At 42.1% G+C, this 271209-nt stretch overlaps 7 protein-coding genes across 16 annotated transcripts; 2 read left to right on the top strand and 5 right to left on the bottom strand.

Moving 5' to 3' along the window:
- Nucleotides 1-41319: 41319 nt before the first annotated feature.
- pxylp1 (2-phosphoxylose phosphatase 1) lies at nt 41320-63279 on the bottom strand. Of its 3 annotated transcripts, none has more exons than XM_080513096.1 (6): nt 63206-63279; nt 61255-61401; nt 51575-51763; nt 50447-50573; nt 43698-43837; nt 41320-42884 (listed from the first exon to the last, which is right to left on the bottom strand). In XM_080513096.1, the coding sequence occupies exons 2-6, from the start codon at nt 61334-61336 to the stop codon at nt 41863-41865; spliced, it is 1560 nt and encodes a 519-aa protein (XP_080369222.1). In that variant the 5' UTR covers nt 61337-61401; nt 63206-63279; the 3' UTR covers nt 41320-41862. The 3 variants fall into 3 exon arrangements, with proteins under 3 accessions (XP_080369222.1, XP_080369223.1, XP_080369224.1); XM_080513097.1 differs by having other exon boundaries at nt 63163-63242; XM_080513098.1 differs by lacking the exons at nt 61255-61401; nt 63206-63279 and adding an exon at nt 55177-55287.
- A 14146-nt stretch (nt 63280-77425) lies between these two features.
- Nucleotides 77426-93147, top strand: LOC308138582 (solute carrier family 25 member 36-A-like). Its single transcript, XM_080507769.1, has 7 exons — nt 77426-77855; nt 80799-80963; nt 83437-83514; nt 85500-85600; nt 87260-87326; nt 87583-87872; nt 88861-93147. The coding sequence occupies exons 1-7, from the start codon at nt 77815-77817 to the stop codon at nt 89052-89054; spliced, it is 936 nt and encodes a 311-aa protein (XP_080363895.1). The 5' UTR covers nt 77426-77814; the 3' UTR covers nt 89055-93147.
- Nucleotides 93148-98778: 5631 nt separating this feature from the next.
- On the top strand, nt 98779-162521 carry LOC308135522 (SPRY domain-containing SOCS box protein 4-like). Of its 2 annotated transcripts, XM_080503570.1 has the most exons (5): nt 98779-98894; nt 115989-116064; nt 128268-128345; nt 140973-141860; nt 161347-162521. In XM_080503570.1, the coding sequence occupies exons 4-5, from the start codon at nt 141152-141154 to the stop codon at nt 161472-161474; spliced, it is 837 nt and encodes a 278-aa protein (XP_080359696.1). In that variant the 5' UTR covers nt 98779-98894; nt 115989-116064; nt 128268-128345; nt 140973-141151; the 3' UTR covers nt 161475-162521. The 2 variants fall into 2 exon arrangements, with proteins under 2 accessions (XP_080359696.1, XP_080359697.1); XM_080503571.1 differs by lacking the exon at nt 128268-128345.
- Nucleotides 162522-170017: 7496 nt separating this feature from the next.
- Nucleotides 170018-177878, bottom strand: lgals9l3 (lectin, galactoside-binding, soluble, 9 (galectin 9)-like 3). The gene is made up of 8 exons (XM_080511627.1): nt 177735-177878; nt 175760-175848; nt 175421-175625; nt 174970-175089; nt 174559-174819; nt 173462-173550; nt 171791-171947; nt 170018-170920 (listed from the first exon to the last, which is right to left on the bottom strand). Exons 1-8 carry the CDS (start codon nt 177765-177767, stop codon nt 170774-170776), a joined length of 1101 nt encoding a protein of 366 aa, XP_080367753.1. The 5' UTR covers nt 177768-177878; the 3' UTR covers nt 170018-170773.
- A 2135-nt stretch (nt 177879-180013) lies between these two features.
- Nucleotides 180014-211956, bottom strand: LOC308138152 (kinase suppressor of Ras 1-like). Of its 7 annotated transcripts, none has more exons than XM_080507144.1 (20): nt 209378-209401; nt 206413-206464; nt 193244-193385; nt 191868-192258; nt 191527-191690; nt 191380-191446; nt 189975-190058; nt 189808-189869; nt 189112-189224; nt 188608-188875; nt 187716-187770; nt 186375-186429; nt 184403-184645; nt 183501-183697; nt 183315-183411; nt 183061-183194; nt 182849-182980; nt 182621-182756; nt 182375-182502; nt 180014-181872 (listed from the first exon to the last, which is right to left on the bottom strand). In XM_080507144.1, exons 3-20 carry the CDS (start codon nt 193344-193346, stop codon nt 181767-181769), a joined length of 2535 nt encoding a protein of 844 aa, XP_080363270.1. In that variant the 5' UTR covers nt 193347-193385; nt 206413-206464; nt 209378-209401; the 3' UTR covers nt 180014-181766. The 7 variants fall into 7 exon arrangements, with proteins under 7 accessions (XP_080363270.1, XP_080363268.1, XP_080363266.1 ...); XM_080507142.1 differs by having other exon boundaries at nt 209265-209388; XM_080507140.1 differs by lacking the exons at nt 206413-206464; nt 209378-209401 and adding an exon at nt 211781-211956.
- A 16183-nt stretch (nt 211957-228139) lies between these two features.
- wsb1 (WD repeat and SOCS box containing 1) lies at nt 228140-239910 on the bottom strand. The gene is made up of 9 exons (XM_080508260.1): nt 239532-239910; nt 237905-238073; nt 236643-236917; nt 235444-235575; nt 234410-234510; nt 231607-231779; nt 231230-231343; nt 230067-230174; nt 228140-229974 (listed from the first exon to the last, which is right to left on the bottom strand). The coding sequence occupies exons 1-9, from the start codon at nt 239569-239571 to the stop codon at nt 229812-229814; spliced, it is 1275 nt and encodes a 424-aa protein (XP_080364386.1). The 5' UTR covers nt 239572-239910; the 3' UTR covers nt 228140-229811.
- Nucleotides 239911-241602: 1692 nt separating this feature from the next.
- On the bottom strand, nt 241603-256182 carry cuedc1b (CUE domain containing 1b). The gene is made up of 10 exons (XM_080504532.1): nt 255752-256182; nt 253753-253880; nt 252447-252573; nt 251297-251558; nt 248225-248290; nt 248010-248090; nt 247816-247909; nt 246226-246284; nt 245337-245406; nt 241603-244460 (listed from the first exon to the last, which is right to left on the bottom strand). Coding segments are annotated over exons 1-10 (1206 nt in total). The 5' UTR covers nt 256070-256182; the 3' UTR covers nt 241603-244459.
- Between the last annotated feature and the right edge of the window lie 15027 nt (nt 256183-271209).

The raw sequence follows: 271209 nt of genomic DNA, 5'->3' as shown, positions 1-271209 counted from the left end.
CCACGGCCGAGGCTGTGATTCGTGTTATTTCCCTCCTTTAATGTCAAGTGTTGGTATTCCGTGTGTGACGAGTAGCAACTGGATGAACTTGACTTTCTCTTAAAATACAGATGATTCCTCTCCTGACGGTCAGCACCCATAAACTTGTTCACAATTCATTTGTTCGCTTAAAAGATTATTGTAAGGTGCTACCTTGAGAAAACGTTGATGACATAATTTTATGGCAAAATCACACACAACAGCATCTACCATTAAGATTGTTTGGAATACATGACCTACTGGGGTGTTCCTGCATGCTGTCCATATCACAGCACAAAGGTCCACAGTTCCTGCAGGACCCCCGGGTGAGAGCTGGACGTGTCTGCTGACAGCGGCGGAGATTGGGGGGGGGCTGTGATGCAGGACAGCGGGTGGGGCGTGCAGAGGGGGGTCTCTTCTGATCTCCCATAACCCACCACTTTGTTTTGGACCCAATTGAAAGTCCTCGCTTGAACAAATATACACTTCCCCTGACTGTCTCACCACACAGGACACCTTCCTTCCCTCCCTCCCCTCTGGTTTCCCTCATCCCTCCATCCCCAGACCCCCATAGAGGGCCTGTCACCAGCACTGTTTTCCTTCTTTCCATTCCTCTTCCTTTTCTTTTTTTTTGTCCCCCCCCTGCCTACTCATTGAGCGCTGAACGTGCGTGTTTGTGCGGACGGTTGTTTTCGCTCTCGCCGGTGGAGCCTTAATGACCCAAGGTCCAACGCTGCTGGCCGTCTCCGCTCTGTATCAGCATTTAGTCTGCACAAAGGCTGCAGGACCACCCCACTGGGTCTCACACAAACACACGCACACACACACACACACACACACACACACACACCTCGCTCACCAGGTAATTATGAACCAAGGGAAAGAACAGGCGAACAGTCTTCACCCCACCCCTCCCCCCCGCCTCCGCCTCCGCCTCCTCTCCATCTTTACCTTCCTCCTTGTATTCCCAAGGTTGAGAACTGAGCAAGAAGTTTGGGTTGTGGAGGGGGGGATTTGTGAATTATGAGGCCTAAGGGAGGCTGCGATGCAACTTAAAGAGCTGAGTTAGCAGATGGGAGACAATGCACCAGAGGGAAGGGGAGAAATGAAGGCCTGGAGATCAAATCAAGACCTCCACAATCTCATTCAGAGGAAACAGGGAAAAACAAGTCACGCCGAGAAAAAAAACAAACACTTCAGTGATATTTCTTGTCCTCCGGATATTGTTCAGTGGGATATTTCATAAAGCCGAGGCGTGCCAGCTGTTGGCTTAATCGTGCATCCAAGTTAAGACCAGAGGGATGTTTCGCAAGCTCGACCTGGAGGATCTGATCTGGAGCTTCTCTACAGTCACAGCACTGATCTGTTTGGACTTTAAAGCACAATGTGACGTTGAAACACCATTTTGGAGGAAAAGGTCATTATTGGTTTCCTTTGTTTCAGTTGGTAAACCTTCATTAAACAGTTTGAGGGTTAATTATTGTTTTACTTATCATAAATTGAGTGCAAAATTGAAATGTCCTTGACTTGCAGCATTCAGCATGACGTTTCACAACTAAGTAACTTTTAGTTCATTGGTCAGTGTCTCCTCTAAAACACTAGTTTACATTGATGGTTCCTTCTGATATTTGTCATCAGATGGGCCACATTTTAGCCTCCAGACCAGACCACCCCTGACTTAGAGGATTTAGAATTAACAAGAATATGTGCAGAAGTTTATATGAATGCCTCCAAAAGTAAAGTCACACGCAAGTGGGCTAAATCATCAACTTAATCTTCACTGATATTTTGCACTTTAGTGAACTATTGTTAATGTGTCATACCTCAGGAATGCCACAGTGGATTCTTCATATAATATCAGCATGGTTTGGGAATTTTTAAACTAAACCCTTTATCAGTCAATCTGAAATAACAGAGTAAAAATATATAGAATTAAGTGACTTATCCACTTCTCACCCACCTAACGACATCCTAACTACATCCTTTTCAGTGTTTCTGTCCTTTCCATGTAAACAGACATCATTATCAAAGTGTTGCCATTTCAAACGCAAAACATTTCAGAAACGAAAAATATAAAACGTTGCCTTATCCCACTTGAGATAATGTCACGTAAACAGGGTATATTTTTTTCAGTAGCGAGTACATGATTAGCTTTAAGATGTTGCCGTGCTGACATTGGCTTCATATGGAAACTGTCAGTTCATGCCAGGTAAATCCCCCCAAAACAGAAGTAAACATTCAGCCATACGTCAAGATACTGAGGCCTCAGGTTGTAAGAGACATGGGCTGTGTTTTCTAACAGCGCAGACAAACTCAAATAGGTCAAGGCTGCATGTTTAGATTTTTACTGGGGACGGATGTAGGCGGGAGTCTCCCGCTCGGCATTAAGCCTCATTGGCGACATGTCTGTGAGGGATTATTTCCTCGCAGAGATTTACATGTCTTCCTGTGGGCGTCAGGAAGTGGAATGGCAACAGAATGGAAACACAAACAAATGGCCAAAAACCGAATGGAGAGCATTTGCATGAATACGTAGCCTTGTTTTTTTTTGGGGGGGGGGGGGTTTCCTACTCCATGAAAGTAGGAATTGGCTTCTTCTGATGAAAAACTATGAGTATGCTGAAATACAGAAAGGAAAGGGAAAACAGCTTCATCATTCCAGAGACTCGTGTGGGTGACAGGGATCATTACTCCGTCATCTCTGCCTTCATTTTACCGTGCCATTCCATGACAGTTCAGATATTTAGCCTCTCTGTTTCCAACTGCAACAGCACCGTTTCCAATTCTGTGATGGAGCTGCAGAAGGTACGGCAAGCAGAGTGTGAGTACAGAGGCTCATAGTCCACAGGTTGTTTATGCACAGTCAAAATAACCATCAATTAACTTTAAACAGACCCTGAAGGAACAACCTTATATTATGCAATCCAAAATTCTATATTCCAGTGTTTGGCACATGATTTCTGCTTGTCTTGCCTCTTTGGTTGGCTTTAATGCCAATGCTGTTTTGTTACCAATTATTTTGTTACCTTCAATTGGTTCCTGTTGGAGGCGCACGGGCAGGATGTCCAACAACCCGGGGGATACAGCAAACATGCCAAACATAAACCGATTTCAAAATATGTCAGTAAATATCTTCTGGGACCACTAGATGTCACTGTATGACAACTGAAAGTTGTTACAGTACCAATGAAAAACCACCTTTGCTGCCATATTTGACTGTCTGAGTAAGAAAAATGTTGGCAAAAAGGAAATGTTAAGCATCGAAACTCTTATTGTGGTGAAGAAAAAAAACAAAGTAGGCTAATCGTGGGCTAAAAGCACAGCAGTCAGAGAAGAGGAACAAATTCGCAGAGGGATTCTTGCCTGATCGACAGCGCAGTTATGCTGGGGTGTATCCAACATTTCAAGTTCTTTGATTCAAAACTATAAGGATTTTTTTGGGGGGGTTCTTTTTTAAACAGTATGGCCCTAAAACCAAATACGTTAGGTTTATCACTCAGACGCTGGTCTTCAGGCCGGTGTGAGCGGTCTGCTGAAAGGGGCACTAATCAGGAGTCAAACGGGGATTTATGAGGTGCCAGGGCCCTTTTCATGTGAGGTCAGATCAAAGTGCTGACAGTACAGGGACCATTTGTTCAGCTGAAAACTGTGGATATCACAAGCTCCGGATCATTATGTTTCTGCTCCTGGAAAGAGACATTGAAAATCAGTTCCCTAAATATCATTTGTCAGGGTTTTACCACAAACTAAATTCCACTCATGTTCACTGCATTAAATTTCGGAGTCAGATGTTACACATTAAACAGCCACACACCGGAGAGCCAGAGCTTTTTTTTGCAGGATTGTATAATTTGGACCTTTTACTAATTTTGGTGTAGCGAGCTTTTACCTTTTCGTTGCTTTAATGGGATAACATTTGTATTTTAACGTTTATTTTTCATCTGTAATATAATCAGGCTTCCAGTCCACGGACATCTCGGGATTAGATTTCTTCAGACATGTCTTTGTTTTGGCCCGACTGAAGGATCTTGAGGAAATTACTCAAAGAAAAAGGAGGTTACTATCAGTCCACTACAGTCAAAATTTAACTTTCATTCTCAAAATACTGCAAAGCATAAGATGTCATTGACTTCAGGCCAAGTAAAAACCCTTAGTCTGTGTTTTATAGACGAGTGACTAGGATATATATGATGTCTATCGAGTGTAGCAGAAAATCAAACATATGGCAACCTATTGGTGTTTTTAATTAAATATATTGAAAATATCATCTATAAAAAAAAAATATATATATATCTAGAGAGAGAGAGAGAGAGAGTTGCAGCTAACAATTAGTTAAAGCAAGTCACATTCCAAACAAGTCGATCAATATTTGATAGAGCTCACACACAGAGATAGCAAACGCCTGTGAGTAATTTACGGTTACAGATTAATCTGTCATGCCTGTCTCTGGATTGTGGGAAAATGTTCGAGAACCCTCAATCACAGGGTTAAAGACAAAGAACATAGATGTATATAAGTAGAGGAAGGCATATTTAAGTAGTCCTTGTTGCCCCCCTGTATTTTGGAGGTGATATAGTTGCATGGCTGCCATCTTGAATGAGGAAGGAGGTCTTTCCACAATTAAAATAACTATAACATCTTAAATTTATAACATATTTTCACATGAGTTTGTTTGTTACAAACATCATTCGAAAGACATGTCAGGCTGTACGAGGATGTAGCTCTACGGACTGACTGTTCCACAATCATGTAGCAAATGCACGCAGCACACACACCACACACACACACACACACACGACAGTGCCATCAATTGGTGGTTCACAGCAGTGAATTGATGGATTCCATGTTGAAAGGGGTATGTGTGTGTGTCTGATAGAGTCATTATTGATATCATATAGCTGCCTGCTGCTCAGATCAATAACTGTTTCTCTTCATAAAATTGTTTTGACCGCATGAGCAATGTGAAACCGTTCTCCACACCAGGCCCGGCCGATACCGTACTCACACATGTGGGACAAAGCAAATAAAAACTTGCCCTTTCTTCTTGAACTGCAATTATAAAATCCGCCATCGTTGTGTCCTTTAAGTGGCCCCATCAAACACCACAAAACATGGTTCCCATTATAATCCCCCCATTTTCTTTTTCTTTTTCTTTTTTAACCAATTGTGACTTAATATGGCCCGAGGTTCCACTTTACAAGTTCAAATGTGTGGATAAACCCTTTAGGCCTCTCCTGAGCTCTGACCCAGCGACCCCGCCGTCACTTATTCATCCCGCACTATATAAAGAAGGGACTGTCAGCCGTCTCGCGTCGTCTTCCGTCGTCCACAGCCGCACCCTCCCACCCCCCACCCCCACCCCACCCAACTCATGGTGGCCGTCAGGAGGGCTCCTGACACTCCGACACCACATTCGATCCAGCCGCCCGGATCAGATGGGCTCACAGACCTCTCCTTGTCCCGTGTCAGCGGAAACCCCCTCTTACCCCACGCAGTCACTTCCAATCACCTCGAAGCAGCGAGGGATTGTTGTGGGGGGGTGGGGGGGTGGGTGTCCACGCAGACGGCTTAAAGATGCTGTGGGGGGTGTTTGGACGACCTGCTTGATTACATAGTTTCAGTTATTACCTCCGCCTGGGTCTGTGTTTGTTTTGTAGTTTGATATCCGAAAAGCAGATTCGGATGACGTTTTGGGACAAAGTTTCTGGTGCCGATCCAAACACGTCTTCATTTCTGAGCAATTCTACAGTTTCCTCATTCACTGAACACACTCAAAACAGATGGCTTTCGCCCGTACGTTGCGGGGGTATAATTCTGACGACTTGTTTTCTTTGTCGACAGCACAAAAATTATAATTAAGACTAGTTGACTTGTCTGGAAAATGAAAATGCTGAGAAAACAGTCAAAGGTTTGCACAATTTGTCGTTGAATGAATATTCTGTGTTACTTAAAGCATTTCAATTCAACGGTGTGATTAAAGCATATGACAAGACTTAAAAGTCCAGTGCAGAAAAAAGCCTTTTGGTAAAACCTTAATATAATTTCAGTTTAATAACATTTTTAAAAAATCACAATTTCTACCTTAAAAAATTACTATGCAATTTAGATTACCCAACACACAATGGCAATAGTCAAGCTGGTTTATTTTGTTAAAAAAAAATAATAATAATTATATATGTGGATTCTTCTCATGCTGCAACTGAAAGCAACAGAAAAAAAAAAAAAAACTGTAGAAAAAAGGTGAGTGAGTTTCCTTTTGGCCGAGCTCGGGTTAAGCAGATTCTTTTTTTTAAGGTGTGGTGTCAAAACATCACAAGCATTATACATTTATTGTCAAGGTGACATTTTGACATAATTTATGTACGAATTCCTTTCTGCACTTTTCCCTCCAGCTGACCACTGCAGTGCAGCCGAGCCAACAAATCGTCACTCACAGCAACCGAGCTGACAAGGACAGAAAGAAAACAGTAGAATGAGGGCAAAGGTATCCGTGAGGACACGGCCAGCGGGAGCGACACGCACATCTGGCCAAGATATTAGCCCCCTGCAGGCCTGTCATTCAGCCAAGGCGAGGCGATGGATAACCCAGAGCTGGACCCGAGTCAAGTGCAGAACACACACGGCTCGGTTGGGTGAAGAGTAACCCACCCATGCAGCATGTGTATTCGTAGTACTCCTCCCGCTTCTGATGCATATTGGATGCAATCAACACAAAGTCTGCTCAAGTTTAATATTCCTAGTTCTACCTCTCCACATTTTTCATCCAGCCCCTTCCAGCCTGTACAAACACGGCGCTGAAAAAGACCATCCATCACATCCCTGACGCCAACACCCCCCCATCCCTCTCGGAACCCCCTTTTTCCTGTAGTTATGATTGGAACGAAGCGGAGAATTCTCGGGGAGCAAACAGCAAGGCGGGAGAATGCAGGGTTTAATTTCAGAGGATCTGCTTTCCTGCACTTCCTCTCTCGAGGATGGTGCGAAGGTGCGAGATGGAATCTTTCTGGAACGAGGTCAAACGTCTTCAGCCCCAAATATGCTTGACTGCAGATGGAGCCTTCTGTTCGTCTTTACGCGTATAGTTCGGTACGTTCCCAAGAAACTTATGGATGTGGAGCAAATCAAGTTATACCATTGATGACCTGTAGGGGCAGTATAATCTCGCTCATGTACGACCAGAGAAAGAGACAACAGCCTTGTTTTCACCGCGTAGCGGAGCACAAGATGGCAAGACGGGGTTGTGGATACCACGTAACCACACAGGTATGTGACATTATGACACGACGGTAAACGTGGGACCAACATGGAATTGTGCTAAGGCATTTGAGTAAAGCCAGGAGCCTCCATTCTCTGCGATGTGGGTTGGAAAACCTTTTCATTTAGAACAGCAACAACAGTACAACAGTCAGTGGAAACACACAAAAATCCTATACCGTACCACATCACACAGCGCAGTGGAATCGAGGCTAGAGAAGACAATGCAACTTGGATAACGACAGAAACCTGACCTGTGGGAACAGCTTAAGAACATCTTCATTAGCATCGTTGAAAACATAAGCAAACAAACAATCCGATAAGGATAAAAACACTTTTGAACCTGTTTCATCAACGTTTGGATTAGAAATGTAGTCCCACTTAAAACCAACCATGTGCACTGCCTTCTACTGGATGTGTTGATTAACCATGCGATTGTAAGGAAGCGCGTGACACCCTTTGAAAGGAGCGTTCCGATTTCCATGTATGAGGGGAGCATATTTCTGCCTTTAATGGGATGAACCCTTTTTAATAGGAAACGGTTGCTTCTGGTGCTGTTTTTTCCCCCGTACGTCTGCCACCACCGAGCCTTATTAACACAGACGCACCGCTAATGATTAAACAGTTGATTTAATCACAGCAATCGGTCTCTCCATCCATCACAGGTGCTCTGACTGACAGTGATGGAGGATGAAGCGTCTGACTGCACCGCTGACAACACCAAACTCCGACTGAGGCTGATTGATCTATCTAGCTGTGGGCTGGATGGGAGGAATATGTTGTTTTCACAACGGGCCTGTCAAACCTAGCGTGGCCCGCGGGGGAGGGCAGGTAACACGTTTGCATTGGCACAAAGGCCTCCAGGGACCACGGGGTCCTGTCAGACAGACAACAACGCCACAAATCCAATCCGTGACGACAGAAAATGACACAGCCGCCTCAGAGTTTGGATCTAATGAGGTCTGAAATCAGGAAGTAATTCTCGGGCTTTCGGGGATTACAACTTCTGAATCCTGAAACGTGTTAATGTCTTGGACAGAAGGGAAGTAGTCTTGTAGACGATAGACGTCAGTTTGATTCAGATTGAAAGACGTCAACGATCAACTGGAAAAGCTATCAAACCTTGTGAAAATAGTGATGATCTTGACATAAAGATCTACAAAGTTAAGTTCAGAAAGCATTATTGTCTTTGCTACTACAGTACAGGTACTAATTTTACATTTTTCATCCTTCTCGACTATTTGATAGCATGACTTCTTTATTAGTAATGGATTATGATTTGAGCTGGAAACCGTTAGTCAGATCAGGCAACCCTGTCACCCACAGTGAGCTTGGACTGGCTCCATCTGGATAAAACCATTTAGAAAATGAATGGATACTTTCTCAATGCCAGCAGGATAAGTTTGGTCTCAGACGTGTCTATCATGGCTGTCAGTTTCCATCTAGAACACCTGAATTGCAAACACAAATGAAATCATTATACATATATCTACTGCACTTCTGAATCCACAAGTATATTTCATGCAGTCCTCAGTAATCTTCATGACCGCTTATGATTTGCCAGACTTATTTCATTGATTGCTGGGGTTGATTTTTTTTTTTCTTAACCGCTCGGGGACTAGGCGGTGGGGTTTCTTACACAGCTATGCCCAACCTCAAGAGGAACTTAACCTTTACAATGTTACACATGTATCTAACCTTGGGAATAGCAATTTTCAACTCTCCCCCAATCAGCATAACAGACCTAAGGGGGAAAAGCTATGTGGCTGACCTTGAGGCCGTTGGGACTGTGCTGCATATCTTTTAAAGAACACGACTGAAATCTATTCACCTCCATGTCTGGGAGCTGCATTCAATACCCGTGGTAGGATGTCGAGCTAGTTGAAAAAAATTTTTTTTTAAACATGGTGGAAAATAAACAGTCTTGCAGGATGTGCGTCTCGCAGTCTCAATGGCAGCCACTGCGGACAGGCCATCCATCCATCCTGAGTTTGCAGGGCGCATTAGCTTAATAAGACAAGGTCGCTATCACATTCCCCGCAGTCAGTTTCCCGTTGTGAGCGCTCATGACCGGAGGAGGACATCTGCCAAAGCTTCTCATCCGGCGGCTGCTCGTGTGTCCCAGGCCACGCGTGACACAATCACAGGGTTGTAAAAGAGTCGGAGGCAGACTTGTTAGCGGGCGGAGAGGCATCGCCTTGAAAAATCACAGCAATATAAAGGTCATACTCTGGGAGGTTTTGGGAAATAGTTGTGGTTTGGAAATGACCCACCTTTTGATTGTTATGCTACCATTGATTACATCAAATTGACTTCTTTCAGGTTATTTTGTTAATAAGTGTTTTGATTTAAAAGGGAACTGTTCTTGGTAGTTTTGATAATCAGTTGTTATATCTTTGTAAGGGATAACTCAAAGTTGTTTCGATAACCAGTGTTGAGTTCGAAAGGAACTATACCTTATTTAATTTGGGGTAATTGGTGTTGGGTCAAAATGAAGATGAAATGAAGACCTACTCCTGGGTGTTTTGGAAATCTGTGACATTTTAAAAAGGTCCTACTTTGGGGTGTTTCTGTGAGCAGGTTTGGGGTTAAAAGAACCTCCTTTATATTATTTTGGTAACCACTGCTGGTTTAAAATAAAACAACTCCAGGTTGTTTTGAGAAACAGTGTTGAGGTAAAATGGAACCTATTATGGGTTGTTTTGATAACCAGTACTGGTTTGAGCAGGCAGTACTTTTTGTTTTGGTAACCACTCCTGGTTTACAAAGGTACATATTGAGGTTGTTTTGTAAACAGTGTTGGGTTGAAAATCAACTATTATGGGTTGTTTTAGCAACAAGTGCCGGTTCAAAAAAGACCCGCTTTCGCTTGTTTTAGGATGCAGTGTTGGAGAAAAGGGCTTGTTTCAGCTTGTTTTGTAAACAACAGCGCAGGGTTACAAATTACCTACTTGGTTTTGGTGTTCTGTGATTTCTGTGATGGCTCTTTTCAGAACCACTGTTGGGTATAAAAGTACCTTTTTATGGTTGTTTTGGTAATCATTGCTTGGTCAAGTATAGATATTCAGGAGAGGGGATGGACAGGATTACACCCTGGCCTCTCCTTTGTACACCTCATGTTCTGATTTATATTTGTTTTTCTCATATATACTTTACCAGCAGATCAGACAGACCATGTCAAATCATTTGGTTATAAAATAAAAAAAGGAATCAAAATAAAATGAAACAAAACAAACAGAGAGTCAGAGTGAAACGACAGTTATTAACTCTTAATACTTTGTAAAAACAGTTGTCAACAATCCAGCCATGAACATAATTTAACTTTAAAAGAAAAGGTTTTGGTGAAACCTTCAATAATAACTTTAAACAGCTTGCATTATAACGTACATTATCATTTTAATGTACTTTCTATTGATTTTGACAAAAATAAATTGGTTTAAATCATTATTATTGAAACTTATTACATTTTTGTTTCAATATCCTCTGAAAAAAAAAACAGTGAATTAAAACAAGTAGTTTGTTTTTGTAGGGGTTTGTTTTGAGTGATTGTTATACAAGTGCTATAAAAAAAAAAGAAGAAAAATAAGTCAAATAATGAAATGATTGACAGCTGCTCTGAATGAAGTTGTCACTCACAAATGGGTCACCCAGAGGTACTGGTGTGACATTGAGGCCTCGACTTCACTCCTCGGGGCTCCAATGTGCACAATCTGGCGTCACATGATTCATCAGGCAAAACCATAGAAAAGATTTTGGCTTCAGTTATGTAGAAAGTGTAGATAAACGTATATATGTAAAGTCTCATGAAGTGACAAAACAATAAAACAAACTGTTTTCGGATTGAGAAAAGCAGTTCTGTTTTACATTTCTACCCAACAAGGTGCTTGAACTCACAATTCTGAGAGCATTTGTGAATAGTTGTTTTCCCTTGTTGCCATTGAGATGGAGTTGGAGCACTTTCTAAAAGTTCCAACTCGAGTGCAATTTTCAGAAAGTTGCATTTCCAGTGGCTCATAGCACCGGTCTTATGGAAACACCCAAGACGCAATGAAAGTTTTGCATTTTCACTTGTAAACATTGTTGAAATGCACCTTTGGTCTATAGAAATCTGTTCTCTCTTACAGGGCTGATATAAATGTATAAATGTTTTTGAATATCCATAAATGGCCTCTTTCTTTCTTTCTTTCTTTCTTGCTATGGATAAGCTGGAACCAGCAGATGGCGGTAGTGAAACTTGATGGATACCAACTTACTTTGAACCCAAGTGAAGGAGAAGAAGGGAAACAGTCATCAGGGACGGAAAAGCTGTTGATAAGAAAAAGAGGGAAACAGTCATCGAGCAACGGTGGGAAACAATGTAGATAGATTGAATCAGCAGATGGTGGCAAACTGATGTTAGACCCAAAAGAAGAAGCATATCCCTGATTTAAAACTTCTTGTGGCTTCACATACAAATAAAAAAAACTTTTTTTGAGTCAACAAGATCCTCCACAATACCGAGAGACGTCTCGATTCCTCACTTGCTTTTTATGCGAACAAATGTCAGAGGTTTTGTGAAAAACATTAATAAACAAATGATTGGGACCACCACAGAAAGCGTTCCAGAAACAAGACTATAATCTAAATGTATATTTAAGTAATTCATATTTCCCTCCTATAAAGCTCTTGGTAGAAACCAAAATGTTCAGAATCTTTGAGAGTGTGGTCTGCAGTGCTGAACATTGGTTGGATGAATACTTGAAGTATTGTATTTTACTGGGGATCTTAAAAACAAAACAAAAACAAAAAAAAACAACTTCATGTGTGAGCCAACTGAGTTTTCTTCATTTATTGAAACAATGCTTTGATCCAAAGAAGGATTTGAGAATCTGTGCTGTTTTGGATTTGGCTCGTCTCTTTTCCAGTGTTGACTGAAGAAACCTGTTTTACAAAGCAAGAAAACCTTTTAAAAAAAAAAAAAAAACTGCACAAGTTGAACTTCCTCAATGTTTACAATCTGTCAAATGGGGCTGTCCTATTGGTTTACTGGCGCCGTTGTTGTAGGACTTTGGTATTCTGCTGATCCCTGTTACTGGATTGGAATTGTAAAGCATTTACATTCTTTGCTTTTCCCAATGTCATCAACCTGAAGACATTATACTCCCAGGACTGCCCAACAATGGACACAAGAACCGCCATGGCTCATCTCAGAGGATTACTTGGAACAAAAGCTCTAATATAGTTCCTTGACATTTTGTTTTAAGAGAAGGACTGGATTTATCAGTGATGGCTGATCAATCACACTTCATCTATTCACTTTTCATTAAAGTTTTTAAAATTAATAGACAACCTGAAGGCGGTTAAAGTTTCTCAGTTAGGTTTGATTTTGTAACCTTTGCTTTTTGGTGACATTTACCTTGGTCTGTCCATTAAAGGCAGCGGGAATGGTGGTTTGTCTGTGTTGCACCATTCCGTTGACATACCGCGTCATCTACTGGGCCAGCATAGTATTTACCACTATAATTTAATATATAAGTCTAACCCTTTCTAGTGTAATAATGAAATAGATTGCAACTTATAGTAGGAAAAATACGATACAAACAATCATTATTCTTCATTATTGACGAGTTGAAATTGAACTGAAAAACTCTTCATACAACACATAAATTAATTTAATTTAATCAAATGAACAAATGTCAAGAGGGATGAAATGATGCAAGGCAGTAAAATTGAAAGAAAAAAGAAAAGAAATAAAAAAAAAAAAAAAGATTTTAAAAAGTATTGCGTTCTAACCAACATGACATTAATGAATAAAATGGAAACTGACCAAAAAATTGATAGGTATTCCATCAACCTATCTCTCACCTGGAACCCTGAACTCGACATATGGAAGGAGTAAAAAAACGAAAAACAACCCTGCATTTCTCAGTGTGGATACGTGAAGCGTGTGTCATGTGCACTCATCCATGCTTTTCTGTGTACGTTAAAGAAAGAGTCGGCTGACAGATCCGAACTGGCGCTTTGGACTTTTCCACGGCAGAAGACGACTTGTGGGGGGTTGCAATGCTGCCGCATGACCTAGAAAAGCATAAAACACAAAAAAAAAAACGCACACTGCTTTCAAAGTCCCGCGTCGTCCGGCTTCGTCCACTTCCTTTCCTCATTTCTGCCTCGTCTCTTCTGCAGCTTAATGAGGTGAGGAAAAGTCAGAGCGTGTAAGCTGCGTACTTAAAGTGTGTGTGTGTGTGTGTGTGTGTGTGTGTGTGTGTGTGTGTGTGTGTGTGTGTGTGTGTGTGTGTGTGTGTGTGTGTGTGTGTGTGTGTGTAAGGTGAAATACAGCGGCGGAGTGCTTGTTATGACAGGGTAACGAGTGAGACAGGCCAGAAGCAACTGGTGGTGGAGAGAGAAAGAAACACATGCAGCACTGGTGCTCCGACACGCTCGTACCTCCTGCAAACGGAGGTACGAGATCAGAATCACATGTCCGCTCAAACCGCACGCTCACTTTCACGCTGCAATAAATAAGTACAAACAGAGGGACTTTTTTTTTTTTTTATGAGAAAGCGAATACCCGGGCCCGAGAGCTCAAATATGTTATTGAGCTTTCTACAAGGGATTTATAAAAAAAAATAAAATAAAATGTTCTCCCTAAAGGGAAGGAGAAACGCACCGCCTGCAACCAGACGTCAAGGTTGAGAAAATTAATCGTAAATTGTGTCGCTGAACCACAGCGCGAGTAGGTGTTGCGGCGAGCACGTCGACGCGCCGGGTTTGCCCGCGTACAGGCGGCTAATTGTGAGCGACAAGCTGCCTGACGTGTGAAACCCGAGTGCGAGTCAGCACTCGATATCAATTAGAGAGAAGCTGAAACAAAGTCAAATGAAGGCGCGAGTGAGAGGCATCGACAGAATCTCCGATGAGTCATTAGTAGCCCCCCCCACCCCCACCGGTGGAGTGCGGTTGCTCAACCAACCGAAATGGCCACAGTGCGCGGGGCCACAGTCGGCCCTTTAATGTGAAGTGAAGGGTAAATAAACCTCCGCAGCTCCGACCACACCACAACATCCAGGCTCTTGGTTCAGTTTGACGCTCATCAAGATAGTGACCCGCCGACACGCCGGGTGCTAATGATGTCTGGTGGGATTCCTCCAACATGATGATGCCCTACCGGACTTTAAATATGCATTGGCCGTGACAAAAACCCCACACACATTTGAAATGTCATTGCTTGTGATGAGGCGGACGTGAGTCAGGATGAGACGAGGCAGAGTCGCCGGCTCTGCCCGTTCGGAGCGCAGCGGAGGAATGTCAGGCTAAATAAACAGAGAGAACCGGAGCAGCCCTCCCAACTCCTCTCCATTCCCCACAGAGACGCAGGCGTATGGAGGCATGGAGGGGAGGAGGGCGGCACAGGGAGGCACTTAACACTAAGCAGCACTTCATGAAACATGTAGACATCGTAAGGTTTGACTTAAATGGCCTATGACGGCAGATCCTGGACTATTTTGACAGCAAGCATGGGTTCTTTTGTATTTCAGTCGATGACGCAACATATTGTGTTTGAAACGTTGAGAAACAACAAAAATAATTGGCACGGCGTCAGAATACAAGTTGTACCGGTCAAGATGCATTTGTCCATCAGTACCACATTAAATAAAATACTGGCAAAACACCAATAAGACAATATTTTATCTTAACAGTGCTGTGCTCTATATAGTTGCACACAGTCAATACTTCCTTTCAAACTGCAAACCAGAAAGAAACTGAGAATTCATCTCTGACAATCGCTTCAATTTCCCCTACTGTGACTTTAAATTCTAGCAGGAGGAAAAAGCCAGAATATACAAATTGCTGGAATTTTGATCAGTTTATTCTTAGTGTCAATCAGCAAAACTAAATGAGTCCCTGTCGTAAATCTGTTGCTGAAGGTGGAGGAGAAATTTCTGCTTTAGAAAAAAGTACATGACCTGACATGTGGTAGCCGTAGGACATAGTTTCACTGCTGACAGTTCGATGTCTGATCTGGGAATATGTTCCCTCGCAGTACTGCAGCCAATCCTCAGAGTCTTTCCCCTCGATGCTTCCTGGTAAAGATCCACATCTTCCACAGAGGAATAAGCCAACGTAGCAATATCTGTAGTGTTTCTCATAGTTTCTTTGTTTGGAAATACTTTTACACCTGAATCTTTGCAGGTGTGCGAAGAAAGTTCAATTTAGTACCAAATACAACACAGCCAGAAACCCAACAGATCCACAAAGTTCAAGAAAAATGAGAAAATATCAGAAATAACCCCACTTCATCAGATAGATATATATACTGTATATGACTGAATGATTCTCCTGTATGGAGACACGTACTTTCATGGTTTCATTTGCTACGCAGAAACACATATGTTCCTTTTTTTTCAATTGGATGACCGATCCAAGTTGACGGTGTGATTGATCCAACGTGTCGACTCATTCATGTCAGATGTTCCTGTAGTTTATGTGGTTTATTAAAAGCATGTGTTTGATTCAATTGGTCTGATGCGTTCATGTTGCATTTATTAGTGTTAGCGCAGCTATTTATTTCTTCTTCTCGTGCTTTAATGAGCAGCAGTATTGACGTGCTGTAGTGTTCAGTCTGTCCTCTGTTTAGATAATCTGGCAGTTTACCGCGAGTTTGGACAAGTTTTTTCCTAAACTGGGCTGATGGACACGAGAGTGACACATGAGCCCCACCTTTTGGTAGTAAGTGGTTTTATAGGGGCTAATGTGTGATATCTGTGAACGTAAAGCACAGACAACTTTGAGATTCGGACTGGGATTATTATAATGATGGTGGATTATTTCAGCATTTGGATGTCGCTAACGAAATTTGGAATCTTTAAGCTGATTTAGTCTACTCAACAACGATTCCAGTGAAAACGCGTCTTTTTTGCGTTTTCATTTTAGAAATAGTTTTGCATTCACATGGCAGCATTTTAACAACGATGTCCGTTCACACAGGAAAGGCAGAAGCGCTGAAATCGATGTAGTTCTTATGCCAGGACACAGGTTAGTGCCACTGGTTGTCTTAGTAATGAAAACAAACACACAAGGCCAGACAACAATAAGTTATAAACAATAACAATGGCAAGTCAACTATAAAACTACCAAGTCCCAGGAGAATATTTCCCGGGAGAAAAGCATTTTAAAATTTGTGTTTTCAGTGGCGCTGCTGAAAATGAACACATAAAATGGAACGGAAGTTTTACTGTTTTCACTTGAAAGTTGTGTATCCATGGTCAAAGAAAAAGACTTTTACACAGAAACTTCTACTAACTGGCACAAATAGTATGTTAGAAAGCTCGACTCTTTTTATGTTGGATGATAAACACTGCATTTAACATTCTTTTACAAATGAAAAATTAACTACCTGACAAAAACATTAGTAGTTGTTTATAAAAACCATAAGGTTGAGAAAATGAACCGAGGAATCCTTACAAATTATTAGTTTTTAAAAACTTTAATGAGCTTAACATTCATACTTTCACTCTCTGAATAACATTTAAAATCCTGGAAAAATAAATCCGAATGAAAAATCATAAAGAAAGATGTTTAGTATCCTATTAAAAATATATATTTTAGTTTTTTGTGGAACTGGTAAACTATGTCTAAAAGTATGCGCTTGAGTTTTTAACATTCTAGTACTTCAACTGGCACCATGTGACTCCAGAGTATCCTCACAGTGAGAATCAAGATTTGCACCTTTTGATTCTTATCTTTGTAACTAACAAGTTATTCATATAAACAGAGTACCTCCTGAGAAAAATACTTGAGATCTTTTTAACAGCAGTAATTTTGTTCCTTACTTATTATGTGAGAGCAAACCTTCATTAGAAGTTCGTTAATAAAGTTAACTGTGGTTCAAACTTTACAAGAAACCTGAATGTAGACGCTTATTCCTCCACCTTAAATTAAGAAAATGACGTACGGTGCCTTTCCTTAACTCATATTTGTGCATATTACTACCATTTCTAAATGGTTTCAAACTTAAAATTATAAAGCAAATTATCTCAAGCTGAAGTACAACATCGAACTGCTGCATGAACACAATTATTCAAATACAAGCATTGAAACTACATTATTTAAAGCACTTGTGAGCGAGTGAAAGCAGCACAGTTGCTCTCCTTTTCCCAGGGCTGGAAACGGAGCACAGAAACTATTTCTGCATTTAAATGCATCAGCGCCGCCATACATCATCCTGCGGTTTGCTCGGCACATGAAGGGAGACGGCAGCTGCCCAGTGAAAACATACAGTTGCGCATATCAAGCGCACGTCTCGAATACAGGGAGGTGGGGGGGCCTGTGTATCGTCTCCGCTTGGTGGCTGGAACCGAGCGACGCTGCAAGGAAAGTGGGTGGAAAGTGGAGCGGCGACGTTATAATGTGGGAACATGTCATCCCATTATCACCAAACCAAAAGAACCTCTCGAGCGTGAGCGCGCTAATGTGGCCGTGTTTACATGCAGGACTCGGTCATGGAGGAAAATTTTGTTGTGACAATGCTTATTCTTATAAGTCAACTCTTAATTTCCCATAGTTAAACTCGGTCATACGTCTGTCACCACTGTTTACTTCTTATTGGTCTTTGACGCTTTTTTTTTTTTTTTTTTTTATTTGTAGCCACATAAATACGACGCTCTTCATGTTACCATGATCAGTATTCCTTGAAACATTACGGCTGATAATTCCAGGACCAAAGCGGGAAAATCTGAGAACAAAGACCAAACGAACGACAGCATATCACGTTATGGTTTGAAACCTGAAGGCATCCGGTCACACAAAAGGGCAAAGCGAGAATCCAAGTTCAGATTTCGAGGAACATCAATCAGGCCACTGATGCTGTTAGCAAAAAGATTGGAATCCTGCTACCTGTTGCTTGAAAACTATTACTGAATTCCATGGAATTACCTTACTTTTCTAGATAAAAGAAAGTTTTGGAACAAAGCGTAAAAAGGCACCTGAAGCAAATCACAGGCATGAGTGTCGGTGTCTAATTGAGATTTTGTCTGATGACCCACAAGACAAGTGATACTGTCCAGCTGCCAACATCCGCATCAAATGTCTCAAGGCCTGATTCTGCTTTGTGTCTCTCTGCCCCGCTCGGACATATTTAGGCAAAGTCATGACGAATCGTCTGCTGGAAACATTAACTGAAAGGGCGTAAAAGCTCAGGACAGAAAGTTGGGGGGGGGGGGGGGGGGGGGGGGGGGGATGAGGGAACTCACCAAAACCGCAGCAATAGAGAGTTTTATATGGATTTAGCTGTAAGACAGCGAGAGTGTTTCACCGTCCCTGCTGTTAAGTGCTTGGTAAGTATGTGGATGTCATGCTGAAAATGGTTTCCATTTATAAAACATGAGCTTTAGCAGAGATAGTCCCTGTGACGACTGATTATCTCCTGCTTTATAGGGCACAAGGCTTTTTGTTGGCTTGGGACCATTAAAATGCAATCTTTTTTTTCTGTGGAGTATTCATCCTTCAAGAAGGGAGTTACTAGTCTTAATTATGGAAGGTATTAACTCAAATCTGAAAATGAACTGAAAGGTAAGGTTTTTGTTTTTTTTTGTCCATTACGTTAATTGAAAGTTTGGTCCAGAAGAGGACGATTTGTCTTTGAGTTACCGTGCTTAGCTCAAGGACGCAGGAACATGGATGAGTACAAATACTGACCTTGTGATTAACTGTCAAAGCGTTTTGCCACTTACGGGAGCGTTTTAATTGAACTGGGTTTTAACGCTAAGGCCCCTTTAAATGACAACATTTCAAGTGAAAACGCATAATTTCTTTTGTGTTTTCATGTCAGAAAAGTTTCACATTTACATGGCGACATTTTGAAAATGCTGCAGTTTTCACATAGTGCCACTGGTGGGTGCTGCTGTTTGGTTTTTGTTATGAAAACACACAAAACTGCAAACAACAGTATGCGATAAACATTGCCATTTTTGCATTTTCCATTGAGTCCGAGCGTTTTCAAAAAGTTCTGGGCTGTCACATGTTATATGAAGGTTTTGTGAAACCATCAGAGAGACTTTACCCCAGATGTTCATAATGGAGATATTCTGAAATCTACAGAACCATGAGGGAATGTCCTGTAAAATTTTACAGGGCAGTTATTCGAAAACCCATTAAGGAACATTTTCCAAAGGGTTTCCTGAAGGCTTCCCGAAACCTCTGTTACTGCACAAAAAGTGCTGGGAAAAGCTTTGGTTATATTACTTTGACATGCACCACCTATCTAAACACTGCTGCAGACCAAGTTCATCGCTTCACGGAAATGGAATTCCTTGATGGCGGTGGCTTCTGGCAGTGGCATAATGCACATATTGTTGACGTTCCATTAACACAAACCAGTCAGATACACCAAACAGCAGAGGGGCCTGATATCATGTATCCATATATAATAATAAGAGACGTTATTGAGCACTGGGGTAACGATACTGTTTGTACTTATTAGAAGTACTTAGGTAGATGATGCAAAGGCATTTGTTCTTTGAGATTTGTTTTCATTAACAGATGTGACGAGGCCTATTTTTTTTGTGGGGGGGGGGGTCTTTTGATCTTTCTTTCCATTAGCTGAACGTCTGGTGGTCAAATCAATAAAGTTTCAGAAGCAAAGCAGTTTGTCGACTTCGTTGATTTTGGTCATTTTTCCTTCCCTGCGGACACCGTGTATACAATAACGTTGTTTATAGTTGAGAGTCACCCTTAACAGAAATCCAACTTGGCCATCTATCCATAAAAATGTTTGCTCACCATTGTTGATTGATGAAAATGACATTGCACGTAATGAGACAGAAACTCATTTTTTGGCACTATACCAGTGTATTGACGGCAAATTTTCTCTCAACTTTGGTAAAATTCTCAAAAATACATCAGGGAGGAGCAGATGTGTTGTGAGTTTAATATTCTTTCTTCGAATCAGCTTGATATGTGTATGTCTGGAATGATACGATGTGTTCACTTCCTAGCATGGTCTTTGCTTCCAAAGATTTCCACTGACCTTCTTGACAGGCTGCAGTTGTTCAGTTGTCATGGAGACGGCTCAGTTATGTGACCTTTGACTTGAGGCTTTGGTCACGTGGGAACAGGTGGTGGTTCATGCAGCGGAGCAGCGTGGACACCTGTTTCTGTTCAACAGGTGGACGAGTCCTGTTCCTGCTAACAATCTCCTCTGTCCTCCTTTTATCCCCCCTTTGTCTTCAAAGTACGGATTTTTTTTTACATCAAAGGATGGTGAAAAGGTGAACTTCTAAATAAGAACAGATGAGCGAGGGGGGAAAAAAATAAAAAGAAGTCTCTGAACTTGAACTTTGTTGAAGCACAATGAATACAAAGCAAACCCCCTCGTACCACACTCAAATTGAGTCTTCACCTCTCGTTTGCGTGTGACACATCCTCATGACGGAAAAACCCCAGGACGATGCTCTGGAAGTACGCTCTCCGCAGCCTGGAATGAGCAGATAAGGCCAAAAGTAAGTCCGTGAAAAGAGCGAAATATGGTTAGAGCTGACGTGTAACCAGAACACGGCGTTCTCGAGAGATCGGTGCCCCGGGGCTGCATCAAGCAAGGTGAGTGGGAGAATCCTAATGAAGCTGTGAGGACTCAATCAATACCAGCTCAGTACGGGGGGAGGATGAGAGTCACAGGAGAGGTGAAGGGGAGAGGCAACGAATGAGAAGCATGATGAATAAAGGGGACAGAAGAGAAGAAAGTCAGGCAAACTCAACAGAAAAAAGGGAAATGTAATACAAGGGAGAAGAGATGGCACAGAGGAATAAAGCTGGGAAATAGTGAAGAATATATAATGTGGGAATAGGGGGAGGGGATCCTTTAAAAAAAATAGCAACGGGGGAATAAAACGCACACATACATATATGGATATTGAGATAACTTTATCTAAATAGAGAGAGAGAGAGAGCGATGGCGAAAGAGATTGCCTTGGAGAGAGGAGTGTGAGTCGAAATCGAAGACACTTAGAGAAAGTCCATTGATTGTGGTCACGGCTGGCTAGTCGCTCCTATTTGGTTAGTCATCTATTTCTCATGTATGCTGAGATCAAGCCTTTTCTCCCTCCGCCTCCTCTTTTATCTCTCCATCAGAGATGACTGGACCAACTAGACCTGCAACTTTCTTATGGAGAGGAGGGCAAACTTATAATTACTACCTACAACTTTCTTTAAGCGCAATCCCCCTGAGATCAGCAGGGCCTCATCAAAGCCAACAGATCGCTCAGCGTTATGGCTGTCAAACAGACAAACACAGGCACAGCTCTGGACTGGAAGCTTTTCCCAAAACTAAAAAAAATCTTGGGATGAATCTGGTTGACTGGAAGTGTTTTAAACCTGCTTTAAAGTGTTGACAAGACACAGCGATCAGCCATGACTTGATTTAATTAAAAGACATTTCTCTAGGTTTCTTTAATGGATACATATATGTATGCTGGTATGTGTGTTACCACTACCAGTTACTTCATGGATAATGTAAGGTATTCTTTACTCTCAGGTATTTATGAATTAGTAGCTTGTTGATTCCTTCTATCAACCAGCTCAGGCCTTTTTTGCATTTTCATTTCAGAAAAGTTTTGTGTTTACATGACGACATTTTGAAAACGATGTCCATTTCCACAGAAATGGCAGAAATTCCCCGAAACCATGAAGTTAGCATGCCGAGTTGCCGCTGCAGGTTGTTTTTGTGCACACACACATATGCATGCAGAGAGCAATCTGCTATAGACAATAGCAACGGTGAGAATGCGGACATTCGTATGGACAGACAATGAAGTCGGATTGCCAGTGGTTCTCAGTTCTAAAACTACCAAATCCCAGAATAATATCGACTTGGAGACATGACACTCTGGAGGTCAACATTGTTGTTATTGTCTACTTAATGTGCAGAAGAAGTATTTACTATATCCGTGGTGCGAATGCACAGCAGCAGTGTTTTCAGTGGCGTTAAGCAACGTGTCATGTAAATGGACCTCCAAAATACAACAACAGGTTTCCGTTTTCTCTTGAAACCCTTGCAAATGTGGCCTAAGAACATATTTATGGAAAAATATTTAATTTGAATGTTGATATAGTTTTCCTGGAAGACAAATTGCATCATTATTGTCCAACACGTCCAAGTTTGTTGTAGCTTAAGGCTCACACGAGACCCGCTAAGATGTGATGTTCGCTGTAGCTTTTAACTAACGTCAGTTTAATGATAATTTTAGACTTTGAAAGGGTTCCTTTTGGACAAGTTGCCAGACTGAACTGAAGAGGTGGGGGTTTGGTAAGATGCTCAGAAAAGAGGACCACAAAGCCATCAAGGTGAGCAACCGGGCTAAAAGGATCCAGCTCATGACACTGTCCAGAATGGTCGACACATTTATTAAAGTTGCCGCATCCGTTTTATCTTTCATCAACAACATGATATTATAACTTCCTTTCAAATACACATTTCTGGTCAACTCAAAATCACCCAATGCTATTTTGAAATTACGCCTTTTGGTTCAGTAAAATGCCACAACACCAAGCCCACAGCATTTTGCAGGCTACATTAATCTTTTTACAATCATATTGTGGCTTTGATTCTGATGATTTTTTTTTTATTTTTGCTGTGTCCACTTCTCTTGCTCAAACATCACAATCTTTGGTATATAAATGACCTACAGCAGGTACTTAATTTTAAAAAGTACTGTCAATATTTTCACATTTTACCAAGTCATCCTGCGAGATGCTTTTAGCTCAAAGCCTGTATGTTTGACACCCCCAGCCTTCAGAGTGACATTCATGCCAGTGCAAAGACTGTAAAACTGTTTCAAAAGATCCATTTTAGTAATGGTGCTTTCTCTGGACTCCTACATTCTCTGTATGATTAGTTAAGTTGAAATAAACTTTAGTGAACCTGATTACTTGGAACATATGGATTTTGTTACAATGTTGGTGGTGCTGCATGAGAATGATGCATATTTACTAGTATTGGTATTGATAACTGAACTTCTTCAGGAGACAAAAAAAATCTACGTCTATATCATCTAAAAACCTCAAGCCTTGGCTGTACGGTTTCATTTTTGTGCAGCAGTGTGATTCACACATAATTAAAGGAAAATGTCTGAGCTGCACAAATCTGTCGCTTGAAACTGAATCAATGACCTGCAATTACGGGTAGGTTTGCAAATACCAAACTTTTCATAGGCACCAAAAGTTTGGCTCGCAACCAGGGTCCGACTTGCTAAGACGGATATTTTTCGCAATGTGAGCACGGGTAAACACAAATTACAACGGTGAAGGGAAATCAATTACAGGACAGAGGACGTCTGGAAACATCCAGGGGAACCTGCAGGGAAAATAATCAGTGTTTTCCTGCTCTCCGTTCAGCACAAGTTCATGAATGCATGCCGGGATCAAAGCAGAATGGTCAGCTGCATCCCATCATGAAATCAACCCATTAGCGCTGATGAGGCTGCATGATCAACAGAAGAGCAGGAGGCTGGATCGGGGGAGGTGGAGGAGCTTCGCAAAGACGGAACTGAACGCCAACGATCCAGAAGTATTTGTGAATACAAAAAAATGGAAAAACTGTTGGCGAACTCAGTTGTGTCAGAAAGTGGGACTGAAGGGGAGAGAGATTGGAAGAGAGAGGCGATCGATAGAGAAAGAAGCTGCGAGATTAGAGGAGAGACTGGATCAGAGGGGGAAGAATTCAGCAAGGTCAACAAAGGCCGACAGTCGGGGGGGAGTCAGTGAAGACAGTATGGCCACCAAACATCCAATAGTGTAATTTCACACAAGGGGACTGAAGAAAAATAAAGAAAGTCATAGTTGGGTTTAACTGCCAGAGACTCCTTGAAGTGGCAGCTTTTGATTTTTATCAATTTTGGCGCTTGAGCCGAGACAAAGCCTCTTTTTGACCTCGGTGCTTTAACATCATCGATCCATCCATTGTGCTTTATCGATACGTAAAGGAAACGGACAGGAGGTGTGTACTACGGCTTGTTATCTGCAGACTGGTGGCCTCTGAAAACAATGTCCGTTTACACTGAGACTACTGAAATATTGAAAATGATGGAGTGAGCATGTTGGGCTACGAGTTAGCATTATTGGCTGTTTTTACGATGGCAGACAGAGAACAATACACTTTCATTGACTCCTTGCACCATTGTCATGTATATGGACACTCAAAACATGATGAAAGTTTTCCGTGATTACTTGAAATTGTTGTATAAACGGGGGTTTAGTTGGCTGTTTTGTAGACTTCCCTCACATTTCATCACACTTCACTGTACTAATAAAAATAGTGTAATCACCTCGACTGATCAGCCACGGCCACAGATCTTACTAACGAGTCTCCTGCGAGCCAATCTTTCATCTCCGATGGCCGAAAAATCGCTCTTGTCACACAATGTCACACATATTATGGGTCTTTTTCTGCTTAGTTGTGTCTGCTACACGATTTTGTGAAGAAAAAAAAAAAAAAATACAATCCTTGAACCCAAAGAAGCCATTTGATCCGTGCTGATCAGATCCGCACCCACAAACCCATGACACCACGTCATGTGCTCACCGAGACTCTTAACCATTTGGGCCAAAGATAAATCAGCTGTGTGTGTGTGTGTGTGTGTGTGTGTGTGTGTGTGTGTGTGTGTGTGTGTGTGTGTGTGTGTGTGTGTGTGTGTGTGTGTGTGTGTGTGTGTGTGTGTGTGTGTGTGTGTGTGTGTGTGTGTGTGTGTGTGTAGCTGTGCCCCAAGCCGCATAGCTGCGCAATTAAAGAGGAACCACGGATGTGAGGAAATAGGATTAGCAGACCTGCACGCGCTGCATCCATCTGGAGGAAGCTGCTCAGCTACACTCGTGTTTCTACATTAGCAAAGTCCCCGAGGGCACATTCCTATTTTCAAGCGCCGTTTTTACACATTCTGCATTTGACTTATCTGCATGCAGCTCTGTGTCTGTAAGCATATGTGCGTTAAATGGTGCCACTTAAAAGCACCCCCCCCCAACCTCAGTGCATTAGCGCTGCTTGCAGCGTGTTAACACCCGGCCACCGCGGCATTAAGTGTCGATGAGAGATGATACGGCTAATACGTGTTTATGTTCTGTCAGACAGCTTGCGCTGTTGCTGTGTGTGTGTGTGTGTGTGTGTGTGTGTGTGTGTGTGTGTGTGTGTGTGTGTGTGTGTGTGTGTGTGTGTGTGTGTGTGTGTGTGTGTGTGTGTGTGTGTGTGTGTGTGTGTGTGTGTGTGTGTGTGTGTGTGAGAAAGTGAGTAAGAAGGGCGTGAAAGTCCTCCATCCAAACTATGTCGGGTATTTAATTCTGCTCCTCTGTGAGCCGACGCATCTGTCAGACAGAGACTTCAGCTGTCCTCTGCTTCTCAGCTTTCCCAGAATCCCCATCTGCGTCCCTCCGCACTGTTCAGAGTCGCCTTACTGGGAACCGCATTGTGATTTCTTTTCATCAGCTACAAGCAGGGTAATAAAAGTTACAGTTACTGTCTTGAGTGACATACTGGTAATGGGCATCAAATGGCCACTGTGGTAGTTGTGCTGCTATCAGTGTAGACTACTAGGAGGCATTATAAAGTAATGCTTTGGTGTGACACCATCACTTTACAATACCCCCAACCAGTTTAAACCTTTAGCAGCACACCTATGAAATGCATTAGCGACGCACAACTGATGGATTTCTATCTCTACATTATTTCTTTTCGCTGGTTTCTTATTACTTTTGTTGTAAAACAATGTTGAAGCAGCTGCCTCTCTCTGTACCTGCTGTTAGCTTTACCAAAAGTCGTTGTCCGGATGTGTTCTATTTGTCCAAACTTCTGGGTTTTTTTTTGGAGAAGCACTTCATACTTTTTGAACCAAGGGAGTCCTCATGAGAGCTATATGATACACAACTCACTCCAAGTAACATTATCCTGCTTCCCCAGTCACTAACGTATTCACCTCCCTAAACTAACGTTAGATTAGATAGATGAATGTCTACGTGTTGGTTTTTCGGCTTCTCCTTGCCATTAGTTCATCCATGTAGTTCTGTCAAGAACAGGTGTTTTGCTGGTTTCTGCATCAGTGCTGAAAGGTGCCTCCACTTGAAAATGTCCAGTTGTAGATACCAGACTCAATCGATGACAGATTAAACTAACAAAGTCAGTTTGTGTTGCATTTACAGGATTTGTCTCCTTGTGTAGCTAAATAATGCATTAGATTAAATCTAGTATATATAATAATAATGATATATATTGACAGGAATTTCCAAACTGCCTGCAGTCACATTCAACAAGAGGATGAGTTTTATTAGCACGAAAATGTTCTGCTGAAGAAGAAGTAGTTCAGTACTTTCCAATGCAGGCGGTTTCTGACGCGACTTCAGCTGAACTTAAGGAGTGAACCAGTCATCAAACTGACCCACACACAGCTGACAGCTCAATGATGTGTCACAGCAACACAGCAACTCGGCTACGTGCGGCCAGAAGACAGAGAAACTCAGAAGTAGTTCACTTTTAATGTGAGTAGAGTTATTTGGTTATGAGTGATTTGTAAACTAAACTAAAGAAATTCTTAGTGACACATCATCTGAGTCTGTTCTCTCTCTTTACTTTCCTGTCGTTATCTTTTGCTGGACAGCTAAGAGCCGCTGCAGTACATTGATTATTTTCTTATACCCCCTAAAAACCCAGCGGCTGAGGCAGATGTTCACCTTTTGGTTTAACGGAGATTAAACGTCTTGAAAGAAAGATTGAGCAAGAAGATCGAGTATGGAGTGAATGAATAATATGTATAAAAAGTGTAAAGTGTCTTTGAGTGCCAAAAAAAAGCGCCATATAAAGTCAATGCATTAATATTATTATTAAATCTGACGACGTTCTTTTTGAATGTTAAGTTTCTGAGATTTGTTGGAATAAATACAACTGGATGAAAGCAATGGGTTAATGGGTTAAAGGGGCCTGAGCTGATTGGCAGAGGCAAACAACAAGGTGCTTTATTTCATAAATACCCACAAGTAAACAAGAAATTAAATTAGTAGTGGAAAGGAATAACTGAAGTTTCCACATTTTTTCTAAAACACCTTTTCATTGTAATGAAGACACATTAATGTGATTTTTTTTTTTTTTTTTTTTTTTAATATGATATAAGCAAAGGTTCCAGGCCTGAATGTCAGGATTTATCTCCATGTAATTACATCATCCTGGCTATGGTTTGGTTTTTCTGTCACTGCCGTCAGAACGACACACTTTTCGGCAACACTTTAACTTCTCGCAGTTTTTAAGTGTACAGGACCCCCCCCATAATTCCTTCGCCTCGGAGAGCAGATCCTGGCCGAGGCACCATGTGTGCAGCGTTAAATCCTGCGTGTGTTTGGACATGTACCTTCAACATCACCTTCCCGTGCTCTCAATCACCTGAGATATTAGCAGCGTGTGAGTGTCGGCGCTAACGGTGTTATGTCGAAAGTCAGTGATTTGTTATGATGGGGCTGTAAACCGTGGGAGGACGGAAGAGGACGGGATGGGATGGGGGGGGTAGGGATGAGTCACTGTCAGGAGACGACAGGGTCAGGACATGTCCACCAGGGGATGATGACTTCATTACCTCCTGAAAGATAGATGAAAACATCCCTCCATCTCTCCCACCACGCCAACCTCTCAGCAGAGCAAATAGGCAGAGAACTATTGAATCATACTAATCATAATACTGCAGTTTTTGTTTTTAAAGGGGTCTTTTGTAGCTTGACCTATGCTGGGGGGGCGCCACAGGACGCACTTTGTTTGCCGAAGCCATTGATTTACCCACATTGTTTGCACAACCTCGCTGCCTCTTTCAGCAGGAACAGGCAACAACAAGAGCCATGGATTTATAATAATAATAATAATAATAATAATAATAATAATAATAATTCAAAACAGCGCTATGGATTTCTGCTGTAAAGCCAGGCTCGCTGGCAAAATTGCGACTTATTGATCGGGTACCCAGGGTGCCTCTCATTGGCATCAGCAGCAGGAAAGAGCATCATAGTGGGGGCTTTTTTTTTAGGGGGGGGGGGCTGTGTCATTATTTCAGCATTTTATCTCTCACTTCTACTTTCTCTTCTGTTTGGCAACTATCCACATGGCTGTCTCTCCATATTTCAGCCTGACATTTCTATCTCGCCAAATTACACTCGGCTTTCGCCAATAGACGGCCGATATTTTCAATATTAATCATTTCTCTCATAATGTTTGCGGAGCTGAATTGAAATAAATGAACAACAACCTTTTCCAGATAGCCGATGCAGCGGTGGAACTACACTTTTATGCAAGAGGTTGCGAAAGGGCAGCAAAAGCTTTACTGTCAGTCCAAAATAATTCATAATATCTCACTTTCTCTTCATTGTTTGTCACTATAGAGACAATACAAACCCTGATCACACATCGTGATCTTGAAGTATACTTTCCCGGTCTAGAATTATAAAATCAACCAGACAACTACAATAATACGAACTGACCACGTTGGCTCGTTGCCGCTCAGGAACTTGGCTAAAATTTTAACTTTGACAAAAGCAAACATGGACACTAAGTTTTCTTAGTGTCCATGTTTGTCTCCTGTCAGGTTTTGAACACGATGCAACACTGTTGCCACGTAAACAAACAGCCTCCTTGTGTCAACGCCAGTGTCGTGCTCCGTGCATGACCGTGGGCAGTATTGTTAACAAACAAAAATCATTTGGTACACAAATAGGACATACAATTTGAAGAGTGAATGAAACCAGCAAGTAAACACTAAGCCATCTTTCTTTTTCACCCATCAACATATCAGCGGATCAGTTTCACTTTTGGATGGGGGGCATCTCTTGTCACTGACCGCGTCTCTCCTTTTTGTTAAAAATAACCATGTTTGAAGCATGAACGAACCACAGCTTCTAGAGAGACATGAGAGGGGAGGGGGGGAACAAACAGTGTGGTGTATTTCTGTCAGTAACGGAATAAATTGAGGTATTTTGTCCAAGAGGCAGAAACAATAATCGGCGGTGATTACAAGTTGAAGGTGAGTCAGACATGGCTTGTAAGTTGGGAATGATTTGGGAACCAAGGGGCCGCTGTCTCTTGGTGAGTGGCAGACTCATTAAAGCGCCGTCTCGCCTTTGTTTTGTCAGGACTGAAATAGTCGGGCCCCCATTAGCCTGCTGGTTTGATGGGAGATTATCGCTTTGGAGAGTTCCTTCTTTCTTTTCTGTTTTATTTGACCTTCAGTGGTTCTACACAGACTTAATGCCTCTCTCTCAGTCTGTGACCTTCCTTTTTAACTTTGTACGCAGTCCGGGGGGGGGCTTAGAACTTTTGTCACATCACACGCGACAGCATCTCCATGTTTTCTAACGCAGACGTCTCATCTTCTGGGCTTTCATCGTGGCGCTGATGCATCTATCGTTCTCACTCCACCCACGGCGGCAGGGTGAACTTTTGTTTTCAGTGCTGCGTTGGTGAGGAAGCCATCTGCACAGGGGCCGCTCCTCGTCTGGGTGGGAGTTCTTCTGATGCGCCTTCTTGCAAGGCCACGTCGGTGTGAACGATCCACACAGGCCTCGTGTGTCACAGTCACACCAGATCGGGTTTGAGATAGTTCAAGGGAAGGAGGCGTCATAAGGATTCACATCAAAAGGTCACAAATATTTACTGCTGCTTAGAGTGACGCCCCCACAATGTGAAACTTCTTTTGTTTTCCAATGTTCTTCATTGTTTTAAGCATTCATATAGATACAATCATTTGTTATACATTTCTTTTTTTTGCCTTTAACTAATAAACAAACAACCCACCCCTGAACTAAACATAAAACCAACTTCTCTCTCTTGGCCCCTCTTCCAATAGAAGATAATGTAAATATAGCGTACATCATTGTCTTGAGTATGGTGTGAAAATGCAAAATAAAAACAAAGAAAATGAAGAGAAATAAATACATTTCCAGAATTAGAATAATAATAACAACAAAGAAGTTTAACAATAGACAAACATTAATAGTAAACATGCCTTCAGCTTTTTTTCTTGCTCTTTGTTCTTGCTCTTGCAGTATTGAAAAGTCAATAAGTTTATATTGTTTGGATCTCAAATGTAACCTCTACCTTTAATTAGAAGCGCCAATAAGAATAATATTAATATTCAAAGTCTTGCATGAGAAATTGTTCTCAAGTGTTCAGGAAGCATCAGGATGTGAACATCTTAATCTAAATCTCACACACACACACACACACACACACATATATATATATATATATATATATATATATATATATATATATATATATATATATGTGTGTGTGTGTGTGTGTATATATATATATATATATATATATATATATATATATATATATATATATATATAAATGACATACTGTGGATCATTATTGAGTATCTCATTGCTTGTTGACGTGGCTGAACTCTAACTATTCATGGTTGCAATGTAGTGAGTGACGTTAGTGTCAATAATTTCCAATAGTTTTCTTCTTATTAGAGCAGTGCTCAATCAATAGTTCTCAGATCATAGCCATTACAAACTGGTGGCTTTGTTAGATGTGATATTTACGTCCATCTTGGAAGTAATAAAATCGTCAGCGTAGAGTTTATCTGTATGTCTGTTAGTGAGATTACGTCAAAATTACTGCAGGGATTTTGTCCAAAAAGTCACCACAGATAGATATTTGGCCCTGGAAGAGTCCATTACATTTTGGAGGTTATTCAGATCCATATTCTGGATCAGGATTACGTCAAAACTACATGACAGATTTTCACACAATTTTCACCGGTGATAGACGTCAGGCCAGCAAAAAAAAACCTTGAACAGTTAGAAGTGATACGGATCCGGATTCTGGGTCAGGATTTCACTTCTTTTGATTTTTTTTTTTTTTTTTCTGAGTCCAGGTCAAAATTTGGTGGATGTCAGAAATCTCTGATTGCTCTTGTTGCATATATGATGATTCTTAAAAATCGTGGCTGTGAGGCAATCATTAGTGCATTTGACAGACTCCATCTCTCAAAAGATGTTCTGCTTCCATCAAGTTTAAACCGACTTTGTGAATATTAGGTGATAAATGTGATTCACTATTGAAGCACTTTTCCACCGATTCCCACATTCACACATGCTGCGATGCAAAAGGCCCTATAATCCATTGGGAGCAGTGTGGGGTTTTGTGTCTTGCTCGAGGACCCTTCAACAGGTGGGGGACTCCAACCTGCAACCTTCCGATTGAGAGACGACCTGCTTCACCGACTGAGTCCTGACATTCAGTCAACTAAATAGGAGGTTTGAATTAGTACCGTGTTTTTGGTCAAAACTTTTCTGGAACTGCTTTTGTGAAATCATGCCAGTTGGTGAATTCCCTTCAGACCACAGAAACACACACACACACACACACACACACACACACAGTCCACAGTGGCGCCGTGGTGGAACAGGTAGCGTCGCCTGAGGCTCGCGGGCTCGGCCCACCGGGCCCAACTGGGAGATTGTCCCCCTCGGCCAGGAACCTGCCCACAAAGACAGGAAGTGGAAGCCTTCCACCTGATACGGCAGCAGCAGCGCGGCCCCAGAGGGACACACATTTCAGCGCGACGTCCGTGATGGATTAACTGTTATTCCCACGGCGTGTTTACTTGGGCACGTCCAGACGGTGAGCAGGAGGCTGCTGTGCATACAATGGAGACAAACAAGAGGAGAGCGCAGGCTGGGCTGCAAAACAAGGCCACGCTTCAGGAGGAAGAAAGAAGGCGACACAGCGTGAAGCTGCAGGAGAGAGAGAGAGGGCGGGGGTTGGGGGGGGGGCTTCAGTCATTACTCACTGTTGAGTGTTGTCGAGTGACGTTAACCCTTTCGTCTGTTCCAAAACCCGCCGAGCAGTTCTCACTTCAGCGACACCATCAGCGGCTCGCCGTTCTTCTTTGATGCAGTTCCAGCTCGGCAAGCAAAGCAGCCGTGTTCTTTCACCAGAGAGAAACGGTACGACCCGAACGGCTGCCGACCAAACCACATTCAGCATCACGGGTCGGTCCAGCGCAAGGCCACGTGGTCCAAATCTACTGCCTCCAGACATGCTCATAAAAATACTCAACTGGAAAGAATCCCTCAAGAGGACAGTCTAGATCAGGAGAGTGTGCCATGTAGCTCTTGAGCCACGTATGGCTCCTCAGCCTCTCCATAATGGCTCCCCGAAACTCTCCAACAGCAATATTCAAATTAACATTTGGATTGTTATAGCGGATCGGAAGTCAAAAAACCTCAACCGGTGCATCCCAAACCGTTTTCGTAAATAGAAAATTCTTGACTTGAGCCTTAAAAGTAGAGACTGTTTCAGTCTCCCTAACTGAAGCCGGGATCTGGTTCCACATAAGAGAAACCTGAAAGCTGAAAGCTCTGCCTGGATTCTACTTTTAGAAAGTCTTGGAACCTCCAGTAAGCCAGCACTCTGAGAACCAAGTGTTCTTCTGGGGAGATGTGGGACTGACAGTTCATTACGATACGATGGAGTCTGGTATTATATATATTATATCTATAAATAGTTTCTTTCTCAGATGTTTTGGGGCAAATATAATAATTTCAGTTTTATCCGAGTTCAGGGGCAGGAAATGTTTTCAAGACACGCTTCTAGTGTAGAAAGTCGGTTATTATCATCAGTTTTCATAGATAAATAGATTTGTGTGTCATCTGCATAACAGTTAATGGAGTGTTTTTTAATAATACTCCCGACAGGAAGCATGTATAAAATCCTGTGGAACTCCATGTTTAACTTCAGTCTGGACCCCTTAGTCTCTTTTTTTTTTTTTTTTTTTTGTGGAAACAACATTCTCCGAGTACCACAGAAGTAATTCCTCCATATCTGAGAAGGCAGCAGACGTCTCAAAAATACACTGCAGATAAATCGGAAACGGCTGCGGCTTATATCTGCGAACATGCATCCATGTGATTGGAGCAAACTGACCCTTTCAGATCAGAGCCAACACATTTTGCCCCCTCTTGCTTTCTATCCTCCTTTTTTTATTCCCCTGCAAGTCTTTGCATTTCTCTTCTCACTGGCTTCTTCCTTTCCTGCTGTACAGTCTCTCTCTCTCTCTCTCTCTCTCTCTCTCTCTCTCTCTCTCTCTCTCTCTCTCTCTCTCTCTGGGGGCTGCATGCTGCGTGGATGTGCCTGGGATGGCAGACAGGCCTGACCCATTTACCCAAACGCTTTTATCCCCCCCACCGCCCTTCCTCCCCTCCATCGCTCCTTCTCTCACTCCCAAGTCGTCGACTCGCTGTATATTTGTATGCATCTCTATCACTTGGCTGTGTTTGGAAACCATTCGTCTGTCCGTCTCATTTTCTCTCTCCGTCGGTTTTTCCTTCCAGAATGATGATGGGGGCTCCGAAACTAGTTTACATTCGTCACGCGTGCAAACACACAAACAGTTGGACTTCTGTTCGGAAAAATATCCCGAAAAACCGACTCGACCAAGAAGTCAGATCTGAATCCTGGAAGTTTACCGTGAAGAAGGCCAGACGTGAAAAACCTGGTCCTCACAAAGATAGAAGTACATCCACACACAAACACATATAGACTCAATTCCTGCTGGACGCATTGACTTTAAAGATAGAAGATGCAGACGGGCACAGACAAGCTGAGCTGTTAAAGTTGCAAACATCACCAAAGAAAAACGACCCAAGAAACTTTCAGTCCGGACATAAGGTTGACACATACCTTCAGAGACTGTCCGCAGAGAGGAGAGAAGTCTGAAAGAGCAAACTATTACTTTGGAGTGATGGACGACCAGCTCAACAACGAGCTCTTGATGGAGGAACGAGGCAGTAATGAGCAAACTCAATTAGCCCGGCAGCGTTGGCCGGTGTGAGGCGAAAGCCTTCGGCCCGTCGCCCGGCGGCTCAGAGAGACTCATAAATCCTGATTATTTTAGCCGACGGGAGCCGGCTCCCATCTCAATAAATCACAAACAGGTAAGTGCACGCGCGGCGAGCATTAAACAACAACAGCCCGACGTTTAAACTGGACGAGCAGCGCAAACAATGGACACCTTAGTGTGCGGTGGCCGCGTTTAAGATAGCGGGCTCAAAGTGACTCACGTCTGAAGGAAAAGGCGGCGGTGGCGGTGGTCTGGTCAGTGATACCAACTTGACAAAGACACACTTTACCTGATGATGCCTTTCAATGTGGGATAATGCTGATCTCCATCATGATCGAGGAATTTTCTTTCAAATTAAAGCCAGTAACGAACATTATTCTTTCTTATTTGTTCATCAGGCGGGTCAGCCACCGTCTCCTCTTTATTAGCATCGCGAGTCACATTGTGAAGATGTAGTTATGGCGACGTCCCAGAAGTGAAGACAGTGTGTCGCTTCAACCAGCCAATCAGAAATCAAACCCTATATAGTGTCATGCGGGGGGGTTAGCCAATCCCAATCAAGGTAGGCTCCTCCCCTTTGACTCCTCCTCCTTAGGCAGCTCTGCTGACAAACACTCTTTTGAGGTGGAAGTTGACTTGAGCACTTGGTATGTTTTGGAAAAGTGTCAGAAAGGAAGAACAGTGAAAGACTTCTGTGGAAACATGAAGAAAATACATTTTTACGTTGTGTAAGTTGGATTTTTTTTTCCCCCATCTTTTTTAGCTTCTCTATCTAACCTTATAGAATTCCCCATAATATATTACATCTGTAATTGCAAAGTATCATTTGCTATTCATCTTGGGATACTGAGGGCAAGTGTTCTTGTATTTTCCCCTGATTACTTTTAATTCATCTACCGTATTTTTTTATGTGCATCATGAAACACTTTTCATTCTTTGTTGTGCTGTAATCTTTGTATCAATGGTAATAAACATATAAAGTTTATGGCCAAACACGGAGAGATAGACAATCACACACACTCACATTCATTGCTTGGCCAATTTAGAAGATCAATCTTAAATATATATTAGTGGACCATGGACCTGGAAAATACCCTAAACCTCCACACTGAAAAGCTCCTTGATGAATCACTCAAAGTTATATCCTCTAAAATCCGTTCTGCTAAATGATAAATTGATCTCGACAAGTGTAATATCGCAGATATTTCAGATTCCCTCAATTCTGGGACGTGATTGGAGGACGCGCATTGAGGAAAGGCGATATCCGTGAGAGCGCGGCCTCCCACATGTCACTCTCACACTTACTTGGACCGGCTCATTTGTCGTGAATCACGACGGTTGGGAGGAGAGTCGGCCCACCGTGGGAAGCCCGAGTCTCTTCAGTGACACACGTCAGCCTGAACCCGGGTTGATCCCTTTGGTCGGCGCTCGGCCTCCTCCACCCCCGCCCCCGAGCCTGGCAGCCTCCAGAAAAAGAAAAAGGAAAAAAAAAAAAAAACCTCCACACAACATGAAATCTAATCTCTCTCTGTAATTCCTCCAACCCGTGGCTATAAACTGTGGTTTGGGGATTGAGGGGAGTCCGGGGCTGAATCCATGAGGTTAATGTCGAACCACAACCACAACCTCTCCCTGCTCCTCCAGCTTCGCTTCTTCTCAGCGACGACCACAATGCTTCTCTCCTACTGTCTGAGCTGTCAGTCATCTGTCTTGTCATCATCTATCCAAACACCACACACACTCCCACACACACACACACAAACACACACACACACAGGGTTTCTTGCATTGCCAACGACGTTGGGTGTGTTTGGAAATCTATACAGCACATTTTGTAGCCAGGCTGGGTCAGGCCGACAGTGTTCCGGGAAGCACGAACACACACGCTTGAAACTGCACCCCAACAGACTCACCTTGATCTGCCTGTACCCTCGTCCTCACACACACACACACACACACACACACACAAAGGCCGATGCATGAGCCAAAGCCGGAGGGAGTGCAGCAACATCAAAGATTGAGCCGGTTGCGGCTGGAGGAAATTGCTGCCCCACCTCGCTGTGGCGGGATGACATCAGAGGCGTGGGTGGTGGAGGGGGTGTCAGGGCCTGGAGGGGCAGGCGTCGGTGAGAGAGGGCAGGACGAGGCCGGAGGTGTATGTGTGTGTGTGTGTGTGTGTGTGTGTGTGTGTGTGTGTGTGTGTGTGTGTGTGTGTGTGTGTGTGTGTGTGTGTGTGTGTGTGTGTGTGTGTGTGTGTGTGCGTGTGCGTGTGCGTGTGTGTCGGAGAGGCGGTTGGGTTAGGAACTATCATTAACAGGCCTGACGTCATGGCCTAACATGAGGAATGGCCCAGGAGAAGGTTTGGATGTAACCGGGGAAAGTTTGGGAATAAATTTACATCGACTTGATGTGCCTCGAATGAACTTTGGTATTGAGATGTGGAGCTGCAGGTTTTTTTTTTATATATATATAAAGCTGTGACTCAGCAGCTGAGGCAAATGTGACTCTCAATCCACCAGGCTCGGGCAGTTCACAGATTTCTCTACTTTTCATGACGGCAGCAGCTCAGTTCAACGGCAGAATACAGCGACGCCTGACAAGTGCAGAACAGCCTGTACGTACAGACTATACCCAGGGAAGAAAATGTACAGTTTGCAGTACACTCTTTACTCGACCCCCAAGAAACTCGAGTTGATCCAAGCTTTTTTTGATTTTTTTTTTTTTTCTTTTTCCATTGCGCTTCCATGCAGGTCAAATTAGAGCAATCTCTCTCTAATTTGGTCCATTCCTGCACCTGGACCAATAACACCATCCAACTCATGTTAGTTTTAGAGCAAGGGTGTCAAACATAAGGCTCATTGGACACAATTGGCCTGAAAGAGGCTCCAAACAAAATATATATATTTTAAAACAAATTTCTGAAGAATAGAGACTGTAAATGGAGCTGAGATGTCGATGTTGCTGCAAATATGCAAAGTAGCCTGAAAGTCATGTTGTCAGGATTAGTTTGTAAAATCATGCATATAATGCAACAGCTATAGGAGACGTTTTGGGGACATTTCACTGTATTTTGTATCAGAAAGTAAAATCCAAATTGGCTTTGTGTTGAGATAGTAGTCAATTTTCAAAAGCTTTGCAAAAAACATGCACTTTTTCCAAAACTTCAAAACACCAAAATGCACTATTGTGTGCAAACAAAAGCAAACATATCCTGAAAAGGATGACATTTTACACACAATAGCGAGCATATAATCTTTTTAAAAGGCTGTCTGGAATCCTGCCTGCAAGAGCATTTCTCTCCAAACACAGGATTTCTGTAACGTCTCGCAAACATCGGCGCTCCTGCTATTTCACAGGCCAAAACATGGCTGGCATTTCTCCACTGCATCGCTCATCTGGCCGCTACATTCATTTTTGTAATCCGCTGCTCAGTTCTGGATGTTAGTGCTGCTTGATGAAACCTACCTCTAATGAAATATGCAACCGATTTAAAACAACAGTTGCTCTTTTAAAAATTGTGCAGTTCATGTCTAATTTTTTTATTACATTTTTTTTTTTTATTGCATCAGGCAGAGCTGAACCCTTGAGGCAAGGCTTTGAGACACATATTTGGCTTCCCTGATCCAACTATAATGATACTTCAAAGATATGAGTGAAATTACAAATAATCTAAAGTTTGCATATGATTTTTTTTTTTTTTTGTATGGTGGGTTTGCCCAACACTTGCACTTTTATAACAATAGATGATAAAAGAAAGACCTTACAACACCGTGTCTCACCGTTTGTCAATGATATTTTTGGAGGCATCCTTGCTGATCAGACTGTATTTAGTACACATATTGAAGTTATATACGTGTTATAGGAAAAAGGCTTACTGCGCATGCGCATATCACTCCCCTTCCATCTTTCTGCTCATCCACTTGTAAACAAACATGGCGACCCGTTGTGGTTTGACTCGCACTCTGTATTCTAGTTTTATCGCCCATATCAGTATTGTGTTGTCGGGTGATGTCGGGTTCTCTCCATTTTCTTCACGTTTATAGCGTATTTTTCTCTGCACACGTCTGTGTGGTTTTATTAAAAAAAAAAAAAAAAAAAAAAATCAAGCAACAGCGCCTTCCTGTGGCCTGGCATACCAACTACATCGTGGCCAGTGTGTGCTGCTACAGTGTAAACACACTTTTTTTCTATTTTTTGTTTTTTTTACGGATTAGGTGTTGTCACGTCAAATGATGTCAGGTAAACAGCAAAGAACGCAATTTCTCTGAAATGTTGCTCCTGCACATGCACACTACGGCTGTAGTAAATAGTTTGTCTGCAGATGGATGGACGACAACGACAATGCTTATATCGTATTATTTACTGTGCATGTGTGTGTGGTTTCATTACAAAAACAACCAACAGCGCTGACTCATGGCCTAGCATAAGAACTACATACTTTTCAGCGTTGCTGTTATATATATAAATTTATGTATGTGTGTGTGTGTATATATATATACATATATGTATATACACACATACATACATATATTTATATATATATTTATATATATGAGTTTGTATTTGTTGTTGTGTAAATGCGAAACTTTCGCTTCGTTTCCACTGACCTTTTCTTTTAAATGCTCCAAAGTGATTTTTTTACATTTTAAAACGGGCCCTTGAATGACAAGTTAATTTAATACAATAGCTTTTTGAACATGACAAGCTCTTTGATACCAATGAGTAATAATAACTGAATATTTTCTGCATAAGAGATTTTTGTTAGTCGAAGATTAACCGTTTTTGCCACAAAATCGGCACGCGTGCAAACGTTAAAATTGCGGAGTGTGTGGCGGCCATTAGGAAGCTCTTTTGATTGACAACAAATGATAAAAGTTTGCAAAAAACTTAAGTCACTTTTTTGGCAGCTTCATACTTGACATGAGGCATTTTTAATACATTCTGAAACGATAACCCCTCAGGTTTTTCTTGTGACTCCAGGTTTCGGTTCACACAGTCAAATAAGTACTTCAGGCGTGGCTTTATGAAAACTCTTGCCTTGCCAGATGACATCTGTAATCTCTCTTCAGCATCAATTGCTCACCTTATTATTCTCCAGAAGAAAAGAAAAAAAAAGCCCCGTTGTGCCGGGACAAATGTAACATCCATATACTGCAAATGTAATTTACCGACTGGCTCTTGTTTGTGCCCCAACCCCCCCAGTCAATGCTCCCCTGATTGGGAGGATTGTGAAGGGGGGGAGCAGGCTGATGCACTTTTGAAAATGAGCTGTACAATAGATATCTTGTCAGCGTTGCATTATGTTCCTAATGATGATGACACATGACTCGACTCATAGGCACTCAAAGGTTGTCGTTTTTTTTCATAGTTTATATAAATGGATTGACTCTGTGCTGTGCCCCTGCAGCATTGTTGACAAAGTGGATAACTGATGGCAGCAGATGGGCTCACGCAGAGTTGGGGAAGGTTTGTGGAGTTAAGATGCCCTCTAGTGGCCACTGAAGGGTTGTATATATTCTGAAAGGGGTTGAGAAGGCAGGATTCAGGGTTTTGGAGAAACGTAACATAAGCCAATGCAAATATTTATCTTCAGATCACATATTAAGGTGAAAAATGTGATATATTAAGAATATACTGGTTGTAAAAAGTTCACCTTTGAGTCTGGTTCTGCTGGTTTCTTCCTGTTAAAATTGAGTTTTTCTTTTCCACTCTCTCCTACGCTTGCTCATGTGGAATTATTGGGCTTTTCTATTTAAAAGGGCCTTGAATTGACTGTGTTCTATTCAGCGCTATAGACATTAAATTGGATTAAATTATTCAACTGCCAGTACTTACCTTTTGTGAGGATTAAGACGCATGTAAAGTATATATATATATATATATATATATATATATATATATATATATATATATATATATATATATATATATATATATATATATATACTATATAAAATGTTTCAATGTTCCAGTGACTGAGCTGCTTTGTGTTTTTTTCTCTTTACTTGACACCCCAGGGTTCTTTTCTAGCTTCAATGGACAAAATCTATACATCCAAGTAAAAATGGAAAATCAAAACTCCAGAAAAACAACCCGATGATGTATTAAAGGTTAATACCTTAATGTTTATTAATGCTAATAATTAGCAAACTGTAATAAAATATCAGATCAAACATTTCGCCATTAATATGTTATATGTTAAGTGTTGGGTAAATGTGTTGTATCATTTAAAATCCAGAGGTTTGGTCAAATGGAAGGTAAACACAAATCAAATTAATATTTAACAACTCCAAGAAGAATAGTTATTTTAAGTAGTGATAACTGCACCGAATAATGTAATGAAAGAAATAGAACAGAATATCTTGGAAATAAAGGAATTTGGCAGGTTGCTCATCAAAATGATTTATAGTAGATGGCAAAGTCTTCATGTTCTTTCAAGGATACATGCCAACTATGCATTAACTATAATTGTAGGTTTTTTTTTTACTGTACTATTATTGGCAAGTTATCACATTACATAATTTTGTATATTTGAAATTGCTAAAATGATCACATTGTTCAGCTTTGAAGGATTCGTCCGATGACTATTTTTGTTCTTCAAAATACCGTCTTATGAGTAATTCTCTTCACTTTGATCAAATCTGTGTTGGAATTAATAGAGTTTCAGGTGATTCAGGAGGCATTGAACTACAAAACAGCAGTTATGCTAAATCGCTAAATATGAGCTGTTCATATTAAGTAACTTGAAAAGTAACTGTAAAAATAGAAAATAGGCTTCTTTTTGCTTTGGCAGCACGGTTTGAAACCTTTGTATTTGCAAGATTTAACATGCATAACATCCGAGTATTTGTCCCCCCATTATACACAATTACTCAGCAGTGTAACATAATTGGCTGAACTTATGGAATGTGTAATTAATGCACAGCTTAAACGTTGACGCATCAGTAATGAGGCGGTTGAATTTAATACCAACCAAGAGGTGACATTTTAGCAGTGGCTTTCTACTTTTTAATTTAGCCCTTTGTGAGTGTTCCAAGGCATCTAATGTTCATACTTAAGGTCATTTATTGTGAATCAACCTTTAACTCAGTAAGTAACCGTTCGCATCACCAAATAATAAATATATCAATGGGTTGTCATTGTAGAGAAATGTGAGTGGAGATGGACAGGAAAAAATATATAGAAATGCTTGTTTAAAGTACCACAGCCAGTTTTAATAAAGCAACATGAATAAAGACCAACAGTCCTCTCTTGTTGTTAAGACAATCAACGATCATCATTAAAACCTGTAAGAAATACTCTGCGACTACCGATTTAGTCATACGGAAAGACTCTGGCCTAAAGTCAATTTTCATTGAAAAGATTTAATTTAAAAAAAAAATTGGTCCCGGCAATGAATGAAATCCAGCTCAACGATCTCAGCTGCCTCTTTCCCTTCTTTTCTTTTTGCAGGCATTTGGAATTAATGACCATTTCAAAAGAGAGTATGACTTTCGGACTAAAGTGGCTCAGTGCTGTACGTCTTCCCTTTCCTTAGAACGCATGCTGAAAGATGCAAAAAAAAAAATAAAAACGGATTAGCAGGATTTCTAGAAAGGTTTCCTTTCTAACCACGATGTTAAGGTCAGTACCGGGCGTGCTGGTGCTACTGTGTTGGAGAATGTTAAGGACGACAGTGGAAGTGTGTGGATGAGGAGCGGCGCCGCAGTGCGCTCTTCTCCAAAGTGGAAAAACCCGCCCCTCAAACGAGGGGCTTGTAGCACGCCTCCTTGTAGGAGGTGGCGTTGAATAAGCTGAACATGTCCCTTCTGACGTAGGACAGGAAGTTCTTCATGGGGCAGAGCGGCTGGTTGCCGTGGCGCTCGTGGGAGCGGCAGAAGGCGGTGTGGAACGTTACGTCCTCGCCGTTGTACAGCACCCGGACGAACAGCTCCCTGTCTTTGGCCTTCGGCTTCTCGCCTTTCCCGGATTTCTTCTTCACCTGCGTCGCCGGGGGGCCCTTCCAGAGTTCTAAGACGACTCTCGCCGCGAAACGCGGGAAACTCGCCTCCTCCAGTCCCAGCGCGCTCAGCAGGGGCGCCACGGTGACATCGTGGCCCGAGGAGAGGGTGAAGACCTCCTCGCCGCCCACGCGGGGCTGTCGTCCCGCCTCGTTGCTCCTGGCGACTCGCTCCAGCTTGGCGGCGGTCCTGTTGAGGAAGGGATACATTGCCAGGATGGCGTACTTGTGGTACAGTCTCACCCTTCGCCGGTCCGCCTCGTCGTCCAGCTGCTGCCGACGTATCACGGCGAACTGCGCCAACGTCAGGCACCCGCCGGCGCGGTTGTCCCCCTGGGGGACGCACGGGAAGGAAAGGTTGTGGCAAAGGTGGCACAGCAGAGAGTCTACCGGGTTGGCAGCTCGGAGCTGGCGAGTGGGCAGCCCCAGCGTGCGCGCCATGTCGGCGTACGTCCTCTCCAGTTCCGTATTGGCCACTCTGAGCCGATACGCCCTCCTCTGCTCCTCCTCCAGGTAGCGGTTCCGGGCCGGGCAATCGCAGGTGGCGCCGCAGAACAACGTGTTCCACTGGTGACGCACCGTCAGCTTGGTCCAGTCGAAGTCCGGCATCAGGCCGTAGAGGAAGGCCAGGCCGCTCTGGAGGGTGCGGGTCTTACCCGTGGTCTCGAGCCAAACCTGGCGAGGCATCCAGTTGGGTGGGAGGAGCTTGTGCGATTTGTAGGCGTGGTGGAGGAGCTGCCCGTTGCGAAGGTGTTGCACCACACCTGGAAAAAGACAAGACAGCAAAGTGGATCTTTGGATTCTGGCCGTTTACATTGACCACTACAAGGTACAAACAAGCAAGATGGTGTAAAAAGTTCACATGTACTACATAATTAAAGCTCATTTACCATTTCTTTAATCGCAGGTTCTTCACTTGGTCATGTGGGCAAATGTGAGTCTCTATAGTTTCCCTATAATAGATGGGAAAGATACTAAATCCTTTATCAAAGTCAGGCCCCTAACGGGGGCCAGTTGGGTGACCCCAACTGGACGACTGACTGGAAATGGCATCACCCATTAAGACTGAAAATGCTGTAGTTTGCATGCTCCACCCTCGGGATAACTCCACCCCCGGGCCAACTCCTGGTCCAAATGTCTCTGGTAATAAAGTTGCTGACATTGCGCATTTACTCTTGTGTACCTTTGGGCAACGTTCCTGAAGTACGGTGCCACGGAATACTTGCCGGGTTGTAATCAGGGAGCATGAGTACTTTAAGCAGGACCCCAATACTCTGTATTGGTGCATCCAGAGTAATAAATGTACTCTTATATAAGAAGGAGCGGCACAAACCCATTCAAGGCCGATATACTGGCACGCGTGCAGAAAAAAACTATTGCGTGCAAGTGTGGTAGTCTGCATTTCCACCGTTTACATGAAAATGAAGAACAGGACGTTTCCACAATGTTGACCTGTGGAAACCATTTCCACCGTTTGACTTTGACGAGTAAAGAAGGGTGTTTACTTCCTTGACGTTGAGTAAATGTCAGGCGACTTTATTTGATGAGCCAACGGAATAAAATCAAAAGTCTGGTACCGGTCTGAGTGAGCTCTCCCATCTCACAGGAGCTGTGGTTGGGCACACGGGGGACTGAACCCAGCGGAGACTCCCAGTGGCCTCGGCTGCCCTGGCCCATGTGACTGACGAAGGGGTTCAGCAGCGGGTGTGAAGGAATCCTGACAGTAGGGGTGGGGAGGGAAAAAAAAGAAAGCGTAATGAAAGTCCTTGTTGAGTTTTCAATGGGAACGTGGTTTTAAAAGCCTCATGGCTGTTTGTTTCGGTCAGTTAAAAACTCTTGACATGTTGATGAGCTTGAACCATATTGAGCATCTGGTCTCGATAAAAAGCAACCATGTTGTGACGGCACTGCTACTGCATTTGATTTATCCAAGTTTGAACGCTGGCAATGGAATCATAACAACATCGGGAATGCTTACGGAGAAACTGCTGGGTGAACTTCAAACCAAACCGAAGCGAGTGCAGCGTGATGATGATAAGACGCCCAGAGGGAAAACATAAAACAAAAAGACAGGATATGACTGGAGACAGACGTCTTCTTGCACCAAATCGTTACTGCTGGAGTCCGATAAGATGAATTTCTCATGCGAGCTCCACCCCAATGTAGACTTTTTCAGATTGTATGTGAAGGTTGTTTGGATTTAAAATAATCCTGTATGCTTTGCATTTAGTTCAACACAGAGTTCCGTAACACCGCGTCCAAGTATTTTACTGATCTCATTGCTCATTGGTGAGCCGCCGGGTACTTTACAGGTACTACTTTGTTTGTATTCTGACACGTATTCTGCTGGCATTTGCATAGAATACCACACATGATCATTTCGGAACATGCTCATGATCTATCAAGAATAAGTTCCTCTGAAGGACACTTTTTCTTTTCCACACTTGTAGGAGAGCAACGTGATCAACGTGGTTATTACCAACCCCGACAAGCTGGGATAAGCTTACACCAACATGTCGGAACTTTAGCCTCCATTCATAAAAAGGTTGGATGTAAAAAAAAATAGTTTGAACTAATGTGGGTACGGCGCTGTTGGTCCTCTGCTTTGGTTTAGACAGAAAAACCTCAATCCACTCATGTTTGGGCCCCCAAAAAAGAGGAACTTTATTATGGTGCACGGCAGATAAAGAAATGCAAAGTCATTCTACAACACGCACAGAGAGATTGTGATTGGACATCGTGTGGAGGGCTCTTGTGCAGCAGGCTGACGCTCCGCCTTTGGGATGCCACTCAAGTTTATAAGCAAGTGAAAGCAGCTGAGTGAATACTTTCAGCAATAGACTGAATTTAATTAAACTCTCGACAAAAAGCGTATGTGCTTCTTAGTTATGGCTTTACCTTTTAGATTTCAGTTTAAGAACTTTACATGTAGAATTTTCTCTTTTCTTTTTTGAGTTCAAATTACTTCACAAAGGAATCATTTGTTGCGGTCCTTAAAGGGAAAGTATCTACGCATAGTTTTTGGGGGGCAATTTAGAAGCAATAATTTACTTCAGCAATGTTCCTGCAAGTCCCTCTACCCACCACCAGGTGTCTCTCCAACACAACACTCTGGAGCAGCAACCCTCAACATGAGTGGGAGGGAATATGACTGCCAGAGATATAAAAAGATGAAAGAGCTTGTTGCTTTGGGACACAAACCCGAACGCAGGCTCGCCAGCTCTGAAGGAGGAGGGCAGTGAGCGGAGCAGTTGATGGGTGATGTAGTAGATTTAAAGATTGCAGTTTAATAAAAACGAACCTGCATCTCGACTCTGCCAGATTAAAGGCACGCGCACAGTTTCCATAGTGATCGCTGACTGGTTCAGTAATTTTTTTTTTTAAAAAGAAGAAAAAAAGAAAAGAGTGATTCACCTTAAATCACCTTGGTAATGGCTGTAACTGACCTGATATGGTGAAACCTAATCAGCCACACAAACCCAGGAGAGAGAAAGAGCTTCCAAGCAGCCTTTTTTGGGGGGTTTCCTTTAGCCACCACGTTGCATAAGCAGCCGTTGTCATCATGCAGCCTCTTTGTGCATCATCACTTTTTTAATATTCCCTCACTGTGTAATGCACGCCGTGCCAGAGCTGCTCTGCTGTCAGCGGATCGCTTGGCGTGGGAGGTTCTGGGAGGATTTCTATTTAATTGGCCACACTGGCAAACTGGATGTCATCGGGATGAGGGACTCCAGTCTGTGGACAAAGAGCCAGTCTATTAGGCTGATTGTAGCAAAGGCAAAGATTACAGAGCCCAATTACATTAAGCAGGACTGGGATTATTATCACTGAGCAGCACAGGGAGGGATTAGTGGGGATGAAGGGCAGCGATGGAGAGAAGAAGGGGAGAAAAAATAATGGGGGGGGTTGATGGGGTTGGAAGTGGACGGGGCGGCTGTGACGGCAGCAGAACGGTCGGTAATGAAGAACGAGGGAGACCTCAACAATGAGTGCTCTGGAGGAAGACGAAGAGGAGAGAGAGAGAGATATGTTCCCTGCTGAAAAGAGCTCAGTTAACCGCAGACGGAGACAGTGGGTCTGCAAGCTGGTGCCAGGGTATACACACACACACACACACACACACACACACACACACACACACACACACACACACACACACACACACAAACACACATACGCACACGCACGCACACACACACCCAGCAGGATTCAGCCCAAGGCATATGCTAGTTCAGATCCCTGTAATTACACTCGGGGCCCAAACAAAAACAGAAGGAAAGTCGCACACTGCTGCGGTCGCGCAGTATTTTCCACCGCTGAGCTCTGCTCAACACTTCTATTACACTTTCACATGTTTTTCTCCAGTGAGCAGTTGCAGGAGGACTGAAACAATTAGCACTTGATTGGTTCACGAATCACTCGTCCACAAAACTGCAACCCCGTCCACAGACGACACCCTCAGCGGAGAACTCGTCCGCGGTTAAGATTTCAGAATATTTGGGAGAATATAAATCCTGCACAATGTCGTTATACATATTAATTCTAATTGATAAGTTGTACATATGTTTCATATTATCCCGTTCCGACATCGAGACACTACAACGTCTTTACACTGTTACAAAGATATATTAGTGTGACCGAGATGTCAAAAGTTCTCCATTTGTAATCCCGCAGTTTGTTTTTTAAGACCAGTGTTTAAAGTCGGCACTATTTTTAATGGCGTAATGATATTGTTGTAATGCGCGTTGCGTTTGAGTCACATGTAAGCTGCTGGTCCAATGGGAGAGCGCAAAACATCCAAGATGGCGGCGCCCAAAATGGAGCTTACGGCAGTTCAGAGGAGGAAAACATGACAAAAACCTTTAATAAGCCATCCAAAATCTGCAATAATGCTGAAAAAGCACGTAACGTTGCTCAATGTCGGAGCGTCGCAGCTCGTCAACGTGTCAGGAAGCAGCTTCCGACACGTTGACGAGCACTCAAAGCCGCCATCTATGAAGTGGCGTTTTAACTTTATTATTGTGTTTTTGTGTCAGATACAGTTAATAATCCTTCCAAATGTGTTAAATATACTTCGAAATCCAATCCTTCAAATCAATAATGATGAAAAAAATTGTCGTGGACGAGTTGTCTGGAATCCTGTGGAAAAGTTGTTCGGGTTTGCACTTTTGTGGACGAGTTGACGAGTTGTCCGCGCACCCCCTTTATTGCATCTTCTTTGGTTTAAAGTTTTAATCAGCATAAATACCATGCGTGATTACAACAAATGTGAAAACCTGAGTGCACTTGAGGCTCGTCTCCAGCTCCAAGGGAGAAAATGCAACTAACGTGGAATCCAACAGTCTGAAGGCCGTCGACTGCATCTCTAAAGACATGTCGTCATGTCCGAAATGAGATAGAACATTCCCTGCATTCACATTCTTATCAGAATTCCTCCCATTCCTTTTGCTTTGGGTCTTTTCATGAATACGTTTCTCTGGAGGTTGGCTCCTTAGAATTGGAGGGAGGGAGTCCTCTGTGCAGTACTGCTCTCTCTGAATTCTCCAAAATACGTCTTCATCTCGCAATAAAGCCTCATCATTCTCGAGTCCAGTGAATTCCGTCCTCTCTAACTTCAAGGAGGGAAAAAAAAGAAAGAAAAAGAAATGTTGGAAACAGAATTCTGGTTTGTCAGAAGAAAATGTGCGAAAACACTTTTCTATTACTTTTCTCTCAAATCCAGTGTTGATTTTCAATTCCCTCTGGACTGATTTTTTCCCCCCCACTAAAATATTCATGAAAAACAGTAACAGGCTCTTCAAGGGGACTGCCTTCTACAGAGTGACTGCGTCAATAAAAAATAAAATAAAAAGACTACTAAAGCACAGTCCTGGAAGTTCGTACTGATGGCCACACAATGGCATAATCCTAACCCTCTGTGGCATATTGGCGTGTCTTTAATTTCATTTTCTGTCAAGCAAAATAAAGACATGAAGCATCCTGACCTCCACCATAAGAGGCTTACCCCCTGGGTGACCTCATTTCAGCTTAAATCCACAGATCAAGGTTATCGAAAATATCAAATAATCAAATGTACACTGAGTATCAGCTGCAGCCCACTAATGGGCATGACAATGTGCCAGCAGCGGAGATTACGGCGAGAGGCGCGCTCTGTCCAGATGTGCATAAAATAAAGTCATTGGAGAAATATAAAGCCAGGTATGCAACCCAAAAAAAAAAAAAAAAGGGGGATTGGTCGCAAGGAGTTTGTGGACCATATGGTGGAGGAGGACGCGGCTGCACACGTCACATCAAAAAGCATCTGTCCCGGCAGGGTTTAAAAATAACTTGTTTGTCGTCTTGGTACGCGTTGATCCTCATGCATGGATAGAAAATGGAAATCCGAAGACACTCTGCTGAGTTTAAACTTCTTCTGAGGGGTTTCAGTACAGACGCCAGCCAGCTTTTAACTGCGGCTGCGGAGACCACATCACCTTGTGGTAGAAAGTGGTATTACAAGGCGGGGAAACCTGGAGCTCGTCCAGGTCTTTTTGTAAAGCTTAAATTTATTTTATTTTTTTTTCCGTTCACATCACACCAGGGCCGACAGCAACGGTGTGGTCGAATAGATGTGGCAAAGCAAACTCACCCGCCACGACAGACAGCGTGCCGACGCCAGCAGAATCGTCGCAGGCGTTCAGCTGTACCTCCTGCAGTATGCATGAGTTTTGACGGTTAATGCCAGTTCTGGTTTACAAAATACAGGCAAACTGCTGTAAGCCTCTTAAACATCACACAGAAATTATACGGGACTCCAGCCGATCGCTCTCTTTTACACGCTCAGCCATTTTTCTGACAGCTGCTGTGTAGCCAGCAGTTTCTGTAGAAGGATATCAAAGACTGTCTTATTCACTGCTCTCTCTCTCTCTCTCTCTCTCTCTCTCTCTCTCTCTCTCTCTCTCTCTCTCTCTCTCTCTTTCTCTTTCTTACTGTAACTTACCTCCTCCTTCCCATTAGGCCTCCTTGTTAAGCATTAGATGGAGGAGGCTGGAGACAAGTCGCTGCACGGGGAGCCAAATTAAGTCCCGGTGGTATTTTGTGCCCTTTACTCTGACCCTTTTTAATTAAAACTGTGGGCATGAAGCTTTTTATCCTCGCGCACCAAAAAAAAACAACCCATGAACCACTTTCTGCTAAGCCGTTCATTTTGCTTCCTTCTGGGTGAAACCACCAGTCAGATGTGCTTGAACCGGCTCCCTATTCTTCTCTGCCACCGCCATTATTTCAAATAATCTAATTTGTACAGTAGGTTTCATGCATGTTTGATGAAGGTTTAATGGGTCTTGAGAGATTTTATTCAGCATCAAACAGTCTTTGAGTGTGTTAAGAGGGGTCAACGGTTGGATTTCAGTGATCAACAGCAGGATGTTTAGGCCTCGTTTACACTGTGTTTCAGGTGAAAATGCACCGTTTCTTGTGTTTTCATGTTCACATGGCAACATTGTGAAAAGGATGTAGTGAAGCATGCCAGGCCTTGATTTTGAGCGGTTGGTTGGTTTTCTCGAGGAACTCGCACACTTGAAGAAGGTTTTCTGTTTTCACTTGAAAACATTGCAATGAAAGCAGGGGTCTAATAGAGAGATTGAAAGAGGATCAAACATTTGATGAGTAAAATCCATTTCCTTTGGGAAGCTGTGAGGATGCATATGACAGTGCAAACCGTTGGGCATTGACTTTTTCTCACTCACTGCAAAATGTATGATGCACTAAAATGGCTTCACAAGCTTCAAATGTATACATTTCAATTATTCTACTCATTTGCAAGGATTCCAGGTTACCAGTTACTAATGACCACCCTATTCGGCATTCTGTCCAGCTCTAGTTCAACATTCTCTATGTGAAAGAAAATGAGAAGATGGTTGAAATGGTTTGTAGCCGATGGGTGGATTGTTCCATAAACTCGGAGCTTTAAAAATAAAATGCATGTTGGCCGTTATGAAGGAAGCCATCTCATGTTATACTCATCAGTTAACTCAACTGACGACAGCTGATCTGTCTGCACTATATTTTGAATTTAATCTGGGCCACAGTGTGGTTTGTGATCTGTGGTGATATCGTATCACGTTCACGTTGCTGTATAACAGATTAAGGCCGCACCAATAGTACAAGTATCTGCTGAGTGTTGAGTGTGGATACTCTCGCAACAAGATTCTGATACTAGATATGATTAAAGAGTCTTCAGGTTTTCAACTTTAAATAATCAAGGATAGTCATTAATTCAAAGTTTGGGTGTTTCCACAATGACGGCGATCTTGGTGTCAACATAAGCAATGGAAGTTGTGAGTACCTGCTGTTGGAGAGGGTGCAGTCGATGGCCGGTCTCTTGGTCTTGGGGATGGAGTAGAGAGGATAGCGGTCCCCATGGCGTATCATCACCTGGACAGACAGCAGCTTGTAATCTGCAGGACTGTGACCTGCCGGGGGGGCGGAGGAGCTCATTAGAGGTGGTAATCACGACAGTCCGATGTGTGCTGTGTCAGCCTCTGCAATCATTATACCAATAATCTCAACTTATCACAGCATGAAGGCAGTACTTGTTATTTAAACGCCGTACTCCGAACTGCAGTTTCTATCATACGACCAACATCTTCCTCTCACTACATCAGTTCTTTTAATTCTTGTCTAATAAGTTGTCATTTGGTGGGGTTTTTCCTCATTCAATGATTTTTTTTTTCCCCTTCAACAAGAAACCAAAACATCAACAGTTGCAGTTTCTTCACCAAGTGAGTTGCGTAAATAATTTATCAGATCTTTTAACAGCTTGTGAGCGTCACATGTTTATAAAAGTTACTGAAAAATCAAGCATCAGTGATCCTGGAAGTGGCGCCAAGAAAGAAAGAGCATAAAGAAATCTGTTTACCGACTCCTTAAAAGTTCATTCGGATAAACACAAATCAGACCGAAGTGCATCTTTAGCAACAATCACTTCAAAAGGATCCATACAAGGCAGACTTTCATTCACTTTTATTCTCAGTAGAAGCAGGCTCATTTTTTTTCCCTTCATTGGTTACAAAACTGCCAAGCACACATAAAATGAGTAAAGTTCAATTAGCGGTTGACTGTGTAACTCGTCTCGAGCGGTGAAAAATATTTGTGGAGCCGCTTCAGGCTATAAAACAGGGCCTCACATCTGTGCTGCTGAAATGAGAGACTGCTTCAGTATTATGGATGATGCAATCAAATGGAAATTAGTTTCCCCAAAATTAACATTTCCCCCCAGGTCCTGACACAGTAAAGTTGACATTATTCCTATATTAAGTATTTATACACTGTCCATCAAATCTCTAATTATGACGGAACCACAGAGTCAGGTTCTCGAGCAGATTTGACCGACAACAAAAGGATGGCGGCCTCGGTTTATATTCAGAACTTGGCGTGCTGAGTGGATTTGCTGTCGTGTGCGTGTGTTCCTCACCCTCCCAGGCCTGTTCGGTGCGGTTGGGGGTGTTGCAGTAGCCGTACGCCTCGGATATGGGGTTGGGTTCTTGGGTGTGGGGCGCCGGGAACACCCGCTTTCTGCTCTTCCCCACGGCCGTCTTCACGCCTCCGTCCGGGGCCTGGAAGGGTCGCTCCTCCACGACGGGAGTGGTGGGGATCAGGTTCACTGCAAACAGAGGCCACGCACAGTCCTGGTTGGAACTACTGTCACACTACTTTTTACTTACAGAATTTAAGAATATGGTCCGATGTAAACAGCTAAAAATATTGTGGACGATCTGGATATCCCTCCAAATTTATAAAGTCATTCATAGTGAAATGAAATGGGGGAGAAAAAAAAAACAGTTAGCAAAATTGCAAGCACCGATTCAACAATGATTTAACTATTGGTGAAGTTTCTGAATTCACTTGGCCATCCAGAGCGGAAATTGTGCAATAGAAGCACGTGAAATTTAAATAAAATAGCTTCATAATTGAGTTGAAGATTAGTATTGTGATCTGTTCAGCCTGTATGAAACACCAAACCCTAAAACAAGCAACATTGCAAGACCAAGGGGGAGAGCACGGCAGCGGTATCATCATGCACTGAATATATGCAAGCTTAAGATAATTTCAAAGACATTGTCGGGATAGATTTGTTGGCCAGGTCCAGAAAACATGGCTTGAGTTGACTCTTAAGAGCTGAAGCTTAAAACAAGCAACAGGAAGTTCATAAAGATAAAGAAAAAAAAACAAACGTCTGTAGTCAATCCGTCACTGTTTATTTAGATTAAGTGTGAACACAACCGAGGAGAAAAATGTCAGAAATTAGCGGCATAAAACAAATAAAGCATTACAGTACTGATCCACTGACTCATTAGGACAATATGGATGTCAAACCTCCGCATTAATCACTTTATTAATTGTTCATGCAAGTGGAATAATCGGATCTGAAAGAAAAAGTGAGCAGACAAACGCAGGTAATGAGGCATCGATTCCTGTTTTCACTCAGTTTGTAGCATTTTCATTCACCAGGCTTACCATATGCGACTTTTACCTCCACCAAGTGTGAGTACTTCTGCTGTTACCACACACGTCCTGTTTTTGGTCTAATTAAGTATGCAAGTGTCATATTCACACCTACACCTCTCCAACAGTAATCTATACCAGAACTCATCTTGGAGCTGTGAAAGCACCCTGAGATAAAGACGAAAACAGTGATCAACAATGTCAGTTGATATCCAGTGCCCTCACATAACGGGCCAGCTAGAAACCTAACAACGGCATGTTGGGTCATGAAAAGTTGTCTTGTGCATGTGTTTATCTCTGGAGATACTCTCAATGAACTCTGCTCACCACCAAGAGTGAATGGAGATGAAAAATAACAAGCAAAGTGGAAAAATATCACGAAGTAGAGAAGAAAACCATCACAGCTCTCGAAATCTAAAACATCAGTCTGCAGACTCACAGACTAAATGATGACGTGTATGCCGTATTTCCAGGTCAGGCTTTTAACTCAAACCATTGCCATGAATTAAAACCAGAAATGTACATATTTCTAAAAGAAAAGAAAAAAAAAAAATGGTGAAACCATTCAACAGGTTCCCCTCTGCACTGGTAGAGCTGAAGACAAACTGCACTCCTGAAAATATATTCCGTCTCCGGTCATCTCCACACCAACAGCTTCGTACCCTAAAACCCCTCGTCGTTTCCACCGTGCTGCTTGGAGACGGGTGACCTGTGAAGTGACATTTAACAAAAGACCCAGCTGTGAAGAAAAGAGAGCTGAACCCTTACTTTTCGGGGAAAGTAGAGCCTCTAAATCCCATTTATGTCACACAAACACGCACGCTTGAAAACCACTATTTATGAGGACCAGTCCCACGCGTGACGCATTCTCTCAGTTTTTAATGTGGCCTTTACCGTCAAAACTGTAAGATCAGTCGCAGAACCACACCTGAATCCTTCAAACACGAGTAAAAACACTGAGGTCCAGCAATTTAGTCCCCACAATAAGGATTAAACTGAACACGGTGTAGTGCGTTTCTGCGCGTCAGATCATGTAACTTGAGGAAAACAAGTTTATTGGCATGTTTTAAAAGCAAAACTTGTGAGATATAATCATTCAAATAGTGCGTTTCTTTCTCCCCTTCCCTTAAACCATCCCAACAACCTTGACCCAATTATACTTTAACCCTAAAATACATGTAAATATATTCTGTTCTCTTACATTCCTCACAACTAAGTTCTAAACCGTCCTTAAGCCTGTATTGAAAAAGTTAACGTTTGGTCATTTCCTCACAGTTTCTTTCTAAAAATGATGACTTTATGACAATCAAAGATGACATTGAAGGCTCCACTGGGCCAGACGCTGGCAGGTGTCCAGAATGTAAACGCACCGGCTCTTCTTCCTCACGTCTGTGGTAAATCAAGTGGACGAGGTACGACTCCAGCTACTCTCAGCAAGGCACCTTTGTTTCAGAAGCTGTTTTTTTTGTCATATTTATAGATAAATAGACAATGAAAAATTTACTTTGCTGGTCCCTCAACCTATAATTAATTTTTTTTTATTTTTATTTTTTAAAAGGGGGTGCAGGGGGAGGGTTTGCCTACCCCTGCACTAAGAGCTAATGGATTCTTCCATTCTTGAACAACCTTCAGACTTGAATCCAAGACTCTACAGTGCACAAAGTCACACACTGCTTTTCTACCATTCACGCTCAGATTTCCTTTCGTTTTGCCCCCGCTGGGCTCATAAAGTCTTTACTTTGTGCAAATATTCCCTGCTGTTTATTCTACACACAAGTTTCATTTTATATTGTCCACTAACCTTTCTGCGTTTCCTTTATATAGGTCGTATTAATGCCTTTATGTGTGAGACAAAGTCCTGCTGACATGGATCACTGCAACGCCGGTACAAAATAAACCTCCTTCACAGGGTTTGTATTTGCTCAACTGTCGCAGGTGTTAAGTGGCAGTGCTGGATAACGGCCCACAAAACCACTGTGGGCGAGAACTTGCCTCAAGTATGTCTCTGGGGAATCAGTGCACACTCGACTACACGCACACACACAACAATGTGTATTAGACTGAAATTGTAAAGTCAATTATTTAGTATGAACATAATTAAATCTCATAACCTACGAAAAGAATTGGCAACGTCTATGAGGCAGTTCATGTCGCGCAGCTGTGAGACTGACAGCAAAGCACATCAACAAGATGTGAGCTTTCACTTCCTCAACCATATCGCGCTTCTCTCTCGCCAGCAGCGAGGCATTTATTATCACACTTCATCTGCAGCTGACACACCAAGCTGTCAAAACCATTTGCCGACGTTACTGAACCAGCTTTTTATACTACTTAACTTGTAGAAGTAGTCAAACAAAAACACCGGATCCTATTATTGACCGTTTATAGAGAATCTCCAAGCACAGCTTGAATGACAGAGAGAAACTACTGAAATTAATACTACTTAATAGAGCATAAAAATGCCCTGCTCAATCTCACCAGGTTCGCTTCAGCCTGCACTGGGAACTTCATAAAGAAGTATAAAGCAAAAAAAAAAAAAAAAAGAGTCATCAGCTAAAAACCTAAACTCACCAGAGACGATGAGGAGGAGGAGAAGGCTCGCAGCGACAGTGGAGACCATTTTGACGGCTGCTTGGGGAGCTTGAAGTCTGGCTGTGCACACTGGGGCTCATTCATTACCACAACCCTTTTCCCCTCTGGACTCGGTGCCCCAAACCCTGCCACCTCCCAGCTACCCATCCACACACACACACACACACGCACACACATACAGGCCCGCCAGCACTAACCAAACTTTTTCGGAAGGCCGGCTCTGTCGCAGTCGGCCTTACACAATGGGGCTTTTGTAAATCCAAGCCCAACACTACCCGAGTGCATACACACAGAACGCGCTGCAAAAAAAAAAAAGCACACAGAAGAAATTCATGCAGCCGTACTACATGCGGCGGTCATAAAAAAAAAAGCATGCGAGATTTCAAACCCGATGCATTTTCCTGGCTCCAAATGAGTCCCCAAAATGAGGTGTTGTGAAAATGTTTAACAGAGAAGTCGCAATTAGAGGGATAAAGTTGTATTACTGGGGATTCTAAATATCAAGAGTAAAATTTGACCTCGACTAAAATAAGTCCGAAAATAAAGCCAAAAATGAGAATGCCCAAATGTCGAAAAATAAAGCTGCGCCTTCAAGAGACAAGCTATTGGTACTGAAGTGCAAACTAAACTGCCGTCACCGCTGTGGGACATAATCCAGAAGGAAGAAAAACCAACCACAAACCAAAAAGAAAAGTGTAGGACGGTTTCCTATACTTGCGGATAATGCTTTGTTTCCCCAACTTATACAAATTGAATATTCTCATCATCGTGGCTTCACAATCAATCCATAGTGATAACATCCACATTTAATCAAGCCAGAATGCTCCATAATAAGGCTAAAGCTTACAATGCCATGTTAAACCCCTGAATTACATAATGCGAGTCCTAATACCGATCTGAATCCTTTAATGAGTCGGACCTCATAACAAGTGCAATCTGATATCATGTGGTTCTCCTCTGATGCGCTTCCTCGAAACCATGAACCAACAACACAAAACAAAGGTATTTACACCTGAAAACGGGAGTTAGAATTCAAGATGATGCCCTGGTTTTGGCAGAAAATAAGGTCAATGACTCCACTTATTCGTGGTGAAGGGAACCAAACGCCCACACAGAGATGTCCACAATTCGGTTCGTTTTCCCTTCACATCGACCCTTCAACTGCTTCCTGTCGCGGCTTCTCGGCCAGCTATTTGCTTTACACTGCACTTTGATTGATACCATCATAACCTACTGGAGGGTAGACATATCACAGTTTTTAATGAACTCATATTGAAAAGTTTGGCTACGAAAACCTCTTCGTCCTTGTGAAAGACTGGCAGCCTGCCCAGTACGACGACTGTTACCAAATGAATGCTCAGATAAGGTTCAGCCCATTGGATCAACATATACATAAAACCGATTCCTGGTGTGACTGAGTATCATCATTACTATCGCTCACTGAGCTGCATTAGATATATATACAAGCTGTATTGTTATTTTCTTAGTGGTTATCGATACCTGATGGGAAGGACTGAACCCACTCTGAACATTATTCTTCGGCATGAGTCTAAATACCATTAGTCACGCAGGGGGCAGTCCGCCTCATACTGAAGCCCAACCTCATCAGAATACGTCACGCTGCGGTACTGCAAACCTACTCGAGCAACTGCACGTCCAAACAGTCTCCACAAAAGACAAGGTTCCAATTTAAAGGAATAGAAATCCATTCTGCACATAAAACATCTTGCAGTCAGTTTTGCCAGCAGTATTCGCAGTGTTGTATAAAGTAAGTATTTTTAAGTCAAAGGGCTCAGCATTGAGGCCCAGGCTTTCGGTGGAGAGTTTAACTTTGATTGAAGTCAATACTGAATGAAAAGCTGAGCGTCAGATAGAGGTGGTCAAAAAAGAAAAGTCGTGCAAATCTAGAGAAAAATCATCCGGTATAAAAAGATCACATTTCCTTCTCTAGTTTTTTTTTTTCCATTTAGTAGCTGAATAACTTGATCAAAGTTAAAACACTTATATAGGCTTGTTTTGGATATTGTACCAAATACACAAACCATTCGTTCTCTCATATCTTTCTGAATGTGATCATGCCTTAAAGCTTCACTGCAAGAACTAGTTTACTCGGCAGCACAAGTTTTTCCCGTGGAGAATAGCGATCAGTTCTACATAAACCGAACGGAAAGCTGTCTTTAAGCTCAGGACTGAGGATACTTGTTGTGTAACAGAGGACCTTTAAGTAGACAGCTCACGATCTCAGGAAAGGAAAAGTACACAATATATCTTCTGCCATGCCGCTGGACATGTACACAAAAAAGGGGAGTGATTTTTCAAGTAAATGATGACATTATGGATGTTGCTCGTGAGATACACGCAGATCCAATTCATATTGGATAGTATAAGTATGGTATTCCAACCCTTGAAACAACTCCATTGCCTCTAAATGTACCATTCAAAATCCTCTTGTAAGGCAAGAATGATCCTGTCCCGGTAACGTAGCATTGAGTCTAAACAGTGTGCAACGACACTAAATATACTCTACAAAGTACTGCGCAGTCCTTTGTTGAAGCAGTTGACTAGTTTTAAGAGTCTGGTCTCGTCAACAGAGAAATTGGTGGACAGGAACGTCGATGTCACTGTCGGAGCTCAAAAGTGCAGAGTTGAAACCATGAAGTTGTTGAAAGTAGAAGTAAAGTGCAGTTTCAGCGGAGCGAAGTAAGTTCAAGTGATGAGAGTTGGATATTTTGGGCAGACGGTTGCTGGGAGACCATTCTGTCGGGGCTCTGTGAACACTCTGTGAGCGAGGTCATGGTATACCACATTGTTGTCCGTCTTGTGCTTGTGACAAAAGAACATAAAGTTAAGAGCTGAACTGCAGAATGAATACTTCTTTGGCAGAGGTTCAACTGGGACAGGAAACATTTTGAAGCCAGGTGTGTGCTGAATACTAGCTTTGTTCAAAGGGATTGCATGTTTGTCCCGTCTGCTGCCGAAAAAACCCCCAGATTTTGGTGTATCGTCCAGAGGAGAGCGAGAACACGACCATTCCTGTCGCAGCCAGTGCCGAGGACACCGCTGCATATAATGGGATAACGGCAGGAATGAGAGGAATGTGGAGGAAAGAATCTGTAAAGTGCTTGGAGCTCTGCCGATTAAACACTTTACTCATCGGCGGATTATTGTTTCAGGAAAGTTCCACGAGTTAAGTGATGCATGCCTACCTTTGATGAAATACTGCAAAGGAGCTTTTAGCATGGTTTAGTCTGTACGAGCAGCACTTTGTTAGAGATGAGAAATGGCACTGGGGTGCCACACATCTTTATTGCGCTGGACTTTCATCACAAAGTCTCAAGCCTCGCAAACACACCTACTTCTCCGTTTCTCCTTTAATACTCTCCCTTGGCATTTCTCCCTCTATATATCTGCAGCCTCTCCTGCAGCACTTAACCCCCATCAAGCTCTGCCTCACCTTTCCTTCCTTCAGTCTCCGCGTTTCAGTCTCTTTTACCAGCCTTCTCCTGCAACCGTCCTCCCAGGAGAGCTTCCCTGCTCTGTTGTCGTCTCCCCCTGGAGCTCCCCGGGGTGTCACACATATTGTCACTGCATATTGCTTTTAATTTGAATGTAGCTTGAAGCTCCAGAGACGCAGCGACACCAAAAATCAATCAGCGGCTTACGGCTATGCGATAAACTACGATGATCACGTTGATGACTTTTGAAAAGTATTTCAAAGCAGGGGGAGGAGGGGGGGCAGAGAAGAGTACAGCGTGTAATGGGAGAAGAAAAAAAAAAACTGACCATTTATTAAACATGAGGAGAGACATCCCTGAAGCTTTACTGGATAATGGCTCAATTCTTTCTTGGTGTGTGATGAATTAATGATGACAGCAGCATTCCTCCTGCAGTAGTACCACTCAAAAATGACACCTATTCATTAAGAAACTGGCTAATCCTCACATTGATACTGGAATATGTGTATTACTGGAAGCAGATATATTTTAATTGTAGTGCATAAGGGGAGGGGCTGCGTCTGAGCATTTTACAAAGGAGATTGAAGGCAAGAACTCCTTGTCTGGAGGGAGGGAGGGAGGGCTCTGCAAGCTAAACAGGCTCCACCAGCTAAACTGGATTCAGGGTCCCAAAGTGCAAAAACAAGATAGTTTCACATTTTAAACATTTATTTTGTGCCATTTCTGAATTTTTCAAGAGACATTTTACCATTCTGTGTCTTTACTGCATAAAGCTATTAAATATTTATATTGGTGATGGGAGAACCAAGTGAACCCCTGAAGTTAATGCCTTCTTCATTGGGGTCAGGAGTTAACATGCTTAAGGTCCAACCAATAAAAACTTGAGCTGGGCCGGGTATAGAGTTAAAACACTCACTATGGTGGGATTCAATTGAAAACATCCATTCAAGTATTTGCAGGCTTTGTAATTATACATTAATTGTAATTCATAATTTTCAGTCAAACTGATTTTGGTCGATTATAGAGGCCATTTGACTTCGATATTTAACAAATCAAAATTACATTTACAGTTGGAATAACCATAACATTAGCAACCAAAAAAAAGACAAATTTACAACAGGTGTTTGATCCATGAAAGGGCCCATAAAAATCCTGGTTCAATTAGAATTGATATTTACAGTTCAGAAATAATGGCCGCCAACGACGTTGAAGACGTCGAGGAGAGTGCTATGGATCAGCCGCTGGTGTCACCAGACCAGGCTTTGGTGGGGTTACAATGTGGGCCTCACCACATCAATGATACTCTCTTTTGAAATTGTTTATCTCTTTTTATACAACTGTATAGTACATACCACTAGTCAAGGTTAAGAGGCACTTTACTATGCAAAAGTGTTGCAATGACTGATTATTTACATTTGCCTTAAAGACAAATGTGGCTTAAAGACGTGTAACATAACTGTAATTAGTGTAGTGTAAACATTGTCAAGGTTACGAGGCTGTGAACTGAAAAGACAAACAGAATGTTTGTCTTTTCAGTTACACCAGTGATACTGGTATTTCGGAAAATAATTGCTCTCTGTACGCACAAAACACAGACGGAAACCGACACAAAAACCAAGGTACAGACCGTAATGTGGGCGACTGGTACTATTGCACTTTAACTGCAACACAGAGTGGCAATGTTGAGAAACCCGAATTTAAATCATCACCAGACTGGAAAGACAACAGTCTAAAGACAGTTATGTTCACTACTGCAGTATTAGCATGCTTAATATCACAATATCACTTTATGCCACAAGGTGGTGTTGTGAGTCACTGATATCTACAGGTTACGAAACGCAGAGTAAAATCAACAGTGATTCGCTACTGCCACCACATGCACAAACACATCATTACCAAAATCTCACTATACTATAACTTTAATGTAACAGAAAATAAATGGAGAAAAACTGCACCGCTTTGTCTTGTGTTCGGACAGCACGGTTGGAAAATAAGATTTCCACTATGAGCCTGTACGTCTGCCAGCATGATTTTATGGGAGTCTGATCATATACGCTTGTCTAGACGCTAAATTACAACTGCTATAAACATTCTCTTCCGGGAAATCTTAATCTTATAGGATTCTTAAATCCACGCACAAAGAGCCATTTGTTTTTAACTCTCCACCTGCTCCGTACAGAGCGGGGCGGCTCGCCTCCTGTAAACGATGGTTTCCTTGCATTCAGCAGGGCTGGCAGGAATAACCTGTCTAGACAATACCTACAGGGGATGCTGAACAATGACTTGATGGAGGAAAGACAAGTGAATACACCTTTTTGTAGCAGATGTGAGTGGAGCTCCGAGGCCCTCAGAGCATCCAGAGGCCCACTGTTGGTACTGGATATTTATAGGTCCTCTATAGGGGATTCTGCTTTGTTTGGCCATGAATGGGGGGGGGGGGGGGGGGGGGGGGTAGGAGAGGATATACATGTGCAAACCGAAGAAATGTGAGCCACTTCCATGAAACAGCGTTGATTAGGGGGTTTTTCTCCTCTGCCACAGTAACATTTGAATATTGGGCCACGGCTCCAGAGAGATGCCGAATATGCAAAAGCACACTTACAGAACTGCAGGCTCAGACTGATGACGGCCAGCGCCGCGCCGCCCACCGCCACCAGGAGGAGGAAGCGGTTGCGAGCCAGCATCTTGTCACCTTATTGGTCCGCGCCCCTGTCCGTCAGCCATCCAGACCGCAGCTGATCCCTGCACGCTGGACGCACAGAAACGCAACAGAGTTCAGAGTCACTTTCGCCCACTACTTTCTGGAAATAATGATGGGATTTGCAGAACACACAGACGGAATAGCAGGATATGTTCGGCTCGTCACAACTGAACTGGTGGCTCTGAAAAGTTGTCAAAACAATGTCCAACGGTCTTAGCGCAGTGCGGGTCAGCAGCAGTTTGAAAGTGTTGACAGTTTATTACATAACAAGTGGAGGAAGGCAGAGCTTTACATGCAGGCTGGATGGGAGGGTGTATAAGGGAAAGGCTGGTGGTGTTACGGGTAAAAAAAAAAAAAAAAAAAAAAAAAAAGAGGTTAGGAGCTACTGTATTAATATACAAATTATAAATTAAAGGAGATTCTCAATTTATTTGGGTTGACCTCACTTTTTTTGTGTGTGTGGGGCGGGGGGGGGGGGGGGGGGGCTTCTGACCCCAAGACCCCGTTTACACAACAATATTTTCCAGTGAACATCTGGCTACTGTGCATGCACAGTTCTTCTGCACATGCATACGTTGAACAATAACAACAGTGTCTGGCTCCAGACTGACATCACTCAGAGTCCATAGCCTCCGGGGACTTGGGAGTTTTCCAGTTGGAAGTCTTCTCTAATAATCCAATTTCATCATCTCTCCATACGAATCCATCGCTTGCCATTGTCAACGTTTACAGCATATGGTTCTCTGCATGCATGTACAGTGTGTATGCGGTTTCACTACAAACACAACCAGCAGCGCCAACTCCTGGCCTGGCGTGACAACTACATCATTTTCAGCATTTCTGCCTTTTTCCTGTGTAAACGGACATAGTCATTAAAGCGTTGCCGCTTAAACGTTTCTGGAAAGAAAAATATATGAAAAATATGAAAACGATGCAATTTCACTTAAAAAAGGTCAGGTCAGCTACTGCATTCAGATAAATCAAAGAAGATGGAATGATGTCCCTTTTTTTTAAAGCTCCTTCCTTCAAAATAACTTTTGCTTTTGATTATCAGGAGGAAGGTTCATTTTACCCCTCAGGACAGACTCCACTCTGCCTTCTGGGCTGCCTGGACTATTTTCCAACACTAAGCGTGGGAGTCAAACAGTCTGGGTTCAGAAAGCAGGGGGGAAAAAGAGGCAGGATGAGGAGGAGCAGAGTTAAAACGGCCGTAAATGCAGGTCTACACTGAACACCCTACCATCAGATGGTCTAAAAATACTCTTCCAGCAGGGGAGATTCAGTGAAGCAATGCTCCAGGGAGGAGGCGACCCAACATCATGACAGTTTGATGCTGATCCATTCACAGAATAAGTTAAATTCACATTATTGGTATTTTATTGTAGAGGACGGGCGGCTTGTTTTGACACACATCAAACTGTCACACACGGGTGTAATCACCTTTATTCCTCCTAACAGTGGAGACAATAAGGTGGATCTATTGAAACCACTGAGAAGTTGCTCGAGTTAAGGGAAATTTGATCCCGTTAAATAGCTAGTTAACTAGTGAGCTAACGGAGAGCTAGCTCGTTAATCTCGAGGAGTTTTTTTTTTTTTTCTTAACTGCATTCCTTTATTGGTGGATACTTGTTGCTTCCATGAGCGGGACTCGTGGACGAGGCTTCAGGTTGAGGTTTTTTTTTCCAGGTTTTTTTTTTAGCTTTTTGCCCCCGACGCTCGAAGACAAGGCGATCGATTCAAAACGCCACATCAACAACAATCATCGCAGAAACACCAAGTTAACCTCACATGAAACTGCTGCACACTCACATACTCCTCCAAGAATTAGCCTTTTCTGTCTTTATTCCCTCACCTGCAGGAGCTGGCACGGTCACAGCCGCAGACGAACCGAGTGAAACACTTGAATCCAGCGCTTCGGTGTCTCAGGTGTTTCGTTTTAAATAGTTGCCCTGTCAAGTGGTGACTAATACCCTTTGGCGTCCCTTGTTACTAGCTAGTAACAAGGTAACGCTATAGGAAGTTGTTCATCAGTTAACAAGGACACCGCTCAATCCAAAACACCATAGTGACAGTCTGTGAGGCTGTATCAAGTTGATATTCTACGCAACAACACTTCCGGTATACGCCTTTAAACTGAAACGAAGAAGTTTATTACGTATTTTATAACGTTATATTTACACATTTAATACAATTGACACGTACAATATATAGGTTAATAATTGAAATACAAAAACAACATAACTCTTGGAAGGATGAATAGACGGGGAAATAAATGATTGTTTTTATTTTGAAACAACTTCTGCCTGTTTCTCAGTGCGTTCTTTTAGTACCTTGATACATGTAAAACGTGGCTCCAATTGAGTTGAGGACAAGGAAAGCAGAGAAATTCTCGACCTGACTGCCCCATCTACCGGACCAGAAGCAGAAACACACATCACACATCCAGCGAGTTTGAAAAAACCATGGAAATACTCCACTGCAACACTACTGGAGTCAAGTTTATTATTGAAAAAGAACCATTTCTAAGAGGCATTCCACTTTACTTTCATGACAATGGTGGGGTTGAAAATAGTTTCACTAAACTGTCTATTCTAATATCTGAAACAATATCATTATTTCCAAATGACAGTGACAGAACAACGATGAAACTTTCATTAAAGATGTGTTCATTTTTGCAACCGCGAGACTGCAGTGTTCTGTCGGGTCTGATTACTGACAAAAAGCACAATTCTGTTTAAACCACAGAATGTATTGAAAGAAATTGTACTTTTAAGTTGTCTGTGAAAACTCATTCATCCAGCTCACTGGTTCCTGTCTTAACAATACAAGTGGATTTAATTAAAATTTGAAAGATATTTCCTTTCTATTCAAAACTCCTCGGATGAGAAATGAAAAGCATTTTAGTGATTACAATCAATCACAAACATTTAAATACAAAAGTATGCACATAAAATGTATGAATAAAAAACCTTTTTTTAAAGAAACAATGTGGTAAATAACTCACACAAAATGCATTTCAGAGCTGGTAAAACCCTTTTGATGAGAGATTAGATATTAATATCATATAATAATAATATAAGTCACTCATTATTTGCAGTATCAGGTTTTCTCAAACTCAGTCTGCCATTATCTCTTCAATAATTGCTATTAAATTTTCAATATAAACTCTTTTGGTATTCTTTGTAGAAAGTTATATTTGGGTTTGTAATAACTGCATTTTGATGAGATCTGCAGATTTAAACAAACAGCGTCACAAGTTGAAGACAAAAAATTACCATTTATGACTTTGCATGAAGAGATTAGAGATGGAATTGAGATGCAAATTGACATAAATGAGCTGAGAACTCAGAATATGGGCTATTGAGAATGGGACGTAAGAACACAGATTCCATTCAGGCAATTATAAGAGGAAATGAGTGGAAGATATTGCTTCAGAGCTGTGAAAATTGTTTTCCTCTGTCAGAAACTGATGATGCAGCACAAACTGAGGAAGAGGAAGTGGGGAGGGGAGGAGAGGCCTCACTCAAAGTCTGAATCTCTCCAAACTCTTTTTCCTTTCTCTCTAACAACTAGCAACTGCATGATAACATCACTCACATGACAGGTAATCTTTATGTAAAGTTTATATGACTCACTGTGCATGTTATCCTTGTGCATGCATGTGTTTTCCATAATTGTATGTTAATGCATGGCTATTATCTTATTATTATATTATTGTTGCTGATGTCATCGTTTTTCACACTAATCTGTGTTTACTCATATTATCCTATGAGATCAGCTTCAGTCCCCACAACTTGGATACAGAAGTAACAAAAAGATGAATGGGTTGGTCTGTAAATTAGAGATTATAATCCCACTCTGAAGCCGAGGGGGTTTGACATAATAAATATACAAATAAACACTGAAATATGGCCAATTTGGAGCCATTAATTTTATTTCATTTAATTTAAAGTTCACATTGTAGTACTGTTAGGTCAACTCTTTAGTGTTGAACAATGGCATTTGCATGCATTATTGTAAATGGATATCAGGATATCAGATATTTTGCAGCACGGTTCTACTGCCTCAACAGGCCTGAATTCTCCATATTGTTAATCACATTCATCCACTCAGACGCCAAAGATGAGCGCTTCAATGCAAAAGCAGAAGAAGGCATCTGATCCAACCTGCAAAATGACTCTTGAGATTCATTGGAATTATTTCAACTACGTAGGACTCTGTTTACGCAATGTTTCAAATGAAAATAAATCGTTTCTGATTCATAGAAGTGATATGTTTTCACAGCAATGTTTTGAAAACGATGTGGATTTACATGGGGAAAAATGCAGAAATCCTTAAAAAAAAATGTACTTATCATGCCAGGTCATGACTTGGCACTGTTGGTTGTATTTGTAATGAAAATACAAATACATGAGTGCAGAGAACAATACAGTAATGACATTAACAATGGCGAGTACACAGACATTCGTATGGCCAGACGACAAAGTAGCATTGTTATTACGTGCGACTCTCAACTATAAAACTACTGAATACCAGGAGAACATGGACTGGGAGTCATGGCAGTCTGGAGGCAAACATTGTTGTTATTGTTCATCCAGTAATCTGCAGAAGAGATATTTAATGCGGCAATAGAAGCAATTCAGAAAAACTGCATGTTCCGCCATTTGTACAGAGACAAACTTGAATAGAACAGAATAGAATAAAAGAGAAGAGAAGATGATAGAACAGAACAGAACAGAACAGAACAGAACAGAACAGAACAGAATAGAATAGAATAGAATAGAATAGAATAGAATAGAATAGAATAGAATAGAATAGAATAGAATAGAATAGAATAGGCTTTATGTTTGACACCTGTGATGTCGACTATACGTAGAAACAAATGTGTGCCTTTTCCACATATAAGCTTTTAGGTAAGGTTGAGAAAAACGCCACAGTTTGGGGTTCTCCTGACGACCCGCCAGTGTCTTGTCTTGCTCGTCACTAATCAGTGTCACTCTGCCCGCAGCACAACGCTGTCTGCTGATGCGGCCGGCGAATTCTGCAAAGGCTTTTCTCGCCGTGAGACAATCGAAGCGAAACACTGAGACGTGACTCGGAGTGAGAAACAGGGTTTGGTGTTCTGTCGACGTGTGATCCCGCGTGTGGTCGTTATATAGGTGAGCCCAACCCGATGTAACTGAAAGTCAAGGAGGTGCTGCCACAGGAGTAGGACGGTCCACTTGGCTGATTCCTGAAGAACTGTCATTGTAGAAGAAGAGTAAAAGTATTGGTCATATTGTAATAGATCCAGACCAACGTCAGACCTCCCTAGGGTCTCACAGCTTTTCCACAAACAGCAGTTTTTATTCATCCCGATAATTAGGCGATTTGTTTGGAGATCAATTTGGCCGGTAAGTGGCTCCTGATCCTGAACGACAGGGAAACAGGACCAAAAGTAATGCAGAAACTGACATTTAGTAGCTGCCTAATACACAAACTAGACATTACAGGAGTTTGAAGAACCAACCATGGATGTCCAGAACTGTTAAAATTGTTCTATTTCTAATGATATACTTGATAAAGACATCTTTTGATTGAATGTACCTTATTTATGGAATTGTCCTTGGCCGGTAACCGTAGAGCAAAACATACAGATACATACAATGTACCACTAGAGGTCTCTATATGACAATCGAAAGCCGCTACAGTACCATAGAAAAGTGCGGCACAATGACGAACTAAGCAAGAAAAAAGTCACCAAAAAGAAAAATCCATAGCAGAATGTAGAAATGTTACAACATGGATCAGAAAGCAGAAAGATTTCAGAATGTGAGAAAATCAGAGAAACTGTTTCTGTGATGAAGGAAACAAAGAAGGTTACTTGTGTGCTAAAATATAAGGAACAAATTAATAGAATGTTCTGGAGGGGAACAAAAACTGCTGGATTAGGATTAGCACCTTCTTGGAATGGTAAAATAAGTTAGACTTATATATGCTTTTTTTTTTTTTGCCTCTTCATGACAAACATTTTGACAGATGGGACTTATAATTTGGGAAATATGTTCATCTGCTAGCCTGGTTTTACTACTGATTACCAAGTTTTTTTTTTGCTTGTTTTGTTTTGGGGGGGTTTTACTACTCAAGAGCTTAAATGCTAAAGTCTATTCTTATGAGGTCATACTTTTTGTGTCATGTTGTAATCCTTTCACTGTGAATAAAGAAAACCAACAAGTGACTCACGCTGCTTATTTTTAATTCCATCTCATAAACGTTGCCTCAGGTTTGGCTGTAAATGAACCCAGAGACTTTAAGGAGTCCGGACAGTCCAATGGCTTGACTCCTTTAGAACCACGGCAGGTTCACACCAGAAAGAAAACCTGCGGGCCCGGGGGAAGCTGCCGAAGGTGGATCCTGAGTGGATCATTGTCTCCCGTCGCAGTAATATCTGAAGGTACGGCGGTCATATGAGCAGTGCTGTTGAACATGCTAGCACTTAACTGGGCCTGCAGCCTTCCCACCGCAGTCTGCGCCAATAGAAGTCATGGGACAGTGATGCCGGAGACGGTGTGGGTGATTGGGCAATGACAGGCCCGTGCTTGTGCTGCCATGTGAAAGCCTTTAAGAAGTCAGCTGCATGCAGCTTTGTGAGGGTGTCCTTTATCAAGTCAGCCATAGCAGCATTTCTACATTAAGGCTGGGCTGATGCAATTTTTAGAGAATCGGATTCATGCCTCGCGGCCGGATGGGGTGTGTGTGTGTGTGTGTGTGTGTGTGTGTGTGTGTGTGTGTGTGTGTGTGTGTGTGTGTGTGTGTGTGTGTGTGTGTGTGTGTGTGTGTGTGTGTGTGTGTGTGTGTGTGTGTGTGTGTGTGTGTAGACCTAATGAGATACTGGTTGACTTTGGTTCCGGCTGCAGTGAGTAAGTTATCATTGGCTGCCTTCATTCTTGATCAGGTCATGAGTTTCATCCTTCAGTATGAATGGATGTGATTAGATAACTGATTATTTGTTGACATTTTGCAATCAAATTAGATGGGTTTTTTTTTTTGTAGGAGCACAATAAGAAAGTCCTGTGATTGTTAGTTTAATGTTTGAATGGATTAGCTTTAGCATCAAATAGGGAATAGAATTCCAAAACTTTTCAGCAATTAGTTCCAAAACAACATTGCAAGGCAAATGTATTTATAGAGCACCATTCAAACACAGGGCAATTCACAGTGCTTTGCAAAGAAATAAAAGAAATTAAGGAAATACAGAAAAGCCTTACAAACGCTTAATAAATATATTAAGAAAATAAATACATCACAAAAGTTTTCATAACAGCATTAAAAGTAAACTAAATAAGGTAAGAGATTTATTAAGATAAAGTTAATAAAGTAAGTAAAATATATTGTTTATTGCAAAGCCTGTGTAAATAAGAATGGTTTAACTCCCGATTTAAAGAAGTGTGTGTCAGCAGTCTTCAGGTGTTCAGGAAGTTTGTTCCACAGGTGAGGAGGTAGGAACTAACAGCTGCTTCACCTTGTTTGCTTCTGACTGTCGGAACACCGAGTAAACCTCTTCTTGAGGACCTCAGAAGTTTGATATTCTACAAGTCAATCTGAGATGTATTCAATTGATTGTTTTTATCGAACACATTCATTCAGTGATTTCCTCTGTTGGATTCATGCATCGGATCTGATCCACCCTCTTCAACGGAAGGATTGATAGAAATGAATTCAGCTTCCTCACCATAGTGAAAGATGGTCCAAACCTAGAGCAGCCCCAACTCATGATGCTTCCTCCTCTATACTTCAATGTGAAGATGTTTTGATTGCAGTTCAAGTGTTTCCTTCCACCTTGTGTTCTTTTCTAACACGTCAACCTGGGGCTCCATTTACACGTCAAAATCTGATTTCAACAACACAACCACTACACCAATGTATACACACAATGGTTGAGTTGTGAACACATATTTACATTTTCCAGTTATTCTTTCTTTTTTTTATTATACAATTGTGAGCCTTTTTCATCGATCATTTGGAGTTGTTCTGGCTCGAGGTTCATCTTCAAGAAAAGTATTCACACTTCTATATTATCATCTTCATTTGATAAAAGTGTGTTCTAATTATGGGAAAAGACTTTAACCTCGGAAAAGCCTTGAATACATAAGTCATTCTTACGTGCTGTGAACAAAAGAACAACAACAAAGAAAAGAAAGACTACAGATTATGACAAAATAAAGGTACTGTATATCATATTTGAGCAGCTTAATTTCCAAGGGTTAATATTACCTTGTAGCCTCATGCAGTACAACGTATATGAAAATACTGTTTTCTGGACTTTAAGTGGTAAATCTGGTCAAAAGATGCACCTCTGCCATGAATCAAGTTTGTTTTGACATACTGAGATGATAATCCTCATCCAGCAGCTGCTGTTCTCCAAACACCGTGAATTTGTTTGTTAACAACTTCTTTCTTTTACTACTGACAACATTTTTGTTTCTTTCTGTTATCGAAGATATTGAGGCGGCAATTATGACTGAGACCTCAGGATAGCTGAAGTCTTCCACCTTTCATAACTTCATATATCCGTTTTAGGATTGGATTTTTATTTTCTGTGAAAATGTACCATCTTTAATTGATGGAGTATCCTTATCCTGTATTGCAGTAGTTTATTGTTGGTGCAATAATGGTACAATAATACAATCAAAACTGTTCTTTTACTGTCTGTTGCCCAAAAAAATTTTACTGTGCTGCAAACATGATTTGCTGCATGAGTAACAAAGAGCTGTTAATTTCATGTTTAATCAACATTGCAAATAACAAGGAAAACTGTTACCCGTTGATGCCTTACTGTAGGAGATCCAGTACATGTTACAGACACTTTTGAGAGGCTCAACTTTCTCAAAATGTAACGACAGTGGCAGAAGCACAAGGTAGGTACATTAATTGGATGTTGGCGAAAGAGAAATGGGAATATATACGCACTTTTTGGACTGTGCAATCAAATCAAGCATCGAAAAACATAAATTGCGCCCCTGTCTTCCTGTTCTAAAACCAAAGCGTTCTAGAAATATTTTTATTTGTATTTTTTGCATGTTTGAACAAATGTTCACTGCAGTGAAGTTTCGCTGTGAAACACAACAAGTCCACTGCCCACATCCAGAGACTTCAGCTGTCCTGGATACCAGAGAACATGTGAGCGAAGCGTGGGTATATCTCTGTAATGACTGACTGCCCCATTGTCACATGCAGATAAACCCCATGCCCCGAATCTGGTTAAAGTTTAACTAGCATTTCCCTATAATGCCTTTCACTTTGGTGTATAGAGAGAGGAACCTGCTTCTTATCGCCTCAAAACAAAACATACCTCTTCATCGGAACTCATGAACCCTTTGACATGCATTCTTGGAAATTAGTAAACAAGGGAGATAAATGGAAGAAGTTTTCTTGGGGAGAACGTTCTTTTTTTTGTAAACTCGTGAGTGAAGAGTTCAGTAGAACGTTGGCTGATCATTAATGCGATGTTGACTGATGGCAGGTCAAGAGTGGATTTTGTGAAAGTGACTGAAGTTTGCCCGACTGTAAGATCTTTTGAGCATTTATATCAGATTTTCGCAGAAGGTTTGAAACAGAAGAGTTGCAACGCAAAAAGCAGTTTATTTCTAACATGTAATAGAATATTGCAGTGTATGAGGAGGAAAAATGAAGGTAAAATGCTATAAATAATATTTGTATTTGGGAATTTGATTAATTGGAGGAAATATAACTTATTAAAACACGCCCTATATAATTAGAGCTAACTATAAACTATAAATAACTATATATCCCACCCATTATAGCTATTTTTGAAAAGCAAACTGAACAAAAACAGCAAAAGAAAAACTTTTATTTTCAGGAATTAATATCTTATTCGTGCTTTATTACCTTTTCGGCTGCAGTTTTTAGATTTTATATGCTATCTTTAATGTTTTCATGCTATTTCAGTAATATAACAAGTTTTTGAATTATTGTCAAAATGTTAACACAATATCCGCAAATATATTATCTTACACCATCGCACTAGTTTCTCTGTCGTTACTGAGAAAGACAAAACAATATTCCAAAATGTTACAGAAGTGCAGTCATTGGCTTTATTCTATTTAAAATGGCCACAAATCGGATTTTGCTGTCCATGATTGTTTTGTTGGTTTGCTATATCACCAGATCATCAGCACTCAGTGTTTTGTGTACGTTATCCTTGCCAGAGATGACTTCACAGTGAGGGTTTCCCTAATCAATCTCCTTTATAAGGTAGCGCCCAAATATGGTGGCTATGACCACACATTCACTTTCTTTCCCTAATATAGCAGGGACAGACCCTTCAGCCTTCAGCTCACATGCAGGGAAACCCTTCCTGTCAGCTGTGGGAGCCGGTTTATGACAGCGGGGTGTGACACAGCCTCTGATATATCACCCAATCGTTAACAGAACTGGTGAATAAGGCCTCTAGTATCTCCCACCAGAACCAAACCAGGTTAGATTGTAGATCAAAGGTACATTTTACTGCACGGTATTCAGAGCGTCATTAACACCAATGAGAACACGTTAATGAGCAATAGTACTTTTACATGCTCTGTCTGTGTAAAGTAACAAATAATAAGAACACCGAGCAAATGAGTTCTGCAAAACGTACGCTGGCTGCTGGATTGTTACTGTCATTATCTTCAAGGCCAGCCTGAATACTCACTGAGCTTGTTTGCTCTCAAAGTTCAGATGAACTTTTTTATTTGACTGTTTTCAGACAGGCACAAGCTAGATCAAACAGACCAAAAATACAGTTTTCTGGAAAACAAACACTCCTTGTACCGGGCACTCAGAATGTGTTTTCTTTCTCACAAAAAAATAGAGCGATACTTTGATTGCTTCATTGTTAAAAAAAAAAGAGGGGAAAAAAGAATCAAATAGATCGGCAACAGAAAAATAAATCCTGAACACATCTCGTATAGTGAATTCGCATTTCTACCATAATCCGGATTATTTCTAAGTAATTTGAAATTGCATGAACAGAAAATTTAAAGTGGAGTTACATGAAGCTGAACAAACTGTTCCTTTAAACCAAGAGTGTCAAACACATTTTAATCCAGGGGCCAGTTGTGTCAGCAACTGTTACAAAATGTGTTAAAAAAAATTTAAAAAAAAATGTAAGCATTGTTTTCTTTGATATTTTTAGTGTTCGCTTGGTAGTTTGGTTGGATTGGATCCTCGGATTGAAAAATATTTTTTAATTATTTTTCACAAAGTGCAAAAATGTAAACATCTAAATGCAAATAATTTATATTTAATGAGAAATAATCTTGAATATTGCGGTTTTCTGTTGTTTTAATGATTATAATTTATTATGGGTTAATTAATAAAACATGACTAATAGTCTGGAGTTGTCAGACAATAAAACTTGTAATTTTATCCAAAAGCCACATTTGCATAATAACATTTCAAGAGAAAAGACCTCATTTCTGCATTTTCATTTCAGAAAGGTTTAATGTCTGCACTGCAACACTTTGAAACCCGTGTCCATTTACATAGAAAATTATTGAGTTCGCATTCCAGGTCACGAGCTGCTGCTGTTGTTTGTTTATGTAATGAAACCACAAACATGGACATTCGTATGGAGAGACAACGACATTGGACAACTGTTACGAGTGACAGTCAACTATAAAACTACCAAGACCCAGGGGAATATGAACATGACACTCTGGAGGCCGACATTTTCCATTATTGTCCATTGAGTTGTACAAAGAAGAACTGTTTACTACAGCTCTGCTGCACATGTGCAGTAGCAGCACTTTTGAAAAGTTGCATTTACTCCGTTTCCACGGGAGACGGAGACGGAGCATTTTCAAAAAAAAAAGTGCATCCTGGGACTCTTTCTTTTTGTAATGCGTTCCCAGTGGCTCAGAGCCCTGCTCTGTGCAGGCGTCAGGCATGGTTGTAGCAGTCAAAACACAGTCGGGCAGTAGGAGAGGTGCAACATGAGCAGGCAAGAAACATGATATCAGAAGAAACATGATGCGAAACCGAGAATAAACCCACACGCTTGGGCTGACAGGCGCTGCACCAAAACAGAAGTTTTCAGTTTTCCCCAATGAAGATGCTGGACGCTTTTCATCTCTTGACACACTGAGCTTCTCCCAGTACATAAATCCTATCACAGCAATGGCTGCAATAATCAATCAACATCAAGAAGTATGCAAACGGGAACGTCCAAAGAAAATGATCTTGATGAGAATAATTCCTCCTACAAGACGTTTTAGCAGCATGCTTCCAGCACCCTCAACATAAATAAAAGACTTTTTCCTTTGATTGAAGTCCTGAAGGAAGATTTTAAAGACATCCCATTGAAGAAAGAAAAAAGCTTTTTGAGAAGTAGCGTGGATTACATAATGTGGTAACGAGCGCCCGCAGGGAGAGAATCTCAGTTTGACTAACTTATGGTAGAAAGGCATCATCAAAGCAGAGGTTTGTGGAGCAGATTGTGTGGCAGCGGATCTTATCGGTTCACGTTATAGCATTCTTTACTGGAGTTGAGAAAGTCAGGCACAGAGATTCACACAGGGCAAAATCAAATGAGTGGTTATACAGAATGTCATGTTGAGACATTGCAGATATTTCGAGAAAAAAAATTTGCAAGCTACAAATATCGCAGAGTTTCATCAAATTCGCTATTGTAATGCCAACATTGCATTTTTCTCAGTGGCGTGGAACGTCTTTTACAAGTAACGAAGGGTAAAGGTGGAAACTGTTGTCAAGAGAAATGTTCCTCTTGTCCCAGAAATCTTTTCTGTGTACAAATTGTCAGGGATCAACAATTAACAATTATTTTGTTTTTGACTCCACAATTGAATCTCGGCCCATTTTAAATAACAATTCAAGTGAAAACACATAATTTGTTTGCATTTTCGTCTCGGAAAGGTTTCACGTTTCTGAAGCAATATTTTGAAAAGGATATCTGTTTACACAGAAATGGCAGAAACACTGAAAATGATGTCGTTTTGATGAAGGTCCACTGCTGGGTGCTATTAATTGGTTGTTTTTGTTTGGGTTTTTTTAATGCCCACATGCAGAGAACAATGCTATAAACCTTAACGATGGTGAGTTCACGGACATTCATAGGGACAGACGACAAAGTTGGATTGCCATTACAGTGACTCTGAACCATGAAACCACCAAGTCTCAGGAGAATCTGGACTGGAAGTCATGACACTCTGGAGGAAAACATGGTTGTTACTGTCCATCTACTCGAGCGTGTGCAGAAGAACTGTTTACTACAGCCATGGTGTGCATGTGCAGTAGCAGCGTTTCAGAAAAGTTGCATTTCCCCAGTGATGGAGTCAGAGATTTTGAAAAAACAGTTGCATTTTCAATGGCGCTGAGCGCCGTTGTCATGTGAACGGAACCCAACAAAGGTTTTACGTTTTCACTTGATAAATGTTGCGTAAACTGAGCCTCGGTGTTGTTTCTTTCACTGTCATTTATGTTTTGCTTTCTTTCTTTTTTTTTGTCTTGCTTTGACCTTCGTGGTTTCTTTAGTGTTGTTTATAGATTGCCCTATCCATTCTTCGCCCAGTCCAGGTTTATAACGGCTAGATATTTGTCCTGTTTTGTTTTGGTGTCTGTTGGACCATTATGTTTTATTTTGAAATTCCCCATCTCAAGTGTCATTGGGAAAGACCATAGCCCAGACTTGACATGTTGGATGAGCAACAATGACAAGATGATATGTGCGATTTCATTCCTATAAGCTCTCAACCCATGTCCAAAAAAGTGCAAGCGATAAGGGGTCGGACATTGACCTCCACACTCACCCTCTCGTGCCTTTCAGCCTTTCATACAGTCAGAGAATAACAGAATTACAGGAGACACTGCTGCACATGATCTTGGCCTCGTTAAGCTCTGTCTGTAATTATCAAATTGAGTGGAGCACGGATTTTATTCTGCTGCCCAAATTGGAAAACCTCATTTACTTTGAGCATTTCGGCCTCCAGCTTCCATTCATCTCCTCTTTTTTCCTGTTTCCTTTCTACACATACTGTTTCTGAGGGTGAGCCACACAAAAGAACCTCTGTGTGAGGTATTTGGGTAACTTACACTACAAATAGGTTGAGATCAGATCAGGGCTTTGGCCAATCTTTTATTGCAAAACTCATTTTGTTGGAGTTACATAACGTAGTTTCCTACATTTACAGCACTTGCACTGATGAGCTTCTGTTTATTTGATCATACTAGCTGGTCATGGGACACTGCCATGTAAATGACCAATGTGAAGTAATTACGGAACAAAATAATGCATCAAATGTGATGCTGATTGAGAAATCATCTTCTGACTCCTTCTTTTATCCTCTGACAGAAAATTTTCCTTCCAATAATGTGATATAATTGCTTTGGGAAAGACTAAATCAGAGGTTATAAAACAGAGACTCATTTTTGCAATATTCTTGAAGTTTTTGTTAAAGTGCTCTCTAAGTTATATTCTGTTGGTGTCATTTTATTATAATGAAGTGAATAATGTTTAGTTTTTATCCTCCTGTCAAAGATTTAAATGCAATATTATAGTGAAGGCCATATGTAGGCTTGATTATTCAAGATTATTGCCATACACCCATTTTAATTTCCTGGTGGCTTATTTAATACTTTACAATTTAAAAAATACAGACTTCATGATAAGCTCATTTTATTTGGAATATTATCTGAAGTCAATATTTTTTATTTTCAGCAATGAATGCTGATAACTATACCATGATACATACACCATACAACACACACCTTTCGGAGTTGTCACTGGCTAGTTTCCAGTAGGGGACCCCCGACAGATGGCAGATATCAGCGACACATCTTGAAACCCCTGGACACATGTGGATGACACGTCGGGAATCTCTCTAATGGGACCCCACTACTACCCTGCATCAACACGCCGAAAAAATGAAGCGGACAAATGTCTCAGGGCACATGAAAGGAAAAGAAAAGAAAAACAAGAAGAGGATGAAAAGCTATGTGTGTTATATCATAAAAACGTTAGTCCTAGTTATTCCCAGACACTTTGTCCCAAACTCCCAGTCTTCCTCCAATCACCAGAAAAGTTAACTGCACATTTAAGTCCGTCTAAAGTGAATTCTGCCATTTTCTTTCTAAACACATTCATAAAGCGTGTATATATGTATGTATACATTAATCATTCAAATTTGACAGTAACAACACATTTCTGTGGTATGACAAACTTAGAGCACATATTTATTCTGACTTTACACAAATTTTAACATCTTTGTTTTAAGAAGGAGTCCAGCTTTGCTTGCACAGTATGCCATAAGTCTTGTTGTTGTGCCAGGAGAAGCTCACAGGACCAGCACAGATTTCCATAGAGAGAGATGTTCAGAGATCCTTCGATATGGAAAGATATTATGGCTGCATTTGCAGAAGCGAAGGCCTGCAAGCAGCAGTTTTAAGAAAAAACATTGCACTACAAGTGAACGATAGATATAAGACCAAGGTGTCACAATTCTTGCTTTCCACTTCAATTCCTTGCTTTTTTGTCGTTGTTTTTTTTTGTGTGTGTGTATTTGTTTTTGCTTGGTTGCACTTTTATCATACTTAAAAATGTGCACATTTCAGTTGTTTTTCTGGCATTTAGATATTGTGTTTAAAGTTTGAAATATGTATTTTATATGTTAATTATTTCATGAAGTATTTATTTACTGATCTGTCGTCCTGGACTTCATTTATCATTATTCTTGGGCTGGAGAACCCATAGTCCTTCTTGCCCAGGGCCCCCAGGGTGTCTAGAAACGCCCATCGGTGAGGATTTGTCTCCTCTAACGGTTTAGATTCATCCACTAGGATTTTCTTGAGTGGCTTTTCTTGAGTGGCTTTTTTCTTTAAGTTTTAATAAAGATAAACTCCCTGATCAGCATCTGACGGGACCTCTGCCCGTCTGCAAAGGAACAGCTGTGTCACGTGAGGGGGGCGGAATCACGGCCCCCTCAGCCAATCAGCGCCTCTGTTTTGCGGCTTCCCATTCGACGATAACACTGAGAGCAGAGCCTCGCGGAGCTCAGTGAGTCGCAGCGCGTGAGCTTGGATGAGGCCGAGCGGAGGCTCTTCAAGTGTGGAATTACTCACCAGCATTCACAACCAAAAAGAAAGAAAGAAAAGAAAAGAATAACCGCGCCGTAGCATCGCCGAGCTTCAGCAAGAGCAGCCGCCGTGACCTGTCGCTCCGCTCCGGCGGTCTTTTCACCGCCCGCCTCCTCCTCGCGGAGAGCCGTTTGCATCAGCGGCTAACGTGAGCTAGCTGCTAGCCGTTACATACCGCGGCTTCTCCAGCTGACCTCTACCACAACACAGCCGCTCTGAGCGCCTCCTCCTCGCTCCTCCGGGGGTGTTCACACCCCCCCTATCCCCCCTCCACATCCACCCCTCCAGCACACCCCCAGGTGCCCCGCGGAAGGTCCCCGAATATGATCCAGAATGAGCCAAAGAGACACCTTAGTTCATCTGTTTGCTGGAGGGTGAGTATTTTTAGCTAACCGCTGCTAACAACATTCACATCGAGGTTCTTTACCCGGGATTAGCTTTTGATTGTAATCGCGAATATTGTTGTCCTATGTCAGGTGACCAGTCAAACCCATTGCATGCTCTTCCGGAGGAGTTGACGTCGCAATTAAATTTTTTTTCCATTTATGAATGAAATGAGTGGTTTGTGGACGCGTGTGTTCACCACGAGTGCAGGAAATACACAACATGACCCAGATTAGATTAAAACATGAGGGTTTAACATCAGGGTTTAGTGTTTTGGTTTTGTTTAGTGTGAGCGGTGGCTTTAAGTGTGCACCAAAACAAACGTAGGCACACTCCCACTGAAGGTCATTCAGAAAAAGTAGGGGGGGTGGAAACTCGATTTAGGAAGGTTAAACGTCTTCCACACACAAAAATTTAATATTTTGCGGTAGTGTCACTTATCAGTGAGGAAATGTATGCACTCACTTAGGACCTGCCATGTTTGAGCAACATTAGCCTGTGCAACCTTCATAAATGTGCCTGATTTTTAGATGTATACCAAAGCATGACCTGTGGGAAATACTTTGTATGCCAAGACTGGAGTATTTTAATAGCTTTACACCCAAGAATCTGAAGTGATTACAACCCATCGGTGTATATGAATACTACCATTGTTTGCTAACTTGCAGTCGGGTCTCTTTGTGAGGATTCACAAGAGGTGTGTATGATGGAGGGGTTGTTCTAATTAACGACTTGATAAATCCACTTGGAGGAATTCTTGTCTCCATAGCCTATTTCTCAATGCTGCAGTGGGCAGACACATGAAGGGGTCAAAGGTCATGCTCAGAGAGCTACTGTGGGAATCAAACCTTTAAACTCCCAGTCCTTAGTCCTCTTCCTTACGCCAGCTCCTTTTCCCCGAAGGATAAACTCTGGGTTTACGTGGTCTTGTGGTATTTGTTGGACTCGTTCTGCTTTAGGTTCAAACTTTTATTCACCACAAAAGATGCCTTCAGCTCATCGAAGCAATATTCTGTGATTGTCTTGGCACACTCCTTTTTTCTTCAATTTAATACCTCCATTTCTTCTCACTCTGCTGACTTTGCAAGTTTTACCTTTGTGTGTGTATATATATATATATATATATATATATATATATATATAATGTAAGCACTTTTTTTGACCTAATTAAATGCAGCCTCATCTGATTTCAAGACAGAAAAAGTGTTAAACCTTTTTAAAACAAGGGCTTCGCACCCCCCCCCCCCTTAATATTTAGTGCCCCCTTGATGGGAATCACTGCTCCCAGCCGCTGTTACTCTCAAACTGTAGCAGAAATCTAGGGGTCTGCTGGGTGCCTTTTCCTGGCAGGATTGCTATTTTCTGAGAAGAAAGCAAGGTCAAAAAATAAATACAATTTTGATGATGATAATAATTACAGGGTAACACTTTGATTAATGTGTGTAGTATTATGCAAACTCACCGTATCTTTCAGATTATAGGCTTTGTTTGGCGGCCGCCTTCTTCCCATATTTTGAGGAACACCCAGTCCATAGCAGCCATGTGTCATTCTTGACATTGTTTTGCACGTCGAACCGTAGTTAACACTGAAGTGCTGCTCTCTCAGGAGTGTTCACGTGTCACGTGCGTGCCCCATCATGAGTTCACCTGATAGGATTCTCTCCACACTTTTGACACCGTTTGAAAATTAACTCCAGTTAACTTTTGATTTCTTCCTCCTGTCTGGCCCCGCCAAGTGTGTCCCTGTGAAGTTCAGTTAATCGGTGTAGTACATGGAGATAATGCTCTTGCTCTCTCACTTCAAGTCTTTCTTGAAAGTTCAGATTATTAAAATACTATTAATAATGTTCTGAGAGTGTTCTACAATTTTTAATTGTTCTAATTAAGTGAAGCTCTTTCCACCTCACTAATAAGAAGGTTCAAACTCTTCTACCCCTCACTAATAAACAAGTCATTGCTTTTTTTTTCCGCTTTTTTTTTAAATTCAGGCCTATTCAGCTGCTCCCTTTTACATGAATCTGTACAGGAAGTTATTATTTTTGCAGGTTGTCCTTCCTTTTGCGGCCGGGATTCAAACTCCGACCACACAGTCAACGTCAAGAATTAACTCTATACACCGGCAGAGGGGACTCTTAGTTTTTTCCATGGTGTCCATAAAACAAAGGAAATATATTAGTTGGCTTTCTCAGCTTCAGCCATCCCCATATTTACAGTTTCACTGATAATTATTTTTTTTTCCTTCTTCTTCTTCTGACCAGAGTGGGTGAATAATTGTCTTGCATGGCCATATTAGAAACTGGGTTTGGGAGTTAATAATATTTATTCTATTCTAATCAACACCTCTTATCCAGTTAGTTATTCATGTAGCTGTCATGTAGGCTTACCCTGACCTGTGGTACAAAGTGGTATTACAGGACTGGAAAGGCTGAGTTTGATTTACTTCTGTGGCTCAACTTGTTTGACAATTCAATGTAACAGTAGTTTCCTGACATTCTGCAATAGAATTAAATATATCGATTACACCTTTGTTATAACCGTATATATAATGTTGTAATGGCCCTTGTAGTATAAACATATTTGCATCTTTATATGTAACTGTGCAAAGGTGTGTCCCAGACTGAAAGCTGCTCAACAGTGGAAGTACTTCCAGTTATGTGACGAATGACAGGTTCATTGTCCTGAGAATACATGTATGTGTGTACATCTATTCGTTTAAACTGAAAGGACGTAAGAGACACAAAACATTCCTGACTCGCACTGCTGCAGCATTGAGCTGCTTCTTCCACATGCCGGGGATGGCTCAAATTCCACCAACTGAACCCTTTGCCAGTTTGCTCGGGCAAAACTTTAGAACTGTTTTGTTTGCTTGGTTCTGTCCGCGCTCAGACCCGGTTTTCCTGGCCTTCACACCCCCCTCTAATCTCTGTCTTCAGATGTGGGGGCACTGTCGGAGCCATATTGACTTGTCCTCTGGAAGTGGTGAAGACTCGTCTGCAGTCGTCCTCCATCACCTTGTACGTGTCTGAGGTCCAGCTCAGCACCGTCAATGGGGCCAGCGTGGCCCGAGTGGCCCCCCCCGGCCCCCTGCACTGTCTCAAGTAGGTACCCAGGAACTTTTCTGCTCGGATGTATGAACAGCGTGGCCATTTCCAATGCACGTATCACAAAAGACCGACTGAACTGAAGTTCCTCGTGTCCATGCGCTTGCGCATTCATGCTCGGCAGGTGAACATAGCGGGCCAGCTGCATGGGGCTCTGCTGCCTCAGAGGCCGGGCCCCTGTGTAGACATGAGGGGCCAAAGTCACAAAATGTGTGTAGAGAGCTTAAAGAGTGACGTGGTGATGGAAAGGGCAGAGATAAACGAGCCATTTCTGGGCCAAGCGACTCGTAACTCTTGCCACTTCACAGATTTGCCGACTCAGCCAGTCATTGGTGCAATGTCACAATGTCAACATTTGGAGTGGTGTGCAGAACTTTTAGAAGTAAGAAAGAAAAAAAAAGGACACGGGCCTTGTGACGTCTGGTGTGAATTTGAGGTAAAAGAAAGGAGCGACGTTATTTGGAAGTACAAATTTCAAAGCATCTTGAATTTAACATGTATTTAAGCATTTTTTTTTATTCTTTGTAAGACATAGTATTCACGGCACTCCACATGATTTTATACATAGTTTTACCGTTACAGTAGAAATGTATTTGTTAATTTGTTCTCGTTGAGCTTTGGGTCGTGTTTACACGAACCTTTTGTTGCGTTTTAATGTCCGTTTAAACGACAGCGGTGACGGGAGCCTCTGAAAATGCAACTTTAAAAAAAATTACTCTGAATCCCGTCTCCATGGAAACAGGAGGGGGGGGGGGGGGGGCAACTTTTTTGTTTTTAAATATTTCTTCTGCACATGTGTGACTAGATGGACAATAATAGTTAAGTTTGCCTCCAGAATGTCATGACTCCAGTCATATTATCCCGGGACTTGGTAGTTTTATAGTTGACGGTGTCCCGGAATCGTAACCCAACTTGGTCGTCAGTCCATTTAAATGTCTGTGTGCTAATGGTAATAGTGTTTTGTTCTTCGTGTTCATGTTTCATTCCAAAAACAGGACTCACTGGTGAATCTTCAGGAAAACTACATCGTGCCATTTGCTTGGAAACGGGCATTGATATTAAAACATTGCTGTTGTAAACGCAACACTTTTCTCAAATGAAAATTCCAAAGCGCTTGCGTGTTCCCACATGAGACGTCGTCGCATAACCCAGGCCTACGTTTACATTTCAGTCCAGTTTGATGTGTGCCCTACCCGTCAGTTGAGTTAATGGTCCATTATTTCTGCAGAGTGAAGGTTTCTCCCTCAACGCGCTGCGTATTGTTGTTTAGTCCGACTGATTTCCGCTCCCGCGCCTCTGAAACCTCAGTGTTCGGGAAAACTTCACACAGAAGCTCACATGCACGCGACGCTCGCTGCAGCCAAACAGGAAATTTCAAAACAAATCCGGCTGGTAATTCTTTTCATTTTGTGGGATTCTCATGAAAGGACAGAAAAATGAGCAGATGAATCTGAAGTGCTTGTGGGTTTATCGCCGCAGGTAGAGGGTGAGGGCCTTCGCTTTTGAAAAGACCTCTGCAGGGCAGCCGAGCGAGTCTGCCACACCAGTATGAAGACATGACTCAGAGGTTTGAGACGCAGCTTGTGTTTTTTGAGCAGTTCTCAGAAAACGTATAAATGAGCTTTTCAGGGCCGGGTGTAACTCCTCCTGTTTGCTCGGGAAGCAGCTCGCTTGTTTATCAGGAAAGAAGTGCAGCTTGATAATCTGCATGCTTCAAAAGTGCACTGAATGTTCCTCACACATGGAACCCACTCTCTTTGTCCATTGTAAGGTGTCTCCTGGACTTTGTTGAGTTTGTGATGTCCAAACGTCTAAAAATATTGGAGGGTTTTTTTTTTTTTTTTTTTCTATTCTTGGGCAACCTGTTTTTTTTTTCCAGGCCTTTGAAAGTGGGCTAAAGGTCCTGGCACATGCACAGAAGGATACTTTATCTTATAGGCGGTCCGAGAATGGAGAATGAAAATTAAAGCTGCGCAACATAGACGTCAGAAGAGTTTTTGTGCAAAAAGAGAAATTATTCAGAAGAATAAATATCAAGGCTTAAAGACAACACAGTCATCTGCGCAAGTGTTTGTATTTTTTGCAAACCGGATCATTTCGTCAATACTCGACAAGCTTATGTGCAGCCCGAATAAGGACTTGCTCAATTGTGAACATTGATCCTTGTCATTCTAAAAGACATCTTTGAGACAGAAGTTAAACCAGTGTGAGATGTGATTTTAATTAAAATGTCAATTGCACGCAGAGCTACAGTGCACAAATCCCCTCTGATTGATGGCCACGTTTGTGTTGCTGCAAGCATGCTATCACGCTGATACTTGCAAAACGACTTCAATGAAAACTGTTAGAATGAAGGCAGCCAATGGCTTGTACATCTGTCACTGTTTGGTAAACGTGGTCTGTTTGCACAACTTATTGTCGTGGATTAACGACGAATCTGTTCACCTTCAAGTTTGTCTTCACTTTCCAGGTTGATACTGGAGAAAGAAGGCCCTCGCTCTCTCTTCAGGGGCCTGGGGCCAAACCTCGTGGGCGTGGCACCTTCCAGGTGAGCACATTAATATATTCACATGTGTACAGGAGTGTGACTGCCTTTTTTTTTTTTTTTTTTTGTGGGAAGGATAAAAAAAGTGCAGCTTTTCCTGGCATGATTAAAGATAACTCAATTCATGAAAAGCTGCATTCGTATGCATGCGTTATTGGTGGATATTTTGGAAATATCCAGACTCCAGAGACGTCCAGGTTCTAAAGTCCACAGCCATGAGTCACACCTAAGGGCATCTTTTGTTTATGAAATGCTAAAACTAAAGAAAAAAGTGGGTGTGGCTGCTTTGTGTGGCTGCTTCAGCGGTGTAAACCGAGTCCGGACGCTCTATGAGCGGTGAGCTAACATTTAGTTAACATGTGTTCAGTTGTACGTTGTGGGACAGCAGCAGCCTGCTGACACTTCACACCAGCCGTGGTCTTGTACACCTACATGTCCTCCTGACGGAAACAAAACGTGCCGCACGTCCCGTCCCCTGTTTACGCGACGTCACATCCCGGGAGAGGAAGGAGAGATCCTCTGATCTCTCATGAAATGTCTCGAAGTCCCAGCTCCCAATATGAGAGGAGTTCATTGTTGTGCTCACATAGAATATAGACCAGAGATCTCCAGCTCTGGTTCTCGCCCTGTCCTGTATGTTTTAGTCCTCTCCCTGCTTCCACATGCCTGAATCTAATGGTGATGTCATCACCCATGGTTGTGAAAAGGCCCAATGACGAGCCACTCATTGCAATCAGGTGTGCTTCATCGGATTGAACAAACTTGGTTTGTCCCTCTCTTGTGCGTCTCGGTAAAGTAGAGAGATTTGTGTCTTTGCGCTGCCAGCCTGTCGTTTGTTATCGGCCTCAAAAGTCTCCAGCTCCCCGTTACCCTTGACGATGGCTGAGCGGTATATGTCACATTGCATGTAAATCTTCCTAACATAAAACTGTCCATGCTTACCTCACGTGGCATGGCGACAGACTTTAGAGTCTGAATGTCACTGAAAATGACCCAGTCTCCAAGCTCCGGTTATAATCTGGTAGATATTAATGTGTGATTCCTGTTGAGGTGCTGATGATTTATCAGAACTACCTTTTTATTTTCACGAGTGTGTCACCGTTATTCAAAGACGGAAAGTGCCGATCGGTTCGAGCCTGTTCTTCAGTTTTGCACTTTGCGCGTGGCAGCGGAAAACGGCGGTACCCTGTAACTCCTGCAGACCTGCTCATGGTTACTCAGTGACGAACAGGCTTCACCTCAAGCTTCCATCTGCCTACTCAGATGGTGTGTGTGTGTGTGTGTGTGTGTGTGTGTGTGTGTGTGTGTGTGTGTGTGTGTGTGTGTGTGTGTGTGTGTGTGTGTGTGTGTGTGTGTGTGTGTGTGTGTGTGTGTGTGTGTGTGTGTGTGTGTGTGTGTGTGTGTGTGTGTGTGTGTGTGTGTGTGTGTGTGTGTGTGTGTGTGTGTGTGTGTGAATCAGTAGCTACTCATTATCGTTGACTGCTCCAGGGGCTAATGAGAGGAGCAAAGTGGAGGCTAATGTCCGCGGCCGGCGGCTAACGTTGCACTGCTAAGCAGACTCCGAGTGCTTTGTTAGCACTCGTTATGCAGTGGAGGTGAGATGAAGCACATGAAAAGACAAACACACACCGTCTGATGTGATAGATGGGCCTTGAGAGCCATCACCATCTCCCCGAGCCGCTTTTGTCTGCGCCGCCATATTTGCCCCGTGAGATTTATGATCTGGTAAATTAGCCAGAACAAGCAGGGATAATTCCCAGAAAATGTGTGAAATCGAGCCCCGAACTGAATCGCCCGCTTGTTTGCTGAAAATATCACATCCGCCGCTGGAGTCGTAATGAATTCTTCCAGCCCGTTAAGCTAAAGCCGACACTGGGAGCCATTTTATTTACTGTTGTGCTGTAACTGATAGACCACAGGGCGACTGCAGGCTGAACACATCCTGACGATTTCTCTCTTCCAACTCTCTGGACTCTTCTTTTCAACAGGGCGATCTACTTCGCCGCTTACTCCACAGCCAAAGAGAAACTGAACGGCGTGCTGGAGGCGGACTCCACGCAGGTGCACATGGTGTCGGCAGGAATGGCAGGTAACTTATCGACCCGGGGTTGAAATGTTCAGTCGCTTATATAAATATCATCGCTTTTCTTTTCTTTTTTCTTTTTTTCCTTATTCTTTGGATAGATTGCAGTAATTGTCTGAATAGTGCGACTTCACCCCCTCAGAATCTGTTGAACCACTTGAGAGTAAAACGTAAATATCGAGTCTCGCTGCTCGTTCTTTATTACCTTTAGTTCATCCAGCATCTCACAGCCCCTTTTAATACATACGATTAAACGTATTTAGCTAGGTATTCTTTATTCTTTCAGTTTTCGGGACATAGCTGCCTTCAGGATGCAAGTTTTTAACAGACTACAGGCGACGCATCAGCAAGTTTTTGCAGCTTCAATTACACGTTTTTAATGTTGAGTGTTTTTGAGCAATGGTACTCAGTTGAACAGCATCCCTACAGCATGATGCTGCCCCCACCATGCTTAGTCCACGCTACGTAGTTCTTCGAAGGACATTCATTTTCCCATAGCTGATTTAACATTATGTTCATTTTTTTTATTTATTTTTTTTTTTTTTAATGGGCTTTGCACACCAGAAAACACCAGATGTGCTTCCTGAGCGTCTGCACATGGTCTTAACTAAGGATAAAAGGCCACATATGAGCATGTGGATTGTCGGTTTTGTATGTGAAGGAGAGGGACGTGTTCGCCTGTGACCAGACAGATGTGGGTCACTCAGCCAGACAGCCCCTCAGCGTGTTAGTGCGAGTTTATTTTTTGCCGTCCCAGCGTGGGGCTACTTTTAGCCCCCGTACGACTCGGACCTGTCAACACCTCGGTCAAGGGCAGCATTCCTCCGCTTGTGTCCGTCCAGCGGCAAAGCTTTTAGAGGAGGCGACGGAGCTCACCTGGACCGTGCTCAGCTCTCAGACAGCGGAGGTTAGCACTGTGTCGGCAACAGGCTGTGTGGGTGCTAATTCTGGGGGTTTCAAACCGTGAATTTGGAGGTTGCTTCTGCTCTCCATCATGCTGCATCTTTTGTAATGCTTGCGTTATTTATGTGGCGAAAGAAACAGAATTTTGTAAGCAGTCAGCCGCATTGTGAGCTCTCAACAGTAATTAGCTTCAGCACCTGTTCAGTCCCCAGTCGAAGGAAGAGAGAGAGAGAAAAAAAACCAAGAAAACAGCAGATTCTTCCACGATTTTCTTTTCTCACTATTCTGAAAATAGACATTTTCCCCCACATATACCCTGCACCACAACAGAGGGGGGGAAATGACCGACCTTGGTTTCTGCAGTACTGTTGGGAGTTCCTCCAGTATTTATTGGCTGTAGTCAGCAGAAAGGTCTTGATCAAGAGAAATGGTTGCATGCCGGTCTCTTTGCTACACACCAGCCTGTGTCTGTTTTAGGCCTTTACATGAGACCCCCGCTCCACCAGGGGTCTCAGTCTGCTTCTGTGAGGAGGTCTGCTGTGAGTACTCGCCACAGATCCTTCCTTTTCCTCACTTCCTCCACCTCTTCTACCTCATTTTCATCCTCTCCCATGTGTCACTGCAGTTTTGTAATGGCATGGGATAGATTTATTGTTGTCAGTTATTCTTTCATAAGCCTCATTTTATTGAGCCTGATATTATCAGTGTGTGGCTGGCGCACGGGTTTGTGTTTGTGTGTAATCTGTTTTTATGAATCCTCAGGTTTTACAGCCATCACAGCCACCAACCCCATCTGGCTCATAAAGACCCGTTTACAGCTGGATGCGAGGTAAAAACACTTTTACCTCTGCGAGTTTTCTCGGTGATAAGAGGTGAATTACTGGTAATTCGATAAAAGTTTTGGTGGCGACTGGAAATAACAATCCAACTTGCAAAATCGCCATTTATTTTTACATTTTTTTTATGCTTATAGTGTATTGATTAAAAAATAGATCAAATTAGCGGCAAGGGAAAGACCACTGTTTTCTTTCTTAAATTCTCCCTTCGTTTTTTTTTTTTTTTTACGCTCTGCTCCGCCCTCCCAGGAACCGAGGCGAGCGGCGGATGAACGCCTTCGACTGCGTGCGGCGGGTGTACCGGGCGGACGGCCTGCGAGGCTTCTACCGGGGAATGTCGGCGTCCTACGCCGGCATCTCAGAGACTGTGATCCACTTTGTGATCTATGAAAACATTAAGCGGCGCCTCCTGGAGGCCAAGGCGCCGCAGAACATGGACGAGGAGGAGGACTCGTCCAAGGACGCGTCCGACTTTGTGGGCATGATGCTCGCCGCCGCCACCTCCAAGACTTGTGCCACAACTATCGCTTATCCTCATGGTGAGAGTCCAAATAGAATGACTTTGTGAGAAATAGTCATGAAGACGTTTATTTGTTCTGGTACATAGACTTTTCTTTTTTTGTAAATGGTCATTTGACTCATACAAAGTGCTTTTTTGGCATTTAGGGGTAAACGCTTCATTCCCATAGTGCAATTTAAAGAAGTAAAAAGTTGAATCGGCAAAAGAAAACAACTTTCTATTTATACCATTACTGCTTTAGTAATTGATCTGAAAGACAAATGCAGACGTTAACGTCTGAAAGTGATCTAGGAGTCTGTGGTGTTCTGCCACAACTTGATCTCTAAATTCCTCCCGCAGACAAATGAACATCCCCTCCTATATAAATACAACAGTTTTCTTTATCTAAACACTTCAGCTCTTTATGGGTTACTGAAAAGTCTAACCATACCTGTTTAACTTGGGTTTGTTTGAACTCTTCTGTAGATCATGTGCTCCATGTTCCAGCTAGACTGGATTTAACCAGCAGCACTTACGTTTCCGCTGGTTTCAACATGTATGACGTACAATTATTGACAAAAATTACGAGATCGACTAATTAAAAGTCTTAACCATCTGAACCAGAAAGAGCACTGTCAATTACAAGAACAAATCTGGAGGCAGACGGACAATAACATCATGTACCGGTGATTTGTGATGAATAAAAACCGTTATCAATCGTTATCACATCATTACGTGTGCACATCATATCGAGCTTGTTTCCGGTGTCGTCATGGTTGCTGACGACGGCAGAGGTTAAAAGTTTGTTTTAGTCCTGCGCCGTCCTGCCTTCAGCACGTATACAAGTTAATCGAGAAGTCAATCATTGATGACTTGTATAAACTCACTGCGTTGACAAAAAGAGGAAACACTGCTGGTTGTTTGACGTTTTTGAGCGAGGTTGGAAGTGTAGGGATACTTTTACAGGTGGTCGTCGTTCCTTGTTTTTGTTTGTGTTTTTTAACCCCCCTGCCTTCCTCCCTGCACAGAGGTGATCCGGACCAGGCTACGTGAGGAGGGCACCAAGTACCGCTCCTTCTTCCAGACTCTAACGACGGTGCCCAAAGAGGAGGGCTACCGCGCCCTCTACCGCGGCCTCACCACCCACCTGGTCCGCCAGATCCCCAACACCGCCATCATGATGTGCACCTACGAGCTGGTGGTCTACCTCCTGAACGGTTAAAGGCCCCATTCACCCATCCACCCTTCCACCTCACTTCCTCTGGGACGATTGTCTGTGACCCACCCCGCCCCCGCCTCTGGAGAAGCGTCAGCGGCGAACGGCGCCTCCATCTTTGTTGACGCAAGCAGGTGTTTGAAATAAATAATGTTTTGTGTTTGTAACCAAAAGGATGTGGCACAATGAAGGTGGAGACGTGTCGATTTGAGGAGGGAATTTCCGGTGTCCTCCTCTCCCGCCAGGCTTCATCCGCCCCCAACCAAACCAGAGACGCGACAGTTCTCGCTAAAATAACGATCCGTTCGGTTCAGCGCACCCGTGTCGACGGCGGGTTTTTTTTGCCATAAATTTTGCATTAATGCATCACCGGCTAATGTGTCTGTCTCCTGCACTAAAACCCTCAACCCTGCGAGTTAATGTCCAATCAGTTGTGGCCCCGCCCCCTCCACCAGTTCCAAGTCCCGCCGGTTCTCAAGAACCGGCATCATACAAATCTCCGGTGTTCACACCGAAGCGTTGCTTCACCCTAAACCATACTAATAACAAAGAGGAATAAATCCCTGCATCCCTCACCACCACAGCCTGGAGCTCCCAAAACATCTGGAGGTGGGATTAATAATCTGCAGCCTGGGACTGCAGAACGCTTTAGTCCTGTGGAGTTTGTCACATGATGAGAAGTAGAGGCGAACGGAAGACGTGCCTTGTGTGAAGATGTGAAAGTCCGACTTATGTGAAACCAGGCTTGACGAGTGAAAAATCTGCATATATATATATATTTAAAAACAAGCACTTACCAGAATGTTGTCTGTACCCGTAACGCAGGAAGTTTGCTCTCTAACTTAATGCTAACACACCTCGTTGAAAATTGTGCGTATTAGAGTCGCAGTATCGAGGTTCCAACTACTTCAAACATCCCAATCTTTACATTTGAACAATCAGTTTTGATTTTAAAAAAACGACCTTTAAAAAAAAAAATAATAATTTAATGTAGTAGCTGAGTTTCCTGGATGAAAAACTTAAGACTTTCATGCATGTGAAAGTGTGAGCACAGTGAAGATTTCTTCATCTATTCCAAACCCCCTGTGGTTCCAAACCTTCTAATCCAGTGTCGCAGTACCAGTTTGTCCCACCAGATGGTGTCGTGAGTCTGTCCTCTTGTATTGACACTGATGAAAGAGTGAAATCTGACCGGGGACCAACAACGTACAAACGTCGGCCTCGTGATCATTTCATCCAAGTTTTCTGGCAGAACCGCGTATCGGATTGCCACGTGAAAACTTGAAAGCATTATGTGGGGAAAAAAGTTTATCGCGATGCAATGTGGGAGTTTTCACATCATCATTAACTTGCTTCCAAAGAACATCATGTGAGAGTTTTCTGTTACTTCATGATGCACAACGGCATTTGTGTCATAACTAATGTCTTTTTCTGTGGCTTGTTTTTATGATTATTACTTAAGACTTACATGTGCGAACTTGATGTGTGTTTTTTAACACTTTGTAAAATTTGGCAACTTTACGTGATCAATTTTTTTTTTTTTTTTAAAGATTATCTGTCACGTTGCTACTGGAAACTTCCACGTTATGACTTAATCCACTATCCCATGATGCTACATTGTTGAAATGTTGAAGTCTCTGCAACTGGATGGAGGTGAAGGAGCCTCCAAACTGAAAGCAGAATCGAATCGTCCATTCAAACTTGCCGGGATGTAAATAATACTTTAAATAAATAAAGTAAATAAATAATAATACATTTTAAAAAAACAAAACAAACCTAAAACACTGACCCGTTGTGAAGTAAAGATTAATTAACAGATTTTAACAGACGTGTGTATGAAATACCTGTGTAATATGTCCGAATTGTTCCTCGTTCAAACCCTTATTTAGTTCTCGTGGCACTTTGGCTCCGTCTTGAAAGCTCATCTCACGACTCCGGCGAGGGACGAGTCCTCTGGAGTTTACACACTGGAAGAGAGTCGGGGGGGGGGGGGGGGGGGGGGGGTTAGAGAACCCGCTCCTCACAAAACGCACATTCTCAAACAGAAGAAAGGAAAAACTGTGGTTCTGCCCACTCTTTCCTCGAGTCAGTTTGTGTTTTCGACGAGTAAAATCGCAGTATTTCAACCAGATATTCATGTTTTACATGTTACTGGAAGATAATGTCTTTTTTTTTTTTAACCCTTGTTTGTGGGGATTTGTGTCGCTGCCACAGCAGAAATAAACATTTATGGCGAACAGTACTTTGCAAAAAATGTGGGTAGGTTTCACCTTGAGGGGGCGCCAGAGAGCTTCACTGATGAGTAGTAAAAAAAAAATTCACAAAGATGTGATTTTCTTTCATTTTTATAAGTGAAATTGAGGGTAAAACCTTTTTCTTTTCTTTTTTTTAGAGCACATACAGTTGTATCTGGATTTAATGCAACAAACATTAAAATAGAACAGAATGAAGGTTTTATTTCATCTTCTATAACATGCTATAACATTCCATCATGCTATAACATGACGGCGTCACAGTATAATATCGTGAAATTAATGTGAATTGATATTTTCCAAACATTAAGGAACTTCTGAGATGCATTTAGTCTTAACGTTTGTATCGTGATCCTGGAACACAATTGTACCGTTAACGTTTTCATTCTGAATTTCGACATGAACTTAAACCTAGTTTGTTGGGGTTGTTTTTTTAATTTGCACTCTTAACAGTAATGTAAATTTTAGCGTATATTTTATTTTCAGATGGAAAACTTGATGGAACATGACGGATCCCCTCTATAAGAATTTTTTTTTTTTTATCACATTGAAACATCAAATGAAATGTCGAGCTTCTAAACTGATTTATTAGATTCGATTGTCACATAAAAATGTTCAGAAATGCAGAAATATATCAAGACATTTCGTAAAACTAAATGTAAAACACTGCCAAGTAGTATTTTATTGTGAAACGTTCCACGTCATCAATCTCGTCATTTCATCAACTTTAGCTTATATTTAAACAAGTTTTTCTTATTACATTATCTCACAAAATGGCAAACATTAGTGAATTATATTGTCTCTTGAAAAATGTACCGTGACATAAAATGAACGCATTCATACTTTAATTTGAAAACATTACCTCACTTATTTTCACAAAATTTTGCACCAAACTTAATAAAACTTACTGATTTATTAATTATCGCGTTATTAAAAAAAAATAAAAAATGTCCACAAACATAGTCATCAAACTTTATCGTGAACGTAAAATAAAAGTGGCCACGCTTTACCGTGGTAACGTTTCCTCACTTCACCAACTTAAAAAAATACTAAATAAACGTGTATAATGTCGATCCTAAAAAAGTGTAACAGTAAAAATGGTTCTGCTTTAATATCTTTGTCATTTGGAAAGACTTCACAACAAAATGAAAACTATCCAGTTATTGCATAAATAAAGACGTTTAGCGACGTGGCGTCGTCGAATTTGACGAGACTTTAATTTCCTGATGTGGCAGCGATGCATTCCTGGATGTTTGTACGAAAACCTGAGACGAGAAGTGAGGTCTACGTATTGTACAACACCAAGCTTTGTTTAATTATCATCCTCTTATTTTCCGCCGCGAGTTTGAGAAAAAGCTCCCCGCTTTAATGTGAACATTTTCTCTTCTTTTACTCATCCGTTCCCTTCTTCACGGAAACAGTTTTCATTCATGCTTTCAGACGCCGAGGAAGCAGCACCATGCACTCTAATTTTCCCATTTTCATCCCAAAAAAATATCAACCAAACGCTCATTTTCTCTCATCTTGGAGAAATTTTTGTCTTTTTCTTTCGCAGATTTTGCAGAAATACAGACATTTCTGCATTTCGACACTTTGATTCTGCCGTAATGAAGGAGATTTAAAATTCTATGCATCTCCTGTTGTGTCGGTGTGCCGTTGGTGGACTGTGTGAGAGTTTAAAAACCTGCAAACAGTGTTGTTTTGTTTTATTTTAAAAAAAAATTTAAACCTCTTGAACCAATTTGTCCCCCCCATCTGTGTTCTCTCCATCCGAGCAGCTTGCTCTATGCATTCTCTCATTGTTTCTTTTTTTTTTTTTTGTAAAACAATAAAATCAATAAAGTGGATGGAGTGCAGTTACCTTCTGCCTGTAAAATATCTGGTTTCTACTAGAGATTTTTTTTTTTTTTGGTGTGTGTGTGTGTCTTGTCTTAAACATAAATAAGCACCTGGGTACCGATTAATTGACTTCAAACACGTTTTCTGTTTTTTAAGTCTCGTAGAAAAGACAAAAACTAAACATTTTTATGTGTAAAAAGCAAAACAGTTAAAACAATTTGTCAACTCTCAAAAATACAAAATCTATTTAAAATAATATAAAAGGTGCGATGGTGTGGCTTCCAGCAGGGGGCAGTGTTGGCCTGATGTGTGTTGGAGAAGTGGCTGGAGGAGGAGGAAGCAGAGAGGAAATGCAGAAATAGGCTTTGGGCTCCATGTCAGACTTAATCCTGGAAAAAAAAAGAGAGGGGAATATCTGGCCGCTAATCCGCATCAGGATTGTATGTTTGAAGATGAAAGTCCTCTCCCAGTCTTTACATGGATGCATATATCAGGAGATTCATCTGCATCTGCCCTTTTATGACTGCTTTTTCCAACGTCCATCCAGATTCCTCCTCTCTGAGGCCATTTGGGGAGATTAAAAAAAAAAAAAAAAATGCAATCTGCTGCAGAGGAGGCTGTTTTTTGAACAACTTTAGCTTCAGAAACCCATTTTCCAATTTGTTATTCAATTCTAACTCCTTTCTGCGTTCAGTTAGTATGCCGGACCATGGGAGGGCGCTGCAGCTTGATTTTATAATGAAACCACACAGATATATGTGCAGAGAAAAATACGCTATAAACGTGAAGGAAATTGATAAAACCCGACATCTGTATGGACTGTTGACGCACGGGATGCTATCAGGGGTGAGTCTCAACTATAAAACTACTGATATGGACGGTAAAACTAGAATACTGACTGCGACTCAAACTACTACGGATCCGCCATGTTTGTTTACAAGTGGATGAACAGAAGGAGGGGGAGAGATATGCGCATGTGCAGTAAGAGCGCTCTGTAGGAAATCGCCCCAATGGAGGAACCCAGTGCTGCCCCAGTTTAGGGCTGAGGGTCGCTGAAGAAAAAATAAATAAATAAACACACAGAAAAAAAAAAAATCCCATTTGTAATACTTTTTGTAATACTTTTAATGACTAGGTAGCATGTCTACGATTTACATTTATTGGTCTTCATTCAGTAATCTGCAATTTAAATAAAAAAAAAAAAAAAAGTGAATTCATAAATGAGGCTAAACCTGGAAAAAAAAAAAAAAACATTGTAATGCACCCAAATCCAAAACAAGGTTTTCTGTCCTCTCCAGTCAGATTTGCTCGGTCACTGAAATGTATCTGGGGAGGAAAAAACACTATCGTCTAACTGAGAATCGTCTATCTGGGATGACACCCATTTTTTTAACTGTAACTTCAACTGAAACTCCGCATTCAACCTTTATCAGGCATCAGTGGCCATTTTTAATAGCTTTCAAATTCCTACCAATTATAGAATAATAATGCTTCCAATGAGTCTTATCAATGGAAAATTGTGATTATATAGAGAGGCAGTTGAGTCGATTTACTCCCAAAATGCGAACAAAGGTTTTAGTGACAAGTGATTTTTGCTAACATCAGTCTGACAAGTCATTTAAATGAAGGTGTTTCAAACGTCTTTGCACTTTTCATTGAAATGCAACTTGATGATCCCACATGCCTAAAAAGAATTGATCCCAGTCCTTTACTTATTGTCCTTTTGTAACAACCCCAGCTACCAGAAGTTGGGGTGGGGGGTAATTTACCATATCAAAGCCAGTCGGAGGTCTCAGTGTGTCTGTGGCCATTTGAATGGGCAGTTTGTTATCACACTGTGTGGATTTCTGTTTAAAACACCAGGACGTCTCTGTATGAAAGGACTGGTTCACATGCCTGAACCGCCAGAAATAAAGACACTTCAGCAATCCGACCGGCCAAAGTTATAACTTCTCATCAGGGTGTTCGTTTTATTTCTCAGGTTTCAAGTGATTTGCCTTAAAAAAAAAAAATCTAAGGGGTTTTATTATGTACTGCAAAAAACTAAGATGGAAAAATGTAAGTTTCAGGGTTCTTGTGCAATCTTCATCTTGTGTGAATCAATCCTGGTCGGGGTGGTAACTGTTGGCCTGTATGGTGCATAAAAGGCAGAATCAGAACAAAAATCCTATGGGTATTGAAGAATTCTATAGCAATTAACTACGTGAGACGAAAACATGTGTGGCTTCTACCTGGCTTCCACCCCCGTGAAGCCGATGACTCCGAAACTAGATCCCATTCTTTACTGGTGCACGGACAAGCCGAGACGAGTTGTCCTTGGAATCGTCTTTATGACACTGCCAGTTGATCAAATGATAATCCACCCATCCTTATATGATGTTTTTAGACGCATAATGACTGGCAGCATGCTGTATCCGCCTGAAATATGCTCATCCCATCTGGCTAATACGCACAGACTGATAATGATATTCCACATGTCACTCAATGTGGCCTCAGATAATCAACTGGTTCATGTGAAACGTTGCCAGATTGGAGTCTCAGACTTTGCTGATGAGCGGAAGAGGAACCGCCGCTTTAACTTTGGAGGGTCTTGAAACCCAATAAACCCAGAGAGTCTGTGACAATTGTTGTGTTCTAAAGGAAATAAAACAAGACATGAGCGCCTTGCCATCAAATTTGGACTCGGACAGACTACCGCAACCAGGCTTGATTCTACCTCTTCTCAAATTTGCGAAAGCCAGAACTTCTGAATGAACTCATTTTAAATCTGTAGGAGTCGGAATAAGACTGAACATTGGACAGTGTCTGTACAACTCGGCAGACTCTTGTGACTCTCATCTGTGAGTGTTTTGAGTGTTTTTCAATTCTGCTGAGATTATAGTTGACCGATTCTGTTCATTTTTTTTGCAATATACCTACGTGAAAATAATAAAAAGTAAAAATAAAAAGATCGCATGGAGCAAATTCAGACCTCTCAGAACAGAAACGCTTGCTGTGTTCAGTGACACTGTGATCCTCTTCTGCATCGTGTGGATTAATAGTGGGACAACGGCGAGAAAGGAAGGGAATTTGTGATACAGAGGAAACAGCGGCCATACATCCCGGTGAAACGTAGAATGCAGAGATGGAAATGTGTCGGGGGACTCGGAGAGGATTTGGTGCAGCCCAGTTCGGAGATCAGCTTCCTGGGGAGTCGTTACCGGTGAAAAGCAGACAACACACTTTAACCTGCAACCCTTCCAGCCTGGTTTACAGACAATAGACGAGCACAGGGCTCGGCTCTCTTACACAACAGCCGCATTTCACTGCCTGTGCACACACACGGCATGGGAACTGTGAGTCACATTCAGCTGAAGCTGCCTCACTGAGATCAGCTTTCTCTTCAACTTTATGAGCGCCAGACCCTTTACTGTCTGCGGTGACAGATTGTGGATGGACCTGGTACGTTCTCTCCGGTTTTCGTGGCTGGGGTGCAGCTCTGGGTTTAACGGGCAGGCGATTGATCTCTTCATCTGACTTACTGCTTGTAAATCAAGCAGACCTATGAAGAAATGTCACAATAGTGACTTTATGACTCAGTCTGAAGAGGAAGGGAACATCATCTGTGTGTCAGATGAGGTTATCTCAGTGTCGTTAACCACGTCGTCTTCAACTCGCTGCCTGTCGTTGGAACTGATTTGAGGCCAGCTGCTCAGGGAAGTCCACGTTACACATTGAGCCCTTTTCCATGCAAGCCTCTATCACTCGTGTTCACGATCCTGTTAACAGGTGAGGTCCCCACCTCTGTCATTGGACTGGGAGTTCGGAGGGGGACTTAACGTGGACGCCAGCCACTTGTCTGATGGCCAGTCTGACTGAACAAGCCTGAGTTTACGTGGCGCTTTACTGCACGTGAGGATCGCTGTGTTGGTAGTGAGACCTGCGAGCTGTGTGCGAGCCGGGATTCGGATAGAACAGGGTTCATCTCGGCCATAAAACCAGTTTTTTATGTGGCGAGAGCGAGGAATAAAAAGGTCAGTCTTGTTGTACAAATCATTTAAAGTCTCTTTTCTGATTCAAACTGGTACAAAAACAATGCATCAGATGTTGAAACTGGAACATGCTCCATCTGAAGACTGAAAATGTAAATGTTGGGACAAGAGAAGATTCATGTGTCCTGCATTGATGATTCCTTAATAAAAAAGAAAAGAAAGGAAAAGCTCCCTGTAGGCAACCAGTGGCACTGCAACATTGGATCCTTGTTGACACAACATTATCAAGTGAAAACAGAAAACCTTTGCTGCATTCCAGGTGGCCATTTACATGACAACGGTGCTCAGAGCCACTGAAAATGCAATTTTTGAAAAACACTGCGTTCTTCTGGACGATAACAACAATAGCAGCCAACGGAGTGACACCAGTCAATGTTCACTTGGGACGTCGTAGTTTTATCAATGAGTTCCCCATAATAACGATCCACCTTTGTTGTCTGTCCACACAAATATCTGTGTACTCACTGTTTTTAATGTTTAAGTGCATGTGTGTGTGTGGTTTCATGACAAAAACAACCACCAACTACATAGTTTTCAGTGTTTCTGACCTTTCTGTGTAAATTGACATTATTTTCAAATAATTTCTGAGTAAATGCAAAACCTTTCTGAAATGAAAAAGCAAAAATGACGTATTGTCACTTGAAACGTTATGTAAATGGGTCGTATATAAGTCAAATCCACTTTAGATTTACTTGGTATCGAATCAGAAAGTACATCAGTAGTGTTGCGCATTACTTGATTAATTTATTACTTTATAAAGAGTTATTTCCTACACTGCATTCATCACAGATACTTCCAGAAGACGCAACATGAAGATGAAAATATGCAGGTCATGAATTGGCCTGGGGAATTGAAGCTTCATGAAATAAATAGGTGTGTGGCTTCAGAACTTTCAGTATTATGGAAGAGAATTAGGGTCACTGAAGGAAAAAACAAATAAGGAGGCTAAAGAAAAAAATCTCATGTGCTTCAGAAAAATTTGAAATTTCAAGTCGAGGTAAAAAAAAAAAAAAAAAGAAGAAAATCCACACGGTCCAGGGGTGATTATAAAATGTATTAATATTAACCGAGGAAATCGTGTGTAAAATCACATGTCCATAAGCAGTAAACAACCCCATACAGAAGAATTAAGTGATTTAATGTGATTTGACATCCACGGGCATTTTGAAGTGCATAAGGTTGTTGTTTTCTTTTAACCTCCGAATTTTGTCTTTCTTCAGTGACACTAATACTCTTACTTGACATAACATTGGTGTTTGTTTTGTTTTTTATTGTTTATTTTGTCGCGATTGTTTTTCTTTTTCACCCTTTGGAGGAGGGGGCGGTGGAGGGTGCCAAAGGACTTTAATGTTGCCGCGAACCTGACGTCAGTCACCTTTCCCTGATCCCGGATCTGTTCAGCCAATCAGCGGCGGCCTGGTGCTCAAGAGCGGAGCTGGGAGTCGCGGAGCACGCAGCAGGAACAAAGAGAGCCTCCTCTCCTCTCCTCTCACATCCACACGGGCTGACTGGACGAGTCCCCCGTCCCCCCCTTCCTCTCTGGACAAAACTCTCCTCTTCAAGAAGTGAAAGCCAGCCCGTGAGGAGGCTCGTGACGACCGCCGTTTAGTTTACCGAGGGAAAAGAGGAAACTCGCAGACACAGGAGGAGGAAAAACAAAACAAAAAAAGGACGTTTTGTCGCTTTTCCTCAAGACGTGAAACATTCCCGGTGTTGCGACGCAGGTAAGTTTTGGCGTCTTTCTTCCGTTTGTCTCGGTGGAATCCTAACGCGAGGTTGGAGACGTCTAACTTTCTCTCAAGTTGTTTTCCTCCACAACAGCGCCTTTCTTGTTCTACCGGCTCCGATCCGGAGCGTCTCTCCCCGGGAGTCCGCTGGAGAATCCGGCCAGAAACACGCCGAGACTCCCGTTCAAAGTATTTCCTCATTGTCTGGAAGTCACCCTGTGATTCGGTCCTTAGTTTATAATGTCAGCCTCGGTCTAACTTGTTGAACAGCAACGACTGGTGCTGGGAGATGAGCGCGTGAATCACACGTTTTTTTGTTTTTTTTTACCTGTGTGAGGAAGTCAGTCCAGCCACAGAGGCACGAAAACCTCTTGTGAGGAAGGTGGAAATATGATCTCTTCTTTTTTCTTTTTTTTTTTGACTCCTCATTCAAGAGACACGAGCGGATCCCCCCCTTCACCCATTCATCCGTCCAATCCATGTTATTTGCGCGTCCTTGAATGAATGTAAGCAGGGCGGCTTTAGACGAGTCCAGGTGAGCACACAGCCAGGGACAGGAGGGGACGGGACTCTTTTCATGGTGCCTCGTGTGGTTTTTGAACTCCTGCCCAAATATCCAGGGCTATAAACGCTTCTGCCATCTGCCTTGCCCCTCGTGGGCACGGCCAGGCTACTGTCCAGATCAAGTGTGATGAGAGACTTGGTGTGGGCGGAGGACAGCAGATGGTGAGGTGGAGGACGGAGCCGGCTGATGTGGTCGGAACCCCGGGGACTGTTGTGGTTGTTGGAGTTGTTTTTCAGTTGTGGCTGGTGTTGATTTTATATGGGGAGAAATAAAGACTGGGTTCCTCATCAGGCAGTTGGAGCAGGGTATTTTCAAATGAGGGGTGAGGTGGTAGAAAGATTCAGAGGTGGAGGAGGGCTGCAGCAGAGGTGGGGGGGGGATGCCTTTATACCACAATAAAGGCACAATAAAGATAAGATAAGATAAAAATAAGATGTTTTGCTTTTTCGTTTAATACGCCTTTCACGTTGGGATAGTTTGGGACTTGGTTCACTTTGAAGGGGTGTCGCATCTTCGTTTGGTTTGGGTGGCGTTCACATTCAGTTTTGAGACAGGACCGGACCGAACCATCTGTAAAGTGTCACATAGTTATACCAGCTGCTAGTTTGGGGGCGCTGTCCAGAGAGGAAGGAAAAAAGAAACCCGGCTCATTGGTCCGAACAGAAATGGGAAGTCAAGCAGCTTTAGCCCATGTTGGCTAGGCTAGGTAGCTCGTGGCTAATGGGAAACTTCAAACAACCCGATGTGTATATATATATATATATATATATATATATATATATATATATATATATATACACTTATATATGTCTGCAGGCCAGATATCAATAAGCGCCTTTTTCTTTACTTGTTCCTCACTACTCCGCGTCTGTTCATGGGATATTTTCCCAACTTTTTCTTTCTCGGTCTGCTTCTTCTGATTTGCGAGGTTAGCCGTTTCTTTACTACCCAGAATGCATTGCACACGTCACATCCTCCCCCGTCCTCTCATCCCACCCGCAAGAAAGATCACTTGTAAAGGAACCACTTCCTCACGACTCCACGTCGGTGCACGAGCCATTTTCCAGGAAAGAATAAATGTTACAGGACTCCTGCTTCTTTTTTTTTCCCCGCCTCTTTTTCCGATTCGCACACCAATGGTGCAGACATCTGTATGAACAGACGGCCAGGTTGGATTGTTCTTACTGGTGACTCTCAACTATAGAATTAGTAGAATATGGATCACCAGTCATGACACGGGTTGTTGTTATTGTTCATCTATTTGTGCATGTGTATTAACAGTGTTTCTGCAAATTTGTGTTTTCAAAAGGTTGCATTTTCAGTGGCTCCGTGTCACCGTTGTCATGTAAATGTGGACAGAGTTTTTGTGAAGAACTCCTGCTACAAGTATATAAGATGAATGTTTTTTGGGGAGCATGCAGTTTGGCTTTCTCAAATCGCTCTCCATAGTGAATTTATTAGGAGATACAGAAACTATTCTGGAGCAATCCCAGGAGTTTCAGATTAAGAGCCTTCCTCTTTCAAACACGGTAGTGACCCCTTGGTGGTGGGATTCTGTTTAACGCCCTTATTCAGTAACCTCTTGTCCACCACTGTAACAGAGACACATTGAAAATAATAAGCTTTAGTACAAATCCTTTTGTGTAAAACTTCTGGAGGTTGAAAACTATGTACGGACTCGCCAGATATTTTGAACTACCAGCATCTGACTTGCATGAGAATGGATTGCGAGTACATCTTAACGTGAGAAGCAGCAGAAAGTCAGACATTCAAACAACAAAAGGCGTTGGAGTGAGAGAGTGAGTGTCTGGCTTCAAAGGTAAAAGGTCATAATGGTCTTTGCGCTGAAACTTCTGCTCTAGTATGACGAGTGTTTTTGGTGTGAACTCTCATCTTTATTCTGTTTCTACCAGATCATATCTTCTCATCACAGAGGAACTAATGACTCCCAACCTTTTGACCCCAGTGGCTGCTTCAGTGTGTGTGTGGGTGGCATGATGTGTTTGGGAGTATGGCGTTTAAGTTCACCCACAGGCTTCACAAGAGAAGGGAATCGACTTTGCTTTCACGCTGCACTTGGTGTTCGTTTACTACCCAAAATGCATTTCTGCACTCAACGTCACGTCAGGTCACTTGCAAGGGAACCGAGACCGACGTTTCAGGCGGACCAGACTTCACTTCTTTGATCCGGATCGGAGTCCGGGGAGCTTTCACACCTGCCCAAACGAAGCGAGCTTCCCCCGAAACGAACTCTGGTCCCGACATTGCTTGGTGTGACCACGTCCTTAGTCGTTCTTTCAATCACAATATTTACCCTAACTGTTCAGACACTTTCATATGCTTTCTGGGGATTTAGAGGATTGTCTGTAGTCACGTAAAGTCACTTCAACTGAGATGATAATTATATGTTGTGTGCCTGCGAGGACCTGAGCAATTATCTCTCTTTTTTTTTGCTTTGGGGCAATTGTTCCGCTGCAGCAAAACAAAAGTGTTTAACTTTTTTCTTTCTTTCTTTCTTTTTTTTTCAGCAATCGGTTTTTCCTTTATAGGTGATTACAAAAAGAATATACTATGAAAAGAGTGAAAAAGTAACACATTATCTTGCCTTTACCACAGTGATAATAAATTGTCTTGTGACACCGTAGGGACTGATTTCACACTTGCTTGTGATCCTGAGATTGGCGTGTATGTGCTGACAGGCCGATGCTCGTGACGCAGGTTAAACATGCGTCATTCAATCCTACTTAATGACCGCGGCTGAATGACTGTTTAAATTCGGACTGTTTATCAGATGAGTGTGGGTCTTTGCTGCGGAGTGCCCTTCAAATACTCTTCTGGGTGTAGGTACACGCTCTTGTGGTAAATTCTCAGCACAACGCAAATCGTCTTAACACCCTGCTTGTTGTGATGTTTCACAAATCCTGAATAAATTGACTCAAGGAGGGTTAATTGCTATTCATTTTTCCATCTGACTGCAGAACACTGGTTTTTCTTCTTTAGATTTGACATTTAAGTCTACATTTGGAAGATTTTCCCAGAAGTTACAGTGGTGTTCCAACTGAATACATTGAGGGGACTCATTAAGATTAACTTGAGTTAATGCTTTATATTTTTAACTTTTCGTGTGAAGACATTTCTGTCTGTACAAGGGATCTGAAGCTTCTTTGTCTGGATGTCGAGGTGAGATAAGGTCATGGATTTGCTTGTATACATCTCTTTCATTGCGTTTTTTTCGGTTTAATTTTTTCTGGTTGCACAACACTGCCGCTGCAGGTAATCTGTGGACTCTGCGAAAACCTGCCAAATTACATTAGTATCTGTCGTGTATAGTGTCGAATATATTTGGGCTTTTTGGTCTCAAGGCTGGAAAGTATAGGAGTGCGGTGAGAGCTTTTACGGCCTGAGGGGGGAGGAAGCTGTTGATCAGTCTGGTTATTGTCTTCAAGCCAGAACAACCTGTCAGGCTTCAACAGAAACTGTTTCACTTGTTTCCTTCAGTGAAAAGAGTCACCCCACTTAAACAGACAGTGGTGACGCTCTTCCAGACGGCAGCAGACGCAAGCTGCGATAATTTGACCCAGTTCATCCATTCAAGCTTTAAACATTTAGGATAAATTACAGCACCATTTTATCAGCCTGTCGCCTCAGCGGGAAAGATCATTTCAGGTCAGTGCTGAGTAGCTGCCATAAGCTATGATTGAATTTCTTGCTGTTGAAGCATGGAACCAATCGGCAGATCACCCTCAATGTGGTTTCAACCTTTGTACCTGGAGCCTTTCAGGTTGTCTCTAAGAAATGCTGGGGAAGTATTACAGCAAAGCCTAAAAATATACGACCAGATGTTTTCAACATAGAAGCCATGAGCTGATAATTGGATGACCGAAGAGCTGGTCAAGCCTCTCTGATCTCTGTTGCCTTTACAAGAAGGTCCCTGCCCCCACATTTTCAAGTAAAAACACAAAAACTTTCATTGCATTTTGGGTATCTGTTTGCACGACACTTTCCTCAGAGCGGCCGAAAAAACACAACTTTATGGAAATGGCTCCCATGGTGGAGCTTTTGGAAAACAAATTGATTGTCTCCATGTAAACGGGGTAAGACCAACTTTTCTGCAAGGCTCATTCTGCACATGAGTTGGGAGTCACCTGGAATCGTATTCCCCAACTGTGTCATCTGTACATATGAATGTCCGTGTTGTCATCCATTGTTGATGTTTATAGTGTAGCATTCTGTGTGTGTGTGTGCGTTTCTGCTGTTTCTGTGTAAACAGTTGTTGTTTTCAAAATGTTGCCGTAAAAACCTTTCTAAAATGAAAAAATGCGTTTTCCCTTGTAGTGTAAACAGGGTCACCGATCTGTGCTTCAGCGTTTTGTCTTAATTTCAGGAGCAAAAGTCCTCACTTTCAGAATAAATACATTCCGCACAATGTCCACTCATTTAGATGGTCGGTTTTCCCGCCAATGTTCGATTTCAGATTCAGAAATTTAACACCCCAGAGAGTACACCGACTGTCTCATACGCTTTATTGGTATAGCGCCTTTCAACAAAAAGGCAATTCAAAGCAACGAGGAAGGTGAATGTAGACATAAAAGCTTTTTCTTTTTTTGTGTGTGCTCAAGGAAATGAATAAGTAAGGTCAAATCGGATTGAAAATAGTCGCTCCCACTGATTGAAACTCCTCGCTGGTCTTCTACAGAGATCTCGATCTCTGTCTTTCTCCTCCATTCAATAGGCAGATTAGTAACTAGAGCAGAAACCTTGAGGCCGCCTGGCCAGAGGACTGAAGCAGTGCCCCAAGCCAAATGCTAAAGAGAGAAACGGGGACATAAATGACCAATTGCTTTTGGATAAATCGTTTAATGGCCTGATCTTTTGGTGCACCTGCTGAAAATAAAAGCCAACAGCTGGGCTGCCACAGAAATGTGCCAATCATCTTGGAGCGAGCATGAATCCAGCTGCAGCCTCTCTCCGTCAGCCTCCCGCTGCTACTGTCATAAGCCCGGCCGAGCACTGATTATGATAATGAGGGTTCAGCCAGATCTGCTGCCTGAGGCCCGGGATGTGCCGGGGGAGACTCGCTCCCCGCCACGACCACATTCGTTTTGCCAGCTTACATCTCTATTTCCGTTGTGCCACCGCCAATTAAAACGGCGTGCATGTTTTAGAGTTTGTCTTTGCAACTTTGTGGTGGTCTGACTTGAAGAAAACAGCACGCAGCCGATTTAACCTTTTTCATGGCGTTACTGGCATTTGAGCGTGGGCTGCTTTTTCATTGATGACCTGCAGTGCGTGATGTTATTTACAGTGTGTTGTAGCGGCTCTGCAGCGGTGTTTGACGTTGGTTTGATGGCACTGTTGTTATTCGAGCTAGGAAATGTCAAAAAATGGCTGCAGCCTGCGTGCCTATGGAAGCACGGTGTAAAAGTTGTGATCTGACATACAAATACTGGGTAAAAATATAGTTTCAATTTCTATGCTTATTATTCAGAAAATAAACACCGGCGTTAAAAGTGAACCTATAGAACAGAATCTTTCGGCCAATTACTCAAACAATTGACAAAATAATCTGTAAAATACTCCATTACCGAAATAATCAATTAGTGAGGACCGAGTGTCATTGATTTAAAAAAAAAAAAATGGTAGTTTGCAAATAAGCAGCTTCTAAGTGACAAACATTTAGATTTGATTATCTTTGAGCATCCAAAGTAAGTACTCCTAATCGCGCTGTAAAAACCTGGTATCCATGTATGAAATACTAGTTGTGTGCTCCTTCATACATCCAGTGGTATTTTCTTCATATTGTGAGTTTGTACAACCTTTTCTAAATGACTTGATTACAACATTAATCTATGAAAAATGACTCCTCACACTATGGCACATCTGTACTTAATGTAAATCATCACATTCCTGCACATACAACCTTTATTGACTCAGATCTGTGTGCAAAAGTCGGTCGAGGAATCAGTCTATCTCGAGATTTGACAAAACTAACCCCTTTCGAAAAAGAGATTTGCATAAATAGTGCCCTTCTTTAATTCACATAGTGGTATTTAAACTCATTTCCGGGCTTGGTACTTTGCCAATCGGCCGCATCGTGTCGGAAGTGTTTATTCCCCAAGATGCAAACATTTGATGCCGTTTGAAGGGTTTACATGTTGTAATTATCTCTTGGAGGGATTCCACACACACACACACTGATGGCGCTGTGCACTGCCAGCCCGCGCTGCCTCAGCAGTGCCGGGACTGCAGCCGTCATGTCTACTGCTGACTCAGCAGAATGTTAATGTCGCGAAATCCCATTAAAAGCAAACCGGCGCTGTACGGGGCGAGGCCGGGGGGGCTTTATGGGACAGCGGCTCGCTTTGAAAAAGGCCGGCAGCTCCCTGGCGTCCGCTCCGTGAAACTGAATCTAATCACTGGAGTGGCTCGCGTTAAACCGAACGGCTCTTTAAAGCGCCGCCACTCGTGTTTAGTTGCTCTCGAGCCCACTCGAGTGATTTTGTACAAGTGGGTTCAAGCGCCGATGGAGAGTAATGGTTTTTTTCGAGGGACTGCGTTGTTTTGAGTGAAATCAAAGAAATTAGTAATTTGTTGGCTCATTTGTCGTCATTGCGCTAGTTGGATTAATCAAAGAGCCAGAATTGCTTGAAGAGTGGTGACATTTTGTTTCAGATGCATTCCTGATCCTTTTTGGGGCTTGTCGGACAAGGCGATTTATGCCACAGAACTGCGTCTAAAACTTCTCTCGGCCCGAGTATTGCACCTTTCAAGTAGTTTTCCGAGCTCTGACTCTTGTTTACTGAAGTTTTTACTGATTCTCTGACACTATCGTCTTTGGCGGAGTGCCCAAGATCACAAGACTCCCGAAGGCATGTGATATTTTGAGGTTGTCGGAAATAGATTTGCACATATCACCAAAAACAAATAGGGTGTTTTTTTTTGGGCTGCACAATGTATTCTACAAATTTATTGGTATTACAATTTTCAAGAAAACTGTAATAAATCACTTCGAGGTCACCGGGATTGTGGGATGAACTAAATAAAATGTAAAACGACTCGATGCTCAGAGCCCCTGAAATTGCCCGTGAACTTTGCAAAAACGCTCCCATCTCTGTCTTCGTGGCAACGGGGGGAATGCGCAACTTTTTGACATTGCTAAAAATACCCCAAAAAATTCTAAAAAAAACCCAAAACATTTTCACTTGAAAAGCTGTCGAGTAAATGGGACCGAAAATAAAATCAGAGATCTGAGGTGTGCTCTGGCTTGTACAAGCCTTCAACAGCCTCTAGCGGGTGAAACTCCATACCCAGGTGGAGAAATATGTTGAGATTTGACTGAAGTGAATCCCAAGAAGCTTTATTAATTCAGTTGTTTTATTTTTCCCCTGCAGTCTTATCACTTGTGCTATACTCAGTCTCTCTGGCTTATTGGATTTTAATGAACTGCAGTCTGTTTTTTCTTTTTTCACATCGTGTCCCAGCTTTTCTGGAATAGGGGTTGATGCTTCGAGCCTCACCCGTCATCCTCTTTCCTGAGGCAGGCTGCGCATGATAATGGGAGAAAAGGTTCCCGCTCGTGTCACCGCTGAGGTTTGGATTCTCTCAGCTCTTTAGGCAGATGACGGATGTTCCTCTGAGCAGAGGGAGAGGGAGAGAGAAGTTAGCGGCGCTGTTTATCTTTTACATCTGACGAGGATGTGGTGTAAAAGCGCTCCCTTCTTGAAGAAACTCCCACCCACGTGTTTCTATACTGGTATACCGGAGCTCCGCATTATGTGCTGCAGCCAGCTCCAAACTCCTGTGAATGGAAATGACTCCCGACGGCGGTTACATCTTCTCGCGTATTCCACTTACTCACTACTACTCAACCTTGGTGGCAGTTGTGTCGCATCCTCGCCAACAACAGCGTCTGTTACAGGAGAAATAATCCATCTGCCCTCTGCACACCGTCCTCATCTGTCGTGCGGCAACAACAATCACAAAAAACAGTGTGCCCTGACACCGGGGTCAATGTGAGGACGGGGAACACACACACACACACCCACAGTGAATCAGCCGCCGTGAATCAACTCACCCCACATGACCCATTGTGCTCTGGTTCGTTGGGTCGGCACACTAATGCAGTCGTACATGACATCGTATTCTCAGTGTAGTGGAAGAGAAACTGGTCTACAAGAGCAGGGCGCCCAATCACATTAATACTCTTTGCTGTGGAGGCTCTCTGCAGCTCTGTCAGCGGGTGTTTCTTTGTGAGGGTTGTGAATAATTTCCCCACAAGAAGCTCAGTTTTTCTGTCGGACCTCGAGATTTTAAACTTGTCTCCTGAACACAAAGTACATCGACCATCCTGCTCTACAATATGTCAACAGGCTCCCTCGCTGTAGCGGTTCTTGTTAGCCCCGGCCTCTCGTCAGGCATCGTAATGTCATTTGCATATTTGTTTTGACAAAGGTTTCGGGCTGGATGCCGTTCCCGACGCATCTGTTCAGTCAGACTTGGGGAAGACCCAATGCTAGCATCTCCCATCAGAGATGTCGACGTGAACATTCTGACAAACAGGGGTAGTTTAGTGAGACAAAATCTCCTTGTTTCCCACAGCACTGTTTTCAACGATGCAGTCTAATTAAGCACTGTGGACACTGACAGCTCTGTTGCGCCGACTAGTGGCAGACGGATACATGAACGTCAAGTGCATTTCCAACTGGATAAAATACCAATGAAATCTATATTTCTGGTGACGACGTAGATGTTTAATCATTTAGCCAACTTATTGCACACATTTCCAAGTCATTATGATGCACATAATGGTTTGGAAATCATTGGAATGAATGTGGTCTGTTCACGGTAGTGATGATGTAATCACTCAGTCTGATAATGACATGATCGATTCAACTCACACGCTGTATGATTTATCATCTGAAAATGAATCATTTAATTTTCTCTCATGGGATCACAGAACACATTGTGAATAAACAGATGGATGTACAGTCTCTGGTGACCATTTTGTATCTTTTAAACTGCATTTTTCTTCTTTGTATGTTTGTTGAGAGAAGGTTTTTTTTCCAAACTTCCAAAAGGACGAGAGTATTCCTGCTTTCTTAGTTTCAGCCAAGTGGGTTTTTACGACACACCTTTGACGTGTTTTGACAGGATTCTTCTGTCACAGCGAGTTCGATCAATCAATAAAAGGAGATAATCAGTATTGTGGGTAGACCACAGTCATTCCAATCACTTCCATTCATTATAATGGATGATGTTTCTGATGATGGAATGCGAATGAAGGAATAATGAGCTTAATTAAACTATGTTCAAGAACAGAGTCTCTCTGACAGTCTTATCCTTTAACCACAGACAGATTGCACACCTTGAGACCTTTTGTATAGACCACTCTTATCTGTTGCAGGTCTCTCTTGTCAGGCTCAAGATAGCTCTTAATGACATTGTTTGCATGCTTAGGGTTGGTGCTTTACTTTTGCTGAGCAAATTTAAAGCCCGTCGAAGGTTTTCCCCGATAGGTGTGCTTGAAGTACCACTGGCCTTTTTGCCGAAAACCTGTTTCACAGTTTCCAAACTGGTTCCTTTTGTGAGCTCGATGTCAATGGCGCACACCCCTCGCCCTGGAGCTGGCGAACTGAGCTACGCAGCATTGACATGAATAATTGAGCTGTCCTGTTCGCTCGGAGAAGCACACGACCGGCATCCCGTTGCCTCGTTGACGTGGAGCGTCTTTGTTTCCCGCTGCGCCCTCCGCGAGACGCCAGCATCTTTGTTCGCAGCGGCAGAGCTCCATGTGAGGAGCGCGGGTGAGCTTATCCAAGTTTGTCACATGAATACTTTAAGGTTGTAGAGGTTATGCTGTCCGTTCAGTGCGTGTCTACAACAGAAGCACATGTTTTAGTCTGGTATTTTTTTTTGGCTCTGCTAATGACTTGGGTGTCGTCGCTGTGAGTCCCCTGGACAATGTGCTCAAAGTGGCACAAAAACAGAACAGACACTTTTCACACCACCGTCTTTTCATTGTAACCTTCCAAAATTTGCTTTGCATTTTTAATCAGACCCAAGTCCTTGAGCACAGAGGCCCATTAATTACCTGAGTAAATCTGTACGGTGTTTGACTGGAGCTAATGACTCTTTCTCTCAGGGTTGCGCCGGGACACGGCAGACTGAGCTCATCCAGCGGTTAAAGTGATCTGCACTTTTGATCTTCTCCCTGTGAAGGCATAAGGCGTGCCTTCATGCTACGTATACCACAGTATTTGGTTGTTCTGACACTGACACTTGTGGAATCCGATAATGTGTCGAGGGTTGGGAACGTTCTGTCCACTTTGCTCCTCGAGTTGTTTTGGATCATTTTTGAGCATGGGTGAAGAACCAGATTCCAGATTTAGAGAAGAGCCAAAGTACTTCCTGTCAAACTGCAAATTTTTGCAGCTGGGACCTGGGGCGATTTTGAGTTGGGACAATAACAAATAAAGAACTACCACTGTACAATATATAGCAAATCTATCGCAATGTGTAATTTACATACAGCAAAAGACTGACTGAGCCATGACTAATTGTCTTTATGCAGTGCAGTGTTGCTCTTTGCATCTCACTGTAATGGTTAGATGAGATGGAGCCCGACTGCCCTTGATGACCTCTCCTTGTATAGACGGTAATGGTCAAGGTTAAAGTGTGTGTAGAGAGAACAAAGTCAGCATTTTGACGGCTAAATGGACAGAAATAAGTCGGCATAATGTTGTAAATTACCTTTGTCTAATGAAAGAAACACATGAATTCAGAAAAGCACCTACCATTGAAGTGTAAGCTTATTCATATTTTGTTTTTCCGTTTCGTCACGCAACAATATTGCATGTTTCTCTAATATTGTGCACCATGGCTACTTCCTATACTGCTGCTTTACCACATATATTAAAGAAGAGAGGGTGAAATGAGCTTGGGAGGTAGAATATCTACATCTGCACTATGAATGTTTAATGGACACATCCAATAAAGGCATGAAATATTTATGTGCGTGTGGTATTAGCTTAAGCCAGGGGTCACTTTTATCTTTTTGTTTTATTTGCACGCTAGACTCATTTTCAAAGGGACTCTTTCAAACATAGTCGCGAAAACAATAAAAATGGCAAACAGGACATATAACTAAGATTGTTAGAAATGGACTAAAAGCAGAGAGAAAAGTTGAAAAGAGACAAAATGGCTAAAATGATCAAAAGCGGCTCAAATGTCTAATTGAACCAATTTGCTGATGCAGATAAAACATCCAGTGGTGCCAAAATGAGGAAAAATGAAATGGCCCCAATAGTTAAAGCTAAAACGAAGAGAAACTGCTACATTTAATTAAGTAAATAAATAAAACAATATAGACTTAAATGCTCCAAACATCTACAACTGCTGAAACAAAAAAACAAAAAGCTGTTAAAATGGCTAAAAGATTTGTTTTGTTTGGGGTTTTTTTACACATTCAGAAACTGGTTAAACGTATAAAATAGGTAAAACCCCTTCAGCCAATACGGTGATAATAGGATGAAGGGTTCAAGAGGAAAAAAAAATATCGAAAGGACTCAAAACGGCCCAAAACGTGGGCCGTCTTTACTTGTCATTAGAAATGACCAGAAATGCACCCCAAGGTGCATATTTTGTAGGAATAAAAAAAAAAAAAAAGATTTATCCTACTTGAACCATTATCCTAAAAGTAAATTTGTCATGTTTTGTGGCTCCAAACAAATTCCAATTGATGGAAGTGGTAAAAATGTCTCTTGTATTTATGAAGGACGCGTTAGATGACTCGGATGTCGACCTGATCACATTTTATGACCAATAAAAGAAAACCCAATGAAATTCAAATTCCATGGTGTTCCTCACTGCTGTGCTTTGTTTCTAAATTGAGCTAGTCGTGCCATGTTGCAGAAATACTTCTTGTATTGCAAAAATAAGGCTGCGCGGTGTTGGAAACGTTTGATCGATGGGATTCTGAACGCCTTCGCCATGTCAACAAAGTCTGCAGGGAGCACACAAAGAAAGTGTTGCTACAAACCATGCCTCTTTTTTTTTTTTTTTTTTCCTTCCCCTTCCTAGCACAATAAAAATAGTATTTGACTGCACGCAGCCTTATTTAGTCTCTTTGAGTGAAGGCTTTGTGTTTCAGGAGGCTTTGAGGCGTGGCTGTTTAGGAGTTAATCTAAGTTAAGTAAGTTGGAGGGTTGTGAAACACCTGAAGGGCCCTAACAAGGTTATTCATCGTTGTTCATTCATGTTGACATCCTGCATGTGTTTTTATTGCCCCGTTTAATGGCAGCTCAGATGGCTGCTATTTCAGTCCCGGCCCATCCGCCGCTCGCGCTCAAACAGCAGAATGAGTGTTTTCAGGGCTGAAACAATTGACAGTCTCCCGGGGGGGGCTTTTTGCTGATATATGCTCCCCTTCTCTCTCTCTCTCTTCTCCCTCTTCCCTCTGGCCATCATTAAAAATGTCAAATCATTAAATCGACGAAGGCAATCACATGGAGACATCTCCTCCTCTCCCCTCTCGCAGTGCGTTAAGTTGCATCCCTGATGTTTGTGCGCTAAATTAAAGGTTCGTCTTTGGGGAATGATGGTCCTGTTGATTATCAGCAGATATTAATCCGGCGAGTTATGAAGATGCACGGCGAAGACGGCGGCGTGATCCTGAGAGCCGAGGTCACACTGGAAGAGAACTTCCTAACTTTGAAATCGACACACTTCTCTGCTCGACTCTGTTTTAAAGTCCTTCACTCGGGGAGTCCCCCGTACAGCCACCGAGGACTGGTCTTCCACACTTTGAACCCCTCCAGTCCCTCAGTGTTGGAGAGATGCATTCTAGTTTAATGCATGTTGTTGGGTTTTTTTTGCGAATCAATTTCAGTCAATCTTTTGGAACATATATATTGCACATGTTGGTGTCGACATGTTGTGCTGCTGTTGTACCTGAGGCACATTTTATAATCACATCTGTGATTATGAGGAAATGAAAATATCCTAATTGTGAATGAAAAAACCTTGCACAGCACTCTCTCTCCTGACTCACTGCTTCCTTCTGGATAGAAATATTATAAAGCTTGACTGCGTGGCCAGTTTTCAAGAAAGTTGCTCATAGACGTTTTGAAATGAACGGGGGGGGGGGGGGGTGGGGGGGGGTGTTGCGAGGCAGCATGGAAGTAAATACTAAGGCAGGGTTGTCAAGTGAAAATGGAAAACTTTTGTTGCATTTCGAGGATCAGTTTACATGGCAACGGTGATCAATGGTACTTTTTGAAAATGACTTGCATGTGGTTTCATTACAAAAATTACCAACAGCGCCCACTAAAGGCTTGGCATGCTAACTGCATCGTTTTTGGTATTTCTGAGGGTTGTTTTTTTTTTTTTTAATACAAACAGACATTGTTTTCAAAACATTGCTGTGTAAATGTGAAGCTTTTCTCAAAAAAAAAAATGCAAAAACGATGCGTTTTCACTTGAAACGTTGGAGTGTAAATGGGGCCTAAAATATTTATCATGGTCACCTTTCATGTAAGCTGATGTGATGAACCGTTTGCTTCACAAGTCATTGTTGGCTTGCAAACTGTTTTGACCCAATATTACATGTTTCGCTGTGAATATTTTGGGGATTTCGTGTACTTTATTGATCCTTTTTGGGGAAATCATTGGCCACATTACACCCATCCTTTCGCGCCGCACTGTTGAACTGACGCTGGGCTGCCAAAACCAAGTGTTTTGGCAACAATCGAGTTTGATTGTTGAAAATGACCACATTTAAAAGCATGCTGAAAGACCAGCTTCCTCATCATCTGAGGTTAGCCAGAAGATAACGAAGTTGCATGAATGAAACAGAAACTGTTCCAGCCCTCTATGCACAGTACTGATGGGCCGCTGGACTACATGTTAAATTGAAGTGAGCTCAAGAAGGCTAATAGATGAATTAGAAGTGTTTTTAATTCCCTGGGATTGCACGTAAAACTTGTGCCCAGAAAGCTTTGCGGAGAGCGTGGGCCGTTTCTTCTGGGCCTCCGTGTCCACACCGAGGAAAACTCCCGCGTTATCCGGCTCACCCCGGCAGCTCCCTGACGGTTTGCAAAGTGGCGTGCAGGCGGAGTGGGAGGAAACAGGTGGTGAGGAGTGAGGGGCATTGGAAAAGGAGGCTACTGTGTAGAGCCGCGTAAGCCGTCCTGCTGTTTGGTCGGACCACACGCTACCAGGCGCCGGAACACTTGGACGCGTGCGTGCTCGCATGTGTTTACTTGTTTTTCTCAAGGGCTGACAATTTGGCAGAGAGGCGCCCTGCTGCCGCCGTGCTGAGTCTGTGTGCGTCGCTTTCCAAACTGTTGTACCTGCAGTCAAGCTCAAGAAGACATCCAAATGGAGTTTGTTGCCATGGTGACGTCGGCCTTCAATCTTTCTCGATTCTGTTTTGTTTCAGTGTTTCTTAGTTATGACTTTGGTACTGTTTGTCATTACCAAGCCAGCGCTTTAGAAGTGTGTCAGATGGTACAGTTAATTAATGGTGTTACTGCTTGTTGACGTAGCGATCTAAAGGCTGAAGATTTGTTAACACAAGAGCAAGTGAATGGAAATGGTTCTCGCGTCAATCTACAAAAAAATTGATTCATTAGTGGGATGCATCTCCATCGCTAAATGTTTCGAGGTTTAATGAGGTTAGATCACTGCCACCTGTTGGTCGAAACAAGAAGAATCTTTTTTTTTTAAGTTTGACATTAAATTATTGTGAAAAAAACATGGTGCTTTTTCCTCTTAACAAGTTTTCTTATGACAAATATAACTTCCTGTACTACATTCTCATTGTTATTCAATTAATTGTCCACATGATCTGTGTACCTCACTTCTCTGCAGCTCATTTCTTTGTTTAGTCAGTGTGAGGAGCCACAGATCCCCTATGATGGTGGAGTTGCTTTTTAACTGGAGCTTTGTGAACCCGTCCTGCACCAGTGCAGCACTCCTCTCATTGCCAACTGTTTCCCCCTTTGCTCATTTGAATGCATGATTGTCAAGATAACACTCCTCGCTCAAATGTGTTTGTAAGAACCGAGCGAATCAGGACTCAAAGCTGGCAGATTGAACAAGATTCTTATTAACTATGTTCACACGCACACAGAAAAACAAAAAATCCTGCCATCACCTACTCTGATGCGAAATTTAGCTCTTTTTATTGATGTGATTTAGGGTCTGCTCCTGGTAGATGCTTAAAAATACTGTCAAGTACTTCTCGGCGAGGTGATTGCTGTTCAACCCTCAAGTGGTCCGAGTTTTGCACTCAAAGAGTCAGTAGGCTGAATTACTACTTAAATGTAGCCTGACTTGTTAAAGAGCAGCCGGCATGTTGTGTGCTTTCCTTTAGCAGATGGTATATTAGTGGACTACAGTCATGCTTGACCACAGGGAGTAATGATGGTGCTGAAACCCCTCCACCCTCCCGTCACATGCTCTCGGGACTGCTGTGAGTCATACTAATGAAGCCAGCGTTTGTAACAGCTATTACAAGTAAAGCAGTCCTCATAGGAACGACATGTTCAGAGGGCAGCAATGGTGCACTTCGCAAAGTTAATGCCTTCAATTTTCCTCTTGGAGTCGACAGAAATAATGAGTGACTTTCCTGTGAATAAGCCAGAGACCTTTAAGCTTGTACCTTATTGTGCTTTTCTTTACCGAGGTAGATTGCTATAAGTGTTTCAAATGTTGGCTTGCATCACTGCCTTTATACTCACACATGTCCTTCGCGTAGGTAGATGGTTCTGCGTGTGTGTGTTGGTCAGTTCATACAGTAGAAGGCAGCGCATGTTGTCGGTTTCATGTGGGACAAATCCAAACGTCAAAAAAACTGATCCCAAAAAGTATATGTCCTTGTAGTATTGAAAAATGTTCATCTGGGGATATAATTTGCTGCCTTATGTTCCAGTTTTGTTTCTAAAAAAATATTTCTAACCTGCTCAAGTCATCAAAAGTTTCTTATTTCTAATGTCCAGGCAAAGTTATGTCTTGGATTATCTTGTATCTACGCATTCATTCAGCCTCTTTGAATGGAGGTTTTCTGTTCTCTTCTCGGTTCCTTATGCTGGTCACACGTGAGCTGTACCTCACAACACTGCCCCCACAGGTCATCAGTGGAGTTACCCATCAGTAAGCTCTATGAAAACATTCCCAATGTTGTGGACACAGAAGATGGACAGAGGGCTAGGTCGGTTTCTGTCTGCGTATTTAGTGCTTCTTGACACCATATGGTGGGAGAAAGCAAAGATGTTTCGCCTTTCTTCAGGACACCACCTGGTCTTCTTTTCAGTGCGTCTGTAATTATGAAAACTACACTTTAAACAAGTTAATTCCAAAAGCCTTGAAAATGACATTGAAGGACTGACTGCAATCCATCAAGCCCCATAACCCCATAACTGTATTTATCATCTGTTTACATCCCCGCAGCTTGATGACGCTCTCTGTCTCATAAAGTATCTACTAATGAAACAAATCTTACGTTTCTGTTCTTTTTTTCCTTGCAGGGACCAACCAGGAATTCGGTGTCACCCAGCGAGAATGCAGTTTCCAAAAGTCGTCTGTAGCCACATGGACTAATAGGTGAGTTTGTCTTCCAACTTCCTGTTTTATCCTTCGGCTACAGTCAAACTTCAAATATGTCTCCTTTAGTTAGAGAATTATAGCAGCGATGGGGGGAAAAATTACTTTATTTCAGAAAAGACTGAACATGCAGGTTATCGTCCTTACGGACAGTGACGGAATATCTCACTGCTGTTCATGTGATTTCAATCGTCTGCCTCACATTCCATAAACCAGCTGCCGAAACCCGATCCGGCGGGTTGGGACTTACCTGTAGGCGATGAGATATTGAGCCAAGGATGCTGCTGAATTTTTCAACAGGTCCCATCCCAATAGCAGCTGATGATGCACTGCAGCATTCGGAGAGTTCTCGCTCAGGTTTCATCCTGATAAGAATACAACTTCAATCTAATTGTAACGGCACTCTTCAGAGTTGTGATGCTGACGTACACAGGTGCAGCATGGGAAGCATCCAATCCCTTTAAGAAAGAAGTTCAGATATTTGTCCAATTTTTATATTTTTTTTAAACCATGAAATATGGCAAAAGCCACATCTTCCAATTGCAGGGTCTTGCATCCTCCAGCACGCATGTTTTTATGAATTCACTCTCACAGTATAGCTTTGACACTAATGCCGCTTCTCCAATGAGGCACCTTGCTTACATTTCTGGCATCTCAGTGCGTTGTGTTTGGTGTATTTACTAAAACGGCTTTCCTCCAATATATACATTTGACACATCAACTATTTTGTTTTCTTTTTTGTACGTTTTCACCTTGCAGTGTTATTTCACAAGCTGATTGGATCATGTGGCATGTTGGTTTTGGCCCCAGGGCTGTATAGTTGAAGCTTATGCTAGTTGCCCTTTAGGCACTTGCGTTCATGTTTTTTAAAGTACAGGGCCGAACATATATATGGATACCTAATTGAGGAGGTTCACTGCACAAGACTCGGCACATAGCGCTTCAGGTGATGGAAGAGAGATGCAACATTCAAATCTCTGTGAAGTAGTACGAAATGATGCATCTTATAAAATGGTAATAAACGCAATCGAAGTTGAATGCTGGGAATATATACATTGAAATGTCATGGCAAAGAAGCAATCTGCTGAAAATAAAAGGCAGGAATCACTGAAGTAAAATTAACCACTCTCGCTGGCGGTCTGGACCTCATATAGAGAACCACCACTCTCCAGTTTTTATTCAGACTGTTGAGGTACGATGTAACGTATGCGCCCCTGGAGCGCCACAAAAAAAATCCATCCACATGTCTGAGGGTCAGCTGAAGTCTTTGTGTCTGGTTCCTTTGTGAAGCTCAGTTTGTCCAGCTTGAACTGAAAATACAGTCACAATGTGCGTTTACCACAACTTGCTCATGAATGAGAAAAAGAAAGCGGTTATACTCCAATTGTTTGGAGAGAGGAAAACTGAATCCAATACATCAGTCCTGTCAAATACTGAACGCGCTCATGTGTACATGAGTGGAAGTCGTATTTAGAGAAGTTGGTGTTTAATCAGCTGTTCATGAACGAGCCCATTCAGGGACGGATGTGCTCTATAATCTGTCACTGAGTTATTACAATGTGATACAACACAACTGCTGTACATTGATTTGTGATGGAGGAACGAAAACATAAACATTCTAAAGTACTTTGAATTGCCTTGTCCATCACAACTGCTTTACAAATGAAGCTATCTTGCTCAGGAATATGCTGAATGTTGTATATATATATTTTATTCAATCTAATTTTGTGCTTAGACTATTGATAATTTTAAAAATGTTTTTAAATATTGTGAAAATGTACTTCAGCTTAGCCTGGGTTCAAATAGTGATGAGACTTCTTTATACCCGCAGCAGTCAGGAGCCATGTCATCTTGCTCATACCCTATACCTTATTATGACTTTGGCTACGCGTACAACCCTTCAAGGGATTTCCACCCACAGGATTTCCACACATTATATTATTTACATTGAGATGTAGCTAGTTTTCCTTCAGTGCCTGCATACTCATAAATGTTTATGGTGTAGTGTTCTGTGTGTGCGTGGTTTCATTACAAACACAATCGATGTCAAACTGTGGCCTGGCATGCTCAACTACATAATTTTCAACATTACTGCTGTTTCTGTTTAAACAGACATTGTTTTCAACACGTTGCCATTTAAACGCAAAATGAAATGGAAAAATGCAAAAGCAAATGCATTTTCACTTGAAACAATGTCATGTAGACAGGGCCTAAATGTTGAGGGGCCCAGCGTCTGGCTTATTGATACTGAACTGATGAAGCCACTTGCTTTAAGGCAGTGCTTCTCAAATGGTGGGGCGCGCCCCCCTGGGGGGGCGTGGTGGGGTGTCAGGGGGGGCGCGAGGCGGGCGCGACTTTCAGTATTAGTGTCTTTATTCATGCTTGAACAATAAAAAAGGGCCTCCAGCCACTAGGTGGCAGCAGTGCTCAAACTAATCAACAGGCTGCCTGTTCAACCCAGTAGAGAAGAAGTACTACACATGAACACCGGTGTACAGAGCTGGCGGAGGAGGAGGAGGAGGAGAGGTGGAGAAGTTTCTGACAGGAGTGAAAAGAAAAAAGGATGAGGCGTCAGAGGAAAAGAAAACAGGTGACAGTAACCGGTATAAACCTAGTAAGAGCAGGAGATATGACGATGCCTACATAGCCCTTGGGTTTACCGTGAACACGGTCGGAAACGAGGAAACACCCGTTTGTGTTTTATGCCTAAAAACTCTGGCAGCGGAGCATGAAGCCAAATAAATGAAGACGGCACCTGGAGACCATAGACCATACACCATACACCTGGAGACCGTACACCATACACCTGGAGACCATACACCATACACCTGGAGACCGTACACCATACACCTGGAGACCGTACATCATACACCTGGAGACCATACACCATACACCTGGAGACCGTACACCATACACCTGGAGACCATACACCATACACCTGGAGACCGTACACCATACACCTGGAGACCGTACACCATACACCTGGAGACCATACACCATACACCTGGAGACCATACACCTGGAGACCGTACACCATACACCTGGAGACCGTACACCATACACCTGGAGACCATACACCATACACCTGGAGACCATACACCCGTTATGTCAGTCAGCCACTGGAGTTTTTTCATCGTAAACTCCATGAGTATCGCCAACAAGCCGGTCATTTTGTCAGCGCGGCATCAGTAAACAAAAGAGCAATGTTAGCCTCTTACAAAGTTGCCCACCACATCGCAAGGTGCAAAAAACCTCACACCATAGCAGATTTATTTTGATAATCAGGCGATTGTATGCAGAATGCTGGTGCCAGCAACTGATACAGTGGTTTATACAGATAAATATTATCAAGTTCTCAATGGTAGTACAATTCGGGGGGGGGGGCCCTGAAAAAAATTCTGTCCTCTAGGGGGGGCGTGACAGAAAATAATTGAGAACCACTGCTTTAAGGGGTGAAAAGTTTTCCACGTCGATTGGCCGAGTCCAGTTGAACCGATTCAGTTGCAAATGAGAACATGCTTTGTCCAATGAATTTACAGTTTGTTGCAGAAATCACCTCTTTGCAACCTGTGTATGACCGCGCAGTTTCTGTGAAAACGTAGTTGTAATCCGTCTCCTGCAATACTTTCGCTGTAATGCACAACTGAGTCATGAAATCGCGTCAGTTTTTCTGAAATGAATCTGTGCCGCTTGCAGTAAAGACATTTCCTTGGTCGTATTAGTCATCTTTTAACGGCGACTCTGTTTTTTGGTCTCTTGTTTTGAGTCTGTATATCTGCCTCACTGTGGGGGAGCCATAGTGGCACTTCCTCTCCAGGAATCGTCGTAATTCCCACCCTCATTCGGAAACAGACTGATTTGACTTTTTTTTTTTTCTCAGTCAGACCTCCACCGATGGGGGTCAGTTGTAACGTCTAAAACTGTTAGCGAAACACCAAGAGCAGTATTGTGACAGTCTGAGTTTGAAGAACTTGAGAAATGCCCCTTGTTATAGACAAATGTAATACTTCCATTCATTTCTTGTACGTCTTGTCTCGGGAAGTGATGCTCCCCCTGTCAGGACAGCTACTTAAAGCGAACACACTGGCCCTCACCACTTTTGTTCCACATTAATGGACCGGAGGGCTCGCGATGGATTCCTCATCCTTCACACTAACTGAAAACAGCAGCCGACTTTGAGCCGTGTAGTTGGATGTGGACCATCAGGCAGAGACGGGACTTTTCCCCGTCTTGATGGCGCTCGGCTGCAAATGTGTATGCAGTTTCTGTTAACTTGTTCTCACACGTGTGGTTAGTGTTCATGTGTGATTGCGCCGTCTTATTTGACAAAGATGCTAAGTCATGCCTGAAGACACAAATGTACTTTAGTTATAATAGGACCAGTAAAATGAAGGCGTCACCTTAAGATTACGAGAACAGCCTGAAAATACTAAAAAAGCAATTTGTTGAGCAAAAAATGCAAACAACCCAACTTTCTCAGTGATTCTTTTCAGGCGTGTGTTGTGTAAAGCCTGTCGCTTGAAGCCACGTAACTTCTGTAGGCATTAGTTTGTGTTTTTAAAACTCACCCTCACAGAATCTAATGCTGGTGTAATTTTACAGAGAAATGCTTTTGGGAGCTTTACGTCATTTTGCTGCAATTAACTGTTCAGTTACAGGTTTCGTTGTGATGTACCTGCTAATCTTAATAAAACAAAGCAACTCATTGGGCAGATTAAAAGATTAGTGTCCTCTTTGAAAGTTTTGCAATGTACTATGTGCCTGCACAATATATTGAAAATGTGTTATTGCAAAATTAACTTAATGTACAAATTGCAAAAGAAATCTGAAAAAGTCATTAACGTCCACACAAGTGTTTCATCGCAAGTGCAGTCATTGCAAATCTTGGTTAATACAATACACAGTACTCAACAATATTGCACATCATATGTTTAACTAATGTCATGCATCCTTTTGCAGTTTCATCCTGGTGGCTGGATTCCACCATCTGGTGTCCTCAGTTTGACTCATGGCTAAGAGAATTGACTCCCCTGCTGTTAGATTTTTTTTATTTGTTACATACGCATACAAGTATGCAAGTGAAATGCAACTTCTGTCCACTCGGCTCCATGAACATGGGGGGGGGGGGAAATCCAAATTAGCAAAAGAAAAAAACCATAATTAATATAAAAACTATAAATAGGTTGCCTCTGTTTACGATGATATCAGCATGTGTAAAACACTGAGAAGTGATTGACCATGAAAGTCTATATAATGTGAAATCCAGGGCTTTTGTCAGTAGGTTTCACATGCTGAAAAATGGTGCGTCGACTTTGCTGTAAGTGAATGGTTCCGAAGTCTATTTTCCTTGGAAGCTTTCCTTGTTTGTGGAGGCAGATGAGCATTTCCTCATACATAACCTCCATTACATTCCAATAACTATTGAAATGACTTCCTATCCGTCACTGATCAGTCTGAAAAATACACTAAACATTTTAGAAACGCACACATGCATTAATAGGGCCAGTGTTGGGCGGCTGTGGCTCAGTTGGTAGAGTGAGTTTACTCTCAATTGGAATAGTGCAGGTTCGATTCCCTGTTTGTCCACATGTTCAATTGTCATTAAACAAGACATTGAACCCCAAATTGCTCCCAACGGATGGACTGGGCGCCTCACATGGCAGCCACCCCCACTAGTGTATGAATTGGTGAATGACATTAAACAACGCAAAGCTCTTTGGGGACTACCCAGAGCACCGGGAAAGTGCTATATAAGTGAAATCCATTTATCATTTACCATAGTGTACTCTGGTGGAAATGGATTCCCCTTTCTGCAATCTTTAGTATAGCTGCACAATATGTTGCACAGCTGTAATCATGGCGTTTTCATTGTTTGCAATATACACATGAAATAGACTATTATTTAGTTGGCAAGCTATGTGCATTCGTGCTCTGCCTTTCTTCACAACTGACCAATCAAATTGAGCCATGTTGTGCTTGATGCTTATGCAAAAGGAATACTTATTTGAATTATTTTGTTGACATTCCTATTGGCCACAGGACAGAAGCCAGAACCACAAAGGCAGAAAGATCTCCGAAAACCAACAAAATCAAAACACTGCACTATTGAAATGCTGCTGGTAGGAATTGCATAAAGGTATCACCATCGCCTACAAAAGTGTATTTATCACAATACTTGACAAGGCTATAGCACATGTTGACCTTATGTTGTGCAGAACAACTCTTCAGTGGCATTGCTGCCTCCCATGGGGTGTAAACAACAATGGATTAGTCATTTGCTTACCTCCACTTAAAGCTGGAAAGTGGATGCCTGGTCATAAGTGATTAGAAAAAGACCTGCAAACACATTTTCACACCAGGAGTTTGCTGATGCACATCAAGCTGCTGGCTGGTGAGCAGATCTTCAAAGAGGCATCATAACGTTGACTGTAAACAGCCTCAAAGACAAATAAGCACTTCAGGCTTTTAAAATTGGTGAAAGACTAACGAGACGAAAGCTGAGAGCTCGTAAACTCCACACGGGCTAAATGCATGTCATCATCGAGGCTGACCGTTAAAACCTTCCGTGGGTCATACTGTAGCGGTGCACTGATTTCTGCTGCTGCTTGCCACAAACACTTGTCATATTCAAGAGAGGTGTCTTGCTGTTTATTCCTTTAAGGGGGAAAAATAGTTAAGAGACTGACAGCCGCCTTGATATGAGAAGGATTGTTGTCTCTCAGGTCCCGGGCATGGAGGCAGCTTTACTGTGTGCTGTCTCCATCAGAAAAAAGAGCTTTCTCAGAGTGAGTTGGCGTTGGCTCCGACTCGCAGCTCGATGTTGCCAGCGGATTCCTTTCCTGAGTAAATGGAGACGGCAAACTGGCGCTCCGCCTCGGCTGCTGGGCGTGTGCGCCTCGTCTGAGGAGCAGGAAGTCATTTGGACAAATGGGCCCATTATTGACCCGACCGCTACCTTGACCGACGAGGCTCTTTGATCTGCAAGTTGTAAAATCGCCCATCCGCTTCACGGGCAGATGAAAGGAGGATGGTTTAAATGTTGCATCGTCATCATTGTTGTGCAGCTTGTTTCGTCCGGCTTTGTTGCCGTTGAGGTGCGAAGGCGCTGGGTACCAAAACTTCCTCCTGAATTTTCTAGCTGGAGGGGAGAATGTAACCTCTCACTTCTCTTCCTCATGACAATTCTCTTCAATATACATTTTTTTATCCGTTACTCCTCCTTTCTACCTCCTCTCAATATTTCTGCCTCAAATTCAGGCCCCGTTTACACAAAATGTTTGCTGCGTTTTGGGGCGTCTGTTTACACCACGATAGTGCTCGGAGCAACTGGAAACTGTATTAACTTTATAGTTTACAGTCCATATACTCGCTATTGTTAATGTTTATAGTGTATTGTGCACTCCGTGTATGTGTGCGTGGTTCCATGACGTCAAAAACTCGAGGGGTGGCATGCTTAACTACATAGTTTTTAAAACCCAAAGCATTTGTGAAACAAAAAACACCAAAACATTGCGTTTTCACTGGAAACGTCGTCGTGTCAACTGGGCCTCATAAAACCGTCTCGCCCTGCCTTCTCCAATCTTCACTTTGAGGTCATTCGGCGTTTTGCTGTCGCAGTATACCTTGAATGAACAAGACAGTCCTGCACCTTTGGCGTGGGTGTTGTTGAATCTGTTATGAGAGTGAAAGCCGCAGTGTCTTTTCTTCTCGCCTGAGTTAATTTCAGCCAAGTCATAGTGTGTTTTAATGTATGTAGAATTCTGCACGAAACACTCCTAAGGCTAAAGAGGGCAGGCAGGCGAGGAATGCTGTTGTTCACTGAGGAGGGGAGGTAACAAGTGAGGAACGGCCTTTCTGCTCTCTCCCGGGAGAAAGATGAGCAGGAGAGGAGCTGCATGGATGCATAGGTAGCGAGTGGGGGAGGGTGTCAAAAGCAGGGGAGGGAGGTGAGGCTTGGATGGGGTTGTTTGCTTGGATAAAAAACATGAACAATTTTTTTTTTTTTTTGCTGAGCCTTATGAAGCAAAAAGCCACCATTGGTGAACCATTAATGTGCACCATAAGTCTCTTTTGTAGCAAAAAAACAAACGATCTTTCCCCTCACTTGTTTAACTAAACAAATGTACATTATCCTTCCGATTGCTTTGTGGTTTCCTAAGTGCCTATAGCATCTTGCTCATACTGATTCAGTAATCAGACGTTTTTTTTTTTATTATGGCTGCTTTTGTGGCGGCACCCCAAATGATCCAGAAAAAGCAATATTTGTCTTTCTTTCATTCCGACTATTTAACCCAGCTAGTTGTAGTTTTAATGAGGATCTGCTTCAAAGCAGTTTCTCATGAATGTGTTTAATATCAGTCAGCAGCTTCAGAAGTGTGCATTTCACTTCTGATCCAAGAATTTGCAGAAAACCAAAGCTTTATCTCAAATGTGTTTTAAGTACACTAAATATATTTACTTATGTACAGGGTCTAAAGGACAAATGCAAGTAATGTCCTTCACTATTGACACGCCTCAATAAACAAGCAACAGATTGTTGAATAAGAAAACAAACTATGTGGAGTATTACAGGATTAACAGAGAAAAGACCATGGATTTTAAGGGTGTTTTTAAATACTATATTGATTTCTTGTTCACATGCCTACCATTTTTTGGTATTGACTATAAATCGCAGAAAAGAACACAACTTGCAATCAAGTAATGCAACTTTTTCTACATACTGTATATATCGAGTGATTTGAAGTCATTTATTATGATGTCCCAGGACTGTACTAGGCTTCAAATTCTGCTAAAATAAGATGCACTGTGCTCCTTTGATTAATTTCCTGAAGTCCTGACCTTCAATTTAATTAAGAGGAAGCAGATCTTGTGAGGTCGATGTCACAATGCCTATATTGCTATTTTAAAGTTGTCACTTACTCGGGTGCTTCTGTAGGGAGAGTTGTGGCACCGTAACTCCAACTAGTAGTGAACCGGTGTGTTACAGTTGAGTGGCGGCTTGTACTAGAATAAAATGCTAAACCTCCTTGGAATTGCTTCTGGTGCCGAGTAGCCATCACACTTTCTGCTTCTACTAATTATGCTTGGTATGTTTACGTGTCGCTAAAAATTTAAGCCGTGGAATGAGACGTTGTATTATTTATGTATTGGACAAAAGTCATTATAATCCAATGTGAAGACATTCGACTGTTTATGAATATAGCAATTCCAAGTCGCATAATGAGAGACTGTAGTGGATACAACTGCTCTGAAGGTCCAAATACAGTTTCTGGATTGTTGGTTTTGAGTAATGGTACAATTTCACAAATAGTCAAATTTTCATTACATATGACCAGTTGAATAAGCACCTTGACGAGGCCCACTTCTATAGTCCTATAGTCAGTTTCTTTTCAATTTCATTTTACAATCAACCTGTGGTCTTTAATGGGGGTGGGGGATGCCGATTTAAATAAAACTTCTTTGTTAAAACACTTTAAATTTCAATGTGGTGATGGGAGCTTCAATAAAGGCATATACTGTAAGAAGGCAACAAAGTCACCGACTAAAACAAAGGCATGACTTCTCTGGCTTCAGCTTGAATAAACTAGTTATTTTACTGCAATAATATACAAAGGTAAAAGAAGACAAGCTGCATGTCGGGAGTCTAAAAAGTGAAACATGTATTTGTGATAAAGTTAGAAATCAGTCTCTTTGAGTTGTTATACAAAATCGACTTGGTATTTTTGCTCTCTGAATGAACGTGCTCTTTCAAAGCTCTTGTGACTTTAGGTTTGAATGAACAGCTCGTGAAAAAGAGGCAGATATTCACTCAGGTCTGAATATCCTTTTAAAAACAAGGTCACTGGTTAACTGCAATAATAGATTTGCCCACTGACCGCTATAATGACAGTCGCAGGTCATCTCCGTTTAATGGCTGGGTGTATTTATTAATGGGCACAAAGTCTATACACAAGAACCTAAATCAAATGAAGGACAAAATGCCTCCAATCGGCAAGAGATAAACAAGAAGAAATCGTAAAAGACAACAGGTGGTGCTGGTGGATTAGTTTAGCTACGCAGAGGGACACTTGTCGGTGCGTCTTCTGGATGTCCTTCTATCATGTGAGATTATTTTAGCCGTGGAACCACACAACTGATGAATCTGTACCTTTGGCAAACATTGTTGTTGCATCTCAAAAACTAGTTTAATTCTAATAGTGAAAAGAATGGTGGTTCCAGTTAGCTGTGTCTGTATTTACATGTAGGTGGCAAAACAAATCACAGCAGAACAATCTTTGCTAGTTTCTGATTGTCACTGAGGTCATTTTTCCTTTTTGTACCTGCAGTGTTTATATAGCAGATTTATCAGAAGCCACATCACAAGTGTTCATGGGTGTGTTGGTCTTGGCATACAGTGATCTCATGGCAACAAAGACATTGTGCTGTAGTCCAACTTAATCCGGGTCTTAAGTTATCAGACAAGCATTATTTTTTAACCTTTAAACCAGTATGTCCCAACCTTTTTCCTTAAAGCCATCCCAGATTGTTTTTAAGGTCTGTGGATCCACTTTCTGCTCTCTAAATTTGCCAACACCTTACAAGGCAGTTAGATATTGGTCTACTATATGAAGACAATGCACAGTTCCTAAGGTCTGTTCTAGATATACAGAAAGTATAGTTTTTTTGTTTTGTTTTTTTCATATGTGGTCCTTTAAATCCACAAACTGTCTGGCAACAGTCGCCAAAAGAGGTTCCAGGCCTGTGGAACCCTGCTCTAGAATATTGCTCACAGAAAGACGAAAGTGATTTGAACATGATCAAACTCCCTGCTCCCTGCTTCTAGCGGAATTGGCTCTGGAGGAGGGTGACCAAACTTTGATTTCCAATAAATGACAATTTGTCACAACACTCAACAAAGTGTCTGACTTCCTGTGCAAAGTGTTTGTCTTTGTAATTGCAGACTTAATAGTCTCTTGAAACGCAATGAAAACTGGACATTCTCCAGATTGTATTGGAAAGAGTTACCCTAAATGCTCATTACTTAAGTATTCGGTAGAGCAATTGCTCACCCTTGTCTGCCATTGTCAACACCATTTTCATTTAAACGTCTCAAGTGCAATTGAATTTTGCTGTTTCCACTTCAAAACTGTCTTGCGTCCATTCACCAAGCTGAAAAAAACAATTAGTCATTCCTTCGACTGCCAATATACAATTGGCAAAACCCCAGAAAGGAGGCATTACTTCTGATTTCCGCTATCACAAGGCAACAATTGTCACAATGGTGACTGTACTCATTCCTGAAAGCAGGATTCCGCACAGTTGGATCTACTTTCTTTTGAAATACTTCCAACATGTATAGATCCACTAATGCCCTCACAGTATAAAGTGCACATGGCTCCGAAATGCATTTGCAGATCACTCTCTGCCGGTTTATATGACATTGATCAATTAAAAGCCTGAGCAGACCTCCTATGGAACATGCAGTGGTGTTTTACAAACATCATTAAAGTGGGCTTCGACATTGAAGTTTTCCTCCTTGGGAACATCATTATTGAGATGTGGTCCAGTTTGAAAAGACGAACAGCCTTATCCTCAGGGGGGGGAACTGCAACGTGACCTGATTGGGTCGATATCGACTGCATGCTTGAGCAGCAGCTGCCATTATCCATTCAGTGTAACGCCAGTCAAAAGCTCTCCAGATTAGATTTTGGTCTCAAATGAATTGATTATGGAGCAATGCACTTCCAAGGGCGCTTGACACTTTGCCCAACATGTTCTCCTCATCTGGCCCGGCGTCTTCTGGCAAAGTGGAAATGAGCTTTTAATTTAGGAGAAGCGTGTGTGCGCGCCCACATTTCTTCCCGGCGTCGCGCCGTCCTCGCAGGAGAACAGTCAGTGCAGAGAGTGGGTGGTTTCAGCGCTGCATGGGAAAGACTTTAGAGCGTGCTCGCCTCGGAGCCCTCCCCTTCTCTCTCTTTCTCGCTCGCTCTCCCTCCCTGTCCAGCAGCTGTTTTCCTGTCTTAGCTGTGAACTGCAGCCAAGCGGTTTCTTTTTTTCTTTTTTTTTCTTTCTTCCTCCCCTCATCCTCGCGTCACAAGCAGGAAACTCACAGACTTACCGACATACGCAAAAATCACACACTCCGGTCTAGTGTCTCTGTCCTGTCCCACACTCGTCTGGCTGCTGACCTCATTTCTTTTTTCTTTTTTTTTTTGGGACTACAGACCGAGGAGCGAGTATTCCCGCTCTCCTGCTCGGTGTGTTCACATCGCCGTGTGACTGCTGGTAGAAATACTTTCATGGTAAGATGCGTCCTCCCCTCTCTCGGGACACTCGTGTCTCTTGACTTCTTGTTTGTTATCATCTCTATCGCTTAGATTGCTGTGAGGCTTTTCCCGCACTGACAGTTTCTTTCATGGTGTCCTCGAGAAAGTCTCGGTACAATTGACAAACTTGGTACATGTTTGGAATGTAAATTACCATGGCAGTGATTTCTGTGAGGCTTTACCTCAAAGAAATTAACAAACGAAAAAAAAAAAGCCCATTGCCGTCTGGTTTTCAGATATTTTATTTGGTAAGAACGTGAAATTTAAATGTACTTTAACACCTGTTTGTTGACTGTGTTGAACCACCCGGTCCTGCTCACGGTGGGAGCCAGCACGGGGCCGTCGGTGTTGGGTCTCTCACACGTGAGTGGCTGAAGGGTGGGAGGGAGAGACACATGCTTGTGGACCTGCTCTATTGTGTTGGCCTGCTGGCAAGAAGGAAAGTGTTTCTTACTGAGGGTGTAAACAGCTCCCTAACTCACAGTTTGGATCGGATCATGGATTTTAAGCAGGGATTGAATGGCTTTTTCAGATCAGCAAGGAAAAAAAGAAAGAGGATTAGGTCAGAACCTGGCAAGACTGTTTTTGAAAGAATTTTGCTTGTGATTTCCATTAATCCATTCCCTTTCATACCTACTTTAAGGAGGGCTGAGGTTTGGATTGAACCTTTTTGCTATGAGCCTTCTGCTATTCTTCTAAAACTAAAACCATAGCTTTTGTTTTTTGAAATGGGAACAAGATGTTTTCAGTTTCTGATGTGATGCAGTCGTTTCCTTGTGCCGATGTCAGTATTTGCAATGTTTCTCAGCTGATGAAGCAGAGATCAGTGTGTCGTTTCAGAAAATACCAGCGAGAGAGAATGTGTTTCGACTGAAAGTACTTTTTCTTAGTTTGAAGCGGTTTGCAGCAGGAGTTCTTGGCAAGATAGACTGGGGGGGGGCTTCTCATATGGAGAACCATAAAATAAAGTGAGACACAACCTCTCTCTTATACACATGAGTGTTCTGTTCCATTACACAATGGAGGGAGTAGTTTTTCCTTGATAGTTCTTCGAATTGTCCGATTGGAAAACTCCTCGATTCATATAAAATTTTTAATTTAAACATCCTTAGAAGAAGGGTGTCTTATAGACTGTGCCTGTGTTTGTGGCCTGGAATTTGAAAGAGAGGGTGTTTGTTTGAAGTTTAATCCTTGGAGTTTGACCTTTAACCCCAAAACTGCTCCGATTGTCCCAAATCGAACATGCAGATCACATGACTGGATGTTTTGAGTCTAGAAGCTAACAGCCAAACCACAGAACATGTATGCTTCACATATGTTTGAGACCAATGTCCAAAACCGAGGTTGTTACACTCTCCATTTTAATCATTCATTTCCATATTGGCGACAGATTTTCATTTTTAAAAAACAAAAACCATCATTGATCACAAAGAATTTAGAGAAATATCTGAATAGTTTTCTGTATTCATAATGGATTGATCGATGGACGGGTGGAAGAAAGACGAAAAAAGTTGAACGACTGTACGTCAGGTTGTTTTAGGGGAAGAGGTGCTTTCAAGAGGTTGATTCACTTTTAAAACACTTGCACAGGTCTGTGTTTTGCAACTTGATGCTTGAGCTGAGTTATTGATTTTCCACGTGTCAGGAAACAAAATGGTAAAAATCAGTGCCCGAGTGAGGAAATAGGTCTCCTGCTACGTATAAAGCTTTTTACCCAGCCCTTGCTTTGCGTCTCAGTATCTCCTGAGTTGGAGTCAGAGATATCCCGTACATTGCGCCCAGAAACAGTTTTCACCCGTTATCACCATACATCACGCAGTGTGAGACGGAGCTGATATATTCTTTCAACACTGGCAGTGTGAGATTCAGGGGCCAGGAGATAAAAAAAAAATAAAAAATCCCAGCGTCATTGTGTTTGGTCCACTTCTACTGCCCTTCTGCTTCCAAACTGTAAGCGAACAATAAACACAATGCGGCCACAGCGCTGCCACTTTCATGCATCACAAGTCCTACACAGAGGAGCAGATTGTGAAGCCCGTCGTCACCAGAGTTGAACGGTACCGACATGAGATGCTGAGTGTGGCAAATTGAGCCGAGTTTTTATTGGTTGCACGGAGCTCACTCGTCTGGAGGTGGTTTTGTTGAGAATGAGGCTCAAGAAGAAATACGGCCTGAGATAAACATACCCAGGATGACGCTCTGTTACCTGGGTTAACTTACCCCGACATGCGTGATCCTGATCAGCGGTGACAACTCGGTACTTCAATCCAGGGTTTTTCCACCGGGATCAATGCACGTTCACATGAAAGGGGCAGAGTTTGAAGCGTCTGACCAACCACACGCAGAGAAATCCTGCGGAGCAGCTTATTTTCTATAGAGGAGCAATTATTACCTGAAAATATGGAGAATTTAAACACATTCACCAGGCTAAACACTGTTGCCACAGCCAGAAACGTCCAGACTTGTTCATGCATGACTTCCAGATTATACGGCATTTCATTTTCATTTATATATTTCCACAATTTCACACACATAATTGCAGATGCAACCCTCTTGGTGCTAAACGGACTTGGGGACAAGTCAAGAAGGAAAAACATTCTTCAAAGCCTCAGTGATGAGGATTTATTTTATTATGTGAAAAAATTGCTCTAAAAGCTCTCTCTCTGTGCCCATGCATCTGTGTTTTCATAAAAAAAAAAAAAAAAGACAACCAAAATGCCTGGTGTCATTTTGGTTGTCATCGATTTCAACGTTTCTGAAAATCCAAAAGCAATACATTTTCACTTGAAACAAAGTATATGTACGTAATGGACATTCAAACCAAGACATCATCTTTAAATTGGTCTCACACAGAGTAAGTTACATTTGTTGGTAGGAATGTACTGATGATGGTTTCAGAAGCTGCTACAACAGTTGTGACGTCAGATCCTGTACATTCCCATTCAGAAACACTTGAGTGTCTCCATGACGCAGGAAACGCATTATGCAGGGATTCACAGTTTGTTATGCCATTAAAACTGGAATGTGGCTAAAATGGAGGTTTTCTCTTCATTTGTCACAGTGTCTGTGCCAAACAAAGCTCCTCTGCCGAATCTCCATCATGGGTTTGGATGAATTTAGCACACTGTGACTTGTGGTTCAGTATTACTGGAGTAGTGTAGGTCAGTGGTGGCTCAGATGCTTCAGGATCTCTCACTGATTTTGCTTCAGCCTTTAAAATAACTAGAAAATCCAACACTAACAGCTACATTTTTAGCTTTTTTTTTTTCATTTTTATTTTTTTTTTCCCCTCATATGTGCTTCACCAGTTCCCAGCATCATTACACAAGGAACCATTTGACTTTTCTTTGTTAATTTTCTCTTTATTTTTGTACATTAGACTTTAGTTGCTGGTTATGATCCTTGATATTATTATACAGAACTATTTCTTATAAGAAGCATCGACATCCAGATTGTACAGCGTCTTCCTCCAACTTAGTTAAGACTCGACTCATTTTTGCAGTAAAGCCTTCCGCGAGACTTATTTGACGGAGAAACAAACATTTTCACTATACTGACCTAACAGCCAGGTGAAATGTTCAGAATAAGAAGCAGAGACTCGGCTGGTAAAAGGCAACAGTAACTGGCACCAGAGCTCCTCTTACTTTGGTCTTTACTTAAATTGTGTTGTCAGCATTTTTTCTTCTGTATTTTGGGTTGGTTGTGTTGCCAAAGAGAGAATTCAGGAAGCTTAGATGGGAATAAACTGCGTAACTTCATGTTGTCAGGATACAGCGAACGTCAATGTTTCAAAGCAGGTCGTTTCCATTAAGCTTCCACGCCACACCGTCCTCTTAAGACTTATCCTCAGCTCCTGTCGGTACAGCTTCACCTTGTTATTGCATAAGGTAATAGGTCCCTTTGTATATTGATGATTACTCAGTTTTTGTGGACTTTATGAACCCGTACACCCATTGTTACCGCAAGGAAAATAACGTAAATGAATAAATGCGAAAGTGTACAATAAGGAACACACAGTGAATTCCAGAATTATTGTCGCAACATCAACATGCACAACATACATACTGAGATCGAATTGTGTTTTCAAGTATGTGCATGATACAAAAGGATCATTTTAACTTTGAAAGAAAGAAAAAAATGGAACCTAGTCAAAATCTGTATATATTAGAGACACAACAAAAACAGTTATTTGGAAAAATACTAAAGCGCAAAGACTTTAACATCATCTGTAAGTGTTTGTATTGATCACATGTTCACTCAACATCATGATCAACCTCTGCAGGATGTTTTGGGGTCTTTTCAATGTGATTCTTAGAAACAGAAAAAAACCCCAGCTTGATTAAACTTGTGATGTAATCCACAGCAATTGTTAATGTGGAGTTCACAAAGAAGAAAAACCATCACACCTGCTTTCTAAAATCAGTTAATCACTTGAGATGATAATAATCACACTAATCACTTCTTCTTTGGCACTTTTACATAAAGTCTTAAAAGGCTGAGGCTCTTAGGAAGGCCTTTGTGAAGCCAAACTGGCAGAAAAGCCCAATCTCACCACCATAGCAAACAGTAATCCTTCAATATGAAAGCAGTCGATATTAAGTTGTTATGTGCGCACCACGGCCGTAGTAAATAGTTCTTTTGCTCATGCTTAATCGATGGACACATGTGGCCTCCAGAGTGTCATGACTCCCAGTCCATATTCCTCTGTGACTTGGGAGTTTTCGAGTTGAGAATCAACTCGAAAACTCTTAAAGCTTAATTACAAAAACAGCCAACCACACCAACTGGCCTGGGACTACGTTGCTTTTAGTGCCTCTGTTGTTTCCGTGGAAACGGACATGGTCTTCAAAACATTGTGGTGTCAACTCCAACATTTTCGGAAGCAAACACTGTGTTTTCACTTGAAATGTTGTCATACTAATATCCTCATACCAAGACTTATCCCCACTGTGATCTCTGGCGCGGCGCCCCCACAAGGCTGCTCTGAGCCACTGCTTTAGCGTTCATGAATTGCAACTGTATTGTGTCCCTCGTTTGCCTCATTTTCATTTAAAATGAGAACTATAATTGCCTAAAATCCTTAATATTGAATGGATTCTCTCAAAAAGAAGTTCTACTGTGGGGCATTTGCTTGCTTTTAGTTCTTACATTGAGGGTTTTTCTGGTGCGTCACTTTGAAAAAGATGCTGTCCAGAGAGGACTCGGGTCCGTGTTTCCGCAAAGTGTTCCACCTCATGCAAATCACGTTCCCTACACTGGTTGAGACTCTAAAATACCTACGCCTCATTAGAGAACTAAGAGCTTTTCTCCTTACCATAATACTCTCACGTGCAACGTGAAGATATTTTCACCCGTGCGTCATGTGATGACTCAGTGGATTTTATTGGTGCATTTTATTGACCGGTAGCACAGATGGTTAAACAATTTGAAACAATCTGCAATATTTATCTAATTTAATCTACAGTATTTCCTTAAGAGGGTCCCTCTATTCGGGTGGAGAAGAAAAGCTCGCATGCATGCAAAAAACGACACACTTATGATATAAGATTAATGTGACATATTTCAAAAACCCAGCCTTGTTTTGACAGGGATATCGATTTAAAGTCTTAATTATTTGGGTTGTGAGGCTGTGACTTTCTAGATGGATTGACCTGTGCTGTCTTTTTGACGCGTCATCTCCTGCCATCATTCTCTTTACGAGGGTTCACAGGACCACCTGTCACTCGCCCGGACTATCAGCATCTCTCTCCTTCACGTTCCTCCTTTACCTCTCCTTGGCGCTCATGGCTGACACTCCTCGTCAGCTCTGACCTTCTTCACAGCCAGCGTTTCCTCCGTGCTCTCACCGAGCCGCGTCGCTTTACTCCTTATCTCTGTGGCCGTCCGTGAAAGAAAGACCGAACCATGTCTGTCTGTCTGTCTTTTAGCTGTACCTTATTATCTGTACCACACGTGTGACACGGGCAGATAATGGGAAGAGCCTGTGGCAGCGTTCTTCACTTTCGGGACATGGGCGGACGATCTTCCAGCCAAAGAAAATCTCCCTATGTCTCTGTGAGAACGAATGACATGTAGGAAGAACGTGACCGCTGTTGAATCACCCATACGTTGACTGACACAAACAATTATTTTGACTTGTATGTATGTTTTTTGTCTTTATTTACTCAAGGAAACTTGCCAATCTTTGTTTTATTTCTGCTATCCAAATATGGGAACGAGCTGATTTTGCCCTGTCGCCAATCCCAAAAACTTTCAAGAGGTCACTATTGGCTTTAAGGAAATTCTGGGGGAAAAAAATAAGTTTTTTTTCTCTAACATTTCTTATTCCAAACAATCAATCATTGATATAACCGGACTCCCGGTTTGCAGCTGTTGATTGCTATTGCAGACATTATTTTTGTGTTCACGCTACAGCTGTGATTTATAGCTCTCTATAAGAGTATCGGGGCATGCCAAATATGCCGTGTTTTTCAGGAAATAATCTCCGCTTTCCGCAGCTGTTGGAAATAATATTTTCCTTTGAAGGGTTTAGGATTGCCCGGACCAATTTTCAAAATGAATCCAGTTCCTGAATCAGCTGCCTCAGTACTTTCAGTGATCAGGTGGTATGCTGAATAGTGACGGTTGTTTTGTCGCATTAAATGTTCACATGGGTCAAACACCGCTTTTAATTTGAAACCGCACAACAACCACACTCCAAATGGTTAAAAGTAGATCATTTTAACACTGACTGTTGAACTTGTTTCTGGCAGTCCTTCCTGGATGGAGTTAAGGAGATACTTTGAGATAATATGCACAAATCACACACACTTTTTTTTTTTTTTTATTAAATCTGGACAAGTGAGGCAGCAAATGATTTCGCTGTTGGTTCCTCCGTTGTCGTGGAAACGATTGTACATATTTGTGGTCTGCTTCTGAAAGGGCCTTCAATATGGGATGTCCTTGTCATGCCGTGCGCCGGGTTTCAAATGCAGCCTTCAAAGGATGCAGCTCCTGGACGTTTTTCATGGAGTTTGAACCCAGAATAGACGTCAACTTATGTGATCTGTATCGGCTGTGCATATTTCATCTTCGCTGAGATTTCTACCGCTGTTTTTTCTAATGCTTGCTGAGCGCCTGAATGTCAAAGCCATTGCAGTCTACATGATATTTTCACCATTGAATTGAGTATTATGTGGTCCTTAGATTGATGTTGCTAACCTGCAGCAGCCATCCTCATAATTGCATCTGTGATTGGCAACTCGTACTCCAGAATATTTCATTGACATTTGAAAAGGAGCTCGGGTGTTTTTACAGTTTGAAAATGAAAACTTGAGTCCAATGTTACTCTTTTTTCCCAACTAAATATTTAAGTGATTTGAACCTAATCTGGGTCTGTTAATTAGCACCAAATGTCCAAACCTTTCTATTTCCGGAGTTGTGCTTCATATGGCCTCATTGTAGCAGATGACACAGTTGAATCGGTCGGACTCTGTCACTGTTTGCTCATCTTGGAGATATTAGCCAGCGTGTCACAGTACCCCGATCACTTGTTTGTTTGTTTTTCTGCAGATGTCATTGATCAAGGGCTCAGTGGGGTGTGTGTGTGTGTGTGTGTGTGTGTGTGTGTGTGTGTGTGTGTGTGTGTGTGTGTGTGTGTGTGTGTGTGTGTGTGTGTGTGTGTGTGTGTGTGTGTGTGTGTGTGTGTGTGTGTGTGTGTGTGTGTGTGTGTGTGTGTGTGTGTGTGTGTGTGTGTGTGTGTGTGTGTGTGTGTGTGTGTGTGTGTGTAGGGGAGCACAGCTTGTAGTGTGGATCACGCAGCTGGGGGGGGGGGGCTGATTGGGAGCTTGATATCTGGCAGCTGGAGGTACTTTTTGATGTCAGCAGCTCAGAGCAGAAATGGCATCAAATATTCCCAGAGGGGTTTTATTTTTTATTTTTTGGGGGTTAGGGTCCCTCCACCATGGTCCACAATCCAAACCATTGTGCTGCCACACTCTCTCCATCGATCCTTCTACCCTTCAGTTCTGTCCTAAAGTAATAGATGGTGTCTTTATGGGAAGTTATTCAACATTGGCACAAAGCACCACTTTTAGTCAATGAACCAATTACATTATGGAAATCAAAGTTGTAAGATCATTTTGACCTATACGTCAATTTTTTGTTCAAGCAAGTCTTTATATTCCACAATTCTCATGACCTCAGTGGTAGGGCGATAAATCCATTCTATATTGTATCACAGAACAAAACCTCATGTGTTACAATGTAGTTTTTAATATTTCAAGCAATGCAGCAAATGCCATCTAAGTATGTGTGTAGAAATCCAAATTTTTTTCTTTATTTTATGTTGACAGCAGCACCTTGGTTAAAGTAATAAATCAACACCTGTCATGGAAATGATATACTGACATGTTTAAAAATGTCATATCATTGTTAGCATTAATGTCACCTACTATCCTGAGATGTGTACATACAATAACAATGTGACCTTCCTAAACGGTCTTTACTATATATTTTCTGTGAGTGAGCCCTGACAATGCTCCACACTCGCTCCTCTTTACCCCCGTGGGGCTCCTGATCGCCATCGACATCAACTCATTCCTCCAGCTGCAACTGAGGTGAACTGGGTTCTTTGAAGTTCTCTCATTCCCAGTGGAGAAACCTGTCAAATGGTCACAGCACTGGAACCCTTCCTCATCCATATCCTGTCAGTCACATCATGGGTTGATATGTCCTGCTTCCAGCGTTGATTCACAGGAAGGAAGTGGTTCCCATGTAAACCCGTCAGTCTGCCGCAGCTACGCCGACAAGCTGATTTGTTTATGGACTGAGACCGTCAATGATCAACCTCAGACTTGCATCTAATGGGGAGGTGAACCACACCAGTGAAATAAGTAGGCCTTTCTATCACAGAGGTTCTTACCATTACAACAACCCACAGGTTGATCCAGAATAGTTCAAAGAGCCTTCACGGAACCTTCAAACTAACTTGAACAAGTGCTTTCTGGAGGTCGGTGTGTTCTCCTAGTTGAGTTTTAAGGAGTTAAAAAAAAAAAAAAAAAAAATCTAGGAAGTGCAAGGAAGATTTTTACAAGGACACAGATATATGTATGTTTGAATTTATCATGGAAGTATAATTGAGACCAATACAACCCAGCCACTACACTTGCAGTGACATTTCATCTTGGACTATTATAGAAGTGGATCGATAGACGGCAACAAATTGACTTCATATTCAGAGATGGAGTGTGCCGTCCATCCCTCTCTGCTGCCTACTTATTTGAAAATTAATTGGAAGCTCTGACTTTGGAGGGCAGTCTTCTGCTTTGTAGTTTCTCTCATCATACTGTTGTCGTCTTGGTCCCTATGAATCACTCCTGTCTCTGCCGCGCCCCCCTACCCCCCTATTGTTAAGCCTGGTATCTCCGCCACTGACAGCTCAAGCTTGAGAAATTGCCATCAACCCGTGTGCATGAGGGAGCACTCGGCGCTCCAGCGTTACTCGTGCACACTTTCATAAATGCCAACTGATCAGCAGATAGTGAGTGATCACGATGCATTGTGTGAATAAATGTTGCTGTATGATAAATAGCTATCTCCTTCATCCCGGGATAGCTTCACGCCACATCTTTGGGGTTGTAATTACAATGGAAAGGGAGAGCTTGTCTGCCTTTATGGTTAGAAGTTCGTGTGCTACATACAACTTTGACTGCAGCTTCTTGCTAAAACAACTCAGTCTGGTGTGTTATTCTTGTCAGAGCTGTGGCCCATTTATCATCCCTGTTTTGTTTTTATACTGCTGGAATTGGCAATATATTCAATTTGGCATTTTGAAACAGCAACAAGAAATTTAAAAAAAAAAAAAATGTTGGGATGTTTTTGTTGCTCGGCATTGCAGCCAAAATTATTGACAGCTGCATCGCAGAATATATTTGCATATAATGGAAAGATTTTGTTTTGTTGTTGTTTTTTTCTGCCACAATTAATTACAGTAAGTTACTGTCTGATTCTTTTAATTGGGATTGTTTTGGTGGGAAGGTTTGATAAGAGGTTTTGGAAAGTGAACTATAACTCTATGATCCTCTATATCAGGGGTAGGGAACCCCGGTCCTCGAGAGCCATAGTCCTGCACATTTTGCATGTCTCCCTGCTTCAACACAGCTGATTGCATGAGCACACTCGTTATCTGGCTTTGTGCTGAACATGGTGATGAACCATCAGGACGTTCAGTGGAGGGAGATGTGGAAAACGTGCAGGACTATGGCTCTCGAGGACCAGGGTTCCCTACCCCTGCTCTATATGAAGAATCCTCTCATATTATGATCAAATGTTGTATTTTCTTTTTATTATTCTATCAATCAATAGATTGATTTAGAATCACTAAATACTCAATCCCACTTGTTGTTGTTGTTGTGGTCCAGAGGTTAAGGTGATGGACTAGAAATCCATTGAGGTCTCCCTGCATTGGTTTGTATCCTGCCGACAATATTGCCAAGAACTTTTGTACAGAATTTTTACCGAATGACTCCCCTTGATTCTGTTGTGGCTCGGTTGGTAGAGTAATCAACTCTGTTAGAAGGCCGTCGCTTTGACTCCCCATCTCCCCCTGTCCACATGTTAAAATGTCCCAGAGCAAGCCATTCAACCCCAAATTGTGAGTGCGTGTGTGAACGGGTGAATGTGATTAACAGTGTGTAGTGCTTTGGGCACCGCTCCGGCGGTGGAAAAGCACAATATAGGAGAAATCCAGTTTACCATTTTAGCAATATGGCCTTTGAATTTTTATTGTGCTGACTAAATTACATCACTTATTTGTACCCATTTTAGATTTTGCATTTGTTATTGCATTCACAGCATGGATTTGACACTGTGGGTTTTGCATTGATTTTCTTGGTTTCGCATTATTTTTGGTTTTGGACTATTGTTGTGACTTTTATCTTTTATAGCTTTTCTAATCTTGTCATGCACCATTGAGGGTGTGTTGACTTGGAGTATCACCACCTGATTGGGTAGCAACACCCAGCAGGATGCTGGTGACTTTTATACGTTTTGCATTTTTAATTGTTGTTATAGTTTTTGCGTTGTGCTGAATTTCCAGGTTGAGTTGAAGCATCTACTTCACTTTTCAATACATTTTACAGCATAAAGGGGGGATGAATCTCATCTGTTTTGTACTTTCAGTCTTTTAATTAGTTGCAATATATTCCAGTCACACGGCATCTGCTCCCTCAATCCGGCACCCTCTCGGAGGGTCATCACCAGAGATCGTTGTGTTCTTTACTTGGAAGAGTCACACAGAGCTCATTCCCATGAAACTATAGGGGAGTGGTGGGGGGGGGGGGGGGGGGCTAGCAGGGATTGTGTATGGGAGAGAGCGATAGAGGACGTTGGGTAATTTCAGCACAGGAGACTCAACGGCTCAGTCAGACTGGGAATAACTGCACCTGTGTTTGAACAAACAGTAACTCGGGGCTGCTCAGTCTGCTCACTGTGAATGTGTTGCACTTTCCGATTGCGTTAGAAAATAGGCATTGCCTCACGTTGGTTTTCCCAAACAAGGAATGATTGGCTAATGAGGAGTGAATACTCAGTGAGTCAGCAGCAGGTTTCAGCAAATCCCTCAACCTGTCAAAGAGTTTCAGTTTTTAAAAAAAGGCTTGCATCTGGAAATAACTCGGTTCAGAATACTGTTGAGGATCTCTTCTCATCATACTTGTAGTTTTTCTTGGCTGTTGCCATAATCTCAATGGGTTGGCTGTCTAGACTGCTGACATTTCTTCTGTTGCATAGTTTCACTGTCAATTACTGTCGGTGAATTAAGTGGAAAACCTAGAGATGAGCACACTGAAACAAAGTCAAAAATAACATGTCTTATTTTTGGAGTTCTCGGCCAAGCAGAGTGGTTTCAAAACAATATGTGTCAGTTACTTTTTGTTTCATTGAGAAATGTATTACTAGTTGGAAAAAGGATCAAAAATCCTTCATTCCAAATTTTGTCTTATTGTATATCATGCACAAAAAGAAATGAAACCAAAAATGTGAGTTAAAAAGTTGCTCAATCAGGTTTTTGAAGCATCAGGGCATTTTCTGTGTAAGAGGATTAAATGTAAAATTTGAAAAGCTCGAACCATCAAATATTTGATAATTTTACTTGCAAAGAAAGTGACAGATTAATTCATCAACTTTAAAGCTGAAAGTGAAATCAAGTAATGTCATGTAAGCTTGTGAGATTTTCTTTTATTATAGTTAAATCACTGCTGTCTGTGTATTTGGGGAACTTTTGTATTGAAAGTGTTGATGGGATGTAAAGCTCTTCATACGCAGTGCCACATGTGTGTCAAACAGTTAAAAGGGACAAATGATGTTGTCTTATTTGCTCTCTACAGTTCAAAATGAGAAGGTATGATTTATATATGTCCTGTCTTGTAATACCAGTTGGTGTATGGAGTGGCAGTGTTGAGTCACCACATCACATTAGAAATTATGACAATTGTTTTCTCACAGTTTGTTGGTTTGTTTTTGATTATTTCAAGTTAGTTGTGAACGCTTTAACTCACAATTGTTACCATTTGCTACAGTTTTGCAGATTTAATACACATGCCCTACTTTTCCTCTGTGTTTCAGGAGTGTGGTTCTCCCTGGCTGAAGACATCGGGTGTGTCCAACAACATCTTTCCACCTGCACCCACTGTTTTGCCGATGCGCCTATGAGGTAACGTAAGGACCAAACGGCCCCTCATTACCACCCTTGGTCCATCCATTTCCCTCCCCTCTGTTCCTTCCTTCTTTGGACCCAACCAGCCATGGGCCAGAAGATCTCGGGAAGCATCAAGTCGGTGGATGTACAAGGAGAATCCTCATACCGACTGGTGCGCCGTGAGCTACGGGGCCCCGATTACTGTCGGCCCCCAAGATTGGATTTACTGCTGGACATGCCCCCGGTCAATGCAGAGACTCAGCTCCGCCACGCCTGGAACCCAGACGACCGATCGCTCAATGTCTTCGTCAAGGAGGACGACAAGCTGACGTTTCACCGGCACCCCATAGCGCAGAGCACGGACTGCATCCGTGGTAGGGTGGGCTACACAAGGGGCCTCCACGTGTGGAGGATTCACTGGCCAGCCAGACAAAGAGGCACCCACGCCGTGGTGGGGGTGGGAACCGCTGAAGCTCCTTTGCACTCAGTGGGCTACACAGCTCTGGTGGGCTTAGACAAGGAGTCTTGGGGCTGGGACTTGGGGCGGAACAAAATTTACCACAACGGAAAGAACCGGCTTCATCCCACATCGGTGTCTACATATCCCAGTTTCCTTGAGCCCGACGAGTCGTTTGTGCTCCCAGACTGTCTGACAGTGATACTTGACATGGACGAAGGGACACTAAGCTTCATGGTGGACGAACAGTACCTGGGAGTTGCCTTCAGGGGGCTGAAAGGCAAGAAACTGTATCCCATCGTCAGCGCAGTGTGGGGGCATTGTGAAGTGTCAATTCGCTATGTCAACGGTCTAGATCGTAAGTACCACACAGACATGCACAGTCACAATTTACTAAGCAGCTTTTTTTAATTAAGCACAAAAACATGATTCTAAACTGTCAAGATTCCCTATAGAAGAGGAACTTTTGTCATGTTTCTTTCCGGTCTTCAGTCATCTGCTCCAACACCTTCTGTTCCCGTCTGTTAGTTTCCTGACATGGTGAAGAGAGCATCGGCGCTGTATAATTAACTACCCAAACATGTTAAAAGGTGGTATTCAGAGATTACAAAGTCTGAGAGCGTCTTGTTTTGGAATCCAGACTTTCTTTCCTCGATGTTTGATGTCGAAATGGGTTTATCTTCTGACTCTTAAATCCCTCCTTGAGTTTCACACACTTCCCGCAATATTGGAACCCGCCCTGCATTCCTCCATGCTGATACTTCTTCAGTGTAAACACCCAGATAAGTGATTTAGATTTATATATATATAGAACGAAAATCATGTTACTTTGCACTGTATAAAAGTCAATAACTCGCAGCTCTGTTTACCCAATTGTCCGATAAATATGAGAACTAGCATCTGTTTATTTCTGCTCTTTGCATTTACGTCACTGCAGAAATGTGGAGAGGTGGATGCGGTTGGGGATTTCTCACAGCTTGTGTGGAAAGGTTATGATGTTTATGGCTTAAACTCATGAAAGACTTACTTTCAGAGCTGTGGAGTGACAATGCAGTGGCCCACAGTTTGATCCGTGCTTTGAGAATTACTGGCAGAACTGAAAAGTAGAGGAGAAAGGTGGGTAACTGTGATTGTTCAACCGCAAATCCCCAAACAGTTTTATGATTAGGACATAAAAACTAAAGGCAAGCCCTTTAAAATCTCTATTTCATTAAAAAAAAAAAAAAAAAAAAAAAAAAAAAAAGCACATTAAACTAAGAAATTTTATTATGTTGGAAAAGCACTCACCACCCACTTCATTAGATGCACTTGTGCAATGAAACGTGATTCAGCATTACCACTCTTCTATAACCTCATCTTGTGTTTAAGAAATAAAAAAGGGTAAAATATTAAAAACACTCCTTAGCAAAATGCAGTTTAAACACATCAGTATAATTCCATCAAACCCTTATGGTTGTATAGTACATTTTAACTATATACCCTTGCGGAGGCTGATCCACCGTCATGGGGCCTTGCGCAAGTCGGTAGACTGTGGCCAGTGAGTTTCTGTCCATTTGTACTTGAACGCCAACAACACTTTCAATCAAAAGGTTGGAATGAGACACAGAACGGCTGCAAAAGTTGCGCAATGCTTTGAAAAAGAAAACAGTGGAACATCCCTCAGCTAATGAGGTTAATTGGGAGCAGGTCAGTAACATGACTGCTTATAACAGAGCTATGCAGATAGACTGAGGCTGTCAGAATGAGGAGGAATCCATTTATCTGTGAAGGACTGCAGGAAAATACTGCCAAATTAGTATTATCTCTCAATATTACATTGCAAAAAATAATTAATCTCTGTGTGGTGCATAATATCAGGGAAAATGTTGATATGGTCAAATATTGGTTGGCTTTTATATTGGTTTTTTCAGGCTGAATTATATTATTATAATTATAATGACTGATTTTCTCAGCGCAGAAAAGCCACTGAAAACCACTGTGAATTGAATGTAGTTCATCGCAGCTTCCCCTCACGCACCAGCTTTTGGAAGCACTAATACACAACAGGTATATTTTTCTTAAAATTCATTTATACCTCAGACTTCTGCCACTACTTATGATGTACTGTTGAATCGGTGAAGTGAAATACATCAACCCGTTGTTTAAAAATGAGCAAAAATAGACTTATACATGCTGTTCCTGTTGAAATCACAGCCATTTTCTGGAAAGTGAGATGTCCAATTGTTCCTGGTTCAGAGTTAATGGCAAATTTGCAGCAGCTTCTGGAGCCGGTCGACTTTCTCATAAATGTTTTTAAAAAATTACTCATTAAAAGTTTTATAGTGTTGTGAGGATATGGGGGGGATCTCACATGAATGTCTGGTCTCCATTATACACAAAGGTAAGCTTTGCAGTGGGATTGTACCAAGAGGGTTGCCTAGAATATGGCCTCATAGAATAAATGAACAAAATTAGAGCTGAATGTTTTTGCATTGAAAAATTGGTCAATGAAAGACTGTGTAAACCCAAAGACTTTATCCTCATAAAGAAGGGACTTATTGTAACAAAATATAACCTACACAATATTTATTTATAACTTTTTTTTTGTAATTGTTCACGGTGAGGTAGAGTCGCGCAAGTTAACAGTATAAATTAGTGTTTGTCAAGGAAGAGACTGGGAACCACTGCTCTAGTAGTTTATTAATGTTGCTATTAACTGCTTTGCATTGAGCAATCGGCTTGAATGAATGAATGATGGTGGTAAATAAACATTTGCACATTTCCAGGGTGGCTGTGCTCACATGTTTTATTAAACTGATTTTTTATTTTTTTTTGAACAAAGATTTTTCCACACTGTTTTATAAACGAGACCCCAGATGCGGGAACAGTGCTGACGTCTTTTGGGGTGGAGCTTTTTTTTTTTTTTTTTTAACTTAGCTGAGCCAGTGAAGGTACAAAAAGAAACCCACCTGGTTTGTTTCGTGGGTGCATTGTTGTACATGTTATATAAATGTCAATATTTACAGTTCAGAGCGACACACCCTCCCACCCAGATGAGCTTCTCAGTGAATGTCTGTCTTACTCGAGGTCAGCAGTGCCAAACCACCACGTTACAGCATCGTGGCTCCTTCGTAAAAAATTCTGAGTGCAGTCCAGACCTGTCACCCAGTGAAAACCCCAACACGTTGTAAAACAAGAAATCTGAGGACAAATGCCTCTGTGCACCGTCTGTTGGTCTGAAGCAAAGCTCGGCTCTGACTGAAATTGCCATCTTCTCATTGTTTGTACATGGCATTTGGGAAAAAGCTAAATAATGAACCATAGACAGAACTACAAGCTGACGTTCGACATCAAACCGCATTGAAGTCCCTTTTCACTTTTGAAATGGCAACAGATTGTCTTTTCGGCTCCCAAATGCCTTCAGAGGGTGGCGACACGCTGCTGTCCAAACTTTTAAAATGTGTTCCTGGCATCAACACTTGTTTTCTTTCCACTGTTATTGGATCGCCAACTGTTAAATAGAGATGGTTGCTACCTGTTTCCGTTGACGTTGATCAGCGTCCTAACTATTGTAGAGCTTGGGTCAAAGGAAATAAACGCATTTTCAGTCGTCAGTTGAAGGCTGTGGCCGGTGGTCTGTGTGACTCTTTGCATACAGTGCGTTTGTTTGGAACGAGGACAGAGGACTGTGTGTATCAGGCGACTGAGTCATCCTGGCAGCCTTCACTAAACTCCTAACCCTCTGGAGAAGGCACAGTCATGCAATCCCGAGTGTGACTGCAACAGTATCATTCCTGTGTAATCGCAAGGAGCACGTAGGAGGATTCAACAAGTACACCCTGAATGCTGTGGATCATCTTCAGACATTTGCACCTGGCCCCGGCTCTCCTTAAATGTCAGCACAGAGGCTTCGAGGAAAAGCGGAGAGGATGGCCTCGCTTGCAGATTTGTCATTTAGCTCGTTTTCCACTGGGAGCGTGGAGGATGCGAGCGCAGCACGCAGCTCTGCCTGCACTGATCTATAAAAAGCCAACAATGAAAGGGGCTGCTGCTTTGTTTACCAACAGGAAGAGTCCTGAATGTGCCGCCAGCGCTAACTATTTCCAGTCAAGCTGTTTTTTTTCAATGGCTTTGTTGCTCAAGTTTGCAGACGGTGGTACCTCAAACTTTTGACAAGCTGAGAGCAAAACAAGAACACTGGCTCCAGCTCTGATGCAGGAGGACTATACTGTCTCGGTCACCATAAAGAAGATCAGTGTGTTTCAGATTGTGTAACAGGTCGTCCCTCCAACCCCTGCCACCATGTTGCACAGAGGCAATCTGTGGTATGGACATAGTGTCCGTGGCTGTGAGCCATGTTTGTGTCCCAGTGTGCCTCTGGCCCCTCACATAGTGAGAAACCTCAGGTTAAAAATGTGTGTGTGTTTAATCAGGTTGTGTGTTCGTTTTCTGTGAGGCGACTGTAGTGTGGCTGCTAAAGCAGTTGCTTTCACATCCCAATGTTGGTGGTTTGACCCTTTCCATCATGTCCTGTTGGAGTATTTTTGGGCTGGACACAGGATTGCAAAATGCTTCCAGTGTGAATCAAGCACCCTGCAAGGCAGCCAACTCTTTTCACGTTTAGTTGATTTGATAAATATGATCTTGTGTGTGGGGCTTTGAAGTGGGGAAGACAAACTGTTGCACTTTTAATTTCCAACAAAGCAACTGATTTGATGATTTGTCGGAAAGGAACACTTTCAAAAGGTGCCTAAATGCATCATTTGAGTTGATATTGGAAGTGGATGGGCAGAGCCTGGGTACCAATCCATTTGCATCGTTGAGTGTGGTCGTCAGCACATGCAGAGTACAGCCACACAATGTTTTGACCTCTCTGCCTCTCTCTCTTTTTGTTTTCAAGGATTAACACTAGCATACGAGCATTAGCGTCAAAGCCATGTTGTCAGGGTGAGTTTGTATAAACATGCATACTGCAACTGTGACAGGAGAGGTTTTCTGGACATTTCACTGTATTTTGCACCAGGAGGTATCATAATATTATTAATATTAATATAATATCATATTTTGACACAAACAAATTTCACGAGAAGGAGAAACTTTACTTTATATGTTATTTTGGCACTATTTTGCCAGGCCAGCCCACACAAGATGAAACTGGGCTGTATGTGGCCCCTGGCACCACTGCACTCGGTGAAGTAGACCATCACGGGTCAAGATCCTTGCAATTACATTGGCAGCCTTTTGACAGTGGGATTTGCACCAGCAAACCTCTGAACGCAAGCTGACTTCTCTAACCTCGAGGCTCCTGCTGCCCAAACCTGACTGGTGGTGATGAGGTTTACCAGCCGTCCTATGACGGTGCCTACCAGTTGCCTCTGAGCTCTTTCATCCGAGCAGTTTATGATGTTGTGGAATGAAAGTAACAGGCTGGTGAGCCTTTTCAACAGCAGGAACTGAATAAGAAATGTTTAAATGATATTGTTGCACCGTGACTACTGTAAATATAAATACTACTGAGTATTTTCACCATACTTTTCTATCCATTGTGTGCTACGATCCTGTCCGTCTCAAAATACTTGTGCAATGTTGAGCAGCGATGATTGAGTTTCCCCATTTGAGATTAATAAAGTCCGATCTTATCTCATCTATTAAAGATGGATTTGTTAGCTATAATGAAGCTTGCTGTGTCTATGTTTGAAAAGGCTCCATTGAAAAACCGTCCTTCAGAGTCTGACAAGAAATAGATGTTTGTGTTCAAGAGCAGCAATGTCTTCTAAACCCAGCAGTCTTTGCCACTGCCAATTTTCTACAAATGGCATTCATAAATTTTTGCGGTGGCATAACATAATGACTTTCTATGAGACAGTTCTGGTACAGTGTGGTTTGTGGGGATGTAGTATGCTGTACATCAGTCATTTTTCTATCTACTTGGCGAGCCGGCAAAATAACAGCTCTGAAGAACAAATTGTGACTGTTTGAATGGTCGGAATGCTCTGATCAAGCAGAACTCATGTTACGGTCCAGTTGGTTACAACCACACTTCCTGTTGCAAAGATCACCGTCTCTGCAATGAACTTGCGTTTAGTTCATAGTTTGATTTGTATTGACGTGTAACTTTTGTTTTCACATTAAAGGTGTACAGGAGGATTTTCCCGCATTTTAGGAAAGAACCGCCCTCTCCACCTTTTGAAAAAATGCACATGCGCAACGCTCTACCTGCTCCCGAGACGGATCGCCTACTAAAACGTGTGCGAGAGACGTGCACGAGCCCAGTTCTCCTCGTGCACGCTCTGTTTACAAGTCGGCGTCGCTCACATCGCTCACACAAGCTCACCGTAATAGCGACGGACGATGCAAATTACAAAATAAACTTATCAACCCTGGAAAGTTACAATATAGACGTAGATAACTTTTACTGGAAGTGATTTGAAATGGATTTCTCCAAATAGAATGCCAAACTTTACCTGTCGAGTAGAAACTTGGCGACCGAAGCCTCAGTGGGAAGCCCAACCTGGGCTTTCAGCGCATGCCATCGTGTGAAAGAATCTCCCAAAAACACTCTGGTCTTGTTTCTCTCTTCCGAAGCCTTTCTCCTCTTCTCATACACTTCGAAGACACTTTTTCTCTTGCGACCCTCTGCCATTTTCAAAGTACCCGGTGAGAACTGCGAGCTAGCTGAAGGCGTAGCGCAGCATATACACCTGAAAGCGCGCATGCGCAGAAAATGAAAACTAATAGATCCACGCTACCTAGAGACGAGCACGTACGACGGCCTTACGTCACCAGAATGATTGACAATTGGGAGGACCAATAGTCTTGATGATCCACCCGGAAGTATAACATCCTCCTGTACACCTTTAAGCTTCAATTGAAAGATTGTGTTTCGGATGAGTGTGTTGTTGATCTGTAGCATGGCCATTTGCAACCTGCTTCACATTTTCAGAAATTTAATAAGACAAAATAACCAACAATCTTGAAGCATTTCACTTGGCTCTTTTTTCACCGAATGATTACTAATAATCTTTTTTTTTTCCGTTAGGCTTTGTGCTTTTGTTCCCAGAAAGTATCATGTTTGCGTGACAACTTTTTAAAACGATGCAGTTGGCATGCCAGGCTGTGAGCTGGCCCTGTAGGTTGTTGTTGTAATAAAACCACATGCATGCACACAGAGAATATTACACAATAAACATTAACAATGACGAGTACACAGACATTGAACAATATTGGATTGCCATTATGAGTGACCCAACTGTAAAACTACCAAATCCCAGGAGAATACGGAGTAGGAGTCGTTAAACTCTGCAGGCCACCATTATTGTTATTGTCCATCTACTGAGCATGTGCAGAAGAACTATTTACCATGGCTCTGGTCCACATGCGCAGTAGTAGCTCTTCAGAAATGTTGCATTTTCCTCATTTACATTGAGGCGGAGTGTTTTTCGAAAAGTTCCACCTTGGGAGCTGTTTTCAGAAAGTTGCATTTTCAGCGCACCGTTGTTTCTGTAGCATATGTGCTTTTTGAACACAGCAGTTTGCAAAGAATCGGGAATGAAGCAACTCCCTGGATGGCTTGGTGTCTTCTAATAAAATCGTGAATGTGGCTGTTGTGATCAGACCTCGCTGTGAGATGCGACATGTACATCATGTAAACGCAGGGCTGCAGTGATCCTCAGAAGTGAGTGAACAGTGCAAATGTAGTTTGATACCCCGAGGTATTCTCTCTGGTCCGGCGAAGCTAAATAGTTGGCTTGAACTGACGTCACTTGTCATTGTTAATAAAGTAGCAACTTGTTGACAGCAGCATCAGTATAGTCTTTACCCGTACATGTCGGCACGCCCGCCCGCTACCATATGAAGCTGATGTTCTGACAGAATGCACATGAGAGATGACTGCGTGTGATATCATGCACACGGCACGCCTCTGTGATGTGGCAAATGCAAAAGAATCAATATTTATGCTGGGAGATAGCAGCACTCCCTTATTCCCGCACCTCACAGAGAGGCTCCAGTCTTTGTTCACTTTCTGGTTTCTTGGTCTCGTGCTTGCCTTGTAGGCCGTTCACGTTTTTTTTTTTCTTCCTTTAGTCTCTTTAGAGAAAAGAGATTAAAAAAAATCTGTGTCCTTCTTCCTCTCCTGCCTGTGTTGCCCCGACAAGGATGGGGTTTTCTGGTGTTCATCATGCTCCACTCATCACTCCAGGGCTCTGGCCTCCAGCCGGAGGAGTCACTTGAAAGCCAACCCTGCCGAGACTCTATTTTTCATCACTTCTTCTACCTCTGACCCACTCTCATCTGAAGTAGGAAACAATGGTGTAGCCGGACCGCGCCGTCCTCCCCCTCCTCCTTCTATTCTTGGAAAGGCATCAACAAGCCTCTTGACACCTCGGTGGCCCCGGCCAGCGCCTCGGCGACAAGCTGAGCCAAACTCGTTTACACCAGAGAGGAGGAAGCATCTCACACTCACTGCTGACATGTGTAACCCTCCCCTTTTAGTAAATGAACCCTATTTGACTCCAGCTCTCATTGTGTTTCATCTCACCCTCCCTCCTCCTCCCCCCGCTCTCCTTTTCCCAACTGTCGTCCTCCTCTGCCTTCGCCCCCCCCCCCCCCCCCCCCCCCCCCCCCCATCCTTTCTTCCAACATTTACACACCCAATTGTGGCGGCATGTTGCCGTGGAAACACTTTTTTTCATGTATATATGCATGTCTGTGGATTAGGTGGGTGGTTAATTGTTGACCATTGTTCTTTTCTCACTTGTTTGCTGGCCAAGGAGCTGCTTCCTCCCGATTGTCTGCAGTTCAGAGACGTTCACGGTGCAGATGTAAGCTGTAACTTGATCTCAGCCCGCATGGGTATTGAGGTTGAAATGATCCGCTGCTTCACAGAAGGCTGCTTTGGATCAGGAGTCACCCGTTGTTACGTTTGTCATCAGCGATATTCAGAGGTGGTTGAAGATGTGGATACTATTTTAATTATGGGAACTGGAGTTCTTAATATTTTTTTTTTTTTTTAAACTAAATTTATTCTCTATTGAGCATTATCATTCAGCGAAGCCCAAAGTTTAATGCAGCCTGAAAATGCTAGTCAATAAAGGAGGAGCAATTTTAACTAAGAAAGCTTCAAGTGAAAACTTTTGCACTTTCCCCTTTAAAAAGGTTCCCAGGCATTGTTTGAGAATGCCGTCTGTTCATACCACACCAAGTACTGTGTATCATGAAGTACCTAACTATATGTACTTGATCATCAGAATCAAGAAAAAGTTCCTTTAAAAAAAAAAAAAAACTTTTATGCTTTCCATATTCCTGTGTTGTGTTTGAGCCTGATGCGAGAGGTTTAATACACTGAGGATTTTGTTTAACAAATTCACAAACTTCATTAATATTATGACATATTTTCTGTCCTGCCTCTTCTACGGTCTTGTAATATTTTCTGAATCTGCCCTGTTGTGCCTATCCTGGGTCTCCCACCAATCATGTCCCAGTGGCACTTTTCACAGTATTTAGAGTCATGTTTTTGATTTTTTTTCTTCATTGATTTCATGTATAGTTTATACAGGATCTTATTAAATCTGGCCTTTCGTGCTCTCCCACAGATTGATGCAAACTCCTAGCACTTGCATGTCTGGGCTTAACAGCATGTAGATGCCACATATGTTCCCATCTTCATTCTTTAGGTGGCTCATTTTGCTGCAGCACCTTATTTACTAAACATTGACCCTCTGGAGGAAAAGGGAAATTGCAGAAATCTAATTTCCTGACTGTGAGCGCAAAGACTGGATCTTGAGCTTATTGTGCCTTGATTGTTGAGCTGTCAGAACACTCACACAGTTTCAAAGTGGGTGTGATTGTGTTTGTCCAATTTTAGTCAATGGTCAATTTTCATCTAAAATATGTTGTTTAAGTACTGTTGTTTAAGTCTAGGGTTTCGGTGTATGTAGATTTCATACACTTGAATCTCTATTGGGAAGATTTGTTAACTTGTTTGCTTGCTTTGCAATAAGAAGAGGAGTTACCATCTGAAAGCTGATGCGGGTTGGCTCATGCAGTATCGAACAGGGATAATCCAGCCATTTATCAATAAGCCTGAGCTCCTAGAAGCTGAGTTAGAGATTTATTGTTCTGATGTCAACAAGAGTCCAGGTGAGCCCAGTTAGCCGCGTCCAAACAGCCGTGCCTCAGTTAAGATGATACAGAACATTAAAACAATCATTCAGGTAATAAACTACCATTATTTCCCCCATGTGTGTTATTTGGTTCCCAGTGAAGACTGGCGGCTGTTGACCACCTGCTTGTTATTTATGAGAACAACTGATTCGATGACCCAGTTCTCTAAGCTGTCTGAACAAGTCCGATGATTCATCCATTCACTATCAATATTTCCTGCTTGGACAGATAAGTTGTGTTTTTGGTGGTGATGAAAATCCAGGGCCAGTTCATTAAACACTTATCGCATTGGATTGTTTGCTTTTTTTTTTTTTTTTGGTACTTTTAAATGTGACTGTTGCTGTGTAAACCAAGCATACGGTTATATTGTTCAAAAATGAAATGATGGATAGAGGTCATGAAGTAATGATTTATGACAATGTTCGGGAAAGAAGTTGTTTCTCGTTGGCTACTCATGAGAGTCCTTCCGAGGTTCTTGACTCATTGACTAGATTCGCATGTTTTGATGGAGGACCAACAGAAAAAAAAAAAAACATCAACTGTATATGACTAAACGGCCATCTTGATTTTCCCTCTTTGACCTTAATTTGCTAACATCTTCCTGGACAGTTTGAAAAACTAACTAATCCCAGCCAATCCAGGCTTATAATAACATTTTCTACAAGTTGGTTTTGTTCAGAGGTGTACAAAAACAAATGTTCCAGTCGACCCCTTTGTGTGGGTCATATTTATAAACTTGGACCAATGAAAAGGTTCATTGAGCCACGGTTGGCACCAGGACCATAGTTTGGACACGTCTGGTTTAGTTGGCACTTAATATTCACATAATCCTATGTATTTGTGGACTCACTGCTCAAATTGTCATGTGACCCATGTCTCACGTCTTTACTCGTGAGACCATAAAGGTCATAGAATTCTCCAGCCTGCTCTTTTGAATGAGGCTGTTTACCATATTGGCTTCTTGGAATGCAAGTGGTGCTACTTCTCGAAATAATTGCTTAGAACTATGAATTAAAAAAAAGGTCTCCTGGTCCTCTCGACCCACAAAAGGAACTTATTGTCTCTGAATATAATCAGTTCAGAACCACAGAGATGATGTTGGCTCTGAGCTCGTCTGAATTCAGTGTTGTCAAATCTCTGTCTTTACTGCTCTGCATGTTTTTGATGTAATTCATCTGAAATGCCTGAATTGAAATTACGGTTCATGATCAAATTCTGCAGAATTCTTGATGACTAGACGCTCGTGCCAATGGAGTGTGCACGAGCAGATAGACTTCTAAGGGCCCCGCTACACGACGAGCAGAAACGGAGAACTTTTTGAAAACACTCCACCTCTGTTACTGTGTAAACGGGGAAATTGAAACTTTCTGCTCAAGCAAACCTCAGAAACACAAAAGCAACTAGCTGCATCCTCAAGTGGCTCTGCATGAAAACGACTTTCTTCCCAGCATTTCTGAAATTTCCTCATGTAACCACATATTGTTTTCCAAACACAAACCTTTTCATAAGAAAGATCTTAAAAACGCGTTTTTGGAGAAACTCAACACAGAAAAGTCCCAAAAGGTTCAAACTGAGAACAATCTTGCGTGACATTAACCACTACGCCACAGTTTCAAACTCACTCAGTCGGAAACGCGCACCCAAAGATGCGTTTTCAATGAAAAGTGTAAAAGGACTTCAGAAAAGACCCCCTAGAACCAGAACTGGACATTTCTGAGCTTCAGGTCTGCCACACAAGTTACACGAAATGTCGTCGGTCAGTTGCGCTTGATCTGCCTGCGTCTCTACGATCGCAGAAACTCTGTGGCTCCATCTCAAGCTCTGATAGGTCAAACACTGGTGCACACATTCTCTTAAAGTTTATTTGACTCATGCAAAGTCCAATTTTGGCCTGGATCTTATGATGGGAGCAGCTGTATCAAAGAACCTGTTCCTACTTTTTACTATGGCTGCACAATATACACACACCACAAAAAACACCAAAAGCGCCAAAATCAAAGAAAATATTTACCAAAAAAACATGTATAATCATATCGACAATGCTCCTGGTGGAAATGGTAGATGCACATGCAATGGAAAACACAAACATACAAAATATACATGGTCCAGTCACAACTGGAGTAAAATGGTGCAGAGAGAAAAAGCACTGTTAAAAATAAATACATGTTAGTTTATGATGATGATGTCATTATTACAGTACTCAACAATATTCTCACGTTTATCAAATATTGTGCATCCCTACATAGACGAGTAATATTACAAACCGTGACTCTCATGTCATCACTCAGGAGTCGGTCACTGTCTCATCGTGTGCGTGCGCACAGCTTCAGTCTGTTTGTTTACTCAAGTACTTCTGCAAATGCTCTTAATGACAGGAGATTAGCAGCAGGAGTGGCTCCACCAAATGTTCTGTGCTTTGCTTTGCTGTCTCGCCGACACGAGTTAACAGGAAGTCACACACTGATAGAAATTCCTCTCGCTGACGATTATCTCCACCGCCTCACCACGCAATTTGGTACCTGCTCAATTTGGACGCCTGCTTTTCCCATCAGAATGCAATTTCCATCTCTCCCTGCTCCACTTATCTCTTTATTTTTCCTCCTCCTACATCGTCAGTCTGATTCTGTCCACTCTTTAATATATTCCCTCCCCCCCCCCCCCCCCCCCCCCAACCTCCCTTCAACCTGGAGCTGAACAACTTTTTCGTATCGGAGATGTGTCGGCACCTTAAGGGCTGAGTGTGGAGACACAGCCACTCGTCATCTTTAAAACTAGGTCAGACGAGCCCGACAGTTTTATGCAAATCTTTTTGATAAGTGCAGCCCGGAGCCTCGTGTTTCACCTAAACACATCCCTCATTATGAAGGAAGGCAGTGGGAAGAGGGCGGAGTCGGAGCGCGAGGGAACTGGAGCACATGTGCCAGAGAGACGGACCCTGTGTGTCGTTAAGTGAGACGTATCCAGGTCGAATTGTCTCTGTAGTCCACACACACGCACACATATATATTCAGGTGTAAGAAGCTGAAGCGATCTATCGCCAGCTGTCTATAAGCAGTCTCACCTGAGTGAGGACAGACAGACCGGCGCGCAGACGTCCCACCACTCCCCTCCGTTTCCTCTGCATGCAGGAGCCACCGAGGCTCCTCTGCAGTCTCACAGAGCATCAGGCACACGCTCATCCTCATCCCCACTTTCCCACACTCCCAGCTCCTCTTTAGTCCGCCATAAATCTGAAGGACACACACACACACACACACACACACACACACATGGCAGGACTGTAGAAAGGTAGACATGTGCAGAGAGCTCCACTCGCTGTGTTGTCTCCAAGTAATTGGCATGAGTTAATAGTTGGGGAGGCTGGTTTAGTCCGACTCGGTCAGCGTTTTCTTACTGAGAATGACAGGCAGGCTGCTCTAGATAGCAGCTCGGTTTGCAATCACGATGTGTACTTAAAAGAATAGAGAGCCCATAAGGAACAAACAACAAAGTGTACCCTACAGATATTTTTGTTTTGATGTTTTTGGACCATCAAATATTTCACCCTTCTCGCTCCCTCAGTGCGAAAAGTGACATTGGCAGAAAACTGAAAGTACATTTACATTTTGCATATTATTTTCATAATTGGGGTGAGCTTAAAGAATCATTTACCAACTAATTCCATTTTAAAATGTTTAAAGTCAGGATGCCAGGTTTCAGACTGAGTGAGTTTGAAACGTGTCGTAGTGGTTAATGTCACGCAAGATTGTTGTCAGTTTGAACCTTTTGGGACTTTTCTGTGTTGAGTTTCTCCAGCTTCTTCGCACAGTCCAGCAACATTAAGAATTAAAGCATTTAACCAAATAACACAAGTATGAGTGTAAGTGCTTGTGTATCTGTTTATGTTAGCAAACTGTCCACAAAAGCCCAAAGCCAGTTCCAAACCAATCCAACTGAATTTGTATAGCACATTTAACGCAACAGCCAAGGTTGACCAATGTGCTTCACAGTTAAAAGCAATAATAAAACCAACAAAAAGGGCAACAATGATTAAAAAAAACTTACTGTCAAAGGCCAGCGAGTACATGTGCATTTTGAAGTACGTGTGTGTTTTGAAGTACGTGTGTGGTTTGAGTCAACACTTGAAGGACTCAAGAGACTGAGTGGTTCTAATGTGGTTGCTCTTTGTCGGCTGAAATAGGTTCTGTCACCCTGGTCGGGATGAAGATGGTGCCTTTCATTGCTATTTAACCACAACATATTCATACTAAAATCTGTTGAGTAGAGCCCACTGAGACATTTAGAAAAGATGTTGTTGACAAGTATGAGTGGTGTAGTGATGAGCCTTTTCAGGGTCCAGTGATGAGTCCAGGCTTGCAGGCCTTTTTAGTTTGGAACCTGTTCTTCCGTTCTGAACGTTCCTCACAGCACTTCAGTTTTCTTCCACACCCTAAAACACATGCTTTTGGTTGATATTTGATTGTGTGGTCCTATTGTGGAGTTTTATTTGTTCATTTCTATGACAACAGCTTTTATAGTTGCTGAACACAGAACTTTTATAAAACCCTGCAGAGTGCAACATTTTAGAACTATCTTAATTTCCTTGGAAACAAAAAAAACACAACTTTCCTGAAACAAAGAATACTGCACATGCACACTGCGGATGCAGTCAATGTTTTATTTTTAACCCGGCAGCCATACTAATGGAGGTGTTCACACTGTGCTACTTCTACCTTTCTTAAGTGGAGACGTATTACAAAAGCACAGCGCTGACCTGTGGTCAGATGTGGAAATGACAATATTTAAAGTGTTTCCATGTTAACAGTAATCCTTTTCAAATTTCACCTTGTCAGCTGGGATTGTCACCAACCTACGATGGATATACAATTTGAAAAGGATAAATTATCCAGTCGTTCATACTGTCATTATTTGACAGTGAGAAGAATTTTGATCAAGTATTCTGGATGAAGTTGTTCAGAAGATGGATGACTGTGGACCTGAAGAGTCTATGATCATTCCCATACAAGGCAAATAATCTGCAAGTGTTTTTAGTGCCAGAGCAAATCCTTTCCAACAAGTATATAGAAGTGTACAAAAGTCCACAATCGCAAAGAGATTTCACTTCTTTCACCTTGAGATGTATGGCATCCCAAATGCAACAGTTGAAGGAGCTGTTGTGACTGAGTTATCATCCAATCTAGAGGTTGGTGGTTCAATCCGGTGCCTGAGTTCTTGCCTTAGTTGCCGCCGATAATGGGAGAGCGCATTACAAAGTCCTTCTGTTGCCATTGATGTGTGTATGAATGTGACTGATCAGCACTTTGAGACTTGCTGAGGCAGTGAAAAACGAGCTGTATAAGTGAAGTCCTTCTCCTTACGGCTCCTATAATGACATTTTGGGTCTTTATGGATGGCTTTTCTGACTGGAGAAAATTAGTTTCACATCATTAGGTCTTTTTTTGAAGACCTATCCAGAGTTATAGGTTATCACACACTTTAAAAAGACAAATGCTCATATTATTGGCATTTTCTGTCAAGTTTGAAAGGTTCAAGGAGATCATAACGGTGTTAAACCTTTTCGTATATGCAAGTCTGTTGTTGTGTCAGTCATATTCACTATGTATGAAATACCTGCAGACACGACATTGTATCTGAATCGTCACACCCTCATATCCAGGTCCTTCACCTTTTCCTTCATGATCACATTCAAGCTGCACCGACTTCCTAACCTCTATTTGTCAACCACAACTGCCTCCTCCACCAGTCGCCATCACTCATTAGCGGCAGCGGCTGACAGACAGCGTGTACCTACTGTCGGTGCTCATCACCGGGACTGTTTGTCGCCCCGGGCAACCCTTACCATGGAGACTCGACGCACGCCAGCCGCCGTTGGCTGGTTTTTAGCCAGTTTGTAGAGTGATGGCGTCAGCCTCCCTCAGGAGAGCTGTCAGAGGATAATGATACTGTCTGCCATAGCCAAGCTGCAAGGTAGCATTCAATTACAACTCGGGCTTATTTGTGTAGTGCCAATTAAAACGCAGTCATCAAGTGACACACAAGTTCTAAAAAAAAAAAAAAAAAAAAAACTTCATACGCAAACCTGGAAATTGTCCGTTTTACCATGAGTTAACCTCAGAAGACTATTCAATACAATATATGGTACATTCTATGTGGGACCACTAGAAGTCGCTGTATGACAACAGAATGGAGGTGGACAATGTTTGAAGACGGGCTTTGGGATCAGCGGCTATAGCAACCAATAATGGACAATAATGGGCAATAACCTGCGAATATTTTATTGGCTATTTTAAATGAAATGTAATACCTTATTTATTGTATAATGAAACACTTATTTAGCTCAAGGCAAATATTCTTGGAAGATATTTTAGTCATGAAGGCTGGAGACCAGTAATTTCAGTTATTTAGATGACCTTGTCGTAATGAGCGGCTGTCTCCACATTTGGAGGGCCCCGTGTGATTACATCTGCTCTTCCAGTAGTGAAACGTGTTGAAGCCAAACGCTCCCATCCAGCATTTAATTATCAGTTAAATTTGATGGCACATTGTGTATTTGTGAATATGAACTCCCTGTTCAATGGACTCCCCTGTAGTGGTGGTGTGAGGAGCCGGGTTGCCATGGAAACAGCTGTCCGTATGCTGTAGCGATGAGATTGTCGACTGATTGATAGGCTGCTGTATGGCTTGATGGAGAGCAGAGCTTCATCTCTGCTGGCTTTTCCTGGTCTCTCAGGGACTCCATGTGCCCCTGGGGGGGGGGGTCTCACAGCAGCATGCCGCCTCAGCATCCAGTCACCGGGTGCCGGGGCTGAAGATCCCATCGTGGTGCCGGTGCGTCGGGGTCTTAGTTTCTAATCTGCTAAGCCGTGGTGTTCAACTTTGCCTCAGAAAGGCGTGAGCTACCAAGACGTCAGAGGGTTGTATTGTCCTGTGGAGTGTTTCTCTCTTACTCCTGTTAAGGATTATCAACCTCTCACACACACACACACACACACACACACACACACACACACACACACACACACACACACACACACACACACACACACACACACACACACACACACACACACACACACACACACACACACACACACACACACACACATACACATACACATACACACACACACACACACACACTGCTGCACATTGTCTACATTCAGCAGAGATTCATTCAGCTCCACAAATGAATCCGCCACATGTCCCCAAGGTGCTCTCTCAAAGACTTTTCATTAAGTACACGGCAGTCAAATGACTCGATAGCTGCACCCTCGTTTCTTTTCACTTCTCCTCTGTCTTTTTCCTCAGAGGTCACGTAGACTCAGACAGTAGATCAACTCACGGAGGAGATGCCGCAGAATTTCACCCAGATTTTCAAATAAAGTCCCTAAGATTCTTGCAAAGGCTGGAATCCTGAGTTTTCCTGGTTGGTCCCACCCAACAGGCTCGTTCTGCTCCAGTTCTCTGAACACACTTCACAAAAAAAAAAAAGAAGCCACATGTTTGTTTGGTAGAGTTGGTTTTGGTTTGTGGTAACGGTGTGCTTTTAATAGGCTGAGAGGAAAACACTCTCACAAAGGAGGGCTGTCTATCGGCTTGTTTGTATCTTGATCAAACCAGAATTTGCCACGGCACAGCATTAGCAATAGCTCAAGCTTTCTTGCAAACCTGGGATTTGTGTTGACTTTCATGCACTTTCACAGGATCTCTGCACATACAGTATAGAAGACTTTCGCAGGTGGAACAAGTTCACGGAGTCGAGGACAAAGTTCTTCTTCAGTCTTCCTCGTATCGTTACATCAGGGTAAAGTTGAAATGTCTCTTCTCGTGCTCTTCAGCCGTACTTGGGGCAGATGGCGCCTCCAGGTGGAGCGGCTTCAGCAGTTTGCCGTCCGTCTGACTACCAGGCGTCATTCATCTCTTGCAAGTGTGGATATATTGTGAATATCTTTTAATAGCCCTCACTCGTGTGTGTGTGTGTGTGTGTGTGTGTGTGTGTGTGTGTGTGTGTGTGTGTGTGTGTGTGTGTGTGTGTGTGTGTGTGTGTGTGTGTGTGTGTGTGTGTGTGTGTGTGTGTGTGTGTGTGTGTGTGTGTGTGTGTGTGTGTGTGTGTGTGTGTGTGTGTGTGTGTGTGTGGATGGAATTAAAGTAGCAGTGAGGTGAATCTGCCGCTGGAAAATGAAGTGAGATAGTGTGTAACAGTGAGTCTGCTGTAACTTATTGGCTTTTGAAGGTAGGAATAAGCATTACGTGTCCTATTAAATATTCGCCAGGGCTAAATTTAGGAAAGCTGCCGTATTTGCGTTTCCCAAAGTTAATGGACTCTGTTATCAGTAGTTTAAAAAATATATATACTTTTTCTAGTTGAATGCATTGTCACACAGTTGCAAAATCCTTCGACACCAGCGGAGCAGAGAGGCTGCTGCGCTGACTGACCTACCAAAAAACCCACAAAAAAAACCTCCGATAACAAGGAGCCTTCACCCAAAATCTGTCGGCGTATGGTTGAACTGCTGAAGTCGGAAGCAGCAGGCAATATAACTACAGTGTCCTATTTTTAAGATAATATCTCACTGGAGAAAAGTGAAAGTTGGAGATAAAGTATCAAACTAAGTATTGATCCACTGCACCCTGCAAGCGGCCTCTCCTGCAGGAAACGATCCATTTATCAACTCAACATCACACCCCCTCATCCAGCGCTGGTACAGCTTCTCCGTCCTGCCAAGAGGACGGCAGCGTTTGGCTAAATGATGAAAACAATAAGGTGTTAACTTATTGGGTGAGGTGAAAACTTTCATTGTGCTTTTGTGTGTCCGTTTACACCACAATGGTACTCTTGTCACTGAAATTTCAACTTTGAAATGCTCCCACTCCTTTTCCGAAATGCCGCTACTGCACATGTGGACCACGCCTGTGCTCAATGTTTCTTCTTCACACGTGTGAGTAGATGGACGTCAACAACAGCAGCCGCCTCCGGAGTGTCGTGACTCCTAGTATATGTTCTCCTGGAACTTAGTACTTTTAGAGTTGAGAGTCAGAATAGGGAATGTGCTGCTGTTTCTGAATCAAGCTTCAAGGAATGTTGAGATTTGACTAAGAAATGTTTACTTGAGATCAAAGGGTGTGTTGACCTGACATCACACAGTCAGCAACTACCCTTTAAACCGTGTTTGGTTATCGAACTCCGAAGGAGCAACGTGGAGGATTTCTGTCATGGTATCTTGGTGCATTAGGTGGCAGTAGTGGGGGTTTGTCTTCTTTTGAATTAATCGGTATATTTTTTTGGTTGGTGATTACTAAAACCCCAACTTCTCTTCTGTTTGCTATTCAACCTTCTGATTGGACTCAAGAGACAATAATGTTGAATGCATTACACTTGAGGGATGCAAGTTTTGAGTTTTTACAAGTTTTGTCAGATGACATACAAGTTTTCACTAACAGTTAGCCCACCATGGAAACATCACAGGTGTGTTGTCGTCTTATTTCATTGCAATCCTCAAAACATTCTGTCTCTTTAGTAAAGAACTGTAAAGTCTTGTTTCCAGAAGGTTGTTCTAATGCAAAGAGGCCGTATGCTTAGTGTTTAACTTTATTCTATTTGAAAGAGCGTAGAGGTGCGACTCTGCAATAATCCTGACAAGAGTGTTAAATTTGCCTCACGATTCCTTAAATTCTGAAATTTTGATGTTTTGACCTTACAGCGGAGCCCCTCCCCCTCATGGACTTGTGCAGACGGGCGGCTCGACGGGCTCTGGGCCGAGAACGCATCCATCACATCGACACACTCCCACTGCCTGAGACCCTCAAGAACTACCTCCAGTACCAGTGAACACACACACACACACACACACACACACACACACACACACACACACACACACACACACACACACACACACACACACACACACACACACACACACACACACACACACACAGGACGAGCACCATGCCTGGATATGGTTCCAGTTTAATTCTCCCCATCTGATACCTGACCACATGAACGATGGACATAGCACGGAGCTATCAGTGGGTTCTTGTTTACACCAGTTGGGATATTCTACTTTTTGGATGTCGCTGTTTTTCAATCTTTTTTTTGTTGTTTTAGTTTTTTTTCCCCGGACAATCGAGTCAAGGAGCTGAGAAATTAAATGTTTGAATCCCCCCCCCCCCCCCCCCCCGCATGATGGCATGAATATATATCGAGTCACGCCACATGTCCGCAATTAGAAAAGGCCTTAAATTGCTGCAGGTTTTCAGGCTCTCTCTCCTCATAGTTCACAGAAGCCTCCGGAAAACATGTTGGTATTTATATTTCTATTCCCAACAACACGGCAGACTCCATGGAGACACAATCCCTGCAAGTCGCAGGAGAGAGAGGACGGACACACGCACACGCACACACACACTTCTATTTTTGCACAGGGATCTCATATATATGTGTGTGTTTGTCTAGTAGAAACAAAGCTCCCACTGTCTGTCGCAAGACGACAAGTCATCTACACGCAGGCTGGAGAACACAGCAGCTTCATTCATTTCCTTCATCTGGATTGATGTGAAATCTGAAGCTGCGTCTGATGTTCCTTCTGTGCTACACACACGCACACACACACACACACACACACTTCTCCCTCATTCTACATTTTAAATGCTGCTTTTCTATCCTTCTTTTTCTACCATCTGTTTTCCACCAGTTCTACTCATCCTGCTAGATGAAGGTCTTATAAAGAGACTTTCCCCCGAACACTTCCTTTCTCTCTCTCTCTCTTTTGTTTTTTTAATAGTTTTTGAGATTTATCCGCAGGACAGTATGTCTTGCACGTTTAAGGTGGAAGAATGTGATGCCATGAAAAATCTTTTAAATGTGAACAAGAATAAACTCAGCTGAACGAATCTTTGTCTCGTCACATTCTTCTGCTTATTCTCAAATTAATTGAGTTTCCAAGGTGCTTTTTATACCTTCCACTTTGACTAACGGTGTCTCTGAAGGCAGGTGTCCTCTCTTCAGAGGGACAAATAAATGAACCAATACAAAGATGTATACAATATAACTACATATGTTTGCATGTAAATAAGATGTACACAAGATTGTTATTAAATCAGATTTAATTTACTTCAGGGACTACATACTGACCAGTTTCATCTTGAGTGAACCAGACTGGTAAAATATTGCTATAAAAACCTGTAAATTTACACTTCAAGGTTTTTCTTGGCTGTGGTGACCGTTTATGTAATGATGGTGTCTGTAGTTTTGCAAGATCAAACAGTTGGTACTGAAAATCATTACAATTTCAACATAAAGTCAATTTTAATGAAACATTCTGGTGCAAAATACAATATTTATTTTTTTTTTTTTAAAGGGAAGCAGCAGTTATTCACATCTCAAAACGACTCTCCTAATGCAACAATGTCTGAATATTCCAATAATCGAGTTCAGCCCAAGTATTTTGACCATTTTAGTGTCGCTCAGCTTGAAATTTTCCAGGAAAACCTGCCCGTTGTCTGCGTTCGGCAGGTTGTCCCTCATTAAGGTGTGTTAACAGTTAAATATATGTCCGTGCACAGTGACGTGTCCGCCCCTCAGAGGTTCTACTGTACCTCCAAACAGTGTTACTTCCCCTTTAAGCGCCAGGTGCACTTGCATCTTGGAGCATTGGGACGTTTGAGCTCATAAGCTGGGAGGGAAACTTCATTGCTTTATTTCCAGAACAGCTTGTCTGAAGTTGTTTAGTAAGTTTACTCCAAGTTTAAGGGCAAACATTGATAAAAACAGAACCGAGACATTCAACTTTGTTACTGGAGGGGGTAAAAAATATAGTTTCATCACTCCGCTGGAGTTCGGCTGAAGTTATAGAAAATGTTTAAGTTTTTCTGCACAACTTTTACTGCAAAGTTTAACATTAAAACTGCTTCTTTTTAAAAAGAAAACGATTTATATGGGGACGTGTGGTTGATTAGATTCTTCATTTTTTATATCTTATCTTATTCTTACATGTTAATAATGAGATGAGTCATTTAGAATCACCAGACTTGTGTAAACACTTTATTGAAAATACTCAAACACATCCGATTGGAGTATACATTTTCTCCATTCTTGAGTTACGCAAAGCAATGAAAATTAGCGATTGATCACTTTTAACGGTTCTGCAAATAACTGCTGTGGTGCGTTTGTTTCCCTCAGAACAATGCATGTTGTCCATGTTGTTGTTGTTAGGGTTAGGGTTGCTTTCTTATGATTGATTTTGTGAATTAAAGAGGAGAAATGGCGACAAAACGGCTCAGATCAACATCCATCACTCAGGTAAGCGAACATTTTTATATTGCTGCCATAACATGACATGTGGAGACATGCTAATGCTAATGCGACTGTGTGGAGTATTGTGGCTCATGATTGTGTTGAGCTTGGTCATTAACATAGGGGGGGACAATGATGCATTGTTTTGTAACACTACTAATAACATCAAGACATAGTCTGACTAAGGTTACTCATAATCTAAATGAGGTAATGCAGCGTTCATGTTCCCCATTAGTGGAACAATCCACCGCTTCATGAATTCTGCTTGACGGTGATGAACAGAGTTTTAATCGTTGTCATCCCTGTGGTAACTTTCATCTGGATTTAAGCCGAAAACCAAGACAGCGTTCCCATTTCTGTTTTTTTGTTGACACGAGTCCAGAAAGCAGAACTGAGGAGTGTTTGTTGAAGTGAAAACTTATTTTTTGTGACTGACTGGGTTACTGTATAGTTATATAGCAAAGCTACCCTCGTGTCATCTGCATATAGAGATGCTGATGTCGTCTGAGGCTGTGGGTGTTTGTCTCCTCCAAACAAATTGAAACAACACAAACTCTTTGTGGTGTGTGTTTTTTTTTTTTTTTAAACCCCGAAAGTGGAAACTTTCAATACCTGACTTCCACAACTGAGGCCTCGGAACGCCACGACGAAGCTGGATGTGTGATCAAAGTTTGACTTGCCTTGTTTTTTGTTTTGTTTTTTCCTTTTCCTGGCAGCACCAACAGAAAATCCATTAATGTTGTGCCGCGGAGAGCGGCCTGAGTCGATAATATCATAATCTCACTGAGAGGCATCGCTGCTTTCGAGGTGTCTCAGATTGACTGACACCAACCGTGGCCGTCTGAATACCGTCGTCATTAACGCTGCGAGAGAAAAGGCTTCGACCTCCAGGCTGAGACCCGAGTCTCCTCCAGCACGGCACTGCCGTTCCATTATTGCAGGAAACCCTTTAAAGGATTATCGAACTCGTCTGAAGGTTGGCGTGTTTGATCTGGTTTGCGGTGACTCGACTTTGCCGGATCCATATTTAGCCGCGTTTCACTGCTGGGGCTTCACTTCCATTCACCTCGCTGTCGTTTCCCGCCGCCGCCGTCTCTCCGCTCAGGATATTTAAATCCTCCCGTCGCAGCTCGCTTTGCACACGTTATGGCCGATTGAATGCCGAATCAGAATCAGAGGTGACGATCGCTACCAAACGCATGCAGAGTGTGGTTTATTGGGGATTTCCCTTCACCTGGGGGCGTTCAGATCTTTTAAATCTTCAAATGGGGGTGCAGTTCTATTCAGGCTTATTTATATAGCACCAATAAAAGGCAGTAAACCCAGTTATTCTGCATGAGCAAGCATTCGCAACGGTGCAAATGAAAAGCTTCAAATTAAAAACGTAGAAAACCAGCAGAGGGCTGGAGATTTTCTTCTTCTCTGGTTGGAGTTTGGCAGATAGAAAGACAGAAAAAGGAGTGGACTGAGATGGCAACAAGCAAAATGATGCTGTAGGACAATAGGGGGGGCTATCGGTTGTTTCTGTGAGGCCACAACAAGCTGAGGCCAATATCATGTCAATGATATGGACCAAAATCAAACCCCTCAGTGGGTCTCTTCCAGATCGGGGCTCTCGTCCGTCTGATCTAACACGATACAACTTTTCTGCTGATCACAACACTTTCTATCATTGTTGTTCTGAACCCAATGAAAGTTTTCTCATGTTTTCCTTTGGCGTTTTCACAAATCCCACCTTGTGTTTGCGGGATTAGCTGAGCCATCGTTGAGTTGAGCTGTAGTTCTTGAGGGATTTCTGAGCACAGAAAGAATATCGATGAAAAGAGAATATAAATGGTAAATGGTAAATGGTCTGGATTTATATAGCGCCTTCTAACCACACTGAGTGCAGTCCCAAAGCGCTTTACATATCAGCTCACTCACCCATTCACGCTCACATTCACACGGGGCGACCGTGGCTCATACGACTCATACGTGGCTCATACGACCGCGTATTCCTCAGGAATATAAGGAGAGGTCTTGAGTTTTTCAACGTTGTTTCCTCGGCTTGGAAGGCTCCAAATTACAGAGTGTGTTCCCGCCTTGAGTCGGAATGATGCGACAACTTTGAGGCTGGTGGTCTGAAGCGCAGAGATCGATAATGAATGGAGGATGTTTCTCCTGCTAAAAGCCAACATTTTCTCCTCCTGATTGGGAATGTAGATATCTCAACAGGACTAAATTCCTCACTTTGTCCATCTTCAGGGTTTTCACGGACCAGAATGTGTGTGTTCAGGTCCCTTCAGAGGTTAAACTTTACCATATGATGGTAAGTTTTAAAAACTGTATATCCAGAGGACTGACATGCATTCGCACACGCCTGCATGGATCTCTTCCATTAATCCAGCAAAAGCAGGACTCGTCAACAAGTGTCTAATTGGAAACGTTTCTCTTGCTCTGTTTAATCCCATGGTAATGTTGGTGTTTCTGTGTTGCTGTAGCAGCTTTCTGTGGTCATACAGGGACATCTAGTGGTTTAAGATGTTATGTACTTGAATATTTAGCTTTTTAGTGTTATCACATGACCAGACAAACGACTAAAAAAAATGTACTTAGTGTTTAGAATACTGTACATTCATTATCAGTAATGCATGTAAACCTCATAACCTTTATAAATGCGCATTCGATAAAACGAGTCTTGTAATTTCAAACTCGGCATATCAAGCAAACGAAATAAAAACGTATCCCACACATATCAGACGCTTCTTTTGAATTAATCCATGAAAGAAGCCGGTGATTTCTTCAGTTTCACACAGAAACTCTGGGCTCATTGTGCCTCGGCGGCAGCGCTGTCTTTCAAAGCAGATATCAAACCGCCATGGAAACGCCACCTGAACAGTGTGTTCCTGCAGAGCTGCGAACCACAGGGATGCATCAAGGGGAGAGAGAGGATTACCACTGGAGGAGGGTGGTGGAAGAAAGGAGGAACGAGTGAAGATGTAAGGGTTATTTTCAGCCTGGCTCTATATAAATATACATATATATATATAAAAAATATATATATCCCCCCACTGTGTCTGAGAGGGGGTAGAATCACTTTTTATAAAACTCTATCAGTTCACGTCTGATTTTTCCGCGTCCACGAATGCAAAATACCCAACCTGAGACCTGGAGGGTCACTGGTTCAAACCCTGGAGCTCAATAGTGCAAATAAACATCAACGATCACTACTGACCAATAAAGATTGTGACATATAAAGTCAGTTTGGTAAGCTTTATGCATTCCAACTTATTTTCGTTTCGTTTTTACCAATAATGTTTGACGTCACTCCCTCAAACAATCGTGAAACCACCAAGTCACTTTCAGACTCTTCAAATCGTAGTGAGAATGAAGTGAAACGTTGTTTTGGCACCACCTGGTGGCCTTACTTGATAACACTCTTTAACACGCTATGTCCAGGTAAATTCTCCCGAAGCATCAATTGACTCTTTTCTTGTAACTCCAAATGTATTTCTTCGTTCTCTCATGATAAAATTCTAACAGTCTAGTTGTGAGGAGTTACAAGCATGTTTCAAGAAGTTGTTTTCACTTTTTTTTTTAATCTCCACCTTACGTTTTTGCTTCAGTCCTGCCCTGATATATTCCAATATATAATATATATATATATATATATATATATAAGAGGAAATGTTACTTTCTGGCTCGTCCTCTATCTACGTCTCCTCCGCTCATGTCAGCTCTGCTTTCTGACGTTAAATAGTCCGGTCGTCTTCTGCTGCCACTTCTTCTGGGATGCTCGCCAACGTGCATGATTAATCCCCGCTAACACACTGAAACCACCAATCTCTCACACACACACACACACACACACACACACACACACACACACACACACACACACACACACACACACACACACACACACACACACACACACACACACACACACACACACACACACACACACTGCATTCTTTAGCTCGTACACCAAAAACTCCAGTCTGGATATCTTTGAGCAGTCATACAGTGTGGAACGAAAATAAACCACGGAAGCAAATGCTTCAACTTGGTGTGTTTTATGCAGTATAACAAGCAGCCTAATGAGCATAGAATGTTTTTTTTTTTTTAATGGGATCTAATTTCAGCTGCAATGCTTTTTGCACTTCTGCTTTACATTCTGTACGTTTGTGACGTTGTGTGTGAGTCACACTCGCAGCAGGAAGACCCAGTGTGAGTCCCAATTATAACAGTATGGTGCCTCGTCTTATCCATCCATCTTCGCTTCCTGTCTCCACCTTCTGGTCTTTTTTGTTCCTGGAGTTGTCTCCAGTTGTCTCCAATAGAGATAATTCAAGCTGCTTTAAGGTTCTCGGCTTGTGCTGTAGTTACTTTTTCCCGCTAGGTTTTCAGCCGGACCTCCCGCCTGTTTCCTCAACCTTTTATACATGTCGCTCGCTGCCTGTTATGGAGAGGCGGGGAAAAGAAAATATACTTTAATCTGTAACCTGACCGGAGGAACGCCGAGCGCCGCCGTCACTGACCTCTGGCCAAAACTTCTCGGTCTGCTAAGTGGCGGCCACACGCGGGTTGGGTTCCATGTTTCATGTAACTCTGTAGGACCCGGCATTCTGATCTATGACCTTTACATCTACAAGCTTGGTTTTCATCGTACAATTGTATTAACTCGCACCTACGACCCATTTTATTATTACACCGAATCTTTTGATTTCTCTTCAGTCACCCGAAAATACGGTTTAGAACTTTTGCACTAGTGTTACAGATTATTATTTTAATTTGATGTGTGGTGTGGTTAAAATCAAGTAACAATATGATTTATCCACAATATGTTATGTATTATGTTGAGTTTGTGCTGTTGAGTTTCAGCACATATAAAAATGTTTCTCCACCAAAAATAGATGTCGTATAACTGAGAAAATGCACTCTTTTTAAGGATTATTCATCAATTTATCAATGTCAGATAGTCTAGTTAATACATTGTGATTATGTATATTATTGGTCTATGTCGGAAATAATTGGTGCCATCCTGTGAAGGAATTAAACATGAATAGTGCGTGAAAGTTAGAGAAGTATGTCTATTTCTTTCTCTGTTTCACTGGATCCTGATGCAGAAGGATGGTGACACGTGAGATTATGGCGGTAACAGAATAAATCTTGTCGAAAAGTTATAAAATGGGCTTATTAAATCAATTAAAGAAAATCCCATGAACGCCCCTCACACGTGGTCGTCACTGCTAAAAGATTATCTTAAAGTGTGTTACTGCTGCCACCTTGTGGTTGTTCGCTTCTACTACAGGTACTGATCATGTTACTGTACTTCACTGTTAAAAGGTTCACACACAGGAAAAGTAAACAAACAGGAGGATTCACAAGTAGGAAATTAATAAAAAGGAAACACTTTCTTCTACTCCTGAGAGTGTTAGAGGACAATATTTAACTTTTCTTCTCACTTGTGAATTGTTATTTTTGGAGGGGGGGGCATTTCCAAAAAAACATCAACTTCACTTAGAAGTTGTTTGTGATATATGTAATTATAATGTTCCACATCCACACTCCCAACCCCTCCCTGGTGTTTGTCTTCAAGATTTGGATTTGGGTTGTTTGTTTGTTTTTTTCTTATACTTACTTATTCACTCCTCAATCTTTACACTTATTTTTGTAACTAATCTTGTCTGGTTATGCTTGTTTTTGTTGTTGTTGTTGTTTTGTTTGTTGTTGCTTTTGTTCTCTTATAAAGAAATGACCACAGACGATCAACTATGAAATTTCAATCGATAAATGTGGGAGAAAAAAAAGAAATGTTCCACATCATGTGATCTTAAGTTAAATATAAACTATTTAATGAGTGAAACATTATGAGCTGCCCCATAAAGGTTATTCCACTGACATTTTACTGATCCGCTCCAAATGAAGGTCAAAATGTGTCCCTGCATTGAAATAAGTTCTAAATTAAATATATAGCTTTGGTTGCGTTTCAAAAGTTAAACCACGGTCACCCAACAGCCATGTGATGCATAGAAGTGCTTTTATTAGCTATCTACATGTCATAACTTCCTCTTTGACTTTTAAAACGTTCCAGACAGAAGTCATGAGGGTCAAGCGACAGACTTCACATAAATATTCATGACCTTAAAGATTTAACCTTTAATTTGAGCTGTGGCCTGGGACATTTAGTAATAATGCTGGTTATGTAGCTTTTTTTTTATATTATCATCATTATTGGTTAGAATCAGTTTATAGAAGCTCAGCAGGGGTCCACACCCTGAGCTGGGAAGGTTTTGAGGTTGTTTTATTTTCAGGATCAAACGGAGCTTTTTGGCTTCGGCACAGAAAACTATTTTCATGTCGGAGTCAAAAATCCAATGTTTTTCTAAAGAGGTTTTCCGACTTCCTCCCGTTTTCCTGACCGCTTTCATCATTCTGGTGTGTTTTTTTCCCCTCATTTACACGACAAGTGTGAACGCGTCGTTTTTGAAAATGATGTACATAGCATGTAGGGCCACTAGTTGGCGATGTTGATTGTTTTTTGTTTTGTTTTTTACTTTTTGATTTTCAAAAACTTGCAAGCAACAAATGATCTTATAAGTTCAGTTATATTTTTTAAAAATTGTCGTCTTATTCATTTTTCGGTAAAATATGAAAAACATGGAGGAACATTGGAGGAAGCCAAGCGGAGCTTTATTCATGATTCTACTCAATGTGATCATAACAGGAGGATTTAAACATTTTCCTGACAATGTAATGTAACGTTAAAATGAGTAGCTGCGGGATAAACACACACAGGAGGAAGTGAAGATGTCGGACTGGGTGGGTCGTGGCGGTCTGGCCGCTCGCTCCTACACGCTGACGGAAGTCAGCGAAATGTCGCCGTCGATCTCCAGAGACGTGATTTTGTGCAGCGGAGTGACGCGGTGCTTGTAGTCGTGCATCTGCATCCCGTTCGCCACGATGGTGAAGGAGTGCTGCTGGCAGGAGATCACCAGCTGGGAAAAAGGAAACAGGGCTCCTTTCAGCGTCTGGGCAACTTCTGCCACCACCAGGGGGCGACAAAGTCTTAACAATCTAGCAGAACTGAATGGAAATTGAAACTTTTTAAAACAGAAAATGGAAGATAATTTTAAAATGTCACTGAGAACAAAAACATAAATTTATTTGACACATAAAAAAATAATTAAAATGCTAGTTAATGTATATTAAGGAGCAATAATTATTATTAATTACATATTCAAATCTTATGTTTTATACAAATGGAAAGCATCAATTAATTAGTTGTTTTTTAAGCCTGCAGAAGGTTTCTGTGTTTATTTCTTTATCTTAGGACAAAGTCAGTATTGTTGATAGTATCTGAAATGTTTTTTGCAGTATATTTTGACCTGTAATTTGAAGTGTTTACATTTTGGGGCAGTACAGTGAGCAATATGGTGGCACAAAATCAGACTCATATTTAAACATTAGAATAGAATAGAAATAATTAATTCAAAAGCACTGATGAACAAGTAGTAACTTTTGGTGAATAAAATATTAAATGAATGTTTTGAATCAATGAGTAGTTCCATGTTATAGTTTGACAGTTTCCACAGAAACGGGGCTTCGCCCGGATAAAAGTTCATTTACACCCCCGTTAACTACGAAAGAATCCCATGACATTTGGCTGATTTGAGTATTTAGTCAAAAATAAAGATCACATGTTTCAGACTTTGAGCTTCGTGTGGGTTTAGGGTGTCACAGGATATTTATAGGACTTCTTTTTCTTTCTTTTTTTTCCCATCCAATCTGGTGGTGAAGAAGGTTTAAGCCCGTCCAGCATGATCGTGTAATTGTGGTGTGGGCGGCGATCTGTCTTGCAGCCGTACCGTGAAGGGTTGTCCTCGGTGGAAAGGCATCCCCCCGCCCCGCTCCTCGGACCCCCACTGGTCCCGCAGCTTGGTGTTTCGCACCACCACGTTGTCGTCGAAGCGCGGGTTGTAATGCAGGGCGGTGCCGCCCGGGTGGCAGAGATTCACGCAGAACCTGAGAGGAAGCAGAACATTTGTCTTTCTGTTAAAAAGGAAGAAAGAAGATGCGATGTGCAATTCTCATAAACCCCATACTTCATGTTTCATTGTACTCGATGTTGAGGGGAACGTAAAGTCTCTTTTCTAATATAACAGCTGCAAGAAAAGTTGAGACGGCAGCAACAAATATACAATTTTCCCTCTATTTTTTTTTTTTTTTAATCAGTGTCGATCTTCAAAACAAAGTATGCAGAAATAAATAACCCTATTTATGAATTTAAACACCAAGATCATTCAGCTTTTCACAGTCCATCTCTCAGGTTTTCCTACCACTGCTCTCACTTTCCAATGTTTGAACTTATTATTGATTATATGAAGTGAATATCGATTGTTGTGGTTGAACATTGAAAAGTAGTCGAATATCTTGAAGTGAAACAGGCGTCACTTTAAAACTACTGATGGAGCCGACCAAGGTGTGTCGGCTGTTGCTTTTACCATCGGAGATTCAAGTTTTTCTTCCTTTTTCTACAAGTTATAATGTCGGAGGAAAAGAGTGATAATTTGCATGATTTAACATTACGATTATCGATACACTAATGCATATCATGCAATATTGACCTTTGACCTTGTCCGTGCAGAGGGATTTCCCAGATTCTTTGGGCTGTTTAAACAAATTCACAGTTTCAAATTGCTGATAGATCTTTACTCTTTTTACACCCCAGGAGGTTTTCCTGAACAAAACCGAGGATGATTGAGCCGCGTCAGCAAGAAGCTCCCGTTCGAATATAGTTTGATTTCTGGGGTCAGGTTTTATTTTGCAGAAGTTTAATGACACAACTGCATGTGATGCGTAAAGGGCGAGGCCTCAACAGCAATGAAAAGGTTCAATGTCCAAATGTTAACACCCTTCTTTTAAACATTTATCGTTAATGACTGTGAGCAATGCTACTATTGAACATTCGACCCATTAGATGATGTTTAAGTCAAATTAATTAGTAAGATTTGTGCCTTTTTATTTATTATTTCTTTTGTTTTGGCAGGAATACACTTTCTTTTTTCCAGGATACAAGTACATGTAATTTACATTAATATATCCTGCTAACGGTTTAACCAAGCCTGCTCCCAGTAGCTCGCAAAACACCAATTCATTCAAACCTCTTGTGCAATAATAATGTTATAAGATGCCATCGCCGCCTGATCTTATTTGTAATTTCATTTTAATTTGCATTGCAATAATCATTTATGGGACCAACTGTGCAATAACATGTCCATCCGTATATGCACCGTGTGCATGATAGTGTTCATACAGTTTATACAGACTTGCATCTTTAACTTACTAGCTATTTTTAAAAAAAAAATTTTTAAAGCTACATTTTCATCTAAATTCATTTTGCACTGTGTGATTTTCTTCTGCTATCCTGCTTTGCTGCTGTAACACAAAATTTCTCCGTTTGCGAGACGAATGGAGGATTATCTTATCTTATCTTATATAGTTCTAATATATAGTTTCCATGTGTGAACTCGTTTGACCTTTTGGCATTAGGGTGCACGTTCCCCTGGATGGTGATGGTCCGGCCACGTTGGAGTCCTCCACTGATGGGACTGTGGTAAGGAACCACCTGCAGAGGATGGAAACACAAAACTGATCTTAAAACGTTTCAACCACTGAGCTTGTATGCAGGAGGAAACCGTGTGTACCAGGACACGGAGAAACACAGACGGTCCAAACGATCTCAAAATTCATATAATCGAGGGAAAACGATGATGTGGTAGAGCCGATGAACGGGAGTCGGAGGCGGCGTGTTCAGCAAGGAACTCCAAACTTTCTTCTCCATTAATCCACACTTCTGAGTAACTCTTTTCTTTCCTCCCTCTCTCTCTCTCTCTCCAACATGAGAGTGCAACGCCACACGCCGTTACACCAAAAATACTACCGACCGGAAACCCCGTCTCTCTACAAAATAAATTCACCCAGTTACAGTGTGGCGGTGGGGAATTTTATTTTGTACAGAGGCGGGGTTTCTGAGCGGAAGTAGAAGGAAAAAAGAGAGAAAAGAAAAGTGTTTCTGAGAAGTGTGTTGGGATGGAAAATAAAGTTTGGAGTTCCTTGTTGAACTCGTTGCCACCGACTCCCGTTCATCGCCTCTACACCAACACAGTTTTATTTTGGAACAATTTATCAACGTATTTATGTTGGACTTATTTATTAAAATATATCTATTTCTTATTGTATTTTATTTTATTGTTTTCAAAAGATTGTGTGCAGTACAACCGTATATTTTTGTATATATTTAACAGGAGTTGTTTTTATTAAACACGTTCAATAAATGTTTTATAAATACTTTTTTCCATAATCAAACAGCCCTATTTTACTACTTAAATACAATCAAAGTGTTTTTGCTTTGATTTAAATATGTCTTAAAAACTACAATGCAACAACTGACTGGTCTCTTCATATTTTGATTTCTTCCTCGTTTAAGATGATTCTCTCACATATTTCTGTCTGACATAGTTTGTGTTCAAAAGACATGCAGTGGAAAGTGGATTACACGTTGGCTAAACATGTTATCCTGTCATGAATCTGAGCGTGAACTGCGTTGCCGCTGTCTAAGTCCTTTGATACTGACAGGAGGTGCCGGAGGAAATCCCGGCTGCGCTGGAAATCCAGGATGTGCAGGAAATCCCGGCTGCGCTGGGAATCCTGGCTGCGCTGGGAATCCTGGCTGCGCTGGGAATCCTGGCTGCGCTGGGAATCCTGGCTGTGCTGGGAATCCGGGATGACCTGGGAATCCGGGATGAGTCGGGAATGAAGGCTGTGGTGGGAATGCGTTCTGAGCTGGAAAGCCAAACTGAGGAGGGACTGACGGACACGAGGGGAAGCCCGGAGTCTGAGGAGGGACACGAACATGAAGACAAAAAAAACACACAAAAAAAACACTTCAGTGAACTTCACATTTTCACAATCCACATATTGATCCATTCAAGCCCTTCAGGATCATTTGTCAAGTAGCCTTTAAACACTTTGCTCGCATCCTTACCGTGGGGTTTTGAAAGACAATGTTGGAAATCTCCACCTGCCCGGCGACCGTGATGGTGTCCACCCTTTGAAATGAAACACGATGCCTGTAGTCCATGAAGTGGCAGCCATTCACGTTCAGCTAGAAGAGAAAAACAAGGGAAGTTATCATTAAAAATAACATAAAAATGTCTGTTGGTGGAGTCTGTTGCTTAGCTTGTCATGAAACTAGCAAACTACCACCTGGGGCCACTTGGTGTCACTGTCTGACAATGGAGTGTTGCTACAGCACCACAGGAAAGTCCTCGTTATTGTCGTATTTATACAACATAGATATAGATATAGACACGATATAGACATAAAGATATAGAAATAGACAGTGGATTGCTATAAGAATCGAGAGAAATAAGAGATTAAATGAGGAATAATTGGAAGACGCAACTAAAGTTTTGAGCAGGAGCGTTCTCGCGCACCTGGTAGAAGTCTCGGGTCACCACGATGAGCAGGGTGAACGTGGCGCCACGGTGGAAGGGCGAGCTCGGCTTCCTCTCCTCGGTGCCCCAGCTGCCCTGCTGGAGGGTGTTGGTGACCACGTAAGGGTTTCCGTCGTACCGCGGGTTAATGTGGAGCGCGATGTCTGTCCCCGCCATGGAGCCGCACTGCAAGTTCACATGAAACCTGCAGACACGTGAGCGTCAAGACGTCAACGGACAACCAGAGCGCCGCATCCCAAGGAAGGACTCTCGAAATGAGGTTCGCCGTCTTGCACGCCGCCGTTACCAGTCGAGAAGTAAAGGAATTTGCTTTCTGACCTGTCGACTCCAGGTACGACTCGACCAGTGATGCTGATGGACTTCCCCTCTTGCAGGCCGCCCTGGATCGATCCGGTGAAGGGGATTGGCTGGAAGAGTGGAGGATTTACTTTAATTATGTATGTAAGTGTATGTGTGTGTGTGTGTGTGTGTGTGTGTGTGTGTGTGTGTGTGGTTTCACTACAAAAAAAAAACAACCAGCAGCACCACCTTGTGGCCTGGCTAATTACATCGTTTTCAGTGTGTCCATTTCAAAACGTTGATCTCGTGGTTCTTACGTCATCCCCGGTAAAGTCTGTGGTCAACGTCGCCTCTCAGCTGAGATATTCATCCCGAGTCGGAGCAAAACTGAATGTCAGCGAAACAATCTGACCTTATTGTTCAAAGTTGAATCAAAGCAAAGTGGATCTGAACTTCGAACTCTCTCGTCTCACGCTCTGTCACTGCTGCTGCCACGACATCTTCCTGCTGTTGATTGGCTGAAACTCTTGACCTCAACAATTTGGCATGAACCCAAATCAAACAATCGGATTCCAGCCAATCAGAGGCAGGAACGACGCAGCAGCAGGGCAGAAATACAGCAGGACTTTAGGTTCCACCAATACTGACTCAAACTCAGTATCTTCAACAATCTGTCAGCTCTCGGCATTTCGGTCTGAACAGGAACCGCAGCGAACTGTGAAGTTAATACAGCAGGAACATCCACAGTATTTATTTACTATTCCGGCAACTTACGCTCTGCTATATCTGCTGCTATGGAACATGTTTATGACACTTCAACAATCTGAAAAAAGAAAAAAAACACAGACTGTGTCGGCTTGATGGGATTCTTTAAAGAAGAACTGGATGACAAAACGTCTCACAATTATATTTAAACAGTGTAAGTCAAGGACTGGTGTCCCAACAAACCTCTAGAAAATCTAGTCATGTCAGTTTCAGAGGGTTTTATTAGTGTGCTTGGACACATGGGTGGAGTTAGCCACTGACTCGTAAACATTTTTTTTATAATAATTCTTACTTGTACAAACTTAACTCTACTTGTGAATACACCAGAAATGTCTCCTAACATCTTTTTGACTGACAGACCAACAAAGCCTTATCGTTTGACTTGACTAATTAAAATTTAGTTATCGTTTTACCGGACAAATGCAGACAGAAGGAGGCGAAGAATTATTTTAAAAAGTGGAACAATTAAAAACATATGAGGTGCAAAATGTTATACACATTACAAAAGGCTGAAAACAAAAGCAGAATTACAGCTTCTGGCATAACCATCTATATTAGCATCAGCAATTATATGAAATAAATCGTACCTGATCAGGGTAATAGCTTAGTTATTATGTTATTAAGTTGCGTGAATTGTATATTCAAGATGACTGAATAAAAACAGTGTTGTTCATTCACTAAACTGTGCAATTAACTATTTTAACTGTTGTAAATCAGGGCCAAGAAAAATATAGTATTCATGATTAATTATTAACAGTAGTTTAGTATTAAAATAGTATTGATAGTTTGATACCAGTACAAGCTAATAATCTAGTGCTAATAGTTTGGTATCAATAGTTTGATATCGGTCCGTGCATCGGTACTCGGAATTATTCAGCAAGAGCTGGGGGAAAAAAGCAACATTATCATTTGCTTTATCAGTAGTAACCAGAAGGTTGTTATTTTTGTTTTTTTTTATCTTTCGCCTTCTGTCCAGAAATCGAAGATACAAACCGAAGTCTAACCTCTGAGTTTGAGTCAAGTATGTGATCATATCAAGTTTCCATGACTGCTCAAGTATTTCTTAATAGTTTCCAGACCGGAAGCAGCAGAAACAGAATAGAAACGAGCAAAACAAGACGACGCCGAGCAGAGGAAGTCTTCATGTTTCTTTTTTTTAGCGTTTCATTGTTTTTCTTCACCGAGACACTTTAAACTGCGTTTCCTCGCAGAGTAACGGTTCCGGTTTTCGGATTTTTCTCTCACTTACCGGGTTATAAAACGGAGTCTGGTTGAAAGACATGATGGTTCCGAGGGGCTGAGAGGGTCTCTGCGGGGCTCTGCGGGGTTCTGCGGGGGTCTGGAGCAGGGTGGACGGTCCCGGACTGAAAACGATCTAAACGACCTGATGTGACTTTTTATTGGACTCAGTTAAGTTTCGATTTACTTGTCGAGGCGGAGCGAAGTGTGTGTGTGTGTGTGTGTGTGTGTGTGTGTGTGTGTGTGTGTGTGTGTGTGTGTGTGTGTGTGTGTGTGTGTGTGTGTGTGTGTGTGTGTGTGTGTGTGTGTGTGTGTGTGTGTGTGTGTGTGAGAGAGAGAGAGCGAGAGAAAGAGAGAGAGACCATCAATTCAATCAGCTCTTCATTTCCTCGCGTCTCTCCACCACTTTTATTCCACCTTTATGCCTCCAAACCCGTACAAAAATTATAGTACATCCTATTTGCATGTAAAATCAGTTACTACTGTTTAATTTGTTTTTGTCTGTAACACAATTCAAAGAAGAATGGCATGATCCGCAAATTAGAGAGCATTATTTTTGTTGTTGTTGTTGTACTTTACGGTATACAGTATCGCTTGAAATGACAGAATGTTGAAATTTGACATATTCCTCTTAAAAATGTCAACTTATTCAAGTTTGAATTAGATGCTGAAAGTTTGGAGTTGTTGATATTTATTATTTACACAATATGCCGTTTTTTGTTTGTTTGTTTGTGTTTTACTAGTCCAGCTAACTGGAGATCATCTTCAGCCTCTGGATTAAAACCCAAACCGAAGTAGTAACAGAGTCTTTTTCGCTGCTTCTTTTCTGGTAAATAAACAACCTGCTGTGGACGTTGGACTATCTGACTAGTTGTAAAGCCACATCCTGCTCTGACTCCAGTTCACTTCAGGACAACGTCTTTATTCTGCTCAGTCATCGGTTCAGATTATATCAGAAAATGTGCTGGAATGTATTTCTGACACACTAATAATGCTTCAAATATGATTCTATTTGAAAACATTTTAAAATAATGGATGTAGACAGAAGAAAACAAGTATATTTGAGAATTATTCATTAATCCATTTATTATTCACACACAAGTCTGTATAGGAGTCATATCCTGTTTCATATAGTAGTAGTTGTAGTAGTTATAATAATAATAATAGTAATAATAGTGTTTTAATGTTTGTTGTGTTTCAAAATTGTATTGTGCACAGTAACATTATTATTATTTTATTATTATTATTATTAGTTCCAAATAATAATAATTTGCATTAATATTAGTATTGGTTGTAAACATAAAGTGGGAAAGCGTATGTGATGAACACGTTATCTTCTGCAGGAAAATGATCCTGAAGCATCACAAAGTGATTCAGGAAGAAGAAATGTGATTCAGTGGAAAACATCGAATCATCTGGATCCTCTTGAAAATCTGTTTACGTTTCCACAAAATGATGGAATGGAGGGGAAAGTTCACAGCAATAGTATGCTACAACAAATCCCAAACTCTTCACTCTCAAAGAGGGTCTGGTCTGTGACTCTGTGTGGAAGATTGTACAAACATGAGATTGGAATCTTTCTCAGCTTGCCGTAAAAGAAAAGGGAAAAAAAAGACCTCGTCGTACAGGAGTGACAGGAAACCAGAAGAGGAAGGGAAACTATCTGGGTCTATTGTGATGGACTGTGAGAAATTATTTAACTTTGCTCTATCTTTGACTTATTTAAAACTGAAACAGTTACTGTTAATATTGTAATGATGTGAAACAGGATAGAAACGGCACACCAACAGCAAAGATACTTACTTTTACCACACTTATTTGCAATAAATCCAATACAATGGGAGAAACAATTTCGACCCTTTTGAATGAAGCTACATTTGTAATAGATGTAATGTTATTAGATTTTGCTATAATCAGTGTAGTGCATGTTTGCATGAAATTCAAAGCGTTATTTATTGACATTTTGGTCAATTTTAAAGGTTTGAAATTTTAAAAGTCTTTACTTTTCCCTTGCAACTGTTATCTTTGTCTATGAGAGAGCTCAGGAAGGAATGACTTGTCATTAAAGTCATATAAAGGTTTTACAAAAGTGTCTTTATTGACGTCACCTGAGCTTCTAAAGGATTTTTTTTTTTTTTTTACTGGTGAAGCATGGCGATGGCAGCATCATGCTGTGATGCTGCAAGTAAGTCATTTAAGAATAGATAGAAGTTCTATTTGACACACTAAAAAGAAAACGGCAGGCTGCATCATTTGAGCTCATTTTTAATGTCTTCAGTTGTTCGGACCGAAATCTTACAAAGCATCAACGAATCTTGTGAAACAATCTACACATTTTTTTTCCCCTCCCCCTAGAAAAAGGAGGGGAGAAAAAAACAAAACGCCACCAACAGCAGCTTCCAACATCAGCTTCCACACATAAATATGAAGTACCAGCTAAAATGCCTTGTGAAATCTAAACATTTACACAACCTGCATTGCTAAACTGTATTTACAATTATGCAATATCTAACCCCCCCCCCCACTTAAGAATCCTGTTTGATGGAGTTCCACTGTGCTGGTAAAAATCTATTACATTCAAACATGTTCAGTGATTGTATGCTAATTCCTGCCCGAGGAAGCACAATGCACAAACAAAGCAGCCTCTTTCAGTTCACAAATACAATTAAATGTAAAAATGCTCACACACGCCAACACACATACAAACAATTTCACAATTTTTTTTTTTTTTTTTCATGGCAATAAAACTTTCCTACCTCTACGTTAAACAAGCTCTCCTTGCATTATGGGGAGGAATCCCACCTTTCATCTACACATGAAAGGGAAACCTCAGATAAAGCCAATGCTGTTCAAAGGACAGCAGCTTGGAATCGGCTTTTCATGAATCCGCATCGATCTGAAAGTCACGTCGTATCAGAGCGTCGAACCGCTTCCTTGATTGTCCAGATGAGGTTTCCTGTTTGCTTTTCGAGTGACACATCCAGTCGCTTGTTGTACCATTCCTCTCAGTTTTAACGTCTCATGTTATCCTTGTGCAAATCCCAAAATGAGAAATCATTTTCGAAAGTGGTTTCATGAAGGAGAAAACACACACACACACGCACGCACATGCACACACAGTACCGACCCACTTCAGACGCAGCTTCACACTGCGTTCACACCTGATGTTGACATGTAATCTGGATTGTTTGATGAAAAAAAAAAAGAAGATGAAAGTCCTCCAGTCTTGAATGAGAGGTTCACAAATGTGTGTATTTCTCCCAAAGTCCAAAGACAATGGCTGGAGCCTTTTATGAAAAGTTTCATCTTATACCCTTTTCTTTTTTTTTTTTTTATCAAAATGTTGTTTATCCAAGTTGTAGTTTACAAATCTTTTGCCGCACAGACATGTAAAAGTGCAATTTTCCATTCTGTATTGAAGTTATAGTCAAAGGGACGAACCCAAGCTGCCATTGGTGGAGTAGTGGATATCTTGGAAATGGCTGACACAGGTTAATTATCCTTAAAAGCATGTTCAGTGGGGAGATTGCAGGTTCAATTCACCCCCTGTCCGTATGTCGAAGTGTCCTAAAGCAAGACAATAAAACCCAAAATGCTCCCAATGGATGAACCCTAGGTTACCATTTATTGGGCCTTGAAATATTTAAAAATGGAGAATTAAAAACACTAGAAATATCCTAAGATGTACTTTTAATTTTCTTGTCCAATCAGTTTTAAAAGACAAGAAAGTTATTCATGTGTAATAAAGTCTGGTGTAAAACTGACCAGAGGTCTCATAACTTATAGCTGAAAAATCTACAAATTAGGCGACAAAACTCCCATTCCGATGGGGAGTCTGGCTGCCTGCACCAAACCATGTCATGTGTTTCATGTAAAAAAAAACAAAAAAACACTTTGCTCGTGAGGTTCTCTGGGTGTTGCTTGTGAGGATTGATAAGGAGCTGCCTGCTTCAGGCTTTCTGACTCGAGGAGCGGATCACACATCAACACCAAGTACAAACCGCCGGAGCTGCGAAAGGAGCGCCAGCGCACCTCAGCTGCTTTATTTATACTCATACGGACCGTGTGCATGTAAAGCCTGATGGCAGGGATCTCTCAGGCATCGATGCTGACGGTGATGATGATGATGGTGGTGGAGATCCCACGGCCTTCGCCGGCAGAAGAAGGGGGGGACAGGAGCGGTGGAAAACGAGCAGAGTGGCGATGAAGACGCAAAGATCCGAAGGAACCCAGTGAGATCAGGCACAAGGCAAACACAAGAAGCGAGGGGGGGGGGGGGTCAGGACAGGAAGTCATGGAGGAAGAGGAAAACAACCAGAAGTGAAAGTCTGATACAAGACAGAACAGACTGTAGACTGAGAGGAAGTCAAGGACAGATCTGTAAACGCCATCTTTAAATGTTAAACCTAGAAATCGACAACAGGAGTCAAATTGGAAAAAAAAAGAAGTTAATTTATATTAGTGAACTCCCAGCAGGACAGCTTAACTCACATTCTTTACAAAACTGTATTTACAGTATCTCCTCTCTTTCGGATGTGAGGGATTGGGGGGGGGGTTTGTCCTTTCGAGCTCCAAACACGATGCGTTTCCGGGACATGCTGGTGTGAGTGACGCCGGCCAGCTGACTCGCTCGCCTCCTATGATACGTACGTCTTCCCAAAGTGTCCGGGGTGAGACAGCCTGCGGTTCAGTTTGGGAAGTCTGTCCAGCGTGTCGACCAGCTGGGTGAAGGTCGGCCTGTCGTCTGCCTCGGGCGACCAGCAGGTGGACAGGATCTCCTGCGGCCATGTAAAGAATGGTGTGGATACATGAGGCCCACGATAAAACACCACAATACTTTGTTTTTTGGGGGGGGGGTTTTATGCCAGTCGCCTGGAGCTTTGGATTCAGACTCACCGTGACTTCCTTGCCGAGGTTGGCCTCAGCCAGGACCCTCTTTATGCCCTCGTTGCTTCCCACCAGCCAGATCTTGGCCTCCACGGGCTGGTTGGTGATCGGCCAGTCTCCGACCTGCAGCTCATACCAGATCGTGCTAAAAAAAAAACGACAGACCAAAGATCGCTGTAGAACGATGTGTTTCCATGAACGTCGACTGTGTGAGTCAGTGAGTGGATCGGTCAGTACCCGAACGCATAAATGTCTGCGGCGTTGGAGAAAGGCAGCTGGTCCTCGTCGACCTCCGGACTCATCCTTCGGACGATTTCCGGCGCGAGGTAGCAGATCCAGCCTCTTGGTATTCGCACCACGTTCTTTCTCCTGCACATGTGCAGAGCGAAGAGAAGAATTTGATGAAAAGGACAGAAACTCACTCGGCTGTAGACAGATTTACCCCCTACCTGCCCTCTTCCACCACTCCGGACATCCCAAACAGGCCAAAGTCTGTGATGACCACCTTGTTCGCGTCATAAAACACGTTCTTTGACTTGAGATCTTTGTGGATGATGCCCTTTGCGTGCAGATAACCCATTCCCTGAAACAGAGCGATTTGCTGAATCTTAACATTTCAATGGGTAAAGGTTCACTATAACTGTTGTACACAGTGGGACTTGGCTTACTTTACAATTTAGATACTTCAAAATGCAACTCTCACCTTTACGATCTCCTGGGCAATCTGCCTGGTTTTATTGATGTCCAGCATGTGACCTCTTTCTCTGACAACCGTGTAGAGAGTCAAACCTCGACAGAAACTGTGGAGGAAGCACGGGATGGGAAATATTACTCAAAATTCCCCAGGCTGGAGATGAGCCTGAGCTTTGGGAGTTTTGTTGTTGTGGACCTGGTGATGATGGCGAGGTGAGGCGGGGCCATGCAGGCGCCCATGAACAGCACCACGTTCTCGTGCCGGGTCTGCCTGTAGTTCATCACCTCCTTCTTGAAGACCTTCAGATGATCCTGGTTGGTGCCGTCGATCTCCAGCAGGCGGATAGCCACCTCGCCGTGCCAGCGGCCTTTATGCACCTTTCCCCAGCGACCCTGAACAGGAAGACCAAAGTAGCAGAGTTTAGAGTAAGTCCGCAGGAAACCAGCAGGGTGCATCCGAATAGTCCCTCCTTTCTGGATGATGTCATGGGGTTTCAGGAAAGGCCCTAACCCTCATCCTTACCCTAATCCAGGATTATAAAAAGCTCATTTCCCCTGTGCCTCTAACTGCTGATATATTCTCAAATATCACAAAGTTTGAATTGAAATCAAGGGAGAATAAACAAGCAATCAAACTGAAAATAAGCTGCAAAAAAAGTTTACTTTACTGTGTTTATTTTACATCTAGAACATTCCTAGTTGGGATCTGGGTTTTAGATGATTTAAAGTTGTTCAAGGCAGATTATTGCTTTCGTAACTCAACATGATCTGCTTTGAGTCATCGTGAGTTTCCCTGAACGATAAGATGAGCAGAACCCTTTAAATGTTGTCGCCGCGAGGAATTGTGGGGCAGCATGATCTGGTCTCCTTTAGTAAAGGATGCATCAATGTTTCCTCGGCTGAAGGAGGTTCTAAAGGAAGCATTGAGCCTTCCTTCCTTAGCTTAACTAGAATTCCAATGTTCCTCATCGTGGCCGCCATTTAAACTCTTCCAGGGTTAAGGTAAAGTGGACAGGGAAGACGGCAGGAGGGACTATTGGAATGCACCCCAGTAGTGTGGGACAAAGCCAGATATCCATGAGGCATTTCAGTCCTCACCTTGCCAATAAGCTCCCCCAGCTGCAGCTGCTCGTACGGGATGTCCCACTCCTGCAGGTATACGCTGGTCTGGCTGACCTTACGAGCGATGAAAGCCCCCGATCGGCCCGAGCGGCGATATATGGAGGAGGGAAGGTCCTCCAATCCGTCCTCATCGTGCTCCTCGGTGGGAAATTTCTTATTCTGGTCACTTTCGGCGGACGCTTCCACGCCGCCGGTTGGGTAGCCGTCGTCTGCACTCGTCTGGAAGAGGAAATGGACAGAGGCAAAAGTCATACAAGTGACTCTCCGCCTTCTTCTCACAGTGAAAAATCATCCGCTTTGTTGCTCTCGTCTCTTATTAACAGTACAAGAAAACTCAAAAGTCTCATTGTGTCTTGGGTCTCTGTTTTCACGACGACGCTCAGAGACACCGAAAATGCAACTTTTTGAAAACTGCTTTCAGTTGGAACTTTAAAAAAAAAAAAAAGCTCCGATTCCGTCTCAGTTGAAACGACAGGAAGAGTGTTGTCCTCTCTGCACGCATGCCTGATTTCATTATATAACGACACAACAGCACCTCTTGTGGCCCTACATGAAAACTACATTGTTTCTGCAAGTTGATGTTGAAAACAACCAACTATGTATTCTTACTTGAAATGCTGTTGTGTAACATCGGCCTACATGTTTATGCTTTCGAGGTGAAATTATCCATTTAAAATAAGCTTCCAAATGTGTGGATGATGATGGATTAAAAGTGTTACAGCATAGACAGTGCAACAAACAGTGCAGAGAATCCAAACTCCTGATTTACATGTACCGGTATTTTTTTTTCTTTAGGTTTTTACTGTGTGGAAAGTCACATGTTTTGGTCCTATGGGGAAACATTGTGTGGGTTTCTTAAGGCTGAGTCATGATTTGATGCTGTCAACCATTAAAACGGAAATTAATTGTGAGGTTTACTCAAAGACGCAAGAAGTTATATGAAGAGAAAATTCAGTTAATTCAATATAACACAATAATAACTACTCTCGACAATCGAAGACAAAGAATCATACAGGCTTCTTAGAGGTTTGACAGAAATAATCTGCTTCTGTCTAGAAAAATTAAATACCGTAACACAATAATTGTTCTTTTTCGGGTCACAGTTTAAATATATAACATGAATTCATGTTTGTTGGGTTTTTCTCTGTTAGAAGCATCGAGAAATGACTGTGTTGTATTTGGTGCTATATAAATAAAGTCGAATTGAATTGAAGTTTTAATGTTCTGGATGCCTCTTCTGTTTGAGAAAAATCTTACTTTAACGAAACATTTCTTTATGGTTTTTGTTTTTTTTAATGAAACCTCAAAAAGATAGTCATTTAACAAAATACAAACATCTAGATTTAAATATATATTTTACATTCATGAAACATAGACACACACACAGTATCTTCCAGCTTTGGATACGCTTCACTTCAGCTGTCAATCAGAGGATAAATGCAGTTCCTCTAAAAAGCAGCACCTGAGTTTTGACATTTTGTAGGCAGAAGCAGCAAAATCTGAGCTCCCACTTGGAGATAACCTCACATGCAGTATTCTGTAGCAGTCGTTAAACACATATCCTGTGACGTTATGGATGCGTTGTCGAGGTGAGCCACGTCGGAAAATGTGGTTTAGCTTGACGCTCACTTTTCCAGGTTCAACACTTTGCATGGCAGCAGCAACATTGGCAAATTCAAATCTGAGTCAATTAGTGTGTGCGACCCGACTCCAGTCCACTTGCAATATTTTAGATTTTAAAGCAGCAGAGAATAGACCGGCGACGGCTTGAAAATAGCTCGGTAACAGTAAATGATCTACTTCCTACAAGTCACAGGAGAACACAATACATGTGAGAGAAAATTCTTGTTAATGTCGTGTTTCACTTCTTTATTTTGGGCTGATCACTGTGTGCGTGCAACACCTTCAGTGTGTGTGTGTGTGTGTGCCTGTGCGTGTGTGTGCTCACCACCCTCTGTTCCTCTGCTTTCAGCTGCATCTCATTGGCGGCCACCTGTGAGACTCTGAGGACACAAAATAAGGGAATTTGTATGACTAACAGATGAAACTCTTTGTTGATGACCTCCCGGATCTGAGTGATATTATTGGCTGGTATATAAACAGAGAAGTTTATTGTTCTTGCTTTTTATTGTTTTTTTTTTTTTTTTACTTCCTCTTTCACATGGACCACTAAATAAAGAAAGTCCAGGAGCAAAGTGAGAAGTTAATATTTCCTGTGTTGAGCTGAGCTGTCGACGAGACTTTTTCCTTCATAGACTACTCATCTTTCCTTTCCTGCCTAAATTAATTAAAACAAAGGCTTAATACTTTGCTCTCTGCAGACGTCATGGGCCACAAACATTGCTTTACAATCTCTATTTGTGTTACTGGGTAACGTGTCATGACAGGCCAAACAATCACACATTCACATTCAAATCTACAGGTAATTTAGAGGTGCTTTATATGGGTCGAATGTTATAAAGTTTAATATTTTCTTAAGAACAGGATGATTCCACAGTAACAGTACAACACTAAATTCCTGGATTTTATTTCCATTGTATTTACTTCTTCTTAGAAAGGAACATATATTGGTGACACGCCTTCAGGCTTAGCAGTAAAAACCAGTAATGACCAATGAAACCCATAAAATTAAATGATTAAGATCTTTTAAGATGGGGGGGCATAGTCCTGTCCTATAGTTGTTGCATATTACACATTTCACTGTATTTTGCCCTATTTTGCTTTCGTTAAAATTGGCTTTGTGTTGAAACTGTAAGAATTTGCAGTCGTAACTGTTTGGTTTTGTGACAATAGAGACATTTTCATCACATATACGCTGCACAGCAACAAATAGAAACTTTTATCTTTTAAATTTAAAAGTTACTTTACTGGTCACCCGAGATGAAATTGGGTTGAATGTGGCCCCTGAACTAAAATGTGTTTCAAGCCATGATGTAGAATAGATGGTTATTATATTTTATACAAGTGAAGCTTTCAGCGCCCTCTAGTGGACAGTGTGAAGAAGAAATTGAATGCACCGTACACCAAAATTACTTTGTGAATATTTGAAGACAGAATTTGCAATATATTGAAAGTTGTAGCTAATATTTTGTCCTCTTAATGGAATGTGATACTTATGATTCAGATAAACAGAACTATGAGTCACAACCTCTCTTGAATATTTGTTTTACTCAGAGAATAAAAGCCTCTGATGTGAGTGATGTACCTAATTAATGTAATAGTGGGAGTTCCCAATACTCCATTATCTGGCAGTTTTTAAGAGAGAGAAAAAAAAAAGGATTTGTCTCACCTGGAGTCATACTGGCTGCCAGCGGGCTGCACCGTGTTCATGGAAGCAGGAACATCTGGCGGGAAAAAAAACAACCTTCAGTTACTGGAAACAAGACTCGAAAAGAAGTTAAAACACTTCAAGTTGGTCATCTGAAGCTGCTGCTAATAGAAGGAAATCAAGATTCAATAGGATTATTATCATGTGCACAGCAGACAGATACAGCAGTTTATAGCACGAAATAAAACCTTTAAAAAACTCATAAAGGATTTATAGAAAAAAAAAACTATTAACTGTAGAGTAAAGTGCACATTAAATAAGTCCAACCTCTATAACAGCTTATAAAAAATGTTGATATGTGACAAAGGAACACAGTACAAATAAAGAAACAATGTCACGAGAGACAGATGCAGTCATAAGATATGTTTAGCAGAAGCAGCGTTGTGTCAGTTAGTGAAAAATATAACACTTTTACAGCTGCGAATATTCATTACAATAAGTGAAGATACTTTACTTCTTGTGAAAATAGTAATTAGTTAGAGGGACATGTACAGGGCGGGTTGGATCAGGATTAATGAAATGCTCCCTTCTGAGATAACAGGAGTTTAGAGGGATAATAAGTTTAACACGTCACACCAGCTTCAGCAAGTTAATGCTAGCAGATAAACGAGCTGAATGGAGAGAAGACTGAAGTCTTCAGCTCACTGAAACCTCTGGAACAAATTTAAGTCTAAAAGTAATGATCTTCAAACAAAACGCCATAAAACATTCCAACACATTATTTAAGCTTGAGGTTCACTTCAGGTTAAAAAAAATACTAAGATATACATGATATAAATGACCCTTGAACATTTTTCTCGCCCTTCATTCTGGACTTTGCAGCATTTCTCTCTGTGTTGGTTGTGAGTTTTACCGACGGGTCCATACACGCCCTCCACGTGTGCCGAGTGGTTCTGAGCGGCCGCGGTGGCGTGCTGCTGCTGCTGCTGCTGCTGCTGCTGACCTGGGAAGTGGAAGCGCTCATCCCTGGAGGCCAGCGGGGACGGGTTGCCGGGCGGAGGGGTGGTGCCAACGCTCGGGGGGTTGCTCTGCTGGAAGTGTGCCGGGGACGAGGGAGTGGAGGAGGTGGCCGACGACGGGTTGCTGCTTGAATCCAGATGACTCAGACTGGGCGCAGGCTCCTGCTGACACACACACACACACACACACACACACACACACACACACACACACACACACACACACACACACACACACACACACACACACACACAGGGTGAGGTGAACGGAGGTCTGCAGAAACCAGTGGTGTGATACCGGCGAGAGATGTCTTCATTTGTGGCCAATTTGAAAAACATTAACTGCGAGAGAGGTGGAGGCCTGAGACTCACGACCCCCGACAGAGAAGCGTATTTACCCTTTTGGGGAGAGCTTTGGGTAAAGTACCAAACTGCAGAGGGAGCGCCGCCGTGTGGTCAATCCGATTATTGATGTCTGAAGGCACCGACTCGGCTCTGCGCATCCTCGGCACTGGAAGCCACATTAAGCAATGAGGTCACGCCACATCACGCTGAATAATAAACATCATGTTTACTGTTTATTACGACAAGAGTAATTCCTGATTTCCTCCAACGACCGGCTCGGATTTACGTTGCATTACAAAGCATTTAAACCTTTAACGGGCAGGCGAGCATATTGAGTAACAAAAGATGTTTTTTCCTTTTCCATTTTCTAAACTGACAATGAAAACTTAATGACGACATGATAGTAAAGTTAATCTTGCCTCAATAAGGACTTTTCCTTTAAAAATCCTCTCTTACTTCCATTGATTGCACCCATTTCATTTCAGAAATGTGACCAAATATAAAAATCCATCATGGTGGCAAATGTTTATTCATGTTTTCACTCGTCATGATGGAGGACTGAATGTGAGCATCAGAGAAACACAATGATTTTTTTAAAAAAATCCCATTTATATGCATTTTTAAGCTACAAATGATGAAATATGTGTTCAAGTGTTATACTTTCTCCCTCAACATTTCGAAATAATTGGTACTGAATTATGTTAATTAACTGTTTGTGTTGCGAACGGTGCAGACTGAATCCTGCTTACATGTGAGAAACGATATCCGACACGAGGGCGCGTCTTTGGTACACTTGTTGTGGCACTTTAACCTGCGAACACATGAGATCATGAGCACCGGTGCTGTAATCAAACCGATGAGGGGCAGATGAGGGGCAGGTGGAGGCGTGAGGAGCGGCGAGGCGGCCCATCCTTACTTGCAGTGTTTACACTTGACGCCAAACATCATGCTTTTGCAGCACACTTGGCACGTCTGCGAGAGCCAGGACTTGGTGGAAAACCTGCAGCGCAGAGACGGAGGAAGGAAATTTGATGAGAGATCAACCTGAAAATCAAGAAGGGTCAAAAAAAAAAGGAGCAGGTGCAAGAAACAGTGGCTCTGCGATTCTGTTTTAAAAGAGTGTGGCGCCACACTGAATCCTTAAAGGGACTTCTTCACTCACTAATGCCCCGTTTACACAACGTTTTCAAGTGAAACCAGAACATTTTCCCGGTGCTTCGAGTGTCCGATTACAACGGTGTACTTAACAACGCGGCGTTTAGAAACCCAATGGCCGTAGTAGATAGTTCTCCTGCACATGCGCGAAAGGATGGACAACAATAACAACAATGGAGTGTCATGGCTCCCAGTCCACATTCCCCTGAGACTTGGTAGTTTTATAATTGAGTTGCCCGTAAGCGCAATACATCATTTTCAGCCTGTCTGCCATTTCCGTGGAAACAGATTTTGCTTGTAGATGCAAAAACTATGCGTTTTTAATTTCTGTGTTGTTGTGTAAACGGGGCCTGAAAGCGACTGTTCGATCAGATAAACTAACAAGCAGAGCGAGAGGGCTAAAAAGGGATCCCTGAGGAACTCCAGATTTTTTTTTTTTTCTTTGCAGCTTTGACACTGTTCAAATATTTAATTCTCACTCAGAATTTCCTACAATTAGCTTCTCGTTTTCAATAATTTTAACAGAATTCAGTCTTCTTGGGGTTTTTTTAATGTTCCTGCTTTGTCGGTGCTGCCATATTAAAATCCTCGCTGCCCGCTGCGATAACCGGTGGATCACAGTAAACGCTCCACATTGTTGGAATTCCGGGATCTTTAAAAACACGCCTCTCTCTCCTGACCGAGCACCGACTTGCACACTCACGGGAAGTTAACAGGAAACCACAGCGCTGACTGTGGAACGTTAATCTGCTGCAAAAACCTCTAAATTCTCAGCAGAAATAAGCTTAAAAACAACTTCTCAATCCAGTAATAATAACCTTGACGACTCAACTTTATTTCAATATACACAAACTATTATTAAAAACTCAAAGAAACCAACAGTATAAGAAAACAATAGAAACCACAATGGTAGTTTCAACCATATAATTTATGCATCCTTATATATTTTTTAATACTTTTTTACTATACTTTTAATCATGTTGATCGTCTGCAGTTTGGCACAAGCAATCATCAAAAAGGTAAATAAACACGCGTCTGTGTAGCTCCTTGCCATTATAACGACAACATGCATATGAAGGAAGAAAGAAGCATCAATGTTTCACGAGGCGGTTTAGATATTCAGATAATCGCATGTTTCGATGTCAGAACAGTGTGTTGGAGCCGACCTGTGTGTCACAGCCAAACCGATGTCCCTCCTCATGGCCTGCGGGGAACCCCTGGGCTTGGCCACACCTGCAAGGTCAAATCAAACTAAGTTAACGGAGCGACGGGAGGAAGATAAATGCTTCTCGCTGTGCGTCATGTGGACTCACTGTCCTGCAGGGTGGGGGTGGCGGGCATTATGTACGGAGCCGAGACTCCGGAGGAGCTGTGAGTTCGGGCGGATGTCAGCGGTGACCTCAGCGCCGAGTCCTCGGGGCCGTTCCCATAGCCGTTTATCTGAATGGCGGCCAGCACTCTGTTCCTCTTACCAGCCCTGGAAAGACAAAGCGTAACCAGCACATTCCGATAAACACAAGGTCGGCCTGGAGACAAATGATTAATTTGACTTATTTAATTGCTAAACGCCACCGCCTCCTCCTTCAGTGGAAATCCCCACACCCTCCCTCTATATCACACTGGATCCCAGATATCATGTTGGGATCAGACCTACTTGTGTGCAGAAGGGTCCTCGATGCGATGCGCCAGCTGGGACTCGTGACTTTTGCTCCTCGGGAGCGTGAGGTTGGGGAGGAGCTGCAGCAGCCTTTGCGAGGGCGACGGCGGCGGCGGCGTGTTGGAGGTCTTGGCGATGCGCGTCCTGAAGGCCCGGGTGCCCGGCGGGCTGCCGGGCTCCGTAATGAAGGCGTTGGGCATGTCCTCCGTGGAGATGCTGGGCCTGTGCTCACTGGAGCAAGGCACCACCGAGATGGAGATGGAGCGGCCATGCACACTGGTGGGCGGCGGGGGTTTGTGGATACCCGCGGCGCTGGAAGGTGGGGTGATGGGAGAGAAGACACTGCCGTCCTGCTGCGCCTCCAGATAGTCGGGCCCCGATTCATCTCCTGCAGTTACACAAAAAGAAAAGATGCAAACAGACTTTTAGCATGTTCAGGGGGGAAAATATAACAAATTGAAAGGTTGTATGTTCTTGTGACATGTTCTGCACATCAGGTCTATTGGTTTCAGCTCCACATGGTACTAGACCAGGGGTGGGCAATCTTGGTCCTGGAGGGCCGCAGTCCTGCACGTTTTAGATGTTTCCCTGCTCAAACACACCTGTTATCATGATGAGGCGCCGCAGAAAGCTTGACAAGGAGCCACTAATTGCTGTCAGCTGTATTGATGTGAGGAGACATCGAAAACGTGCAGGGCTGCGGCCCTTGAGGACCAGGATTGCCCACCCCTGTACTAGACACTACTACTATGTAGTGATCAGGATAAAAGAGCATGACGATGACATCTTTTTGAAGACATTATTTTTAACAATATGTTGCAAAATATGATGACATTTTAGACAGCTACACATTGTATGTATTTCTTTTACATTCTATTAACATTTAATCATGCTTTCTTTGTGATTTATTGTAAAACTGAAAAAAAAAAGGTTAAGTCAAAAAGTAGGAGTAGGTCTTGCAACATTCTTTAACAACTGGGTAATGAAACTCGTTATTTGCTTATTGTGCTTTTCAGACCCTTTCACACATTTATACATAGTCTGCAACTGTCACACGTAAGGATTATTTTATCATTTTACTGAATTGACATTACTCTAATAATGAATCATGCTATAAACTGTGTGTTTTGTTAAAAGTATCATAAGTTTAATCTTTTGTATATTTAATTTCCACCTGATTTGTGAAATTATATTAATTAAACCTCGTGCCCACACAATGCAAATTACTGGAATAGGCAAAGCATATGTATTTCGCTCGCATCATTCTGACACAGATTCATATTATTATATATTCAACTTTCTTCATGTCAAAAGCAAGTCTCTATTTTGTCTGCAAGTTGTCTTCTACGTGTTGCTTTTCCTTTCCAGCCAACCTGTCTCACTCTTCAGGCAGGAGAGGGCGGCAGTGAGGCGAGATCGGTCCTCGGAGTTGGAGCTCAGTCTTCTCATGGTGTCCTGCAGCTCAGAGCTGGGCATGCGCACCAAGCCGTCCACTGAGAGCTTCCTTGCTGCAGCCTGCAGTGCGCACACACACACACACACACACACACACCCACACACACACACACACACACGCACAATTTTTTTTTCTGCAGTTGATAAGGCTGATTCATGTTGTTTTCTCTAATAATTATGGACAAAACATCTCATACATGCACATATTGTGTCCACTTGCCTTCATATCCAGTTAAAACAATGTTCAGACCTTTGATACACAACTTCTGAGTTCTATTGTCAGTGCAGGATGGACATCAGCCCACTGTAGACGAATTAATATGAATTTAATCTTGAATTTAAGGTCGTATCTGGCAGTTTCAGCCTATTAACTCTCACTGTTAAAGGAAATTTTTTTAGATTCTGCTACAGACACTGATGAGGGCTCGTAACCAAGGCAACAATACAAGCAAACAAAATTACAGCAATCCCTATAAATGTTCTACAACCCCTGATAGTACGAGAAAATCTCACAATAATTAAGATAAATGAGAATAAGGCAAGAAAGTATAAAAAACTGATATATGCCTTCATTCATTCATTCATCTGTGATCACACCACATTTTAAAATCTATACACAACATTTGTTCAAAGCAGCCGTGGATGATGTTTGTTCACGTTAACCGAGCTTGAGTGGTAAGATTCAAACGACTGGTTGTGAAATTGCTCACGTAAAAGGACAAAAATACTGAAATTAAAAATGCTGCTGTGACTTTAAATTACAGTCTACGACAAACATTGTGGCTCTCGTCCCAGTACTTTGTGCCAAGCCTGATCTCAAGGCTTTATTCAAAGTTTCAGATGTGTTTGAGCTAACACATTTATAATGTTCACATCAGTTCTGAACTCCCTCCACTTCAGTTCAGCAGAGTAACCGCGGAGTTAGCAACTGTAATTACGGCATAAACAAACACAGCGACTTACAGTAATGGTTGGGAATGTTCTTCCAACAATAGTGCCAAATGTTTCCAGAATGGGAGGATAAAGACGGAGTTCCTGCTAAGTACAAGTTCATGTTTGTGTTCATGTGTGCTGGTACGTTGATTTTCACTCTGAAGTGGCGGTAAGTTTAACCGCAGATCGATGCCATAAAAACTGCGACCAGCAAACCAGATTATTGTTGTTTTGTTTTGTTTTTTATTAACGTCTACGTCTACTTTTGTTTTCAAGTGAAAATGTAAGAAACTTTTGTGACATTTTGGGGTCAGTTTACGCGGCAAGAGTACTTGGAGCCGATGAAAACACAACACTTTGAAAATGCTTCAACTCCGTCTCCATGGAAACTGGGAAAATGTGACTTTTCGGTGCTACAGCGCGTGTGCACCATGGCCAGAGTGAGTATTTTTTCCGCACATGCTCAGTAGATGGACACTAACAAAAAAACGATGTGTTTTCGCCTGAAACGTTCTGTAAACTTAATCAACATGCAGAGAGAATAGATTTTTACCAATTCCCAGAGGAAAGACTTCAGGAGGCTTCAGGAGAGTGGGGGGATACGTAGAGTGTATGGGGGTGTATTCCACCATCCCTCTGGGTAAATTAGACCCTGCGCTAACGAAGGTGCACATCACTCCGCACTTAAAGATATGGGACTGCTCAAGGTATGAGAGTAAAACACTTTTACTTTGAAAGAGTGGCCTTTAATTTAAAATTGATACTCTAAAAAATTATTCACCGACTTCTGAACCTTGAAATCTGCAACCTAGTTTTTTGTTTGTTTGTTTTTATTTCAAAGAGGCTCTAAAGTAATAATTTAGGCTGATTTGGTTGTAAAAGTTGAATCAAGGCTTGTAAAAAAAAAAAAAAAGAAGTCCACAAAAAGTTTTTTCTTTATTTGGATTCTTTTTCTGAATTGCTGTCAGATGCCAGCCTGCACTGGCTCATTCCTGGAATCTGCTGGCAAACTGTGAAAACAAGGTTGTCTAAACACTGTAGTGTTTTCTCAGCCTTTGTGTGTGCGTGTTTAATGGCGAGGACGGGGTAAAGCGTTGCTTTAATCTCCTGGCAACTGTCCGTTTTCTGCATTGTGTCCATGGTGAGTGAAATGGACAGGCTGGCATAACAAATGGCCGAGTCGGCGCACATGTGCTTGAAGACCAAGAAGGCTCCAATGGGTTTCAGACATTTTATATCTGGAGGTCTTTATTCCGTCTTCACTGCAGCTTCATGAAGAAAAAGTGTCAGTAGATTAATAATGAGTGTCCCTCCTAATGTTTTCATAGCTCAGTGGTTCGCCGATGTTTGGAAAGATTACTGGTAAACTGGCGAAGTTTGATGGGAGTCTGATTCGTCCTATCGTGAGATGAAACTTCCAGTGTCAGATGAGGTGCCTCTCGTCATCAATCACTGGACAATCAGCTATTGTTGTTGTTGTTTTTTTTTTTTTAAACAAAAACGCATTATATAATAAGGAGGAGTCAGAAATGGACTTTGTTCAATGTGGCACAAGAATTTCCAGCTTCAGCTGCACAATCAAACCGAACAAGACATTATCAAGCGGTCACACCAATGATTGTTTCTTTACACAAGATGAACCAAAACAAATCTCTTCACAATTTACTCCTCAAACACAATCATATTAAAAAACCATAATATCATGTAGCCACTGACAACAGTGATCCAGGAACAGATTATTCAGGTCTGATCCTCCGCGCTGGTCTGAGAGTGTTTCTTCATCACTAATCCATTAATGGGACAGAATTTTCAGTCTGTCATTGGCCAAGACTCCAAATCCTCACAGGACCCAGTCGGTTGGTTGGGTTCAGGCATGAGGACTAAGATCGGTGCAGGTGACGCCGAGAGTCGATGGATGGATTAAACTTTCACTTCTTGGAGCATGTACGTAAGAGTCGTTGTTTGCTTCTGTTTTATTGTAGTGTGACTGTCGACTGCCTCGACTGCCTCACTGGGAGGTGCGGTGCAGGCGGGTGGGCGGGGCAAATAGGTACATTCGGTCAGGTGACGGTGAGATCACACGGCTGTTACTGCACATGGTGACTCGCTGACAGTGGTGCATGCCAACACTTGCATGTTAAAAATGAAATCACGTGACGAATTCCACATTGCTTGCGTAATAGTCGAATTTCACTAAAATATTACCCAATTATTATTACAGTAGTCTTCGGGAGCTGGTTGAAGACACGTTGAGGTTAACTGTTGGTTCGGGGAGATGACATTTGTTTCTAAGCAACGCGAAACCACAGAGGTAGTCATTTTCCAGCACTCCAGGGGATTTTCCTGAACCCAGTCATGTAGTTGTCATGGTGCAGCAACCTAATCAACTAATAGCAGAACAAACTCTTTTGTACTTGCAGCCAGTCACATTATCACATGCTCTTCAGATGTTTAAAGCTATTGACGTAAACAGATCTGAAGATCGGTCAGAAGAGCGACTATTATCCCCAAATAGTCAAGTGTCTATTATATTAAATGGATTATTATATTATATTGTTATATTGTAATAATTTCATGTTTACGCAAGTTGGTATCAAGGCTGCTACAACTGGATCTAGCACAATATGGCCTGGTGAACTTTGAAACGGCGGTCGACTGAATAAATTTTCACTTTAATTCATTACAAACAGTCACTTGTGACTGAGGAACACAAGACGTCAGGACTTCAGGGCCCTTAAATAAGCCACACGTCTCACATAAGGTGGAAAATAGAGCAGAAATTAAATTAGTGCTCTGCTGCGAGCTCGTGTAAACAGCTTAGATTCAGGATTGTCTTCGCACAAAAGCCCCATTCAATCCTAAACATTCAGGAGGAGCGCTAAATTAAAGGACAGTCACAACTGTAAGACATTGTCCTTTGTTTTACCCCCGAATGCAGCAAAAGTGAATGGATTGCTGTTTGCAGTCAAAACAACCAGAAATTAGATTCCAGCAGGGCCTGGTGAGTCGGCCACTGCATTGGAAGCACCTGGTTTGTTTATCCAGTTATCGGCATTGTTTATATTGGTGTCAATGGTAAGACCACGGCTCGAGCCATGCAGAGCAAAAACCTAAATTTACATATTATTCCATTGAAAAGTCCCTATTGTTCCTGAATAAGTCGATATGTAATTGGATTCATAATAATAATAATAATAATAATACATTTTATTTGAAAACAGCGCCTTTCATGTCACCCAAGGTCACTTTACATTACATGATAAAACCACAGGAGCAAAGTATAAAACCACGATAAAATCAAACTAAAACAGTATAAAAGCAAATGGATTTGTTGTATCCAGTTCTTCAATAGTGTTTTAGCCATGACAGAGGGGCAATCCCACTTAGCAATTACTTAGGGACTGTATTGACACCACAGCAGCTCTGCTCTGTGTACCCCTCCTTGTATTTCTGAAAAGCATCAGATCAGAGGCTGTGTGTGGTAATGTAAGATAATGTACAAAAGCAGATCAAACATGTGAAAGACATCCCAGCCCTGCCTGCATGGTTGGATCACCTTGAGTTTGAAAAACGACGAAGAAACAGCAGTTGTTTCTTCATTGCAGATTCCAAGAAATTCTGAAGATCAAGGAGATTGCTTTGGCGGTCTCTTTCTAAGAAACGTTGACATAAGAGCCGAGTTTTAATAAGAACTGAATTTGATCACAACAAAACCATTACAGCTGAAATAATACCCCACCCCAGGTCCACCTGACCAGCCAATCAGAGGGGAGTGGAAAGGTTCAAAAACCAGTTAGAGTCCGACTAACAACAACGTTCATTGTTTGAAGTGAAGTGCAGAGGTGTTTGTGGGCACAGCTCAGCCAGAACACCCCCCGACTCAGACAAACGTTTCAGATCCCCACCGACTGTCCCATGGACCCACTTCCTATCAGAACCTGGAGGATGTAAGTTGTCCAGATTCCCAGGGACCTGTTTAACTCTACAAGAGGTTATATACTGGACCTTTTATCCAAGACAAAACAAATAAGTAATAAATCACCCAAACGGTCACAAAGGCGAAACACTGAAGTTTAAAAGGTTCAATATTTGAGGAGCATGACCATGATTTTGTGGGGGGGGGGGGGGGATAAAAGAAAGGGCTGTGGGTATAAATGTCAAATAACATCAGATAAAAGAGGAGCATACGCATAACCTAATATTTTAGGCCCTGTTTCAAGTAAAAACCCTTTTTTTGGTGTTTTTGTTTCTGAAATGTTTTGCATTTGTATCCCGCCCTCACCCACAGAAGGCTGGGATCGGCTCCAGCACCCTGCAACCCTGAAATGGACAAGCAGGAAAGAAGACAGATGGATGGATGGATGGATGGATGGATGGATTGAAGTTTTGCCTCTTCGTGGCAACGTTTTTGAAAACCATGTACCTTTATACCGAAAAGGCCAGACCACAAGTTGACACTGTTGGTTTGGTTTTGTAATGAAACCACGTACACACACACACACACACACACACACACACACACACACACACACACACACACACACACACACACACACACACACACACATGCACAGATTTTATGTTATAAACATTAACAATGGAGTACGCATAGCTGGATTGCTGTTACAAGTGACTGTCAGCTATAAAACTACCAAGTCCCAGGAGAATGTGGACTGAGAGTCATGACACTCATAATTGATTTGTCCATCTACTTCCCGAACGTGCAGAAAAACTGTTCCCTGTTGTGCATGTGATGGACCTTGTGCTTGAACAAGTTGTTGCTGCACATGAACATTCATCCACCGGAGCATCTGGAAACCTGAAATCTAACCCTGTGAACCGACAACAAAACGACAGAAGGTGAAAGCTGCAAGCAGCGTTGAACGGGTCCTCGCACACCCAGGCACGTTGGAACACGACGCAGGCTTTGTGCACGTCAGAGTGCGATTGAAATGTGTGCTCCATCGTGCCTGGATGTGCGAGGACCATGGTTTTAAGCCGTGAGCCGTCCACCTATCATTTGGACAGTCAATTTTCGGAAAAGACGGCCAAAAAAATAGCAGATGAGTTGCTCAAAGCCTCTAAAATATGTGTATAATGACCTTCACTACTTGTCACCGTCTGATTTTGCCTAAATGAATCCCTTTTCGCCAAAATATTGCAAATTATCAGCTCGAGTGAACAACTTGCAACTGACTTCCAGTTCAGTTTTACATCCAGTAACGAGCAACATGATTGGTCCGTTGATGCCATGTGGTTTATACGTTTTGAGAGGCGGCCTCTGATTTGTTCGTAATTCTCTGACTTATCCTGATGTGTTCAAATGCTGAAGTAGAGGGGAGGAATCTGGAAGTATTTTCTTTCCAAGACGCTGAGGAATTATACCTGCAGACTCCACACAGGTGCAATTAGTTCTATAAACCTGCGATTGATCTCATTTTTCATGTCCAAAATGTTGATACATGTTTGGATTACTGCACATCATTCATGCTTTTCATTGAAGAATAGAATATTCTTTGCCATGAATATGCTGATTTTGATATAAGCATTGACATGACTTCCTATCCATTGTAAGATTCAGTCAAGGAAAGGCAACGTAATGAACGAATCATTTTCATACTGATCAATCAAAACTTCTCAGAACCACATGAAGACATCTACTAACTACTAACTCACGATGATTCAATATCACCATTCAAAACCACAATAAAGGCTTCACTTTGACTCATATTCAAACTGTCGCTATAATTAAAAGAATCCCAACATAAATGGCATCATCCAACATGCTGATTAGATACGATGAGCTATATTGAAAGACAGTATATCTGATAAGGATCAGCCCTGCACGTTGTCACACCTTCTGAAACAATAACAAAGAATGCAACGTCGGTGTCTTGTTTTAAACCAGAAGTAAAGAACTTTTTTAACTATGACCGCAGTGTTTCCGAGTCATAGCCCGTTTATTTTAACCTGGACCACCACAGTCTTTTCATACCGTCTCCAAACTTAACTCGAACCACAGTGTTTTCCTCACCAAGGACTTTTTGTGCTCACCGAACCGTAACCACAGTGGGACAAATGGAATGACAAAGCATTTAACCTAAAACTGCACTTAACAATGACATTTCAGAGTGCATGTTAATCCAACACCACAAATAGAAGCACCTGAGTGGAAAAAAAAGCTTTGGTTAGGTTAATTCCATAGTTTGGGTTACATGGATTTCTGTTGGACCTCATGATTGCAATAATTAGCACTTCAATAAGGCTAGAAAAATGAGGCTGACTGCTTCTTGAATGAGCCGCTGTCACTCTGAATCAATCAAGGTATTCTATTTCTTATAATGATGGAAAATAATTACAAATTTTCTTCAAAATCCTTGTTATCACATGATTAATCGCATTGCTACTCACAAAAAACAATAATACAAAGTAATGTGCTGTGCATTACTATTTTAAAGGTTACTATCTAATCAATAAAAGTGCAATACCATTTTAAATCATTCCAAAGTTATTTTCCACTTCCAGGATATCAATGTTTTATCAACTTTATAATAGCTGAAAAATGTAGGTGAAAGTCCAGAACCAGCATCATACATGATACAATACTATTATGAATGGTAAGATGGGTATTTTGAGTATCTTTTTATATTATATTCATGTCTTCCAAAATTTGGTCTGAAAAACCAAGTGGTGTCACCTTCTATCTTGACCTAAAGATTACATCATAGTCTCGAAATTTGTTGACACCGCTGGCTAGCCGTAATTCTATGACTATTTTCTGATAATGGGGATTCAAATTGTAAATGGGAGTGAATCTGACGCACACACAAGCATGAACTCCATGCAGTGGAACAATTTAAGTTACACATCTTTAGAGTCGGAGCAAAGCAGTTGAACTGCATACCAATAACCATAACCAAGTACGTCACAGACAGGGTCCAGGTGTTTGTTAACACCGATGGCCTTTGGTAATCCGTCATGAAGCTCTATGGGAGACACCAATCAAGAAAGAATGCCACACCAAATACACAGAAGGAAGTGGAGGTGGATTGCTCAGGAAACCCCAGAACTGTGCGACAAGACAAGCGCTATCTTGGAACCCACAGGTCAAGGGAAAATGGCGCCGCCCCGTACTGAGCTGGAAACGATCAGTGGAACAGGAACTGAGTCAGACTGGCATAACATTGCTAGATTAGCTCAAGATTGTTTGGAGTGGCGTATTTTCGTGGATGCGCCATGCTCCTCTTACGAATGACGGGGGTTACATAAGTAAGTAAGTACTGGAGTTGAACTGCATGGATCATTGATTCATGATTCCTCACTGACACCTTGTTCAGGGACAGTCAACGATCTGCATGTGGCTGCACGCTCCCAAACGTAGCATAGCGGGGATCTGAAGCCAACCCCCAGACGCCCCCGAGGGTACACCTCGTAAAGGTCAGTGCGTTACAGCTTGATCACAGAGCGCCACAGACATGCACATCTACACAGTTTGGTATAGTCAACATGGAGTTACCAATTACCCAACCTCGGGAGTCAAATTATTGGACAAACCCACTCGTGGGAGAAAACCCCAAACTAAAAGGTCCCAAAACCCCAAATCGAAGCAAAACGTGAGGCAATAGAGGAAATCGTTACACCAGGGATGAGCAACATTGATCAAAACAAAATACTCAAATTAAAGAGCAATTATAACCGAAATAAGGTTCAAATGTGGAACATCTTGCAAATTCTGCTGCAGAATGGGGCCACCAGTTACCCTGAACTACACCACTGTGTATCCCTACATGAGGCCAGAGGCACTATAACAAAACTTAACACATAAGTTGAGTTTCAGATCATCAAAAACCCAACATTAAATTGCAGCAGCCTTATTGGCATTAAGCAGGGCGGATGACTCTTTTCATCTGGGTTCACATGGGTGTCATTCTCAGATCATCACACCGACTCTGCATTCAAATTTAGATCTAAAACCAGAGCAAAGACTAAAGATTAGGCCAAATGTCAGCGAGGACAAGTAATGTACATATATTAATTTATGTTATGCACAGACCTTTAATGAGTGGATTATTAAAGGAAATTGATTTTAGATTTAACTTTAGATTCCATGGCCAATCTAAATGAAAAGGTTGATGCTGGCGTCTGCTGAATTATAACACAATATAACAGTGACAGTGGTTGGCCACCAGTCATCAGAACGATGCAATATAGTTTAGTTAATGGAGCCCGGTAAGCATTTTTGCCTTTTCCTGATTTAAGTTACACATCTTTAGAGTCGGAGCAAAGCAGTGGAACTGCATACCAAAAACCATAACCAAGTACGTCACAGACAGGGTCCAGGTGTTTGTTAACACCGATGGCCTTTGGTAATCCGTCATGAAGCTCTATGGGAGACACCAATCAAGAAAGAATGCCACTCCTTTTTATTGGCAATAAATTGAGTCCATGGTTACAGATTATTCTGAATTGGTATCAGCGTCTCGTTAGACTCTTAACAAGCAAATGTGATCAGAACACAGCAAAATGTTAATTTCTAAAAGTTTTCCTATTGCAGTCGTGTTGGGCTTGACATCTGTGTTAGTATGGAGCGAAAACTAAAAATGTCCATCTGCCATGGTTTTATAGGCTGAAACGGCAATAGTTAACTCGCAGACAAGATAACTGTTCAAGATAACTGGCTGCATTGCATAGTTTTGTAAGACAATCTGTCCTGAAAGGCTTATTTCTTTTATTTTTTGTTATTGAACTAGAAACCACTGACAAAGGAAATGATAGAGTGTCAGGTTCAGTCCCACAAGCCTCTAGATCCCTCCACATTCTGCAGCTCTTATTTAATCTCTTTACAACCAGATGGAGTCATATATTGTCCCCATAAAACCACCAGGTTGTGTATTAAAGCCACAGAGATTTTTGTAAGACAAATATGAAGTAAAAAGAGCTTATAATTCTGACTCATGTTGCACAGACCCCAAGTAGTGAACTATGGTAATGGCTGGATAAAAGAAATGCACTACTGATGAAGCTTGAGAAGGGTCAACCAGCTTTCTTTAACAATTTGATTCATATGATTACAAATAGCTGGAAAATAAAGAGTCCAATTGAGTCATTGCTTGGCTGGCCATGTGAAGTATACGATATACAGATATACTCGTGCATGCTCTCTGATTGCTGCGACTGCACCACAGAAAAAGCAAAATATCACAGGACAAAAAAAGAAGCTACACAATAGAAGTCTCAGGAAAAACTATAAAACAAATGCAGCAGAAAGTGTTCAGATTGTCCAAGAGGAACCGGAAATAATCAACAATGTATAGCTTAAATAAGCACCATCAACCTGGTGACAACCCAGACTGACCCTCAGTAAAAATGACCACTACAATCTGATGGAGATGGGAACTCTAATCAACTCAGTTTCAACCACCTAGATTGCATCTACTTTCTATACATCGTTGGCTTGAGAGGAAACCGAAACTACATGGAATTCAAATCCAAGACACTCCAAGCGAAGAATCAAATCAAGGATTATGCGAACCCCTACAATCAACAGATGGCTTCATATTGGTTCGTTTAGCAACAATGCAATTCGGATATGAAGATGCCAAAGTTTGCAAGACCTTGAAAATCACAATATTCCCACTGTGTTTGCTAACAAGAGTTTGACTTATCTCTCTCTATGGAAGGGCGGGTCAGTACCATTGTCACGCCTCTGACTGTGGAAAGCAGGGGTGTTATGTAAAGCCTCCAACTGAGCAGCGGCGTCACGGTTTGGTCGAGTTATGAAAAAAAAAACATGGCCAATGGACGACAAGTTGTCTGAAATGATGGAAATATAATGTAGCCCTAAAAAGACTGCAAATCCATGATAACTTGCAGAATACAGCAACTCATCGTCCACCAACACAAACACTGAAAAGGCAGCCTTAAGAACTACAGAGTCAGCAAAAAAAAAAAAAAAAAATCGAGCTCGTAACTTACTCAGCTGCTTTCTATTCACTTACAAAGGAAATAACCAATTATTCAGAAATGTGGACGGTTTCTTGTTCATATTGCTTTCATTAAAAGAAGAGGAATAAAGGGTTAGAGGAACAGACTTTACACCTTGCAGAGCTGACGCATACCAATACCTGGGCAGTGCCTGGGCATGCCTGATCTGCCTGTGTTTACAGGTGACGAGAGCCTGAGAAGAAAGGCAGAAATGAAAAAGAAACATTGACAGGACAGTGACTGAGAGAAACTGAACTGGAAGGAGGGGCTTTTTGTTGGGGCAATAAAAAGGTAAATCAGAGGGAGGAGAGACACCAAAACATTCCCCCGTAACCGGTAACCATGTCTTTCTCACGCACAAACCTGCACACACTCCCGACACAAACCTCTGAGCAAAGTGCAGCGCCTGACAGGATGAAAGGGCTCGACTCACTACCAACAGGCACGTGGGTTTCAAATCTGCACTGAGACTCCACCTAACAGACAATCGCCAAATCAGTCCTGAACCTGACCACTGCACACGACACAAACAGCTGACCAAACACACACACACACACACACACACACACACACACACACACACACACACACACACACACACACACACACACACACACACACACACACACACACACACACACATACACACACACACACACTGAAAGCACAGCAATAAGGAAACGCCTTTCCAAAGGTTACACTGAGACACACAGGGGACAGGATGGATCTGTACTTCACCATGACGCTGGCGGTCTCTGCCAAACATTGGAGCCGACGCTCGTGTGATCCTGACGCCGCTACAGAGAAGTCCGCGAGCGCAGCAGGCTGCTGGGAAACACTGACAGAGAGCCAACAAATCTTCCCAGTGGCTGTTATCACACTCCCACTTTTTCCCCTCCTTCCTTCTTACGTTTCCCTCCCTCCCTCCCTCCCTCCCTCCCTCCTTCAGCTCCAGCCCTCTTCCTGACATACCAACACTGTGCATCACCAGTCGGTCACTCTCTCTGGGTCTTTCTGAGTCTTAAGTTATAAATATAGATAGAGACAGATGGTGAGTCATCACATTTTCACTTTTTTTTTTTTTATGGGTTTAAGTTATAAACAGACTCTCTCCACAGTAAAAGGTGTTATTGAGGCGGGTTTGAGCTACAGGTTGAGTGGGCAGACCGTTAAATGTTCGGTTGACGCAATAGAATTGTTTTTTCGCTGAGGGAAACAACGCAGAGCAGAATAATTTGGCTGGTCTGCGGCTTTTTCTAGCTCGTAATACGGCCTTATTAATTTGGTACACTAACGCCAATACAAATAAAACACTGTCACCCTCAAGTCAAGCCCAATTTTATATTTGTCACATGCGCATACCAATAAGGCGGTGAAATGCAGCGAGTGTGCACCAGGCTTTACAGTGCAATATCAAATGGCAGAAACCAATTATAAAATACAAAATAAAGAAATAACAAAATAAGAGCACTTTCAAGACAAACAAACTATAGAATATATAATACAGCTCGAAAAGGCAAAAACAAACAAACTAAAAAACAAAAAGAAAATTAAAATTTGAAAACATTCATTGCATTGTAGGTGTTTGTTTACATGACAACGATGCTTCCAAACCTTTTCAAAAAAATCGTGTTTTCACAGAAAACACTCTGATTCTGTCATCAAGTAAATAACTAAATAACCAAAAGCTGCTGCTTTCTGTACCATCCACAACGTTTGTCAGTGGGGGCGCGTGAAAACCGTTTAACGTTGCGTAACAACGCGTCATTACGCAGACGTTCACAACCTCACAATATATAATCATGATAATTATCTATCAGTACATTATGTCTATGGTTCACAATGCCACCTACATTTTAACCGTACTCTCTGCGGTGGAACGAGATTTGGATCTGGGTACGCTTGTCATACTCCATAGTGTTATTGATAAGTACTGAATAGCACACTGCACTATTGTAATTTATTTTGCAGTTTTTGTTGGATTTTCTTCAGCGCACCCACTTTGCAACCAACGCAACTCCTTGAAATCGAACGCCTTTTCCCTCTTGTCACTTCACTGAAATTCTTGCGTGTGCAATAAGCTTTTGAAACACTTGTGGCCATTACCATGTTTACATTTCCTGAAACTTCTGGTGTTTTATGTGCATGTCTAATCAGCGCTGCACCCCACCCAGTCTCACAAGAAATCCTCCACTTCCTCTGCATGCCTCCGCTGCACTTGGCTGTTTCACCGTCCAACGCCGTGACATGTCAGACCAAAACATACACACAAACAGTTCATGTTAATGTTCAAACTGACATTCAAATCTGCAGAAGCAGTGGAGTTCAGACAGAAACACCGACTTCAAATTGCGTTTATTTTGCTTGAGAAAGTTTAAAGATCTTCATATCAAGTTCACGTATTTTAGCATTATATAGATGTACTCACACATTTTATTGAGAAGTTATTTTTCTATCTGCTCGAGATACAGTTGGATCAAACCAGGCTGCATGTGATGCCGAAAGAGAAATCAGCTTGTATCACAGCTTCGGGACAATTGCGCAAAACAGTATTTTATTGACATAGGTTATTGGTTACACTGAAAATTAACACATTGCTTATCAGAAAGCTGTTCACATAATCAATTGTAGCAAACAATCGTAGCTTATAATAAAACTGAGCAATTAAGAAGTAGTTAGCAAAACAACCAACCCAATATCATTGCACTGTGGTAATAATGTGATTTCTGATAAAAACTGAAAGTGTTCTTCCAATCAAACAGTACTCTTTCCCTTGCCCTTAATTGACACCTTCATCCCAATACTTATTAACCTTTTCATAGCGACTCATACTTTTAATCCCCTTTGGGAAATTCCTTCTTTTATTGACCAATCCTATTTCTAGGATGAGGAGGTGCAACGACACTGGGGAGCACCAGGGAGCTGATGGGGGTCAGGGGTCCATAGTGGCGACACAGTAGATTATAGAACATTTTCAATATCCTTAATACAGAATTTATTGATTTGTAATTTGGGAAATGAATGCGGGTCAATTGTGGCCCATGTGTTCCATTGGAAGGGAACGTGGGTCTCGTGTTGCGCATTGAAGGGGTAATCTCACATGTCTACTGCAAGGTTTTCCTCTCCACTCAGTAAATATTTGATCAGGCTTAATCTTGGAATATCTTTTTTTTGCCTTTCACTGTTTTCACAGGCCCAAAGCAAACCTCTCGTGTTACGTAACTGTTTCTCCACCTGAGTGAGTTTGGAACGTGTCATAATTCAAAACAGTAGCAGCGTGACAATTCAAAACAGTAGCTTTTATCACAAGGACCTTTACTTTTTAAAGCTTATCTTTAAACCAGTCACCATTTAAACTGCAGTGTGGCTTGTCAATATATGAATATCACTCTGTGACTGCGATTCAGTCTCCTTTAAACCCGGCTGCCATTAATGTGTTTATATAGACTTTCTAGGAACCTGTAGGGTCAGATGTGTCGATATCGACACTGTGAGGACCGGTAGAGCAGGATCCACCCGTCTTTAAGCTCCCGGCTCTATTTCAGACTTACAGGAAGGAGTTTTACCGTACCACAGTGTTTCATTGAAGTGAACAGTGTCGAGAAATAAAGAGAACAATTCATTCTGAATTTGAGGATTGAAGATTCAGAATGGGCATCGGCATCAATCGAAATGCTACAGCTGGGAAACTGAATGGAGGGTGAATGGTCTGACGGGTCACCTGATCACCCCGTGTCGGCCGGCAGTTCACACAGCGACCATAAAACACGCACCTTCATACTGAACGAAGCCCTTTTGAACAATGGAGAAATTTGGCACCGACGGAAGCACTCAGCTGCTGCTTCATTGATCAACCGATCAACAAACTCCTCGTTTCACCTCTGTGATTGATGCCTCCAGGGCTTTGTAATAAATGTCTCACATTAATTGAAAGAGAAGAAAATTGAGGCGCCGTCCTGCTATTCATGAAAAGGCGGCGCCCCATTACATGCCATTACTGAGAGCAAAAGAACAGCCTCCAGCGGCGAGCTCAGCCCGCTCTCTTGATCTCTGCCTCTTCATGCTTTTCACCTAACAGTCCAAGTCATGTAAATATTGTGGAAACACGCCCGATCGCAGCTCTAACCCCGGGGACATTGCTCACCTCTTCCACAGAACTACGCAGCAGGAATGCACACGCAAAGCGCAGAACCAGGAATAGGGAAAGCACTAAATTGTGAAAACCACGGCGAAGCAACTGCGCGTTAGAATTCCAGGTCTTTTACATTTAAAAAAAATGGTTATTTTTTGTTTTGCGGTGACTGGTGGCACTCGTTTGATTTGCAAAGTGTTATGCTTGCATAACTTTATTCACACTCTTCGGTAAACGAGTGCAATGCAAGAATGACTCCATTGTTTCCTCAGTGTTATGCACTGGCGACCATTGGGGGGAAAACCATTTATGGTTTAAAATGGTTTCTCCATTTTAAATGGAGAAACCTTCAAACAGAACCAGACTCAGAGGTGCACAATATCTCTGTGGACTTTTTTTATTTTTTATTTTTTTTAACAATAGGTAAACTCAGAAAGACAAAACCAGAAACTCCAGATCACCTTTCAAAACAGGAATAATGACCAGAAAGAACAAACAGAGAGGAAAGAGAGCGTCTTTCTCGACAGTGTCTCTATGAGGTCTATGACGTTACGTCTTCCAATAAATAATAGGTCAAACTAGAAGTGGAACCACGCAGTCACGTACGCCAGTGAGTCCCTGACCCCAAAGATTAACGAGCAATCGTGAAGCCCTCTTAATTTTAAGGGGCATCATGTTTTATTTTAATGTCTTACAAATCGCAGAGTCTGCATATAATTCACTCATGTCTCAAAGCTACACAGTTTAAGCATTTCAATTAAAACTGTATCATTCATTTTGATCATATAAAAGAATAATAATATTGAAAATTGAAAGATGAATCCGTCAAAAAAAGAAGAGAAAGTAGGGGGGAAAATGGCCTCATTAAAGCACAGGACAAAATTACAGACCTTTTTGTAGAAACTCGAGATATTTTTCTCTCTCTTGAGTATGAGAGGACGTTAAGAGTCCGATGGTGGTGTCGGAGTAAAGGTCAAGTAGAACAGAGAAAAGTGGAAATCACCTCAGCCCGATATGTTTCTTGGTCTCAGCAGCAGTGCCAAAGACAGATGATGCATCTGCTCCGGGTGAACCGATAGCGACTGTGGTCGCTCTCATGCCCGCTGACAAACGGAGCTTATGCAAATGTGGTCAGCAGAAACTGGCAGCAGCCCATGTTACCTATTATAATCTCACTCTGCTCAGTGACCAGACATTCTTGTCGTGTGAGTCATAGCGTGAAGCTCACCGACCGGCCAATGCAGACGGGGGCCAACGAACCACGACCCACTTCACCAGCGAATCCGGGGCAACAAGGACACAAACCCAAACCGTCACCACCAACTCTTCACAACACGACCCAAGAGCAGGACAATCCCGAGAATGGATTTTTTTTTTGTGTTCAGAGTCGAAGAAGTCGCACCTGTGAAGCTGTGAGCCTTCCTTCAGTCCATTTCCATCTTTTAATGCAGGACGCAAGAAAATCAGCAGCACTTACACAACATGTCTCACACTTTTTATACTAGTGTTTGGCATTAATTGTTTATAAATACTACTGCACAACACTTTGTTTATTGTTAAGGTGTTGTCAGTTTGGTGCTAATGGAACAAGCAACCTGTATCCTAATAAAAACCCAAAACTAAAGTACGAGTGTGAGACAAGGTTACTCTAAGGCCCCATTTTACACGACATTGATTTTCTTTTATGGGGAGCTCGGAGCCACTGACAACGCAACCTTTTGAAAACAGCTCCCATACGCCGCTTTTGTGCATGCACAACACAGCTAGTAAATTCTGCATCCGAAACAGACATGGTTTTCAAAACTTTGCAGTGTAAACGCAAAACTCTTCTGAAAGAAACCACAAAAAAAAACTGTGTTTTGAATTGAAATGTTGTGTAACTGGGGCCTAAAGTATGAGTATGAGATGTAGCTACTCTGAGACTGTGTATGGAACATCAGAGGGCTTTAGGAACTTTATATTTACCAAACTTTTAGCATCAAAAACGGGAAAAAAATGAAGGTAACGCACTGAACAGACAACAAACGGGGAGTGAAACAGATCGCCACCTTCAACACTGCATAGAAAATGAACACCTTCTCTACTACTGAAATCATGTGAGTATATTTACACAGTACAACTAACAACACTCTGAGAATAGCATCACTCTGTAATAGTGGCTGTGTTGATATATGAACTCTATGTAAATGACTGTGGCTGCCGGTTGGGTTAAAATAGTCTGAATTGTTTTTAATACGATCATAGATGAGGGGCAAAATATTACAACCTGCAGCTCTCGAGCCACAAGCGTTTCTATACATTTCTATGATGGCTTCAATCGCTTAAAAAGCTTAAATCATAACAGATGGAGAAGAAAAACAAGCAAAACAACAATTACAAAACACAGTTAAAAGGGAAAAACATCCATACATCCAAACAGCTAAATTAACAATGCAAACATTTATTTCTAAAAATGTTAAAAGCACTAAAGCTATGTGATGAAATGTCTATTGTTCTAAGAAGTCGTTATGAAACTTACACATAAATATAAGATGAGTTTGTTTTTGTATAACAATAAATATAAAACCTTATGAGCTGTGTTCTCCTCATTTTAAAGGTTAAACATGAAGAAACTCACTCAAAAAAGGCTGCAGACATTTAATATAAATCTAATCTGGTTACTAAACGTGGAGGGGTTTATCACACTTCTAACAGTAGCAACAATAACTGGACACTGATTTAATCTTAACAGAATCGGACACGAGTCAGCTGAAGAGGAGCTTTTCACGTGAATCCAGATCCTTTAAACCAGGGGCGTCAAACAGAAGCCTGTGGGCAAAACCAGAGGCTCCAATCCAGCCAAACCATCAAGCAAATTTAACAAAATGTAAAAAAAAAAAAAAAAAGAAAAGAAAAAGAGTATCAAACATAACACTGAGAGCCAAGCTGAGATATCATTGTTGCTGCCATGAAAGTTTTTACATTTTAATTGTATTTTGCACAAGAAGGTTTCATTAAAATTGGCTTTATGTTGAGATCATAATTATTTTCCATCGGAATTGCTTAAAATAGACATTTTTAATCAGGTGTGCGCCAAAAACAAAACTTTAAAGTTCAAATCTGAAGGTTAGCGTGGCACTGTTCTACCTGCCTGGCCCAATCACGATGAAACTGAACTAAAACGTGTTCTTCTTCAGAGCAGCTCTGGTGTTCATGCAGATCAAGACGTAACTCGGAGGAGGATCGACGCGTCACGCGAGAAGCTGCCGACGCAGCTCGACGGACGCTGCCATTGTCACAGTAGAAAACGACACTGATCTAATCACTAAACCCGAGCGAGAATTTAAGAGCGGGTGTGATTCTCCACATTTAAGCGTCAAAACTCTTACGAGTGCAGACAGGAGATGAAGTGGACTTCTCGTCCTACCTTAGCGTGCTACATGTGATCCTGAGAGGTCGGCCACCGGATCCAGCTGCTCCCATGAGAACCGAGTATCGGCCGGAGCGTCTCCGAGTCTCTCTGAGCCCACCTGTCGCCTCCTGCTCAGCACAGTGTCAGGAAGGGAGGAAAATAACTGAGTCACCCTGAAGCTCTGCTCTAACCCGTCCTCCACCTCGCTTGTTTACAAGGCGCTATCGAGCCTCTGTCACTGTGTGTATGTGTGTCTGTGAGATCATACCAAATGTGTACGTTCTTACGTCTGTGTGTTTGAGTGTGTGAGTGTGTGTGTGTGTGCTGGTATGTAGCCGAGGCTGGTTTGGGTGTGTATAAATAGCTCACTGGGGAGGGACAGAGGCTTGCAGAGCAGCTGACTCAACACATTCTAGTTTGGGTGAGTGCTCATCACACACACAGCGAGAGCAGCGTGGCTGCAGGGCTTCCAAACGCCAACCTGTGCACACTTCCACCACGTATTCATGCTGACTGGAGAGTCACTGGCACAAGACTTCTGCAGTTGACGGCGACAAAGATACAAACAAACTGCGGGGGGGAAAGTAATGCAACCACTTTTCCCTGCTGCAGACCAAATCGGGGGGGGTGGGGGGGAGAAAAGTTTGGATTCTATTCATGTTCACTCCAACAGTTCAAACATCAGAACACGTGCACAAAACTCCTGCTCGCCATTGCATAACTTCTGAGCAGAGCTAAATGCTATGCTATGGCTGCATCTTGAAGGACAGCAGGATGCAGGTTGCAGCACGTGTGCACGGACGAACAAGAGCAAACAATTTACAAATAAGTTTCAGTGAAAGGTAGACCTGTCAACTCTCAATTGATTTAAAACGTTTAACTTGTTTAAAAAAGAAAAACACACACACAAAAAAACCAAGAAGTAAACAAAACTGCGTTAATTACTTAAAATGTTTTATTATTTTATTTTGCTCCCTCACCGGAGCTGCACGTGAAGCGTCTCTGGGTCCAGCACCGTGACGACAGAGCAGCACAATACTGAGTGGGATAATATTAAGGTAGGAAGTTTGACTTTAAAAAGTTACCTGAAGGCTGATTGAGAAAGTGAAAGTCATTAGCTTTACTTTGAAAAGCCCAATTCAACCACCACAGAAGTAATTCTGCAGCAGAACAGCAGGTTGCCATGTTGGCTGACCAGGAGGCACCAAACTGCTAAAACTGGATACTATGTGAATGTGTGTGTGTGTGTGTGTGTGTGTGTGTGTGTGTGTGTGTGTGTGTGTGTGTGTGTGTGTGTGTGTGTGTGTGTGTGTGTGTGTTTTAATATTACAGTATATTATTGCCACTTTACATTACTGCCCAGACATGTTAGATGTTTGTTAATTAATTAATCTGTGTTTTTATTATTTTTCTAAAAGGACATTATGAAAACAGTTTTGTGGTTTTCCCTGAATAAATATCCATTACAAGGAACAGCCTTCAGTAGAAAAACAATACAATTAATTGCAATTAATTACAGAAAATTGTGCAATTAATGATTTTTTTTTTCTTAACCGATTGACAGCGCTGGTAAAAGGACATTAAAGTCTTTATAACACAAACATGAGATGTTGATGGAGATGAAGTAGCTCTTGATCTCTTGTATTTTTGCCACCTGGAGCAACAAAACCTGCCGAACCACATTAAGTTCAACATGTTTTGCCACATTCAACAAAAACTGTCTTCAATAGCATTAAAGTTCCATGAGAGAGGCTGAATGTTTGAAACAATCCAGAAAAAAAAAATATTTCACAACTTCCACAATTAAATAGTCAGAGTATTTGGAAAAATCTCAGTATGTGGGGAAGGTGAGTATAAAAACCATGGATTATCTTCGGGACCTAAGATGAGACGTAAATGAACTGCATGGATTAGAACCAGTGCAGCATGGCCGGAGTGGTGCGACGCATTCCAGTAAAAACATCCCTGGATCATTGTCGAGTTTGCATGTTCTCCCTTTGCACTTTTTTTTTTTTTTTTTACATGGCAGCTGTAAGGTCAGCTTTAATTTATATATAAATAAAATACACGATTGATTCACAAATTGTTGAACAAAAGAGCTGGTATGAAGAAAGTCAAGTATTTTCATATTTTAAAAAAAAACAATCTAATGCTAATAATGTGTCGAAACCTTCCTGGATCTGACATGTTTTACCCCAGCCGGGGGCAGATTCACCCTGTTGCCTCCCTGAAGCCCTTTTCAAACCAGTCCAACTGGTCACTCAGTCATTAAGACACTCAGACCAGAGACGCCAACACTAACTAAACTAGTCGCGCTTCATTAATCCAATCAACCAGTTTTCTCTTGATGCAATCAGAGGTTTCTTTGTTTACCAGTCATCAGTTTTTAATCTTTTAAACCACACAGATTACTTCAACACCAACACAGATTTTTTTTTTTTACGTAATTGATTAGCAAGTCAGCAGATAAACGAGTATCAATCAGAGAATCAATGCTCTAGAAATAGTAATGGAAGCAGTTGGTTTTTGGCTCCACGGAACTTTGTCACTTATTCTAAGACTTTATTTTTTTTCATTTCACTGTTGCTCGGCTCTGACCTATGCAATAGAGTGCTGAGTCATCGGGCGGCTGTTTACAACACAAACAACCAGCAGCTGCCTCTGGGCCGACGGGGATTTTCCAAGAATTTGTGACATCTCAAGATCAAAACTCGGCTACGCAGCGTTCCCACCCAGGGTGATGGTTTTACAGCTCGACTGGCCGATTTAATTGACGACTCCTTCCATTAAAGTTCAAAAACAGTCACCAAATGAATTGGAGCAAAATTAAAAAAAATCCAAGTTCTGCTTATATATCTAATCATCATAAAACCATGTCATGGAGCTGTAACATCAAGAGCTGGGTGCATAATCACAAGTAGCTTGAACCACAACTATCTGAACAAGCTGACTAATTGGAATTTAAAAGAAATACAGAAATTAAAAAAATCTCTGATCTAAATATCTGATTGTTTTGGAAATTGTTCAGGTTCAGGTTTGTAGATTGATCCTGATTGAATGTTTTTGCCATGACAATATAATATATATGAGAAATGATAAGAAAAATATATTCTAAAAAATAGGGTTAGACTATTTTAGACTCTTCATTATACTTTATTACATCCCCATGTATCTGCAGCTGTATGTAATATGTGAAATACACATGAAAAGTACAGAAATATGTGTTTTGTGCATCATTTCAAAAGATTTCGCCAATAGGTTTTATACCACTGGAAATTCTTATTTATATCTTGCAGTATTAATCTAAACAGACATAATGAAACACAATAAGGTAGAGTATTGTGATCACAATGTGTCTTCCAGTAAATGAGCAAATAGGTTGGTGTGCTCACCAGACACAACCTTCTTTTTATTTTCACATCTAAACTTGAAGTAGTTTGTTGAATTTGTTTGTTTCACATCATTTGTCCATGAGTTTTGTGTTTTAGTGCTACTGATTAGTTGCCACCATGGTGATGTCATGTTTAAATAATCAATTGAAATATGATCTCTTCCAGCATATGAAGCGCATTAAAACATAATCTATTGCAGTTCAATGGATCTTTTTCTTTTGTTTATCACAAATGATGATTCGCGATAATAAACGTGAAATCGCATCAATTTTTTTTAACTGTTTGCACACACACACACACACGCACACGCACACGCACACGCACACACACACACACACACACACACACACACACACACACACACACACACACACACACACACACACACCTGTATGAAGTGCGGCGTGAGACCAGCGACCTGCAGCCAGTCCTCCGGAGTCTGATCCTCGTGCCCCTCCATGCAGTTCACCAGCTTCTCCTGCAGGGGGAGACACCACAGCCAGTAAACACACAGGGGCACCTTCATCTGAAACACATTCTCAAAAGTAGGCCGGGGGCCGTTTCACAGGGCGGTGAGACTTTTCGAGTTCTATTGTCAAAAGTTTTTTATACATCTCGGTTTGTTTTATCCTGTGAGGTGAATCTGGTAAAAAAAAAAAAAAAAAAAGGCTAGAATAATTATCACATTAAATTGTATTGATAAAACTATTTTCATTTTGAAAAAAAATCTCAAAGTACTCCAAGCACACAGGGAAAAAAAGAAACAGGATCTCACAATGAGTCAGGATTATTTTTTACCCGTTTAAAGAGATAATTAAATGATATGTTAGAAACAATGACCTTTGAGTTAATCAATAATCAATGTCAAGCAGTGTATGTAAGTACAAAACAGCCACACAAAAAAACTGTTCTGTTTAAGGAAGTCCCCAAACATGGTGTCCACCTCAGACGGCAGCTGTTGTGTAACACAAAGTGTGTGCTTATTCTTTTCTTTTTTTTTTATTCTGGTGATCACTCGTGCATAATGTGCATTAAGTATATAAAGATTGCAGGAAAAGTACATTTAATCCACAAAAGTCTAAAAAGATATAAAAAGAAATGATATTCAAATATATAGAAAAGACACTTAAATGTGTATTTCACAGTTTCAATTCTTTAATATAAATAGGTTTGTGTTCTGGATGCACATTGTGACATTCATAAATGTCTTTTTGTGTGTGTGTGTGTGTGGGTGTAAAAATAAAGAATAAAAAGGTGTACAACTGTAGAAAATTGAAGGGAAACCACAAAACATGAAACCAAACTTTAAAAATGACTCAACTGCTGTGATGCATGGTGTTTGGTTTCTTCCTGATACATGTACATCTCAGTGTAGACAGTAAGAAAGACAGAATATTTGTTTTCTCCCTTGTTCTCTGATGTATAGTGTAACCCCTCTTCTCTATCTACAATCAGTTTAGAGCCACAGACGGTTTTTGTGTTGTTGTTTTTTTTTTTTTTTTCTTGCTTACGGCTGTGGAAACAACCAAAGAGTAAAGTTTTTTCAGATCCTTAAAAATGCAAACGAGTCAACTTTCCCTCCCTCTTTCTTTACTAAGAAATACTAATGAAGAGCAGTTTTTATTTGAATTGAATCTTTCTTTCTTTTTTAGCTGCAGATCTTCACTTCACCTCCACTGTATTTCCTTCAATCTGACTGGTTATATAATTCTAAACTCTTAAAACATCTGATAGCATCTGTAACTTTTTTAAATTCTTCTAAAACTGGTTAATATCTCTGACGGCATATTCAATTGATAGCCTTTGTATTGTGGCGTTCCTCAAGGATCAGTCGTGGGCTCCCTGCTGTTCCTATCTAGTTACCGTTACATCATTTTACATCAAAAGAGGTAAAAGAGAATCAAGCAGTTGTTCGAGTAGCATCTAAATGAGGTGTGTTAATAGAGACGAATGTGATCATGTTTCAACATTTTATTTGAAAATGTATAATATCGGCTTGGAGATCTTTTTCCATACACTTATAAAGGAAGATTTTTGAACATTTCACTGTATTTTGCTCCAGAAGGTTTCTTTTAAATTGGCTTTATGCACAAATTCTAGTACTTTTCCAGAGTAATTGTTTGGTTTTGTTCAAATGGAGATATTTTCACCACAAAAAAGAAAATCTTTAAAGCTTAAATTTAAAAGTTAACATGGCACTATTTTACCAGTCCGGCCCGCTCAAGATGAAACTCTCTCTCTCTCTCTCTCTCTCTCTCTCTCTCTCTCTCTCTCTCTCTCTCTCTCTCTCTCTGTATATATATAGAGAGATACATATTTGCCATACAATTGGTACCAATTCAGTTCAATTCATAGAATTACACTGTGCAATCAACACTGTATTACAGTGGTGTTGCTGTATAGGAGTGGTTTTTAAGCTGTTGGGAGCTGCAGTACATCAGTGAGTGACTGCTGAGGGCAGGAGGGTGTTAGTTTGCACAAAGCGACACCTGCACATGCGACGAAGAGTCTGCATGTTTGCAGGGTCTATCTGTGGCTTCATCTCCCGCGGTTTCATTACATGCGCCACACGGTCGCACGTTGCAGGACGGCCTCGGATTTCTGCCTTCGGCTCACGCAGCTCGTCTTTGTCTCACCCGGAGACGTGAGGACGAGGACGGGACTGTATTACTAAGTCAGATTTCACTCACGTACACATCACACAGAAAGCTGTAAAATTAATTCGCAACAGTGCCGACTACTTTCCAAAGTAACTGTTAAATTGCAATAACGACTCGGGCACAAAGTCACCGTGCACATCAAGACTGACTGAACTCTCTCCGGCCCTGTGTGCGTGTCACCGATTATGAAACATGTACAAAAACAACATAAAAAAAAAAGAAAAAACGACCCTGTCACAACACAAGAGGAAGAACACTGAAAGAACCTCAACGTCGTCTATAAGTAATTATATCATGTTCACCTGCTGCAGCATTAGCAACCATTCAGTTACGTAGAACCAACACCGTGTTTTTGGTCCTTTTGATTTTAGGCTCAGGTGTCAAACTGTGGAAATTGCGCGGCGCCGTTTGTGTACGCCGACAGTGGAAAGAACAAAAGCAGAGAGGGGGTGTGCAAAGAAATTCATGCGGGCAAGAAAAAAAAAAAGAAAGAAAAGAAAAGAAAAATGTGTATGAGAAAGGTAAATACGAGGTAAAAGTGACCTGATGAACAGGCAGCTGGGAAACCACAGGGGGGGGGGGGGGGGGGGGTGGGTGGGTGGGAGGGGGGGGTTTCCACACTCTCTTCTTCAGCTTCACATTATTGTGGCTGTGATCTTCCACTCTGCAGGTCGACTGCTCCAAATTCTTCTCAAACATGATGCTCATCTTTACATCTGATCATTTCTTCATCATTATGACCCCCCCACCCCCACCCCCACCCCCCCACACACAGTGATTCTTTTATAAAAGATTAAGGAAGACTCACTTCATCTCGGTGCTCACTTCACTTGCTGTTGAGCCTCTGCTGCTGCAACGACTGTAATTTCCGTTGTACTCATAAGGGAAAATGTGATCTAATCTGATTTAATGTAAATAATGACTGAAGCTCAGACAGAGGAGGAAGAAGCAGCAGGTGCACGAGTTAACTCTTTATGGTGCAAGTAACCATATGAGTCAGTTAAACCCAAGGCTTGTAAAAGAATAATAGTTAGAGAACACGTTACTATTCTCATTAAAAATAAAAAAAACACATTAGAATGAATTAACAGGACTGTTCAAGCTTTTGAAAACATCCATTGAGACTATAAGTTGTGAACAATTGGTCTGTTTTACACTTTTCCAACAGATTATTAAAACATTTATAACATGTAATTAATATTTTTTTGTTTACTTTTTCAAGGCTAATTCTAAAAACTCAGTAATGTGACCTCCAGATACTTATGGCTTGCATGTGTGTTTTGTTGCAAAAACAACCAACAGCACCAACTCATGGCCCGGCATGCTAACTGCATCTTTTTCAACATTTTTCCTCCATTTCCACGTAAAAGGACGTCATATTCACGACATTGATGCGTAAACAAGAAACTGTACTTTTAAATCTAAAAGGCTTATTCAACTTGAAACCTTGTTGTGTAAACTGGGCCACGAATGAGGCAGAGCTAAAATCTTATGACTACACTGACATTTTCTTCAAACTGTAGCGATATCATGATATCCGATGCATCTCAAGCAGTCATTACTTTTCAATTATTATGAAACTACCCAACTGATTACCCAAAGATACGAAGCTGTGTGCACACGGGGGTGAGACGCGACGGTTGAGAAAGGGACAGGAAAAAAAAAAGCGAAAAAGAGAGAACCGTTGTGTCTCACATTGATTCCCCTCCCACCGCCCGATGCGTCGCTCCACTTTTCTCGCCAAACAGGACGCGGCTCAGAACGCGTGGAAGGGAAACCACAGGCTAAATTTAGCCCGGTCACACAAACATGCACACAACGAGTGGGCCGGGCGAGTCGCGCCTCAGATGCAACTCAAATATAAACATCAGGCAGAAGATCAGCCAAAACTTCGCCCTGTGACTGATCTGTGAAGCAGTGGCGCTGCCAGATATGTTTCATTACTGTCCGTAAGTTACGCAGTCACTGGGAAAAATGCGCTTGGAACTTGTAAGTTTAAAGGTTTAACGCGTCCGCTGCAGCGATTGGCTGAATCATATTACGGTAAACTGCTTTTTAGTTTAAAAAAAAATACATAAATACATGTTTTATTGGTGTACATATTAATCAACCCGGCAACAAATTCTAATCTTCACACATTAAAAACTAAATTTAAAAAAAGAAGATTTTTTTTGGAGGGGTGCTTTGGCTATCAGCACACCCAAGCCCCAAAAAATGCAAAAAAAATGAATAAGAAACCTTATAGAATCTAGAGAACCTTTCAATTATTAGTTTTTCGTGACAGTAGTATGTTGCTGAGCGTTGACCGCTCCTCCAGTGTTTGGCAGTTTTAAAGACACACAACAAAGTTTTGTGAAAACAAAGTGAAAACTCTTGTTGCATTTGGCGGTTCCCATGACAACAGTGAAAATGCAACTTCTCGAAAATACACTGTGGCCTGGCACGCGAACTACATCAGTTTCAGTGTGAACAGACATGATTTTCAAAATGTTGCAGCATAAATGTGAAACTTTTCTGAAACAAATCATCACGAAGCGTCGTCCAACCAGAGGATATATACCTTCGCCAATGAATGTTGTGTTTGTTCGGTTATGTTTGTGTGTATTATATTTAGTCATTTATTTGTTTGTATCCATGTATTTTATCTTTTCGCAAAACTACAATAGCAGTTTTTTTCTTCATGTGATAAATTGTGTAATATAAAAAAAATTGTGGCAAGACTTACATTACTGGCTTTGGAATTAATTCACCAAGAAGCAATCTTTTCCATGTAAACAGAGCATTAAACAATTTTTTTAAAAGGCCGTATTGAGACAACCTGGTGGCTTGAACATTGGTCCCCGAGCCACATGTTGAGCACCGCTCATCTCAAACCAGAACTGACAGAAGAAGAAGAAAAAAAAACAATCTACCACAGTGAACCTCCACAGTAATAACAGCAGAAATGTTATTAAAACTGAATAAGCACAATGAGTTTCAGACACACATCATATTAAGACGTGGATGACGTCCTGCTGGTGCAGACTGCCTCCGGGAACTTGTGTGTTTATGTTGGAGTTGGATTGAGGAGGGTCTCTGTACCTGCAGTGAGCGGATCTCCTGGATCCTGCACGCGGAGCTCTCCCCCCCGCTTCTGGAGGTCCGGACACCGGCGTAGGACCTTTTCTCCACCCCACTCCCTCCCTCCTTCCCCATGGACCCCCCCTCCCCCTCCTCCTCCTCCCCGTTTGCCGCACGTGTCCACAACCAACCCCCCCCCCCCCCAGCTGGAGGAGCGCTGCAGTCTGCTGCCCTGAAGCCCGCGAGCTGTGACGCGTTTCCTTGTTCCTGCTCTCATGAGAGAGCAGCTGCTGCAAGACTCATCCAACAAGATGCACCGTCGTGAGGCAGTAATCTCAAATAATCTGTAATAATGCCATAATCCTCCAACAAGATGCACCGTGGTGAGGCAGTAATCTCAAATAATCTCTAACAATGTCTTAATCCTCCAACAAGATGCACCATGGTGAGGCAATAATCTCTAACAATGTCTTAATCCTCCAACAAGATGCATCATGGTGAGGCAGTAATCTCACATAATCTGTAATAATGCCATAATCCTCCAACAAGATGCACCATGGTGAGGCAGTAATCTCAAATAATCTCTAACAATGTCTTAATCCTCCAACAAGATGCATCATGGTGAGGCAGTAATCTCACATAATCTGTAATAATGCCATAATCCTCCAACAAGATGCACCATGGTGAGGTAGTAATCTCAAATAATCTCTAACAATGTCTTAATCCTCCAACAAGATGCACCATGGTGAGGCAGTAATCTCAAATAATCTGTAATAATGCCATAATCCTCCAACAAGATGCACCATGGTGAGGCAGTAAAGTAAAGTAAGTAAAAATCTGAGGGAAGAATTTATATAATTATACACAAAACATTGATCAGACATGGTGTGTCTGACTGAACACTGTAAAATACATGCCAAAGGTTTGCCGGCAAACCACCTTCACAATCCAGAAAATGCATTAATGAAACTAAGGTTGGGGGGGAAAAATGAGATGATCCAGCAGGATGAAGACTTTAAACACAGAAGTTAATATTCCCCAGCGGTAAATACTCTTTACAATTATGAAAACTAACTATAATACAGGAAACTTGGTTGTTGTTGTTTTGTTTTGTTTTTTTCTTCCAGGAAGGAGCGTCGTCAAAGGTTTGAAGGTGCTGCCCTCTTGTGTCAGATCTGTGTCAGTGACGGTCTAAAACGAGGCAGATGAAGGCAGTGACCTCCAGCTGGTGCCAATGCTTCACTTTTTAATCCGCTAAACCGATCCAGGCCTCCTCTCACTGACGATCATCGTTTCATTCCACCTCGTGATTCACTCTGATACGTGGAACATGTGAGTTAAAGGAGCAGAACGGAGCCGTGTAGTCAGGTGAAGGTCAGGTTGGAGGTCACATCCGTTTGATTTGATCAACGGTGGACCGTCGTAGCCTCCATCCCGCGCTACAAACACATTCACACTAGCAGTTTGATGAATTCACTGCAGGTTCGAGTCAAAATGTGACTCGAGCGTCTCACTGTGAGGTAAATTACACAGATTATTCTCCTGGATTACATCTCAAAGTAGTTACCATTTAAAATCATGAACCAGTGGGTTAAACATAAACATGGAAGAACATGTTTATGGTTTGATTAAAAACTTTTTTCTCAAATAGATAAATAAATAAAATAAAATGAGGAGAACACGCTTCACAACAGTGATGTTGTACAATGGTACAATGGTACCAATGGTACCAATGGTTCAGTCTCATCAGGATGTTTCACTTTTATTATGTTTTTAGTTATTTGTTGCCATTTTAACTGTTTTGGGCATTTTTACACATTTAAGTTTTCAATTATTTGTAGCTGTTTGAGCAATTTTAACCATTTGGATTATTTGGTTTTTCGTTTTTTCACGTGGTTTTAAGCCATATAAGCAATTTGAACTTACTTTAGTAAATAAATTCTGATCAATATCACTGTACAAATAGTTTAGTACATCCACACTTCACATATTGTGATATTGTCCAGGCTGCTTCGCCTCCTTTTACACTTCTAAACTGAGTCACCTCAGTTTAGAAAGTGTTAAATTGACCAATTTGGTCAATTAATCCTCTACAAACATGCATATTTAAGAATGAATTCATTAATAATGAACAAACCCTTCCAGATCCTTACGGATCTGGAATTTTTATTTTTTGTATTTTTATTTTCATCACGGTGACGTTTGAGGATTTCACACCAAAGACATGATCTGGAAGTGGTTTGTCTCTCTGTTAATCTCTGTTAAGCTGCACTGCTCACATGTTGTCCAATACGATAGAACTTATCTCTATCCGTGTTTTTTTGTTTTTTTTTAACCGTGGTATTTGGAGGTGACCCTGTCCTCTGAGGTGAATAATGGAAATGAACTTGTTCAGTGGTCAGTGTGACCGTCACACGAGCTGCGCTCAGTTTACTTTCACGAGAGCCGGCACTCTAGATCCTTCCATCCTTTTCATTATGGAGGAATGCTGAGAACTCTGCTCCAGCAGAACCTTCTGGAAAGCCTCTGCCAACATGCATTGTGCTTGAGGCTGTCATCACACAAAGCTCAAAACTATTCATAAGAAAAAAAAACACATTGGCATTTTATGAGAAACAGGTCTCATCATGTCCTCCCATTGAAAACATTTGATTCATGATCAAAGAGTGTTTATGATCTATTATCACATGTCACAGTTGGACTGTGGCTAGTCCAAACACTCAGGTGTGTTTTACACATGCCGGCTGTGTTGCGGGGTGTGTTTGCACTTTTATTCGCTGAGGTGTGAGCGTTGGCTTCAACTCCTGGATCAGTTAGTATGTCATCGCCCCGACCTGGTTGCCTTCTCCCAGCAGATATTTATCAGACGTCACAGTACAAAAACGCAAAAAAAGAAAATGGGATTGAAATGTCACTTTTTCAAGAGAGATTTTCAAGCATGTTGCACAGACAATAATTTCACACTTCATCACTCAGACTGCATTTTTTTTTTTTTATTGATTATTTCAAATTTTCCTCGTAAAAATTTTCATGTTTTCATAATCACAACCACAAATAAATGTATTTTAATGGGATTATATGTGACTGACCAACACAAAGTGACATAATTGATAAGTGGAAAAAAAACAACACCAGGTTTTTTGAAAATTCTGCGTGTGCAGCAGCATTCACTGTGATCCCGAGAAATAAAATCTGTGTCTTCAGAACAGCAGAGTCCAACAGAGACATAGAAAAATAGAGAAAATATCTTTAGAGTGTACAGTTTACATGTGGAGCCATTCAAACACCTTAAACCAGTAGTTTTTCCTCTGCAGTAAGATTCGGTGCAGGTGAATGTGACGAATGAGTCCCTGAGCGCCTTGCTGTGGCCTCCAGTACAGAAGCAGGCCTGTCCTTATGCAACAACCTGAAGTTTGGTATGTGAGGGTTCGATGTGTGACTGGAGTTTGAACCAAACACAAGTCAGGACAAGCATCCATCTCTTTGCAATTCTTCTCTTTTTTAACTTTTGGTCCGAGTCTGAAAAGCCCCCAAATGCTGCTTTAAGACTTGAAATCTGTACATTTCTTCTCTGGACACTTAAAGATAATCAAGAACTCGCTCACAAAACATGTTACGTTAAACAGAATCACAGAGGCTTGTGTGAAAAGTGAGTACCGGTACTGTAAAAGATCAACCACAGAGTCCAGATTCCAAAATGGACTGAAATGTAATTTTTAACTGTTTGCACATACGTAAGAGCGAATGTTCTTACGTATGTGCAAACATAGATCACACACACACACACACACACACACACACACACACACACACACACACACACACACACACACACACACACACACACACACACACACACACACACACACACACACGGCTGTCATCAGCAGCTTCGTGGTTACAAATGACAGATGATAATTGTAGCAGAAAACTAATGTATCTCCTCTGGAAGGATTTTTATTTTCCAAATTTAGATTCGTTTTCACTTGATCGTTCAAATTCTGCACCGTCAGCATCCATGACCGTCGCCGTGGCTTTAGAATGAATAGAAATACCCCCCCCCCCCCCCCTCAAATGTTTTTTTGCACAATCTTTGAGTTGTGCAAGAACGATGAGCCGATCATGTGGGAAGCGTCACATTGGCTCCACGTCGTCTCCCCTCCGGTCAGTTTGCCTCTTGAGTCGTTGCAGGAAGTCTTAAAAAAACCGACTGTGAGGAGAAGGTTGTCACACGTTGAGCTCGAATGGAGGAAGTAAGGGTGGAAGTTGATCAGAAAACCTAGAAAACCAGTGATGAAGTTTGTGAGCGTCGGTGGATCGAGCCTCCAACACTGTGTGAATGCAAATGTGGGCCTGTGGCGTCTGTTCCTCTAACTGGGACATTAGGACATAATGACACATTCGGGACACTCCTTTTGCATTGAGTCAACTTATTAAACGATGTGAGGATGTTCCATTCTGCAGATGTGTACACCCTGCTGTGGGTGGAGGATGTTTGCACACGCAGGTCATCTTCTTCTCTGTACTTTGTGAAATCATGTTGACGCTCGAAAAATTTGCAGAGGTCAGCAAGGCTTTTTCAGTTTCTTTTTTTTTTTCTTTTCTCCGAGATTAAAAGGATTTGAGACACGTTAACGCATTCCTGCAGCACAGCCTCGCCTCCTCCACCCTGATGTGCAAATGGTGCGCAGCATGTGTTATCTGAACTCATTTAAAGGGAGACTGAAAAAGAAAAATCCCCTCTGCAGCAGATAAAATAAATGTATAAATGTTTTGTGCGTCTTCTTATTTTTTTCTGCCTTCTGACTGACCCACCCTCCGATCTTCCCTCCAGCCCTGGAGAGCTCATATCACAGCCATGACTCACTTCCTGTTGGCTCAGGCAGCGCACAGATTCTTTTTACACAAACGCCACAAGCTCACAGGGACTGTACACACGAAATACAACAAACATATAGGTTTTTTTTATTATAGCAAATGAAAGGTGACAGATTGAACCAGGACAGGCATCACCTTCATCCCAGTTTCATCTTGAGTGGGCCGCTTAAATGTTTTCTGTTTTCGCTTGAAAACGTCGTGGTGTAAATGAAAGACCTGATTAAACACGTCTCCATTAATTCCCTTCAACGTGCTTCATCTTCTACGTGTCCAATCGGTTTCCACAGTCGAGGAACGAATCACCGACTCGGCTGTTGTGACTCCATCATGTTCGATTTTACGCATACTCAAGACTCTTAATACACGTGGTTGTTATAGAATGCTCAATTCCAACCACGTGATCTACAACAGGGTTTAACAAACTTCCAAGTTTGGCTGCGATCCTCTTGGAGGCTCCTACAACTCATTTAGTTAAACGAATAGAAATGAACAGTGAATATAGACGAATCATTATCTCGGTGTGCTGTCATCTTTCTTTTATTTGGCAACTAACCCAGTTACTGTGACTTTATCTATTTATAGTTCTCACCCATTGTGAAGCTGTTTTTCAGGTTACCTGTCAGGTACTTGACCGGGGCAAGAGAACGATCCATCATGAACCGTTGACGGGAGAAGAAAGAAGGTCTTTGTGTTTGGAGGAGGGTCGGGGTGGATGGATGAGCCCTCGGTCTCTCTGTAAAAAGTTGGATTCATGTGCATTTTCTCACAATGGTCACAAACACAGATGCTCAAAAATGCAGCCAGACAACTCCCACTCTTGCTTTTAGACTTGTTGCCCGTGGGACTCCGTCAACAACGTGTCACGATTACTGTGAATTCACTAGAAAATAAGACTTCAAGACTGTTGGACAACTACCCACAAAGGTGTGCCAGAAATACTGCAAACCCCATGAAAACTGTGCCCTCCTCACACCCAGCACGTCGGGAACATTCCCCTTCTGCACGCTGCGTTTCACACCGAGACTAAATTGTTTGAGAAGGTTGTAAAAATATCAGCGTTCAGCCGTGAGGAACCAGGACGTCTCCTCCTTAATGTGTAACCGCTGGTATTAGCAGCCTGGGTCAATAATAAACCAGATCTGAGCTCATGTGCGCCGCGAGCACGAGGCCCTGCTGGTAAATTTCCACTGGGCCGATCGCTGGATCGTTCCAGGGCTGTAAATTCTGAGTCAAATTCCTGATGCGCCAAAGATAGCCAGAGCTTTATAATGCTCGCGTTGATATTTACAGCCACTGTTTTGGATGACTAATAGTCACACTACACGTCCTGTATCTCACTTCCACAGTGCAAACGTCCTGAAACACATGAGATGTCCCAGTTTCCTGCAGGAAACGGTGATAAAATGTAATCCAATCTGCTCCAGGTCACATGGGGCGACAAACACTGTGTTTGTAACTTGACACCAGGCTCACATCTCATATGTTTCAAATGGACAAAGCTTGGAAACACACAGAGCTGCTGGAAAGAAAAGAAAAACAACCTCTCTGAATGTGGAGTCCACAAGAACAACTTGTCGCAGCATCTGTTTGTATTTAATCTGGATAAATACAGTCATTTACCATATTTTCCAGACTACAAGTTACAATTTCTTTTGTTGTGTGACTGTTAATGTTACTTACATTACGAAGCAAGGTATAAATCAACATATTTTGGTGAATACTGTCTGTTACAGTACCTCAGAAAAATCTGTATTTAACTGACGGTAACTGACGGATCAAGAAAATAGAATTCCAAAAAGAAAGATCTACAGAGCGGAATTTAATGTGTAACTTCTAAAATGTGCATCCGAAAAAAGTTCCTTGTGAGAGAAAGCTGGAGAAACTATCACTATGATGAAGACAACGAAGAAGGCTAATTGTGGGCTAAAAGTAGGACGGACAGAGCTGAGGGACCAGCAGATTATCAACAACTACTATCAACTTCTACTCTGGAAATTACAGTAGTTATTGTCTTTCTGCTGAGAGATTCATACTTCCAAACAGCGGTAATCTCTCTTTTTGAACCCCATTTTTGTTGTTTTGATCACAGACACATCTGCACTTTCCACCAGCAGCATTTCAAATGTTGTCAAAAAATTGTTTTTAGTCATTTTTCTGAATTACGGCCACCGGGTAGGACACGGTGCTGAAATAATGAAGGGAAATTCAACTACCTGTGAACAGTTATGACAGTGGAGCTCCACCTAATTGTGCACGGAAACATAATATTGTACCAAAAAATATAAAATGTTTTTCTTCAATGGACAACAGGCTCATCAGCATACCCGATTTATCCGATAAGGGATTTCTGGATTTTATTCACAATAACCAACAAAAATAATCAATATTTTGTCAAAAAGTGTTTATTGAAACTAGAAACACACACAAAAACCATTACAGGAAGATTGCTGTATACATTCATATATATTTGATATATTTACTGCATCTCACTGAGGCAGAGCTGTTTGTCCAATCACAACGTTAACAGGTATACATGTAGGCTTTCACATCTCAACCCGACTTCACCTAAACTATCCGAGAGAACAAAAAAAAACCTTTGGCCTTATTCTGGACTTATTGCCAAGAATGATTGACAGCTGCTCTGCGCCCGCCTCCTCCGACACCTCGTTCCCTTCTTTCCATCCGCTCGCTAACAAAGAACACGCGGGGTGAGAGACGCCGGCCTCCGATTGGCCGGTTGATGATGTGGACACCTCTTCGCTCCAGCCTCTTCGCAGTAAGACGTGTGTGGTTGTTTTATCAACATTTTCACATTTAAAAGGAAAACAAAAGAATAAAATACAAAAGTAGAAATTATTAACACGAGGAGTAAATACATTAAAAAAGAAAGAAAAGTAAAATAAAGTGGTAAAAAGCTTCACCTTTGATATGTCTATGAACAGTTTTGTATGTACACGCATCACATGGAATTCTGGGTAGTGGGTTTTGTGCACGCTCAAATAGATTTAAGTGGTGGTATATGAACATTGCTCTTTAAGGTTCGTCTTCCTGCCTGCAGGCAGAGCCGACGCGCACTCACAGAGGTGAACTCCTGCAAACTGCAGCAGCTGTCGGCATCGTCGCTGCCGCTTTTCCAGATTTATCACGTGACCCAACATCAATGTTAGTATTCCACAACCAGGAGATACCTCATGCATTTCCCAGAGAGCTGCAGTTAGTTAGCTAGCGCGTTAGCAGATCGGCAAAGTGAAGCAGCTCGTTAAAAACAATGACTGACAACAGTATGTACGTTAAGCCCCGCCTCCATCGCTGATCTAAAAGTGTCAAATTGCAGGTTTTTGTCTGCAGTTTGGTTGCAATTTCTCACGGCGTGTGACGTCCATGCACGCATGGGACGATAGTTGTTAGCTGCTTTTGATTTACAAAATCATGCAGACAACGCCCAGGCCAAAAACGGTTACTGTACCAAAACTGAACGTTGCATACCGTCTGGGAGCCTCCAGTGAGTGAGCGTGCCGCGCTGGTGCAAATACTGCTTCGAAATAAAAAAAAAAAAAATCCCCATGACTGGACCTTAAACTGCATGGTTTTGAACAGTGAAGTTTTGATACTTTCAGTCCAGAGAATCAGTAGTCTCAGAATGGAGGCTTTATTATACTGCCAGTCTCATCCCTTTAACGTCCCCCTCCCCCGCACGCAGCAGAACGAACCCACATGAAGAGCAAGCGGCGCTGCAGAGGCTCTTCATTAAGTGCAACAGCGAATTCAAGTGAGAGGAGCAGAAGGAGGGCGAAGACCTGTGGCTGGAAGAGGAGCCGAACACTGACGGGCAGCGCAGAAGCAAAGAAGGCGGCGGCGGGGCTTGGCGGCGCACTTGACCTCACGGGGTTGCGGACGGCGCGCCAGCCTCGGCACGTACAAAAATAAATATGTTAAAATAACAGATTAAAGTCGGGGTCGTAATGAAACTTTCCTCCTGTCCTGATCACCGTTTGTTCGGAGTTCTGTGAGGAGCCGTTTTCTCCCCAGAGAAGCAGAGATTGGGGACCGTTGGCTCTACACGACCTTGTAGGTCAGGTAGTCGCGGAGCGGCGTGGGGATGGCGAGGGCCTCCACCTGCTGGGTGGTCGTCACCCGCCGGAGAGCCATCCTGCACATGTGCTGCAGGCTGGTGACGCTACGAGGAGACTCCCAGAAGAGCACGCTGCCATCTCGGGTCCTGCGGAGGAAGGGAGGAGGAGGAGGAGGGGAGTCACACGCCAGCCGACATCAGACCCTTTAAGACGTGTGTGCATTGAGACGGCGTCTCACCCGGCAGCAAGGACGCTCCCTTCAGCAGAGAAGGCACAGCAGAGGCCGTTGGAGAGCGAGGCGATGGCCTGAGGCGCTCGCTCCTCGATGCTCCAGAAACGAACCAGCCTGAAAACAACGGATCAAGGCGAGTCAACACAGGACGTCTGATGAGCTCAAGAAAAAAAAAAAAATGCAAAGCAATTTAAAATATGAGCTTGGTTTGAACACAAAGTTAAGAGTTTCCCTGTTCTGTGTTAAGAAGTGGATCCTTTGTTGAAAGGAGAGACCTCAAACACCGAATATTGCCTTGAAATCTCATATATTAAAACTTTATTACTGCAGTACTTGCAAAAAATGCAAGTGACTTGTGTCACGAGCACTAATGTGTCGTCCTGCATCACGAGTGCCGAAGCCGGACGAATCAAAATCAAGAAGGTTTTTTCTTCTTCCACGTTGCTTCGTCTTGATACGAAGATTTTCGAGGACAATAACCGAAAACGGTTAAAAATGACATTTCAGTACAATTTGTGAATGATTATGTTTAAGTGTCCAGAGAAGAGGTGTACAAATTGCCTTTCTGTATTTAAAAACAATAAGAAAAACACGACCAGTCGCCTCAGCTGAACTGCAGATGTTGTGAGAAGCCAAAAACGATGTAAACAAAGCCAAAGACTCTCGGTGGGTTTGGCAGCAGAAGGCAAACAGATGCCAGAATGAAAATTGGATGAGGAAAATCTCTTTCCAGGAAAGAGAGAGAGAGAGTATTGTTTAAAGGTTTACGAGCATTTTGTGGAACAAATGCACAGCTTCAACTGAAGTTAAAGTTAATATAACAGTGAATTATCGAGTGGTTTGGAGCCTCGGGCGGCTGCACTGTGCTGTGCTGCCTCTTTTCTTCCTGCAGTCTCCATTTTGTGGAGTTTCCGCTCCACATTTTTCCCCCCACAGCGATCCAGAGCTGGGCTGGTCGGCGGCGGGGCCAGGAGTGATTAATGGCCACCTCGTGACGGTCATGTGACCCAGAGCGAGCCCGACAGGCAGCACACAGAAGCTCAGCGAGGCATTTCCAAACAGACCCATGTGAGAGTTCATACCGACCCCGCGAGTCACCCCCAGCAGTCCGAAGTAACTGTCCCGTCATACACTATTCAAGAGGAGCCTTGAAAGTAAAAGTGTCTTACCGGTCATCAGTAACGCTGGCGATGTGGCGGCCGTCAGGGCAGAAGCTCACGGAGCGAACCCAGCGGTCATTGGAGCCACCAGCGAAAATGGGTGAAGGAGGAGGGAAGAGATGACTGCAGAGAGACACGACGACGACACGTCAGTGACACACCAGACGGAGGAAAAAATAAAAAACAAACAAATAAAATCCCGGCAGAGGGAATCAACCACACGACGACGTTGTCCAGCACACACAACACGTACCATCATGAAAAGAACCGGACAGACGGAATCGGTGGCGGGCTGACCAGGAGAACTTTCACTCACTCATCTATCTTTTTTTTTTTTTTTTTTAATCTCCAGATGAATTCAGATGACGTCGCGTCGACGTTCTTACCCGAGTTCCAGCAGGATGGTGCCCTTGTGGTGGTCCCACACAATGACCCGGGTGTCGTACGAGGCGGTGGCCAACAGCGCCCCGTCTGGCGAGAACTCACAGGACACCACGTCATTGTGGTGGCCCTCCAGCTTCTGGATCAACGTGTACTTATCCATGTTCCATAGGAACACCTGCGGGCGGAAGGGAGGCCTGTTATAGCTCGTGCAGTGATTCGAGGCCGGAGTAGAATATGCTCTAGCTTACAGTTTTTTAAACGTTACTATTGGAGCATTTAAGAATTAATTCAAGCCATTAGAATTAAACCAGAATTAAACAGTTATGCTCAGTGTGTCGTAATGGACTGTAACCTTAAATCCGGTTAAACAAAAGAGCACATGCTACACAAACAGCAGAAGCTGTGACATAAACAACTACTAGCCTGCGCAGACATTTACAACAAAACAATGTTTTTTACAGTTCAAATATACACTAGCAAAACTACAAAATCAGTATTTACACGTACGTTACTTTAAACAAAAAAGAAAAGTCTACAGAGAGAGAAAAAGTAAAACAAGTAGTAACTTAAGGTAACATAAAGTTACTCCACTGGTTTCCCCTTTCAGTTTTAGATCACTGTGTTTACAATAGGCTCGCATCTCCGGCAGAAGCCTACGAAGAGAAACAGATACTGCAAGAGAAAAGAATATTTTATGGCCAAAGGGTTGAAACCTCTGGCAAAGAATACATATGCATACACGCACACATGCACACTGTATACACACATACACACACACACACACTGTAAAAACTCATCTGTGGAAGCAGACATGGTCTGAATCTGTACTGATGGGGTCTGTTTTAAGGAGACAGTCGGGGGACTCTTTGGTCCCGTCACTGTTGGAATGTTTTGAAACTAAACAAAATGTCTGCTGGTTAACGCATGCAGTTAATGATCGAGAGAACTAAATCTTAGTGGCATGCAGAGTCATGATTCTCTTGAGGTAAACGGGGCTTTCTTCCCCTCTAGTTTCCTCTTTTCACTCCTTGGTTTAGAAAAACAAACACAAAACACTGATTCCTCTGTTGATTGCTTGTAAGTTGTACCTTGTATCAAAGCCTCTAACTCAAGCAGGCTCCTTTTACTCTTTAGAAAAGAACCAAATGCCACCGCGGAGCAGCAGATGGAAACATTGCCTCATAACAGGCCTTTTTATGGAGCCTTCTCCTCAATAACTGCTTTGTTGTTACGCAAATTTGAGGCAACAAGTCTCATTTAAGACATTTAAGATGTTCTGCACCATGAACACCCTGATAGTTTCAATAAAACCTTTTTTTTTTTAACTACTAAGAGTTATTGGTGTAAATTACAATCTTGCACAAAAGTTGGCTTCATCCCAAGGAAAGGTCTAACTTTCAAGCAGGGTGGATAAACTGGTGGGCCGCATACCGACGTGACAATTTTGATTTTTAATTTTAACTAATTATGATAATATAGCAACATATTACATTATCGACAAGAACAGTGAGGAAAAGCGTTCACAAGTACAGGTAGCCTATTGCTACAACTGAAAACTGAGGCAATATTTGGACAGTTGGAGTCTGGTAAATTAGAAACAACAACTTCCAATTGGAGTCTTTTACAAGTATGAGCGGCAGGACTTTCAAATTTGAGGTTTGTTTTTTGGTTCTAAAGTATTTCTCTCCACTATTGCAACACGGGATATTTGTCGGTTCTCTTGGGATGAACCTACTCCTGCACACATATATTGGTGGAAACTGACGGTGAAGTTATTAAAATGTTGCTGCAGCCTTCTAAGCTTCAACCTGGTAACTGACTGTGTGTTACAAGGGAAACATGTAAAGTGACAGATAAAAAATAAAAAAGAAAGAAGAAAAATCCCAGTAAGGAAAGAAAGAAAAGCTAGTGTGTGTGGATGGCAGGCGGGGCTAATTTAAAGAAAGAAGGGGGGGAGGGGTTGTGGAGGTGGGTTTGGGGAGACAGTTGGAAGGTATAAAGGAAGGAGAGAGAGGAGAGGAGATATTTTAACCACCAGTTTAATGAACTGAGATGGATTAAAATCAAAAAAAAAAAAAAAAGGAACTGCGACACCAGAGGTAGACAGACGAGGAGCAGCACCTACGTACAGATTGACCTTGCGGGTCAGGTACCAGGCTGCCCCTGGCCAGGCCTTTGGGCATTGTGCACTGTGCGTCCACGGTTTGCACCGGCTGCTCAAAATGTCAGCGCGGCGCTCCTTTCAAAACCAATCACACACTGAGCTCTGCCACCACCTGTGACAGGGAGAGCAAGACACACACACTGTAGGGACACACAGAGCCTGACAGAGCTACCACCAATGTTCTCTAATCTACGGGATTAATGGTAGCCAGTGTGAGGACTTCTGGTCCGCTAACAACATCTGCCTTCATGTGGAAGTCACAATAGCATTCGAGAAGAGGGGACTGTTGACTTCACATGTTTTTAAACCACAAAAGGATCTTTTCTTTTCTTTACTTTTCTTTTTTTTTTTGGTGTGTGTGTTCTTCTGGACACTTTATGCAACAACAGTGAAAAGTAAAAAGTCTGTTCTGCATGCAGGCAAAATGCAAAACAAGTCTAACTGCAGCTAAACTCATAATCATCATCATCATCATGACACTGAGCAGTTTGTTCTACAGCAAAAATGTGTGGGTGGTGGTGGGTGCGGGGCAAAAAAATGGCAGGGGGGAGTGTTGACTGAGCATAACTGATAACAAGCGATTGCAGAGATTAGCTAGCAACAAGTGATGGAGGTGAGAGGAGAGGAACTGGTGTACGTACTGCTTTGCCTGCGCCCACCGAGCACAGGATGGAGGAGTCCGGGGAGAAGGCGCTGCAGTACACCCACTTGTGATGCTCCCGCAAGACCTTCACCATGTTACCTGAGAGGAAGGAGCACCAGGGTCAGTTCCAAACAAACATCCGGCAGGTGGACGTTTTGTGTATGTGTCCCCTGAACGAAAATGTGTTCGACAACGCAGGTATAGAGAGCAAGTTAGAAGCTTTGTAGTAGTGACCCCCCCAAAAAGCAACTTCCATCTGATTTGTTACAAAAGCATAAAGCTGACATATCTCTTGTCTAGAGTAACAAAAGTGTCCTATATTCTGGGAAAGGATACATTTTCTTCAATGGCGAACTGTTAAACTGTGTCGATCATCAGTCACGTTGTGAAGAATCTTACTTTAAAACATGAGATTTTTGCGACAAACGAGCTAGAAGTGCTCCTCATTGTTGTAGAATCTGGCCGTCACTGTAAGAGCTGACCTTTTACACAAAACTGATAACGCCACAGAATTATAGAATATCTCCAGACTGTTATTTAAGACTAATAACACGTGAGACTATGAACCCGTCAATGCAAAACCAAATATTAGCAGATATGAGGGACTGTGTTTCTTATGTACCAGGAAGGAAACAACACACTTAACTTGTGTATGCGGAACATACAAGACCAGGCTCATAAAAAAAAAAAAAAAAAAAAAAACCCCTGGCACACATTATGGGCTTTTGTTGACATAAGGAGAAGTTATGGTAGGAAAGTAAGTCATGCCAGTCAAGCGATGTGGGCGTAAAGCCGGTGCTCGCGTGAGAGTGGAAATGTGAGTGCGGGACGTTAACGGAGACCACATTTTCCCGGCAGAGAGAAAAGACTGAAAAAGGAGCGCAGCACACGCCGCAGACATCATCCTAGAATCTTCAAATCTTCTGTCTTCTCTCGAGCGAGTATTGCTCCTAACAACAGTGTGAGCTCAAAGAGAGACAGAAAGGGGGGCCATTGTGTGGGCGGAACAGGAGGCGGCTCCGGTGTCCATACCGTCGTCTTTCAGGTCCCACACTCGGAGAGTCTTGTCTCTGGATGCCGACACCAGCATGAGGCTGCCGTCGGGAGCGAAAGTCAAGTCTCGCACGATGTCGGTGTGGTCCATCAGATTCAGCAGCAGCTTTCCTGCGACGACACAGAGAAAGGTCACGTGATTCAGACGGAAGGTCACCTTTATTGACTTCTCTTGTTTATGTCATGTTGGCATAATATACTAATAGACTGGTCTCCCTCTCTGGCACAGTGCCCACATTTCAAAGTCTGCGAGCAAGGACAGGAATTAATGAACGCTGTGTGGCCTCCTGCTGAGCCCACATGCCTGTCGCAGCCATTGTTACAGTTTTAGTTTGCACTGTGCACTGAAGCCAGGTAGACAGAGGATACTGTGTGTTCTGATAAATGAGGGTGTGGCCAATAGAAATGACAACTCGTGCACTTCATTCAGTCAAAATGTGGATAAAAACATGTTTTTCACTACATCAAACACAGAATAAAACCTTCTGCTGGACACAAATTGTTAAATAAGTTTAAAATGTTTATTTGCTTCCGTATAACGGAGGGGGGAAAAATGGTTTAACCTTGTTACAAAATTGATTTAACTTGCCGGCAAATTTTGAGGAAGTGAAGACTAACAGCCAGAAATCAGAGCAGAGGTACCGTTCAGAGAAGTACCACGAGCGAGGAGACTTATTATCTTGCACGTTTCCTTAGATTATTCAAACCAACTTCAATTCATGCGTCATTAAAAATGTACCTACAATAAAGCCGGAATAATCCCAAACACTGAATCGGGGACATGAAAAAATATTACATATTTAAGAGAAAAGTCAGTCTGTGCCATTTCAAACAGTTCTGTTGAAATCCACATTAACTCTCCACTGATGCTTAAATAATGAAATGTATGAGGAATAACAATGAAGGAGTGAAGGCAGACTTGTGTGAATCATCAATCAACGGGAACATTTTATATAACAGGTGTATGTTGAAGGTATTTCTGCACAGACGGGCGAAACGAATGTGGCTGAAGGCTGTAAACTGTTGTTTGTGTTGCTGAAGCTTGGTGACCAAGACCATGGCGACGTGTTGACAAGCGAGCTCGGCCTGTTTTCTGAACCCAATTGTCTCTAACCCAATTATCAACTGGTGGATCAGATGAGGGTGAACGCCTCTAATTAGAGGCGCGGCGTCCTCACCAGTGTAAACCTCCCAGATCTTGATGCGGCCGTTGTTGAGGCCCGTCGCCAGCAGCAGCTGGTCCTGGCCGAACTGGAAGCGGTGCCAGCCGATGTTGACGCAGCGGCTCTGCTTCTCTGGCACCGAGGACCCGAAGGCCATGCCCCAGACGATGTCGCCGCAGTCGATGGTGTGCTCGCCGGCCTCGGCGAGGATCTGGCTGCCGTCGCTGTTCTGACGGGACAGGTGGCGGGGGCTGGAGGCGTCGGTGCCCTCCTTGCCGTGGCCCGCCGAGCTGCGGAGACATGCAAGACAAAACCAGGTTAAAGAAGGGTTCCGTTCTGGCTGACTTCGTTGGGAATTCTTCCTCCCACATGTTCCACCTCAGAAAGACACCCGACACACTGCGAGGGAGGGATGGAGCCGCCTGCTGCCTGAGAACAACAGGCTCTTGTAAGACACACAACTTTCTGTTGATGATCACAGTCACAAGGCTCTGTGAAGCTAGAAGCAGCTGATAAAAGTGAGATTTTCTCAGATATCACTCTTTTTATCTGGAAGGGTTTGGCTCTGATCTTTATGAGCTACCAGATTTGCCACAAACCTAGACTTTACTTGTGAGATTATATTTACTACAAGTCAAATACAAGTGATGACAAAAAAACAACAGTTAACCTTTCTATAAATCTAAATACTGGTAACAGACTCGATCTGTTAACATTTTAAGCTTCAAACTTTCTGCACTTTGACCTCATCTGGATGGAATTTTTCTTATTTACATAACTGCAGAGATTTATCGCCAAAACGATAGATAAAACGTGTCGGAGCTTGAAGCGCCTTCAGGCTGCACCAAAGCCCTTTTCTTCTTCATATTGCGAACAGAGCAGCCCAAGCAAGTAAATCATTCACTGCAGTGGAAAATGGATACACCAGACGGGGAAAAACAAATGTTATATCCTGAAAAACGAGCAAAATATAAAACTCTTTTGGTGATGATACAAAACAACCACAAAAAATACAGAAAGGTTAAGATATAGGTCATTATGGAAACAAAATCCTGAATTTTATGACGCACAAAGCATTTAAACATCATGGACAAAAATACAAATATATCTAAATTTTATCTCACCCTAGCATTAGACTATCAAATCATGATAATAGAATTATTTTGCACAGTCGCTTTACTTTTCACACACGTGACTTTTCTGTAATAGAGTTTTATGTGTTCTGATACACATTTATGGTGTTAAAGAGGTGGATTTCAAGTTGGTGTGATGCTTACAAGTTCTTCAGGCATTTTGTCCAAGGAATGAGCCGGACAATACGGTGCCCCTGAGACCAAGCGAAGTAGGAACCATCTGGAGCAAAGGCGACAGTCCAAGCCTCGCGCCCGGACTTCTGGTCGAAGGGAGCAACAGGCACCAGGAGTTCACCGATGAACTTAGCCTTACCTAGAAAAACAAAAAAAACAGCAACAACCACAAATGGGCCATTAGAAGTGTGACCAGTTACAACTCTCGTATTTATTGCCCACGACTCAGAGAATCTTTAACTATCCTCAAGTAACCTCCTCCACAACAGACCAGGAGGCTTGGCCTCGACACAGGCACGTGATTGGCTACCTGTGCTGAACAAACCACATGTACAAATACAGTGGGTGGAGAAGTTCACTGGAGAAATGGGTGAAGCGCTTCAACAGTGGATGGACGACAGCGCCATGCTACTAGTGTTTGGAGCTTCACTCATCCTCAAGTACAACGGTAAAGGAAATCCAGTTCAAACAGTAACCTTTGCTCCAGATTTCAGAACTGCATAGACTGTAGATACACGACAAACCGTTTGCTGGAGACAATCTACCAACACGTGAGAGTTAGGGTTAGTTAATTGTGACAGTAAACTGAATTGAGGAAGTTAATGCATGATAAATGTAGTAGTAACATCTGAGGCAACTCCTGGAGTTTGTGTTAACACACCTCACATCTGTCAGTAGCTCATAAAGGACAACTGCCTCATCCAGCTGCACGGAGGTGTGGTGGTTACGGCTTTCTTTGTAGAGTTTGCATGTTCTCCCTATGCATGATTAAATCCCACAGCCCAAAACCATTCGAGAGGAATTGGTGGCCAGAGCTTGTCCCCCGCAATGCGTTGCAATCTCTATGTACCGATCGTTAACTGCATGGATCCAGGGTCCATGGATCCATGACCGATGGATCTGGTCCATCGTGGAAGATGGACCAGATTCTGAAAATCGCATCTGTAGGGATGCAAAACGGGCAGAGTGTCTCACGTTACTGCAAAACCCTCATCTGACGTAATGTAAATAAACCCCCCAAAATTTCTCAAACTCAATTGATCTTCGCTATAATTGCACAAAGCATGCCAGGCTAGCGCGAGCGCCTTCTCCTCCACACGGCGGAGAGGTGGCGTAAAGCCGTGCGGACGTGCACGTACGATGAGTCACCGCTGTGGGGGAGGGAGGCGTCGGTTCGAGTCGCCGAGGGACGAACGCTCAAAATACAGACATTCGCGTAGAAAAAAAAAGAAAGTCGAGTGGTAAAACATCGTCAAATAAAGATTACGTGTTAATTAATCTCAATGTTGACATTTAATACCTACACCTCGTCACGCCAGCTGTGTGGCATCCTTTACGCAGACGACGAGCCCGTGCATTCTTGCTTATTTACACCGCTACAAAAGAGGATATTTGCAGCGTGTCTCAATCTTTAAAATAAAAAAACATAACTAAATATATTCCCCGCTGTGAAATGCAATTCCTAGCAGTGTTTTCTTTTTTTTTTTCCTCCCCGGTTATCGGGCTCACGCCGCGCCTCTGGAACCTGCCCTCAACTGAAAACATACGCGTGGCTATTGTTGTTTTCTTCTTCTTTTAAAAAAAAAATGTGACTTACCTATATCATTTTCGTTGACAGAGTCTGGGAAGCTTGCCATCTAAATAAGAGCAAAGACCTAGGAGAAAAGTCAGCGAGGCAAAAAGAAATGTTGCAGTTGTCTTGCAGGTCGACGCGGCGCCTTTTTTCCCCTTTCAGACGTGTGCAGTAGTCTGTTGAAATCCCTCCGCCGAGCCTCAACGTCCCCGGCAGAAAATCTTTCAAAAGTCTCTTTCCTTCGCTTCTCAGACAGTCAAATGTATTAACTGAATAAATGTGACGTCTGTGCGGTCGAGTGCAGATACTCTTCGGCTATTAAATCAGTTTTAACCGAGAATTGAGTTTTGGTATATCCACGTAGTCTGTTGGTACAATGGCTGCTGACCGGATGGCATGAAGCTATTTTGATCTGAAGAGGGCGGGGCGTGTCACAGGGGGAGGGGCTTAAGAAACGTCAGCACCGTTGTCATGGCAAAACTGTGAGGACCGCCCCCTTCTACTGTGTATTCTTTTTTTCCATCTTTTTCTTCCTTGGGGTGACAAACGAAGATACGATGCATTACCGCTCCCTGCTGGTATAAAAGGGCAGTGCAACAACACTTCGATTCCAAAATAGCACATGAAGATATTCAAATTCATTAAACGAATGTTTTAGACAAACTTAATTTAAGATGTTGAGCTTCCCAAGTTGTTGCAATTGTATTTTGCATCGATGTGTACGTGAGAGCAAAAGTAAAGGATTTTTGCGTTGAGAGGGAATGTGAACAAAATATTACTCGTCTGAAAACATTAAAAAACATCTGACTCAAGATAAGAAGACTTTTTCAACTCGAGGACAAACTTTGTAATACTTAATTTGCAAAACACTGTGGAATCTCACCTGTTATGGTCTTAAAGTCATTCAAAAGTCTGTGAGTAAATGATCAAGCTGAAACCACTAATTTCATTCAGCTCTGTAATAAAAACAGATTTATTCACGGAAATCACTACATTGGTTCATGAACATTTTAGGAAACCATCGTCTGTGGGCAACAGTTTAATGTTGCATCTACAGAAGTTTGTAGGTCTCCTCTGAGCCAGTTATCATATGAAAATGAGAACCAATAGAAAACAGACTGCTGGTTCTTTGAATCTAAATCAGAACTAATGCTATCTGAGGCCAGAGTGACTTTTCCATCATGCTCAACAAAATTTGGTAGATTTCATATGCTGCCGTCTCGACAAATTCATTCCACATTCAGTTAGAATTTTAAGTCCTGATGCAGCGCTGATCTTCCATTTGATACAATTTAAAACTAAAATATCATAAAGGAGCTTAAGAAATTTCCCCAAGGGGGATTAAATCCACATGTTTAACTGTTCACAAAGTAGTGAATTTCTACTACATTCTGATGTTTTTATTTGGCCACCCGCCCCCACCCTCCTCACGATGACTAACTCGTGTCTGTACTTCACATGGAGTCATGAGTCCAAATATATGTTGAATCAGCTCATAATTACTCACAGTGAATCCCTGGAGGATGACGAACAGCACAAACATGTTTGGTTCTCAGAGTATTAAAAAGAAAAAAGACACTGGGAAGAAATCCAGCTATTCAGAGTGAACCCTTTCCCAACATGATCCAGAAGATTCTTTTTTAAATTGAGCTTGACAAACCTCTACTTTGTTACAAATGACAGTTTTCAACATAATCAAAAAAAACCTAACGTTGTGGTATTTGTGGTTTGAAATTGAGTCAAAACAGTGCAAACAGAAACAACTCTGGAGGCAGATCCCGAGATTTCCACAAACACCACCATACAGTATTTTAATGTTGTTCTGGAGCTGAAACAATCAGTGATTAGGAAGTAGGTAGGAGGTCAAGGATCCGCCCAGCTTCCTGTGACTCACATCAATAACTTTCTCAGTTTCTCATCAGGAAATGATGACCAGAGGTGCTTTGAAGCTTTATTGGCCATTTTTACTGTAAAAATTAGTGCTTGTAATGCAAGTCAATAAAAGTGGAGTTAGTGTCACTGAATAACGGTGGATAAATGAAGTTGTAAAATGAATGTTTGTGCAGGAAACATTTGCATTCGTCACTCTAAATAATCAAACTGCATGTGGAAGCATTTTAATCGATGGGGAATGATAACACCAAAATAAATACAATCCAAGAAGGTTCATACGGGGACAATTTTTAGTGCTCCTTTATGCACATAACAAAAAAAAAAGTCGCTTTTATCAGCTGTAAAGTAAATCATTTTGTTCGTCCCAAGCTTCGGATCAGGCCTCGCTTTGTAAACTTTCTAATAAACACAACACACATTTTTTTTTTTGTGTTCCTCTCCTTGTCACATCAAGCTTTCTTTTTGCTTTTTTTTTTTTCCATGCTACTTTCACATCTACACACACAAACGAAAACATAAAGAGGAGGCCGTAAACCTCACGAAATTTTTTTTTTTTTTTAATAGTTTTTCCATTGCGCCCATCAGCTTCATGCTCGTCACCTTGTCGTTGAGGTTTGCAGCAGTAATACTGGCATCTAGAACCTTTTCTCTTTCAAATTGAGGCAAAATAACAAGGACAGGGTTTCCTCAAAGATATGGCGGAGTACTTACAAATCTCGTTTCCGTAACGTCTGGCAAAAGAATCGTCTTTTTTTTCTCTTTTTGGGGGGGGGGTTTGTGCACGAGCTGTGGAAACCTGGCAGAATATTTAGCAGAGTCTTTCAGGAAGCAGGTTTCGGTTTGGTTCGGTAAGGCGAGGTGAGAAACGAGCGAATCCTAACCAACGTGACACGATGTGAAAAAAACTAAACAAACCAAAAAAAAACCACACACAAGGTGGGAGGAGGTAGCTCCTGACATCTGGAAGCAATCTGAAAGAATTCCTTAGTTTTTCGGGGAGGGCTGGAGAGTCTCATGATCCACCAGCAAAAACACACACGGAACAATAATGAGAGTGGAGAACCTGCCGACGCTTCCCACAACACCGGCGCTCACAGTCACGGGCCAAAGAAAGGACGTTAATGGGTTCCTTTAGAATTCCTGGGAATTGGTGGAAACTGTGTCCGTCTATAAAGACGACAGAGTCGAACAAATGACACAAGATAGTCACGTTTCATACTTTCTTTTTTTTTTTTTTTTTTTTTTTTACACGGGTTCAAAAAAAAATCAGTTGATCTACTTAAATATATATGAACCTTTACTTTTCCATTCAAACATGAGGTCAATGGAAAAATGCTTTCTACTCCATCTAATCAATACAAACAAAAGCTTTTTCATTCTCATCTTATTGATTTCTGACAAGAGGCTCTTATAGGCCAATATTTCCTGTGATGAAACATTTCTGGCCGGTACTCCAGCTAATAGACATCACCTGGTGAGTTCTCCAAAATCCTTTTGCATTTATTCTAAATGTAAAAAAAAAAAAAAAGCCTAAACAAAACAATAAATCTGAATCTGACTGTCGTTTTTCGGTCCCCCGAAACAGAAAAATCCAACAATCCCACTGGATTAAAAGTCATTTCCTCGCAGTTATGGGAAAAGAGGATTCTACCAAAATGGACCCAAGGCCAGCCGAGCTTAATACCCTGCAAATCTGCTATGAATCACAAACAATAGTGACCAACTGTAGCAGTCAAATTAAAAATAAAGCAGAGGTTTTAAAAGAAGTAATACCAATGAGCTCATGTAAAGTCGTAGAACCGTGTCGAACTCACTGAATGTTAACATTTAAGAAAACAAAACTGAGTTCTACACCCATGAATCGAGCCAATTAGTTTCATAGTCACAGTTTGCTGAGGCTGGAACTGTCATTTCTTAGTTTTTTGCTTTGGCCAAAATTCTGAAGTTTCTTCAGGTTCAGCCACAAATTCTACTTGGTCTGTCCAAACATCAAACCTACCTGGGTGGGTCTACAAACAAAAACAATGTTTTAGCTGGTATAACGCACAGAATTTACTTTGTTTGGACAAAGGTCATAGTTTAGTTCAAAATCATGATTTCTTTTCAAGCTATAAGCCAAAACTGATTGAAGACGTTTAAACAATAAGGTCAACATAATAACATAATTTTCCAGTTAACTTAAACGAAGCATCCCAACAAACCCGCTGACGTCGACATCGTCAATGTAGTAAACCCTACAATGAGCATTTGCAGACAACAACGTTGAGTTTATCTCGGCTTTACACAAATGGACGACACTCACATTTCAATTATTAATTCTGGGAGACAACATGATTTTAGTGCTGCTTCAATAAATCCTAAAACGCACCGGAATGTTTTCACCTCGCCGAACAGAACAAAGTAGAAACCTGCTCCCAACACGGTCTTTGTGGTTTAAAAAAAAAAAAAAGAAAGAAAGAAGAAGGAAAAAAAAAGAAAGAGACCCGGCGGTTGTTATGGCGATGGACGAGCGTGGACACGTGGGCAGCCACAGGTCGATGGCCACAATATTCAGACGTGTAGGAAATACGGTTCTGACATTCAACAACAGCAAAATATTACAATCCGATTAAGAAAAACATGGTAAAAAAAGCTCTACATGTTTTAGTGTATAAAGGGGCATATGCACACTTTGGATTTGAAATGCCCAGCCTGAGGGAGTCCGTTCAGAAACACAGTCTGCTACTGTACACAAACTGGAGGGGTAACAAGGGCTCGTGTTGGGGGGGGGGGTGGTCTCTACGCTAGTGTTCCTCTCCGTGGATTTAAGGAAGCTGATCTACTGGAAGGACTAAAGCGTTTTCCTTTACATTTAAAATGATATATCAACAAAGTGTTATAATACAGAGGTGAGGCCTTTACAGACGGTCAGCCCAGTGGGAACAGTCCTGGTCCTCTTGGAGACAGTAGTGGTGTGGGGGGGGGGGGGGGGGGTGTCTCACTGCTCAGGAGTCAGGTGAGACGAGTCCGGGTGGGGAGGGGGGGGACATGTGTCAGTGATATGATGCAGCACAGTGGGATCTGAAATGAAGAAAAGAGTGTTGGATGTTGGTTTTCATTCCCCAAAATAAATGAATGCAAAGACTGCTGGTGCCTTATTTACAAGCTTTATGTCCAAAAGAAAGATCAGGAATTTTTAAGTAGTAGAAAACAGCGATTGCTGAACATGCAATATGGATTTACTGAAGGAAAGTCACACATAGTTTGTGTCGGCACATTTCAGGCGATTCAGAGTACTTTCCCATTTACAGTTTTAAAAAGACGTCTGCATACACAGAAATGCTGAAGACAAAGTTGTCACTTTGCACGCCAGGCCACAAGTTGGTGATCGATTAATGCGGGGTGGAAACAAGAAAAGGACTTATTGCCAGCATCAAACTGCCTCGAAAAAAAAAAAAAACCAACCTGCAGGTTTGGGTGTAGCGAACCAGAGGCATCGACCTTTTCCCTTTCTTCTTCTCGATTTTTTAGCACTTTTGACTTTCTTACATAACCTATTGTCTCACAACTTCCTGTAAAACGACCCAAACAATATTTGTGTCTCGAGCTCGCCAAGGTACCCCACCTCATGTCCACATATTTGTCTTCCCCCGAGGGAGGACACGTCACAAGGAGAACTAATCACATCAGCCCCACTGAGGCCGTCATCCAGCTGCTTGGTGCATCTGGCTCCTATGCTTTATCAGCGCTTCAGGGCACAAACTCAGGCTAGGACTTTCTAATCTTATTCTTGTGCCGTACAAAGTCTCAAGTCGTACCTCACGTGCGGCTCAGACGTTAATAAAGTCTGACCATGACACAATATAACCTTCTGAAGCAGAGGGAAGATCGGGGCGATTGGTCGTTTGTGTGCTGGATTGCTTGAAGGTCAGCGTGCAGGGCGAAGGAGCGTCTTACCATGATATAGGCTCACTGCGTTGTTCTGTCTCTTCCTGAGTGTTTGCCCGTCTTGGCTGGCCGTTATCTTCTGGATACACAAAGACAAACGTATCAAAACCTTCATTTATTTCATGCTGATCCTCCAAAAAGCGTCTCAGTGAAGGTCAAGTCTCCTGTAAACTGTTATGTTTGAATCTAAAGGTCATTTTGGCAACACTTCACCAGTCTGACCGACTCAAAATGCTTGCTCTAAAGACAACATCTTCATATGGATGGTTTGGCTAATCTGGTTTAATCCCAGAATCCATATATGTGATTTCAATTGGTGATCTTTAATTGACTGGTGACCCGTCTGGGTGGCTGTTGTGAAGAATTGTCTCCGGCACCCTGCAGCACGACAATGTATGAAGTAGTACAGAAGATGGCTCAACTCTTTCGCATCGCGTCCCCGTAACTTGACACCAGCTTCAATCACCTTTCAGCTGCCGCGGTATCTGCGACGGATTATTTCGTTAAGCTGACATCAGCTGAGTAAACGGTCTGAACCAAGCAGTGCTGCAATCCCAGGCCTGTGCCTTCCGCTGACAGAAGCCACTGAAATATGCGATAGGATTTTCTAAGCCAGAAAGGAAATTACCGGCAGCAGTCTATTACAGGACAAACAGGAATCACACACACTCAAATTCACACAATTTAAAGTCACCATTTAGCCTAAAATGCATGTTTTTGGACTGTGGCAGGAAATTGGGACAACCTAAAGCTCAAGTTTCCATGACCTTCTCGCTATGAGGCGAGCGTGCTCACCGCTGATTATTGTTTTTCAAACGATGAGACGCAAGACCTTCTGCGATCTCATTGAACTCCCCCGCTGCTCTGTTACTCGAACAACACGACATGTTTTTCTTACCACAGGGGTTTCCTTCTACATCATCCAGGAGGTTGGCTGTGGAGTTGGCTGTGCCCAGTCTGGAGAGCAGTTTACTTAAGGAAATCAAATCCTGTTCCTTCATTCCCTCAAAGCTCCAAAATATGTTTATTCAAGAAATCACACTTCTCAAAACCCCTGATTTCAGGATGTATGAAACAAACTGTTGCTATGTGCCACAGATTCAAATGTGTTGAGAGCAAAACACATGTGCAGAGCGAAGTGTCGTGTTGGCAGCAGGGAGAAAATCAGGACAGACGCACACTTCGGTTAATGTTTAAGCCCATTTCTCTCAGAATGGCAGCAACAACAGTGCGGGTCGTAAACTTCAAAGTTGTTGTTTAAGCTCGTCCGGCTTTATGAGATCTTTTAACACGTGTTTACTGTCAGCTCGAAAACATTCACTGTATCCTCTTCAGTCATTTAATGTCAGAGAATCGTACACGTCAATAAAAAGACGATAGCAAGGGCAATTCCCTCACCTGCTGTTTTGAGGCGACCTACTTCCATGTGCGATACACATGTGGTATTGAAACAATACTACAGCACTACGTATCACAATATACTAAAAGTGCTCAGATCGGTGTCATTTTAGCCCTTTCTAAGAATGTCACATATGATCAAAAATTGTGTGAGAAAATGAAAATATTTGCAGGCGAACCCAGAATTAATGCCTTATTGATCATTTCATAAATCATCCTTTAGAGATGGATCAGCTGTGTTTATTAAACCAAACATTAAAGGGTCCTTCTGAGTAACGTCATCAAATAACAGGTGGAAATAATGAGTGAGGAAACTGTTGAAGTGTTAATAAAACAGGAGAAAACGACAGAGAACGTGAACAAAGTAGCTCCGAAAGTAAACAAGTCAACGCTACGTAAACACGATGTTTTATGTGTCGTCATAGAAACGGGACGCTCCGATAGTTGTAGCATTGTAGAAATATTAGGTGTGAACATGAAATGGAGAAACAATACATGAGAGAAGATTTGGATCTGTATTAACTGTCGTTAACACACCCAAAGTTAAATTGGAAAGTAAACAAAAGCAGAATAGTATATTTTTGAAAAAGTCTTTCACATTCATCTTAAATAAAAGGTGGGTTGGTGAAGTCATCAACATTTTTTTATTTAAAAAATACTTTTTAAACTCTATCCAAATCTTATTCCATAATTCATATTTGAATGTACATAATAATATAATATAATATAACATAATATAATATAATATAATATAATATAATATAATATAATATAATATAAAACATATTCTAATATGTATTTATTTTTCAATTGTGAAACTCAAATTAGGAAATATACATAAATCATGTAAACAAATTTAAAAATGAATAAATATGTTTCAAATAATTAGTTCTGATAGGTCTGTAGCTGATTTCTAATAAACCAGATTAAATGAGGTGAGCTCGACGTGACTGTCTCTGTGTGTATTCTACAATATACTCATGACACGACCGACCCCGAAGCACATTCAACAGCCGTGGAGCAGCAGCACTGGATATTTCCCAAAGCCAGTTTACTTCCTACTACATCACAATAAAACGGGAAAGGATACGAGTGGTGCTTGAGGAGCGTCCTTCTTTTAGACTTTCTCCTCTTCGTCTTTTCTGAGAACGTCCTGGCGATTTCAAACAGCTTCTTCCTCGTTGCTGCAGGAGAGAACATGCACGAGCCGGTGAGCGTGACGAGGCAACAACCAGCATTGGCGAAAAGAAATACCCGCTTTTACATGAATGGAGCGAGACTTACACTTCCCCATGTGTTTGAGCTTGTCTCTGAAGAGGGCGTCATCGGAGGCGGCCTCCATGGCGGCCGACGAGTACTGCTCCCCTGCACACAGACACACACTGTACACTCACACCGGCTAACACATCCACAGTCACCACTAACAGTCAACACAGTGGAAGCGCACACACATATACGCACACACACACACAGCTCGGCAGAGGATGACTGATATCTACCTGTGGAACTCTCCATGCTAGATGAATGATTGGACTTTGATTTCTTTGATTCATACTTCAAGCGATCTAAAAACAGAGAGCAGATGTTATGAGCAGGATGTGATGAGCTCTGGAGTAATGGCGCAATGACCCAGCTGCTTAAAGCCACACCACTTCACCTGGGGCCACCTTCTGCTGAGAGAGGAATACAGTTTAAAGCTTCGGGTGCACAGCCCGGCCCAAAAGAGTCATTTGTTTCCCCCCCTCAAAAATCCTGTGCAGAATGTATTCAAAGTGAGAAACCAGGAGTGTGGTTCAGTAGTACATCTGAATAGAAACAGTAAAGAATGAAAGCAGGTGCCTGGACTCTTAAGTTTGTGGATGCAAGACTGGCAAATGGAGACATCTGGAATTCATTTTGTCCAAGTAAAGAAAGGTGGACTCTAATAGAAAGGATAAACAGCAGAGCCGATAACAGTTTGACTTTCAATTACAGAGCTGGTGCATCTCTGCATCAAGATCATTTGTGGACTGGAAGCTCCAATTAGCGCACAGTGCAGGATGTGTTTTCAGGATATGAAGTCAACGGCCACTGGGAAAATGTATTTAGTAATGTCCACTTCTGCCTCCGACGGGAAATTACCCCGGGCCCAAGGTGAGTGCAACCAGGCAGTACCTGATGGGAGGACAAACCCTGTCCCGCTCCTGCAATCAATTCACTTTCCACATTCTTGCAGTTCCTTTTTAGTGTTCATGGCATTGGCAGGGAACTTTCATTATTCAGACAAAAGTAATTCCAAAAGAGACAAGCATAAGGCCCCGCTTACTCGACAACGTTTCAAGCGAAAATGCTTCGTTTTCATTTCAGAAATGGGGATAAATGCTGAAAACGATGTAGTTTTCATGTTGGCACTGTTGGTTGATTTTGCGATGAGACCACACACCCATGAACGGAGAACAATACTCACTGACATTACCAATGGCGAGCACCAGGACATTCGCGTGGACAGACGACCAAGTTGGATTGTTATTACAGATGACTCAGCAATAAAACTACCAAGTCGTGACACGCTGAAGGTAAACATTGCTGAACTTGTCGCAGTAGCAGCGTTCCAGAAAAGGCGCACTTTCACCCGTTTCCACAAAGACGGAGATTGAGCGTTCTCAAAAAGTTCCACCTTGGCAGCCATTTTCAAAAAGCTGCGTTTTCAGTGGCTCAGAGCGTCGTTGTCATGTAAACGGACACACAGAATGCAACGAAAGTTTTCCATTTTCACTTGTAAAGTGGGCCTCAGACTGTAGAATCCAGAAAAAGTAAAAAAAAAAAAAAAAAAAAAAAAAAAGGCTTTAAATCTTTGCCTGTGGAGTTCCATTGTGATATTTTGTGAAAATAGTGCATTTGTACCAAAATATTACTAATATGCATCCCGACTGGTAGCTACTGGTACAAGTTTTCAGTGACTCCTCCATAACACAAGACAACATTTTTATCCAAGTGCTCATATTATGGTTTGGACTCGTGGATTTCCTTCAGATCATCAACAAACAAGCAAACAAAAAAAAAAAATGCCATGAAGATACTGAAGCTGACTAAACTTGTGTACGAAAAGCTTGGAGACAAAAGCTTTTTCAAATTGCAACAGGAAGTTGATCAGACATGATCACTTTGAATCAAGAAGCACACATATTTAGCGCCACTGATCTGAACGGTTTAAGGAGCGACTGCGAATGTAGAAACATGGAGAAACCAGCTGCGCGGCGAGAGGTGAATATCTCCACAGGGAGCTTTATGACAGCAACCTTCAAAGGCTCTGAAAGCTCTTCAATATTGCCCCGTGAAGCATCTGACCTACTCAGACGTGACCCCTGGATCCCACCGGGGGATCTGGCACATCTATAATGTCCACTGCAGGGCTTCAAATCTCACCAGGAGGGCTTATGGAGCAGAGCCAAGTGAGGCTGAGAAAAAAAGGATCATTCCTCTACAATACAAACAAAAAAGAAGTAATTTTACAACATCACATCATTAGTTTGATGTACGGTTGCTGCAAATGTATTACTACTATCACGATAAACCTGTGCAATGATGGCAACGTTTCCATTTACTGAACGTTCATAAAGATGCATTTAATCACAATTTTTCCAGTAACTTTGCCATTAAAGGGTTTATTTGATATAATAATTTAACGTCTGGTCAGAGTCTGCAGGGCAGAAGTCGGAAGAACAAACATCAAGGGAAAATGAGGGATTAAAATAATAAACGGCTTCATTTCTGATGGGAATTGTCGAAGCTGGGCTGACTCAGCGGAAAGAGAAAGCACCCTGCAATTAATGAGAGCAAAACTGAGATTACGAAGACAGTAACTTCATCTACATAAGTGTTTGTATTGTAAAGTATCCTAATACTTGAGAAAATGGATCACATATTACATGTTTACTTAATATTGCGAAGCCCACGGAATACAACAGCAAGTGTCGCTAAAAGCATCAGACTATTTGTCTAAGGTTCCGTTGATGCAACGTTTTCAAGCGAAGACAGAAAACCTCTGCTGCGTTCTGAGGGTCCGTTTACGTGACAATGGTGGTCTGGGCCGCTGAAAACACTGGGACTCCGTCTCCATACTCGCCATTGTTATTATTTATAGTCTATTGTTCTCTGCAGGCGTTCTGACATATTTCCATGTAAACCGACATCGTTTTCAAAATGTTGCCGTGTCAATGCAAAATGTTTTCAGAAACCAAAATGCTAAAACGATGAGTTTTTCTTGGGCAATACTTTTTGAATTTTAATACGTTAAGCGACTGTGATTTCCTAATCTCTATGCTTCTTTCACTGTGATCACAGGCAAACTGTAAAACCAACTTATTGTGAATATATTTCACATGATCTACAACTGTTAGTCTTCATGAGTCCTTTAAAAATAGAGGTATATTTTTAGAAGAATGGAATGGAGCAGCGTGTGAAGTATTGTCGCGCAGCGTCACCCGACCCGGTGGATTCCAGGGGTAAGTGTTTTTACACGGCCACTTTTAGGGTAACTAATATCCTGTGTGCATTGGGATGCAGCTGGAGGAGCACGGTTGGGTTCATACCTCTTTCCAAGGCGATGAGGAACTCGCGGTTGCGCTGCAGCTCTCTCATGAACTCCTCGTTCTGCAGGAAAAGAGCGATGCGCTCGTCCTCCAGATACTGCTTCAGCTTCTTGTCCTGCTCTGTGGCTGCCGCGGTCAAACCCGGAGCTCCGGCGGTGCCCGCGGCTCCTGGGCCAGAACCAGACTGAGCTGTCCACTGGCTTATTGAAGAGACGGATGAGGAGGAGGAGGATGAAGGCTGAGATAGACTGCTCTGAGAACTCTGCAGGGACAAAGAGAAGAGGTTACTTGGCGCCATGTGATTACGCAACAAATACTCTTCTGTGAACCGCTGCAGCTCAGTGAAATCACTTAAACGTGACCCTGATATACCAAACATGTAGTACCGTTAAATGTCGTGTCACGCAAGAGAGACCAGTAAGAGCCATCTGCACTCAAACTGTAGTATAATGTAAAGCAGCGCTGTCACACATAAGGCCCGTGGACAAAAAAAACCCAACCCACCAGAGGCTCCATCTGGCCGCCAAACCAACCACACAAATTGTAAAGGAAAATATTGATTTAGAAAAAAATGTATTGTTGAGAGTAGCAGACACAACAAAACACCGAGACCTGAGCGGAGATATTGGTGAAGCTTCCATGAAAGATGGCAAACTAGCGTTTGCCATGCCGTCAGGGTGAGTTTGTAAAAACATGCAAAATGCAACAGTTGTAGAAGAGGGTTTTTTTTTTTTTTTTGGGGGTGGGGGGGATTTTCATAATATTTTTCCCCAAGAAGGCATCATTCAAATTGGCTTTATGTTGCGATAGTGGTAAAAAAAAAAAAAAACTGCCATTTCCATCACCTATCGTACCACAACAAAGAAAAACTTGAAAGATTGAATTTAAAAGTCATTGTGGTGATATTGTAGCGGTCTGACCCACTGAAGAGGAAATTGGGCTGCATGTGGCCCTGAACTGATTTGTGTTCGACACCTCTGATGCAAAACATCAAGAATTACAATTAAACAAAATTTCCTGTATTCACTGAGAAGGCCAACCGGTGGTCCAACAACGGTTCCTGAACAAATATCTTCAGACGGCCTGGAGGCGCTTCCACCAGGATTGCGTACAGAGTCGTGATGGGATTATAACCACCAAACATTTTCACCTTGATGCTGTCGAGCTGTTGTGGCAGGATCCGCAGAAAGTCGTCGGGCAGATTCCCGAGCAGAGGTGGGTTCCAGTTTCTGTAGCTTTGGACTTGCTGGTGACCTGGAGGTGGCTGGGCTTCAAACCTGGAGGAAACCAACACAAGACAGAGAGATGTGAGCGAAGCCGTGGAGTTATCCACTACGTCTGAAATGCCTCCGATTACTGCTCGCTTATAATAAAAAAAAATTATGTGTGAGGCCCAGAGACAGAAAACATCTGCCCATAATGACAGGGACAAAAATTGGCACATTGTAAATGAGCTGCACTGCCTCATTTGTATGTAGACGCATAAATGAGCCCAGTTGGTCAGTGCAGCTGGGTTAGGGTTCAGGTTACATCCACTTCTTCTTCTTCTTCAGTACGAATGAGTAAAAGTTCAGCCAAGCATAAACAATGAGTAAACCCTGTCAAGATGACAGCAAGTGTTGCTGGAAGAAGAAGGAAACGCAATCCCGCCAGACTGCAAGTGTCCACTTTAATATATGCAAATGTGTTTGGCGAGGTGATCAAAGTTCCACAGCTGCTTTACCAAACGCCTCCACTTCCTGTATCATTTTAGAAGCCTTCAAATTAAGTAACTCAAGTTGTTTTGAGCATTTTGGTGCTTATTATGTTCACCTTGGGAGTGATTCATGCTTTGTGGTTATTTAAGTGCTTCAATCAGGCTCCAGTGACGCACTGCCCGATCGGTTCCAGGCTTCACTTTAAAACATGACGACTATCATTTCTGGTGTGTGCAGCGGGTGCCAAGGCCACATTCACACGACAACGCTTTCAAATGAAAATCGAACATTTTTACTGCGCTCGGCATGCAAACATTGGCAGTTTTATTATATTAAAAACAGCACCCCCGTGGCCGTACAGGAAAACGACATCATTTTCAGCCTGTCTGTCGGATCCTTGTAAACTGACAGCTTTTAAAACGTTGCCATACAAACATTTCTGAAAGGAATAGAAAAAAAAAATTATGCAGTTTCACTTGAAACCTTGTTGTGTAAACCGGGCTTGGAGAGGGTGCCGTAAGACAAACAGTCCAGTGTGTTACGGAGGACGTGATAAGCGGCTACACTGGAGCACAGACATCCAGCAACTTTACTCTCATCTGGCCAGATCTGTTGTCTGATTATCCTTAGAACGAAAGTTTGATTCACCGATTTGATTCCTGTCACATGGAAAGCTTCCACTACTATGTAAAAATTTAAAAAAAAAAAATCAGGATATATTCCCACAAACAGCCTTGTCTGATCAAAGTTTTTACTCGCCGTGGTGGAGGCGTTGGTGGGGCTTCTGGGTATTTTCTGTCATAAATGTGCATGTCATATGTTGGCGGAGAGTAAACTGGTGGTGGCTCTTCATCAGAGCTGTCCGGTTCCAGAGTTCGCTCCAGAATCTAGAGAGAGGGAAAAAGAAAAAAAAGAGAGTTGATTTTATTAAATGTTTCCGAACACATATTCGTCATTGGATTGAAATAGCAGTCAGCTCTCAAATGTTTAAAAAATACACTCTTGTTGGATATCTTCTTTGTTTTATTGACTGTGGTTCCAAGGCTGTAAGTTGCAGCTGTGTAGAGCTCCACTCAGAGCTGACATCCTCCCAGCTCCTTCAGTTAGATATGTGGAGACAAACACATCTCCAATCTTTTGGGTTTCCATTTCATCACTTCTGAAATTCAGACATATTCACAGGCTTCCCTTCTGGTGTATTTGTCAATCCTAACATGGAATGAAATGCATCCTTCAAGAGTTTTTTTTATTGGGGGGGGGGGGGGGGGGTTCATGAGCGGTGATGGAAAAAGGATTATAGGAAAAAACATTACGGTTTAAAGTGGAGCTTGCGATCAAAGTTGAGCTTAAAGTCAGAATCAATGAGCGACTGGGTCAGCAGCACCTCTCACTGGCCGTGGAGCTCCAGGTCAATGTCCTGTGACGGATTAGAGCCAGCAGAGTGACGAGTTACACTTGTCATGGATGACGCACGAGACGCAGGAGCAAAGGGGTAAAAACAGCTGGTTGCACGCAGCCGCCTCTTGTTTACATGTATACTGGGACCAATGGAAATGAGAACAAATCGAACAGTTTCAGACCTGGTCGGAGAGTTTAGAGACCTGTTCAAATTTAGAATATTTGATTATATTTCGAATCAAATACCATCTGGCAACACAAAACATTCCACATTGACAGAGTGGAAATTTAGCCAGTGATAAAAATGATTTGTGTTTGTTCAGAACCTTCTTTCTGAACCAACCAGCCTGAAGAGTGTTCGATGTATGAAATGAACGCATGAACTCGTACACAGATCTCATTCCGAGGAGAATATTGACTTTTTGTCATGAATCTTACAACTGAGCTTTTCCACCTTCCGCTTTGATCAATGGTCCTTGAGATTTTTCAATACACCGATTGGTTGACCTCAGCCTAATTCAATTAGTGGACGTAATTAGGAAAGGGATACACTAATCTATACAGGATCTCACGGATGAAACACAATTAGAAAAGGTTACCGAATCGTGCATGGACTGGTGAGATTATGCAAAGGCGTGGATCTGAACAAGGATACGAGAAAACTTTAAGGTTTAGAGCGAGTACTGTTCTCCTCCAGCCTCCTGAGGTGTAGATCAGAGCGATGAAGGGTCTTATGAGTGAGTTCCCGGGTTCCTTTGCGAAGACGAGTGCACATTATGGATGTGTAGCAGCGGAGAGGACAGAAGCTTTCCCTCTTTACAAGTGAGGGTAGCTATCCAAGCGAACCTTTGGCACGCCGTGAACAGGTCACCGGGCTGTCACAGGGCCAACACTGAGACAAAAACAAACGCCACACACTCGCGCCTACAACCAGTTATCGTAACAAGCACGTCTTTGGATTGTGGGAGGAAATAAGAGTAACCGTACAGCAATTGTGGGAAGTTGTAAAAACTACAACCTTGAACATGCCACAGAGAAAAGATGCGAATAGATTCTGGGAAAGATTGTCTGAAATTCCAGGAGTCGTTAGTCAAGCTCTGACCTCATTACAGCATTTCTGAAGGGATCGGACAAAGTCTGCGTGTCTAACATAGGGGACTTTACAAGAACCTGCCAGGAGAAATCTAAAAAAAGATTTAAAAAAAAAAAAAAAAAAAAAAAAAAGGTGCTGCAAGAATCATTTGGGAACAAATAACTTGAGCGTTGTTGAAGGATCTGAATACATATCTAAAGCAATGTCATTACTTAAAACAATAACAACACGTATGATATGTTGCGCCCTTCGACCTTCTCCACTGACCTCTGGCGGGATGCTGTCATCCGAGTCCGAGCTGTCGTCGGTGCCCTGTCCGTCAATGCTCATCTGGAGCAGCTGGTCGATGGTGGCGTCCACGGCGCCGTTGTTGGAGCGCAGCACGCACTCAATCACCTCGTAGTCCATGGTGGGGAACATGGTCTTGAAGTCCTCCATGGCCTGGTTGAACTCCAGGCGTCGGACCTGCCGGTTGGGCCTGCTGTTGTTGAGCTGCCCCTGTCCGCCGGCGCCGCCGCCCCCGCCCCCACTCCCGCTGCTTCTGGAGCCTCCATTGCTGCTGCTGCGCCTGAACAGGCTCGTCATCCTCGGGGCCTGGCTGCCTCAGGCGCTGCCAACCTGCTGAGAGGATGGCTCCTCTTTCCTGTCAGGCAACTTCGGCTCCTTCAGTCTCGCTTGTGTTTGTAGCGTCTGCTCAGTTTCTCATGCTCGCACAAAATGTGGCAGTCTTCTGATGGGAGATTAGAAAAACTACAGTTTCTCCCCCCCCTCCCCTCCCTCCCCAACCCCCGGTACTACTCGTTATTGTGCTGTATCTGGCATGGCTAACGGTATCGGAGAGTGTGTGTGGGAAGTAGAATAATTGGGTGGTGACAAATTAAAAGTCCATGGTCCTGTCACCAAGTGGAGACGAGAGTTAAAGTCCGCCAGGGAACATGCATCGCTACGCCACAGTCATCACCTAAAGAGAGGGCACAGAGGCAGAGAGTTAGACATGGAATAAAAATAGAATGAAGTTCAACAGTTAAATCACAGCATTGCTTCTCAACTGGGAGTGAAAACTGCAGATGGCCCAACCAGCAACACTGTAGAAGCAAACGCTTCATCTGGAACTCATTTTCACCATTCCAAGGTTTAACTTAAAGATTGTAATTGTAACGGCTCCCTACAATCAAGGCAAACAAACAAGCTTTCTCCAGTTTGTTTGATTGACATGGAGTCAAGAGGGAAAATATTGTACATTTACTGTAATATACAGTAGATCCAATAGGGCAGTGCAATATATTACAATTTGTTATTGTGATATAAATATTTTGCATTATGGTTATAGATTAAAAATGTCTTCAAATATGAAAGAAATCAACAATCCTAACATTTCATACGTGGTGGTCAATTATGACTGACAGAAATCAAGGGAAAAAGTACTACAGTCCAGTCCAGTCACAAGATTAAGAGCTAAGGGAAAGCACACCGTTATTACATACAAGAATATTGCATCACATGATTATCTCATACCATGCAACCCTAATATGAAAGTAAAAGTCAGTCCTCTACTAACTGTTTATTTACTCATTTATTTTTAGAAAAACGCAAATATATCCAGCTGTGGTTACACTTTGCCTTCTAACAATCTGAAGTTTTTCTGAAAGGCGAAGCTTGCCATGATGTAGTGTTTGGTGTCAGCTCATACAGATTACACTCCCTCATCATAATTCAAAACAAATGTTTTTAATCCTTCCAGCAAAAAATGTGAAATTGTTTTTCAGATTTTTTTTTCTTTGTCTCAGCTGACACACTGCAATCCAGCAGCAGGATGCTGTGATTTCCCCCCCACCAAAATCAACATGTACAAGAGTATCTGCACACTATGATCACTTCACACTGAGGAGGCAGCAGATTCTCTCATTTCAAGACAATCAAAAGCCTTTTGATTTCTTGTGGATCCCAGAGAGCAATAAAGGTGCTAAACACAAAACTATTGTACAGTTTTTCTTTAAAATGCTAAATTCTTTAAAACGCAACATTTTATGAGAAGACTGTTGGTGTGACAACAGTTGCGTTATAAGCTATAAGTTCTATCTTCTTTGTGCTCCTTTTCAATTATGTAAACATTCAATCTGAGAAAAAGAAAATAACATGATTGAAATTAATAAAAAAAAGAAGGAAAATTAGTTCATATGAATCCTTAGGTTGTTGTGTGTATTTTTGTTCTATATTTGCATATTGGTGGACTCAAGGTTCGAGAAGTGAGCTTCGTAAAGCTACTCTAGCAGAAAAAAATCTTTAAATTACTGTATATTTCCCATAAAAACTATCACTTTTGCACAGGAAGGAATCCAAAACACAAAAACAAAGTGCGGCAGCGAAGCAGAGGCGGCGCATTACCTCTCGGAAAGAGGCCGTGTGTAGGAGTGTGCTGGTGATTTGATTTAATTAAGAATGGTGTTTGCATGGGTTTCTGGGATATGAAAGATGGCATCACGGCAGCTCAAGCGAAAAGATCCAACATTTGACCGATATTGTGAAACTGATCGTTGATCATTTTTCCAGTTGCAAATGGAGATCTCGCAAGATCGAGTGTACAAATGGGAGTTTCCGTGACCGGCAAGATGTCAACAAACCTGGGGACGCTCCGCGAAATCTGAACGCTGGAAATACGTGTTTGTATGAGTGTAATGACGAATTTCCTCCAGAAAGGCATTGACGACGTATTAGATGTATTGCCCCCCCCCCCCCCCCCCACCCCAGCAGCGATCTATCTGGGCTGCTATATAAAAACAAGGTTAACCTTTAATAGGACGGATTAAATACGGAGCAAATAATGGCCCCGGGGAGATTAAGAAAGTATGTTTTGGTTTTGGGCAGCCGTAACACGAGAACAGAATGCTTTAGCTACGTTTGGTGAAAAGCTGCGGAGACGGCGAGGGGTGAGCTGTGCTTGAATAGTGGGTGGGTGGGTGGGTGGGCGATGTGGAGGCTCTCTGGGTGGACCCGATGCAGAGCCGAGTGAGCAGCGTAAACTGTGAAATGTATGTCATGATCCACATTTCAGGACAAAAATGATGCGGTCCATTTGAGCAAAGCACGCCTCCCGAATTCCTGTGACAACTGTACAGTTTATTGATTGGAGTGAAATGAATGAGCTGCGGTTTATTACCCAGAAGAGCGAAGACGCGCCAGACCATTTCTACCCTGTAATGAGGATGAAGCAGGTGCCTCTTAAGAATCTTAATAAATTATCAGTGGAAAGGGGAGCTATAAAAAGCTCTTGCGACGCGTTATCGCTCACTGTGATGGATACAATGCAGCAGAGTTCAGAATCCAGCAGCTGCTGTTCCCAGAACCTTCTGTGAATTTGTTTCACTGCTTTGGTCTTTTAGCCCACAATTAGCCTTCTTTATTTACTTCAGTTCCTCACATACTCTAAACTCGGTTTTCTCCAGTACTTTTTTTTTTTTAACTTAAATTTGACTGTGTGGTTTTTTTTTCTCTCTTTGTTGACATTTAGCTTGCGTCGCCAGTCAAATACAATAATAATGAAGTTTTTTTCTGTAGTGATGTACCCGTTTTCTGTGGTCATACAGTGACACCTAAAGGTCTCACAAGGTATGTGTAACTGCTATCATTATGAATGTGGATTATTTGAGAGTTTAATCTAAGGCGGTGTGATATGGCGATATTAGATCGCAAAAGGATTAGAACGTGTTGACTATCTGACAAAGAAGAGATATAGAATCTTAACATTCGTAACATATACATTTCATATACAGTATATTGCAGTTCTATGCTGTGCGTCAGCACTGTTTATCTTTTGGTATGTTCATGTTATTTGCACATGTTGGCAAAATTGCACAAATTATATACATCTAAATATATCCAGGAAGTTCTTTGGCCTAAATTGTTTTGGGTTTTTTTTTTCTGTTGGGGCTGATTTACTTTAGGATATAGTTTGGTGGCACTGTGCAGAAACCTCAAACATCAAACTGAAAAATCGTGATAAAATTGTGATCATGATTTCATTACAAAAAAAATCGGGATACGATTTTTCACAAGCCGCACGACCAGGCAAACAACTTGAAAAATTGGGCAAAAAAAAAGCCCAGACACGGCAAATGTATTATGAAAACCATGTTAATTAACGCTTGTCTGTTGTAAAGGAGCTCATGAAAAGACAAAAAAACAAGACAAAAGACAAAATTAACATTGGAGAGCTACGAGCTGCTGCATCCTTGCACGCTGCACATCTTTCCATGTGCAAATAGGCAAAGTGTTTGAACTTGTAAATTTAGTTAAGTGGCCTCTGAACTAAAATTAACTTACACATCAATCACTATAGAATCCAATGTTTTACTTTATCATGCGACACTGATGTAGTTTCTCTCTAAGGTATTTTCTTTGCCCTTCTTTCCACATTTTCATTCTATGAGACTCATTAGAAGGACAAGGTAGAGAAGCAGATGCTCACAGAGCAAAGTCGTGGAATTGCAAAAATGTAGATACACACAAAAGGAATTTGCTCTGTTTTCTCCATCTATCTGGAAACCCTTCGTCCCCCTCTTCCTAACCTCCCCTTCCTTCCTGCTTTACTGGGGGTTCATTGTAGCTGGCGGCTGCCCAGGGCTACATGGCAGTGCCAGGCCCCGTCCGTGGCCTATAAACAGCTCCTCTCTCAGGCTCCCCATTTACTAAAGAGCCCGGCTCTTTGATGTAAACAAGATGTCTGCCGGAGCAGCCTGGTCTCCTTGCCACACTGAAGCACTGTGCGCTCGTGAAAAAACAAAACAAAACAAGAAACCCTGAATGAGGTCGTATAGAGAACGACTTGAAATGCAGCTCACTCCTAAAGGGGGCGGGGCAGGGCTGGAGGGGAGGGCTGGACTCGGGGACAGACTCCACACTCATCAAGGCCAAAACGTTTGAAGTCAAACTGCTAATGCTCGCCAGATGTTGCAGCATTGTGTTCCAGCCCAAGTGCAAATGTTAAGCGTCCCTGTCTTTGTCAGCTCAGCAAGGTTAAAACCCAAACGGAGTGAAAAATCCTTCAAAATCCTCAGCTATGATCGGTGGTTGCGGTTTAAAAACACAGTCTGCCAATGTGTTTCTACAGTCGAATGCGGCGGCTTTTGGCAAGAATCTAGCAAAAACAATCCATACCACAGTGCATGAGCTACAACTGAATGTATCAAGAACATTGTTAGAATGGCAGTGTATAGTGTTGCTATTTAATTCTAGAAAACTAATAAAAATAGCTACCATGAAAAATACATTCGCCTCACTCTTTGTACGCCAGGTGGTAGTATCAGGGATTTCTTCCACAGAAAAAAAGTCAAAGAGGCTGACGATCAAATAACTTTTTTTTTCCCCAAAGAAAAATAACTTATTTGAAAACCAGCTCTCCCGCTAGGTATGCTTGTGCCTCGTCACAATCAAAAATATTACTCAATTAACTTTTTTTTATTCATGCACAAGGGTTAGACAATGATACCCACAAAAAAATCAGCTTTCACTCAAGTTTGTTGACTGTCAAGATTTCAGGAAGTTCATGTGGTGTAATACACCATGCTAAATGCTAAATGCTAAGCACCTTAGTATAGCACAGAGCAAAGTGCCGTATGCTGCAGCATTCGAAATCCAACAGCTGTTGAAGGTTGTGACAAAAAGGCTTTAAAATCTCTCTTAAAACACAATATATTTCAGTCAACATTTAAAATACCCATTAAGTGAATAGTAGTAGAGAGAGGCTAAAATAGACCACTGTGTGTTCATGGAGCAACAGGCCAGGAAGCAGCGGTACCTTTAATGTGACACCGAGGAACAGGGGAGACGAGAACACAGCGCTAAAAGACACCCACGTTTCGCTTCCGTGGTCACACTTTCAATTATTTGTTACTCTGTTAGCTCACACAGTCTCTCAGCTTTGTTGTCCCACACAATGAGAGCAGGTATTAGTGTGTCTATAAAAGCGAGGCCTGGCTCTGCTCTCAAAAGATATCTTCCCACCATCATATTAATCTGCACCTAAGAACCACGCTATATTTAGCCGCCAATCCAGGACTCTCTGTCCTCAGAGGGACGGTGCGTGTGAGCTAGTTGCTTAGTGGCTAAACCAACAAAATATATATATATATATATATATAAATAAAAACCCTCCTGTGTGATCTCTCCTCTGACCGGTGATCACACGAATATCAGCTTTGGACTGTCCTTACATAAGCCAGCTACAAGAGTCACTACAGCCCAGAGCAAATAGTGGATCAAACCCATCGGCCTTGTGATCTGCTAGAAAGCTTTTAGGAATGTTCCGGGTCACTTGTTTCTCAGATGACTAAACAAAGCATCTAATTAGGATTCATTTTTACAATGAAGAATTATTATTATTTTTTTTTTAAATCTCAGACAACTATGTATTCAGGCACAACTTCTTGAAATCTTTACCTTCCACGGAGTTAAGTGCCGGCAGATTTCGCGAAGTGACGAGCCGGATTATTTCCTCAGGCCAGATGAGGTTACAGTGTCTCTGGGTTAATGACACCCAACTGGGCCGAGTGTGGTTAACACTGCTGGCGGAAGCCGTCGTTCATTCCTCCAGTCAATTCAACATGTGCCATTTGGGTTTTTTTTCCTTCTGGAAGTCAACATGCCCACTTCCTTACATTTTCAATTAAAGGCCAGCCAATCATGACTATGTGTGAAACACATTCCAAAAACATTCTTCTCACTCCAAAATATCAAAAAGCACGACTGAGGAACTTCACACATGGTTGTGTGTGTTGTGCTCAGTGGGAAACCAGTCCAAATGGCTCTCGACCCCTGGTACAAGAGAACAAATGTCTTCATACTGCTTCATATCTGACCCTCTAAGTCTCTCCCACATACAGGAAGCAGGATTTAGATGACTGCAGTCAGGGTCATGGGATCCTACAGATGCACCAGATGTAAATTTAAAAAAAAAGAAAAGAAAAAAAAAGGGGGGGGGGGGGGATCATATCCTGCTCCAGGACAGCCAGATGTTCCAGGTTCTTATAATAAAGGCTCAAACGAAGGCTTAATAAATTGCACGTGGGAAACATTTGTACTAATACCACTATATGTGGCATTCTAGGAAATTCTTTCAAATGCATTTTCCATGCCGCTTTCGCATCAACCCAATACTGAGGATGTATCCTGATCAACTAAATGAGACCAAATAATGTCCATGTTTCGTCAAGCCTCTATTGGACATAGTTTACGATTATTTTTATAAATGTCATTTTGTCAATAAATCTTTCTGTCCGGCCAAGTAATTAGTTGGTACTAGATCTACAAACAACTGGATCAAAATGGCTTCACCGCAATCACACTTGTATTTTGATGTTCTAACAAATTACATAATTCAACGTTTGGAAACTGGATGTTCTCACTGACATAGTAACTGTACTGTGGACAGTTTGAACTTCAATACAGCAGCTGGCGGTTGAAGGGGGGGGGGGGGGCTTTGCTGTCCTTCTTTAGGAAAGGCTCACAACATCTGTGGTGTTTGCCTTCATTCTGCGGCTGCTTTACTTTCATCCATACCTCATGTACGGCATGCATATTCAGATTGCACTTCATTGTAATAATCTATGCGCGTGACGCTTCTAGAGTATTTTTTGCAGTTTAAGTCGTTGTAAATGTCGTTTCGTCATTCAAGTTATGTTCTTGATTGAGGAACACTTATCAATAACTTGTCCACTCACAGCGGAGCCGCCGAGTAGTAATGGTGAAGACAAATCTTTTTAGTGCGTTAGAAGGATGGGTTGTGAAAACTGAAGAACTTAACTTCACTTTTTTTTTTCTTTCAAAATCTACATTTATTTGGCGCCACTACATTTGCACTGAAGATTTAATTTTGGGATAGGACAGTATACATAAGCTATTTCATTAATGCAGCAAATACCTATGCTAAATCTCACAATGTGACCAGTACCAATGGAGCTAAGGCAGTAAAAAGTTACTTGAATCTTAAAATAAAATGTTTAACAAAATGGATAAGACGCTATGAAAGAGCAGACTGGTGGTGTGCTGCATGCGTGTATGAATATTTTCAGCTATCAAGACATTTGAAGTGAACATTACGAGCCCTCAGGGAGGAGTGGCACATGCTAAAAGACCACATCAATTAACTGCAAAGGACAGTGTCGCCTTTCATCACACAAACAGTAGAAACTCAGTTCTGATATTGCATCAAATTCTGTCATTTAAAATTGAGTTCGATGTAATTTTCAATCCTGTCATGTTTGTTGTCCTCGATGTTTATGTTTTAAGTGTATTTTGAATGGGAAACGTGGCCCTTATAGTCGTAATTTAACACATAATATAGTATACTTCATAAAGAGACTGACAAAGACGTTATTCTTTGTTTTGTTTTAACATCTTTCTGAGTGCATATTTAAAATGTTCGGATTTCAGATGTCAATAGAAGTGTCTCCATAAAAAGTTTAATCAGAAGAAATGATTGTTCTTCAGAATAATCCCACACATTGAAATTATGTTCTGCTCTCCATTTAGCCATTATTCAGTTTTAGGAGGCTGTCTCTACCTAGATTAGCCTTTAAGGCAGGGAATTGTGGTTGTTTTTTGTTGGGTTTTTTTAATAACATGAATACATTATACATACATTTTAAAAACAGAGCTGACATACATTCAGTCACATTCCAGGCACAGATGGAGCAAAACATTCATAATGAATGAAAGACTTCAAGAATATTTACATATTTGGTATATTTAGCATATTCTCCAAAGATTTACTCCTTGTTGTGCACAGGCAACTCAGATTGCAAAAAAAACAAATTATGAAGACATCAAACCTCGACCTATTCCTCACGTTAAGTATTAAGCCGTTACGAGTTCTAACAATAAACAGTGGACCCGCAGAGGTAAGGCCCTTGAATACAGTCTATGCACATGCGGAAGAAATGTGCAACACTGTGGCTTCTCGCCGCCGTCGGCTTTGGCCCACGACAGTGTGAAACCGACTGCATTTCTCCCCTTCTTGTATTAACGTCAACAAATCTGTTGGCCGAGTAGTGCCGAGCGTCTGTCACTACCAGTCAGCATCCTCCCCTGCTGGAGCAGCACATGCTCTCCCACACCATCACTGCCCTGTCGCCCGCTGCTCGTGATACATGAAGCCGTCACAGAGCTCGCCGATCACTTAGGATCACCGTGAAGGGAACGCCGCCTCAGTCGTTGTCCTCGCTGCTGCATTTGTGCGGCTCGAGTTTGTGCCTCTGACCTGGAAAACGACCAGTTGGCAAGTATTACTCTGTCTATAAAGCCGCTCGCGTTTTGTATTGTCTGGAACATACGTTATAGCCATGTATGGACACACTTACACCCCTATATACAGTAAATACAAGAACATAGCACTTTCACTCGGACAGATGTGCTTTTATTGGAGGTTTAATGTTGAATTATGGGACAACTCAAATAAAATACATGAACATAAAAAGGTAGAACTCACCGCTTCTGCACAAGTGTGCCATTTCCCAAAATTATGGGTTTTAAAAAAAAAAAAAGAAAATTGCTTCCAAAACCATCAAACAATGTGCTTGTTCAAATTGTAATGCTGTAATTTGAGGGAAAAACAACAACCCCCCCCCAAATACAGAAAGTTAAATTATCTTAAAGCAAGGAATTGACCAGCCTCATATTTATTGTTGTTGGGGGGGACCTAATACTTTAGTTGCCCTTTGATTATCGTTTCTTGCCATCATTACAGTGCTACACAATTCATTTCAGAACGACTGACATTGATGCTGTCCAGGGTTGTACTGTGTTGGAGCCAAATGCGGCTAACGAGCAGAGTCAGAGTGAAGAAAACCACATGGCAACATGAAAAGAGGCAGAAGTGATTGAATGAGGCAACAGAAAACTCAATGAGGTGTTCAGCAGATCAGTTAATGTGGTTGTTTTTTTTTTTCTCGGGGGGGTGGGGACTAATTAAAGAGACAATGCTTCAGTATTTTCTTGCAGACAGAGCTCTGATTTCACACCAAACATGCCGCCACTGGTCAGATCTTTGTGCACGATCGGGCGGAAACTCTGCATCAGTCTCCTCGACCCTGCAGCTCTGTCAGACTGTTCGCCGTTACCAGCCAGCATCAACTATCAAATGGTTTGAGTTTAGGGAGAAAACTCTTGCAACTGCATGAGAGGAAAGTGGTGCCTGAGAGGCCCAACCAAGGGCAATGCTCCCCCAGCTCCCCAGAGTTTCAAGGTTTATTCCCTTTTAGATTATTTGTAAGGAAACAAAATGTGTGATTTTCATATAAGATCCACCTCAGACACACAGCAGAGAAATGCAATTGGTGTGTTTTTTTTTTTTTACTTGAGGTTGTGCACATAGTAGCACTCATAGAACTGTAGAAATCTATGAAATATATGGTGTAGTGACATAAATGCATGTGGTCAATTCGCCAAAGCTCTCTGCTATACCCATGCAAGTGTACATGCCTCCATACATTCTTCAATCCTACATCCTTTCAGCAGCAAATGAAGATGTCTGGTTCAGTGTGTTGGACGACAGCAGACGGCTCACACCGTGTCAGACAGCCACACAGCTCACACACGCCCACACAGACGGAGACGGGCAATGACATTTCCATCACACTGATCCACACGCAGTCCCGCTCACATCAACCGCCCTCCAGTGAGTCTCATCCTGCAACATCGCTCTTTTAGTTCCCCTCCAGTGCTCCGATCACGTCACTTTCAGCTGGATTGAGCAGCAGCAGTCACGCGACACTGCTGCGCTACAAACTGAACGCTATACAGGTGTTCAAAAATCTGAAAAAACAAAAAAACAACTCACATTTGCCTTAAAATCAACCAAAACCTCTTCTCTCAAAACTGGTCTAACAGCTGAGAGTCCTCATAAACAAGCAAGATATCTAAATATATACAATACAGGGTAAAGTAGTTCCATCTTGAAGTGGTTTTAAACTTCGTCAAATTTTACCAGGAGCGTCAGGTCATTTTTAGATTACTGGCTGCATTAAAAATATAAATGGAATTTTAACACTATGTCATCTTTAGCAATGCCTAACGGTGTAAAACACAGTGAAATATCTTTCATACATTTTTTCTTTCTTTCTTAAACTCTGACATCTAGCAGTTAGTTCCATTGAAAGAATTCCAGGAATCTTCACACGTATGAGATCCTCACGTGTGAAAACCCCGTAATTAATAAAGCTTAATTCAATCAACTTCAATAAATAGAAATACTCATTCAAACACTGACATTGCAGCCAATATTTACTCTCAGATCTCAACAATCAGCCCAACAAAACACACAGAGCTCATGTGGCTCGACAGCACTCTTCAAATATCCATTCTAATTTCCAAACGGCCTCATCAAACACGGAAAACAGCTTTATTTCCTGAAGATGATCAGAGAACCACTTCCACAGAAGATGTCACTAAAGGCTTCACACATTAGTGGAGATACCAGATCCCCCTCTGTGGATGCTCCACTGTCAACTCTTTCTAGTTCGACGCTCTGATTTAGCGAAGATCTGAGGACTTCTATAGATAACCAGTCTGAATTTATAATTACTCCAGTGTCAACATTTGCAATATAATTGATTGAAAGACACTGACGGAAATGCATTTTTTTTTTGTTTCCATGCATCGTGCAGGTTAACATATTTGGACAATCAAATGCATCTCTTTGACCCTGATCAGTGATTACTTCAGAAACACTGCTGGTGGGAACTGCGGATGTGATCAAGAACAACAAAATAGACGAAGAAAAAAAAAAAAAAATGGATGGAGCAGTTACATTCGGGTCAATGCCGCAGAATAGGACACGACGAACAGTACAAAGGAGATGCAACCTCCAGAAAATGTGTTGCACACGCACATTTCCATAGTTCTACTGAACATGTTCAGGTAGATGGACAATAAGATGGACAATAACAATTCAAGGTTCAAGGTTTAAGGTGTTTTATTCGTCATATCGCCAGTAAAAGCCAGGTATTTTGCCGTTCACGCTGAAGCCGACCTATATAAATAAGTATATGCACAAGAGAATAAAATATAGAGAATAAAAATAAAATAAAATAGAGTAACAGAGCAGTGCAAAAAAATATTAGTGTGAAGTGAGATGTGCAAAGTAAACATGTCAGCAGCTGTAACAATAACAATGTTTGCCTCCAGAGAATTGGTAGTTTTATAGTTGAGTCACCATAAGAGCAATCCAACTTGGCCATCTGTCAGTGAACTTGTCACCATTTATGTTTATAGCTTATTGTTCTCTGCACACAGGTACGTGATTTCATTACAAAAACAACCAACAGCGTCACCTCGAGGCCTGGCATGCGAACTGTATCGTTCAAAGCGTAAAACGTCGTGTTTAAAACGTTGCCGTGTAAACTCAAAACTTTCCTGAAACCAAAGGTAAACATTTTCACTTGAAACCTATTTTCTGAAGCTGATCATTAATTCACTTCCCCAGGAGATGTCAGTAAACATTTCGTACATTCCTCCAGCAACCAGGTCTTTGTCTGTGGATGTTTTCATGACATCTGCTTCTAGTTTGAAGCTCAGTTCAGGGAACTTCCACATGGAAACTGATGCTTTTTTTTTTTACGACAATCATACATTAAAATGAAGAAACTGGAGGATGTGAGAGAGCTCCACTACATGCTGGAGTGGGATGAGGCGCAGACAGTCTGGGAGCTCTGTAGTTTATTTAATTCCCCCCCCCCCCCCCTTTGTCTCTCAGTGGTCCACATCGAGAAATAATCTGTTTGTTTTGGTGGATGTGGCTCAGCTTCTCCAGCGCCGAGGTGCATGTGCCCTGCTAACTCGCTAACGGGACTGTGAGCCGCTCGCAGCTGTCACACGTTGCTTTGGAGAGCGAGAGAAAAAAAAAAAAAACCCCACCACAAAGCACTTTAACGACGAGCTTAAAGCGACCGGAGCCTGTCAGGAGCGGCCTGGAGCCGCTAACCCCGGGCTTTAGTGGCGGCTAACGGCTGCGTTAGCTCCCGCAGCTAACTAATCACAAGCGGGCTCCGGTGCTCCGCTCGGCTCCCCCCCTCCGGGCTCCGGACGACCACCGCAAGGCCTCCGTCAGAGACCGTAAACGCATACCCCGTCGATTTACACTCGCTCGTATCAGGAGAAAATGTGATTTTATCTGAGGATAAAACGGTGAGAACAAGTCCTACAAAGAGAGGCTGAGAACTGAGTGAAAAATCATCCAGCTGCTCGAGCTGCAACCGGAGGGGGGGGGGGGGGGGGGGGGGGGACAGAGAGAATCCGCGGAGAATATGAGCGATACTCACTGACTGGTGCAGCCGGAGGTCCCGCTGGGCACAAAACATCCGCACGGGGTCGAGAAGGGAGGCGGAGGAGAGCCGAGCCGCGGGACGGCGGACCGGAGCATTGTCAACGGGAAGCAGGCAGAGGGCTACTGTCTTGTCGCGTCTCTCTCTCTCTCTCTCTCTCTCTCTCTCTCTCTCTCTCTCTCTCTCTCTCTCTCTCTCTCTCTGCCCCCTGTTCCCCGAAGAAAATAACGGGTACAAAAGCATAATACAATTAAATACAAAAATAAAAATGTGCAATTTATATATTTTGTTTTCATGCAAATACGTTCCGGTTTTTTTTAAATACAAAAAAACACAAAAACCACCTACCGTGATGCGCTCCCTAGTGGTGCATCATGGTAATCCCGGATTTAAGTAACATTTCCCTAAGTAGCCTGAGGTCACATTTTTTTCTGAGGGCACGTTTATACGTACTTGGCTTTTTACAAAAACTGATATTTTTCCCCCCTCTACCGCTTAAAAAATACTTTATTTACACTGACTGCACATACAGCTGGTTCAGAGTTGCGATGAGCATGCCAAACCTATAGGGGGCAGTGGAGCGAGAAGCTTGATGCCATGATAGCCAATCAGAATCCTGGGAAAAAAAAAAACCTCCACGTCATGAATTATGACATAAACCAGAGACGCAGAATTAATCCAGATCCGAATCCAGAAGGTGGCCAGAGACAACTTTTGTTTGTCCGTTCTGGGTGTCCGTTTAGACAAAGGTGCTTAGTGCCAAAGAAAACATCATTTTTTGTTGTGTAAACGGGAGAAAATGACACTATTCGAAAACGTTTGTGCCATTTTCAACTTGTGCCTGGTAAACGCAAAACCTTCTTAAAATAAAAATGCAAAAACCATGCATTTACACCTGTGACGTTGCATAAACGGGGGTCTTTGGTCTTTGACTATAAGGTCAGAGCTCATACTGCTTGTTTCCTTTTGTCTATTACAAAATCTTGATGTAAGTCACACTGCATAGATTTCTTGATGTTTTTTTCCCCCTCTTTTGGCATTTTGAAACCCTCAATCATTTTCTCTTACTCCTCACAATTGCTGAATTCATGTTGCTGCAAGCTGATATATCTTAAAATTTCATTGCAATTTTTTTTTAGACGACAATGACGTCAAACCTAATTTATACTCCATGGATAAAAAATACACGACCTTTGCACAGTCTCTGCGTCGATGCTATGTGTGACTCCAATCATTTCTAAATATGTGTTGAAGTGACAGAATGTGAGGGGAAACTGTCAAAATAAAGTATAATGAAGAAAATGGTCGACAGTGCCATGCTGTAGTACAGAGGAACACCCACAGGATAGAATCACCAGCTTTGGCGTTTTGGTTTCTGCATTTTTTCAGTGGTTAAATTTGGAGAGTTGGACAACTGACTTCCCATGGTATTTTGTTCAGCTTGTTGGGCCCGAGGGTGCCACAAAGCAGTGCATGAACAAAGGCTGGACTGATTTCAAGGGAAAGGCATCTTGAAAGAGCCGACATGGATTTCAGCATGATGCTGCTGCTGCCCTGAAGTTAAACTCTGCGAAGAAGTAGGCCACTGAGCCACACGCACCGTCTGAGGCATCATCGAAAACCCTCCAGTATCGGCTGTGGCAGGTAAAGACGGCTCATCCTGCATCAAGATCAGATTCTATGGACTCCTCTTCTTACCGTAGCCTTTAATGACCGGTGCAATCACGACGGGCCAAGACTCTGGACGATTGTCACACAGCAGGGGGGCCAGTCAATCCTGCACAAGGGATTTATATCTCCATGGTGGCTGGCCTTTTGGCCTTTCTGCTTTTAGATGTATGCTTTGTATCAAGCTTCTTCAATGGGTATACCGTTTGTGCATGAGGACATCGATAGGTACAAAACCTAAAATAGACTCGTTTTGAATCACTGCCAAGGCATTAAGTCGGGTATCGTATGAATGACAAATGTTCTTGACTAACTGCTACCAATATGTTGTCATGCCAGGTGAGACCTAATGAGAATGAAATGGTTTAAAATTTGCGAGCCATGAATTTAGTTAACATCTTCAGATAATCAACTTGGATTGGTTGTTTTATAAATAAGTTAATTTCTATATTTCCACTGCAATATATAGACATTTAGGAATTTATGCAGTTTTAAATATGACATCTGAGGATTCTTCGGGAGATGCATTTTAATGAAGTTATTAAAATTTTTACCCTTCAATTATTTTTTAAATTAAGGTTCCTTCTCAGATATGAACGGGAAGAAATCATCCTGGGAAAGTCAGTTTGACACCAAGATTTCATTTTGCACTTTGAAATCTACTAGCATACAGGATAACAGATGACTTTCATAGAATATACACTGGTTCAGAAAAAGCAGCACTAATCAGTCTCAGGCCTTCCT

Source organism: Blennius ocellaris, assembly GCF_963422515.1.
Source record: "Blennius ocellaris genome assembly, chromosome: 2".
In the NCBI taxonomy this organism is placed as follows: Eukaryota; Metazoa; Chordata; class Actinopteri; order Blenniiformes; family Blenniidae; genus Blennius; species Blennius ocellaris.
The sequence above is the reverse complement of the archived record's forward strand: the minus strand, read 5'-3'. Positions and strand labels throughout refer to the sequence as shown.

What these genes read in the sequence shown, in the direction of transcription:
- pxylp1 (XM_080513096.1), bottom strand. Translation starts at nt 61,336, where the DNA reads ATGCTGGCTCGCAACCGCTTCCTCCTCCTGGTGGCGGTGGGCGGCGCG. An exon ending in TGCACCCTCTCCAACAGCAG is followed by an intron (nt 43,838 to 50,446) that starts GTACTCACAACT and finishes CCCTACTGTCAG; the next exon opens with GATTCCTTCACACCCGCTGC. An exon ending in GGGAGAGCTCACTCAGACCG is followed by an intron (nt 42,885 to 43,697) that starts GTACCAGACTTT and finishes GTCTTTTTCCAG; the next exon opens with GTGTGGTGCAACACCTTCGC.
- LOC308138582 (XM_080507769.1), top strand. Translation starts at nt 77,815, where the DNA reads ATGAGCCAAAGAGACACCTTAGTTCATCTGTTTGCTGGAGG. An exon ending in GGTGTCGGCAGGAATGGCAG is followed by an intron (nt 85,601 to 87,259) that starts GTAACTTATCGA and finishes ATGAATCCTCAG; the next exon opens with GTTTTACAGCCATCACAGCC. An exon ending in AACTATCGCTTATCCTCATG is followed by an intron (nt 87,873 to 88,860) that starts GTGAGAGTCCAA and finishes CTCCCTGCACAG; the next exon opens with AGGTGATCCGGACCAGGCTA.
- LOC308135522 (XM_080503571.1), top strand. Translation starts at nt 141,152, where the DNA reads ATGGGCCAGAAGATCTCGGGAAGCATCAAGTCGGTGGATGTACAAGGA. An exon ending in CTATGTCAACGGTCTAGATC is followed by an intron (nt 141,861 to 161,346) that starts GTAAGTACCACA and finishes TTGACCTTACAG; the next exon opens with CGGAGCCCCTCCCCCTCATG.
- lgals9l3 (XM_080511627.1), bottom strand. Translation starts at nt 177,767, where the DNA reads ATGTCTTTCAACCAGACTCCGTTTTATAACCCG. An exon ending in GTCGTACCTGGAGTCGACAG is followed by an intron (nt 175,626 to 175,759) that starts GTCAGAAAGCAA and finishes ACGTGTCTGCAG; the next exon opens with GTTTCATGTGAACTTGCAGT. An exon ending in ACCGAGGACAACCCTTCACG is followed by an intron (nt 170,921 to 171,790) that starts GTACGGCTGCAA and finishes CCTTTTTCCCAG; the next exon opens with CTGGTGATCTCCTGCCAGCA.
- LOC308138152 (XM_080507139.1), bottom strand. An exon ending in CACCCCCACCCTGCAGGACA is followed by an intron (nt 191,447 to 191,526) that starts GTGAGTCCACAT and finishes TTGACCTTGCAG; the next exon opens with GTGTGGCCAAGCCCAGGGGT. An exon ending in AAGCAGAGGAACAGAGGGTG is followed by an intron (nt 184,646 to 186,374) that starts GTGAGCACACAC and finishes TTCCTCTTCCAG; the next exon opens with ACGAGTGCAGACGACGGCTA.
- wsb1 (XM_080508260.1), bottom strand. Translation starts at nt 239,571, where the DNA reads ATGGCAAGCTTCCCAGACTCTGTCAACGAAAATGATATAG. An exon ending in ACAAAATGCCTGAAGAACTT is followed by an intron (nt 236,918 to 237,904) that starts GTAAGCATCACA and finishes ATGTCTCCGCAG; the next exon opens with CTCGGCGGGCCACGGCAAGG. An exon ending in ACCATCCTGCTGGAACTCGG is followed by an intron (nt 231,344 to 231,606) that starts GTAAGAACGTCG and finishes GTCTCTCTGCAG; the next exon opens with TCATCTCTTCCCTCCTCCTT.
- cuedc1b (XM_080504532.1), bottom strand. Translation starts at nt 256,069, where the DNA reads ATGACGAGCCTGTTCAGGCGCAGCAGCAGCAATGGAGGCTCCAGAAGC. An exon ending in ACGCTCCTCAAGCACCACTC is followed by an intron (nt 246,285 to 247,815) that starts GTATCCTTTCCC and finishes ACTGCTCTCCAG; the next exon opens with ACTGGGCACAGCCAACTCCA. An exon ending in TGTAGAAGGAAACCCCTGTG is followed by an intron (nt 245,407 to 246,225) that starts GTAAGAAAAACA and finishes TTGTGTATCCAG; the next exon opens with AAGATAACGGCCAGCCAAGA.